This window comes from Ambystoma mexicanum, chromosome 3q (assembly GCF_040938575.1).
Source record: "Ambystoma mexicanum isolate Mex_15411 chromosome 3q, UKY_AmexF1_1, whole genome shotgun sequence".
Taxonomy (NCBI): Eukaryota; Metazoa; Chordata; class Amphibia; order Caudata; family Ambystomatidae; genus Ambystoma; species Ambystoma mexicanum.
In genome coordinates this window covers 128,601,002-128,889,359 of record NC_090926.1, presented here as the reverse complement: position 1 = coordinate 128,889,359, position 288,358 = coordinate 128,601,002, and the positions used below count along the sequence as shown (strand labels likewise).

At 46.7% G+C, this 288,358-nt stretch overlaps 2 protein-coding genes across 3 annotated transcripts; one reads left to right on the top strand and one right to left on the bottom strand.

Annotated features, from left to right (window-relative positions):
* Window positions 1-12,222: 12,222 nt before the first annotated feature.
* Window positions 12,223-14,484, bottom strand: LOC138447943 (E3 SUMO-protein ligase KIAA1586-like). Its single transcript, XM_069604468.1, has one exon. It carries the CDS (start codon window positions 14,482-14,484, stop codon window positions 12,223-12,225), a length of 2,262 nt encoding a protein of 753 aa, XP_069460569.1.
* A 58,870-nt stretch (window positions 14,485-73,354) lies between these two features.
* Window positions 73,355-266,099, top strand: PRR13 (proline rich 13). Of its 2 annotated transcripts, XM_069653309.1 has the most exons (5): window positions 73,535-73,599; window positions 188,494-188,562; window positions 218,109-218,169; window positions 218,703-219,118; window positions 263,789-266,099. In XM_069653309.1, the coding sequence occupies exons 3-5, from the start codon at window positions 218,151-218,153 to the stop codon at window positions 263,825-263,827; spliced, it is 474 nt and encodes a 157-aa protein (XP_069509410.1). In that variant the 5' UTR covers window positions 73,535-73,599; window positions 188,494-188,562; window positions 218,109-218,150; the 3' UTR covers window positions 263,828-266,099. The 2 variants fall into 2 exon arrangements, with proteins under 2 accessions (XP_069509409.1, XP_069509410.1); XM_069653308.1 differs by lacking the exon at window positions 188,494-188,562 and having other exon boundaries at window positions 73,355-73,599.
* The last annotated feature ends 22,259 nt before the right edge of the window (window positions 266,100-288,358 follow it).

The following is a 288,358-nucleotide window of genomic DNA, read 5'->3' as shown; positions in this document are numbered from 1 at the left end:
CAGTTACACCCCGTATGGTTGAGTGTAAATAAGCCCCCAATAACATGCAGAAGGGTGCCAAATAATTGCAGTAGCAATGATAAAGTGTGTAGTTACCTGATGAGACTTCTGAAGGTGGGGGTGGTGTTAAGGGAAGGGGTGGATAACGCTGATATTGAAGTTTTGATGACATCCTAACATGAAGAACAATGACATTGTACTTTTGATGAAATCCTAACATTTCTGTTTGTATTTTGCCTAGGCAAAAAAACCAAGACAGTTGCATGCCATGATTGGGGTAGATGTGTGCAATTTGCGGGTGACACTGATCAGTCAAGCAGACGCATTCTCAGAGAAAGCGAGTCACGTTGAACCTATCCTGCCCCGCACTCAATGCTGCTAACATGCATGACGTATGAGGACATTTGTTCTGCAACCTGCGAAAGGTGTCCAACAGAGTAATAACTTTTGCTGAACTGAGACGGTGCAGACTTGGCTAGTTATCAAATATTTGATGCTACACATTCAAATGATTCAGTTGCTGGAAATAACCTGGTTGACATGTCTTGCCTTTCTTGTTTAAAGGACTGTGGACAATGAGTTGTGGACTGTGACATCATGCACCACAAACAGCTGTGTGACACAGCACTTGAATGCTAACACATTGAAAAATGGTTTTTAAATGCACTTTTTGAGATGAATCTGAAAAAACGAAATGGTTTTGCTCTTCCAACTGAATTGCTTTAACCAGAGATGCTTTGCTTTTTTGAAAGAAAAAAAACTTCTACGTTGCACGTAGGCAGGAAAATGATTTATGAATTGTTGGGGCAGCAGGATTATGCAAGCAGGAGCGTAATTTATTTTGAGATAAAATGAGTGCGCACATCAGAGTCAGCTGTGCATTGGTTAAGATCCTTAATTTGAAGTAATGCTGCCAAGTGTGTGAGCTCTAATTTGAGATGGTAACCTTTGAAACACTGGATACTTTTACAGCCAGCCTTAAGGCGGGTAAATGAAACCATGACTGACTTGATATTTGATTTTATGACACAGTATGTCACACGGTTTTTGTTAAACCAACCAGTTTCATGTTTTTGTGGGGACAGCTGTCTCCAGCACACTAATGCAAAGAGTCACCTTTTGATTGTAGACATTTGGAATAATTCTTTGGAAAAGCGCTACAAATGAGTATCTACATGGAATTGCTAGCGTACTGGCCTGGCACATTGTCGGGCATCTTTTGTCACTGACTCATATGACTGGTGTTTATGAAATCCTCAGCCCAAATGTTTCAGTGAATGGATACAATGATTTGTTTAATTTCTTTAATGTGATGTTTTTTCTGACCAAGAACTGCAGCGAGTGTTCTCGCCAAGATTTTATGGACTATAACTTGACTAAATGCATTTTACACAATGGTATGATGAAACAGCCACTGCCGGATGGTAGTATGGTGTTTGTAGCTAAAACTAATATTGTATATGGTAGATATCCCACTTGAAGAAGGGTATTCTCCAAGTCACAAGGTAGAAACTGTGAACATGTTAGATTTTCCAGCAGTAAGGCAACATTTAAATTGTAGGCTGGTAATGCACACCTCTATTATTACAGTGATACATTTAGACATAGATTTATCACGAGGCAATGTTTCCTTAGTACTACCAAGTTGCTACAAATGGAGTCCATTTCTATGGCCCATCACTAGAGTGCGCGTAGCTAGGGAGCTAGATTCATTAATTGCGGGAGCAGCGGGGAGTAACAGGAGCTTTATATGCTTGTGACATAGAAACTGTGCACAATAAGCTAGCCACTATGGGTTCTGATGCCAGCACTGCTATAGAACTTCTGGCCTAGTGGGGTCCATTGATACGCCCAACACTGCTACAAGTATTGGCAACCACTGGAGATGGCAAAATGTTAGGTGTGAAGACATTTTTTCTGCCATAGGGCAGGTCAACAAGACTGCTAAATACACACAATGCATTTTATGGCAAACATTGTTAAATCAGCAGGTGTTGGCTTTTTACTGAGTGGGGGCGACCATCCTCCACACACTGGCACACAGAGCTACAGTTGCCAGCATACATATGAATCAAATCACTTGCTTTTGATTGCATGAATAACACATGCCATGCTTTAATGCAAATTAGTAGAATTGTTTTTATTTAGATAACCTGGTGCCCATGGGTTCACCTTGCTCATGAAATTAGATGGTTTCTGGTTGGGTTCCACATACATGGGGGAAGTGTCTAATCACACAGCCCATAGTCACGTTTGAATGCCCTGGGATCAGGGGGAGGGTAGGCCCTTAGAGTGAAAGGCTGCCAGGTTTTAGAATCGGTAACCATACATAAATGCAGTAGTGCATTGTAGATTAGACTACACCGGATTGCCTTGACATTCTAACTGCATGCTGCTTTTTAACTGACAATCAGTTATACAATAATTATTTAGGTATTGTTGTGTAGGCCAGGTTTTGGCTAGAGTAAATGTCCATGTTCACTTTGTGTAGGTATTTTTGTGTAGGCCAGGTTTTGGCAAGGGTATATGTCACTGTTCACTTTGTGTACATTTTTGTTTAGGTAGTGTTTTTACTAACCTTGTATGCCACGCTGTCATGATCTCTGCTTCCAAAAGGTCAGGGTTTTCCCAACTCCCTTGGAAGCAGATCCATAACCCAGGTTCCAAGTGCCAACCAGTCCCAATTGGGACCTTTTGGACCCAGTCCTGGCGCCAGTGGCACCAGGCTCATAAATATGCCCAGTCCCAGCGCTGGAAGCGCCGGGCTCATAATGCTTGGATGGACTTACCTGCAGCAGACCATGCTGCTTACTTGCCTGCCAGTTGAGCCTCTGATCCTCTTCTGTTTGGAACTACTTTTCCTGTTGGGTGGGGCAGGAGCCACTCCCTAGATTCAGAACACTGGAACTCTTCTGGAAAGCAGGAACTCTTTTCTTACCTAGGCGTGGCTGTGGAAGGAGACACCTAAGCACTACAGGAGGCTATTTAAACCACACCCGATGGATGAATCTTGCTTTGCGTTATTCTGTATCCTCTGCAGCAGAACGCTCATCGTGTCTTCTGCATCTGATCCTGGGCCTAAGGAAAAAGGCTTACCATCCTGAATCCAGTCTTCAGCAACACCTATAAAGACAAGAAAGAACAGGTTAGCATTACGGTCTTCAGTGACAGCTCTTCACTTACCTGGTCCATCGGCTGTCACCAACGCCTCGCGCTGCATTCCGGCATCTGAAAGACAAAGGCTTACCTACTCTTCGTGCGCTGCGGAGGTCTTCACACTGCATTCCGGTATCTGAAAGACAAAACAAGGTGCGTTTAAAGACATTGGGGAACTTTAATACTCACGTGCCATTACTCCTTTCCACATCTAACCCAGTGGGTATTCCGGCACCCTGCAGCCGCCCCGAACTTGTACCTGCAAAATAAAAAGACAGTTAGAGCGCATCGTGAAGCAGGCAACAAGCGCTTACTTACGTGCTTCCAGGCGCTTCTATTCATCACACGGGCTCCATCTTCAACTCACTTCAGCCCGTCACCCACCATCGCCGGAACCCTGCAAAACAAGAGACATCATTACTAAAGACTTTAAAGACATTAGAATTACTCGAAACTTACCGTTCGTGCAGTAAACGACGGACAGCAGTCCTCTGAAGTCAAGAAGCCTGCTCCCCTTATCCAGTGAAGAAACTGGTTACAGCATCCTGCCCCGAGGCAGATGGAGAGCACAGCGTTCACTTACCTAAGGTGAGAGGGTTAACCTTCGTGGTTCTACAGGAGAAGAGAAAGGGAAGAAGAGGGAGACATTCAATAACCCAGTTCCTTAATCCCATATTTTCTATCTGCAGACATCTTACCCTTCGAGTCAGACATACAGTGCACAGAGGTCCAGCCCAAAGAGCCAGCCGTGTGTTACACATCACCTTTGAAGATACGGTATACGCCCAGTCAAGACCGGCGCCTCTACGGGAATCAGGTGAGCGTTACACACGCTGACTAACCGCTAGAAGATAGTTTGCTTAAACCTCTTGCAAAGCCCCAAGGTCTTTATCACTGCACTACATACTATATTGATGAGTATTAGTCAGCATTGTCGCACACACTTTGAATAGGGGTGAAATGTAGTGATACACAAAATTGCAACTTTGCCAATCAGGGCTTTAGATGACAGCATTAGCCGCTGAAAGCCAATAGTTTATTCAAAGTATGTGCCAAAAATGCTGACAGTAGTCTGTTGTAGCACTTCCATTATGCAGTTGTGAGCTACAAGGAATATGCAGGCCTAGTAGGAGTGATAGGTCACATTATGCATTGTTGATAGACAGGCAGGGCGAAGGCCCCAGCTCTGTAGCTAATAGACAATATTGGAGTGTTTGGAACATTATGGCACCTATATAGCGCTTAGATAGCCAGTCTTAAGCGCTATGAACACTAAGCTATGAGTGCATGCCTTTTAGAGCTTGCTCAAATAGGGTTAATACATCTCGGCTTCCCTTAGAATATTCTGCCTCTCTAACGGTAGCCCTGTAAGCTAATCTTCCTTTCTCTGGGAAGGCACTGATAAGACATTCCTGAGCTTTCGCGCAGATGGGCTCCAGGGAGGGGCACAGAAAAAGGAGCACAGTGGAAATTCACAGCGTTGGGTTTTTCCATGAGCCAGCCTATATTTTGCACAGGGAAAGTTCTGGAACTGTGCGTCATGGACGGACAGAACGAGATTATAAAACATGCATGCTCACATGACTCAGGTGGGAGATCGACCTGTGGACTTGGTTCGAGCAAGATCAAGTGCCCGGTATTTGGAGCTCTGACAGTACCCTACAGCTGTCCTCTGAGCGGGGCTTGTTACAGCTAGCTTATGAGGGCCAGGGTCTCCCAGTGCTGATTGAAGGGGCGTAAGACTGTGTTTCTCTATGTTTCTCTATGTTTTTCTAAGTTCTATGTTTCTCTATATTTTGCATTTATCTAAGTTTTGTGCTTTGTAATCTTCTCTAACTTGAATCCCAAAATGTGAATGAAATTCACTGTTTAGAATAAATACTAAAACTTATGGAAGGTGTCATTTGTCACTAGCATGAGTTCACTGCTCGGCACAATAGAACCTGTATTTTGGGCTGAATTGGGTATTTTATTGCTCCCAAGGGCTGGCCCCGAGGAAGATTTTGCCCATTTCAAGACACTTGGTGAGTTCCGGCCCCTTTTTCTTGTGCGGGGGTACCTGTGCACTTTAACCCATGAGTGAACCTGGTGCTCAAGACGGTGAGCAATCTGTGGACCAGCAGAAACCTCAAGTTCAGCCTCCATCTGTGACACAACCATCTGTTTAACCGGGGCCTCAAGTCATGGAGCAAATGTGGGCCCCTGCGGCACTCCAGCCAATCCCGGAGTTTGATGTCTCAGGCCCTCCATCTAGTCTGGGGCCCAGATGGAAACTGTGGGTCGACCGCCTTGACATGTACTTCAGGGCCACCATGGAGACTAATGATGACAGTAAGCTGGCGACGCTGCTGTATGCTGCAGGGCCTGCAGTGCAGGAAATATTTTAATCACTCCAGACTGTCGATGCCTCGTATGATGCAGCCAAGACAGCTCTCCGCAACCATTTCATCCCATTAGCCAATGCAGACTATGAGAGGTTTGTAATGTTATCGGCTGACCAGAATGAAGATGAGACTCTGGACACATTTTATGGTCGTCTCAAATGCCTGTCTCTGGCGTCTGCATGGGGTGATCCTGGTGACATGATCAGGACCGTCCTAATCCAGGCTTGCTCATCGGGGTAACTACAGCGACAGGTGCTGAGGGAACCAGGGACTACCCTTGCTTGCATGCTGGAGCTGGGGCATTGCCATGAATTCGCAGAGGCACGTGCTTCCAGAATGGAAGTAGGAACTCGCCCAGTGAAAACGGAGGAGGTATGTGCGGTGGGGCATGGCAGCAGAGGTACCAGGAGGCCCAGCGGCAACTTCCGCGACAGGGGCGGTAGAGCTGGAGAAGCATGCCAGAAGTGTGGCTACGACCTGCCCCACCCTGCCGAATGTCCAGCAGTGGGAAGAACATGTGGGCGGTGCGGCCTTGCTGACCATTATGCATAGGTGTGCAAAGCATCTCTGCCAGTAATGGTACCCAGTGGCCCGGTACGGTTTGGCTTTCTGTGTCAATCTCGTCCACTGAATGTGGCCTAAGTCGACCAAGGAGATTAAGGTGCACAGGTGGACGAGGAAGAGGAAGAAGAGGAGGAGAACATCTTTGTGTCGAGTGTGGAGGCCCTCAAGTCGAAGTGCACACGGCAACCACGGTGCATTGTCGCAGTGAACAGGTCCCCAGTCCCGGTGCTCGTGGACACGGGTGCGTCTGTCAACGTGATGGCCCGAGGACACTATGATACGATGGACACCCCACCAAAGCTGGTCACCCCCAGAGCTCGAATATTTACGTTCGGAGGGTCCGAGCCAATTCCCCTGGATGGAGCGTTTGTGGCCAAAGTTGAACACGCAGGGTCAAAGATCACACCAAGATTCTACGTGACGCCCGTGAGCACTAATACGCTGCTGAGCTGCGCCACGTGAATTTCGCTTACTCTGTATACATGGAGGATATTCACGACCTGCTGGACAAATACTTTGGCCTGTTCCAGGGGATTGGACAGATGGCTTGTGATCCGGTGAGGCTACACATAGATGAGTCCGTGCAGCCCATCGCTCTGAAACACCGGAAAGTGCCCTTCCACCTGAGAGAACTAGTGGACAAGGAGCTGGACAATTTAGTAAACTTGGACATCATTGAAAAGGTGGAAGGTCCCACACCATGGGTGTACCCTATAGTGGTGGCAAGGAAACCGAAACAACCCGACTCCGTAAGGATTTGCATCGATATGAGGCTCCCCAACAAAGCCATACGGAGGGAGCAACACCTGACGCCAACATTATTGCGGAGCAGCAGGGAGCTCGCTTCTTCTCGAAGCTTGACCTCGGGGCCAGATATCACCAGGTCGTCCTACATCCAGAGTTGAGGTACATAACGACTTTTACCACCCACCGAGGCCTATATAGGTATAAAAGACTCTGTTTTGGGGTGTTGTCGGTCGACACCCGAGGTATTTCAGAATATCATCAGAGGTGCCCTGGCTGACTTGGACGGGGTATTGAATATCAGTGACAACATCCTGGTATTTGCAAAGACTGAGGTAGACCATCTACGCAAGCTGGCCAGGCCTTCGAGCGGCTGCAGTTGCTGGGCCTTACCCTCCACTGGGAAAAATGTGAGTTCTTACGACCAACCATTGAATTCCTTGGATTCATGTTCAAGGAGGGTGGAGTCTCACCAGACCCCAGGAAGGTAAAAGACATTTAAGAGGCCCGAACACCTGAGAATGTGTCCGAGGTGAGGAGTTTTTTTGGGATGGTGACATACTGCGGACGATTCATCAAGAATTTAGCATCCAGGTCGGAGTCCTTGAGGGCCCTTACCAAGAAAGAAACAGTGTGGCAGTGGGGCCCTCTCGAACAGGCGGTGTTTGAAGACATCAAAGGCGCCCTCACAGCTGAAGACACAATGGAATTTTTCGACCCTGCACTCCTGTCGGAGATAATTGTGGATGCCAGCCCATTTGGCCTGGGGGCCGTATTTATGCAGATCGGCTCAGATGACAGCGTCCGCCCAGTGGCGTATGCAAGCAAGGCACTGTCTGACACCAAACAGCGCTACTCCCAGATCGAGCGGGAGGCCCTTGCTTTCCTGTGGGGGTGCAGGAATTTCAGGCTGTATGTTCTAGGCCGGCCCGTGACTGTTGTGACTGACCACAAGCCGCTACTTCCCATTCTGGCAGGCTCCTCGTCAAAACCACTGGTGAGAATTGAAAGATGGATGCTCGCACTCCTCGAGTACGGGGTCTCGCTGGTGTATAGACCCAGCTCCAACAATGCTACAGACTACTTGTCACGCCATCTGGGGAACGGCAGCAGAGATGCACCGGAAGCATGTGCGGATGAAGCAGATGACCATGTGCAGATGGTGGTGGAAGCAGCCACCCCAAATGCCATGCCACTCGAGGATCTGGAGACAGCAGCTGGCCAGGATGAATGTTTTTGCATCCTGAAGACCGCTATGCAACAGGAGTCCAGGAAGATGGTGCTTGAGTCCCTGGCCGGACGCACCCAAGAAGCAAAAGGGGTGCTTGAACAACTGTGGAAGGTGAGGGAAGAACTGTCATTCTCCGCCACATGCCTCCTGCTGAGGGGCAACCAAATCGTCGTTCCCCAAGCCAACATCCAGGAGGTAATAAGCCTCGCCCATCAAGGACACCAAGGGGCCGCAAAGACAAAGGCCTGACTACGCCTCAAAGTGTGGTTCCCTGAACTGGAATGGCAGGTGCATGAGCATGTGGCTGCATGCGTCTGGTGCCAGGCGGCGTCCCCCGTACAACGCAAGCCCGCCAATGAGACAATGCCCAGAGGGACGTGCCCGTGGGAGGTGGTACACACAGACTTTGGGTCCACCACGCAGGGTACCCACTTCCTGGTGGTGGTGGACGAATACTCCCGATCCCCAGAGGTTGAGTTCGTCAACTCTGTGGCGTTTGAACACGTGGTGATGGCCCTAGAGAAAGTCTTTGCCTCTCATGGTTTTCCCCATACCCTGTGCCCTTCCAAGGTGAGCAGTTTGCAGAATTGATGGACGGGTATGGGGTCCAACATCGGAAGGTCACACCGCTCTGGCCAAGAGGAAACGAGAAGGCAGAAAGGCTCATGCGGACTTTGAACAAGACATTCCGCAAAGCGGAAGGCAAAGGCCGGTGCCTGAGAAGAGCGCTGTACCAGTTTCTGAGGGTCTACCGGTCCACTCCCCATACATTGGCACGGGTGGCACCAGCAGAAGCCCTGTTCAAGCGGTGCCCTCGGGGACTGCTACCAGAGGTTGTGGAAAAAGAACCTGGGGTCATTGATGACCAGCAAGTGGAGCGTGATTGCCGGCTGAAGACCGAGCAAGAAAATGCGAGGAGAGGACTCTGCCCCCAACACCTGGCACCTGGGAATGAGGTGCTGATTAGAAATAGGCACCCCCACGGGAAGCTGTCCCTCCCCTATGAACCTGAGCTGCTGGACGTTGTAGCCATGAAAGGATCAATGGTGACAGCATCCGATGACAAATCGTCAGTCTCCAGGACCGTGAGTTTCTTCAAGAGGCTGGGTAACACAAGGACTGACACACCCCAGGAGCAGGACAGTATGGAGGTACCCGACGAGGGTGGAGGTGCTGGACTCTTCCCCTCATCTCCCGCAGAGGGAGCGCCTGCTGATGGATCTCCCGTGCCAGAAGCGAGCAGGAGGTACCCCCTGAGGACAGGGTGAGGGAAACCTGCTTGCCTCACCGACTACATGGTAGGACATGTATCCTGAACCACCCGTGGGTCGGTGTAGTCACAAGGGGGACCCAGGGCAGCTGGGATTAAAGGGTACCGTGGGGTGATATGTTTCTCATTAGTTTGGTTGATGTGTTGTTTGTTATTTGAGTTGTTAATGTAAATTTGTTGTCCTTATGAAAAAGGAGGAGTGTGGTGCTGCCCCTTTAAGGGAATAGCACGCGGCAGAGTGATGTTGCACTCTGCCGCGTGCACTATAAATAAAGGGGGTGTTAGGCAGAATTATATGCAGTACCCTTTTTGAACACCACACACAATTAAGACTACAAGTGACAGTACAATTTCACCTTTGGTACAAGCCTGTACTACACAGTTAAAGTGGTAGCAGTAGCGGAGCAGCCAGACTTATCTCAAGAGTAAGTGAGCAGTATCAAATAGTTACACAAAGGACAGCAATTACTATGATTCAGGCAAACAATGACTCAAGGTTTTCAAGTAAAAGAATATATATTTATTTCACTCTTCAGTTGTATAACATTATACTATTATAAGCAGTCTAAAAATCACACTCTTAATACACCACACCACTTCCCTTAAATTCCAGACAAGTTAAGCTCACAAAATGAAGTGGGAGCAAAATGGCACTCCAGCAATTTAAAAGGGAGGGAAAGACAAAAGTTAACAGAAATAGATCCACACCAACAGGTAAGTACTCAGGGCAAGCGAACAAGAGAGACTACAATGATAAAATCAGATAGAAAAGGCTTAGGGCCAAAGTCAATGGTTCAAAAGTCTTTTGCTCAAGATAATACAGTTCAGGGTAGTTCGTGGCACGGTTTCCGGATGAGGTTGGTTGGTAGAAAAGTTAGTTCAAAGAGAAGAGAAAGACAGGTCCTCGGACTGGAGAAAGATTTCAAACACTTTCACCGCAGCTGAACGAAACACAAAACCGGATTTGCACAGTACCTTGAAACGGAGAGAGAGCTGTAGCTGAGGCAGAAGTACCTGGTAGTTCCTGCAGGCTCACGGTTCCTGAAGCGACTGTCGGACTGATCAGAAGTAGGAAGACTGGAGGGTCCTGCGCTACCCAAGGAAGAAACCAGCAGCAGAGCAAAGCAACGAAGAAAAGGTGCGCTCCTTAAAACCCAAGCATGGTCCGACCTTCCTGGCTATCCGGCCCACTTTAGCTCTGTACAGCGAATTCGACCAGAGGAGGGGTCCTGGCTTGCAGTTTGGGGGAATTGGTTGGTCCCACCAGCTCAAGGGAAGAAGTTTCCTGGAGGATCTTCTTTGTCGTCGGATTCTGGAGATTCGGACCTGCAGCAGGGCTTCACCGGGTGGTTCAGTCGTTGTAGGGGTCCTCTTTTTTCAGTTCTTCGTTGGTTCTTTCGTCCAGTGGCGACTCTGCTTTTCCAATCCCAGTGATCTGCTTTTTATGCAGTTTTCCCCCATTCATACAGCCTGGCTGTCAATCACACAGCAGGGTGGCTGGCCTGGCAAGGCCAGTCCCCTTAGCCAATCAGACAGGAGTGCGACTTGGGTTACCAAGGGAACCCATGGCAGGGGTCCTAAAAACCCTCCCTGACATCCTGCCTACCAGATTCTCAGGCGCCTAAAGGAGGGCTTCTGTGTGGAAGCCCGCGAAAAAGCGATGAACAAAGGGACCAAACCTGGTTTAGCGCGCAGAGTAAAACACGAGAAAGACTTTAACAAAAAGAAATGGTGAATAAACCCGGCCGGAGCCAAAATAAAATGTATTTGGTCAAGCGGGTTTATGTTTCAGGCTAATATAATAGCCTAAAACATTACCACGTTTATGTAAGATAATCGCGGTAGAAACGTTAGGGTAGATACCACTGCCACTAGCCAAGTCTTAATGTAAAGGGAGCGAAACAATGTACCAAGAGGCACAGACAAAAAGGGATAAGAATTAACCCTTTCCAATACTCCATGGAAGATGGGGTGTACTGGGTCTGTGGTTTAAAGTGACTAAGGTAAAGTTAATGGCAACTTTAAAAAAAAAAAAATATTGCTTTTTACAATAAACAAAACACACTCAACACACCCGACATTTTCGATTACTCGCTTCATGGTGCACATTAACATGTAATTTATTGCTGTCTTCCCCCCTCCCTCCCATTAACTCGAGCTTCCACTTTAGTTCCGCAGGCTCCCTTTCGCTGGGGGCTAATCGCCTTCTCCGTTCTCAGACGTGTCACATTCGCTGGATTTGGCTAGGGAGGATCCCCACAGTGTAGCCACCATTTGTCTCCATGCTATTAGAGGTCCCACTTCGTCTTCCCCCCCTCTGCTGGCTGCCTTATACCATGCTATTATCGCAGCATCTGCCCACTTCAGGAGATCATTTCACCATACCTCTAGTCAGTGCTTTAAGTGGGGTAAGAAACTGAGGGGGGGGGGGCCCTCATTTGGGGGTGTGGCCTAAGACATGATGGGCTTGGCCCAATTGGTGGGCGGGGCCTAAATGCAACATGGTAAAACTGGTCGGGCCTACATTACGAAGTACATATTGTGTAGCAGACTGCTTGCTACATGGCTTAAAGTATAACAAATCAAAGCTCAAGGTGATTATTTATTGGACCCTTTACTGGGACGTTGACAAAAGGATAGGTGTTGAGGTACATTAACAGGTGCATTCAAATGTGTAAACAATTAATTGACAATTTCCCAACTGGTCGGGCCTACATTACTAAGTATATATTGTGTAGCAGACTGCTTGCTACGTGGCTTAAAGTATAACAAATCAAAGCTCAAGGTGATTATGTATTGGACCCTTAACTGGGCCGTTGACAAAAGGATAGGTGTCGAAGTACATTAACAGGTGCATTCAAATGTGTAAACAATTAATTGACAATTTCCCAGAACCCCACATAAAAATCTTCAAGGGAGTCCTTCTTTGCATGAGCTTGCTCGCAGTGTGTTTCCTCAGCTGTTCGTCTCCCTTTTTCCAGCCAGCTTTTTACAAAGGACAATGGCTTAAATGCTTTTACTGGAGGGCCATTAAGTTTCAGCCATGAACATGAGGAAATAGTGGCCACATGGAGGAATGCTCGGCTTGGCGAAGCAATTAAATTCATGGCGCTGAAGCCCCTTTCGCAATCTGCATTACTTGCGGGCAACGTTTCCATGCAAGCAACCAAAGCCCTAAATGCTTCAGGGCACCTTTTGCCACCAAAGTCCTTAAAATCCCTGAAGGCATGGATGGTGTCTCTGATTGGGAGTTGAAATTTCGTACACAGTCTCTGAATCTCATTTTCACCATAAAGTACAATGTCTTCATCATTCGGTAAATTCTTTGCATCCAAGACACTGAAACTGGATACAAGTTCTTTATCCAAGTCTGGAGCACACCTTTTGGCAAGGTTAACTGAAAGGCTTTGATAAAATTGCCTTTCATTCAGAGACACAGAGTTTTCCCTTCCCTGGGAAATATGAACGCCCTTGAAGTGTCCACAATCAACTGCACTCTGAGCAGTAGAAGAAAACTCCCCCGGAGATTCTTTCATCGCAAAGAATCTCCAGACTTGCCCCACCAAGAGGCTGTGTGCATCCACAATTGTGATATCCCGGCTCTGAAGAGCCAAAGACAAGTCTTTCAGTTCTTGAAGGGCATCGCACATAAGCCCTAAATCTTTCACAAAAGAGTTGGAGGTAAGCTTCTTAAGCAGACCGTCATATTTGCTTCTGTCCCTTGTGGGTCTTGAGAGATCCTTAGCAGCTTCTCTGAAATGCTTATACAAAGCAGGGAAGCAGTTCCAAACAGCTTGAACCATCCTATAACTTGATGCAACCCATTGTGTGTCCAGCATCTTCCCTATCTTCTGCAGCTGCAAACCCAGATCACTGGCAGCCATTTGTAGCTGTCTTGTGTTTTTTGGTGACATGCTGCATGTGGCATATAAAGAGTCCATGAACATTTTTAAATGATTGGCCCCACCAACCTCATCAATAGTGTCTCCAACGGCCAGTTCAAGGTGGTGAGCTAGACAATGCCACGATAACACAAGATTTGGGAATTCCGGTCGCAATAATGTTATCACCCCCCCTTTGCTACCAAACATTACAGCTGCACCATCCGAACAAATAGCAATCCAGATCTCATGCAACAGGGTCTTTGTGATGCCAACATTCTCAAAATACCCCAGCAGAGCTTCCTTTATGGCCAAGGCATTTGTCTCTTGGAGATCCACTAGACCAAAGAAAATGGTGACTGGTTTACAATGAGCCCTGAAAAGACCCTGCAGATAAATAATCAAAGTTGATTTGTTGCTGACAGTGGTGCTCTCGTCCACAAACACAGAAATCTTTGGCTTGTGTTCTCTGATATAACACACTAACTTCTTTTGCATTTCTGATGCAATATGTCTCACTATCTCTGTTGCAGTAACATTACTGCGCAACACACGACCCATTTCAACACCATTCACCTCCTGGAGGTCCACCAAATCAGGGTGATCTGTGAATGGCCGATTCTTTTTGGTCAAGTAGAAAACAGTGTGAAACACTCTGCATGTGCTGTCCAAATGTTTGCCACTGCTTTGCTGCATGACTTCTGTCAAGTGTTTATTTTTTCGCGCTGTTAGAATGTCTTGTGATGCCTTATGAGCACCACTTGACTTGTGCTCCATAATCTTCTTTCGGAGCTGCTTCTGCCTAGCATGTTTGCCAAAACCTGAAGGACCCACCTTTCCATCGGCCCATTCCATGCTTATGCGCAAACTTTGCCCACAGGAGTGCACGGATAAGCCACCTGTTGCTTTCACGTCCCTACACACAGAGCATCCAATGTGGCCTGAAGCCAGAAAAATCCATTCATATTCCCCCTTAAAATAGCACCATTGCTGCACGCTCCAGCAATCAGGGGTTAGAAGAGGCTCTTCTGGCACAGGCTGCAGTGTAGCGGGAGATGCACTGGAGCTACTGGCCTCCTTAGCGCAAGAATCCTGGCATATTTCTGGTGCCTCACTTCTCGAATTGACTGGGCTAGCTTCCTCATCCCCACTCAGAATGGTGGCAGCCTCCTCCACCTTACATCTTTTCGCTGATGGCAAGTAGTCAAACAATGAAGTCTGCACAGACTTGCGCTTGGGAAGTACCGCAGACATCGTTAATGGCCGCTCAAAATCTTTGGTGTATCACTAGCAGATCTGTTTCTAACCTGTGCACGGCTGAAACTCTCAGCTTCCTAGCTGTAAAAAAAGAAAATGTGGTTTACTACTCTGAACCTAGTTTATATATAAATTACTACATCTTATTGCAGTGACAAAGGCAGTATTCTAATTTGGGTGGTAAATAAACCTAACAACCACTAATAAATGGATTCAAAGCCTTCCTGTAGCATAAGATGTGATATCTGACACCTTGCCATTCCTAACCTGAGATCCATCCTGTAACATGAGATGTGATATCTCAATGCTTCTAATACCAAACCTGAGACCCTTCCTATAACATGAGATGTGATATCCAACTCCTTCCCATTCCAAACATGAGACCCTTCCCATAGCCTGAGATGTGAAATCTCAATCCTTCCTATTCCAATAATGAGACCCTTCCTATAGGATGGGATGTGATATCTTACAAAACAAGAGTGTGAGTTCAGTTCACAGAGGTATGTAGTGTCCCCAACCTCGCATCTTACTTCTGGGTATCGATGTGATGATGCAAAGCACCTGAACGCACCCTGTAGCCAGGGGGCGCACACTCCAGCATCCAAGAGACAGATTTAGAGTAGAGCGTAGTGTGGTAAAAGGCCATGGCTACTGTCGGCTGCCTAACCCTTTACTGTTTTCCCTTGGACCTCTCTGCAGTTAATCATATACTTTTAGTTCTTACACTTTCCACACCATTTTACACTATAACCTATAGTTCTCTCTTTGTTCTCGACTATCCTGTTGACCTTTTATCTACCTTGATGCTTGCAATATAGCCTCCCATACTGTATCATCTGTTTTGGACTCTTTGTACTCCCAATTTTGTACCTTGTGTATATATCATGCAATGTCTGTAACATGAAGCTTAAAGTAACCTTGTAACCGTTGCGCCCAGTTACCGGAGGGTTTGGTGCGCCTTATAAATGAGGAAACAAACAAACAAACACACTCACTTTCTGTGAGTTTACTTCTCACTTCCCAATACATGGTTGATTTGTGGAGCAAGCATACACAAATAAGGATTCAAAGCAAAGAGGGAGCTCCACAACTTAACAGAGACTATGAAGGGGAAACACTTGGAATTGTCTTCAATGTCACAGGGGCATTATGTAGTAAAGTGGGACACCAGGCGCTGCCGCCAGGTGCTGACATCACATGCCATGTAATGAAGAAGCACAGCCTAGGGTAGAACCATATATGCCGGAACATTCTGGCCGTGGAGACCGTTCGAAGCGGTTGGTTAAATGTGCCATAATATGAGAATGCAATGCTGAGCTCTGTATAACCAATACATCACAAGTGAACACAAATCTGAATTTGTAAGAAGTTTATTTAAATACATTAGAAGTAAGAACCCTACAAATGGCAACGAGAGACGGGACGTAAAGAAATCCGCATAAGAAGGTCCATGGAGAGACAGAAGCAGAGCCCTAATGGAAAAACACTTGACAAAGAAAATGACGACACCAGGGAAAAGCCGAGAATTCCAAGAGCTGAGATTCGCCAAGAGGGAAGACTCTCTCCTTGGAAAGAAAGCAGCTGTGTGTAATCATGAAGACAAGAGCAGGAGGCAGGGCTGTCACAAAGTGTGGCGAGGCCGGGGCAAAATGTTTGGTGAGGCCCCCTTATGATTTTCTGTACTGGGCCACCAGCGGCGCCGCCGCCGCCGCAAAAAGGAGATGCGATAACTCTCCCCTGGTGTGTGTGGAGGATCCCAAATCTGGTTCTTTATTATGACAGCAAATCAACTACAGCTAAGTTATGTTTCTCTACTGAAGACAAGTTCACTCCAGACTAACATTTTTATTAATAAATATATATAGGATGGCATGACGGCGGGTGGTGTGATGCCAGCTTTAGGGAGGACTGCCCTGCCCTGCCCCTTTGTGCACATTAAAACACACATCATACACAGTGACAGGTAGATGATGTTCAGTGGCGGTTGATTAATTTTTGAACTGAAGAATGTCCATGGAGACTGCAATCAATCTATTTTATTTATTCAGCATATGTAAAGCGCGCCAAACCCAAAGGCATCTGGGCCAGTATTACCATATAAGGACTCACTGTCAGAGCTCTGAGCCTTAACAGGGTGAAGCGCCTGGTGATCGAAGAGAAGCTGTTGAACCCGTAGTGCAGTGGTATATTCTTCCCACCAATGTAACACTCAGTTGTATATAAAAAACAGTCTGAGCGGTCAATTGGTTGAAAGATGTTTGAAGAATGAACAGGACCCTCTGGAACTCCTGATGACTGCAGGTTCCTTCCCGATGACTGGTAATTTCACAAGATAGACTGAACACTCACTGATTGTCAGTAGGGTAAGGCACGGTACTTAATAGAGAAAGGAACTATATAAGACAAGGAAAGGCAAAGAACCAATAACGGCAATGAGCAGGAAATAAGGACTCTTACTTGTATATCCGTGAGATGGGAAGCAACGAAGAAAGTAGGATGATTTTGATCTCCCAGGATCCAAGAAGAGTCCGAAATGAGCCCAGTCTCACGGAGTTAAAGGAATCCTCAGTCCGGTGCAAGACCTATTCCCACCGGCACGCGTACGCCTAGAGAAGAATCCCAGAAGTGCTACAGGCAGTCTCTAGTCCAGCACTCGTATCCTATTCCCTCCGGCACGCGTACGCCTAGAGTGAAGAATCCCAGACGTGCTACAGGCAGTCTCTAGTCCAGCACGCGTAACCTATTCCTGCCGGCACGCGTACGCCTAGGATGAAGGATCCAAGAGTTCCGGGTCAGAATCAGGTAATCAGACAAAACAAAGCATGAGACAAGAATCGAAGTCAAAAGGAAATCCGGGTCGTAGCAGGGGTTCGTAGCTGAAGTTCGAAGCAGAAGTACCGAGGGCAAGACAAGAGCAAAATCCAAAAGACAGGCCAGAGGTCAAGAAGAGACAAGATCCAAATAGTATGCGCCACTGTAGTATTCCAAAGAAAACAATCAGAAGCACCGAAACAGCGGACTGGGCGGACTTAAGATTGCGTGACCACAACGCGGGAGTCACGTGACCGGGAAACCGGAGCAACACGTGACTGCAGACGTAGTAGTGGCCATCGTCGCCATGGCAACCCCCAATGCCTTCGAAACAAGCTTTTAGAGGAATAGAAGCGCTTGTTACTGTCCCTAGCTATATTGACTCCCGTAAGCCTGTCGGGTAAGCGGGAACGTGTAGTAGGAATTGGTGTTCTGACACTCACAGCCACTAAAAAAAAAAGAAACATACCACGGAATGTATATCCAGACTAGCTGTGCACCATAAGTGTTATTACTGGCTAGACTGCCCAATATTCAATGCAGGCCAGTCTAGCCACCTGATAACACTTAAGTTTTCTTTACCTAGGCATGGCTGAAGATGATTACTTAGAGCGGAAAACAGTCTGAGGCACCCGTTCGGTACATACATTATAATGCAGACAAAGAAATACAGCTAGGAGTTAATAGCCGCTGATTATCACAAGACGGCCAGCCAGCAGGGACCTGAAACACAATGCCCACTGAAAATCTTTCAATCCTCCTTTGTCAGCAAGTGGTTGATGTGGAGGAACCAGTGTCAAAAGGCAACTTATAAGGCAAGCATTTCAAAGCACTAATTTCAAGCCCCAGTGAAGGCCCTGCATAAGTCTTGGTACAGAAAGGTGCAACGTTGCAAGTTATGGTATTGGCACTAGGGCTAACATTCATACTTTCAATGCATTTTCGCATCAGGGCAATTAATTGCCCAGGGAAAATGCCATGCCTTATTATCAATAGGACAAATATGGCCCTGGGGGCCACAATGCATTACAAGAACACTTTTATTGTACTGGTGCGGATTTTGCTGTAGCGCATAACTGCACTTGCACCAGTGGCAATCATGAGCCTTACCCTTCGTTTTTGCCTTTCAACGCCTGTAATATATTGTTTGCACTGAGTGTCAAAAATGCAAGTTGTTGCACCTCATTTACGCTGCACGTACGTGCTTAACTTAGAAATCTAGACAGGCACAGTGGGATTCATTAAACGCGAGGCTGTCTTTCAGGAAGCCGCTGATGCAAAGCTTTCTCTCAGAATAATCTATACCCACAACGGAACGAAGCTCGGCATTTCATAAACTTTAAACTTGTCATTAAAATACAAGGCTTCGACTGATAGAAGCCATTCATGACAGTTCATGAAATGTCGAGCTGCGCTCCTTGTGAGAATAACAAGACAGTTACAGCTTATGACATGTTTCTTAAGCCTCCCTATATTATCCAGCATTGCAAGAGGGGCTGGGGGGACAGCCACGGTGAAAGTCCTGCTACTTTCCCCTCACATGCAGTACACGCAATTCCAGGTTGTCTCATTCGCCCCCACAAACCGCCCACCCCTGCCCCAGTCTACTTTTTTGGTAACATTACTAGTGGCATGCGGTGGTGGCGCGCGCCTGTAATCCCAGCATGAGTGCGGGAGGCTGAGGTTGTGGAGGGGGGTTTGCGGCTGCTGTTTGCCTCCACTGGTGATCTGTGCTAGAGCTATTCTGAGTATATTCTGTGAAACCCCAAGTCATGAAACTAGTGGCATATCGCATTTTAACACAACAACAACAAAAAACGACAGAATCATTACAGATGCAAAGAACTCATCTATTAGACCTCTGTCAAAATACATGCACATCTCCTGATTTGCATATGGATTGCACCAACAGAAATTACTTCACAGAAAGCACATCTCAAGGAGCATCATCAGTCTGTTACTTGTAGGCACCATGAGAGTGACTTTAGAATAAATTGTCATAAGTGAGCCAAGTGGCAAATAATTTTGTGGTGCAAAATACCTAAATTGCACTGTTATATATGGAGCAAGTCAGGCTTTTAAAAAAAAAACAACAGCATGATATATTAAAGCTTTGAAGTGAATCACTTACAGAGCTGCAGATAAGACACATTCTGATTACATGATCTGCCCAGGATCACACACTTTGGTTAAATGGTGAAACCGGGATGTGGACAATTTAAGCAACTGAGCACATCTTCACAGTTTTAGTTTATATAGATATTAATTAATGTTTCCCTTTGCATTTCATGTGCTTAAATAATACTATATTCATAGCAATGCCTTGCAAGCAAAGAACATTACATAGGAAACTACCCTTTCATTATTAACTTTACACTATACATCATTATAGAAATATGTTGAGCAATAAGAGGATTTGTATTTGTATTGTATTTGTTTTATTTGTATAGCGCAGACCAGGCCCAAGGGCAACCGGGCGCATATATTAGTAGAACATTACATTACAGGTAGTGGAACAATACATTACAGTAGTAGACATACCATCATAGAAGTCCCTTTACATTACGGGTAGTGGAACATTACAATACAGTAGTAAACAAGTCATCATAGAAGTCCCAGCAGGTTGTACACAGAGTATACCGATGACGTTACAAAATCAAAGCAATAATCAGAGCAGAACAGAGCTAGGTCCCAGAAGGCTCGTCCAGATAGAAGAGCGGTTGTTAGTGGGATGTTGCTAACCAAAGCTTGGCTTTGTGTTTGAATTGGTTAAAGGAAGGTAGCGTTCTGATCATCATGAGTGTTACAGTGTTCCAAAGCTTGGCTGCCAGGACAGGGAAGCTAGCGCCCCCAGCAGAGTGAAGCTTGAATCTAGGGATCGCAAGACCTTGAGTTTGTGCAGATCTGAGTGCACGTGCTGGAGTATATTGAATGAATCGCGAGGCTAGGTAAGAGGGGGCCTGGTGGTTAACACATTTGTATGTGAGGGCCAGTGCTTTCAAGGAGATCCTTTGGACAACTGAGAGCCAATTGAGGTTCTTCCTGGTTTCTGAGATGTGGGATGTTGAAGGCTGCTCAAATGGCATTGTTTTGGGTCGTCTGACGTTTGTTGAGATTACCCTGGTTAGTGCCTTGGTACAGTGCATTGCAATAGTCCAATTTAGACATAACCAAGGTCCTGGCCAGGGTAGTGCAACTCTGGGCAGTAAGGAATGGGCGGCAGGCCGAGATCAATTTGCAGGTGTATGCAGACGCAGCGGTAACTGCATTGGTTTGTCTGGTGAGTGTCAAGGAAGCATCGAGGTATATACCCAGAGTTTTGGTGTCTTTAGATACTTTAATCAGATTACCGTCAATGTTAAAGGAGCCGAACAGGGACTCAGTTTGTTAAGTCTCTGTTGCGTGCCTAAAATGAGAAGCTCAGTCTTGTCATCGTTCAGGCACAGTTCGTGCTGGGCCATCCAGGCGTGTATGACAAGGTAAATGTCATTAAGGGCTTTAGAGTCTGCGATGTAGTCACCAGTGATTGGTATGAGTATCTGGGTATCATCAGCGTAATTCGTGTAGGTGACACCCAGATAATCAAGCACATCAAAAAGAGGTTTGGTGAAGACATTGTAGAGGGTAGGGGAGACACAGGATCCTTGCGGGACTCCACACAGGACTGGTGTGGGATCGGCCGATGCAGTATGGGAGAAAACTCTCATGTGCCTGTTGTCAAGGAATGACCTAATCCAGTTGGAAGCGTTGTCAGAGAAGTGTGCCGCTGACTTCAAGTGCCGGCAAAGTATTTGGTGATTGACCAAATCAAAAGCAGCTGATGATTCCAAGATGGCCGCCGGCACTGAGTAGACGTGCCGACGGCGCTCCCCGGACCCGTTTGTAGAAGGTGCCCACCACCTCAGCATTAGCCGAGAAGCGGGCTGTCCGGGATCTCCAGGACCCGTGGGAGATTAAATCAGTAGTTGCTTGGCCGAGTGACGGAGGCAGCGGAGATGCGGCGGCTTGCAGGCGGGAGGGCGGCTGCTGCGTTGGAGACACCAGATGGAGATCGGCCTCTCCTGGAAGGCGGGGCCCAAGTCGGCAGCAGTGGCCGTGTGAGCGGAGTGGGGACCGGCTCCGGCGGGATCGGTGCCTCCCCCGAGGGCTGCGCGGGGACTTGCGGAGGTACTTCCCGGGTGTGTGACCCGCCTGGGGGCCGCGGTGAGCCGTTTGGCTGAAGAGGACCGGCTCGGAGAGCGGTGGAGGAGGGCCCGTCCGGGGTCTTAGCAGGCGGGAGTGGATCGTGCGCTGCCGGCGGTCCTTTAGAGGGCTGGAGGCCAGCAGGAGTGGGGGCTGCAGCGACGAGGGAGCCTGACTGGAGGGCACGCCACCTGCTGTGACGGGACTCGGCCTCAGCCTGCGGGCCGGGAAGGCCCCAGAAACGCGGGCTGGGGGGACTCGGCAGGCAGAGGAGGCCATCGGAGTAATGCAGCAGGCAGAGGAGGTCCGGGGAAATTGAACAGCAGGGTCTCCTCTGTGCTCGGCTGTGAAGAGGCTGATCGGCGCCTTGCGGCGCAGGCGGGCAGTCCCGGAGTCCCAAGTGGAGGTAGGAGGGGGGGACGTCCTACCTGCCGACCAGTGGTGGAGCGACAGCGGCGCAGGAGTGAGGGCATTGGTGCGACAGCGGAGCAGGAGTGAGGGCATTGGCCTCCCCCACGGCCACACACGCATTGAGAACTGGCCTTTGGCGGAGATCGGAGATCTGGCCCTTAAGGTGTGAGGAGCACTGGAGCGAAGTTTGCTGACCCGGGCCATTAGAGTGGCAAAGGAGCATAGCTACAACGCTGTTTGCCCCTGAGGAGGACGGGGGGCTGTCACAGCTTGTCGTGCTGGACTGGTGGCTGAGGATCCAAGGGGGCTCCAGAAGAGACTCAGGCGTGTTGTGCGGGCGGAGGTGGTGAGGCGGTCTCAAGTTGTGGGGTGATTTACCAGCTTGGCCGCGGAACACCCACACTGGGGCAGCAACAAGTCCTTGGAAAGTGGTAAGCAAGGGGGGTGGCCTGGCCATTCGAAACACAGTGGATTTCAGTGTCTGTGGTGTGATTAGGGATAAGGAAGGGAGGTACTTAATATCAAGGGGGAGGTGTCAGGAGGCCAAATACACAATTGCAGTGGTGTATGGACCCACTTCGGGTCAGGAACAATTCTTGCATCGAGTCCTGCAGGTGTTAGAGGATGAGGCATGGGGTCAGATCGTCCTTTTGGGCGACCTTAATATTGCATGGGATAGGGGGAGGGACAGGGATCGTCAGCGGGTTTACGGGGGAGGAGCGGTGATGTCCGCGAGGACGAGGGACAGGATTGTACAGATGGGCCTGCGTGATGTCTGGAGGGAATGCAAGGGAGAGGAGGAAGGCTACACCTTCCTATCGGGGGTGCATGGATTGCAGTCCAGAATAGATTATATTTGGGTTTCGGCAGGCCTGGTGGGTAGTATTCGCGAGGTACAGACAGGGCCGTTGGGAATAGCGGACCATAGAACGGTCTCCATGGTACTAGACTTGGGCCGGAGAGCAAAGGGTCTATGGGGGTGGACATTTTCTGAGTCCATAGTGAGGGACCCGGAGGTTAGGGGGGATATTGAGAAAAAGATCAAATTATTTTTCGATATTAATAGGAAGGAGGATACCGGGGAGGGAATTAGGTGGGATGCGTTTAAAGCTGCTATTAGGGGGGAACTGATCGCAGCAGCGGCCCATCGGGCGAAATTATTGAAATCCATAGAAACATCAGCTGGAAGCTGAGATGCAGGTGGCGAGGCAGGCAGCGGGTGATATCCCATCTCGGGCGGCAATGAGGAATTATAGAAAAGCGGTGGGTCAGTTGGAACTCCTACGCACTAAAAAAGCCGAGGGCGCCCTCCTGGCTGCGAGACAAAAATTTTACATGAAAGCCAATAAGCCGGATGCTTTATTAGCGCGTTTGTTAAGGGGTAGCAGGGCAAGGAATGCAATCTCAGCGCTGCAGTCAGAGTCGGGCGCTCGGATTACTAGGCAGGAGGGACTTCAGGAGGCTTTTGCAGAATACTATGAGTCATTGTACGCCTCCCAGGAAACTCAGAGTGCATCCCAGGAGGAGTTCCTAAGGAGGGTGGATCTGGGGGAACTTAGCAGGAACACACGGGAAGCCCTCGATCAAGAAATCTCGGCTGAGGAAGTGTAAAGGGCAATCAGGGCCCTCCCCGTAGACAAAGCTCCCGGCCCTGACGGTTTTACCGCTGCATTTTATAAACTGTTTAGTTCACAGCTGGTTCCGCTCTTGACGTCGCTGTTTAATTCCTTTAGACGGACAGGTAGGATTTCTCCTACCATGGAGGATGCGAAGGTCACCCTTCTTCTTAAACCAAATAAGAATCCGGAGGACAGATCCTCTTATCGCCCGATTGCGTTGATGAATGTCGACGCGCAATTATATACCAAGATTCTAGCGAGCCGTCTCGAGTCTGTCCTCCCGAACTTGATCCACCCCGACCAAACAGGGTTTATTAGGGGTAGACAAATGTCGGATAACATCAGGCGAGTGGCTCACATAGTCAAAAAGGCCCAGGAGACAAACACTCCCGCGGTCTTGGTGGCATTGGATGCGGAAAAGGCTTTTGACCGCGTGGAGTGGTCTTTTCTGTTCCGAGTGATGGAGAGAATGGGCTTCGGGGGGGACTTTGTGAGGATGGTGCGAGCTAACTATCAAGACCCCAGCATAAGGGTGATGGTTAATGGGAGGGCCTCTAGGCGTATTATTCTGCGACGAGGAACGAAGCAAGGCTGTCCCCTCACCCCAATACTCTACGCAATTTATTTGGAGCCTCTTCTCCAGGCAATCAGGGAGACTAGGGAGATTCGGGGCATTCCATTTGGGGGAGAACAGCAGAAGGTCGCGTCATTTGCAGACGATATGCTGTTGATGTTGACGGCCCCAGGGGAATCGCTTCCAGCGAGTGTGTCCTTGCTGGTAGCTTTTGGGGAGGCATCGGGGTTGAAGATTAACACTAATAAGTCGGAAGTGCTAAACCTGACACTAAGTGCTGAGGAACGGGACAGGCTAAAGGAGGTTTTGCAATTTAAGTGGAGTCCGGGAGGGATCAGATATCTGGGGGTGAAAATTACAGCTAATTTAGCAGGGTGGTATGCGGCTAACTTTCCCCCGCTCCTCAAAGCAGTAAAAAAGGACTATCAAAGGTGGAGGGATCTCAGGGTCACTTGGGTTGGACGGATAGCCTCGGTGAAGATGGTCACGTTGCCAAGGCTTCTGTACCTGTTTCAGGCTGCCCCGCTTCCTGTTCCGGCTACTTTCTTTAGGGAATTAGAATTGCTCACCAAGGGGTTTATCTGGGAGGGGAAAAGGGCTAGGGTGGCCTTTAAGCTCTTGACGGCACCCAAGAACGAGGGGGGGCTTGCGTTGCCGAATATTCGGCGGTACTACGAGGCTGCGCAGCTTCGTGTCATTAGGGAATGGCTGAATGGAGCTGAGAGACCGTTGGATAAACTCTGGGTGAGGATGGACAGGGCAGTTGCTCCTCGTAGCCTAGCAGAAATTTTATGGCTTCCCAAACCGCTTAGGCCCCGGCATCTTTATGAGAGCGCTATTACTAGGCTTCTGGTGGACACCTGGGACAGACTGGTGCACTATTGGGGCATGACTACATTCCCATCACCCTTCACCCCTATTTTTGGGAATGAGGACTTTACCCCGGGCTTCGAGAGGGGGGCTTTTCTGCTGTGGCAGGAGGGGGGTTGCAGGAAACTGGCAGATATGTTCCGAGGGGGGGCAGTGTTGTCTTTTCAAGATTGTAAGAAGGAATTCGCTATCCAGGAAAGTGAGCGATTGCGGTACGCGCAAATTCGGCACTGGGTGATGCAACCAGAGGTTAGAAAGGCGGCCACCCGGGACACAACGGCTTTTGAGAGGTTCCTCCTCACTAATGATGGATCGAAAGGCCTGATTTCTAACATTTATAAGATTTTGGGCGATGTTGCTGCGGGCAATCGGTGGCCCTTTATGAGGGAGTGGGAACGGGTGGTGGGGAGAGAGATTGGCTCTTCGGAGTGGGAGGATGTATCGAGAAAGATTCCTAAATTGGCTAAGGCTTCCCAATTACAAGAAACTTGGTATAAGGTACTGTATGGATGGCACTATACACCCACTCGACTCCATAAGATGTATCCCGAGGTCTTGGAGAGGTGCTGGAGGGGTTGCGGCATGGTGGGCACCGCCGAGCACATTTGGTGGTCATGCCCGAGAATAGCACCTTTCTGGGGGGAGTTACGGAGAGCGCAAGATTTGGTCTTTGGCCCGGGCGATGATAGACCTCCAATACATATTCTACTAGGCTTCCGGGCAAAAGAAGAGGTGGGCGAACCTAAAGGGGGGGAAAAAGCAAAGGTGATACTGGTGTTGGCGGCGATAATGGTAATAGCAAGGAAATGGAAGAGCCCGGAGATCCCTGGTTCCCAGGATTGGCTTCGAAAGTTGTGGGAAATAGTGGCTCTGGAGTGGGCGACTTATACCACTCTCAACAAGCTTCAGAGCTTTGCGGCGGACTGGGGCGGGCTGTTGGAATTCCTTAAAGATGACTTTAGGGTGATTTGGTGCCCGCAGCGCCTGAGACTGTTGGACTGTTGGATCTGCAATAGTTGTGATACATTTTCTCTAACTGTTTAAGGAAATGGCGATCAAAAAAAAAAAAAGCAGCTGATAGGTCCAGAAGTAGTAGTAGGGCCAGTTTACCGTTGTCTTTAAGGTCCTCAATTTGGGTTTTGAGATCAAGTAAAGCTGTTTTCAGTCCCGTGCTTAGGTCTGAAGCCAGATTGTCTTGAGCCGAGGAGGTTATTGGTCTCTAAGTAGTTCTGGGTCTGCAGGTATGCTGCTCTGTCAAGTATTTTGAGTAGGAACGGTACAGTGGATGGATTTCGTTTTATTCTCCCCATCCTGCATGCAAAGTCACAATAGCATCATGCAGATTAATGTGAGCCTAACGAATCCCCCTTGGGTAAAGCCATAGTCATTATTTCATAAACCCTGCAGCATTATGCAACCTTCTCACACCTGATCACTCCCTCCCATACACATTTCTAAAGGGACAAAAGTCCCTGCTAATAGTCCCCCCTCCCATCAGTGCCTAATGATTCACATTGAAATGCTCTGTTGACACTGAGCAACTTGAGAGCCCCTCTGCTGCTGCCCGGAGCTCCTTGCGACATTGTCCTGGCAGAGGTTTCGGAAAGGGTAAGGTGTCCTGCTGCCAGGACAATTACCGTGCTGAGCAGGAATTACTCTGCACACATTGGCCCTCATTACGATACTGGCGCTAAACCATGGCGCTATTAGCACCATGGTTGGTGCCGGTATCGTAACGAGTCCGCCAATGTTCAATGGGGAATTACCACCCCATTCCAAGGTTGGCGGGGCGGTAATTCCCCATTGAACATTGGCCCTTCCTCATTCCCATTTTTGCCCCATAGGGCTCAATGGGACTGGGGAAGGCACTAAGTACGGTACCACAAATTGCAGTACCGTACTTAGCACCAAGGTCCCTTTGCGGGTCCCTACTTTAACGGCTGGTCTAGACCAGCCGTTCAGGTCGGGTCCCGCAAAGGGACCTCGTAGTAAGTCGCTAATGGGTTAACGGCACCACAGCCTTTTACGGAACCGTTAACCCATTAGCGCCAGGGTCGTAATGAGGCCCATTGTCCTTCCAGGGGGACACCTTTCCCGTTGGGCACCCTCATTGAGGTGCCGAACAGGAGAGGTGGCCCACTGACAAAAGTCCCGGTCAGATCTCAAAAGAGCCTGTGGGGTGGCAGCCTGCCCACTGGCTCCCGCTCGGTACGCCACTGTGTCCAGGTGTTCTCCAGCCGATCAAGATTTGAAGCTTTACAGTCCCTGGTGCCACATCTATGAGTTCATGAACCACCCTTGTGCATTTCACCCATCCTCCTGATTGAGGGGCTTTAACACACCACATAAGACTTCCTCCATTAGGTTCTACACTTTTTTTTGTCAAAATGTTATATTCAAGAAAGAGCGTGAACAGTAATTTCAACAAAGTGATACATCCTCATCATATACCGCCACAGATTCCTTACATAAATCAAGAAATGCAATCTTTCAAATACAATTTTCCATCAAAAAGGCACTAATAAAAACAACCGCAAAAAGCAACACATAAGGAAAGTCGGTGGGTACAAGCTTTGTCTGTGACAGACAGCAACAGGAACATCGACAAGACGGAGCACACTGACACAACAAGCATTAGCAATGCAAACAGTTTGGGCTTTTTTGTAGGCATGGCAAAGGCGCTATTCAGGCACAGTCATATTGGTATTAACTGCCCATTGGTAGTTGCAGGTGCAAAATGGTGGCAGTACCTGGGCATCTAAGCGGTGCCCGGCAAGTTCCTAATATTATACACAAGCCAAAACTGTTGGCTTTGCCAGTGCTTGTGCTTAACAGGACTTCAATGAAATAAACAATCAAGTGGCTGAATGCAGACCTGATTCAGCATTTTTATTACACCAGTAGCGTGTTTACAGCACCAATTAAGTCTGCAAGCTGTGTGTCAAACAGCATCTACAAGCTTTGTGGCCGTCCTCATATGCCGACACCTAAAATGTTTCTGCCAAAGAGGCTGATACCTTAAAAGTAGGTACTGGGACAAGGAAGAGGAACATGGAGGTAATATGCCTGAGAGATATGTGTAGAAATGAGCCCGGTAACAGCGGTGCCGGTAAGCCTACCAGCACTGTTGTTACCGGACCGGCACAGTACGATTCTGCGGGCAGGTGACGTCCCGCCCACAGAGTTTCACAGAAGCACCAAAACCGTTACTAACGGTGCTGTTGCTTGTGTGGTCCCCATTCCCATTGAGTCCTAGTGGACTCAATGGGAATGGGGACGAACAGAATTACCGGCGCCTAACTTCCCGGTCACCAGGGTTGTACTGGCAGGGTTACCGCCAGACCCATAATGAGGTCCATAGTCTTGTTATTGTTAACAAGATGCAGTATTATTCTTCATAAAGTACCTATGCTGCTATCACACCCGGCTGGTGTACATAGTGTACATAGGGCCTCATTATGACCCAGGCGGTAAGTTACCGCCTGGGTCGTACCCTTACCCCCATGATGTAAACTATGTTTACACCATGGTGGATGGCGGATTTACCGCCCCATTCCAAGGTGAGTGGGGCGGTAAATACCCATTTCCCATTTTACCCTTCCCCATTCCCATTTTTGCCCCATAGGGCATAATGGGAGTGGGGAAGGCGCTAATTACGCCACAGTAAATTACGGTGGCGTAATTAGCACCATGGTCCCTTAGCGCCATGGATTTTAACGCCTGCAAAAAGCAGGCGTTAAAATCACCATGGCGCTAAGGGACCTTGTAATCAGGCATTAAGGGTCGGCGCCGTTTACGGCGCCGTTAACCCCTTAACGCCTGACTCGTAATGAGGCCCATAGTGTAGTTCGCTCCACAAGCAGGAGCCCCATGGGAGCAACCTCTCTGCCTGCCGCTCTGTGCTTTTCTGTGCAGCGCCCTGCGACACCCCCACACGCCTCCTCGACCACGAGCAGTGTGTCCTTGTGGCGTGGGTCAGAGCGATGCGGGCAACACAGTATGCTGTGCAGAAACATCAACACAGTAGGCCTACATGTTGTGCTTCTCACCCCTTACAGCATCTGCAGGTAAAAAGCCCTCAATTCCGAACACAAGTGGGATACTGCTTTGGTGCATGGGTGCAGCAGGCACGCATTATGTTGCCTCCCTTTTACAATGGCCTGGGCTCAGACCCTGAGTCAGGGGATAAGTGAGATGTTGTGCTGCTGCAAAGTGCCACCTCTTCTCTCTTGCATGTCCTTTGGTCTCACGTCCTTAGTTCAGAAAATGTGCATGAGTGGAGTACTGTACTGATGTATTCCTCTTTTGTGCAGATCAATACAGAAGCCCTGCTGGATTATTACAGTGAGTAGGATTGATACAGCCTTCCCTTTCAAACCCCACTGCCACAAGCTTGTTAAAGCATGTTAGCTGCTTCTATTGCAGTTCTTGGTGTAATCCCCTGGTTTAGCAAAGTCTGCCATACCAGATGATACTCTTAGAAAATGGAACAGTTCCTATTTCATCAACCTTGCGGCCGTGGAAGCTGCCAATGTTGTCAATGCTGTGAGGCCTCATTAGAATATGTTTCAACATGAAAATATTTGAAATAAATAAAATAAAAATTGTACCTACTCCTGCTCACATGGAGATCACGGTAGCAAGTGTATTAATCCTCTCCACAGTGATATTACCAGTCTAGCTATCTTATAGGCTGTGTATATCATACATTTGTTAAGAAGGAGATGCATACAGCAGGCGCAGGCAGTATGTAAAAACAGATTAATTGGCATGCATATTAAAGCCGTTCAAGGGTGCCCTAGTGATTGGTTGTGTTCCAGAGGTGGGATTATATTTATAACATGTGTTTATCTCTTCCATGATGATTTTCAGGATGCCATATTGTGTGCTGGAATGGGAAGTGTTTGTCTTTATCTCTCTCTACCTGTCTCTCTCACATAATCTTCGACAAAACACCCTCCATAAACTAAATGTACTCTTGCCACTTCAATAATACATCTTGACCATTAACCTCATATAATTTCAAGGTCTTTGACTGACCCTGAAAGTATAAAAGGTGCAGCCTAGAGGTGATCCTCAGATCTCTGTGTTGGTGACTCAACCCACGGAGCAACCTTACTGGCTCAACAGATGGCTATAGTCGGTCATGGTCCACAAATCGCCGTCCATGATCGGCAAGACTTGACCATGATTGGCAATGCTTGTCAATGGTTGGCTATGATTGGGGATGGTTGGCCATGGTTGGCAATGATTGGCTTGGGGATAGGCAACTGTGGTTGGTTTGGACGCTGGCGAAAGTCAGCAATGGCCAACTGTGTTTGGCAATGATCGCCTGCTGTCTGATACTAAAAAACATTTGGTAATATGAATAATGCAAAATGCAAAAACTTTTAACTGCAGATAACCAAGACAAAAGACTGTTCAGCCAAACAAAAGCCAGACTCTATATCTGCCTCTGCCAACCCTTATGTCATGCTTTCACCTACCTGGCGCTTATCTGATCAGGTTTAATTTTGGAACGCTTTCAAATTGCATCCTGATCCAAGATCGCGCCCAGACACACTTGCCACGCAGTGACATCATCGCGTTCACGTGCTCGGCAACATCTGATACCCAGAAATAGAGGTCATTCTGAAGGCTTCTTGCATTGCAATTGTTTTGTATTGTGGAACGCTAGTTTGCCTTGCGACCTCGTGTTTTCTACTTGCCCTCTCTCTTCCGCCTATCTGGGTACCCTTCCTTGCGCTTCCTCCGTGTAGCGCTGGCTTCCCTCATGCACGGCTCTGCCGTTTCCTCTTCCCTGGTATCCCTCCGTTGCTTTCCTCCATTTTCGCTCGAGTATATTAGAGCGGAGCTACCCTTACCTTCAGCTGGCTTCACTCAGGATTCACTGGACATTGCTCCTTTTCGTGGGATCTGCAGCCTGGTATCTGGAGACTTGTTCCTGGTTCCTCTAAAGACAAATTCCCAGAATAACAAACTTACCTGGAATGTCTTCTCAGCACCTTGTTCTCTTTCCCCCCCTCAAGGTTTTTTTCCCCCTGGGATCTGGCTCTCGGGGTAGCCGTAGTGCTTACCTGTTATCCTGTAATCGGGTTGCATGGTGGCTACCTGAAAGGACAGGCCTTACCTCTTCCCAGCAATGTAGTCCAGAAGCAAAGAGGTAAGGGCTGAACCCAACACCTTATCTCCTAGTCATCATTTAGGGCATTCATTTTGGCTCACATGCAGAGGGGAACTAAACCACCACCCCATGGAGCCAAAACCTAAAAATTCTAATTTAATCAGTACTCAAATAATTCTACTAAAATAAAAAGTCAAATAAAAAATTAATCAAATAAGAGATAAAAGTGAGTTTGAGTCTCTGTAATATAGCCAAGGGTGTTAATGTCTTTGTGGCAGACATATACTTGTATCCTACGGGTCAGAATTTCCCATTCCAAGTTAGATTGCACAAAGGGTTAACAGGCCTGCTCTGATTTGTCTGTTACATGCACTGCACATACATACCAATATAAACAACGGAAGAGCTGTGGCCCCTGCAGCCCACCCCCGAAAAACTGAAAAATATATTACGATTTGTTCCTCATAAAAACAAATGTCCCTTCTTCTGGGTGCTCCAGCACGGGAGCGGGACTTTTTTCATTTAAATAGGGCACTGCTGCTACACCAGAATGGGACAGCCTTTGAAAGACTGCCCATGCTGGTGTGGCAGTGGCGCACTATTTAAGTGATAAGCTCTCCGCTCGTACACAGCAGCTTGGAGCTTTTCATTTAAATAGGACGTTGCTGTTACACCAGTACAGGGTAGCTTCTGAAAGGCTTCCCTGAGCTAGTGTGGCAGTGGTGCCCTATCACCCACCAGATACAGAGGGACGCCCTGCGGCAGACCGGGCTTAAAGGTTCTCAGCTGTCAAACCCTCAGAGGAAGCCACTCCCCAGGATTATGATCAAGCTCAGTGGGACAACTTGTCAACTAACTGCCAACTCACCCTAGTTTTGGCAGAGCCTCCATTTTTTGTGATTGCCCAGATACAATTCCCTTTCACACTTTCCCGTCAACATAAAAAAACATACAGTAGTCACTCAGTAGGCGATTAAAGCTTGCACCCTATGCCTGTTTACCCGCTGTGAGAAACCTGAAGGTGTCACCCTGGCTAAATCCCGGAGATCTGTCGTCCAGGTGGCCAGGACATGGCCATCGCTATTGGATCCAGTTCCTGTGGGTGGACTAGTGAGGGAGGATCACCTGGAAGGGGTGTCCTCGGGGAGTGGCAGTGGGACACTGACGGGTGAGACGTGGTATCCCCCTTCCATCAACACCTTTTCCCCATCCTCTTTCGTAGTACATTCAAAAACACTGCCCCCCGCTTTTCCAACACAAACACTTTTGCACAACATGAAAGACAATGGACTAACACCAGAGCCGTTTACCTGACTTGTCCCAATACCAGGGTCAGGCAAAGTCAGGCAATTTATCAGAATCACACACACCTTACAGGGATAAAAAGGGGAGCAAGAGAGCACAGTATGAGCGAGGCAGACCGCACAATGAGAGCTATCAAGACCAGGCAGTTCAAGAGGAGGAGAAAGGCGACAAACATCGAGAGGCAAACGAGGAGAGACACGACCTTGCCCTTCTCGACAAAACCCTGTAAAACCTCTGCAAAAGGAATCGTAAGACCTAGGACAATAGCCTACGTGTCCTGCAGCAGATGTCAAAGGAACACTGAGCGTATTGACGCTGATAAGCTGGATCGAGGGAGACTCCTGCTACCATGGTACTGGCCTTGACTCCAGTTGTGGAGAAAACCAAGTGGTTCATCACAGCCAGTGAGTCGAAGGGAAAACTGATAAGAACCGGCCTTTGGGGAATGAAAGTCATAAGGTGGCAAAGTAAAATTGTAAAGGGGAGACCAGCTGCAGAAGGGGACCAGCACCACGTGGGTGCTGCTTCGAGAAACTCTGGTCGACTCTGGTCGATCCCTGTATGAGTGAAACTACAGATACCAGAAGGCCATAGGAGAGCCGCTGAGATAGCTCTAAATGGTCATACTGGAGGTCAAGCAAAATCCCTGTACAGTCGAAAGCCATTGACCTAAAACTATAAGAAAGCAAAGGAAGTAAATCCTGCAAACATTGAAAGTAAATGTGAATGTCAAGTTGGCCAGAGTGAACCCAGAAGAGGGATGCTGACAAAGAGGGGGAAAAGTCTAAAGTCCCAAGAAACAGTGCTTTGACAAACGTGAACCTGGTAGAGGGATGTCCACTATGAACTGTTAGAAAGGCATTAAGATTTGGGAACCAAGAGAAAACCATAGTGAAACCGGTGGAAGGAGGCTGAAAGCAAAGAGGGGTCTGCGCCCGGAAGAGGGGGACGCAGGGGTGAAGCCATCACCCGAGAAATAAGCCATAGTGAAACCAGTGGAGGGAGGCTGAAAGCAATGAGGGGTCTGTGCCCGGAAGAGAGGGACCCAGGGGTGAAGCCATCCCCTGAGCAATACGTAGAACAGAACTTTGCATATGTTAGTCATATTTATAAACCTATCAGGCCCTTGGAAACAGGAGACTGAACCACTGAAGGCCTTGATATTGATAGGAACTGTTTTAGGATCCAAGCCCGGAAGAGGGGGTTCCCGGGGTGGAAGTCATCACCCAAGAACCACTGAAAGGGGACTGTATATATGATTTGTGGAAAGCGATTGGTACCTGAAAAGGAACTTTTTGTTTGTTATTTTACTCACCCTAGAAGGCAAGAGACTTTTTGAAGATAAAAGAGACTTGGCCATCGAGGCTCCTGATAAGCTAAAACAGAACTGTCGTCTCATGCTGGGAGAGCTCAAGATTGTGCTGTGCTCCACGATCCCACCTTACCCCGTGCTCAAAACGTGGGGAAGGAAGACCCAGGCTACCATATCTTGACATATTATTTGTGAACACTTCTTTCTTTTTTTGAAAACTATCCCACACCCTTTTTCTATTAGTTGTAATGCTTGGCAATAGGTTTCTTAGTATAGGCCCTTTTTCATTTGACACAACGCCACTAGGACTGCCTTATTTTCATTTGATGGTCGATGCTTGCTCCTATCTTAGATTTAGGTTTAGATTAGGCGTTTTTCTAACTTGCATACAGTTTAATAAACACCCTTGAACTGTGATCACTTGTGTCTGTCTTTACTGTTGCCACCATGAGTTCCTTACACCGCCCTCCCCCTTTTTCTATCTGCCCCCTCATCCACAGAACTTCCTTACAAGAGTTACTATCTGCCAACTAGATATGTGCCACCACACGTAGGTAATAGCGCTATGGGTCTATAGGAAGCACAATTAGTGGGGTCTTTCCTGGACTTCAGGATTAGCGTAATCATGGCTTCACCTTAGAAGGAGGGAGGGAGCCTTGCTGGAAAGCTTCTTGCCAGACTTTCAACAAGTGTAGGGACACTTTAGGAAACAAATTCGTTAAGAAATACAGCCGTTAGACCATCCGATACCAGGACGTTTGGGGTGGGTAGCGTTGCAATGGCATTCATTATATCCTTTTCCGTGATTGGGGCATTTAATAGTATAGGCTGCTCTGATTTAACTTGCACATTGGTATATCGCATAGGTTTGCTTTGGGTTCCATAGGGGATTGTGTATTCTTCCTAGCATAGAGTGTCTTGCTAGAAGTATGAAACATATATACTAAGTCACTCAGATCTGACATAAGTGTCCCTTCATTGTTCAATATGATCGCTATGTTTGTAGGCCCCGGTTCAGAATGCAAAACAAAAGAGGTGATGGCTGCAAGGTTTAGAATTCATCATAACTACTGGCATTGCTCTGGGAAACCCTCCAGGCCATTGTTCTTTGCCTGCCAAGCCATTACAAATGGGGAAAGACCATATACAAATCAGGCGTGGTCCCACCCCAAAAGGGGCAGTCTAGCCCGGACTACTAGGTCACATCCCTTCTGCACGAGACCACAAGCATCCACAAACATGTTTTGGTCTTGTTGGGCCTCATCAGTGAGGAGTAGCTTGGGTCTTTCGGCCCAGCAGTCACGGGACCCACGTCTGGGCATACCGTCCCACTCGGGGTGACTAAAGCAAAACAAAAGAGGTGATGGCTCTTTCAGAACACAACAGTAAGACTAGTAAGCGGCAGGTATTCCGTCCTCTCCATATTTCGGGTCTGTATCTGGGCAGAAACTAATTTCCCCTCCTGATCTGCCAGTGATTGGAATTGGTCCAGTTTAACCTTTATGGATGCAAGCAGGATGTTATTGCTGGACCTGATCCATTTCAATCTCAAGTTGTCTGATCTCTACCTCGAGTTCCGTCAAACTCCTCCTTATGGCCTTATGGACTCCATTCTATATGTCTATGCAGCATGAAGATAAACCTTGACTCTGTCCCAGATAGTAGATATTCAGGGGGACCAAGCCGATATTAGTTTTAAAAAAGGTGTTAATGACCACGTTGATGTCACTTTTAAATGCTACATCCGACAGTGCATGCAATTTAAAATGCCAGAGAAGTTGTTCAATCACATTCTCCTCAAGAAGACATTTCCACAATAAGGGCGGGTGTTCTAATAGAGTCCTAGGGAGGAGAGTACACTCCTGAAACCTATGTAACAGTCCTGTCCCGATTAAGATACATTCAATCTGTGACTGCATATCATGGACTGAAGAAGTATATGCATATTCCCCATCACTTGGATGGAGTGTCCTCCACAGGTCTAAAAGCTCAAAATCACACATGCCCTTATGAATTTCCTGTGCAGACAATGAAAGAGCTCTAGGAACTCTGCTGGATCTACCTAGGGAGGTGCTTAAAATGGTTTTGAAATCTCCAGCCTTTATAAACTGGGTTTGAAGATGATTAGCACGTTTATTGCTGTTTTTGCTGCCTATGCTCACGTGAGGTGGAGGAGGAGGAGCATTTAACCATTACACAAGCGCGGAGCATGGCACGGAGGTGAAGTGGAGGCACAAGTGATTATTGGTGGGGGACTGCCAGCCTTTCCAGCCTGTTTTTGCTGCCTATGCCCATGTGAGGTGGGGGAGAAGGAGCATTTAACCCTAACACGAGTGCAGAGTGCTGCACAGAGGTGAAGTGGAGGCACAAGTGGTTATTAGTGGTTCGTGGTGGAGTGGCATGGAGGGGGTTACTCCAGTCACCAAGGTCTGCAAGTAAGTCATCGGCCGACAACCGTTGGTAACCCAGGTTTCCTCACCCCTCTGTACTTTGGTACTTCCGCATGATAGTGGAGTGCGGAAAACATGTAACCCGAAAGCGGGAAAGTGAAAGCTGGACTGTTGAAAAACTGTACGTGAACATATTTGCACTCCCCTCCACTTTTGCCTGCTACTCTCTGTCCAGCCAACTGAGTGGCTATTTACTTATTCTGGCAATTGGATAAGGAGGAGTGTGCCAAGCTTGAATCGCTCCCGAGAGCCGTGCTACTGGTTGACTATTGATTTGCCGCCAAAATCTGTCGCTCTCCAATGCCTCTGACTGTTTCAAGTTTTGTGTTTATGAGAGTGGGGTTAGGGGGAGACAGACAGACTAAGGCTGCTCCTTGAGCCATCAGGCGTTCCCTGTCCCCCCTCTCTGGGTCTCTGGAGGTTTTTCCTGAGGACTGGCTGCCAGTGGCCATCTGTGACTGTGGGTTTTGTGGCTGGCATTGGAGCCGAACAGTCCTTACTAAGCTATCAGTCCAGGGTGGCGGGTGGCTGTATTTGTCCCGCGGATGGTTGTGGCCCTGTGTGGCCAGCAGCCCATTACCATTTGTTTCTTATGCACTGGCGCATGCCGGAAGGTCCCACTGTATAGTCACCATTAAGACATTGACGTTTTAGCGGTCTGTTGTTTACTCTTTTTAACCAATTGTATAATGGCTCGATTTTACTGTTCTTAGGTGCATTTCCACCATGGTGGAAAGAAAAGCAAGGGATGATCGGAGACCGGGGGCGCTGAAAAAAAGGGCAAAAAAACTAAACAAATTAAAACGGCCCAGGAGCTTGCCAAGGATAAGCCCCATCTTTTGCAACGCTCCCTTGATTCGTATTTGGAAGACATGGCCAGCAAAATAGTGAATCGCATTACTGTTACTGGAAAAGCCACATGGGATGCTATTTCAGGTTCAGGAGGGAATCCCAAAGGTAGCACCACTGAAAGAAATAGTTGTATTGAGGGGATGGGGCCTTAGGGGGCACCGTGGTTCAGGCAATGGCTCTACAGGAGCAGTTGCTTGGGGTGCGTATACCTCAGGATCCTCTGCACCCTGGTACGGAGGCAGATAAGGAAGTAGAAGTGGAAGGGGAGGGGGTGAGACTAGGAATGGGAGACCAGATGGTGAGTGTTAGAGGTTAGAGATTATCATATTAGAAGTTATTATATTCAAATGTCTATGTATTGATGGGCTTGTGTGTGCAATACATCTCATCCATAACTTGGTTACTGTTGTCATAATATGTTCACTGACATCACCTCCTGGAATGTGGAGTCTCAGCATCTGGGGGACTCCACATTCCACTAGGTCAGTTGAGAAGATTTCCCCTGGCTGGGGGTCGTTGCTGTTACTCATGAGGATTCTTACTAGAAAAGGAGTGGTGTTTGATTGGGATGAGAAGTGTATGAAGGAGTTTACAGACATTAAACAGGCTGTGGTGAATGCTCCCATGTTGAGCCGTTTTGTAGAGTCAAGGAACACTTGTACAAATCCCAGACCATAAGAAAGAACACATCCAAGAAGGTCGCAAGCAAAGAGAAACAGGTGAGAAGGGGAGAGACTTGTGACAGATTGAGACGCCTTAAAACCGATACAAATACAGAGATGGAAGCTGCGGTGCAAGACCACATGCGAGGTATGCAGGAACTAACCACTGAGGTCCAGAACCTTATGGCAGAGAACGCTGCATTGAAGCAGTTGGTCTTATCTCGTGACTCTGCTGCCAAAGAAAGTGTCTTATTGGGAGGAGTAGTGGACAAATACGATGGCTCTTCAAAAACCCTCCGTGCCTTCCTTGATTCATGTTTGGTACATTTTACCTTCAAGCCATACTACTTTTCTACCTCAAGAGCAAAGGTGGGATTCATGATATCACATCTCACGGGCAATGCCCTGACCTGGGAAACCCCCCTAGTCAATACAGGTGATGCCCACCTGGATGATTATAATGGGTTTGTGGAAACCCTAAAAGCCATGTTTGACCGCCGAGAACTAGTTTACAGTGCTCAAGAAAGACTGCTCGAATTTCACCAAGGGTCCCAGGATATGCTCACATATGTAACCTGCTTTAAACAATTGGTAAAAGAGGCCGATTGGTCCCAGGAAGCCAGCTTCACCCTCTTTCGAAGAGGCCTAAATGATGAGATAAAGTACGAGTTAGCCAGGGTAGCCTGCCCAAGCTCTTTCCAAGCTCTCATGGACCTCTCTCTACAAATCGATTTCCAGATCCAGGAAAGAAAGTCAGAAAAAAGGAAGACTAAAGCAACATCCCCAAAGGCTGCTACTGATCTTTCATACAAACAAGAAACCGCTGCATCTTCAGCCCCCGGACCCAGAACCCATGCAACTAAGAGCCTTCCAAGGACCCATTACCCCCACAAGAGAGGATGCGTCGGATTAACACCGGACTGTGCATGTATTGTGCCTCTGATAAACACCTTGTAAGAGAGTGCCCTATTGCACCACCTTGGCGTTCGGGAAACGCCAGCTCCTGATCCTAAGTGGGTACAGTTTTGGGAGAAAGATGTCTGCTCCTCACCAATTCCTTCCTTGAACTCCCCAGGACAGAACAATCTTGTGATTTTACAGGCATGCCTGTCACCTTCCAAGAAAGAGTCATAGCCCATCCTGGCTTTAGTGGATTGCGGAGCCATGGGCATATTCATAGACCATGATTGGGTCATCAGTCATCACATTCCCCGCGTAACAAAAGAGACAATGCAACCTGTTAAAGCCATCGATGGGAGACCCCTGTCTTCAGGACCCATAACCCACCTAACCAAAGAGATTCTTCTTTCGATAAACAACCACCAAGAGAGGATCAGATTCAACATCATAAGATCTGCCCACTATCCCATGGTTCTAGGTATGCCCTGTCTGCAAAAACACAATCCCTTCAACAATTGGGCAGCAGGTTCCTTATTTCTTGGTTCAGAACATTGTATGTCCGATTGTTTGTCTCCTACCACCTTACCAAGTACCTTAGAAGACTTCCAATAAACTCAACAACTTCCAGTAACTGTCTCCAACATTATCCGGATTCCCCAAGCTTACCAGACATACTCAGATGTGTTCTCAACAGCCATTGTTCAGTCTCTTCCACCCCACAGACCAGAGGATTGTGCCATTGACTATGAGCCTTCAGCAGTGATTCCCTTCGGAAGAATGTTCATCCTATCCGAACCTGAAAAAAGGGCCCTCCTGGACACCAACTTGACAAATGGAATGATTCGACCATCCAAGTCCCCAGCGGCAGCTTCCTTCTTTTTCATTCCTAAGAAAGATTCCAAGTAGCTTAGGCCATGTTTGGACTACCGTGGCCTTAACCAATGCACCCTCAAGGATCGTTACCCATTACCGCTTATTTTGGACATCCTGGAAGCTGTGAGGGGTGCAGTCATCTTCACAAAACTTGATCTCAGAGGTGCTTACCATCTCATTCGTATAAAGGAAGGTGATGAATGGCAAACAGCCTTTGGAACACCCTTTGGCCACTTTGAGTATCTGGTAATGCCCTTTTCCAACGTTTCATGAATCAGGTCTTTTCTGACATGTTGTTCCTTTTCATCATTGTATACCTAGATAACATACTGATTTACTCCAAGGAACCTCAGAAACATGAAGAACAAGCTAAGGCAGTTTTACAGCATTTACGAGAACATAAACTCCTGGCCAAAGCTGAAAATGCTTTTTCCATTTACTAACTGTTCACTATCTTGGATTTGTTCTTAGCCCAAGGGTTATTGGAATGGATTCTTCCAAAGTTGATTCCATCTTATCTTGGCCTGTTCCTACCACTGTGAAACAAATCCAATCCTTCCTGGTGCTTGCTAACTTTTACAGGAAATTCATACCTGCATTTTCTGATATTGTGCATCCCATTTTCACACTATTAAAGAAAGACACCCCCTTCCAGTGGTCCTCAGCTCAAGACCCGGCATTTCAACGGTTAAAGACAGAGTTCACACAAGCCCACATCATGGCTCAACCTGACACAGACCGTCCCTTCCTTGTTGAGACTGATGCACCAACTACTCCATCAGAGCAGTTTTGAAACAAGAACTTGATGACAAGATAGAACACCCCATTGCCTATCTCTCCCGCACCTTGACTCCCAGTGAAACTCATTATTCCGTCCTGGAGAAGGAGTTGCGAGCCATTCGACAAGCCTTCACTGACTGGCGCCATCTTCTTCTGGGTGCCAAACACGCGCTACAAGTCCGTACAGATCATCGGAATCTTCAAGTCCTACAATCCCTGGAGTGCAGAAACAGCCGTCAGGCCTGCTGGGCCTTCTTTTTTGCCCAATATCAATTTCAAATCCATCACTTTCCTGGAGCACATAACATTATAGCCGACGCCCTGTCCAGACATCCTGATTATGAACCCCTTGAGGACCGGACCTTTCCCAAGATGTTTCCCAAAACAATATTCGTAGCTCAAGCCATTACTCTCCTGGAGGATATTCGAGCCTAAACTCAGTCCTCCGAACTTTGGAAGGAGTTTAAAGGAAACAATCGATGGAATCTCAAGATAAAAGACGGATACCTATTTAAGGAAACTCGGCTAGCCATTCCCACTCCAGGGCTGAGACATAAGATCACAAACCTATGCCATGATATCCTTCATTCTGGACACTGTGGAATCTCCAACACCCTCCGTCTTGTACAGAGACAATTCTGGTGGCCAAGGATGAAAGATGACATAAGAACCTATGTTCAAACTTGTGCAGTTTGTAACCAGAATAAGCATGACAACAGAAAACCAGCACGTCTCCTACACCAACCAGCATTACCAACTAAACCCTGGGAAATCATTGCCACGGATGTTATCGTGGAATTGCCTTCTTCCGGAGGATACACAACCATAATGGTTACCATTGATTTGTTCACGCATTTGGCTCATTTCACCCCTCTATACAAATTACCATCCTCATCTGAACTAGCTGGGATTTTTTTAGAACACATATTCCGGTTTCATGGACTACCCTCCAAGATAATTTCCGACAGAGGGCCCCAAAACATATCCCAGTTTTGGAAGCAACTATGTCGGATATTGGGGATCCAACGTGCCTTGTCCTCTGGCTATCATCCACAAACCAATGGAGCTACAGAACGAGTAAACCAAACCCTGGAACAGTATCTTCGCTGCTTCGCCACCAAAGTCCAGAATGATTGGTCACTTTAGATACCTGTGGCCGAATCCGCTTACAACAATTCGGATCATTCAGCCATCAAGACCAGCCCTTTCTTCTGTAGCCAAGGATTTCACCCTTCAGTTCTACCATCCATTCTCCCACATCCTACCCCTGTTCCTGCGGCCGATTCCTGGATTGAAACATCAATGTACACAAAGAAGCAAATGAACACCTAGAAAAGGCCCGAAAAGGTGTTAAACAATATGCAGACACCAAAAGAAGGCCTAGTCCTTCTTATTCAATAGGAGATAAAGTCTGGCTATCGTCGAAACTCCTTCCTCGTCACCTACGACCAAATAAATTGGCTCCCAGGTATTACGGACCTTTTTCCATAAAGGAAATTGTTAATCCAGTGGCCTTTCGACTCCAACTACCAGAGTCATGGAAAAAGATTCATCCAGTGTTCCACACTTCTCTGTTAAAACCATATGTACAGTCCACTCAAACTACCCCAAGATCTGCTCCAGTGATTGTCGATAACCAACTTGAATACGGGGTCTCTAGGATTTGTGACTCCAGGTACCGACGAGGTCAACTACAGTATTTGGTCGAATGGAAGGGATATCCTCACAGTGAGCGCACCTGGGAAACCGTCTCTAACATGAATGCCCCCGGCTGATACGAAGATATCATTTTATCCACCCCGGCAAACCCGGAGGTGCGGGGCTTCAGAGGAGGCATACTGTCATGAACCGCCGATTACGTCCGTTCTGGACTTCATGGTCCCTGACCCATAGAGGACTGAATTTAGTGATCCTTCCAACATGGCCGTTGGAAACGAAACATAACTTACCAGCCTTTACGCGTTACGTTCAACTTCCTACAAAACAGTCACGCCCCCGCGGCTCTGCGCGTCTCAACGCTACCGCTTAGTCTGTTCAGACGTGTGTTGTAGGAGTTCTCTCGGGTCTCCTTCTGAGTCCCGTGGTCCCATATCTTTGATTACCTCCTTTTTCCATTCCATTCCTTGAACTACTGTAACGCTCACCTGATTCCCACGGAGGCGCTGGTCTAGGCAGGAAGGTGTCTGTGACTCGAAAGGTGATGTGCAGGACTCGGTTGGCTTCTGGGGCTGAGCCTCTTCGCACTGTGTGTCGAACTCGAAGGGTGAGATTTCTGCAGGTGAGAGAATATGGGGGTTAATGATCTGGGCAGCTGAGTGTCTCTCTCTCTCTCTCTCTCTCTCTATTCCCAACTTCCCCATAGAATCCCCCAGGTCAACGTGCTCACCTTAGATAGGTGAATGCTGGGCTCTCCTTCTGCGTCTGGTGCAGGGTGCCGTTGCCAGTTCCTTCACTGGGTAAAACGTAGGCCTCTTAACATCAGAGGATCGCTACCGCCGTTAACTGCACGAGCGGTGAGTTTACGGACACCTTTTGTCCTTAAAGTTTTTAGGTGCGAGGGCACTTTTATGTAGATCTGGGTTTGGTATAATGCTTTCTCCTATTTGTTTTGCAGGGCTCTGGAGATAGAAGAAGGTGTGCAGGGAGCCGAAGCTGGAGCCAGAGCCTTGGAATGGGAATGAAGCGCTTGGAAATGCGTGAGTAAATGCAAGCGCTCTAACTGTTTCTTTTCTCTTACAGCTGCGGGTTCGTGCTGAATAGATGCTGGAAAACGCCGGAGTATTTGCAGGCGTCCTATTATGGCGAGCGCGATGGGCGTAAGTAAATACCTGTCTAATGTCTCTCCTTTTGTCTTTTAGGTGCCGGATTGCAGCGTGGGAGACCCAGAATGCCGGTAAGAAATAACTATGCCTTTGTTTTCACAGGCGGAGATGCAGCGTGATGAAATGGACGCTGCCAATGGATCAGGTGAGTAATGCGCTTCGTATGAAGGTTGCCGTGCTAACCTGTAGTTTCTTATTTTGCAGGTGCTGCTGAAGACTGGATGCGGGGATGGTGAGTATTGTTCTTGCAGGTTCTGCTGAAGACTGGATGCAGGAATGGTAAGTATTGTTCTTGCAGGGTCGGGGCCGGATAGAAGAAAAGCTGGAACAGACTCGGTGAGCATTCTTCTGCAGATGCAGAATAACGCGAAGCACGTTTTATCAATCGGGTGTGGTTTAAATAGCCTTGGAGTGCTGAGGCGTCTTCCTCCACGGCCCCGCCTAGGTAAGAAAAGAGTTCCTGTTCCAGAAGAGTTCCAGTGTTGTATCCAGGGAGTGGAGCTTGCCCCACCCAGGTAAGAAAGTAGTTCCGGCTTACTGAGGATTCCTATGCAGCTGGTAAGTAAGCAGCATGGTCTGCTGCAGGTAAGTCCACCCAAGCATCTTCATATAGATTATGAGCCCGGCGCTTCCAGTGCCGGGACCGATGGCATTGATGAGCCTGGCGCCACCGGCGCCAGGACAAGGTCCAAAAGGTCCCAGTGGGGACCGGCTGGTGCCTAGGATTAAGGTTAGGGGCCTGCTTCCAAGGACGTTGGGCTGGTCCTGGCTCCTTGGAAGCAGTGATCATGACAGTACCCCCCCTCAAGGCCCCTCCCAAGCGTGTCTTCTCCGGGGGTTTTGGTTTGTCAGGGTGATTCAGATGGAATTTCTTGACCAGACGAGGTGCATGGACATATTCTGAGGGTTCCCAAGACCTTTCCTGGGGGCCGTATCCTTTCCAATCAACCAGATAATATAATTTAGATTTGGAGATTTTGGAATCTAGGATGTCCTTTACTTCGAATTCGAGTTCTCCATCTACTAAAACAGGTTCTGGGAGTTCGGTCAATCGGGTTTCTGGTTGTACTGGTTTTAGTAAGGAGACATGGAATACTGGATGTATTTTCATATGCAAAGGTAATTCCAATTTGACAGCTACCGGATTAATTATAGCAGAGATGAGATAGGGTCCAAGGTATCTCGGAATGAAGGTGCGGGGTCCTTTTAGAGGCAGGTGCTTAGTGGATAACCAGACCTGATCTCCTACTGCGTAGTGAGGGGCCTCTTTACGGTGTTGATCTGCTCCTTTCTTGAATTGAGCTTTAGCTCTTTGCAGATGGGCAGTGGCTTCTTTAAAAGCACGAGTGATCTCAGAGTGCAAGTGATCCACAGCAGGTGCTTCGAATTCTTGGGGAGGATCCAGGTTCGAGGTCCTAGGATGGTGTCCATATAATAGGAAGAAGGGAGTCTTCCCGGTTCCCGAATGAGTCGAATTGTTATAAGCGTACTCCGCGATCCAAAGAATGTCCTTCCAAGGGTTTTCAGTTTGTTGGAGCATGCAACGTAGATATTGCTCTAGAGTTTGATTTGTCCTCTCGGTTTGTCCGTCAGTTTGGGGATGGTGACTGGTTGAAAGTCTCACATCAATTTGGGCTAAACGACAGCAACTTCGCCAAAAGTGGGAGATGAATTGACTTCCCCTATCGGAGACCAAAACCGAGGGAAAACCGTGTAGCCGAACGATGTTTTCTAAGAATTCTCGGGCCAATACTGAAGCTGTAGGTAGGCCTTTCAGGGGAATGAAGTGAGCCATCTTGGAGAATAGATCCATGACTACTAAAATGGTATTATACCCTGAGCATGGAGGTAAGTCCGTGATGAAATCCATGGACAGGGTATGCCATGGACAGGGAGGGATGTCTAGTGGATGTAAGAGGCCGGCTGGTTTCTCCTTCTGACTTTTATTTTGGGCACATACACCGCAGGAGATTACGAAGTCTCTAATATCCTTCTTCCATGATGGCCACCAGAAATGTCTTTTGACCTTTTCCATGGTTTTGGTAATGCCAGGGTGACCCTCCATTAGTGAGTCGTGATAACAGGAGATCACTTGTTCTTGTATTTTCTCACTGGGCAAGTACAATCGTCCTCGGAAATATGGAAGGTCTTGATCCACAGAGAATTCTTTTCCCTTTAATTGCCAGTCCTGTAATTTGGCCGGAGTTAGGATTGATTTGACTGTAGTCTTGATGTCTTCAAAGGATTGAGCGCTGACCAAGCCCAAAATCCTTTGTTCTGGGATTATGGGTATTGGTTCTGGATTGGTCAAGTGTTCATCTATTCCCATCCGGGAGAGGGCATCTGCTTTTCCGTTTTTACTGCCTGGTCGATAAGTAATTATAAAGTCAAACTCAGCCAAAAACAGAGCCCTGCGAAGTTGCCTGGAAGACTGAGCCTTGGCCGTCTTTAGATATTGTAAGTTGCGGTGATCTGTAATTACGGTGACCGTGTGTCTGGCTCCCAAAAGATAATGCCGCCAGGCTTTAAAGGCCGATCTGATAGCTAAAAGTTCCTTGTCACTAATTGAATAGTTGATCTCGGGAGCCGAGAATTTGCGAGACCAAAAGGCTACAGGATGTAATTGGTGTGTGACCGGATCTCTTTGTGATAAAACTGCCCCCATAGCTAGACTAGAAGCATCCGTTTCCACGATGTAGGGGAGTTCTGGACGAGGATGTTTTAGAACAGGTGCAGAAATGAATTTAACTTTTAAGTCCTGAAAGGCTTGTTCTGCCTCGGTAGACCACTCATAACGTTTGTTCTTCGTTAACAGAGCGGTGATGGGTTGGACAATTCGAGAGAATTCAGGATGAATCTACGGTAAAAGTTAGCGAAACCTAACATGCTTTGAACTCCTTTTACAGAGCTTGGTGAAGGCCACTTGATGATCGCATCGAGTTTTTTCGAATCCATATGGACTCCGTTAGGTGACAATATGAATCCCAGGAACTCAACTTCAGTTACGTTGAAAACGCATTTTTCAAGCTTAGCAAAAAGGTTATGTTGACGTAATCTCTCGAGGACTTCTTTAACGTGTTTCTGATGTTCCTCTTCAGATGATGAATAGACGAGGATGTCATCAATGTAGACAACAACACACACATCGATGAGTTCTCTAAGGACATCGTTCATAAAATACTGGAAGGCGGCAGGAGCGTTACAAAGTCCAAAGGGCATAACTTGATACTCAAACAGCCCATACTTGGTGCGGAAGGCCGTCTTCCATTCATCGCCCTCCTTTATTCGTACCAAATGGTAGGCTCCTCTGAGATCCAACTTTGTATATATACATGCGTCTTTGACTTGGTCCAGGAGTTCAGGGATCAAGGGTAATGGGTATCTGTTTTTAACGGTGAACTGATTCAGGGGGCGGTAATCTATACAAGTCCTAAGGTCTCCTTCCTTTTTCGGAACGAAGAACAAAGCCGAGGAAGCTGGAGATTTTGAAGGACGAATAAACCCGTTAGCTAGGTATTGGTCCAGATATTGTCTGAGGTGAAGATTCTCTGGCTCGGTGAGGGCATAAATCCTACTGCAAGGAGGAGTTGTTCTGGGTATCAGATCTATTTGACAGTCGTAAGACCTATGAGGAGGCAGGGTGTTAGCTTGGTCCTTCCGAAAGACGTCTTGGAATTCCTGGTATTCGGGAGGTAATTTGGGAACCTCAGAAGAGATTGCCGCCAATGAGACATCAGGCCGAGAATAACAAGTGGTCAAACATTCTGGAAACTGAACCGTCTTTGCTCGCCAATCGATCCGAGGATTGTGCTTCTCTAACCAAGGAATTCCCAGAATGATCTGGAACTGAGGGGCCTTGATCACATCGAACACGATTTTCTCCCGGTGTCCATCTTGGCTCACTAACGTCACTTCTTGGGTGGCGTGCGTTACTGGTCCGGAGGCTATCTCCGTGCCATCCACTGTAGTAATGACGTCTTTTACTGCCTTACGGACAAGAGGTAGATTCATCCTTGATGCCATTTCACGATCCACATAATTACCGATTGCTCCGCTGTCGATGTAAGCTTCAATTGCATGCAAACGATCCGGACGTTCAGGGCTAATGAGGACCATAGGCACCACGAAATGCGAGGTCACGGGACAGATTTTAACGCTCGGCAAGAGGACCTCTACACTTGTCGGGCTAGGTCGTTTCCCTGTTCAGAATTTGTGGCACTGGTATCTGCGGCTCCTACAGCCTTCTTAGCTGGTTTCACTGGACAGTCTCGAAGAAAGTGCCCTGAGTTTCCGCAATAGAGGCATATTTGCAGCTGTCTTCTTCTTTCCCGCTCCTTTTGGGTTAAAGGTCCTTTCATGCCCCCTATTTGCATGGGTTCCACGGTGTCAGCTCCCCTAGTAGAGGTCTGTGGTTTAGAAAACACTCGGGTGTCAAATTTGGAACGGTCAGCCTTCCTGTTCTGTAATCTGTGGTCTAATTGAACAACTAAGTCAATATAGTCTGAGCATTCTTGTGGAGGATTCACAACTTGAGCTAACACATCCTTGAGCTCTCCACGCAGGCCTCTGTAGAAAAGCGTTATTCTTTTATCCTCAGGCCATTGGGTTTCCACTATAAGTCTGTTGAATGAAGCAATATAAGTCAAGAGTTCTTGATTACCCTGCCATAATGAAAGGAGTTCATTGTCCAAGGCCTGCCCTTGTGCATGTCTTGCGAACAGTTTCTCCATGCTGGACTGGAAGGCCTGGAAATCATGAAGAACCGGATCATCCTGAGTGACTAAAGGGATCGACCAATCTGCGGCACTGCCACTGAGATAAGAAAGTACGAAAGCCACCTTGGTCTGATCTGTTGGGAAGGCAGCTGGTCGACATAAAAAGTGTAGGCGGCACTGGTTAATAAACACTGCAAATTTCTTTGGGTCACCAGAAAAGCGTTCGGGCGGAGCCAAGGGCACATTACCAGGTAGATTGATTTGCACAGGATTTGAGGATGCTGAAGGATAACTTCCTCCTGGAGCGGGCAAAGGTGTCTGTCCTGCCTGCGTTTGTAGCAATTGCCTAGCGAGATCCTCTGTTCGCTCCTTGGATATTATCAGCTCTCTTCTTAGAGAGTTTGTTTCCTGACGAGCTGCATGTACTTCTGCTCTTAGTTCCCCAAGCAATTGGGCCAATTGATCAGTGTCCGAGGTTTCCATTGCGCCTGGGTAGGAGTTTTGCGGTGGGCTTCGCGTTCTGTAACGCTCACCTGATTCCCACGGAGGCGCTGGTCTAGGCAGGAAGGTGTCTGTGACTCGAAAGGTGATGTGCAGGACTCGGTTGGCTTCTGGGGCTGAGCCTCTTCGCACTGTGTGTCGAACTCGAAGGGTGAGATTTCTGCAGGTGAGAGAATATGGGGGTTAATGATCTGGGCAGGTGAGTGTCTCTCTCTCTCTCTCTCTCTATTCCCAACTTCCCCGTAGAATCCCCCTGGTCAACGTGCTCACCTTAGATAGGTGAATGCTGGGCTCTCCATCTGCGTCTGGTGCAGGGTGCCGTTGCCAGTTCCTTCACTGGGTAAAACGTAGGCCTCTTAACATCAGAGGATCGCTACCGCCGTTAACTGCACGAGCGGTGAGTTTCCGGGCACCTTTTGTCCTTAAAGTCTTTAGGTACTTTTATGTAGATCTGGGTTTGGTATAATGCTTCTTCCTATTTGTTTTGCAGGGCTCTGGAGATAGAAGAAGGTGTGCAGGGAGCCGAAGTTGGAGCCAGAACCTTGGAATGGGAATGAAGCGCTTGGAAATGCGTGAGTAAATGCAAGCGCTCTAACTGTTTCTTTTCTCTTACAGCTGCGGGTTTGTGCTGAAGAGATGCTGGAAAACGCCGGAGTATTTGCAGGCGTCCTATTATGGCGAGCGCGATGGGCATAAGTAAATACCTGTCTAATGTCTCTCCTTTTGTCTTTTAGGTGCCGGATTGCAGCGTGGGAGACCCAGAATGCCGGTAAGAAATAACTATGCCTTTGTTTTCACAGGCGGAGATGCAGCGTGATGAAATGGACGCTGCCGATGGATCAGGTGAGTAATGCGCTTCGTATGAAGGTTGCGGTGCTAACCTGTAGTTTCTTATTTTGCAGGTGCTGCTGAAGACTGGATGCGGGGATGGTGAGTATTGTTCTTGTAGGTTCTGCTGAAGACTGGATGCAGGAATGGTAAGTATTGTTCTTGCAGGTTCGGGGCCGGATAGAAGAAAAGCTGGAACAGACTCGGTGAGCGTTCTGCTGCAGATGCAGAATAACGCGAAGCACGTTTCATCAATCGGGTGTGGTTTAAATAGCCTTGGAGTGCTGAGGCGTCTTCCTCCACGGCCCCGCCTAGGTAAGAAAAGAGTTCCTGTTCCAGAAGAGTTCCAGTGTTGTATCCAGGGAGTGGAGCTTGCCCCACCCAGGTAAGAAAGTAGTTCCGGCTTCCTGAGGATTCCTATGCAGCTGGTAAGTAAGCAGCATGGTCTGCTGCAGGTAAGTCCACCCAAGCATCTTCATATAGATTATGAGCCCGGCGCTTCCAGTGCCGGGACCGGTGGCATTGATGAGCCTGGCGCCACCGGCGCCAGGACAAGGTCCAAAAGGTCCCAGTGGGGACCGGCTGGTGCCTAGGATTAAGGTTAGGGGCCTGCTTCCAAGGACGTTGGGCTGGTCCTGGCTCCTTGGAAGCAGTGATCATGACAACTACCCCTTCCGTGCCTTTCTTCCTGGAATCCTCCGGTGCTCGGGTCACAGCGTTCCGTGCCTCCGACCTTGATACTGTTTTCTTCCTGGTTCCCGGTCCTTGATATTTGAACACTACTTGGCGTAGGATTTGCAACCCTCACGCTGGAATCCAAAGACCTGCACACAGGCTTGTACAAATCCCAGACCGTGCGAAAGAACACATCCAAGAAGGCCGCAAGCAAAGAGAAACAGGTGAGAAGGGTAGAGACTTGTGACACATATGGGTGGGAGCCCGGAGAGGGAACCGAGTCAGGATCTAAATTCCTCCTCAGGGGGGAGGAGGATAAGCTCTGGCTGGAATCACTTCTAGATGTAAAGCTCAAGCCCCTTTAGACCATCCTAGAGTCATTGCAGATGTTTAAGTCTGGGGTAATGAACACACTGTCTATCCTGGATGACTCAATCAGAGTTCTAACAAAAAGAGTGGCAGAAATAGTTGGGGCAAAGCCAAATGGTAAGATACTATCAGGTAGGGGTTGAGTGGTGAGCGTCCTGGCCCGGTCACTGAGGTTGGCGGGCTGGTGATGCCGGCAAAGGATAAGGCAGTAACCACACAGTTAAGCTCAGTAACTGTTAATTCAATTTTTACAGGTACTGCAAAGTCCGACTTAAGCTTTAGGACTTTGATAGGGGACACTGAGGCTAACATGCATATAGGAGTGCCGGAGAAGAGCATTTTTAATTTACTGCCTCCAGCTGCCCCTCTTGTGGGGATTATCATGGGTGTACCGGGGCTCCCTAAGTGTGGATTTGAATCAACTATTTCACTAAAGAATAAAGTGACCCATTGCATCAACACCAACCTGATTGGACCGAGCATTGACCCAAGCCTTATATTAATGGCAAGAAGGGTAGGAAGGGTAGGCCAAAAACCCAAATGTATGAAGGGGGAATGCATAGCGGTTTCCTTCTCGGATGCAACGATGGTTTGTTATTTGGTCAACTCTAATTTATCCAGAGGCCTAAAACCAAACAGCTACAGTCCCCATAGTAGGCTGGTCTCTCTGGATTTGTTCTACGGTTTTACAGGGAGGGTGTCTGATTCAGGGAACCGCTTGAGAAAATTTGTTAGGAGGAGGGAAGCACCAAGTGACCCCATGCACAGGGGCCTTTGTATCCACCTCTTGGCCACAGACTACCCTTGGGTTGGAGGTCCAAGCCTAATTTAGAAAGATTTACCCCATAGAAGGCAGGGGCGCACACTATTGCGGTTGAGCTAGCTAATCGGTATGAGGCCCTAACCTCCTGTGAAGATCTGGACTGACGTACGGCTGACCGGCCCAGCCCAGTCGACCGGGAGCTTTGTGAGGGGGAGGGGTGGGTCCTGAGATTGGGGGTGTACACATGTTATCTAAAGCAGCCCCTTTGGTAGCCAGCTTGTTATCCTGGAATATAGCTGGGCTAGGGGAAAATTCAAATGGGAAGCCACTGTGGAGATTTTAAAAACCCACAATGAGAACACCCAAGAGTGGAACAAGGTACCCCGCAGGCTCCATCGTGGCCCAGAGGCCTTCCGGGGACCCTCAGAGGTGCACGTAGCCCGGTGCCTGAAGGAGAAGTAAACCACGAGAGTGAGACCCGACCACAGGAGAAAGAGAGTTTCCCCTGAACAGAGGGGAAGGTGCCCCCGCTGTGCTTTGTTGGTGAGAGAGGCCTTCCCGGGGGACCACTCGGAGCCGTGGGGCAGAGAGAGGGCTTGGAACCTGTTCGTCGCGGAGTGGGTAGACAGACGACAGGCGGTGGCCGGGGGGCCTCAAAGCACACGGGGGCCTCGCAGCACACAGCCCAACGCCATCTTGGGAGGATCCAGAAGAAGAGGTGAGGAGGTTGCTGGGGCGTGCGGAGGCCCAGAGGACGCCAAATCACGAGTCAGCCCCCCCCACACCTGGCATATATAAATGCTGCGAGACACGCGGGCGGGCCCTGAGAACTCTCCCAGACCCTCTTTTCCGGTGTGCAGGACCCCCGCCAGCGAGGCACGGGCCCCAACATTGGAGGGGAGGGCGGCTTGTGGACTCCGGGGGCACGGAGGGGGGTAAAACAGCTGCCCTCAGGGGCTTCCACAACAAACCCCGGGGTGCAAACAAACAGGATCCCGACTTGTTCCAGCGCAGAGCCCAGAAACCCCTCTGGAGACAGAAGCAGGCGTGGAAAATAAGCAGGCAGCAGGTGCCGTGCCATCTAAGTCCTTGGCGGAGCTCCGAGCCGCGCAATCCAGCCCTCCCACGCCAGGAAGAGACAGAGAAAGTGGAGGGAGCCTAAGGCCAGAAGGAGAAGGCTCAACACGGGAGGCCCTACCAGAAACCCGGCCCCAGACCTCATCTGAGGAATCTCTAAAGAACTCTGGGCTTGCAGTGGGGCCCCTCTAAGGCAAAACCAGATCTGGGCTCAAGGCATACAAAACAAAGGAGTCTGGAACGAGGTCCCAGGGATACAGACAGGGAACCCTGGAAGTCTGCACCGAACTATTGGAACCCGGGGGACCCGAAACCTGGAGCAACCATTGATAGGCGCCCCGGAGCAACAAGCACTTACCCAAGCAATCCTATCGCTCCAGCATTTCCGTAGGCCTCAAGCAACACGAGGAGCAGGGCTTGGCGACACACACTACAATGTGGCCACAGGAAGCACCCACCCCCTCGCACCACTTATCAGGATGATCTTAAAGACATTCTGCAGGAAATCAAGGCCATGAGGACAGATATACAGGCCTCGATAGTGGATCTTAAAGGGAGAGTTGACACTCTTGAAGAGAAAATGGAAGGTATGGAGAATAACCACCTCCAGACTGATCTGCTGGACATGAAATATGAAGTGAGGCTGACAGACCTGGAAATGAGAGAAGAGGACATGCATATTCTAGGGGTGACCCAACAAAAGGGGGAGACAGCGGCAGGCGTTGGGAGGATAGTCCTAGGCTTAATAAAGCAACTCTTCACCCTGGAGGGGGGCAAGGAAGTCCAGCTGGAAAGAGCTCATAGGGGTGGTGGAAGCGGAGAGAAAGGCTCAAGATCCATCATGGTGCGTTTACTACGCTACAGAGAAAAGATGGAGGTCCTAGAAAAGGCGAAGAGACTGGGGAGCTTCTCGTTTGAGGGGGACACAATCAGGATTTATCAAGATCTCTCCTCCCTCACACTTACCTGCAGAAGGGAATGCCGTACCCTCACACAATGGCTCACTGGACAGGATATACGATATAGATGGTCCTACCCATTTGCCCTCGCATTTGAACAGGATGGAGTGGATTATTGAGTCACGGGGGGAAGGAGGCTTTACAGGTGCTGCAGGTACTTAAAGGCAAACCCCCATCAGAGGGAATGGAGGAAGGACCCTGATGCCCCAGGAGCATAGACGAGAACCAGAGGGCCCCTGGGCCATAAAAAAGAAGATGAAGGGCAAGAGAAATTTTAAAAAAAACAACACCCCGACGCATGATCTAGAAGAGGATTAAAAGATTGGGGCCGCATTAGAAGTGCTGGAGTCGGGAAAAGTTCAAGGACCCCAGCCGGGGGTGGCGAGGAGATAAGAAGGACAGCGAGGTACTGACGGACCTCTTCCCCGAGTGGCTTGCCAACTGGCAAGCGTTGCAGACAAGGATGGGTGGTGGGGAGGGAAAGGGTTGGGAATGTATGGGTCAGGCACAACATAGATCAGACTCAAGAAGTGAGCTGAGCGGCTTCCATATGGCCGGAAGAGGTGTGAATCCAAAAATGTCATTCGATGACAGACAATGACAAAAGGGGTCAGGTCGAAACTTTAAGGCTAGGATCGGTTAATGTAAAGGGCCTTAACTCACCAACAAAGCGCTCACTCCTGGGGAGGGAAATGAAGAATGCGGGTCTGGATGTACTCCTAGTACAAGAAACTAGAACAGTGAAAGGGGAAGAAAGGCGCATGCCAGGTTCACACGTGGGCCAGATATTCTGGGCATCGGGCCCCACCAAAAAGGGAGGTGTTGGCATCCTACTCCGCAGAAACCTTAGGCTCACAAAGTCGTCAGTTTGGGGCAGAGCAGATGGGAGAGGGGTGGTGGTCTCGGGAAACCTGGAAAACTCCAGAATTACTATAGCAGCCATTTATGGCCCAAATATGGGTCAAATGCAATTCATCAAGGAGGTACTGAGGGAGGTATTGGATAGGGCAGAGGGGCTCCTCCTCTTGGGAGGCAATTTTAACATGTGGGTGGACCGGGGATTGGATCATAGTGGGAAGCCGATCCCAACAGGTAGTAGGGGGGGCAGCAGTACAGAGGGTTCTTGGACTTAATGTGGAACCACGGGTTGGTAGATCTTTGGAGGGAGACTCACTCAATTACGAAAGGCTATATATTTTACTCCGCAGTCCATGGCTCCAGAAGCAGGATTGATTATATATTTCTGGAACACCAGCATATGAGCAGAACCGATGCTTGTGACCATCGCCCGGTTAGCTGGTCAGATCATGACCTGGTTTGGGCAGACATTATTATATCGGGTTTAAAACTGAGGGAATCATTGTGGAGGTGCAGCAACCTCCTATTGAGGGATACGGTTTTTAGATTGATTGATTGATTGATATTTTATTTTTATCGCACTCATACACAAGTGTTTCAGAGCGCGACAAGGCAAGGGAGGGAAACAGGGGAGAACAAAACAGCAATCTTACTAGGCCCAGTGACATTGAGAACGCGCAGGTGCATGGGAGAGGGGGAGGGGAAAAGTGCATGGAAGGGGGGAGTGGAAAGTGCGAAGCAGAGGAGAAACAGATAAATAACAATAAATAAATAATAAAGACAACAAACAGTGGTAATGCAGCCAGCAATTTGCAAGTGCTAGGTTTAAGGCAGCAGACAGGGTAGGTCTGATAAGTGCAGGAAGAAAAAGGGGGGGCTGTATGGGTACAGATAAAGACCCCAGTGCAAGGGGTGGCCCGGAGGCAGTGCGGGAGGGTGGAAGGGTGAGCAGGTACCTGGGCTCGAAGGACCGAGGGTGGCCAGGTGCACTGTGCCAAGAGAGAACAGATCAGCAGGGGAGAGGGGGAGCGAAGGCAGAAGAAAAGAGGAAGGTCTTGAGGTGCTTCCGGAACCGGAGATGGTTCTCCTCAAGTTTTAGAGTGGCAGGCGGGCTGTTCCAGAGGGAGGCCCCAGCCGAAGACAGAGATCTACCCCCAGCTTGTTTCTTTGAAAAAAAGGCTGACTCTGATGGAGTTGGAGGTAGAGGAGCGAAGAGCTCGAGAGGGAAGGTATTTGCGGAGGGATAGCTGAAGGTATTTTGGACCCAGGCCCCAGAAAGCCTTGTGGGCAATGCAGAGGGTTTTGAATTTAATCCTTGCATCCACTGGGAGCCAAGGACACGTCTCGCAGTCATGTTCTGGATTAGTTGCAGAGGGCGGAGAGTAGAGGCAGGTAGATTTAGAAAGATTTAGAAAGAGGCTGTTATAATAGTCCAAGCTAGAGAGAACCAGAGCTTGGGATACCATGAGCTTCTGGGGGAAGGAGAGGAAAGGCAGAGTACCTCTGAGGAGGTGCAGTCAGAAATTTGACTTTTTAGAGACCTCAGAGATGTGGGCGGAGAAGGAAAGGTTGGAGTCAAAGATGACCCTGAAGTTCTGAGCCTCGCAGGTGGGGGTAGGCGAGGGCCAAGGGAGGCCGGCCAGAAAGTGATGAGAAAGGATGGTGAAGGTGTGCCTTCAGACAAAGATCATTGGCGGCACACCAATCTTGAATGGCAGTTAGGCAATCAGAGATGAGAGAAGGAGAGGAGGTGGCAGAGGGCAGCCTGAAAATGAGTTGAGTGTCGTCAGCGTAGCACTGGAAATTTGAGCAGAAAGTGACAATGCAGTGGGCGAGAGTTGCCAGGTATTGGTAGAAAAGCCAGGGAGAGAGGTTAGACCCCTGGGGAACACCACAGATAGAGAGGAAGATAGATGAAAGGAAGGACCCAAGTTGGACGTTAGAGAGGAGATGATGGCAGCCATTAGAGAGTACTTTGAGTTAAACAACACTGGTGAGGTTCGCTTGGAGACAGTATGGGAGGCGGCTAAAGCTACATGGCGGGGTAGATTGATTAGTGACGGGGTGGCCAAGAAGAGAACTAGAACGCTCTTGGCCCACAAACTAAGATCTGAGATACGCCTATTGGAGAGAGCCGAGGGGAAGGAAGAGGAAGAGAAGGAGAGAGAACCAGGGGATCGCCAGAACCAAGAGACAGGAATTTAGAGAAATGGAGATTGGTAAAATTGTAGCAGGCCTACCACCTGAGACAGAAATATTACAAAAAAGGGGATAAGGCGGGTGCCATGCTGGCGGCGAAGCTCCTCGCCCAGCGGGCAGATGGATGGGTGGCAAAGATCAGGAATGGGAAAGAGGGGGAAAGATTGGACTCAGAGGTGATAGCGGGAGAATTCGCCAGCTTCTATGAGATATTGTACAAGAAGGAAGGAGTTATAGGAGGGAAACATTAGAATCCTATTTGCAGGGAGTGACCCTCCCGACCCTCCCGACCCTTAGACCTGGAGAAGTCTCCACCATAGAGGCCCCATGAGGACAGATGAGGAAGTCCTCCGGGCAATATCAGGTTTGAAGCTGGGGAAGGCCCCGGGAGAGGACGGGTTCACAGTAGGCTTCTATAAGGCATTTGCAGACCAACTGGTGGGATTCCTGGCAGTTCTGTTCACAAATATTATGTCCACAGGCAGGGCCCCTACGTCGTTTGGGAAAGCATTAATCACGGTCATCCCCAAAGAAGGAAAAGACCCTGCAGACTGCCGACCTTATAGACCAATCTCCCTCCTGAACGTGGATGCAAAGTTGTTCACCAGAATAATTGCAACAAGACTAGAGGGCCTCCTTCCGAGGCTCATCCATTCTGATCAGGTGGGCTTCATACAGGGTAGGCAGGGAGCAGACACCCTCATGAACACTCTCCATCTTATGAGGGAGGTAGCACCCAGGGGGGGGCAACCCAGTCTTGGTGGCCATAGATGCCGAAAAGGCCTTTGACCGATTCGACTGGGGGTTTCTACATGGGGTACTAGAGAAATTGGGTTTCGGTGAGGGTGTCCAACGAGTGATCAAGGCTCTGTACGCAGACCCGTCAGCCAGAGTTATGGTAAATGGGCGGCTATCACGTAGATTTAATCTTCAGCAAGGGACCCGACAGGGCTGCCCCCTCTCGCTCCTATTGATTGCAATGACCATGGAGATTTTGGCGTAATATCTGAGGGGGTCCCCTGATGTGATGGGTATAGATGTGGGGGACAGAACCTTTAAACTCAGTCTCTATGCAGATGATATAATGCTCCACATGAGGCAGCCAGCCCAATCTGTCCCAGCCGCCTTGCGGGTGATAGAGGAGTTTGGGCATTTTTCAGGATTCAAGGTCAATGTGGGCAAATCAGTAATCTTCCCCTTCGCCCCTGACCCCGACAGGAATATCACAGAGCTGGTCCCCCTGTGCCTCCAGATCCAGTTGGACGGGGTGAAATATCTAGGGATAAACATTGTTTGACCTGATGAAGACCTGAGCAGGACAAATTAGCCCCCCCTTGTTCGATAAGATATTCAAGGAAATGGAAGGATGGGGCAAGGGGCAGATTTCGTGGATGGGGAGGGGAAACGCGATAAAGATGAATCTCCTCCAGAGAGTGCTATATATGTTCCAGATGCTTCCTCTGAAGGCCCCCGATGATTATCTTAAGGAGGCCAAGAAACGTATATTAAAATGTATGTGGCAGGGCCAAAAACCTAGACTAGGGTACGAAACCCTCACCCTCTCCAAAGAGAAAGGTGGAGTAGCCCTCCCAGACTTACCATAGAGCAGCTCAATTAAGGGGCCTAGCCCCACACCTTAGGGAGGACCCGAACAAACCATGGGTCTACCAGGAGAATTTCTACCTCCGCCCAGTAACGGTGGGGGGGTGGCTATAGGTCCCACTGGGTACACTTCCGAGGCAGATCAGGGAGCATCCATTCCTTGGGACCATGTGGAAAGCGTTAGCGGAGAAAGGAAAGAAAGACAAAGTGACTACATGGCCCTCACCTTTAAGTCACATTTGGTCCCCACCGGTGAGGGACGCAGTCCATGGCCACGAACATTATCAGTCCTGGTTTGAAGCGGGGCTTTGTAGGGTGGGTCAGTTGGTGAAAGAAAATACATTCATAAGCATCCAGGAACTGGAGGAAGCATTGGGCATTGGCAGGCTGTCCCCACTCCTCTGTCTAAGATTGAAGGGGGTATTCATGGCAGGGAAATGGAAGCAGCATATAAAGAGCCCACTCACCCGAGTAGAGAAGGTCTTGGACACAAATGTAGATATGAAAGGTCTCATCTCCCTCCAGTATAGGGTGCTTTTGTCCTCCAGTGAAGGAGCAATCAGGGGTCTAAGAACGAGATGGGAGAGGGACTTGGGCTGTGAAATTGGGGACGGTTTATGAGTGCGACTCTGTAGTAGGCATTTAAGACCTCAATTTTGTGTCAATTTAAGATGCACGTCATAAAACTGCTTCACAGGTGGCAATATGACCCGGTAGTACTCTCCAAGATGTTTCCAGAACTGATTCCCCGTTGCTGGCACGGATGCGGGGAAAAAGCCAATTATTGGCATATGTGGTGGACATGTCACAAAGTGCGCACATATTGGACAGAAGTGTTGAGCTGGATCAAAGAGGCGGATGGAGGATCCCACCCACTAGACCCAATCTTAGTATTATTTGGACTTGAAAGAAGGGATGAGCATTTGGACAAGCTTCCACACCTGTCACATTGTTTGCTTTTAGCGGCCAGAGCCTGTTGAGCTAGAACTTGGAAAAGGACCTGCCTCCCCACGAAGAAAGAATGGGCGGCAGTGGCCAGGGATATTTATCTTATGGAAAAGATCACAGAAGCTATAAAGGGATCCAGCGTTCTGATAGAGACTGAATGGCTTGGGTTCTTTAATGCTTTTAGTAACATGGAAAGTACAGGTTGTAATTCCAGGAGAACAGTGACTCGGTCCCACCGAATAGTTAACCTGGAAAACACAGACTTTAATTCAGAGGAATCAGCCCATTGCCGACGATCTAGAGCCCGTTCGGGACTGCCGACAACGGGTTGAGCAGTATAAGCGAAAACAGCGATCAGAGACTGTGCCTTGAAATGGGGTGGGGGGAGGGGGAGAGAGGAGGGTGTATACGCCAGGGAATTATCTTTTTCTTTTTTTATAAGGTTTATAGGGACACAAGTCCCTTTCATCTTTGTTCCGAAGGTTCTTTGTTGTTTCATAAAACCAATAAAAATAAATTTAAAAAAAACAAAAAAAAAACACAATGTCATTCTCCTGCAAGAGACCTGGGCCTTGGAGACCACACTGTTAGATGGCTACACATCGTAGGGGATCTCAGCGAAAAAAATGCTAGAGTAAGATGTCATGGAGGTCTGACCATTTTGATTAAGGCCTCCCTAACCTGTAGGGTTAGGGTAGTGGAGACTAACATGGACTACCTACAGATGCTCCGTATTTCACCCCCTAGGGGGGACTCGTTAATAATTTTGAACCTCTATAACAGCCCCCATTAGGCTGAGGCAGATAGGTTAGCCAAAGTCAAGGCGTTCATTGATGAGTTATTTCTAAACAGGAGAAATCGTAATGAGCAATGCATATGGGGAGGAGATTTTAACCTCAAAATGGGTGCAGGTCTGCCAAAGGATCTGTTAGATCCACTGGAGGACTGGTCACTGAACATCCCCTTGCCCACAATGAAATATGGACGGGTGAGTGCAAAGGGTCTCCAACTGTGCTTATGGCTCATCGTATGGGGGCTGCGCAGGTAAACGGGCGCATAACACCCGTTATATCGGGTAACCTTACCTTCAATAATCACCAAGGTTGGAGGGGGGGTGGCCAGCAAGTGGGCAATGAGGACGTGATTCCTCGCTGCTCCCGGGCCGCCAGCTAGATCCGGCCTTTATCCTGACAATTCTTTTGTTAAACTCACGAAAATAGCTTCCAAAAGTGGTGGAACCCTTCTGCAACGGGTCGCTGCACTATGGACCTGAACCGCATGTGGTTCCGCAGAGACGTGCTGTGGAATCCAGAAGCGGCTGACCGCATATGCCAGACAAGATGGCCACTGAGACTGCGAGCTAAGCGCATTATGTTAAAGGCTCCACTGAACCAAGCGCCCCACAAGAGCAACTAATATCACAGCGCTGAGGCCGAAATCAGGAAGACCAAACAGGAAGACCAAACACTGATCCCGACCCCAAACAACACTGCAAGTAGGCGGCGAGCATGCCCACGAAAGCGGGCGGGCACTGGCATCCCCTGCTCCGATACGAGGTGGAGCAACCCTGCTTCAGGACGACGGAGAGGACCAGCCGACGTTACCATCCTGATCACTGCAGCGACCAGGTGAGCCGCGCTATGGGTCCCTCCCCTTGATGTCAGCGAGTCTCCAACCTGCTGCCCCGGCGGTAGATGGGGCGGTCACATCTGAGGCTGCGAGAAGCTGCTGTGGGCCCCTGGGGACGACGCGACCCGGGCTAGCAGGCGAACCGAGGAAGGCTGCCTAAAGGAGCTGTGGTTGCAGGAGAGCCAGGCCGACAGCAAAGCGAGCAGTGCCGGCGACAAGGAGTGAGCGGGGGCAACCAAATCAAACACATCTCCTACCCAGAGACGGTGCAAAGAAGCTAAACTGCCTACCAACAACGATACGCAACAGAATTACCCCCGGATCCCAACTGCTCACAGTGGGACCCTGAAAGTGGAACGCAGCACGTGGATTGAAACGCACGTTCCACAAAGCAACCAACAACGGAAGGTAAGCTGCCTACGCTGAGGGCATGGCTGTTATAAGGTGAATGAGAACCGCGCACTGAATCTACAACGCTCCGAGCTCCCAATAAAGTAGTGATGAGGCTGAGCGCTGAGTGTCCAAGGTGAACCCAATAAGGTTAATAACGTGTGAATACATCACCTAGCCGCCATAACACACAGCAATAAACGTGGATTACACACTTGAAATCGCTTGTGAGCCCAGACCGTTATCAAAAGCGACCACCTGATGGGAGGCGAGTTTGTGCACAACCGGTGCGCCGACCTGAGTGGAAGCACGCACTTCAGAAGCTGCAGGGATTTGAGAGAGCAAAACAACATTCTGATATCACCGGCCCCGATCAAAGACTACTACTCAGGGCAACTGAAACGAGCACGTCTCCCAAGAAAGGAGGCAATTGGAGTACTGGCCTGCTTGTCCGTGGCGCGAAGCGGCAACAGGGCCCCTAATCCTGCACTGTACGAGTCTAAGACACACGTTTGAACTGAGACTAATAGAAACACATCCTTCCCGAAAGATAGGGTACCGACCGAGCCAATCCTCAGGCCAACAAGACAAAGGAGGGAGAGGGCATAGGTGATAACGCAGCAGACTTCTGGGAAGATACCACAAAGTGGACAGTGCATATAAACCGTAAGAGAAACCAAAAGGAGGTGTTAGAGATTAGAACGGCACCTCGCTAGCGAGATAGAGGCCAAGGCTTGTGGCTCTGCCGTCTTCGGAGTACCGCGGCCGGGTGGTCACAGACAGCACTATTTGGTAATAAACGCTGGACAGTGCACCTGTGAAGGCGGAACAAGTGTCTCTGGTGAACCATTTGACCAGTATCCACAAGATCCTGAACCAACAACAACAACTGGATGGTGCCTTGCTGAATCGATGCGCCCGAAGCGAGCACCCCACTGACCTAAAAAGCTGCACAAACATCGGCTGAGAGGGAAGGGAGCAACTGCAAATCAACACTTGCTTGACCACCATGGGGAAAGACAGGGCAAAGAATGCGACAATGCAGAGCAAAATGGAGCAGTACACAATCGCTACCCAAGTTCCCCTGCGGGAGCAGGGCAACTCTGGTGATGCACTGGGACCGAAGGATGACAATATATCCCTTAAAGACGTCATGAATGCTATCGCCAACTCAAGGACCTCCATGGAAAAAAAGATGGGTGGCATAAGTACTGAGGTGTCGCTATTGCGCCATGACCTGCAAAAACTCACGGCTCATACCGGGGAAGCAGAGGGCCGCATATCAGAAACAGAGGACAGCCTGAGGACTGTAAAACACCAAATGACCGGAGCGTTGGCACACCGCAAGGCACTGGAGGAACGAGTGGAAGAGGGAGAGGGCAGAGCAAGATGGAACAACATCCGGATCCTTGCCTTGCCCGAAAAGTCTGAAGGCCCGAGCATGGAGCTATTCCTAGAGCAATGGCTTGCGGATCTATTCGCTCCGAAGACCTTATCAAAATTCTTCTCAGTTTAACATGCTCACCGACTACCAACGGGCAGACAAATACCCAGAGCTCCCCCGCGCAATGTAATAGCAAAGCTCCTGAACTATAGGGATCGGGACGCCATACTACAGATGGCCAGAACTAAGGGCTCCATAACATTTATTGGCTCCAGAATTGCCTTTTTCCCAGACTTCACCTGGGAGGTTCAGAAAGCGAGGCCGTCCTTCGACCCACTCAAGAAACGCCTTCAAGCTCTCAACATAAAATACGAACTTCTGTTCCCAGCACAACTGAAAATATACCACAACGGTCCGACAGTGAATTTCACGGATCCCAGAGAAGTGTGGAGCTGTGCGGAAAGAAACCTAGAGGGTGACTGGAGGCGGAATCGGAGGCAAGACATCAACAGGAGTCGGCCATGACCAGAGAGAGCACCACCCGAGCGCCCACAACAGGAGATGGAAGCCCTGCCAAATGGAGGCAATGACTTCTGGAAGCAATCTCATCCTTTTTTTGAAGGGGATACCAAATATAATTGCTAATATAGTGTTGTAATATTTGGTATCCCCTTGATTTTGAGGGGTAACATTTAACCACGCACTGCTTGAATTATCCCTTGCATTGGGGGGAGAGTACATCATAAGCCTTCACCGTGACAGCTTCTGGAAGCCATCCTATCCTTTTTATGAAGGGGATACCAAATTGAATGGCTAATATAGGGTTGTAATATTTGGTATCCCCTTGATGTTGAGGGGTAACATTTAACAAAGCACTGCTTGAACTATCCCTTGCATTGGGGAGGGGAGTACATCGTAAGCCTACACCGTGACAGCTTCTGGAAGCCATCTCATCCTTTTTTTTAAGGGGATACCAAATATTACAGCTAATATAGTGTTGTAATAATTGGTATCCCCTTGATTTTGAGGGGTAACATTTAACAACACACTGCTTGAACTATCCCTTGCATTGCGGAGGGGAGTACATCATAAGCCTTCACTGTGACAGCTTCTGGAAGCCATCCCATCCTTTTTTTGAAGGGGATACCAAATATAATGGCTAGTATAGGGTTGTAATATTTGGTATCCCCTTGAGGTTGAGGGGTAACATTTAACAAAGCACTGCTTGAACTATCCCTTGCATTGGGGAGGGGAGTACATCATAAGCCTACACTGTGACAGCTTCTGGAAGCCATCTCATCCTTTTTTTGATGTGGATACCAAATATTACAGCTAATATAGTGTTGTAATATTTGGTATGCCCTTGATTTTGAGGGTTAACATTTAACAACGCACTGCTTGAACTATTCCTTGCATTGGGGAGGGGAGTACATTATAAGCCTTCACTGTGACAGCTTCTAGAAGCCATCCCAACATTTTTTTTAAGGGGATACCAAATATTATGGCTAATAAGCCTTCACTGTGACAGCTTCTGGAAGCCGTCCCATCCTTTTTTGAAGGGGATACCAAATATAATGGCTAATATGGGGTTGTAATATTTAGTATCCCCTTGATGTTGAGGGGTAACATTTAACTAAGCACTGCTTGAACTATCTCTTGCATTGCAGAGGGGAGTACATTGTTTGTCTACACTACGCCTCGTTCTGGAAGCCATCCCATCTGTTTTTTGAAGGGGATACCAAATATAATGGCTAATATAGTGTTGTAATATTTGGCATCCCCTTCATTTTGAGGGGTAACATTTAACAATGCACTGCTTGAACTATCTCTTGCATTGGGGAGGGGAGTACATATTAAGCCTACACTGTGACAGCTCCTGGAATCCATCTCATCCTTTTTTTTGAAGGGGATACCAAATATTACAGCTAATATAGTGTTGTAATATTTGTTATCCCCTTAATAATTTTGAGGGTTAACATTTAACAAAATACTGTTTGAACTATCCCTTGAATTGGGCAGGGAATAGATAATGTCTGTGTACTGTGACTCTGGGCCAGCCCAAGGGGTGCTCTGGGCACCAACACACAATTAATGTGGCAGGGATCACCTTGATCGCTGTGGTCACAGCACAAGACCGCAGCTGCCGTGGGCTCCTGGACAAGCAGCTGCAGTGCGATCACACAGAGGGCCAGTGGCCTGGAGGCACCCAGGTTACACATGCTGGTCTGGGGGCACCCAGAGCGCACCCAGACTAGCAGGGCCGCAGGCCTGTGATCACACAGGGTAGGCCTGCAGGCCCAACACAATGAGACACAGAGACGGAGTGCCATTACATTTAGTCTACCGCTGTGGTATTGCACGTGCGTGCAGAGGCTCCTTCTTTTCCCAGTCAGGTATGAGGCTGTCGTGACACATCCTTAGAGGGGCAATACATGTTCTTAAAAGGGAAACACCGCAAATACTCCCACTATGCTATGAGATGTGTAATATATATATATATTGTCAGTCTCGTTTATTGTGTGATTTATCTGCGTTTCATGTCAACCCTGTAAAATGAAATATTATTTGTCTGTGTGTTATGTGCCTGCCATGATGACTGCACCGCTACCCCACACCCTCTACAGTGAACCCATCTATCGGGTCAATTTCCCTAAGGAGGTAGTATTCCGGAGTATTTTTTGAATTTCCAGGCGTAGTTTGTGTACCCATTTCCATCACTGTTGGCAGCTGTGATTTTGACATGCCACCCAATGTTTGCTGGAAACTACAACGACAAATCCACAAATGGATATGTGTATGATAAGAAAAGGGTACACGAAGGTTCAAAATCTTTTCTTCTCAAACTTCAGTGACGTATCCTCAAGGAAGAATCCTTTCCAATGATTCCACTCACTGCCTGAAGTAATTTACAGCCAGAGTGAAGAATCAATTGAAAGGATTAATAACTATGCACCCCCTCCAATCTGTTACAAAAAAAACAATTTGGTAAATAACAGAATCTCCACTGGGAATATCCTAATAGCCACTTAAGTTATGCACTAACCTTAATTTATTAGATGACTTGAGGAATGTGAAAACCAGGAAGCTCCAGATGAATCCAAAAAGGAAAAAATAAGAAAAAACAACGACAAGGAAGGGAAGGTTAGTAGGAAGCTAATCCCGAATGGAACGAGGGCCGAACTAGAGTCGGCATGGTGCAGTCTGGATAACGTTCATTGTTCAATGCACATAACATAATTCTCTGACATGATATGTAGTTAGGTTTTCACTAAGGTGCAGTACGTTATTCACCCTTCACCCTTGAAGACTTATTGGATCCAAACTAATATTCTCCAGTGATAACACAACATAAGAATATGAACTCAAAGACCCCACTGGGTTGTAAGGCAGTTTCACCCACTGGAGCGAACTTAACTTGGGAAGTCCTATTAGGACATTATTACTGACATACAGTCTAGTACCTTAAATGCACACAAAAAACGCCTCTGCGGTTGGAACAACCCCTGTCAATACTGCCTCGTAGGATGACTGCAGCTGGGAGTTCAAGGAAGGTAGCTGAATTCATCCCGTGAGGAAAGCCGCCTACAAGGAATGGTTGACAAGGAACCTGAAGACCACGAAACCGGCAGGTAATCCGCCTCATAAACGTGCTTTGCAACTGCGGGCAGCCGGTAGAATCCTTTGAGTGGACACAGGTGAAAACGCGGAATTGCAGCTGAAAGCCGACGCGACCAGCAGGGAAGCCGCCGCGTAAAATTAATGTGCTCTGGGAATGCACGTGACTGGTAGAGACCTTTGCATTGAAAGGCGAACACGAGGAGTAGCAAATTAAAGCCACCGGGAAAACAAAGTCCGAAATGGCAATACGGGATACTCCAAAAGATGAAGGAATTCCGTTCGGGAGTAACCGCACGGAACACGGGGAAAAACTTCAATCAGAAGCCCGGAGCAATCTGAGGAGAGGACCTAAATACGTGCCCTGGACACGTGACGAATCATGTGATTCAACGCAGATCTTCAATATCGTTTAGCAAGAAGTTTGGAGAACAGTGTCCATTTGGTGTAAAACGGTTTGGCCGCCGTTCTAAAGGCGTACAGATTCTTGCTACCATACCTCACAGGTGAGTGCATGACAGATTTTTAAGCTACAAATAACCATATAACCAAATATGTTTCATTCAACTCAATGCAGTTCAGCTGACTGATCAAGTAACAGTGGCGTACCGAGCCGGGGTGCAGGAGGGGAGCAAGCTGCCACCCCACAGGCTCTTTTTAGAGCCTGACCGGGACTTCGTCAGTTGGCCATCCCTCCCGTTCGGCACCTCAATGAGGGTGCCCAACGAGAAAGGTGTCCCGCTGGCAGGACAATGTGTGCTGAGTAATTCCTGCTCAGGACAGTAATTGCCAGGACACCTTACCCTTTCCGAAACCTCTGCCAGGAAAATGTCCCAAGGAGCTCCGGACAGCAGCAGAGGGGCTCTGAAATTGCTCTGTGTCAACAGAGCATTTCAATGTGAGCCATTAGGCACTGATGGGAGGGGGGACTATTAGCAGGGACTTTTGTCCCTTTAGAAATGTGCATGGCAGGGAGTGATCAGGTGTGAGAAGGTTTCATAATGCTGCAGGCTTTATGAAATAATGACTATGGCTTTACCCAAGGGGGATTTGTTAGGCTCACATTAATCTGCATGATGCTGTTGTGACTTTGCATGCAGGATGGGGATAATAAAACCAAATCCATCCTCTTATTGCTCAACATATTTCTATAATGATGTATAGTGTAAAGTTAATAATGAAAGGGAAGTTTGTTACGTAATGTGCTTTGCTTTCAAGGCATTGCTATAAAGTATTATTTAAGCACATGAAATGCAAAGGGAAACTTTAATAAATATCTATATGAACTAAAACTGTGAAGATGTGCTCAGTTGCTTAAATTCTATGTCAAGACGGAGGCGAGCATTAAGCTTGTTCAAAGCTTCATCTTCTGTATTCTCTACTCTCCAGCAGTTTCAACAAATATAACTTTGTAAACTTTTCAATTGATTTTTTTTTCTTTTTTTTTTTTTAAAACAAACATCAAATCCTATCAATCCTGTAGTCCCTTAGTCTCTGGCCATGTGACCTAGTCCTTCCTGTTCCTCTGTCCTTCCTCTTCTTTTCCTGCTCTCCACAAGATAAGTACCTCTTTATCTTAGCTCCGTAATATTCGCTTGACAAAACGTGTTTTATGCCATTAACGTAATTGGAATCGTACACCATGGACAATAATAGAATAAACATGTACAGTAGAGCGCGAGCATTAGTGTTTTAGTGTTTAAAAGGGATTCGGAGGCCCGTGTCGTAATGTACGACACCTCAGGAGCCGGCCGTACCCCCTAGCAGAGCGCGAGTCGCAGCCCCAGCCCTTGGAAGGGTGGAGCTCTACGCAGGCGGGAAACTCCCCGCGAGCCGAGCAGAAACGGCCACGCGCAGCTAATGCGCCAATAGCGAACGCCTCCTACGCGGGGCGTGGCTTTAGACAGCGGAGCCGCACGATTATAGAGTACTACCAGGGAAAGATATATCCTGCAAACATACATATTGTATAAGGAAGGTGCAGCCTCGGGCGAAGTGAATCTGTGGACGCGCCACTACACCTAGACAGGTATTTGATTCAGGCACCGGCCAGCACAATGTCGAACTTCGAGTGGAGCGAAGAGGAGCAGGAGGCAGTCTACCAAGAAGACCTAGCCTATAGCTTCAAAGAAGTGCTGGGAGATTCACTGACAGAGGCAGTGGCACAAGGAGTGCGGCCTTTACAGGAAAGGCTAGATACCATAGAACTATTCCTGAGCCAGAAGGAAGAAGGCACCAAGCAGGAAGATAGCGCGTCCACGAGGGCAACGTCTAATGACCCTAAGGGGTGTAACAGGGCCCGGAAGAGCAAAGACTCTTCTGACCCCCTGGGCCAACCGACAGGGGCGAGTGCAGGAGCCCCAGAGGCTACGGATGCGTTCCTCAGACTAAAGGAAGCGTTCATGAAAGATTCCCAGGTGCCGAGCCTCCGGACCCCCTACCCAGGGGGAAGACAATATGGGTTGTACAGAGGAGGAACCCCCAGAAGGCTTCCCAGACGAGGAACGCCGATATCCCCCACATCCACTCAAGCGGATGCAGATAACGAAGGGGATGAGGGGATCCAACCTCCGCCTAAGAAAAGGCAGAGAAAACTCCACCACCTAGAAGAGGACGAAACGGTGGACATGTTCCAACTGGAAGAAATCAGAAATCCGACATCCTCGGAGTGGGTGCCATCGCCGAGAGTGGCGAAATACATGACGCAGAGATTGAGGAAAGCTCTCGAAAAAGAGGTCAGACAAAGACTGAGGGCTGAATGTCCGAGACCGGACCTGCCGGGCAAAGTGGCGCAAGCCCCGGAATTGGACCCTAAAACGTTGTCGTTCGTCTCCAAATCGAACAGAGACCCGAGAAACGGCATAGACCGCTCCTGGAGAAGCTGCCAAGAAAACCTCCTTGACCTGGCAGGTCCGCTAGCCAAAATAATGGACGTCGCCGAACGAGCCAGAGATACAGGCGAGGAGGTAGACCCAGGAGTGCTAGCGAACTGGGCCCAACTGGCCGTATGTATACTAGGAAAGGCGAACTGCGCGATTTCATCGGAGCGCAGGAGAGGCCTCCTCTTGAAAATAGACCGGAAACTGGGAGACCTGTCGTCATACGAAGCCGGCGAGGCAGCGCAGGGCCTATTGTTTGGAGAGACGTTTGGTAAGGAGATGGGGAGGTTCGTAGGGACCTACACCTCTCTGGAAAAAGCTCAGGCTTCGATGAAGAACATTTTCACAGGGAGAGTTTTTGGCGGGGCCGGTCGCTACAGAGGTCGCTCGACCGGTCAATACCAAGCATCCAGAAGGCCTCAGTACAACAGAAACCAATACTGGGAATCCAGGCAGCCTGATACCTTCTTTCCCCAAGAGGCCGCTTCCCTAGAGGAAGACGAAGCAGAGGACAGGGAAGAGGACAAAGCTTCCCCACAGGTGAGAAACTTTGCATATCCACCAGTAGGGGGGAGGACAACGATATTCTGGGAAAACCGGCACTTGCTTTCCAGCGACGCTTGGGTCCTTCAAAAGGTAAAAGGCATGTGTATAGAATTCACAGAAACGCCCGTTCAGGACCAAGCGCCATGCCCCGTAGCCACTACGCTGACCGAGAAAGAGCTGCTAGACTCGGAATTGCGAAACCTAGCAGAGAAACAGGCGATCGAACCATGCATAGCACCTCCAAGATTTGTGAGCAATATGTTCCTGGTTCACCGAAAAGACAAAGTGAGACCAGTGATAAATCTAAGGCACATGAACAGCTGGGTGGCCTACAACCACTTCAAAATGGAAGGAATCCACCAGCTCAGAGATATGCTCAGACAGAACGACTGGCGAGGATAGACTTGAAAGACGCCTATCTGGCGATTCCTGTACAGAGGGATTTGGGTCCATTCCTAGCATTCAACTGGGACGGGCAGTTATGGCAGTTCGCAACGATGCCTTTCGGGCTCTCCTCGGCACCGTGGGCTTTCACGAAAGTGATGAAGCCGGTAGCCGCAGCGATCAGAGAAAAAGGAATTCGCATGATTATATATCTAGACGACATCCTACTGATGGCCGACAGCAGAGAGACTCTAGTCTACCAGACCGAATGGGTAGTACACCTCTTAACTTCGTTAGGTTTCCTAGTGAACTGGGAGAAGTCGGAGATGGCTCTGGCGAGAAGGATAGAATTCCTAGGGTTTATTATAAACACCAGGTCGGCCACACTGGAACTCCCAAACAAAAAGATCAGAGACATAAAGAGAGAAATAAGAGCATGTCTCAGCAAAACGAGCATATCACTCCGCACCTTAGCGAGAGTAGTAGGCTTATTAGCGGCGTCAATACAAGCAATCTTCCCAGGGCCATTACACTACCGAGCCCTTCAGAGGCTGAAGATATGGCATCTTCAGCAAGGCCTACACTACCACTGACTGGTACTCTTGGATCAAGAGTCCAGGACAGAGTTGGAATGGTGGTTAGCGAACATGGAGGCCTGGAACGGCAGAGCCATCTTCGGCGACCGCCCAGACCTGATAATAGAATCAGATGCCAGCAGAGCAGGCTGGGGAGCCCGGTGCGGGGATCTCCAGACAGGAGGGAGATGGAGCGCATCGGAACTCCAATTACACATAAACTGTCGAGAGTTACTAGCCGGATCCTTTGCGATCAGGGCATTTACGAAAGGGAAAGTGAACTCCGGTATCCTGCTAAAAATGGACAACATTTCGGCAGTCAAATACATCAACCATTTAGGTGGGACAAGGTCCAAATTGCTGGCGGAAATAGCCAAGGATTTCTGGCATTCCTGCCTAGAATCAGGGATCTCGGTGGTAGCCGAATACTTACCAGGTTCGTTGAATGTAGTAGCGGACTGGAACTCCAGACATCTCTTAGACTCCAGTGACTGGATCCTGGACCGGATGATTTTTCAGAAACTGGAAAAGATCTGGGGCCCAATATACACAGATCTGTTTGCGTCGAGGCTGAACACTCAGAAAGAGAGGTTCTTCAGTTGGAGATTGGACCCAACGGCAGCCGGAGTGGACGCTTTTCTACAAGATTGGAGGGAGCACACGCTTTACGCTTTTTCCCCATTCATAATGATGAACCGAGTACTAGCAAAGGTACGCAGAGAGACAGCGGACCTGATAGTGGTAGCTCCGATCTGGAAATCCCAAGTATGGTTCCCAGCACTCATGGATCTATTGGTAGATTACCTGAGAATACTGCCCCAAGGAGAACACCTCCTCACGGACCCAGCTGGGTCATATCACCCTCTGAGAGTGAAGGGGACACTGCCATTAATGGCGTGCAGGATAGCAGGAGACGCTGGAATCTCCCGGGCATTTTGGCACAAGCTGCAAGTCTCATCGCAGAGTCATGGGCTCCATCGACTCGAAGGAGCTACGATGCAGCTTGGAACAAGTGGTGGACATGGTGCAGAAGGAGAAATATTCATCCCGTTTCTGCCCCTCTAGTCGAGATCTTGAATTTCCTAGCGGAACTCCTCCAGGACGGCAAAGCATACAGAACAAAAGGGGTATACAGATCTGCGATATCAGCAGGCCACCTACCCGTGGAAGGAGTACCGGTAGGAGAGAACGTAGCAGTAATTCGGCTACTAAGAGGAATAAGATTCAGGAAACCACCGCAACCGAAATATGAATCTCTATGGGACGTAGCAATAGTATTGAAACTATTTGCGGACTGGCCCGACAACAAGTATCTCTCTCTAGGACAGCTGTCCGAAAAGCTAGCCATGCTACCATGCTTGGTATCATGCAGGAGAGTAGCAGACGTGAGAGTCTTAGAAGTGAATAGGAGAAGTACGGGCCGGAAGGAGTGACGTTCAGTTTAGCCAGAAGAACTAAAACAGATTCTAGTACCATCACATACCCGTACATGCAGGAGCACCCGAAATGGTGCGTAGCGGCATGTATAAAGGAATACGAAGATAAAACAGCCGAACTAAGACCGGCAGGGACGACTCAATTATTAATTGCGCGCAGAAAGTCACACAGAGGAGTAGCAACAGCCACCATAGCACGGTGGGTCAGAAATATTATGAGTTTAGCAGGCGTAGACATGACAAGATTTGGGGCACACTCAGTCAGAGGAGCGATGGCCTCGAAAGCACTAGGACTAGGTGCATCATTACAAGACATCATGAAAGCCGCAGACTGGGCTATTGATACGACATTCAGAACGTTTTACTACCGACCTATTAATGCAATGGCAGGAGTAGTAATAAGAAGCTTTGAACAAGCTTAATGCTCGCCTCCGTCTTGACATAGAATGAAGATTCCCCCTGCTAATAGCGCAGGGAGCTCTTGATTCTATTAAATACAAGGAGGCGAGCATTAAATTCCCATCCCGAATACACAATGAATGCAATAATGAAATACAGGTTGTGAAGTACTGTTGATAATTAACATGGCTATTTCTTCCAGAATAGGGTGTGTATTCCCGCCCTAACGTATACCATTTTGTTTCTTATTGACTTAGGAGATGAGCAAAAGAACAGCTGAAAGCATGTATCAGAGCAGGTCGCTTAGAACAGTCTTGAAAGCTCGTATGTGAGAGATCGAACTGGTACAAAGCAGGAAGTCCAGCACAAGTTCAACAGTTGAGTGTGCAGTTAAAGAGAAAGGACAAGTTCAAGCAGTCAAAGAAGAGGAAGGACAGAGGAACAGGAAGGACTAGGCCACATGGCCAGAGACTAAGGGACTACAGGATTGATGGGATTTGATGTTTGTTTAAAAAAAAAAAATTAAATTGAAAAGTTTACAAAGTTATATTTGTTGAAACTGCTGGAGAGTAGAGAATAAAGAAGATGAAGCTTTGAACAAGCTTAATGCTCGCCTCTTTGTCTTTAATAGAATCAAGAGCTCCCTGCGCTATTAGCAGGGGGAATCTTCATTGTCCACATCCCGGTTTCACTATTTAACCAAAGTGTGTGATCCTGGGCAGATCATGTAATCAGATTGTGTCTTATCTGCAGCTCTGTAAGTGATTCACTTCAAAGCTTATGTGTTAATATATGACGCTGTTATTTTTTTTTTAAAGCCTGACTTGCTCCATATATAACAGTGCATTTTAGGTATTTTGCATCACAATTATTTGCCACTTGGCTTACTTATGACAACTTATTCTAAAGTCACTTGCATGATGCCTCCAAGTATCAAAGACTGATGATGCTCCTTGCAATGTGCTTTTTGTGAAGTAATTTCTGTTGGTGCAATCCATATGCAAATCAGGAGATGTGCATGTATTTTGCCCCAGAGCGCCTGGTCAGAGCTCTAATAGATGAGTTCCCTGCATCTGTAATGATCCCGCCGTTTTTATTTTGCTTTTGTTGTGTTAAAATGCGATATGCCACTAGTAATGTTACCAAAAAAGTACATTGGGACAGGGGTGGGCGGTTTGTGGGCGCGGATGAGACAACCTGGAATTGCTGCACTGCATTTGAGGGGAAAGTAGTAGGAGTTTCACCGTGGCTGTCCCTCCAGCCCCTCTTGCAATGCTGGATACTCCTCTGACTGAACAATATGGAACTCGAGCGTTACGCCGGTGTTATGCAACCTTTTGTACCCCATACCAAGGTTCGGAACTCTCCTACATTGGTCTGCATCTACGAAGACAGCCGAAGACAAGGGATACGCCCCCCACCCCACCCCCAACACTGTCCACTGCCCAGTGCCCACCCCCCTTCACTAAGCGCCTGACCTCACTAGAGGGTGTTATATTAAAATGCCCCCATTTAAAAAAATAATAATAATTGGTTTTGTGGGGCGTTTGCCTGTCTTTTTAAGTCTGCCATGAGTGACTGGAGAAGGGAGCCAATGGAATGAAGCAGCGCCGCATCCGTAACAGCAGTTCTCTTCCTGGATGTGCAGCGAAGGCGGGTGCCGAGAGAGAGAGAGAGGGAGGGAGGGAGAGATCACCGTCAGCCAATAGATGCCTCTGATTGAGAGCTGGTGCCCAATGGGCTGAACGTGGAGGCAGGGCTGAAGCAAAACTTCCTGGAACTGGCAGTCACAGACACAGAGCCGAGTACCAAGCTTTGAGGAGGCTGCGTCAAGGTGAGTAAAAGTCTGTATCATTGTTAATATTGTACTGGATACCATATTACATCAAAGGTTATTTCGCTCTGTTTCGGATTTTAGGGACGATAGGAAATTCAGAGTTCTTGAATGCATTGGCAGGGAATGTTTTATGGGATACCGTTTAAACTGTACATGGCAAGTTCTTGTGGTCTGCTTCGAATTTGCGGGATAAGGATATGTTCTACATTTTTTAGGGGACTGCCTATGGGTGGTTAACAGCGTAAACCTCAGATTAATGAGAATATTTGAAGGGTTGGGCGTGGTACCATAATTTAGGACGATGGGTAGTGCAGCGCCACTCCCTAAAACGGATCCTTATCACACGAGTGCAATAATGTACTAATTCATAAGCTATAACTTCGTGTGGGGGAAATGTGCTTAGTCACGTATGCACCAGAAGCAAAGAGTTGTATGTAAAGTGTAACTCAAATATTTAATTGGGCTAATGTGCCTGCTTCAGGGGAAGAATACTGAGCCAGGACACCAAACCTGTATTCGTCAATTCTCCTGATTCCCCCGTTTAACTCTACGTTGTTGCGGTATGTGAGTTCTATTGAGTAATTTATGCAGAATAATCACTATCGTTTTTACCACTAATGGACAATTCGTATTATGGAAAGCGCTATATACGTTACATATTTCGTGTAGGGGACGTAAAGCCTAAGCTTCACACACTGCGCTATGGAACAGTTAATTCTTTGACGGACGCTGACCTTCTACCATACTGTGCATCGCGATTTCACCCTAATTATCATGAATTAAAGAACCCCTACCAATCCCCCCAACCTCCGCCATCATCATTGATCGGTTCCACGCTCCATGTACTTCAAATTGCTTGTTTGCAAGTCGAACAAACGATCACTTGCCATAAGTTTGCATTAAAGTGAGTAAGTTAGCCTAGTGCGTTAAGTTCCGCGGTCCATTCCAGTAATGCACCTTGCTTTCGTTTTATTGGAGCCTATCTTATTCAGTTGGGAGGGAGAAGTTAAACGGCCAAGGCAATTTATATCCCATGATATTGAGGGATTTGATAACCGTAGCTGGAATGGGCTACTCCCGGAGGGTACTGTTTCAGTGGGACACAAGAACTGTTAACACAGGAAATTGCTCTTTAAAGGGCGAGGTGGCCAGCATCGTACCTCATCCCCCGGGGTGCGGAAAAGGGAAGCAGGGTGTGCTCGGCATTTATTGTTTCTTGTTGCAGGTGTAATTCCTAATAATGAGAGCAAGAAGTCAGGGCTCGAAGAATAACTTTGCGCACAACCTTGTGGGTCGTCTTCACCACATCAACCCGGCACTGTTTGTCTTGCACAGCCTCCCAATCGGGGAAAGATCCCACAACAAATTCCTGTGTACAGTCCACAAGATGCCAAGGGTAGCCGCTCCGCATGTCCTCGCTCGTGGTCTAGGGCCCTCTGCACTGGGCCTCACCTAACCCGCCCACGCCCAATATAGTGCTCTGAAGTAGCTGTGCAGGTCTGCAAGGTTGCTACGAAAACATGAAATTCATTCTGCAATTGATCTTGGACATAAGTATCTCACTCAGTCCCATTGTTTTGGTATTTGTAGTCGTGCATTTATCTATGCAAATACAGTTTGGCGAGCAAATTGCAAAGATACTACAGGGCTGGTATCGCCTGGACAGGTGGCGGATTGATTGCTTGTTTGGAGGCATATGAAAGCCAACTTGGAGATCGGAAAGCGAGAGAGGCAACATGGTGAGGTGAAAAAGAGGGACAGGAGGAAGGGACCACATTTGCATTATATGTAAATACCCTAGAAACAAATGTTCTGTGCTATGGCTGGGTGAAGATGGCAGGGAGATACCCTTACAGCGGGGCTATTCCGGAAAGAGGTGTATTGTGCCCATGCCAGGGGTATCCAGCTCTTAGTCGCTGAGCAATGAAAAATGGCATCAGTGGAGAATAGACTCAAGATGAAGGGGAAGCAGAGGTAGACAAACATGAAAGATTTGTTTAGATAAGAAAATGAATGGAGCTTGTGGTAGTTTTCGTGGTTATTGTGTCAGTGAAGAGCGACCAGAGCATACTGCTGTCCAGGAAAGGGGCTAGTGCATAATGTTCAGAAGAATGAGCGTTTAACCCGAGAGGGCAGTTACTGAACGAGTACTGACATTCGTCAGTAAATGGGTGCCTAGGAGCTTCAGTTGTGCGCCAGCATACCTTTTTGAAGTATGGAGTTTTGTTTGTCAGTTAGGACGGTGTTAACTTGTCACACCAGATGGAAACATCCGGTTTTTCCAGCCAGCTGTTAGAAGTGATAGAGCTCAGAGTGTACCGTGTGCTACGTGAATGCGATGGGAAACAAGAGAGGAACAGGGTGTGTGGGCCGGACCTAAAAGTGCCATACCCGCATGGCCACATTCTTAAAATCGTGACTGTTGGTAGGTAGATCTGTCCGCAATCACACTGTGGGGTGTTCCAAGATAATGAATCGGGGCGTCTTGAGTAAAGCGTGTGGAGGGCAGAGGAGAGAGAGAGAGAGGGAGAGAGAGAGAGAGAGAAAAAGTGGGAAAGCGCTATAAGACCAGTTTTCGACTGCTTTGACCTCCATTCTCCAGGGGCCTTGCAGCCTCTGCTCGCCTCTGGATTGTGATTCGGGAGATGTTGTGTCCCAAAAACCACGTCCCCAGCATCTGGCAAGAGTGTCTCACAAATGCCATAACATGTCTCTGCACATTTGAAAGGGTAGATCCTTGTTAGTTGTGAATTGCAGCAATTCTCCCTAAATGTTGTGCTGCTGGGATGTATACCGGACACCCCTGCAAATTGCAGGGTCTACACACGTTCTGGTGGATCTGAAAGATTGGAGGGTAAGTTATCTTAGTGAGTAGAGGGTCATATGCAATATAGATTTGTTGTTTTGGTGCATGCAGTTCAGAAGTTCCCATGCTCTTTGTGTGGGTCTGTGTCTAGGGGGTCCGTGTCAGGAGCATGTGGCCTTTGTGTCCAGAAGGGAGCATTGTGTGCCTGTCATATTAGGATGCATTAGTAGGGGCGGCGGAATGTAAGCTCTTGTAGACGTGTGAAGTTCCATTGGCGTCTTTAGGAGGGGGTTCAAAATTGCGGTGTGTGTGCTTGGCATGCATATGGTGTATTTGAGCATGAAGAGGAGTATTAATGTCGAGTGATTGGTGGCCAATTTACAGCATCCTTCCAATGTGCTGGGAGCAGGATCAATTAGATGCATATTGCAGTAGTTGAACACCATGAAGCAAGAACATGCCAGTGGGATATCAGTGTGCAAACACATTGTGGAACATAACGGATGTACATCATCAGAATATGTGACAACTCTTTTGCACCCTGGACCCGAAGTAAAGGTTCCCTAATGAACACCCTGTTGCATCCTAAAACCCTTTCCAAATCCATTGCTGTGCCCATTGAACATTCTGAGAAATGGGGGTGGACAAAATGACCGAAATACGCCTGCTTCACCAGTTTAATTCTACTCCTCCCACACTACTACTCCACCACCCTCCTTTTCCCTCTGTACCAGCGTTCTCGCATTCAGTCCTTACACTATCCTTTACAAAAAAATCATTTAAAATCTTAATACAAACATAAAGTCACCAAACCTTTAGTCCAACTCTTCTCCTCTCCATCCCACCTCCCTCTTAATACTCATCAAATGTCCGTAATAAACACAATCGTCAACAACAATCAAAGGCAGTGGTCGAAGTGTACAAAAATAAGCAGTGGAACTATGTTCCCTGCTGGCTTGCCCCCGCTACCCACAAACCCCATCAACACATGCAATCCAAACCCCCAAACACACAGCTGCTGTTTAAGGGAATGTTCAGAGTAGGGCACTGAAGTGCAAGTTTCAACTTCTTCCTAAACTTTTATTTTAAAACTAAGTTATTTTGCATGGTTTCTTTTTTTAAAATAAAAGTCTAGGAACAGTCATTCTTAAGTAGAGGAGCACCGCTCCTTCCCACTTTAACCACTGACCACAGCGCACTCAGGGTTGATCTTAAGGTGCTAGCTTTACTCAGACGTATAGGCTCCCTCCTTGCCCATCATCGGTAAAATAGTAAGTATCACACCAGCCATGTATAGTCCAGCTTCTTCAAGCCTCGAGTCTACCCAAAACACTTTCCACTAATCCGGATTACCCTTGAACGAGGACACGATCGCCATGCCAGAGGTCACTACCTCAACCTAGAATCCCAAGCAGACTGCTCGCCACCTGGAAGATGCCCACGTGCTTTCTCCTCCCACTAAGTAATCAATGGACCCATTCATCTTTTTTTTTAAACATTTGTTTATTTAGGTTTTTAATATTTAGACTAATCAGAGTACAGTGTTAACGGTCACCAACATAATCATAGAACTTTAAGTAGAGTACATTGGATAGCATACTTAACAACATTTCCTTCAGCAGGATTGAAACATGATATAACCCCCTCCCGCCCAAGCCCATCTACTGACCCCATTTCCCATTCACGGAGGTTTCAATGCTACAGAAGAGTGGAATTCATGTAACTGCTGGCTCCAGTCTACCATCACACCTTCCTCCAACTCAGGGTCTCGAGTCCTTTGCAGAATGTCCAACTGTGCCATCCCCCATCAACCTGAGGAATTGCCCCCTCAAGATCCCATATCGGACCCTCCATTCTTCAAGCAACATCAACCTCCTGCCCTCAAACAAATCCCCCACTGACTGACATCCCCTGTACGCAAGATCTGATAACCCTATTAGCCTGATCGCGGACAAGAGTCTTGAATCCACACTCCACAGCAAGTTTGCACTATATAGCCCTGCCACTCGCAGATTCCCTTAAAGTTTCTTCCAAGTTTCCTGTACCACCCGAAATGCATTAGTGGCTCCTTATCCCCCCGACCGGACCTCACAACAAATCTATTCCTTTCCGATGAGCCGTAAGGGCCCCCAGCAGGCCTAACGACAATTGCCCACTCTCGTGTCCACCCACATCAGCACCGCCTGCAGCTGGGCCGCCATGAATTACCACTCGTAATTCAGTAGATTAAGGCCTCCCTCAGCGCGCGGGCCATGTAAAGTTGCTAGCGAAACCCTTCGCCTCCCAGTATTCCACAGCAACTCGCCAACGTGTGCGTCAAGCATCTTAAAAAATATCTTCTTAATACTAAAAGGAATATTGGTAAAGTAGTACAGAAGCCTATGGAGTAGGACCATTTCATACAGTGCTACGCTCCACCATCAAAGAAATGGGTGACTTTTTTCAGAATTGGACCGAATCTCCTATCCCTGATAACACCCAGACTGTTATACACAAATGTGTCCTCAATATTATGAAAATTTTGGATACCTAAATATCGAAATGATTCCCCCCAATCTGGGAGGGCAGTAAGATCACAGCTGTGAAGGCCACCAGCGGAAACAATAATACTTTTGTTTTTGTTTACATGAAATCCAGATAGTTTCCGAAAGTTACCAAACACCTCCAATAACGGGCAAATTGTCCACAGGGTTCCCTACATACAACAATAGATGGTCTGCATAGAGCGAGACAGTGTGCCTGACCCTCCCCACCAATTTTCCCACCTCTCCCATCTCCATCCTGAGATACTGCACCAGCGGTTCCAATGCCATTGAGAATAATATCAGGGAGACCGAGCCCCGCTGTCTCGTCCCTCTACCCAGCATCCACTGCGTTGACATCCAATCATTCGTCTTCACTCTCGCCATCGGCAAGTTTGTATAAAAGCTGCAACTGACACATATTGCCCCCCCAACCCAAAGGCTCACAGCACCCTAAATAGCCATTCCGATTCCAAAGAGTCCAAGGCCTTAATTGCGTCAAAGGAAGCCAAAGTCCTTTCTTCCAGGGTCCTTAACCTGATCCATCATATTATGCAGGCTGCATAAGTTCATTGTAGTATTTCGTCCCCCTATGAATCCGCACTGATCCGGGTGCACCAATTCCAGAGTTACCCCAGACAGTCTAGTCGCCAGGATCTTACCAATAATCTTTGCATCAACATTTAATAATGAGATTCGGCGGTAAGATGCGCAGTCCAGCGGATCTTTCCCCTCCTTCAGCAGGGCAGTTATCACCGTCTTCCCTCATCGAGGCCGGGAGCCCCCCCGACGCAAAGGCCTCATCATAGACCTTCTCATGCCGAGGGACCAGGAGCTCAGCGTATTTGCCATCACCGCCAGGCGATCTACCCTTCTGCATAGAGTGGAGAGCACTAATGATATCTGATTCCTCAATGGGCACACCCAGCCCCTCTCTAAGGTTCTGGGTTAGGGCCGGTAGCTGAATTCAGTCTAGCAGTTCATCCGTGTCCTCGGCAGAGTACATGCCCTCGTTGGTATGTAGGGCTTCATAGAAAAGTCAAAAGGCCTCATTAATGCCCTGTGCCGAGGTTGCTCCCGACAGAGAAGCCAGGCTAATAGTCGACCCGCCTTGTCCCCTTCCCCAAGAATCCACACATCCCGCCTACTCCCATCAAACTTTAACAAGGTGTCTTGTGCCTCACGATGGGAGGCCAAGACCTCCACTAATTCCTACCCTACCCGCAACCCCTTCGCCATATCCTTTTCTAGGCCCAACACTACCGCCTCTATCTTCTGCAGTTTTTCCTGCAACATCCTTCTAACCAACGTGGTATTGGAAATACAACCCCCCCCCCCCCCCTGATCGCAGCCTTAAAGGCCCACCACAAGGACCTCTGCTGTCTCCACAGATCCCTCATTATAATAAGCAAATCGCACTATTTCCTCCCTTAATGTTTTCCTGAATGCTCCGTCTTCCAGTGCCATTGCCGACAGGTGCCATACCAGCACCAGTTATCTCTTGCTGCGGTCCCTTCAAATATGTCACTAAGGGCTACTGATCCAAGGGAACACTCCCCAAGTATTCAGTGTCCCCAAACACATGGAAATGTTCCGCCCCCACGAATATATAATCTAGTCGTGAATGAGACCCATGCAGCCCCGAGAAATGGGAATAACCCACCTCCTGCCCATATGACTTCCACTAAGTCCAGGTCCTAACTAACTTCTGCAGTGGCAATGCCGCCTGCAGTTTCTGTAAGCCATCCTTCCCCGCACCGTCCAGTTTCGGGTCTAGGAGACAATTAAAATGCCCCCCCACCCTCCACCAAGCTCAATACCGATGGAAAGTACTCCTGATCATCTACATTGGTCGCATAAGAATTGACCACACAGAGATCCCTCCCCTCCAATGTGCCCAGGAGCACCACAGTCCTCCCAACATCGTTGGTCAAAATCTTGTCCACTTGGATAGGTACCCCCTCTCGCATAAGTAGAATAGGGCGACCCCACCATCTCCGAAGCAAATCCACATTTTTCCTCACCAGGTGTTTCTCTTGTAACAGGGCCACAGGAACCCTCCCACACGTTGGCATTTCAGTTGTTTATCCAGACCCTGGACGTTCCAGGTACCAATCTTCAAATAATCACCTGCATGCTAAGTACCGCAATCAGCACCCTTTAGCCCGCTCGAACCTCCCTATTATGCACCAAGAAACCTGTTCCAGTCTGTACCTTCATTTCCTATGCAAACCTCCACCTGCTAAAGTATGCCCCAACTGTCCCCTTAACCAGCTCCCCCAAAACCACCCCCTCAAACTGCCCACCCAGCTCTCCCCAGCCCATTCCCTCCCCCTAACCCCAAGCCTTCCTCTTCTTGCCAACATCGCCAATCCACTGCAAAACCCCCTCTCCCCCTTTACTGTCAACCGCCCTATCATTCTCTCCACACTCTTCCCTTCTCCCGTGGGTGAACGACCAGTAGTACAGGGGTGTCTCCCGCTTTACCCCCGCTCCGTCCATCACAAGAATCCTCTCGCTTCCACAAGCCAGGACCCTCAACTTTAATCCCAATTCCAGTGCAAGCCACCACCCCTCACCCTCATCTCCAGCTCACCTCCAACCAAAAGCTCAGTCCCCCGGATGCGATGCCCCTTCCACCCAGTGAGCCAGGGTGCTGCAAGGCTGAGTCCAACCAATTGCACACATCCTGCGGTGATGCAAAAAAACAGGATTTGTAATCCGCTATGACCTTTAGCTTGGTCAGTAAAAACATATACTTAAGTTCTCGAAGGCGCCGCCTCACTGCGTCATAGGTTGCGCAGCTTCGTATTTCCCACCTCGTAGTAACCAACCTTTAGAGACTCCTGCAGGATAGCATTCCAATCCCCAAAATTCAAAATATTGGCCACGATCACTCCCGGCGGCCCCCCAGATGGCGTGGCCCTGCCTGGTACCCTGTGCACCCATTCAACAGTAAACAGTTTTGAGAGACCCATCACACCTAAAGTATCCAAAATAAGTTGTTCCACAAAGAGCTCCACACTCTGCCCCTCCTACCTCTCTGGGACCCCTAACAGACGGTTTTACAGCGCCGAGATCGACCTTCTGCGTCCCCTGCTCTTGTTTCCAATGTCCTAGGTCCCACACCAGCCCAGCTACCTGGTTCTTGAGATGTTGCAGGTCATCCTCCACATTGCTTACTCTCTGCTCCACTTCCGTGACCCTTTCGCACACTTTCCATAAATCCGCCCTTGCAAGGGATACATCCACCCCTACCTCCTTTAATTCCCCCCTCAAGGGAAGCCTTTGTGGCTTGAATGGCCTCCATAAGTTTCCAGCCGCACCCTCTGGTATCTGGCCCGCCTCCTCATGATTCTGCTGCCTACTTTTGGGGTCTATATATTTGTCAATCTTTTGTTGGCCTTTCACCATCATAACCGGCCTCAGTCACTTTGGCCTCTATCTTTATGGCCCCAGGGATCTCCCCCTCCGTCTTCAGTACAGGATCAGATGGGGTGCCCTCTTCTCTCCTGGGCTTCCACTATCGTGGGGATGCTGCACTGCCCGCCAACACTCCATATGACTTACACCAAAAAGTATCTCGGGGGTCCCCCGATGAAGGTCCCCACTCCACTTCCCAGCATCACCCCACTAGGTCTGGGGTGTCCAACTGGGCTGCACACCCACCTGGCTTCCCAACTGTCTCCCGGTGTCTATCGGACCCCCTGGATGAGGGATTTCAGGCAGGATACATTCCCTTGCCAGTCTCCAACCCCACTCTCTGCTACGCTGTTTGGTGGGTCCACCTCAGGGCGCGTTGCACACCCACCCTGAGGTTGTCCCGGGGGGTCCCCTAACTGCTTTCTGCTCCCTTCACACGTGTCCCGATCCCACCGGCCTGCTTTGGATGGGCCTTTTTGCAACAACCCATGGCCCGTTAACTCCACCGGTCACCGTGCCGCAACACAGCTACCAATGCCTCCAATGGGGGAGCTGGAACATCCATTCCTCCACCCCCCAGATGGCTCTAGCACCACGGCACCACACGGCTGTTCTGGCCACCACGGGGCCAGTCACTGCCACCTCACTGCCTTGTTAGGAGACAGCGCTGCACTTGCCTCCTAGGGCTGATTGCCGCAGTCAGCTGCTTCTATGGCGGTTCTGTGTGTTCTGACACCACGCTGTCACATCCAGCTACTCTCAGTACCTGCCCCGCAGTCCGGGCCGAGTGACTGAAACTCGGTCAGCCGGCAGAATCCCGGCTCAATCCCAACAACTCCGATCTGCTACAGCAGCCATCTTGGAAGCGTGGTCTCTCCCTGCACACCAGAGTCAGCCCTTGCCGCCGGTGCTCCGAACTTGCTTGCCCCACGTCACTGGCACTCCAGATTACCCCCACAGGATCACCAGAGTCAGGGCTCTTCAGTGAACCGCTCTGGGGCGCAAACAAAGCAGGATTTTGGCAGGGTCTACACAGATGGCCGGGAGCTCGAGAGAGAGCTACATGCTGATGCTCTGGCTGACAGCCACGCCTTCCTGGACTCCATTGATCTTGAAAGGATACCATATGATCGTTCACAATTGCTTTTAATTTTTCCATAACCATAATCTCTTGTAGGGTTTTCCCCCATTCAGATTTAGAGGGGATCTGCTCATTGTTTCATCTCTGGGCAATCACCAGCCTCCCTGCCCTGAACATTGCCTCCCACATCCTAGAGAATCTATATTCCTCTTTGTCCCTCGTTGGGCTGCCCAGTAACAACTGAATCAGGTTTAGTGTGAGCTGTCCCCACATTATCTCCCTAATCCAGCTCAAGAGATAATCCCAAAAGATCTGTATCCACAGGCAGTGCCAGCACGTATTGAAAAGCGTACAGATCTGACCACAAGCTCAGGGACACAGTGCGGAAGCTCCTTGAAACACCCTCAATAGTTTGAGGTGGTTCTGTTGCCAGCTTTGCAATATTTTGGAATTGTGTTCCATACAGGATGTGAAGAGATAACTGTGAAAAGTTACCTTAAAGATTCCTCATCTGAAATGCCCCTCATTTCCTCCCCCACCCCCCCAGCCAGTTCCACCCAATATCTCTTAAAGGTTTGTCTCCTTGTGATGTGTGCCGTGATTAGCACTTCATATAATTTAGAGAGAATCTCCTTCCTATTAACAGAAGTGTTTAGGACCTGTTCAAATAGCTTAGGTTAACTAGACAAGTGAACATGCCACTTGTCTGTAAGAATCCCCTTCAGTCTAAGATAATCGAAGATTGCGATTGAGTCCTTCCACAAGACCTCCCCCACCTCCTTCAGATTTCAAGGATGCACCATCCTTAAAAAGTTGACCCGCCCTTTCCCCCAATTCGACCACTGCTGGGCATGGCAAAATCATTGACTAGAAGGATTGATGGGGGAGGGGGGCTCCACACTGATGTCATGGAGAAGGCTACGAGGAGAGACCTCTGTTTGCCCTATTCATTTTCAATATCGTCCAGAGCACTCCCATGGTGGGGTAGTCCCTTAGTTGGCTGGGGATTTTGTTTTAGGGAGCCCATAATAGATCTCTTAACTTGTGGGCTTGGGATTCCAAATCTTCTAAATACGTCCAATAAGATCGAAGGTCATCCGTCATGTGCTTTAGCATCACTCGTAGTTGGGCGTCTTGGAAGTAAAGGAGAAAGTCTGTAAAACCAAAGCCTCCATGGTCCCTTGGGAGGGTGAGAATACCTCATTGCACCCTGTGTCGTTTGTTTCCCCATATGAACCTATTCAATGAGCTATTTAGGTCACTAAAAAAGCTTTCTGGGAGGAGAGTTGGGAGAGCTGTAAATAAATAGAGAAGACGTGGGAGAACATTCATCTTGATTGAGGTCGTACGACCATACCACGACAAGACGAGTGGGTCCCATCTTTTCAGGTCAGATTTAATAGATTCCAAAAGGGGATTAAAGTTAGTTTGCCTTAGATTGGTAAACTCTATAGTGAGGTGGACCCCAAATTAATGGATGATTTTTCCACCCTCATTCCCAAAAATTCTATTCTAGAATCCAACTGAGGAGCCCTCTCCCAACAGCATGAGACAGGATTTATCAATGTTTATTTTTAGGCCACGAAAAGTGTCCAAACCTTGCGATTTGCAGAAGTAGTTCAGGGAGGCAGGAATGAACATTGAAGAGATAGTACACGATATCGTTGGTGAAGGACAGTTGCATGCCACCTCCCCAGATTTTATCCCCTTAAGGCTCCATGGGCAGGGGGTACAGCAGCAGTGACAGCGGGCACCCCTGCCTTGTCCCTCTCGATACATTGAATGGGACAGAAAGTAATGCATTAACTTGTACCATAGCAGTTGGGGGATCTCAATAGAGCTCGTACCCATTTCCGAAAATTGTCACCCATACCCATTTTCTAGAGAACCTTTCAGGGTTTGAAATTGAGGGGAGCTGGGAGCTATTTAGCTCCTTCTTCTAGCATATTTGAGCCTGGTTTGCTTGAAACCAACAGCTACCAGGCGCTACTTTTGGCTCCTGGGGACATATGGTGCCTTCCAAGCATGTAAATGTGACGTTAACTTTGAGAATGTTAATAAAGAAGAATTGGAACACATCTAATACACATTTAAACCCAATGGTTCATACAAAATGGAGCATATCTGGTAGATCCTGGTCCCTCTGCAGTATCTCATGCCTACTGGGTGATCGCCGAACACCCAGCAGCTGGTTTTAGCTTCTGCTCATTGAACCTCAGTTTTGACCACAAGGCAGGCATCCAGGTCAACAGATTTCACGTGGCGGATCAGGTTTATAGTCGGTCTTTTTTTTATTTTTTATAACATTTTATTGATTTTCACTTTTTACGTTACAACATATAACATTAGACTCTTAGGGAGTCAGCCAACAACAACAACTAACAACTGTATTTTGGATCCAAAGAGACATTTACCATGATCAGTGTTTTCTTAACATCATAGGCACATCATATATACGGGTTGCACATCAGCTAGTAAGTAGCAGATTATTGAGCATCCTCCCATTTCTGCCAAATATTTTGGGCTTTCCCCAGGCATCCTCTGGCTGTGTATACCCTCTGTTCCATTGCAATGCATATGTCTACTTCGGTAACCCATTGTGCATGTTGAAGGGTTATTTCAGAGCCCCACAGTTTTGCTATATTAGTTTTAATCAATGCAGTAGTAGTTGAGAAAAACAATTTATCATACCGCGTCCTAATTCCTTCATCCTCCACTCCCAGTAATAGCAGCTTAGGGTCTCTGGGAACCACGGGACCCAAGACTCTCGAAAGCGTATCACAACACTGCTGTCAATATTGTTGAATTATGGAGCAGTCCCACAGTATATGAAAGAATGTGCCTTCCTCACATTTACAGCACAGGCAGTGTGGGTTTGTAGTCCTGCCCCAGCGATATAGTGCTACTCTTGGGTAGTATATTCCATGCAATACCTTTAGCTGTACAAGCCGGAGTATAGATGATATGGCTGTTTCACGGGGGTACATCAGGATCGTGATCCATTCTTCTGGCAGGATCTCACCCACGTCCCTTTCCCATTTCGATTTCAAGCTTGCTAATTCGGGAGTAGCAAAGGAGGTTATAGCATTGTACATTACAGAAGTGATTTTATTGTCGATATGGTACAGGACGATGTTTCTCTCCATGGGAGTACAATCCGGCATGTTGGACAGGGCCGGGAGATGGTTTTGTAGTGCATGCTGTAGTTGTGTGTGTGTGTGGTGGTTCCTTTCAGTATCGGGGAGACCGAATCGAGCTGCTAAATTCTCAAGACATAAGTTTACCTTCTGTGATTACATCGCCAACTTTTGTTATCCTCACCGATACCCAGCTCAGCCATCTCAGAAGTTTGCCTACCTCATGAAGATTTCCATTTTCCCTTAAGGGTTGTACGGGGGTGATTTTCTTGTCCCATACAATATATTTGTGGGTTTCTGCCCATATAACGGTCATATGAGTCAACATTGTCCAGGGTGGATGTGACACTTACTGTCTGGTAGCGACCTTCTAACATAGTTAGTTTTGGTCTTGGGGTGGTCTCCGCTCTAATGTGTAATAGTGTTTTTATCGCAGTGTAGCATATCATTCACTACTGCCATCTGACTTGCCCAGTAATAAGTCTGCAGTCAAGGCAGCCCCACACCCTCCTCCCAGATGGACCGTTGAAGTGTACGGAGCGCTATCCGTGGACGCCTCGCCACAGGAGCTTTCTGAGTATGCTATCAATTTTGTGGAACTCACATGTTGGAATGTGAAGTGGGGCGTTCTGTAGGATGTATAAAAAGCATGGCAGTGCCATCATTTTGAACAGTGCTGTTCTTCCTAGCAGGGTTAGTGTCAGAGAGACCCAGTGGCGTACATCCTCTGTAAATCGCTCCACAATTAGATGGAGGTTTCTAGCCACATATTAATTCACGTTTTCAGTGATCTCTACTCCTAGATATCGAAAGTGGTACATTTGCACGCGGTAAGGACAGTCCTTCAGGACAATGTCTCCTGCGCCTTTAATCGGGAATAATATGGACTTGGACCAATTTATCCTCAGCCGGCCGAAGGCTCCATATTTTTTTAAAAAGACACGTTACTATAGGGCAAGAGTTGGCTGGGTCTTTTAGGTGTATTAGCAGGTCATCTGCATATAGGGAGATCTTATCTTCCCAATCCTCTGTCCACCGGAATCCACACCATACCTGTGTATCTCTCAGTAGTCCGGCTAGGGGCTCTATCGCTAGCGGAAAGAGCATTGCAGATGGGGGACATCCCTGTGTCGTTCCCTTCCCTAATTTGAAGGGTCTCGATGGCCATCCATTCACCCTAGTCTCTGCCTCGGGGGAGTTATAAAGGAGTTGTACCCAGCCCATATATTGTTCACCAAAGCCCGTTCGGCGCATTATTTCCCGCAATGCTTCCCAGTACACTGAATCGAAAGCTTTTCTGATGTCTTTGGCGAGTAATCTAGTGGGTCTTGGAGAGCAGGTGCCCTTTCAAGTGCTGAGTGTAATCTGTGTATGTTCATGCGCGTGGACCTTCGCAGCATGAAACCACATTGATCTGGGTGTATCCGTGTCATTATGATTCCCTGAACTCGGTTGGCCAGTATTTTTGCCAAGAGTTTGATTTCACTGTTTATGAGGGAGATTGGTCTGTATGAACTACATCTATCTGGGGGTTTATCTGCTTTGGGGAATACTATTATGATGGCTTTCCTGAAGTCTGCAGGTGGGTGGCCCTGTTCATTTGAGTGTATATACATGCGTAGCAGGTGTGGAGCCACCTCGCTCGGCCCTATCCTCTTCCACATCTCAATCAGGAAGCCATTCGGTCCCGCGGTTTTACCCGACTGGCGTTGTGACATGGCTAGTATCAATTCCTCTTCCGTGTTGTCTTTTTCCAGAAGGGTTGTTTGGTTGGGACTTAGTGAGGGGAGGTTAATCTCATCTAGCACTGCAGTGTCAATGGGAGTGTTAGGAGTTTTATACAGCTCTGCGTAAAAAGTTGCAAAGCCCTCTGTTATGTCCCGATCAGTGAGCAGCGGATCTGCGTTGTCCGGTCTGAACAACCTGACCTGGCAGTGCCCTTCGTCTCTGCGTTCGAGCCACGCCAGCAATTTGCCCGCTTTGTCGCCTGTTTCGTATACTCTGGCCTGCATCGCTCTGTATGCCAGTTTGGCACAGTCTAAAGCTATGTTCTGTAGGCGTTTTTGGGCTAGTATCAGTAGTATTAGTGATCGATTTGTATCAGGCAGATCTAGTGCAAGATGGGCCTCCTCCGCCTGTCTGACCTTCATCTCCGCCTCTTTCAGTATTTTTTGATGTGCCTTCTTGTGCGCTGTGATCCATGAGAGAACTTCTCCTCGCAGCACTGGCTTGTATGCCTCCCATAGCACCCCAGGATTATCTACTGACCCAGTGTTCAGTTTGAAGTATGTTTTTGTAGCTGTTTGAACATGTTCTATAAAATTCGGAAAGCCTAAGTAGTAGTTGTTAAGACGTCATGAAGGGGGTGGAAGCAGTCTTGTCGTCGTTAATTCCATTAGTAAGGGGGAGTGGTCTGAGGTACCTCGTGGGAGCAGAGTCGCTATAGTTGCTCTGTGTATGTCTGTCGCTGGGAGGAAGCAGTAGTCCAGCCTCGAGAGTGAGGCATGGACCCCACAGTGATATGAGTATTCTCGGGTGTTGGGATGTAAATCGCGCCACACATCTTTCATTCCTAGTGCAGCAGTAAAGGTGGCAAGTTTTGTATGAATTCTAGGGTTCCTTCCTCTAAATGTGTGCGATCCATCTCCACGTCCATAAGCCTCCCCCCAGGATCAGATTGTCCGATGTGTCTTTGGTGATTACAGGTGTGATGTAATTTATTAGCGCCGATATCAGTGAGGGCGGCGAATAGATTGTTGTTACAGCAATGTTTTGGTTCCATAATGTACCTGTGATGTATGAAAATCTACCCCCTGTGTCCTGTATCACGTTGGCGAGGGTGAACAGAAGTTATTTGTGTAGTAGTATGAGCCCCCCCTCGTGAGCCCATGGTGAACCTGGCGTGTATTGCTGTGCGATAGTTAGTACGTTTAAATAAGTTACATGTTGTGCCTGCCAGGTGGGTTTCAGTGAGGAGTAATATGTCTGGTGAATATCTATTTAGGAACTGCTTGACTAATCGTCTTTTGACTCCACTGCCCAGCGAATTGACATTACATGTCAGAACTCGCAGGGTTCTGACATCACTACTAGGTGAGGTCATCGTGGGTGGGGTGGATGTTGGTAAGCACTATACTGTAATTTATGTGTAGATTGTGACGTGTCAGTCCCGTGTTGTGCTATGTTCTCGAAGGGATACATGCGATATGGCCTTTGGATCAGTGTATAACGAAATAGGGCAACCAGCATGGCAGTATAATGGTGTGTTGCGTGTTTGTAAAGATGCCTGTGGTATAATCTTTGGAACCGTGAATAACCAAAACAAACAAAAAATAAATTCCCCTCCCCAATCCCCATACTCCACCCAACCTGAAGCATCTGTTGCCCGAACAACAAATGACAGCTGAAGAAAGAACAATCAGCTATCAAACAAACAAACCCCTCTTCGTTGGACTTGTTTCAGCCTTGCCTTAGTAACACCCAACCTCCCAAACAAAGTGCGCTGCCAACCAACAAAGTAAAATAGTCAACTGTCTTATAAGGAAACTTGGACTAACTTATCGTAGTCGGTCCCTGAGTCTCCTCCGGCTAAACAGCACTGGAGTGACCTCCCAGGGGTGGGAATACGTCCGTGCTGGCCGCCAATTCTGTGGCTATCCGTGTTCAGCACAGAGGTTCATTACGTTTCATTTCACAAATGGCTTCCTTTGCCCCTCACTTGAGATGCGGCAGGATGTGGTGGTTTCCGGATGTCTTAGACATTAATCTTCTCTTTCTTGCGGTGGTGGTTCTTGCTCTGGCGGCTGCTGGTCCAGTGGTTCCCACTCCGGCAAAGGTCATGGATTTCTGTTTCTATTTCTCCGCACCAATCTCCAATCTCCTTCTGTGTGTTGCTTCGCCCATTTCCATGCTTCTTTTGGGTCTGTGAAGTGGACTGTTGTGCCTTTGTGGTATATTTTAAGTTGGGCCGGAAGCATTAGACCATACTTCACATTTATGGACTATAGCTGCCTTTTAAGCTGGTCAAATGATTGCCTAGCTTTCTGTACTTCCCTCGTATAGTCCAGGAAGAACGTAATTCTGGATCCGTTGTAAATTAGAGTGCCTTTGGCTCGTGCCATTTGGAGCAGCGCATCGCAGTCCCTGTAATTCAATAATTTCGCTATCGCGGTGCGTGGTGGTGCACCTGGCACTGGTCTTCCAGTTGGCATTCGGTGGGCACGTTCGATCGAAAAGAACTTGGAGAACGACTTCGGTTCAAAAATATCTGTGAGCCATTGTTCCAGGAATAGTTCGATGCTTGGCCCTTCTGTCTTTTCAGGCAGCCCAGGATCCGAACATTGTTACGTCTTGACCTTCCTTCACTGTCGTCCACCCTTTCCTCCATGGTTTTCAGGCGTGCTGTGACTCCAGCCAGTTGTTGCTAAGTTTTGCAGTCTGGCCTCCGTCCCAGCTATTCGCTGTTCCGCCTCCCCAGTACGGGACGTTAATTTCTGTAGGTCATGGCGGAGAAGTGAAACATGCTGATTCCGTTCATCTTTTGTTCCATAGAGGCACGCAAATCTGCAATTGCAGCCATGACATCTTTCAAGGATATTGAGTTTTCTACTTCTGCCATGGTGTCCGGTTGAACCTGTTCGACTTGGGTATTCGTTGCAGATGTGGTAAATTGGTTGATCCTACTTTGAGTGGTTAGTTTTTGGGATTTATCTTTTCCCATAGTGGGCTCACACGGTGGCAGCTCTGTGTGACACGCTATGTCACAGGTTGTTATGAGGGACCGTTGTCTTGATCAACGTACAGTTTCGGGCCAATACTAAGCTTTTGCAGTAACCTTGTGTTTAGCGTTCAGAATTTTTGCGCTCAAGCAGGTTGTGATTTGGGTAGCCGGCTACATCTGCATTGACCAGTCTCTGACCGCTGACTTGGGTCTATTACAAAGATGCACTAGAGATCTGTGGTGCCTGGTTATTATGGTCCTTTGTCCCCTGTTAGACCCCGGGATGGCAGAGGTTTATGGCAGAGTATTGCTGCACCTTGGTTGCATGTTGTGATTTTGTGGAGTTTTCCCTGCCAAGAGAAGGTGAGGGCGAATGGATGTAGCCACCTGTAGCGCACCGGTTTTTCCTTTAGGTGGGCAGGACCGGGGTCATTCACCTTCTCCTATTCAGGGTGGCCTGAGACAGATCTTGGTAGAGATGGATTTCGGCGCCATTGTGGGTGATCTGGCCTGCCTTCCTGGATTTTTGCAGGATCTGTTCCTTGAGCGTGTAGTTATGGAACGCCACCAGGACATCCCTTGTTCTTGCTCCCAGTTCTTGGCGTTTTGGACCCACTCTGTGTATTCTATCAAACCGGATGTCGACGTTCTGTTTCTAGTAGAACCCCCAAATATGGCTCTCATAGTTTCGGTTAGGTCTTGGTCCAGGGTAGTCTCGAGCAGGCATTTGATTTGTATATTGGACCTTATAGACCTGTTCTCCAAGTCCTTGGCCTTCAAATCAAGGTTATGGGTTGCTGTTGCTAGGGTATCCAGAAGAGCTTCTGATTTTCGTGCGTCCTCTGTTAGCTCCTGAATGGCCCTTTCATTTGTGTCTACTCTTTCTTCAAATTTATTGATATCTCTTGTATGCCTTCTGCTAGGTCCTCCCTTAGCGTGTCCACTTGTTTTTCTCCAGCTTCAGTTATTTGTTCCACGATTTCCCCCAGGAGGGTCTTGAGCCTTGCCTGGGTGACTGGCCTTTCCTGTTCCTCCCGTCTGGTGTCTGACGCGGGTTCTGTGGTCCCGTCCCAGGAGTCGTGGGCCCCCATCTCACTCGACTCCCTGGCCCAGATTTGCGCAGGCATCCTTCCTGCGTCTTTCTCAGTAGTTTGGGGGGAACAGGGGTATGTTTGGTTCTATTCCTGGACATGACGGGTAGGCGGGAGAGTTCTTTGGGCAGAGTCTGAGACGTGTTGTTCTAAGCTAAAGCGCCGCTGGGCTGGCCTTCCTGCAGGGATTGGCGCTCGGAGGGGGCCTTTATGCTGTCCTTTGCATGTCCGATGGGCCTCTCTAATGTATCTTGCTTTGTTCCCCACCGGTCCCCTGTGTTTCGGAGAGCACCGGTGGGTTACTCTGAATGCCACTCAGCACCCCACAAAACGTAGTGCTTGTGTCCTCCTGGAGCGGGCGCGATGTGCTGATATTACACGCAGTGGGCTTCCAGGTCTGAGGGGCACAAGGGGCCTGGGCCCATTTGCTGGTGTTCCTTTAGGCGAATCCCAGTAGCTCCTTTGCCAACCGGAAGGGAAGCTCGGCCCCTGTCCACCCGGCTCTCAGATCACTCCCGGCCTTATCCTTTGCAGGTGATATTGTGTATGGTGTTGGCAGGGCGAGTGAGGGCCTGTCCCGCCCCCATTGTTGTTCGTAGGTGATGTTCCTGCAGCGGCCTACAGCGTCTCGTTTGCCCCTGTCCTGGGGGCCTGATGGATATGGGGTTGTGGTGTGTTGTGCGGAGTGCCCCAGCCTGTCCGGGAGTCAGCAGGGCCGCCCCAGCCGCTCCCAGTCTGACTCCGGGTGTTTGCAGTTTGGGCCGGGACAGGGGGGCAAGTCCTTGAGATGGGGCAGCCCATGCTGGGATCTCCACCCTCGGCTGGCTACCCGGTTGAAGTGCTTTGGATTATATGCTGTTGCTTCAACGCTGAGGGGGAGGGGTTGCAGGTGATCCCAATACCTGGAGCCCCGGGCGCTATCTATCCATCGTGCCCCCCTGCACTTACTTGTTAGTCCGAATCCTGAGTGCTCGACGCTGCTGGCGGTGAAGGTGCCGACAGGCCCTAGCCGTCCCCGACGTGGTCCCGGCCGTGGAGGCGAACGGACCGAGCCCTGCGCCAGGACCCCACCACCCTCCCGGGCTGCACCTCAGTGCCAGGGGGGACCAGGGCTCCTCTCCATCTCCGACCCTTTTGGTATTGGCGCTCTGTTGTCGGTAGATCTGCGGTGGCTTCCAGGACCTCGCCGCGGCCCCTCCTCCTCTTTCGGCAGGTCTCTGGCACATCCTGGGGGCTGCTGCTGGAGGCGTGTTTGATTCGCGCCCAGCTAGAAGGGCTTTCCGATGGTCAGCCCCGACTTGGCAGATGTGCGCCGAGGCGCGAGACACCCCCCCCCCCCCCATGCGTTGTCGGGTCCTCCGGTAGCTCGTGGGGACCTGCACATCCCAGCCTCTATCAGTCTCCCCCGCCTCCTTTTGCGATACCGCAGCTTAAAGGTCTGTTGCTGTATTCCGGGGGTTTTTTGTTCAATGGGTCCTGGGGAGGGCATATCGGCCGTCTGTGTGCTTTTTGGGTATCTCAGAGCGGGAGCTTGGGGAACTGCGTCTTCACCCGCTCGTGTGTATATATATATATATATATATATATATATATCTCTCTTTCTCTCTTCTCTCTTTCTCTCTTTCTCTCTTTCTCTCTTTCTCTCTTTCTCTCTTTCTCTCTTTCTCTCTTTCTCTCTTTCTCTCTTTCTCTCTTTCTCTCTTTCTCTCTTTCTCTCTTTCTCTCTTTCTCTCTTTCTCTCTTTCTCTCTTTCTCTCTTTCTCTCTTTCTCTCTTTCTCTCTTTCTCTCTTTCTCTCTTTCTCTCTTTCTCTCTTTCTCTCATATATATTTGTCCCATGTTTGGGCAGTACACCCATCCAATTGTGACCAATCTATCCTCCACCCTCCCCTTAACAAACACGTATCGACCATCTGGGTCAGACAGCTCTTTTTCCACGTTACATCCCAATCAACTAGAGAAGACTATTGCCAGTCCTCTTGTCTTGGTGGGGGCTGGCGACTTAGACTTACCCTACCTGGTTCTTTGACCTTCTGCCAGTGGGCTTCTGTAGTAACAGGATGTCCAGGTTCGTTCTCCAAAATTCCCTAAGGACCATTGAACTCTTGCCCGGAGAGTTGGCAACCCTTGCATTAAGGGAGCCTATAGTGAGATCAATACCGATAGCCAACATTGGATTTAGTGTGTATCCCAAAAACTGGGCAAACCATGTGCCTTCATACATGCAACAAGGCTTGAAAATATCTTGACTGAATGTTTTAAAGAAGTCAAACCAACCATGCTGGAACATTTGGTCGAACAAATACCAGTCCTTCCCAAACGTTTCCTCTCTAAATCACTTCCCCTCCCCATTGCTTCCAACCCTGAGCGTCTAGTTAAGAACATTATGTATAGTTTGGATGGGACTAGGCCACCAGCGGTACCGAAGCACCGGTAAATAAATAACATTGCCGCTTCTCTTTTGAACCTCCCTCCCTCCAACAACAACTACTTGCAAACAAGCCCTGCGTATGTTGAGTGACCTCCCCACCCAAACAGTGGAAATTGGGGGTCAGATTCTCAAAATATCCCTACATAAGTACCAAGCAATTGGTTAGCGACATCATGAAACGGCCCAGAGAAAACCAGCAAGCTAAATCTCTTTCTCTGGGATCGGGGGGCATTACGTTTTTTAAACTTTCGGGCACCTAGCTTACGCCTTCTTTCACCCCAATTTTCTTTTCCTGTCGTTTTCCTGGCAGGATCATCAGTAGGCTGATCTCATTGTTCTGAGTTCTCTAAAAGTTCACTCTTGACTCTTTGCATATCGTCTTCCAACACCAATCTGTATTTGAGGCCCTCATGGTCCAAGGATAATGACAAGGGGAACCCCCATCGGTACCTCACACCCTTGTCTTTCAACCACTGCGTGAATGGAGCAGAAAGTAGTCTTCTAGCCAGGGTGAAGGTAGATGGATATCTGGGCATTGCCATATCCGGTAGGGCCCTCCTGTCCTAACCTTATTAAGGATCCTAGCTTTTTCAAAATAATAGTGAAAGCAGGCAAGAACAATTCTGGGGCCCCTGTTGCTTCCGCCGGCCCCATGAGCCCGATCTATGATGGGCTCTGCTGTTGTCCTGGACCATCAAATAGCGTTTTGATTATGTTGTGAATATTTTTCTCTCTCTTTTTCTCTTTTTTTCTCTCTCTCTTTCTCTCTAATATAATGGTTTTGTAGCTGTCTGACTGTCCTCCACCTCCTTTTAAGATTTTGAAACCTGTTTCCCTGGTAGCTGCCAAATTTTTAACTTGTTAAGCATTGGTGCATACATTCCATCTTTCATCTGTCCCTTCTTAAGCATGCACATCAGTAGTCTAGCTCCTTTGACATTCCTGGTTCCTATTTTGCTGTTCTTGATTACTGTATGGTAGTGTAATATGTACCCCAGTGGAAAGGTATATGCCCCTAAGAATGTTCTTGGGACATGCTCTTCCCGTTCTGTTCATGTGACTGTTGCCTATTCTGATAGTTCCACTCCCACTCCTGTCACCCAGGAAAGCCTGGTCCTTTGTGGGGTCGGGGTGGGGGTGGTAGTGTGAGGAACAGCGCATGTCTTCTTGCAGAACACTGGTTCCACTGGTCTCGGTGCTCTCTGGATGGGCTGCAGGGGCTTACTTTAAGTTTCTTTAAATGAGCCCAGCTGCTACAAGAAGACCCAGCCTGCCTGTGTTTTCAGCACCTATAAAAGATGGCTTTCTGCCCACGCCTTTCACCTCACAATATCATGCATTATCACTATCGTGTAGGCCTTCTGTACTTCCAGTGAAAGACTTTGTTTGCCCCTAGGATTAGTCTGTGTCCCATCCATGCTACTTCCTTCAGCCAAGTTACCTTCTTTGATCAGTGTGGTTATTTCCCGGACCGTCCACCTTATGGAGTCTGGGGTCTGCGAGAGGCTGGCACACTGAATGGTGGGAGGATTGTAGCAAGTACCGATGGTTCCTTCTCTTAACAGCTCCACTGGTTTTTATTGCTGAGACCCTGCCCCAGCCCGTCCTACCTCTATGCCTCGTGCCCCTTGTGTTCTATCTAACCCAGATGATCCAGGCCTGCTTAGCACACCTGAGTGGATGGAGGACTCTCGGTAGGTATGGATTGTTACTTAGCTTACACCAGCCCCACTGATGTTCCAGTGCTCGGATCCTGTCCCTACCCTGCCTATCCCTACACCTCGTGGGAAGTTGCCCCCTTCTAAGGGATTGTGTCCTCCGACATATTCCTTATCTTTGATAATACGTTTCCAGCTTGCTGGTCTTGGAAATTATTTCTGTAGAGGGCGCTGCGCGTCGACATCCGCCGAGTGGATGTCCCTCGATGGCCACCGTATCGGCGCCAACGTCACCATGCCCATAAATAGCCACGCGCTGCCTCCGTTGCTCAGTTCCCTTTTTCCACGCTTCGTGGGGCCTCGGAATGTTGTTGCTCATTTCAGTCAGGATAACCCTATATCTACTCGAATAAATAACTACTCGTTCTCGATGGCATCTTCATCGGAACCGACGCCGCGATCCGGCTTCAAGAAATGTCGAGACTGTGGTAAAAAAATGTCGATAACGGATCCACACAGGATCTGCTTGTGGTGCTTGGGAGCCGAGCACCATTGTTCGGAGTGTGAGGACTGCATGTCCATGACGGCGAAAGCCTTGAAGGAGCGCAAGGGGAAGCTCGAGAGAGGTAAGTCAGTCAAAACCTCCTCGAAGGTTTCTTCGGCTGAGTCGAGGCATTCATCTCCTCGCCGTCAAACATTCCCATTCTAGATCTCGAAGTAGCTCCCACCATTCGTCGAGATCAAGACACTCGAAGACGTCGAAGATCCCCTTCCTCGTAGTCTTCTGTTTCCCCAGAAAGGGTCTCCTGTCCCATAAAACACAGCTCTCAGGCTGAGTGGGAGTAATTCAGAAAGAAAATGTTAAGCGTCTTCGATAAAGCGGCCTCAACCCCCCCTCCCCTCCCCCGAAGACAGCTGAGGGTAATACCCCGGGTGAAAAACCCAAAAAATCAAAACGCTGCGAGTCGCAGCATCCGGCTAAACATTCCACCCGAGAGCGCCACGAGCCATTGGTTAAGAAGGCACCATCTTCGACGCATGGATCGGCGCCATCGACGCCGTTGTTGAAGGGTTCCTCAACGCATCGGTCGATCGACTCGACGCCGACATTGACATCGATGCCGATGAAAGAGAACACCAAGGCTACTCCACAGCCAACGGTGATTCCAAGGGCCACCGGCAGGACGCCGAGACCGTCGTCGATGTCCTTGAGTAGGATCCCGATCCTCTCGAGTTCTTCGAGACCCCTTACAGTTTTTTCGGCACCTTCGAAGCCTGTCACATCGGCGTCGACGACATCGACATTTTCTCGCCCAATAATAACGAGTTTGGCTCCTTCTGCCTTAGAGATGGGTTTTACACCATTTCAGAGGTCAGAGTACCCTGGACTATCTTCAATTTATGAAGAGGGGGAAGATTCTGACCAGGAAACATTTGGGTTACAGAGGACCACACTGCCTATTTCAGAGGATTTCACCTCTGAGGAAAGAAGGTTGAAGGACCTACAGGAGTCACTACAGGAGGCAAGTGGGCTGGACACTTCCCCAGAAGTGGAATTTGTGAAGCCAGACCCAGGGGAACATGCCGAAACACCCTATAGAACCCTTATGGCAAGAATTATTGAATTTATGGGTTGGTCTGCGCCTTCGCCTGTTTTTCAACAGGATGACCTAACAGACATATTCCACAGGAGGACCCTGTGGTCCCCTTCCATGCAGCCTTACAAAGGAAAATTACATCTAATTGGGAAACTCCTGAAGTTATTCCTGCGGTCAATAAAAGATTTTCAGCCAAGTATAGGGTAGCGGCTGCTGACCCTGAATACCTATCAAAACTCCCGACTCCAGAGAGCCTGGTGGTTCAAGCGGCAACTTCATCTAGCAGTAGGGCCGCTTACCCTACTGTCCCACAGGATAGAGATGACAAGAGGTACGATTCTATGGCGAAGAAAGTCTTCTCTGCTTGTAGTATGGCGTTGAAGTACATCAACGCCACCTGTACGCTCGCCAGGTTCAGTCACACACTGTGGGAGTGTGCTTCATCAGCAGCTGACTGCATACCCGAAGGAGAGGAAAAGGAAGCCTTCCTTAACATTATTAAAGATGGCAAAGATGCCTTGTGCGAATCACTTCAAACTGGCATCGATTCCGCTGACAGTACCAGCAGGGCCATGGCGGGAAGTACAACAATCCGCAGGCATGCGTGGTTGCGAAAGTCTGGCTTTGCTCCAGATGTACAGGCCAGACTTTTGAATATGCCCTTTGACGGCTCTTCACTATTCGGAAAAAAGGCTGATGACAGTCTGGAAAAGTTGCAGACTTCTAAAGCAGCAGCAAAATCTTTAGGAGCTGCTATCCGCCAAACTCCTTTTCGCCCCTCTGGGAGAGGAAAGTCCTTTGGCTATTATTCCGCATTCGAGAAAGGCAGAGGACAGCCGGCTCAAAGAGGCCAAAGGAGATCCACCCGAGGTGGACAGGTCAAAGGTACTAAGGCCGCAGCAGCAGCAGGTGCCTCTTTACCCTCGGCATCTGCATCAGCCGCCCCCAAACCACTCTGAGGCCTTTCCACACAATAAACCTGTAGGGGGCAGGTTAACTCGCCATCTGACGGAATGGCAGGCTATAACGTCAGATGCTTGGGCATTGGAGACAGTTGCCCAGGGTTACTGCCTACCCTTTCTACACATCCCTCAGTCATCCATCGGGGAACAGCTCTCTAAAAGTTCCAGATCCGCTCCTCTTGCAGGAAATTATAGACCTGCTAGAGAAAGGTGCCATAGAACCGGTACCTGTAGCAGACAGGAACAAGGGCTGGTACTCCCCCCTACTTTCTCATACCAAAGAAGGACGGAGGACTGAGACCCATCCTGGAGTTATGAGAATTGAACAAGTTCCTCAGGAAGGACAAGTTCAAGATGGTAACTCTCTCTCAGATCCTTCAGGCCCTCCAGCTCCAGGACTGGCTGGTATCTCTGGACCTTCAGGATGCTTATTTCCATGTGCCAATCCATCTCAAACACAGGAAATACCGGAGGTTCGCAATTGGCGACTCTCATTATCAATTTCGAGTTCTGCCATTTGGGCTGACCTCCACCCCAAGGGTCTTCACAAAGCTGATGTCGGTAGTGGCGGCGAGTCTAAGGAGGGAAGGGATCCACGTCTACCCCTACCTGGACAATTGGCTGATCAGGGCTGTATCTTCGAAACAAGCCCAGGCCCAGCTAGATTATGTCTGCCACCTCCTTCACAAACTGGGCTTCTCTCTCAATTTAAAGAAGTCACAGATGATACCATCACAGAGACTCCAGTTCATTGGAGCGGTCCTGGACACTTCCCTGGGAAAAGCCTCGCCACCAGAGGTGAGGGCTCAAGATATTCTACAGATGGTCACCAAGTTTCAAAATGCCCAACGTCTCCCAGCCTTTGACTTTTTGAGGTTGCTAGGCCTCATGGCATCCTGCATCTTCCTTGTGCCAGAGGCTCGCCTGAGAATCAGATCTCTTCAATGGGCACAGAGAAGTCAGTGGTCGCAATTCTCAGGGAGAATGACAGATCTCCGGATTCCGGACAAGGTAGCCCGCGACCTTCAATGGTGGGCCTATCCAGAGAACATCTTGAAAGGAGAACTGTTTTGGCAACCATGGCCGGAGATAACAGTAGTCACAGACGCCTCACTCACGGGGTGGGGAGCCCATGCCAACGACTTGACCATCAGCGGTCATTGGTCTCCATCGGAGTCCAGACTACACATCAACCTATTGGAGCTGAGAGCGATCACACTAGCGCTGAAACATTTCCTGCCATCAGTACAGGGGAGAAATGTCCTGATGATGACGGACAACACGGTGGCCATGCACTACCTCAACAAAAGAGGAGGCGTAGGATCACTGCCACTGTGCAGAGAGGCGATGCAGCTCTGGTTTTTGGCAATCCAAGAAGGAATCTCTCTATCGGCAGTCCACCTATTCAGAGAGAAGAACTTGACAGCGGACGCTCTGAGCAGGCAGAGCACAGTCTCCCACGAGTGGGAGCAAGCTCAGGAAGTCCTTCAAGAGATCTTTGCCCTTTGGGGAACCCCTCAGGTGGATCTGTTTGCCACAAGCACCAACAGGAAGTGCGATCTGTTCTGTTCAAGGGAATTTCCCCCGAGAGGAGCTCTAGGAGACTCGTTCGTAGTGGACTGGGAGTTTCCACTCTTTTACGCGTTCCCACCAGTCCCTGTTATTCCTCAAATGATCAGGAGGTTGAGAAGATTCCAGAAAACCATGATCCTAATTGCCCCGGATTAGGCCAGGAGAACGTGGTACCTGGACCTTCTAGATATGTCCCATCTGTCCTCCAATCCATCTTCCACTCAAAGCGAATCTTCTCTCACAGAAGGGAGGTCAGGTTCTCCATCCAGACACCAGAACCCTCAACCTTCACGCTTGGCGTTTGAAAGGGTGAGGTACAAGGATTGGGATCTCCCTGATGACGTCATGGAGGTGTTGTTTTTGTCCAGAAGGCCAGCAACAAAGTCTTTATACCGCTGCCGTTGGAACAAATTTTGTAGCTGGTGTAGGGAAGAGAATATCGACCCTTTTTCATGTGGTACACCAACGGTGTTATCGTTTCTACTCTACTTGGCAAACTCAGGCCTTCAAGTTGCCACTGTAAAAGGCTATCTCGCAGCGCTTTCTATCTTCAAGCGCACTGCGGAGAAACCATCGTATTTCAAACTTCCTCCTAGTGATACAATTTCTCAAGGGATTAACTAATGTTTATCCTTCGAAACCATTCCAGGTTCCCTGATGGGACTTACATTTTGTCTTAAACTTCCTAATGGGCACTCCATTCGAACCACTTCACTCTTGTTCGCTGAGATTTCTCACGCTTAAAACTGTCCTATTGGTAGCACTAACATCTGCTAGGAGGGTGAGCGAGCTACAAGCTCTCTCCTGTAAACCCCCACATACAATTTTCCACAAGGACAAAGTTGTCCTACAGGTGAAGCCTAATTTTCTCCCAAAGGTGGTTTCTGAATTTCATATTACTCAGAAAATTACCTTACCTTAGTTCTACCCTCCTCCCCATCTGGGGAAAGAGGAAGAAAGGCTACATAGGCTGGACCCAAGGCAAGCTCTCAGCTTTTACATCAGCAGAATGGCTAGGATCAGGCAAGCAGACCAACTCTTTGTAGGATACTCGGGTCACAAGTTGGGACTACCCATAACAAAACAAGCCATCTCCAGGTGGATTATTTTGGCCATTTTGGAATGTTACAAACTGGCAGGGAAAGAGCCACCCCAAAATCTCAGGGCTCATTCAACCAGGGGTATCACAGCCTCTTCGGCTCTCCAAAGAGGGGTACCGGTCCGAGACATATGTGCGGCTGCCACATGGTCGTCCGCACATACATTCACAAACTTTTACAATCTGGATTCCTTCACTGGTCAAGAGACCAGATTTTGCAAGGCCGTATTACATTCGGTCCATCCCTAAAGGGATACATAACATTCTCACTCCCACCTCCAATTACATGCCACTGCTATGGGAGTGTATCAAAGATAAGGAATACGTCGGAGGACACAATCCCTTCGAAGAACAAGTTACTTCTTACCTTGTAACGTGCTTTCGACGGGATATTCCTTCGACGTATTCCTTATCGCCACTCCCATCCATCCCCGCAGTGATGCTTCCCTTGTGGTTGCAGCTTACACTCCTTCAAGGTCAATAACCAATTCAGGCATGACTTTTCTTATGCTACAAAACGGAACTGAGCAACGGACGCAGCGCGTGGCTATTTATGGGCATGGTGATGTCGGCGCCGATACGGTGGGCGTCGAGGGACATCGACTCGGCGGACGTCGGCGCGCAACGCCCTCTAGAAAAAGTTTCCGAGGCCAGCAAGCTGGAAACGTATTATCAAAGATAAGGAATACGTCGGAGGAACATCCCGTCGAAAGAACGTTACAAGGTAAGAAGTAACTTGTTCTTCTGTCCCGTCGAGCCCAGATGATTCAGGCCCACTTGGCTTTCAGATGCATCTCATGGTCTCCTGGGGAGAGGTTGCAATCTGAGAGGATTGTACCTGCTCACATCAGTTCTTGTGCGGTTCTCGTGAGTCAAAGCCTGACCATCAATTCTACTGCTGGCAGCTTGTTATTCAGTCTCTTCTTGATCATCCACTAAGCCCACAAACATGCTTTCAACTGTTCTTACTCTGAAGATCCTCATTAATCACGCTGTGGCCTCCATTGACTGCACATACCTGCACGTGTCCGCGTCTTTATCTAATGCAAGCCAGTATTCCTCATGTTTTTGTTATCACAGTCTTCACGTTAAACTATACTAACCTCTGAAAATCCAAAAAAGATCCTCCCAGCCCACCACCACAACAGCTTTATTCCTGCTCTGCCTTCAATAGTTTAGACAAAACTGGATCTTTCGGGTGTTTCTTGTTGCAATCGGATTTGTGGCTTGGCTGAAGTGCCCTGATCCTTTCCTTGACCTCTGAGCTTTTGTCTGTTAATGCAGTTTGATCCTTCCTGAAATCAACTTTGTGACTGGATCCCTACCCCCAGAAAACTCAAATTGCTTTAACCCAGTACATGGATGTACAGCAATTATGAGCACCTATTCAAAACCACTAGCCATACTCAACTGAAAACCTTACTAACCTGCTAATCTTCTCAACCACTGTTGTGATACAATGATGTACAGCTATATTCCATCCACTTCCATCCACTGCCTTTCTATCTCCTTGGCTTCGACTGCACACAATGATGTACAGTGTTTCTCCTGTGACCCCCATTTTTGTTGGAACACATATCAAGGAACTTTATAATCGCACCTTTTTCAGCCTGTCCAGCTTTCCCAACTCCCTTCCGTGGGACACGGTCAACAAAAAGAAATATGTAAGGCTTGTCTGGTGTACTCCATGGTGCTTCAATATCTGAAGTAAGAGTGCTCCCTGGTTCCGCAGGTACGCCTTCTTCAGTAATAGTTAGACTCTCCTTCTCAGTACACTGCAATGGTCCTCATTCTGAGTTGCACGATTGTGCGGGGAAGACTGGACGAAAGGCATTCTGTCCTTTCCCTCGTATCTGCACCATTCTAATGAGGTCGTTTGGAGCATTACCAAAAAAGGCCAGGGATCTCTGCAGACACTGTTTCATAGTTCTTCACTATGTGGGGAGTCCACTGTGCTTTAATCTCCCCACGCAGTGCCTTAATTTTTGGAGGTTGAGCCCCCTTTTCCTGCACCTGGCAAAAGCAGATAATGTCCATTGGAAGCACAAAGACAATGCCGCTGGCCCTGTTTTTCATTGGCCCCCCTATTGTTGATCTCTGCCGTGCGGTGCAATTCTCTGCTTTGTTGCAGTGAATGACTTGAAAACCTGGCTTGCGCCTCAGCAGTTCATATTCTTGAAATTAGTAATTTTGCAGCGGGTTACACGTAAGTGCCTCCCCGCCACCACATTTCTTTTCATTTGCACGGCAGAGGGCAAAGTGCATGGCAAAAATGAACACTGCTTACAATGCGCACATGTCGGGCATAAAGAATTTGCATCTGCATGAAAATCCATGCCGGCACAGATGCTGGAGCATTTGAATGATGGAGAGGAAGGGTGGTGGCGGAAACACAAGTTGCATTTTGCCCCTCCTCTCCGACATACAAATTATTGAAAATGAGTCGTGACGTGAATGGAAGGCATTAAAGCAGGAGTGCACAACTTGTTTTGCTGCTGGACCGAGTACCACACAAGTCCCATACAATGGGCCGAACTCTAAATGGGAATTAGTGGGTGGGTAGGCGCATCAGTATGTGATTGGAGCTTTTTTTTTTTAAAAAAAAGGGTTTGAGTGTATTTTTATTTATTCATTGTCTATTGTAACTTGCCATACATAGACTTTTTACATTTCATTTGCTTGTATTATGGGACTGAAATCATGATTATTTTAAATGGAAGTAAAACTGCATGTATCATGGTGCAAAGACAAAAACTGAACCAGAGAGGCTTCACACTCCTGACATGGCAGACGTCACGATGGACTAACAGACTGACTTTAGGCCATACAACACTTCATAATTAAACTCATGTGGCTTGGAGGGCCACAAACTATGTCCTGAAGGGCTGCATGTTGTACACCACTGTGTTAACGCCTTACTCAAAGAGTATGTCTCCCATTCACGGCTCATAAGAACATGGGCTCCTGAGTGTTACTCTGGTAGCCTTGGTGCTCTGGAGGTGAAATTCATTGATGCCCTCATTTTGAAGAGAGCAGATGTGAGAAAAATATGCATGGTACATGTGGATTCACTCTTCTCCTGCATTTGTGCCTTTCCAATGAGGACCTTGGGTAATGCTCCAGACCATATTTTCAAGTGGGAGTATTTTACTCCTTTTTAAACTTTAGAATAAAATGATGTTTAGGAAGTGAAAGTAATTATTGTTCAAAGCAATGGAAGTTTTAAAGGCCCTCCTACACATCAGCTGCCAAAGGTTCTCATCGCATCAAAGGAGTTTCATGTTCATATACAGGCCTATTGTTTAATACTTGCACCGCATCAAACACACGATCACGCCAGCCTGCCAAACTGCCGTCTCCAGATTTGCGCAACTGTTCTTTCAATAACCCATTCATACGTTCAATGAACCCTGCAGCAGCTGAATGGTAGGGAACGTGGTACAACCACTCAATGCTCTTTTTCTGACAAAACTCTTGGATTAGTTTGCCTTTGAAATGTGACCCATTGTCACTTTGAATCTGCAAAGGCACTCCATAATGTAATATGATCTGATCTAACAACCTGATGGTGTTCAGTTGGGTTGCACGTTTGCACGGCAAAACCATCAAATATCCCGAGTATGTATCCACAATAGTGCATGCATACTGACAACCTCTGCTGATTGGCATGGGACCGATAAAATCAATCTGCCAAATTTGACGTGGTAATTTTCCTCTTCTCAATGTACCTCGAACAATTTGGGGTATAGGTCTATGTAATTGGTGTTGGCACACGGGACATTGCAAAATGATTGTTTTCACTATTTGTAAAGGAAGACCAATTCCTCGAGCTTGTGCCCACCTGATAGTAGCCTTTTCTCCAATGTGCCCACATTTCTGATGGGCCCATTTGGCCAAACCCTCCAAATCGTCTTCCCGAGCCTCTGCATCCACTGATGAAATCTTGGTGTGTTCGTCTGCAACATAATTAAACCACCGTTCTAATGAGTCTGTGGCACAATGCACGTCCACATGATATACAGTGACTTCACTTTGTAATAACATTTCTGCAATATCTTGCCACAGTTCTTTTCCCCACAACTCTTTTGAATGAACCTTCCATCCATTCTTTTGCCAAATTGGCAACCACACTGCCAATCCATTCGCCACTGACCATGAATCTGTGTACACATAACATTGACCAGGGGTCTCTTGTTTCAATGCTTGGTAAACTGCGTAACGTTCTGCAAACTGACTGCTCTTCCCTTTCCCTGTCGTTGTCAACATCTTTTTTGTTTTGGGATTGTACGACACTGCTTTCCAGTACCGCTCAGTTCCCACATATCGCGCTGAACCATCCGTGAACCAAGCATGCTCTGTTTGCTCTACGGTCAAATCGCTGTAAGGTACTCCCCATTTCACGGGAGACTCACGTTTTTCAGACACTTACGGTGGTATGTAATCTGAGGGCAGTATGTTGGCTACTTGCTCATGTAATTTTGCCACTCCACCCTTTCCTGATTTGGTTCTGTCTTGAATATACCATTTCCACTTAATTATGCTGGCTTCTTGAGCATGCCCTATTCGATGCGTTTTAGGAGAGCTCAGTACCCATGGCATGATTGGTATTTCTGGTCTCATGAATACATCATGACCCACCGTCATCTGCTTGGTATCAACAAGAGCCCAATAACGCGCCAGCAATTGCTTCTCAAATGGAGTGTGAGTTACCAGCGTCGGGCAACTTACGACTCCAAAATCCCAATGGCACACGTTTCCTGTCTTGTTTCTGCCACACACTCCAGTTAGCATAATTGTCTTGTACAGACACATTTAATTCCACCTCTCCTTCCTTCAAGGGCCATAAATCAAGCACCTGCTGCACGGTGTCTTTCGCCATCTCAAAGGCTTTCTGCTGCTTCCCCTCCCAGCCCCCCCCCCCACTGAAACTCATGTTTCTTTCGTGTCCCCTTGTAGAGGGGGGCCAATATCTGCCCTTAATGAGGTATGTGCTGTCTCCAGAACCCAAACAGTCCTATAAACTACTGAGCTTGCTTTTTCTTCATTGGAGTGGTGAATTCAAGTATTTTCTGACGGGCTTTTGGCACCATTTCTCGATGCCCATGATGCCACTGAATCCCTAGAAATATCACTGTTTCAGCTGGACCTTGAATTTTACTCAGATTAATCTCCCACCCTTCCTTTTTCAATACTTCCATAAGGACATCTAACTGGCTTTGCACACTGTGCTCATCCTTGCCTTGGATCAAAATATCATCAATGTAATGAGAGATTTGTATGTCAGGTTTACACGGTATCTTGTCTAAGTGCTCTGCCACCCGCCGGTGACAGATAGTCGGGCTGTGTATGTACCCCATAGGTAGCCTCGTGAAAGTGTACTGACGTCCACTCCACGAAAATGCAAACTGTTCTTGACAATCGTCAGCAATTGGCACAGAGAAAAATGCATTCGCTAAATCGATCACTGCATACCAAGTCCCCTCAAACTTTTGGACATTTTCAATCAATGTAATAGCACCTGGGACTGCGGGCACTAAGGGAGGAGTGTGTTTATTCAACTCCCTGTAATCCACCGTCGTCCTCCACGACCCATCTCCTTTTTTAATAGGCCGGAGAGGATTGTTCCATGAGGTGGTAATAGGGCGTAATACACCCGCCTCCACGTACTCTTTGATGGTGTCTGAAATGTCCTTGTGCCCCCCAGGAATGCGGTATTGTTTCATGGCTACTCGGTTGGTTGCCACTGGCACTTGCACTGGGGGCATCTTCAATTTGCCTATGGTAATGGGTGTACAGATTAATGCACTCACCCCAAACTGGTACGTTTTACCGCCAAGTCCCAAGGTTAACCCTTCCAAAATGTCAAAGCCAATTATATATTCAGGTATCGGGACAATCAACACTTGGTATTTCTGCCTCTTTAAATTGCCTATCTTCATCTCCACTCTCGTTTGTACTGCGGGGGTCTCCTTTCCCCCTAGACCTGTAATGGTAAACTGTTTGCCTTTAAATCACGTTGGATTACCATGAATCAAAGAGGCCTCCGCCCCGGTGTCTATCAATGCTCGCACCCCTTGTGTATTTCCTGGCCCCCAAAACATTTTAACATCAACATGAGGCCGCCTATCCACCTTTATGCGGGCAGACGCTGCCGGAGCTTGGCCAAAGCCCTAGTCAAACTTCGAATGAGTGTGACTCGACTCCGCCTCTAGCATCGCACTCACCACCTTTCTCAAATCAGTGTATGTTGGCTGGTACGGGGAAGGTGTCCCCATAGACCCTTCGTCTTGTTCTTCCACAGGGGGAGCAGAAGGTGAGGTGTCCCCCCTGTGGTGTGGTGACTACTTGTTTTCTTAACCTGTTTATAGCGCTCTTTGGCTGCAAGTCCTCGTTTTTTGTATAATTCATACATTACTCTAGTTTCAATGCCATCAATTTCTTTGTGTGGCACACCATCTTTTAACAAAGCCAAAAACATGTATTTTCGGGACACTCGGGAGTCTCTGCTATCTTGCCGCCTGCCTTCGGTTCTTCTCTCACTCCGCCCCTCTCTCTCCCGTGGCTTGTTATCACTCTTATCCCACTCTCCCAAATCTGCAAGTTGCCGAATGGCATCTGCTACCTCATCTGTAGCCTTGCCCGTCATACCTACGAGCAAAGTCATAATGACACTTTTGTATGCGGGTGGCGCAGTTCTAATTACCATGTTTCGAGTTCAAACAGAGAGCGGCACGGCTCCCATGTGATCAGGAGCATCTATGTGAATAGCCTCTTTCATAGCATGCTCGCTGACTTTTTGAATTGCTTCTCTCAACTTATACCACTTAGTTTCTTCACTGGGCCAATCTGTGGTAATAGGGTATTTACGGTTACATGCTTGGGCTGCCAGGTGCAACAAAGACACCTGCGTATCTTGACCATTTGCATCAGGGGGCGGTCCTGCTCTTAAGACCTCCTGTACATTGGTGTCAATTGACACGGGTAAAAAACGCGGTGAATCTGTAGAATCTACCAACAATCCTGCAGCACCCACATCTAGGAATCTCACCATCCATGTCAGTAAAGCTTCCCCTGATTTTTGCCTCAAACGGGTAATAATTTCCCCAACCTCCTGTTGTGTGTAATCCTCCAGCGTGGTTAAATCCACCGTTCCGCCAGCAGGATTCTGCGGGTGGGGTCCGGCTCGCCGTCTTCTAACGGGCTTAGCCGTCACTGTTTTCTGTTTCGCCTCTGTTTTGGGGTCAGACTCATCTGCGGAACTACTTTCTAGACTGGTCGAATCAAAAATATCACCATCCCACTTATCTGGATCCCAGTCTACACCAGCGGTAGCGATTACAGTTGCCACCTTTCTTTTGTTGACCCCTCCCCGTGTTTTCCTATACTTATACCGGGCTACTCTGACTGCTGTCCTCTCGGCCACCGCCTGATATGTGTCGGCCTTATCTTTTAAACAGTTTCATTTGAATCTGCTGCATTAACGCAGTCTGCCGTTCTGCAGCTAGCTCTCTTTCTAATCGCAAGACCTCATTTTTCATTTCCACCTTCATTTGATGTATTTTCCTATAAGCATGCAAAAGAACCCAACCTCTACCTAATGCCGTACATTCTTTGCCACATTCTACTGGAACTTGTTGCAAGCATGCCATTACATCAGCCGGATCGGCATCTCCCTATCCTTGATCCCATGTTTCACTTAAACCGGCACCACATGCCCACGCCTGAGCCAACTTATCATATGGACTCTTAGTCCAGCCTGGAATAACAACATCAGAACAGTCACCGCCAGCGGTAACGCTCTTCTTCCTGAACAAACTACACATAATCACAAACAAAATAGAACCTCGTTAAATCTATATATTTTCTTCTCTCCATGCTACAATCACTCCCACAGGCACTCGCACACTGAAAAAAGGGGAAAAAAACAAACTTCACTATTCAAAAACTTCACTTACACGACAACCAAATCCTATCTACGTTTCACCAGATTCTTGAATACTCGGCACAACTCATCACAAGTATCCTGTTTATGATGCCAAAAATGTATTGCTCTCCCCAAAGTGCACGGAACAAACATAAATCACCAATGCAATTACAGAGAAATTACTTTGAACGTAGACAGACGCAATAACTCACAGCCACGCACTCTTAGAAGATAATCAGCTCTTTTATTCAAAGCTCAGAAGTACATAGAAATAACTCACAAAAATAATATGGACATAAATCACAGAAGAAGTAAAGAATTCAAAAGGAAATACATCACCGTGAGCGTAACAGGATTCCTCATCTCGCCCAGAAGCGGCTGGAAGACCCCGAGAACAGCCAGGCCGAGAGCACCACAGCTCACAGGAGGGCGGGACGTAAGCGTCCTTCTCTGGCTGAAGTCTCACCTTACCACCACCGGGCTTCCGCATATATACACACTCCACAAAGGGGAGTCAATTCTCGAACCTTATGGAAATTGCACTTGCGCAGTTGAGGAACAGCTGTCGGTTGCCAGCTGGGTCAATCGAGGGCTCCCCCCAAGAAGCGCAGTGCCTCCCTTCTCTAAAAACACACTCCACAGAGAACAGTAGCAAACCATAACAAAGTTAGCTTTCCCAGCAGAAATGTCCTTGACCGCATACCAGGTTTGGAAAGCATGTTTTTCTCAGCACCGTGAATCTAACACTCAGCAAAATGTGTGCAGCTTTTCACTGCGGCATGAAGTAAATATCCAACATGGCTCCGAGTGCTCCCAGAATACATTGCAGCATTTTAGATCAAGCATAACAATTACCCATGCCCAATACCTTCTAGTGGACTCCCAGGGTTGGGTTTTAACGGATTCGCTTAGGGAGTCTACTTTTCAGGACGCAGAGCCATTCCCCCACTGTCGCCGGGAGCATGTGCTGATTCTCTAGAAATACCCATTGCCTCCCCGGGTCCTCCCACAAATGCAGGACTAGTGCCCTGAGTTGCGCCGCCCTGTAATATGTTAGCAGGTCTGGGAGTCCCACTCCTCCCCTGTCCTTCGATAGTATTCGCGCCCCATATCTCACCCTGGGTTTACAACAATGCCAGGGAAACTTCAAGATGCACATCCTAGCTTCCTTCAGGAGTGCTTCCGGGGCACGAACAGCACCCAGATCCTCTCCCGGTCTAACTATGTTAATACCGAGATATTTGAAGCCTTCACATTGGATCTGCAGTCCCAGGGGCCTGAGCGCTTCTACATCCATAAAACCACCTGCGGCAAAGGGAAATATCACTGATTTACCTCTACTGACCCTGAAAGCGGCAAACCTCCCGTATTGCTAAAGCTGCAGAGACCAACTCCCACGGATTAACCAAGTGGAGCATCACATCGTCTGCAAATTCCGGGGCCACCTCACCCACATGGGAGCGAAGTTGCCCTCCTCCATCCCTGCCACCAGCCACCCATCTCTTTGGCCCCGGAGCCTAGCCGCCAATAATGCGTTGGCCTTGTCTCACTTTTCAGATCTCTGTTTCAGGTATTGCAGGTTGGCCAGCACCTTATGCATTTCTAGGTCCCTCAATTCTCTATGCTTCTCTATCGCCAATTTAAGGTCTCCCTCCCCCCCTCCCTCTCCATCATCCTTCCCCTCCATACTCTCTAGGCTACGTATTTCTCCCTGTAGTTTCCCGGCTAACAGGTTTCTGACCCTCTTTTTGGAGGCGCCTTCTCGGATGAGAAGTCCCCTCCATGTAGCTTTCGCTGCGTCCCAAACCATCCCCTGCTCCACATCCCTTGTATTATTGAATAGGAAGATGTCCTCAATCGCTGCCCTCATTTCTTCTGCAAACAGTGTCTTTTAGGAGAGTATTGTTACATCGCCACAGGGTCTCCCGATGCCTCTATCCCGTTAGGGTCACAGCGATCCCCACCCTGTCATGATCCGACCAGCTGATTGGGACATGGTCACAAGCGACAACCCTACTGATTTGCTGCTGGTGTGTGAACCAGTAGTCTATCCTTGTCCGGGATCCATGGACCGGGGAGAAGGTGAACCCTCTCTCTAGCGGGTGTAATTCCCGCCACACGTCCACTAGCCCCTGATCCGACATGTGGTCCATAAATCCGCCCTCCACTGGTCTTTCCACACCTCCCGGGTTTGCCTGACCCCACAATAGTCCAATCCCCTGTCCGCCCACCTATTAAAATCCCAGTCAACCAGGCGTAAACCCTCTGCTCTATCTAGTATTGCGCCCATGGCTTCTCGTAAGAATCACATTTGTCCCGAGTTTGGACAGTATATGGAGGCAAGGGTGATCCTAGAATCCTCAATCGACCCCGCGATCACTAAAACCCTCCCGTCTGCTCTTTTCCACACCGCTGGATTGACCACCCTCATTCTTTGATTGAAAATTATGCGTACCCCGCCTTTTTTTGGAGTGGCCAGATGCCCAGAAGGTTCGTCCCACATGTGACCCCGGGATACGGCTCTCGTCCCCCTGGACTGGGCTAGTCGCCTGTACCAGCAAGACATCCAGGTTTCAATTCCACATTTCTCTCCCCAGCAGTGAACGTTTGATGGGAGAGTTTAGGCCCTTAACATTCAGCGTCCCCATCCTAAGAACCTCACCCCTTCCTCAGAGTGCGCCATTAAGGAAAATTAATCTCCCTCTTGTCCACTGGACCTCCCATGGTACTAAACACTCCACACAAGCTTTGGTATTGTATTTGGATATCAATCTTGTAAGATCACGCCCCATGACCCTACCTTCTGAGGGTTTAGTGCTTGCTCAGCCTGTCGGTTCGATAAACACCACGCCTCCCCCTTCCACGTATCCCCCACCACCTTGCTTTACTTGAACATTTCAATTAAACAAGCTCCTTCCACTTTTCATATGTCCCCTGTGATCTTCTGCGGGGGGGGTGTTTTAAATTCCCTGCCACCGTGCAATGTCTTCTTTGTACTTTGCGGCCCATCATGTCTCCGCTGCTCCATTGTCGTGACTGCTGATCCCCCTTGTTCCTCTACTGAGTCTCCTCCTTTTTAGAACCTGGAGGACCTGGTGTGCCTCCTGTCCACTTGTCACTCGGTAGTCTGCTTCCCCGTTCTCGAATGACAGTACAAATGGGAAGGACCAGCGATAGCATATACCCTTTTCTGTCAGCCATTGTGTGAGGGGGAAGCAGTCTCTACGGCGGGGTCAGGGTGAGGGCTGATAGGTCCTGGAACACCCTGATCGTGTCTGCCTCGTATTGGAAGCTCCCAAGTCTCTTGGCTTTCTCGAGGACCTTCTCCCTATGTCTCTGAAAACGGACCACTATGGACCTTGGCCCCTTTGCTCCTCCGCCGCCTCCCCTGTGAGCCCTTTCAAAAGTTGTACTTACTTCCCTCCCTCCAAAGCAAAAAGTTGATGAATCAGTCCTTGTATTTTCCTCCCATCCTCCACTGGGGACTCTCCTTTTTCTTCTCTAACCCCCAAGATGCTCAGATTGTTCCGGCACTCTATTTTCCAGGTCGTCGAGCTTTAAGATGGTTTCCTCCTCACTCATTTCAATGTCCGTTAGGCGGGCCTCGTACTTCATGTTCAATGTGTCAACTTGGAGGTGGTTATTTTCCATTCCCTCCATTTAGTCCTTCAACTTATCAACGCAGCCATTCGGGTCGCATATCGAGGCCTGGATAGCGGTCCGTATCACCTTAATTTCTGGGAGGATATCCTTAAGGTCATCTCTGTTTAAGGCTGATGCCGGCGCACCTCCCTCAGACGCCATCTTCGCCAGGGCTGGATGGCTCGCTCTCTTAACTTCCGCCCGATCTCTCTGGAAACTCTGGAGGGCCTGTAGTGCCTGTCTCGCTACTATGCCTCGGCAGCCGTTGGTCCTTTTCCAGTTTTGCCCCGCGTGGTGAGCCACGACAGCCGGTGAGTTTGCTGAGTGCCACTGGGTACTCCTGGCAATCTGCCTTGATGTTCAATGCGTCAACCGGGTATCGCCAGGTCCTATCCTGACTCAGCCAGGAGTCGCTGGGGGGGGTGGGTTAGTCTGTCCACTGAGGCCCCATTTGGCCCCCTGTTCCCCTTTTCACTACAATGTTATCTGCTCTGTCCTGGGTGGGGCTCGGTGGAACCTTAATTCTGTTTGCCTTCCTTGCCTCCGGGCAGGGTGAGTCCACAATGGTCTCCTTTAATTCCCCTTATCTCTGACCCTATGGCTATGGGTTCTCCGGGGCTCCCCCGGAGGAGGCGGTGCCTCACGTCCTGCCTCAGTCGATGTGCGAGTCCAGTGGGGGCTGGGCCCCGGTGTCTCCTCTATGTGCGGTATCCCCCCTCTTGCCCTTTGCAACGTTGTTCCCTCTTGATCTCGGGTCTCCCACATATCACTGCTGTCCATACCAATGGTCCTTCCCACTGTTCCGCACCAGTTTCCAGGTACACTGTCAGTGCTCTCCCTCTAGTCAGACAGCGCTGCAGTGAGAACGGGTGGTAGGTCCTATCCCCTCTGTGCTGCCAGTACAGGGTCCATTAAAACTGTAGAGCATGATCAGTCCTGTCACAGAGCTCAGGTTGAGAGCCTAAATCAGCTTCCTTGCAGGCCTGCCGGGTGATCCGCACGGCAAGCACCGAGGTCTGGTCAAAGCGTCAGACTGGGGGGGGGGTTTCTAGTTCCTGGCGAGGACTACGTGTTGTGCCTTCTCTTAACCTCACTAGTGAATGTCCAATTAGGCTTATGTGGAGTCTCTGTATACAACAGAGGCCCCCCCGAGTTCGCAGGCAGCTATCTGCCCGCGAGCCGCTTGGTGTCTACGCTATGTCAGCAGCACACGCGTAGGCTGCTGGGCCCCCGGTCCGTGTGCTCAGCCTGGAAGGCCCGCTCTTGTCACTATGTTGACCCCTTCCTGGCCCCAGTGGTCCAGATGGGGCCAGGGGGCCTTTCTGTCTCGTGTTGGGTGCACCACCTCTGGCCTGGGTCTCCTGTTCCCCATGTCCCCCCCCCCCCCCCCCCCCCCGGCCTCGTTGCCAGGTTGGGGAGTGTGAGGAAAATAAAGATGACTTCTCCCACTGCCTGCGCGGCGGAGCTGCTGGTAGGATTATTCTCTGCGCGCCAGCCAGTGGCTACGGGCACCACCTCCGCTCTCACCTGCAGTCCGGCTTGCCGCTTCCTCAGTCGTCCTCTCTCCTGGTGTGGCTGGGTCCGTGGTGTCATTACACATGGCAGCGGCTCCTCCTCACCTCGCGGAACTCCCTGCTCAGCCCTCGCCTGGTTCGACCCTGCCGCGATGGACCCGGCACTGCAGGGTTGCGGATTCCAATCTGCCCACAATGCAGATCCTCCTCAGGTCTCCCTCTCTCCGGCGATGACGGTGGGCACCCACTCAAGGCGTGCAATGGGTGCGGCCTCCTTCTCCCTCCAGGCCCGCTCCCTGGTCCCCATGCCTCGCTGCACATGCGCCAGGGTGCGGGATGACTGCACAAATAGCCCCAGGTGGGAAGCTGGGGGGGGGGGGGGTCCAGGGACACTCTGAACCTATATGTTGCAGGGAGAGTACAGCAAGCTTGGGATCGACGGGACCTGGTTGTCTTCCAAAATGAATTCTATGACAAGACTGGAGGCGAGCATTATGCTTCAACTTCTTTATTCACTGCTAACCACAGCTTTTTAAATCTTCTCTTTCTTTCTTTTATTTTTATTACTATATATTTATTTTTTTTACAAACTTTTATAAATCACAGAAAAAAATAACATCATAGCCTCAAACTCGGCTAAACTAGCTCTCCCATTAGGCTCTGCTGCTCAGTAGTCCACAGCCTCTCTTTCACTGTCCAATCCGGTAACCCTCTCTCCTATAAATCTCTCCCCCTGGGTCCCTTCGTCGTCTTTTTTACTGCAGCCACAGATAAGTGCTCTCATTATTACCAGCGTGTAAAGTTTACAGTTTAAATGCGTGAGATACCATAAAATTTGTACTAATATATCATTCTTAAGCGCAGCGTATACGCTCATATCATCATAATAATATAACTAGCAGGAATACATGTACTTGCAAGCAGGCGACGTGAGGAGCGCATTCGGAGCCGCGTCAGTACTTAGAACGGCTGACAGCCGAGCCCGCGAGTGATCTCACTCGCATGGGGGCTCGGCCTGTCAGTCACAGGAGATGCCGCGTATTACCCGAAGGATTTCCCCAACGTCGCGTATACGCAACAAGCTCTACTCCCCTTAGAAATAAAGGGTGAGCGCGCACGCATGCGCATTGCGTATTTTCTCTCGCAGAACTAACGGTCGCAGAAAAGCTTCCTCCTGCACTCCCAGACACGCAAATCTAGCTAATTTATTAGCGGTTCGCCTCACGGAACAGGCAATTTCCCAGTTATATATTTTCAAAAAATATATTCAGACAAGCAAGAGGGGGGCTACAGCATACAAGCCAGTACCAGACCCTCTGTGTTAAGTGCCTACAACAAATACCCATGGCCTACAACATGGAAAAAGAGGCTTGGAGTGAAGGGAGTGACAGAACAAGAGGAAGAGTAGCTAGGAGAAGAAATAGACCTCTCCTATAGTTTCAAGAAAGTGCTAGGTGACTCAGTAGTACAAGCTGTAGTGCTAGGAGGCAAGCCTCTACAAGACAGGTTACTAATCCTGGAGGAAATGCTGGGCAAGAAAGCTTGCACGCTCGATGACCCTGGTGAGGGATCCTCCACACAAGAGCCTCTGACACAAGGCGAGAAGGGGAGACAAGTGGCCCGGAAGAGGAAACGCGCTTCTACTCCCCCGGCCACGGATACAGGGAAGACAAAAAAGCCCCAGGAGGCGGCTGACGCATTCAATAGGCTGAAAAATGCCAGTGACTCCTTTTCAGAGATACATTTGTGAAGGAAATGAACAAATTTGTTGGGACATATACCGTGCTGAAAAAAGTACAAGCCTCCATTAGAAAGGTGCTTCCAGGGAGGGTTTTTTGCAGAGGCCGGCCGATTTAGAGGCCGTTCGACCGCCTGCTTCAATAGCAGAAAATCGCAAGGCCCCAGAGCCCAGTATTGGGAGACCTGCCAGCAAGACGCCTTCTTCCCCAACAGAGGACGGAGCTCTCGTGGACATGGAGGGCGAGGGTATTATCGACACCAGAACAGTAACTCGGGTGAGAAAACGCGCAGCGACCTACCCTCCACTGGGGGGCAGGACGAAGTATTATTGGCGCAACTGGCGCGATCTGTCTTCAGACGCATGGGTCCTGCAGACCGTACAAGGTTTTGTTCTAGAGTTTCTGGACGCTCCAAGACAAGAGCGGACACCTCAGAGAATTCAAATAGCACAAGCAGAGGAATCCTTATTAGACGCAGAAATTCAGGAACTAGCGCAAAAGAATGCAATAGAAAAATCAACATTAAGCAAACTATCCTTTATGAGCAGCATGTTCCTAGTCCATTGCAAGGACAAAGTTCGTACAGTAATACATCTGAAAGAACTGAACAGCTGGTTAGTATAGACACATTTCAAGATGGAAGGAATCCATCTGCTAGGAGATCTGCTCAGAAAGGGGGGGATTGGCTAGCGCGCCTTTACTTGAAAGATGCATATCTGACCGTACTGATAGCAGAACAATGCTGCTCCTTCCTAAGATTCATCTGGAGGGACGAAGTATGGCAATTCAGAAGCCTAGCATCGGCACCATGGGCATTTACCAAGCTCATGAGGCCAGTAGCAACAGCACTACGAGCAAGGGTTTCGGATGATTGTCTACTTGGACGATATCCTCCTCATGGCCGAAGACAGAGACTGATTACAGAAACAAGTTCAATGGGCTATAGACCTAATTTCCAGTCTAGGTTTCTTAGTAAACAAAGACAAATCAGAGCTTATGCCAACCAAGAGACTAGAATTCTTGGGTTTCACTATAGATACGAGAAAAGCTACCTTAGAATATCCAGCCCCAAAGATAAGGTCGATCAAGAAAGATCTGAGGGCAGCACGAGTGAAACAGCTGATCTCTCTTCGGAATCAGTGGGTCTTTTAGCAGCGTCCATTCAAGTGATATTTACCGACCATTACACTATCGAGCTCTTCAGAGACTGAAGATCAAATACCTAAGGAAGGGCTGGAGATACCATCGACTAGTCCCCCTAGACGGGAAGAGCAAATCGGAGCTAACTTGGTGGCTACACAATATGGAAAAACAGAAAGGTGATGACTGGAAGGTTTTGAATTAATCATAACCACGGGCAAAACTCTGGGCAAACCTCCAGACCATCGTTTTTCAGTCTGCCATTACAGAAGGGGAAAAACCATATGCAAATCAGGCTTGGTCCTACCCCCAAAAGGGGCAGTCCAGCCCGAACTGCTAGGTCACATCCCTTCTGTACGAGACCACAACCATCCCCAGACATGTTTCAGCCTTGTCGGGCGTCATCAGTGAGGAGTAGATTGGGTATCTAGGCCCGGCAGACTCGGGACCCACGTCTGGGCATACCCGTCCCACTCGGGGTGACTTTAGCAAAACCGAAGGTAGCAGTTCGGGCTGGGCTGCTACCTTTGGTGGCGTCAGCTGCTGACTGATTTGCAATGGCGCAGACAGGCTAAAAAACAGTGGTGTGGAAGGTTGCCCAGAGCAATTGCCAGTGGTTTAGATTCATTTGAAACCTTCCACCCATCACTTTTGTGGTCAGTTTGTTTCTCCTTGTGAGAGAGGGTATGCCTAGACATGGGTCCCTTGCTTGCTGCGCCACAGGGAACCAGGCTGCACCTTGCTGAGGAGGTCCAACAAGGCCGAAGCATGTCTGGGGTTGCTTGGTTTTCTGTGCAGAGGGGACTTGGCCTAGCAGTTCGGGCTGGGCTGCTACCTTTGGCGGCGGCAGCTGCTGACTGATTTGCACACGGCTGGTCCCCTTTTGCAATGGCGCAGACTGGCTAAAAAACGGTGGTGTGGAAGGTTGCCCATAGCAATTGCCAGTGGTTTAGATTCATTCGAAACCTTCCACCCATCACTTTTGTGGTCAGTACACAATATGGAAGCCTGGAACAGCCGTGCCGTTTTCGGAGACGTTCCAGAACTCGTTATAGAGTCGGACGCCAGCAGGATCAGGATGGGGGCACGATGCGGCGAGACAGAACAGGAGGAAAGTGGTCGCAAGAAGAGCTAGAGCTACACATGAACTGCCTACAGCTCCTAGCAGGGTCCTTCGCAGTAAAAGTGTTTACCAAAGGCAAAGCTCACTGCTGCATCCTCTTAAGGATGGACAATATATCTGCAGTGAGATACATATACTAACTAGGAGGCACCAGATCCAAGATGTTAACAGAGCTAGCGAAAGATTTCTGGCACGACTGCCTAGAGAGGAAGATATCGGTCAAAGCAGAGTACCTTCCAGGAACCCTGAATTCAGTGGCGGAATGGAACTCCCGACACCTAGTAGACTACAGCGACTGGATGTTGCACAAGACGATCTTCAAGAAACTGGAGAGGAAATGGGGCCCCTTGCAGATAGACCTGTTTGCCACAAGGCTGAATACGCAGCTGAAGAATTACTTCAGCTGGAAGCTGGACCCGGAGGCTCAGGGAACAGACTAATTCCTACACTATTGGGGGAATCAGACGCATTACGCCTTTCCCCCCTTCGCAATGCTGGCGAGGGTACTAGCAAAGGTACGCAGGGACAAAGCACAGATAGTAATAGTGACGCCAGAGTGGAAGTCGCAAGCCTGGTTTCCAGTTCTGATGGAACTTTCTACGGATTTTCCGCAGAAGATTACGTACAGGCCGGACATGCTGACCGACCCAGCAGGAGTCCCACACCCGCTGATAGAGGCTCAAACCTTAACTCTGCTAGCATGCAACATTTCAGGCATAGATGGCTATTACCAGGGCTTTCAGAAGAAGCTGCAGGATTAATCCATGTATCATGGGCCCCATCTACGATCCGGAGCTATAATTCCGCGTGGCAAGCCTGGGAGTTGTGGTGCAGGGGGAGGAGTATTTCTCCCATTTCAGCACCTGTAGTCCAAGTAGTGAACATCTTAGCTAGTCTGCCATCGGCAGGCAGAGCATTCAGGACAGTAGGAGTATATAGGTCAGCAATTTCAGCAGGACATGAGCGGGTGGACGGAGCTCCGGTAGGAGAACACCCAGCCATGTCAAGATTGCTGAAAGGTGTAAAAATGAGCAAACCCCCTATGCCGAAGTATTCGTCACTGTGTGATGTTCGCAAAATTCTGTTTGAGCAGTGGCCGAGAAACCGCTTACTGTCAGAGAAAACTCTCAGGCAAGTTAGCTACACTTCTCTGCCTAGTGTCTTGTAGAAGATTTTTGGATGTTAAGGCCCTGGAGAGAGATAGAAAAGTATTCTACCCAGAGGGGATAGCATTTAACATTGCGCAGCGAACAGAAACAAATTCTAAAGTGATCTCATACCCACATTTTTCCAAGCAACGATAAATTATGTGTAGCACAATGCATAAAGTGTTATGAAGCAGCTACGGCAGCAGTCAGACCAGCGGGAGTTAGTCAGCTCTTTATAGTGCGCATAAAGCCATATAGAACAGTTACTTCAGCTACCATTGCCAGATGGGTGAAAGAGGTGATGGATTTAGCGGGTATAGACACAGCGATGTTTGGAGCTCATTCCACCAGGGGTGCCAGGGCCTCGCAACCTTTTGCAGTTGGGAGTTCCGCTGCAGGAGATCATGAAGGCAGCAGACTGGTCAAGCGATTCAGTGTTTAGAACATTTTATTTCAAGCCAGTCTTCCATATAGCATCTGCAGTTATAGAAAGCTTTGAACGAGCATAATGCTCGCCTCCGGTCTTGTCATAGAATAAAGATTGCCCAAGGATTGCAGGAAGTCTTGATTCTATTAAAGACACAGAGGCAGCATTATCCCGCCCAGCGGGAATACGTATATCAGAATCATTATATGGACTTTATCAAGATTCACAGCAATTATCAAAATGCATGATTATGACAAGCAAAGCCTATTCCCCCTCCCTAATGTTCACATTTTTCTTTTCGAATTGGAGAGGAGCAAAAGAAGCATCAAGAATATAATGTCTGGAGATGACTAATTAAAGAATCAGCAGAACAGCGAAGATAGAATATTAAGGCGATTCGACAGAGGATAGGAGTGACGACTCAGTTGGATTATGCATTAGTGTTCAGTTGGATTTAAGTCATTGGTTTAAGTTGGACAGTGAGCCGAAAAAGAAGAGGAAGGGACTCAGGGAGACAGACTTCTAGGAGAGAGGGGGTTACCGGATTGGACAGTGAAAGAGAGGCTGTTGACTACTGAGCAGCAGAGCCTCATGGGAGAGCTAGTTTAGCAGAGTTTGAGGCTATGATGTTGTTTTCTTCTGTGATTTATACAAGTTTGTTAAAAAAAAAACATAATAATAAAGAGAGATAAGATTTAAAAAGCTGTGGTTAGCAGTGAATAAAGAAGTTGAAGCATAAAGCTTGCCTCCGTGTCTTTAATACAACCAAGACTTCCTGCGCTAGTCGCTTGGGCAATCTTTATTATTTTATTTCCTCTGATAAATCATTGGAAAATTGGTTGTGTTATCAAACCCGGACCTGCGCAAGAGCATGCTGCTACTCACTTACCGCCTGAAATTACATATGGTATGGGATTGCAAACAGCGAGGTGCACACAATCTTTTTGAAACCGATATCCACCAAAAGAAACAGGCACATCGCAGAGCCAAAGTAATAATTAAGAAGCCGACCGATTTGAGCACAGGAGATCGAGCTGCCTTATTTGGTTAGTTAGCAACTAGACAAAAAAATGGGTTCAGACAACGCAGGCATTCTCTGAATAGTGCAAATTGGACGTAATGCACTTTATAAACATTGAATTTTTAGGTAAACAAAATGTTGGATTTACCCAATGTCTTGGCAATTCTTAAGCAGAATACACAGGTGTGGGACAGGGCTGACAATATCCATAAACTGCATAATAAAACCCGATGTCAAGAATATTGCTAAACAGGCTTCACTGTAGATGCCCCCTGTACTTATTTAATTAAAATGTGACAGCAAATTAAGGAGATTAATTTCATATTTACGATTGAATATCTTGCCAACTAATGAATATTACGGTGGTTGGTCTAATGTACCTTATGAAGCCAGAGTATGTCGGCTGTGCAAATTAGGAGTCAAAACCAGTCGCCATGTACCCCAGTGTCCCTGCTTGGAAGTACAATATTTGAAGGGATGTCAAGCTTGGTGGCACATTATGAAAACGCTCAGGGTGACCAATTTTGGAGCACTCTTGTTGGAGGAACTTCATTAGTGTTAACCAGTGCAGGCTACTATGTATGGAAGGAGGCCTTGATATTATTCTGGGCTTATTCCCCACATGATAGCCTAAGTGCGTGTTAACATTTAATACTTATAGTGATGTGAATAAGAAGTACATAGTAGCTTCCTTTTTTTATACGTTTGTCATGTGGCCCAATGGAAAAGAAGTCCACCTATTCTGCATAATTAATGCAGGTATACTCTTGCTTTATGGACTGCAAATTGTTTTATAGTTTATATTGATGAATACGAAATGTGTCTTTTGTAGTATACTTAACAATGATTCTTTTATGTGAAAATGTGCTTACGGTTTGTTTTTTAACCAAATGCACAATAAAAAAAGAATACATTTGAACGTTTCTTTTCATCCAATATAAACGCTTACATTAACCATTGTATAGCGTCCCAGACATCTCTTCTGTACATACACATTTTGGAGATTATATGTTGAAAGGATAGGCTCATAAGCAGTTAGTCAATCATTTAATGAACATACTCTCTGAGATACACACGTTTGCGACATTCCCTTCTTGGATGAACACAGCTGTCGTCCTGTACTTGTCGCGAGCCGTTTGACACTGTATCTCTATTACTTGGCACACTACTTGCCCTCGACGTCCAACTTTGCCGTCTGAGGTTTTAATGGTCCCATGTAACCTTTTCGCCACTTAAGAGGTCCGACCAATTCAACATTCCTTCCTTCATCCCTTGAGGAAGTTCGATACAGACTATATCTCCTACTACAAACATCCCTTCTTTTGTGACTTTCCCGATGTCAAAATATTCTTCATTCTTCATTTGTTTCTTACTGATGTTATCTCTAACCACTTGGAAATTAATTTTGCTCAGGTCTGCTCTCCCGAACCAAGGAAGTCGCACTCTAGTGTTAGGCTTCCTTCCCTTCAGCATCTCAAATGGAGAAATTCCCGTCATAGAATGAGGTGTAAATCTATATGCTACAACAACTTCATCAGCAGCCATCCCCCAATCCTTGCCTTCAGCAATGGCACCTCTGATACTGTCTTTGATAACTCTAGTAAATTTCTCCACTATTCCATTACTCCCTGAACGATAGACCATTACTCTTTGGATGATGGACAACAAGTTCAATGTTCTATATCATTTCGTTTTAAGAACCTTTAGATCTCCTCTGAAACCAATTGCACACCATTATCTGTAACAATTACTGACGGATAACCTTCTCTTTTGAATATATTATCCCAACAAGTTGTTGAAGTCTCTCGTACAAATATTTGTGATCCATGAAGTTTCAACCCAATGGGACCGCATGTCAACTAAGACAATGCAATGTTTCAAATTCCCTTGACACTGTTCTCGACTTACAAGGTCCAATCTGACACGTTCCCACAGAATCCCAGGAATGGACATGAGTCATCGGTTCTAATTCAGTGACATAGCCTTTCCCTAATTCTTCACTTACATGGCAATCTCTGACTAACCTCTCCACTTGTAGATCCAGTCCTGGACACCAGAAATAGTGTCAATTGTTTTATTTTTTACATACCTTGACCCTCATGAGCCCTGGCCAACATGTTTTCTCTTACTCATTCAAGAGGAAACAACTTGCCCCTCCCCCCACCCCCTATATGAACATGCATCCCTCATGAGCAATGTAACTCATCAAGCACAAGACTCAATGCATCTGGAATGGATCCTCTCCTGATTTGGTGACTCTTCACCCCACATTCAATCCGTTCCTTGGTGTCTCTCGTAACATTGCCTTTTTAACATGGCCTCTTGCCACTCTTCTGATAGCACATCTTGATTCATCTCTATTTCTAACCCGTGAGCTTCTTTGTCATCATCCTCTACATCTTGTTCTTCAATCACATTTGTCAACCTTGACCAACAATTTGCTACCTTATTCTTCACTCCTGGCACGTATTCAACATCCCATAACTAATTTTGAAGACTGGCTACACCTTTTCTAATTCTGGAGGATACCTTTTCTAAACCCTTAGTGTTTACAATCTCCTTTAAAGGTTTATGATCTGAGTGAATGATAAACTTCACACCCCACTAGAAAGGACAGAATGCATCTATTGCCCATTTTACTGCTAATAACTCTTTTTCTATAGTAGAATAATTCTTCTTCTTTATTCTTCTAGCTTCCTCATATTCACAGACTTTGAGGCTAAACTTAGAATAGTATTCAGCCATACCGAGTAATGACACCACCTGCACTTTATCACAGAGACTGAGAAAATTCAAAATGCCATTTACTAGCGCCACCTTTGCTGATTCCATTCTCAGATATCTCCTGTGAAATTGACAATTTTCCTTACTAAGCGTCAACCCAAATTTCAGAAAATTATCCCAAACTTTCTTCAACCTTTTCACTCTGCTCTTCTACAGTTTCTGCATACACTAGCACATCATCCTGAAAACATAATACTCCTTGAACATCATGGAATAATTGGTACATCACTCGGAACAACTGCAGCGGCAGACACTAGACAAAAAAGAATTTGTTTACATTGAAAGAAACCTTCTGGTGTAATGAACGCAGTGATATTCCTGGAGTCTGGATTCAACACTACTTGATGGTATGCTGACCTTGGGCCCAGTGTACTCCTAATCTTGGCACCCTTTATGGTGCACAACAGTTCTGTAATATTTGGCAAAGGATGTCCATCTGGTATGACAGAACAATTAACTGGGTTTTCCATTCGGTTTGTGAACAATTACAAGAGGCGAAACCCATTCAGAAGAGTGCCATTTCTATCGCTTCATTCTTTTGGATTTCTTAAAGTTCTTTTTTTACCGCAACCCTAAAATTTATGGGAACTGACCTTGCTTTCTGCAGCACAGGAACAGTATCTGACTTCATCCTTATCTTATGCATGTAACCCTTAAAACATCCTAACACTTCTCTAAAAACGTAATGACTTCCTGTGGAACTTTGAAATACTCTCACTCATACTGTCAACTGCATACACTGTCGCATCAGCATTGGGGTCTAATTTTATATTCAATCGCTTCTGATGATACCAACTCAGTAAGGGAAAACTTCCTCTATCTGAAACATAGACTTTCGCTTTCGCAGATTGAAGAAGGCACCCGACACTGTAGGTAAGTTTAACTTTTTAATCAGCGGAGCTCCCCAGAGCCCAACATGGCACTCCTCAGGCCGCTTTCCAACCGTCGCTCACGCTGGTCACGCGACTCCTACAACATAACCTCAGTCCGCGAGACCAGCTGTGAGCAACGTTCCAAACCAAAGCTCTACACAGATCTTTCTTCAGATTGCATCATAGTCCAGAACCAGCCTAATAGGTCCATGCGCTTCTCACCATAATCCACTGGCCCAATATCTACTTTATTGAGCTTGCATTTCTTAAGCAAACTGGTTTCAGAAATGTTCTTTCGCAGTAAGGTGTTCTTGGCTCCTGAGTCTATGACCATCTCAAAATTCATACCTCCTACTTTAATGGTAGCCATAGGTTTCTCGACATCTGCATCTTCATCTCCAACACTGTTTACAAAGTCATCTCCATCGATGACATTCTTCAAGATCCTCACACAATTAATCTACACATTCTACAGTCTCTTTCTTGGTTCTGCAGCAATTGGTAAAATGACCTCTCTACATTTTTTACATAATTCTTACACTCCAGGATATTTATCGCTATAAACGGAAACACTTTGTCCTCTCCTTCATCCTTCTCCTTAAATCTGGCTCCCTTCTTTTTAATAACTGGTTCCTTTTTATCTGACTTTTTGCCCTGTACGGCCAACACTTCCATCACTTGCACTTCTTCCCCATTTCTTAGATCAGAATCTGTCCTTTTTTGCAATTCTCTGACACCCTGAGTGTGTTCAACTTCTTTCGCAACTGAGTACCTACTCGAGAGAAGGGTTACTTTTTTACCACAAAGCCTCTCAAATTTGCTATCGGTGTACTCTAACAAACTGACCAAAGAGTCTCTCACTCAGTGTAGCACCAACCTTGCATATTGTAGCTAAACCTCTCAAGGCAGTGATATATTGCTCCTATAGATTCACTGTGTAGTTGTTTTCTCTTGCCTAAATGATATCTCTCGAACACTATGCTGAGTGATTTTTCATAGTATTTGTCTAGCATTCGTTTACACTTGTCATATTCAGACAACCCATTGGATTCACTCTCCGACTACTCTGGTATACTTCCATACTGTTTTTGCCCATAATTACCTAAACCAGTGGTCTCCAAACAGTCGATCACGAGCGACCAGTAGCTCGCCAGATCCTTTGAAGTCGCTCGCGCTTGACTTCAGGAAAAAACAAATAAAAAAAAACAAATGATGCCAGAAAGTGCTCTGACCAATCGCAGGCCTGCAAATCTCTATAGCATATAGATTGCACCGTCAGATTGGCCAGAGCACGTTCCTTGCTGGGAGCTGTGCTCCCATTGGCCACAGTGGTTTCCCTTTGTGCTACTCTGTTTGCCCAGGCTTTTTTCTTCAAAAAGCACCATGGCACCTTGCATTGTTTTTGGATGTTTTGGAGGCTGGAGCTTGGATTGCAGGAGCGAGCTGACGAGTGGCATTCCAGCAAAACTTCTGTTGCTGAGGTAAGTTGGGTTGGGTGGATCGGGGGAAGTTGATGATTTGTCATTTTTATTTTTTGCTGCCGAGCCACGGCAGCCCCTGTGTGCACAGCTGGTGTGTGTGCTGTCAGAGGGGCGGGCAGCTCAGCAGAACGGAGCCCGGGGTGAAATGGAGGCATTTAGCTATGATGCTTAATGTCTCCGCTTCACGCTTGGCTCATTTGCAATCATGTTAGTTACTTTTAGATGACTGGACTCTGTTTCTAATCATATGAATGAAAATGAGTGTAGGGCGGAGCGCAGACATTCAGCTGCCGGCTCTACATTTGAAAACGGCAGGGCTCTGGGAGCAGGGCCTGCTCCATTTGCAAGTGTGAAAAGTTGAAACGGTGTCCGTGTGATGGTGTCATACGGACCGTTTCAGCTTGTCACACTTAAGAAATAAGCTGGGCCTGCTCCCAGATACCTGCCTTTTCCATATTGAGCTCCTGTAACGGAAAATTAGCCTCTGGCGAAACCGAGGCATTTGCCCACTTCGTCCTGGGATAATTTTCAGTTATAGAGGCTAAATTTAGAAACAGCAGGGCTCTGGGAGCAAGCCCTGCTCCCAGGGTCGGACTGGGCCATACAATTATCTGGATGCATCAATGAACAAGGGGCCCACAGTTGCAAATGGCTATTCATTGCTTTTGTGACACTGATAGTAACCAAGGGGAGTGTTTTCATAAAGTGTAATGCAAACTGTGCATTATAAAGAATATTTATATATTTATTCAGCAACACTGGTCAAAACTACAAGCCACAGGGTAATTAACTCACCAAACTGGCCAAATAAGTGTCCCACTTTGACCCCCAAAAAACTGGGCCACACCAGCATTTTGTGTTTTTGGTATTGCCCTATAGGCCAGTCCGAGCATGCCTGCTCCTTTCGCAAGTGGGCTCATTATCTCCCCAATCTAATTATCTGCCATTATGTGTAGGATGGACAACTTTACTAAATGGTTTTGCAGGACACTTTAGAAGTGGTAGCTATTGAAAGCGGCTTGCAGTGTGTGCGGTTCCATAGCGTCATTCCACCTCCCTCCCCCTCCCATCCACTTTTGGGGTAAATTGGTGGCAGATGGCATTTTAACACACACAGCATAAAACACTGTTGGTCCTTTATAGATGCAGGACCTTCATCTGTTATAGCTGCGTCCAGGCCTTGTGGGACAAAATATAAAACATCCCAAGGACTGAACCGTGTGTGATGTTCATCGCAAACCCCTTCATGGAAGACCATGTTTGTGAACCTACGGAAAAAATGAGTGAGCTGTTTACTCTGAACAGTTTTGCTATGGAAATGGAGATTGTCAGCCTGCAAGGGGACATTCAGGTGAAAAGCATACAATCTCACACCCATTTCTGGAGCCTTGTTGATTACAAGGAGTACAGTAACCTTTGCACAGCAGCATTAAAAGGGACTTCTCTGTTTGGTTCCACCTATTTCTGTGAATTTGCATTTTCAGATATAAACTTCATCAAATCGAAATTTCGAACCCACCTGACCGATGAGCATCTGAGTGACTCCATTAGAGTTGCTGTATCAAGTTATACACCAGACTACAGCGCACTGGTGGATGGCATGCAGTGTCAACGTTCACACTGAATCTCCCAAACATTTTTCCTACATTGTGAAAGTCTTTTTATGAGACAACTTCTAATTAAAAAGAATGCAATAAAGAGATTTGTGAACTTGTTAACATAACCGTGAAGGGATATGTTATTCCCTATATTTATAAAGGGAAAATTACAGCTAAAAATGAGTACAAGTTCCAATGTTTACGAACATCCCCCAACCCCTGATATCGCCCGCAAGTAGCTCTCGCTGTTGGCCCTCCACTGAAAGTAGCTTACACCAACATAAAGGTTGGAGACCCCTGACCTAAACAATGCAACATGTGACACTTTTTTTTTCTTTCACTGGCAAATAGCCAGAACATAGGGATCAAAATGCTTGTTCCACCCCGTTGGAGTCACCTTGGTTCTCGAAAAAAGAATTAGGGGAGGTACCCCTTGCATTTTGTATGTGCTAATTCTCTGACACGTACATAGCAAAGGAAAGTTATGGATACACACTATTCACTGTTGTAACACTAACATGCAATTAGAAATGAGCAGTCAAACTGCAGGCATGACAGTCTTGCACAGCTTAAGTCTTTCATTCTCTGAATAATTCTCATACTGAGAATACACACTGATGCACGCTGCAAAGTTATGGGCTCCAAAAATGTTCACAGCCTCATCGGCTTTATCCGAGAATGGCTTAAATAATGTTAGTAAAACGAAGTACTCCGCAGACAAAGTGTCTTCCATACAGCAGCACCAAAGAACATAGAAATACTCAATTTGATAGCAGCGTATTTAAGTGCTACATAAAACGCAACATGACAGCGTTTTACCTTGCTCCAAACAATGTTTACAACGTTGTCACAGAAACCAGAATGGCGCCCAATCTTGATGACGGCGGAAGGTGCCTTTCTCTAGTGCAGGAAGATTTTGTCCCTCGGCGCGTCACAAGCACAGGCTGACGCGCTTTGTCCTTCGAGTTGCTACTGCTCGTCACAGGCATGTGGTCGCTGTGGTAACCACCCACAAAAGCACATTTAAATGGGCCCTCTTTGCCCCTGCAACTCTTGAGCGGCCTCCCAAACAAACGGAATTGGACCGCTGCACCCTGTCAAGTCACTGCACACTCTTAGTAGATCGGGCCCGAAATAGGTCGCGCTCAGGGTTCGCCGGCTTCGCTTGCCTCCTCTTCTTAAAAACACAGAGTGCACGCACAACCTCTCGACAAGTTGCAGGGTTCACACAGCCTTTTCCAGTCATAGAAAATATGAGACTCCAATGAAACTAGGACCACAGAATTGTGACCTAGGATCAAACAAGGTCCTCCACGCCAGTGCTCAGTGGGGCTGCAGCGTTATCCAGCTCTTCACCATTGAAAATATACAGGTATGTTTATTCTCTACTTTATTAAGAGCTGCGTCTACGCCCCAAGGGCTCCTTCAGTCAGCTTTCTTCTGTTTATTCCATCTTTCTAAAGATGCACATTCTAATGGAAGATGCACATCTGTACAGTTCTAACAGTGTTGCACATTCTTATAATTCATTATGAATAATACTACAGGGAGCAAACAGTTTGTGTCCCCCATTCTAGTCGCGCTGAGCAGTTTGTCTTTGTATGTCACCTACTCCTTGCACTACATCATTTAATTGGCCAGGGTGAACATAAGGTTGGAGGAGTGATTGGCCATGATCCAGGGACTGGTTAAAAGGAATGCCAGAATCAGTTGACCCATGAACCGTCCATTTAGACCAAAGAAGGTGTAACAGTATGTTTTAGCTACTGTCAGGCCTCCTTTGACTGGGTCACAATGGCTCACTAGCTAACGGAAGAAAGGTAATTTGCTGGCCACTAGCGCCCTCCTCTCCAGCTGCCTGAAGAAGCAGGGCTGGGCTTTTATGGTGACACCACTGACACTGCAGATCAGGCCTGCCCGAGCCAAACTACGTGGTTCAGCACAATTTTAAGCATATCCCTATCCCTGGTTATGGCAGCCTGAGGCCACATTTCTTGCTGCTGGATCTCCCTAACCTGTCATGGAGCCTGAGGCAGAACCTGCACATGTTAAGCTGAATATGGGCCTGCACAGATGGATTTTGGCATTGAGGTAGTCTCTGGAGAAATTCAGCTAAATCTTGGAAGGTGCTATGGTTACTTGACAAAGGAGGCACACCCTGGCCATTTAATGCAGATCCTGGGCATGTGAAGCAGTGGGTGGTCACATGAGGCAGACCCGGAGTGTATAAGGCTGAATTGTCACATGTGAGGCAAACCCTGGGTGTTAAGGAGCTTCTTGGCATATGAAACTGACATTGGTCATTGAGGTAGACTCTCAGCATACCAGACACAATATGGGCATACCACCCTATCCTATGGCATTTGAGACGGAACCACAGACTTGTAAGGATGAATAAGAGTTTTGACATTCCTGGATATATGAGAGACATTTGATGTGTAAGTTGTAATCTGGTTATGAAAGTCAGTTCCTGGACATAATGGACTGAATATGGGCATTGATGCAGCCAAATGGCATGAGACTTGGGCGTTCTTATTGATTTATATTGCACTTAATGCTGGACTCCTAAAACGTCTAAGCACTGGACCAGGGATTGAACCCATGTTGCATGGCATCCTCTTGTTCTCAAGGCAAGGATGTTGTTCATGAGCTAGCCTGCTAACAAGGTGGTTGTTGGGTATATGAGGCTTAACTTGAGTATTTAGTAGGTCATTGGGTATATTGGGCTGACCACGGTCATCGAGACAGTCCTTTGGCAGTCATACGAGGCCAAACTTGAGCATTAACAAAGATCTGGGGCATAAAAGGCAGCGCCTGGCCACATGGGGACGGTTCTGGGTATAAGAAGCCTAGTCTGTACATTGTTGATGCCGTCGCTTTGCATATTTGGTTGAACCTGAGCTGGTCAGCCAGATCCAGGTACATGAGACAGTACACAGACACTCAAGACTGTTCCTGGGCACAGGGTGATTGCACCTAGTCGTATGATGCAGTGCATGTGCAAGTGAGGAGTAACAGGCTTATTGGAGGCAATCATTCGCATATGATATTGGGAGGTGGGGAAAATCGTATTTTATTGGCATTTTCTGGTCATCACATCGTACATTGTTTCGTCAACGTTCACTTCCAAAAACATTTTAACAACCACCCTTGTCCCCAGCCCTCCCCCCTCCCTCACCCTCAGCCATAGATCGAGCATTGGTGTCTAATTCGTCCAGCGAGCTCATGGACCACTTCAAGACTCAATCAATCAGTTCCTTGCACACTGGTGTCTTGGGCTCGGCTTTTTTGCGGTCCCTTTGGGGTGTTCACTCATAGTGCCTCGTGCGTGTGGGGCATTCCCCCCGGTGGCCCTTAATGTCTGGGTTGGTCCCCGGACGTGCTATTGTCCTTTTAAGCCAGGCGTTCATACTTCTCAAAGAAGGGGAGCCAGAGTTCTTCAATATTAGATCTTGATTCATCAATGAGGTGTGTCAGGAACTCCATGTCGTAAATGGCCCGGACCATGTTGACCCAGTCTTTTTCTCCTGGCATATGCGGGCTCTTCCACTTTTGGGCCAGACAACACCTAGCCGCCACCAGCATGACCTGTAGCATGTGGCCCTGGGTTTACTCATGATCATCCCCTACATCAATCCCAAAGAGGAGAAGCCAGGGGCACAAGGACCTGCCAACCCCGTCCACCCCTTTGATCCAGGATAGCACCTCTCCCCAGTATGTCTGGACCATGGGGCAGTTTCACCACATGTGTATTACTTTCTGGCATTTGCAACAGTGCGGGTCTTATCCCGTCCTCATCTTAGCGATCCTCTTCGGGGGGTGGGAGGGATGGCGGGATCATGCCACCTATTCAGTATCTTCAGGGCCTGGTGTCGGTATTGAAGCGAGGTCATTGATCGGTTAGCTCGGATGCACATTTTGGACCACATTTTGTCGTCAATTGCCCCTCCCAGGTCCCTTTCCCATTGTGTCCGGGCGGGAGGGGGTTCCCCGGGGGCCGAGTGCAAGAGGAATTTGTAGAGGCGCGATATGACATGTTTCTCCTGAGTGTCTCCCCATGAAGGTTCAGTGAGGACTCCCTTGAGCTGGAGGTAGCGAAATAGGGAAAGTTTGCCCAGCCCCAGGGCCCCCTCCAGATCTAATAGGGGCATGAAGGATCCCTCCACTCACAGATGTCCTGCCCTGGTAAGACCTGCCTCGTACCATTGTTGGAATGCGGCCGGTGCAGCTATTTTGTCTATGACCGGGGGGCCCAAATACAACTCAACAGCGAGGGCCAGGTGGTGAGCCATCTATAGTAGCCTCCCTCCAGATCGACCACAAAACACCGGGTGATATAGGACCCTTCTTGGGATGCGTGACCGTGGGACCCATAACCATTCGTCCAACGTGACCGGGGTGAGAACCTTGTTGTCCATTGCCACCCATTGTTTTTCCGTCCCAGAGGTAAAATGGTCTGTCAGGAACCTCAGCTGGACAGCCTTGTAGTATGTTTTGAGGTCCGGGAACCCCCACCCCTCCGTCCTCTTTGGGCTTCGTTAGGACCCCAACTGAAATCCTGTGCTTCCTACCATGCTTCTTACCCGCCCAGAGGAATCTCAAGAGTTTGTTTTATTTCCGTTAGGAAGGTCTTGGACACCTGGATGGGAAGCATATGGAACAAGAATAGGAATTTGGGGAGGACCACCATTTTAATCAAGTTAAGGCGTGCCATCCACGAGAACCCTGAGCTTGCCCATCTCTCTACGTCCCTCTTGACCTCTATCCAGAGTGGGGTGAAGTTATTGGGGAAGAGGTCTGTAGGGTCACCCGTGACTCGGAGCCCCAGATATCGGAACCCATGCCTCTGGAGTTGGAAGGGGAGTTCTCCCACGTACTCTCTCTGTCTGATAGATTTCCCCCTATGAATGCCACTGACTTCCCCAGATTAACCTTAAAGCCCGAGAGTTTTCCATAGCGCTGTAGACCCTGCAGCACCTGGGGAACTGACTGGGATGTTTAGTGAGGTAGAGGAGCGCGTCGTCTGCGAATAGGCTAATTTTACAGTGGGAGTCTCTCCCATCAGTACTCCATTGATTGCCTCATTCTTTTGGACTGAGATCGCCCAGGGCTCCATAACCAGCACGTATATTAGGGGGGATAGTGGGCAACCCTGTCTCGTACCTCTCCCCAGGGGACAAGCCCTTGATTCTATCCCGTTCGCGACCACCTTCACTGAGGGATTGGAGCATAATGCTGACATCCAGCCCAGCCATCTTGGTCCCATCCGCGCCGCAGAGAGGACCTCCCCTATAAATCCCCAACTAACCCTGTCGAAAGCTTTCTCTGTGTCGAGTGCCAGTAGAAGGGCCCCTTCGTCCTGGACTGCCTTTGAGTTTAGCACATGGAGGTTTTTGCGCATACTGTCGGAGCCTTGCCTATTGAGAATAAATCCCGCCTCGTCTGGGTGGACCAGATGGGGGACGCACCCCTCTAATCGAGTTGCTAAAATTCTGGCAAAGATCTTAGCATCCAAATTCAGGAGGGAGATGGGTCTGTATGTTACGCAATCTGCCGGATCTCTGCCCGGTTTGGCTATTACGGTGATGAGGGCCTGTAGGAAGGTGGCTGGGATTGTGTCTCGGTTTCCAATTTGATTGAACAATTTGGTAAGGGGTTCTGCTACAATGGTATGGCACGGTTTGTAGAAATCTGCCGCGTACCCATCTTCCCACGGAGCCTTTCCCACTTTCAGCCTCTTAATAGCGCTTTTCACCTCCTCCACTGTTCTATTCCCCCCCCCCAGCCCCTGTAACTCCAGCTCGGTCAGTCGGGGTAATGGGTGTTCCGCTAGGTATGCCCGGGTCTCCTCCACTGATTTTCCCCCCCCTTGTTTTGTGTAGAGGTCCTTGTAAAAGTCAGCGAAGCATTCTGCTATTTGCTGCTACTTGTTGCATTAGTTGCCCCCTTTGTCCCGGATGGGTTCCACCCTCCGTTCCATTCTACATCCCCTGGCTCTACACGCCAGGAGAGTTCCCACTCTGTCCCCCCTTTCGTAATATCTTTGCCGCGTGTATCTCAATTTCTTTACCACCTCCCCTATGAGAACCGTGTGAAATGCCAGTCTCTTCTCTTGCATCTCTACCAGGAGGGTTTCCCTATCTTCCCTGTTGGGACTGAGCCTTGCACGCAGGGCCTTTAATTCTTCTCGGAGCTTGCTTTCAATAAGCCATCTCTCCCGCTTGCGCCTGGAGCCCTCAGCTATCGGGAGACCTCGGAAGGTGGCCTTCGCGGCTTCCCAAATAATCACCATGTCGGATTCCCCATTATCGTTTGTCTCGAAGTAAGCTACCAGCTCATTCCTTAGGAAGTCTCTAAAGACCGGGTCTCTCAGGAGATTACAGCGCCATCGGGAGGATCTCGGTGACGGGGGTAGCGACCAGTTTGCCACCAACAGCTCGTGGTCAGACCATGTTATTGCTTCTACCCTGGGAAGCGTGGCAACCCTTCCCCTCCCCCCCCCCTCCTCCGAGGTTAAGAGCAGGTTGATTCTCGTGTAGGTGTAGTGTGGGGGAGAGAAGGTGTATCCCCCCGGGCCTGGCCACGACCTGCGCCACACGTCTGCCCAATAGTGTTCCCTTAGGAGAGTCTGCAGAGCCAGATTGTCTTTGGTGATGCCCCTCGGCCCTGCGTCTCTTGCTGTCCACGAGTTCAGTTTGGGGTCCATTATGAGGTTGAACTCACACCCTAATATCATGGCCCCGTCCGCCCATTCGTCCATTAGTCTGAAGATCTGGGTCAGGAACCGTATCTGACCAGAATTGGGCGCATATAGGGTGGCCGAGTAATGCGTTCACCCTCGCAGGTGCCCTTGATCCCCAGGAATCGTCCCCAAAAGCCCCTCTTAGTTTCTATGCTTGTGAGGTGGAAAGTCTTGTTCAGGAGGATGCCCACCCCTTCTTTTTTTGAGCTTCTGTGGGAGGCCCAGAAATTGCTCCCAATTTCTTTTCCTTTAATCAGCAACTCTCCCCTGTTTATAGTGGGTTTCCTGTAGGAAGAGTACCATCAACTGTTTTCGGAACATATTGCTGGTCAGTGATCTTTTATTTTGAGAGTTTAGGCCCTTGACATTGAGTGTGCCTATCCTACCTTCAACCATTGTCGTCTTTGGTCTTGTTTTCTTTGTGCTCCTTTATTTGTTTCCGGTATAGAGCCCATTGTGAAGCAAAGAGCCCCGGCTCAATCTGGCTGGCCCCCTTCCCCGTAAGCTTTGTGAGCTCCCCCCCCTGAACCCTCCCCCTCGCCTGTTCCCTCCCCCCCCTTTCCCATTATTCGAGGCGTTTGTCTACATCCCGCGACGGTTGTCCGGAATGTTCAACGAACCACCAGGGCTTCTTTCCCTGCCCTGGGTATCAGTTTGTTGGAGTCATCCCAGCTTCAACTTCCTGTCAGAACTATTGCCCACCTGGGTCTGTCAGTGGGTCTTCCCCGCAGGTCTTCTCAGTTCTGCCCCTTTTCCTCCACCCATTTTACTAATATTTCTTTGACGGGACCGCAGGCCGTAACGTGACCCGGTTTTAGGTAGCCAACATCAACCGGCTCCCCCAACTCGGGAGCGAACCTGGCGCCAACGTGGCATCTGAACTTAGTGTCTCGGGGCCTCGGTCCTTGGCTTCTGCAGTGCACTCACGCATGACCCTCAGGCCAGAGGCAATCCCAGACCAAGAGCTGTGATGCGGCACCCCATTCATTTTAGGTGACCCTCGGTTGCCGAGGAGGGGTGTCTGCTTTTCTGGAACTTGTGGGCCCCTTTCACCTTTGCCTTGCCTCTAAAAGTGTCTGGGCCCGTCGCAGTCACAAGGTGGTGCTTCTCTCCCTTCCATTCGAATGCTAGGTAGAAGGGCTGGCCCCAGCGGTATCTAACCCCCCTCTCCTGGAGCCATCCGGTGAGGTTGCCACATCCGTCTGATAGTTTTAAATCAGGGCGCATTACAAAAATGACAAGGGTATAAGAGCATTTTCATAAACCTACAAGAAGAAAATGAGTTTATTTACAAATATTAAATACTTTTTTGGGGGGGGCCCAAATAGAATTTAATGTGTGTGTGTTTTGGAGCAAAGTACATGTATGTACTATATTGAATACTTGTCTTTTTGACACATTTTCAGAACATACCATTTTTGGAGACAAACTGTGCATTTTCATATGTTTTAAGCCAGTGTTATAAGTATAGGGCATGCTTTTCTGGGGACACATTGCTGATTACATCTATTAGTGCCTTGAAGTAGGAGGAATTTAGGGCTTTTTGCCTCCAATGGGGCCATTTCTTGACCCACAGTTATTTCATTGGGTATAGTTATAGATTTGATGGCCTTTTTATTACTATATAAAACTGTGAGTCCAGATCATTGTAACTTGTGGGATAGGTCTGCTGTCTAAGCCTGTAGGATGTGTGTAACGTCAGTGCTAGCTTTGCTATCTTCTATTATAAAATGTGTAACTGGAGGGTTGTGAGGCTGAAATTCGGAGATCTGTATAACATTTACATGTTCTAGCTTACCCCAGGTTGAGGAAATGGAAAGAAGTGGGAGGGTAGGAGGGCCCATGCCAAAATGCATCTTTCTTATAAGGTCTCTGGAGATGATCAACTTTTCTTGAATAGATTGTGCTGTATAATCACTAAAACGTAGGTTTTTTCCACTATGTCTTCGATAATTTATGCTGTACATTTACAGTTTGGCCCATTGAAGAAACGCCCAAAATCTCATTTAATAGGCTGTGGTTGCTTGTGTCACTAGTCAACCACTGGCTGTCTAGTTCAACCATGTTCAATGTATCTTCTGGCATTTGAGAGCCCTCTAGCATAGTTGCCAAGTGGCTCCATGCAATACCATAAGCCAATCCTGGCTTTTTACCATGCTTGCTTTGCATGCTAACCCTTGTAGACCCCAGTACCAGGAAATAAACGTGTTTGCCAAACATCCAGAATGGTTTACGTTATCAGTGATTAAGTTTTGGGCACTTGCCAACTCTGAGTATGTTAAAAGCCATAAGCTCCCATTTTAATGTTCTATTTTATTGCATAACACTACTGACTTGTTTCTCCAGTCTAGTGCTCCACACAAAAAATATAAGAGAATTGCAAATATTCTACATTACATTTTTTTGAAGGTATATACAAATTGCCTAGAAGACCCACTAAAAGTTTACATTCTCAGCTCCCTTTTCCTTGTCATTTTATGTATGCTTATTTACCTAGATTTCATTTTTGAATAGTATAATAGTATAATAGTATTTAATCCTATTGTGGGTGTTGAAGGAATGCCTTCCCTTGTCACTGGTGCCCTCTGCTCACTAATGCCCAATTCCCCCGTCCCTGTTCCCCCTCAGCACTGAACGAAGAACTACACAAACCACTAACTTAATGTTTTTATTTTTAAACCTAGCTTGAGAGCAGCAGAGCGCTGTACAGAGTGTGGGTATCTGGCATTTGGGTTGGCATATTTTAACAGCGCAGTAGTGTAAGGTCTGTGCTGGCATTGGAATTAGTGCTCTGTCAAGTGTTGCTGAAAGAGTCCTGTTTTGAGAAATTTGCGAAATTGAAGAATTGTGGGGGCATTCCGAGCTGACACCGGGATCGAGTTCCAGTTGATGGGTGCATGACAAGAGAAAGATTGTTTGTGGATCCTCTTTATGCACGAGTTGTAATTCAAGCTGGTTGGTCGATTTGCTGTGCGAGGAGCGGGCGTCACCAGATAAGTGGAGCTTAGCCGCCAGGTACGCTGGTGTGCTACTCGTGACTACTTTGCAGATGATACATGCAGTCTTGAACAGTATCCTGGCTTGGAGTGGAAGCCAATGTAGTTATTGTAGAATCCGGTAATTCGGTCAAATTTCCCTGATCCCGCAGTAAGACGTGCTGCATTGTGGTGGTGTTACGCTCACCTGGTATCCACGGGGGCGCCCCACGGTACTGGATGGAGGTCTAAGCACTATCCCGGACCTCGCTCTGCTTGGTTGTGTGCCAGACGTTGGGTAGCACCTATAACAGGAGAATGGAGGGTTAAGAAACTGTTCCTATGATGGGTGGAATCCCACCTCCTTCTGGTCCAAATCCCCTCCTTGGGGTTATTGCTCACCTTAGATTTGTGTGCGTTGAGCTCTCCGTCCTGCGTCTTTATGCTGGGGCGTGTAGTTGGTGTGGGCGTGAGTGGACCTAGTGGCTTCACTGGTCTGTGTGCCCTTATGTAGGGTCCAGACCGGCTGTGACTCTGACTTTGCTTGCTGTTTTCCAGGTGAGTTATAATATCTTTTCAGTCTTTATTCTGTCTTTCTTTTCCTCCGGTTTCTCTGTCTTCTTGGCGTCTTGCTCCACTATGCTGTTCCCTAACAACAATGTCTCTTTTGTTTTCACAGGGATGGATGCGATCTCGGAGTAGCTGCGCCGATGGCGAAGACCACGGTGAGTTATTGATGCGTGGAGTGCTGCGCCGTTTATTGGCGTTAATTGCTAACCTGTGTTCTCGTCCCTTCTTTGTACAGGTTGCGGTGATGTTTCAGAGTGATGAGCGATCGAAGCGCTGCTTGCCCAGGTAAGTGCTTTGTTAATGCTGTCCTTGTTCCTTTCCCTTGCAGGTTGCAGTGAAACCCGTAGATGGGTGAGGTGCAGGATGGAGAAGCGCAGGGTGCTGCCAGGACTCGCTGCTTGCCCAGGTACGAATGGTTATTAATGCTGTCCTTGTGTCTTTACCTTTGCAGGATGCGACGAACTCCGGAGATGGGCGAGATAAGCGGAGCGCAAGATGGATTCAAGACCGGTTGCTTCACAGGTAAGTGTTCTTGCTCGCTAATACTGTTCTTGTTCTTCCAGGTTATTACTGGAATCCGGTTCTAGGGCTTCAGGATCGGGCCGCTGAAGAAGCAGATGAGCAGGAGCTGGACACGGTGAGAGTTACGCTGCAGGAGTGCAGAATAACGCGAAGCGTGTACTGCTGCTTGGGTGTGGTTTAAATAGCCCAGGTAAAGTAGTTCCAGGCCCAGCCACACCCAAAACACTAGGCCGCATGGCTTTGTTCAAAAGAACTGAGCTGTATAAATAGGCCTCCATGTTGAATTAAAGTCCAAAACTGGTATTGCTTTATTCCTGATAATGAGCCTGGCGCCAAAGGCACCCGGACTGACTCAATGTATGTTTCTGATGGAGGTTTAAGGCCCTTGCGGCCAGTGTTAAGGGCTTTAGCCCCACTGCTGCCAGGGGGCTGCTATACCTGAGGGGGTCAGGGGCATGGATCATGACAGCTGGACGGCATTCAGGGGAGCCAAGTGATCAGCTGGGAGCCCTGTCAGGAGGGCATATCCCGCATTGAAGTGTGAGACCACAAGGGCCTGCACTATGGTCTGGAAGTCCTGCAGCAGGATGAAGGGTTTGGTTTTATTTATTTTTTTTTATTTTTTTTGAAGGGTAGAGATTCTGAGCCAGGCTATTTGGGCCTTCTTGGCTATGTGTTTCTGGAAAGACAGATTGTTTTCAAAGATGAAGCCTATGGATTTTGCTGAGTCAGTTGATCAAATCCTTCTAGGTGCATATCATTGAGCCATTGGTGGGCAAGTTGTTTTTTATCAGGCGGACCGATGAGTACGAATTCAGTCTTGAATGGGTTTAGTTTGAGGTATACAGTCGACATCCTGGACTGGATGAGGGCTAGGTAATCGCAGAGATGAATGATGTCCTGTGTGCGAGTTACTCTCGCTTACAAATCCGTATTGTCTGCGTATTGGTGGATGGCTATATTGGGATCTTTGAGGAGAGTGCCCAGAGGCTCCATGTAAAGGTTAAAAAGGATTGGCTGATAGGATGAAGCCTTGTGGGACTGCGGAGGAGACCTGGAGCCAGTTGGAGTGCAACAAGTTCATCTGGACAGCCTGGTGTCTGCCTGAGAGGTAGGAGGCAAACCAATTCAGGACAGTGCCAGAGAATCCCATCCTGTCAGCAAGGAGGGAGAGATTGATGCTGAGTTAAGGGGGAATGTGGGTCTTCTAGGCAATTTGATGATTTGAGAAGCATCATCCACCGCCTGGATGGTGGCTGTCTCGATGCTACACTTTGGCCGGAACCCTGACTGATAGTCTTTTAGGAGGTGGTGGTGTTCGATTCTGACGAGTAGTTGTGTAGCAACTACTTTTTCAAAGATTTTACCACTAAACTGGAGGTACGTAATAGGCCTGTAGTTGGCCAGGTAGTCTGGCTCTAGAGTTGTTTTTTTCAAAAGAGGTTGTATGAGATTAGTATTGAGGGTGTCTGGGAACGATCCTTCTGTGAGGGAGGCATTGATGATGCTAAGGAGCGCATTGAGCACCCGGGCTGCCAATTGTTTAATGATGGAGGCCGGAATTATATTGTGGGAGCAGAGTTCGAAATTGAGAGGAGCTTGAAGCTATTTAACTTCTGCGTCTAGCTAGTAGCTTGAAACCAACAGCCACCAGGAGCTACTTGCGGCCAGCTGGTGCCTTCCAAACATTGAGGGAGGTATCCTTTTCAGGAGATACGGGGGAAAGGGAGGAGAGAATTTGATCCAGAAGGCAGTGTGCGTGCCAGGGATGCTAATGCTGTGAGAGGTTGATTCGATGGTCTCTCGGATTTTGTCTATTTTATCAATCGATCAATGTGTTGATTCTGTCACATTTTTCATTAGTTGTTGGTACCTTGGGGTCGGGTGAGGGTTTGGTGCAATGCTTTACTACTTCAAAGAGGGCTTTGCTCCTTTTAGAGGCTGCTGCAATGGTGGTGGAGTAGTAAGCAGCTCTGGCCTCGGTAATCAGAATCCTACAGTGTGCGCACAGAAATTTGGGGATGGCGAGGTCTCCCGAGTTATGGTTTTTGCTGCACCCTTTTTTCTAGGGCTGATTGATCGTTTGTTGGAGGCTAGCTTGGGGGTGTACCATGGGATGGATGGTTTGGTCATAGCCCAGCTGTATTTTTGGCGGGGCTTGAGTGTCCACTAGTTTTGAAGCTGAGTTGCTGAATATTTCCAGGAGGCCCATGGCATCCCCTATGGTGGGAAAATCTGCAAAGTTTGTTTCTAGCTCGTTGACCGGGAGGGATTTGAATGAGCGCTATGAGTGAGGTGGTGTTTAGCCTGACCTTTTGTGAGCCGTCGTGGCATAAAATCCATGGTAATAGATGATTAGTTCCATCTCAAGAGAAGCTTCATCAGGCAGACCTTGATTTTTAGCTAATACTAGATTCTGGGACCTTTTTCACTTTTTCGGTATAAATATGGGCCAACACATCCAAAAATGCAGAGAATGTTGCCTCATAAATCATAACTTACTTAAGGTGACTCATGAACATATGGCACTATTTGGCAGTTCTGGGGTAAAAATTCAGGATTTTAGTTTATACAAAACATAATCGCTCTAGTTGCTACTTAAAAGCACAATACATATTTCCTGTATTATCATATCTCGAGGGTCACTGCACAAAGTCTGCTGCAGTTTAAAAAAAAAGAAAAGTGTTGCCCAAACGCAAATATAGAGTCTAGATAATCCAAATCTTATTGAGCCAAGCATACTCATGACTAATTCAACATCATTTTGACACACTGGTCGAAGTAAGTGGGAACGTTCGGGAGTTGAACTACTCTTTTATTTTTTTCACTTAACAGTTTCACTACTTTTTGCAAACATTTTCACCATTCTGGAACTGTTCTTTGTGAAGTTATAGCACATTTCTCCATGTTACTACCCAATAGCAGTTACAACTAAACTGAAATCTATTCCAACGTAATTGGCTGTCAAACAGCATGGCTGCAACCCTTGAAAAATGTGTTGCACGTTGCTCCCCGCCTGGATCACAGTTCCACTTCTTCTTTTGGTCCACTTCTGACACTGTTTTGACACGTTAACACTTTACTTCCACCTTGGAATGTGCAACCATGGCCCAACCCTGTTACAAATGTTCTGCGTGTGCACTAGGCTCACACGCGCGAAAACACCGACATTGGTGCTGCACCTCTTTCGGTAGTTCAGCACGCCATTGTTTCAAGGTGGTGTTTATTGTGAGACAGTGTTCGTGCAACGGGGCTAGGTAGGGTGTGATGGGTATGTATATGCTGTTGGGTGTAGCTAATGTAAATTTGCATTTTCAGCAATGTTAAAAGCAAGTTTGGATCGAAAAATGCCTTCCCCGTTTTATATAGTAAAAGGTGTTACCAATAGCCAACGTAGAAGCATACACCATATTTACCCTGTGTGCGGGAGCAGGGGGTCGAGTTGGCCGTGCAGGGTCTTGACCTGAGCTGTTTAAGGTCCATGGAGATCTCTGCAGCAGGCATATTACCCCCTGAGAGATTTTGCTAAAATGGAAGCCCTGACCCTGCATCTACACGTGGATCTCTGAAGCAGCACATTAGCTCCACATGTTAGAATCTTATCTTCCAGTCATAAACACAATTCCGTAGTGCGGGAATTCACCTCTAACCATCGCAGTGGCTTTGGATCCTGCAATGTGCATGTTAAAACACACACCTCTGCTTTTGAAAAATGTTCTTACTGGCAACACACATGTCTCTGCAACAGGAGAGCTATCATTTTGGGATTGGAATCTGATCTGCACGTGACCCTCATCTCTACGCTACCTGCGTGGCTTACTAAACTTTAATCAGTTTAAGTGCGCACGTCCCGTACAGCACACGCATCTCTCCGGTTTCTGCTGGTACGGGGGCTGGTCTTCTTTTTAGCCCAATTCTGTTCACACCAATACATGAACAATGGAAAACGCACAAGACCACACACGCTGCTCTAAACACCACTCTTGTTGGCCTGCACACACAGCTCTCTTCACACAGTCTTTAGAGACAGTGCAAACTCATCTGCGTGAATTCTTCCCAAAAGTTGAAACAGCAACAAGAAAACGCATGCACACAGCCCTCACTGTTCTGCACCACAACCTTCACAGCCAGTGCCCACCACTCTCAATGCAGTCCTCGCAGCCTGTACTGGCTGCAGCTCTCCCTAGCCCAGTACTCACACAAAGTCTGTAAATGTAGCAAGGCTCTACATAACCTCTACCTCCCACTCTGACTGCTGCTCCGCATTCACTACGCGAGTGGTTGATGTGTAGGGCTTCCACTTTTTCATGCAAGGCTGAATTTGACAATTCTCTAAATCCTATACCATACTTTCCCCCCCCCTTGGATTTGTGAAAAGTAGTGATTGAAGTGCACTACAAAAAGTAGTGGAACTATGTTCCTGCTGCCACAACCCCTTTTCTGCCCACTCCCCACCCCCTAGTCACTGACACCCCCTAACCCCCCAAATAAATCAAACCCCATACTGGGTCCTTCCTTTCCTCCACTCCGCCCTGCAACGCAGCGTTTTGCAACATTTCTAGCAAGACCCAGGAAAACGTAGTGCAAGAAAATGGATTTAAATCAACACTATTAGTGTCATGCAGCTTTATGCTGGTTCCCCTTCCAATCACCCACCATTCACACCTCTTAAGGGACATGCCCATGTCTCTCTACACACACACATACCCCCCCTCCCATTACGTGCAACTGCTGCACCTACTTTGCCTCGAGAAGTAAGGCAACACCGAACACTTTAGTTCCTGTCTACTTTGACGTCTGGTGAAAAGCTGATCTGGTTGAAACAGAATTGGGTCCAGTGACTGTCAAGCTGTTCAGATTTCAACAAGGTGTGCCTTAATCCACTCGCTCATTTTGCCAGATGACATGGATTATTTAATTTCTGAAAATGTTATGTGGTGAATTGACCACATTGACTTTGCCACATCGACCTGGGTATGGTATCTATCCCTAGGTCAAAAACAGCAGGGCATGCAATAAAAGCATATTCTGGGCATAGGCCAATCCGTTTAGAGTAAATCTAGTAGAAAAACTGCACGTGCCAAAATTCCCCTCTTGAACAAAACCAGAACCTGGACTGGATCCAGGGAATGGCAGTTTGGACCCGGGAGGAGATGGACCCTACAGATGACTGTTAGGTCACCTAGGCCAGGACGAATGCTGGCAAACCCGTCCATGGGCTAGACAGCCCAAACAAAGTTAACAAAACAACAAGAAAGGGACTACAGCTACCGTAATCTCTCTCCCAGTAGAGGAAAACCCGGACCGCACTCGCAAGCTTGCTTACAGATTTGGACTCCGGAAAATAATGGGAAAGATCAGGGTAGCCCATGGAATTGTTTTTCATACCAAAGAGGACAGTCTTGGGGAGCATGTACCCCTTCCCCATTGATAACCAATGTGGCAGTGGTAAATCCTGTGCTTGGACACAGAGCGAGAGTCCCACTTCCTTTCCACACTACCAGGAACACCCGGGAAGTGAGAAATCCTGTCTCTCTCGCAATTGCCATCATAAAGGAGACCATATCACCTGCAGCTGCATCCTCCATTAAAAGCAAGGAAAAGGATACCAGCAATGCACCAAACAAAGGAAAACATTTTTTTTCCATACCACCATTCCACAGGGACAAGGCTTAATACATACCTGAGCTGTTTGACACAGAACGACAGCGAAATTCAGATCAGGAAAACTCCCCAGCCTAAGCAGGGCCAACAAACCGCAGCTCCTTCCCAGCCACCAACAAACCAAGATTGAAGTTGGTTTCGAGTTGGCGGCTTCCCTATTTAAAGACATCACCCATGAACTCAGGACTGTAAAACATCCCTGCCATGCACCTCCAAAACCTTTCTCTTTCCGTCTGCTTTTTCTCCTCCTCTCCCTTGCTGACTTCCTGGATAGCACTGAAACTGCACTGGTTACCTGGCCACCCTCTGATCTCGGGCCCAAGTCCCCTCCCCCACCAGTTGCACTCATGCACTACCTTCCTGGCAACCCCCGCACTAGGGGACTGTTTTCTGTATCCCCACAGTCCCACTACCAGCACTTGACACCTGACGGCTGCACTTACCCTTGCACTTACCACCTGCTGGCCGTACTTTTACTTATTGTTTACTTATTGTTTATTTATTTTCTTATCCCATGTGCTGCACTGTTCTCTCCCCCTTTCCCCCGCACTTCTCCTCCTCCTCCTCCTTCCCCTTCCCATGCACTTGCGCAATCTGAATGACACCTGGCCTAGTAGGATCGTTGTTTGTCTTCCCTCTGTTCCCCCTCCCTTGCCTCGTCGCGCCTTGAAACACTTGTTTATAGGCGCGTTAAAACTGCCATATCATATCCTGCCCAAAGCAGGCATGTGAACCCTCTGGCCCATCAGCAAGAAGCTGGTCAGTTCAAGCAGTATATAAGGACCAGCTCCCATGAAAAGAGTGGAAGAGAGTTTGGTGGTACTGAGGAGGAGGGTTGTGGTGTTTAGAGAGGAAGGTTGCTGGGTTGGCTGTAAGGCCTGGGGATGCAAGACCAAACTGTAAGACCCAGACAGGCAAGGAAGACTGTTGGGCTGTCTGTAAAACCTGGAGTCGAAGGACAGATTGCAAGACCCAGGAAGGAGGTAAAGATGAAGTTCCGACCAAGGGAAAGACAACACAGGTGGACAGAGAAGGTGAAGGTGAAGATGGAGACTCGGTCCAAAGGAAAGGCAGAGCAGGAAAAAGGCAGAGGCCTATATCCCTAGGTGCGGACTAGTGAGCAGGGCACTATCACCCTGGGAGAGCAAGCGGGGAACTAGATCTGTAGGTGTGGAAGAGTGAGAAGGACACCATATCCCTGAGGAAAATGCAGAGAATGTAAGGAGAAGGAGATGAAGAAAACAAAAGGTCTCTTGGGGACGAACCTACAGTATCCTTGTGAAGTGTCGGGGAACACTATTAAAAAAAAATAATAATAAATAAAAACATCCGCCCATAAATTAAATGCATATACTTGAATATCCTTGCTGCATCCTTTGTTACAACTTGTAACAGTTTTTAGTTTTAAAAACAGCGATAAATGTTTTTTTTAAGCTGGGAAAGCCTGTGAGTCCTTGGAATAGTTTAGTGGGTTAAGAACCAGAAGCAAGAGAATCTAGTTTCAGGTGTCACATAAATCACTGCAACGGGCACATTAACCCATCAAGCCAACATTCCAAAAGAAAGTCGCAAGGAGAAAAGGCAAGGGATTGTTTAACCATTTTATAAAGCGCACACAAATAACAGGATGGTCTGTTGCAATTTTTAAGAAATTTTGCCATTCTTGCCCAACTGAATTAATTCTGTAGGAGCAAGAACATATACAAGCTTGTTTAGGCACATCTAACATTAAGATGGCTCTTCCCATCCCTTACCAACCTTTAAACGGTGTAGGCCAGCCATAAGGTCTTGCCAGGTAATATTTTTCACCATAATCCTATTCATTTCGTCAGATGAGATAAAAGGATCAGTGAGGGTACACTGACTTGATTTGGACATTGGCCCGTTCCTACCAGCCTTTCACAGAAACTGACATGTTATTAAATCTCCCAATTTTTAAAAATTATTATGGTATTTATTGAACGTGGATCTACCTTTTGAGAAGCAACAGAGTGCTTTACAGAGGTATACACCAATACAGATGCATAACAGAGCGCTTTACAGAGGTGTATAACATTACAGATGCACAACGGAGAGCTTTTCAGTGGTAAAAGAATGGAAATACAGCGGGGGATAGAGTACAGAGAGGGACAGAGGAGGGGTACAGCTGTACCGGGTGGCGAGGAGGTGAGGGGAAATGTAATGGCCTAGGTGTTGAGGAGGAGAGTTGCTGTACTTGTTAAGCATATCGTACAGTAATATTCTAGACCTCTTGCTCCCTTACATAGTAGTGAAGTTTAATTTTCCACATGGGAATGCACATCTAGAAGTAGCAGGCTTGAAGGTTGATGTGGGCCTGAAGACTTTTGTGTTCTTGTAACTTACCCATTGCTATAAGCAATGGGTTATACGTTCCATGCGTTAGCATGGGAGAGAGTGGGGGGTGGTTGAGAAGATAAAAGGAGCTGAGCTTCAGTGCTGTTTGTAATCAATAAAGAAGATAACCATTTACCGTGTCAGTGTGATTGCCACCACGTGTTGAGGATGGCCGACATAAGCGACTACTATGAGGAAATTGCAGAAAGGACAACAAGTCTAGCTAACGAGTCGAACCACAAGCCGAGGAGGTACAGTTGCAACCACATGTAGATATTAAGGAGTCAATTGCACCATGGGTTTGCAAAAAGCAGTCCTGTTGCCAAAGCATGAGCACTATCAGCTGATGGTTAAGCACGTACATCTTAATGACAAGGCTGCATAGCGACGCATGTGAGGTTGAAGGAAAGTACCTTGAGCATGGAGAATGTTATTTAACATCATTGCTGTTGGAACATACAGATACGTTGAGCACGATATAAGACTGTGGCATTCATAATGTGGCAACACAAACCAACGTAGCAAAGGAATTGCTCAAGTTTGAGAAAATGAACCTAAGACCATCCTAGATAGTTACAATACACATAAAAGAGAAAAACAGCGTGCAAAGACTGAGAATGCGAGTGCTTATAGTTCACCCTCCAAAATGTTTCTTAACCAACCGAGGGGAGCTAAACATTCCCATGCCAGACTTGAAGGTGTATTGGGTACATTATTAGGGAGCAATGGAAAATGAAGAGATCTCCAGAAAACAAAGTACAAATACTATTGCATGCCTTGGGCCAGAAAGTCGAGACATTTTGTGAACTTCTGCTTATTACAACAGAAAAAGCATGGGGAGGTGACATGAAAATATATACATTGGCATTGAAACAATGGATATAATTTCTGCTCGAGGAAATGGAGGCAAGAGGAAAGCATTGAACTATATGTCTCAGCGCTTCGCAACCTGGCACTGTCCTGCAACTTTGGTGCAAGCATTGCCACTGATGAACTTCTCTGTAACCAAATCATAATACACACAAATAATTCCACAACCAGCAGCGGTTGTGCATGTGTGGACTCCTATTGCTGACAGACATTGGTGATGGCAAAAAAGGTGGGACGCATGGAATTGTGCACCATAGCAATAAAACAGAAGAAAGATGAAACCGCAGATAACGTCAATATTGTCAACACGCAAGTCAATGTTGCAGACAGAAAACGTAATGAATACGTAAAGGATAAAGAAGGAAACCAGGATCATTTAGATACCTGGAGAAGTTGAAAAGAGAAGAAATTCACAAGATCGTATAAAGCAACAATAAATTATAAGGGGAAGAATAAATAATTTTGTGGGCAACAGTCAGTTTGTAAGTTCACAATATTGTCCTACAATTAATCAAAGATCTTCCAGTTGTAATAAAAGAGGTCATTTCACAGAGGTCTGTCGAAGGCAGAAAAATGTTGCTTTGATTCAAGAGGAAGAAACGCTGGACAAAGAACGCGTGATGGCAATAAGAAGAGCGACAGAAGGTTTAGACCAGATTAAATGCCCCAGTTGCATAGTATTTGTGGTGGGCTTTCCATATACGATCATCACCAGAAAACAGTGGAAACAACTAAAGGAAACTGAGTTAAAAGGACAGTTGGAAAAGGTCAGACATACCAAACCCAGGAAGATATGAGGGTTCACACATGACATTGTTAATTATTTTTACGCTTTAGTGGAATTAAAAACAGATTCTCCACTATTTCGTTGTGCATCGCAACAAAAGGAGTCGAAATATTGGGGTGGAGAGATCAAGCAGCATTTGAAATCGGGTTGGACCCCAAAAGTTAGGAGCCAGTATTCTGCACTTGTTCTAAAGAGAGAAATGTGCAAGAGAAGCACCCGGAAGTGTTTATTAAACGGATTGGCTGTCTCAAGGGGTATGCTCAAAAAATCATATTGAAACCAGGAGCCTGTCCATTGTTGCACAAAGTGTGAAATATACCACTGACCCTAAAGGGCAAGGTGGAAAAAAAGCTGAAACGCTTGGTGAAAAAGAAAATGATCTAACCGATTGAACCCTAAAAATGGTTAAACGTGATCCTTGTTGCCATAAAGAAGACAGGGAAAATCGGATATTTGTGTAGTTCCTAGGGATGTGATTCAAAACATATTGGTGAACACGATTCCCTTACCTATCATTACAGATATGCTGCACTGCATAAGTGAGGCGGACACCTTCACAATCCTGGATCCATCGGCTGTTTATCAAATCATGCAACCGAAGATGGTAAACATTTGACCTAATGTATTACACCTCTTGGATTATTCAGATATTGCCAGATGGATTTGGATCAGCAGCAGCACTATTTCAAAGTATTATGATCCATGTATTGAAGGGGATTGCAGGGGTGCTAGTATATGAGGATGACATTTTAGTTTGACAGTGGAGGAGCAGCGGATGATGCAAGAATACATCTAGTGTTAAGTAAGCTGAAGGGGAAAATGGTTAACAATTGAGCAGACAAAGTGTACGTTTAAAGCACATGAGGTGGAGGGTTTAGGACATTACATATGCAAAGAGGGGTACAAACCAGAAAATTATGATTCGAAGTCCATTTGGGACTGTCGAGTTAGATCATTTTTAGGATTCGCCGAATATAATTTATGAAGATTTTTGTAGCAATTACATTGCCCTTATGTACATTGCTAAAGAAAGATGTGGCATTTTTGTGGACTAAAGAATGTGATGAAGTGGTAGAATTAGTAAAGAAAAAGAGGAGTAATGCAATTTTTTATTTGGAGGGCTCAGAATAAATGAGCCTACAATAATAAATGTGGATGCTAGTATGGGTTAGGAACAGTGTTACAGAAGATAAACGGGAAGGAACGGTAAGTGAGTTATGCATCACGAGCGATCACTGTCACTGTGGCGAAATGATCAGTGATGGAATGAGAATGTTAAGTATGCGTCTGGGGAATGCAATACTCAAGACTTGAGATGTTGTGTGGGGCAAAAACTTAATTGTACGAACAGATCACAAACCTCTTGTCAGAAAAAGGGATGTACAAAGCGATGTTTAGCCAGATTAAGTCTGAATCTCAAATATGATTTCTGGATAAAGTATGTAATTATATCAAAAAAGGGCTCCTGCTGGATACAACCCTATTCTGCCCAGGAAGGCTTCAGTTGCTAGAACAAAAAATGAATGGGTTGGAAAAACAATCTTACTAGGAAAACCTCCTCCCTTCTGTTTCATCCCAGAGCTTACATCACATACATGTGTTAAAAAAAAAAAATCGCAGGGGAACATTTTGAAAAGTTTTATATTTAGATATAGTTTTAAGTTTCTATGTTACACATTTTCTATATTATACATTTTGAACAAAATGTCAAAGAACACACATGAGCAAACACAAATTGCATTGTCAGAACAAAGCAGAAACAAGATACTTTTCTTGCATATTGGTATGGTTGAACAAAAGTAATGCAATCACTACTGTCACTGTTATAAGCAGATGACAGGCGTCATACACAAAGTGAACAAATAGACAAAAAACAAGTCAGTAGTGCATATCTACAAGGGAACAGACAGTTAACATTGGTAATGTTGTAAATTGGTGAAAAAAAGCATCTACACCAGGTGTTTCAGCCCTATAGTCAAGTTTAATGAGCCATTTCTTCCTAGGGCCTTCATCAGGACGAAGGGAAGATGCTGTGTTCAGGATGTTCAAGGGGTGCTGTCTTTCAGAATCAGATAGACGCGGCAGAGGTTATACCTGTGAGACCTCTGCCGCAGGCAGAGCCTAACATTCTATGCGTCCTCGGCGCACTCGCTCTACATGGACTGCATTACAGCAGCTATTAGCGCTCGCAGACACAGATCCTTTCCCTGATTACAGTCAGATGGACACATTTTCTTTGGGTACACTTTGAAGCCATTTAGAGACTTCGCCCTACTAGCACTTAAATGTCAAGATTCAGTTGTCCTATTACATTGATTTTGGACACCTGGCTACCCTGTATAGGTAACTCACCTCCACCTGTGGTTTGACTTGCGTCCCCACAGCACCCCTTGAACATCCTGAACACACCATCTTCCCTTCGTCCTGTGACAAGTGACAAGATGCCTCGAGTGTTTTATTAAACGAAGGCAGTGCGATTGGCAAGCAAGAATGTCAGGACGAGGTAGCGAAGGACGAAGTGTTAGTAAAGGTAAAGGTTTTACCAAGGAAGGATGGCCTGAAATAAAGGGAAAGAAAGTCCGGAATTATCATATTGGAAGGTAAAAGATGAATTGACGGAGCGTGGAGTGTTTTTAAGGGGAACCATGATCTTATTTCACCTTTGTCCCTCAGAGAAGGACTTGTTCCCATGGGACACAAAGGTCATCCAGATATTATTGAAGTGGATGGGATTGGGTAGGAGGGATTGCAGTGCGGAATATAGTTTATAAAGCGTGAATCAACCTCTATGGGTCAAGAAACTGCAGTACGGTTTCAAGAGTATGAAATGTTATAGTTATGCAACTTATATGAGAGCGTTGATGTTGGTCTGTGTGTGCATTGTGGTTCACATTGTGTATTATCAGGTTATTTTCATTGTTGCATTACAAGTCTATTACCTATACCATATTATTGATATAATGTTTTGTGGGAAACAATATGTTGTGTTCTTGCTATAAGCATGGAACGTATGAAGTGGTGAGTTTGATAACGGGGGGGGATGGAGAGAGAGGGGGTGGTTAAGGAGATGAAAGGAGCAGGACTGGTTATAACCAACAAGGAAGGTTAATCACAGAGACCTTGAATGGTGGAACTATCTTGAAATTGGTGAGCTTGATAGGTGTACAGAGAGGGTACTGCATTCCAAACAAAGCTTGAAGTATTGAGACGTGGCCTGTGACCTGCTGGGTGAATGTGCTCTCTGTCCTGTATGTTGAGAGGAGATGTGTTTATATCTGGTGTTCCTTATAGCATGTACTGTGAGGTCACTGGTAGAATGTTGTGTGAGGGGAATGTTTGCCCATGAAGGAAGTTTCAGCCCAAGCAGTTGAGAGATGACCATGGGTGGTGGGAACCAGTGGGGTCTCCCTTAGGTCACAGCCTGTTCCTAGCTTATACCTGATGTTAACTTAATAAAATGAACTTGCTATCAATTTACCTGATGTACCAAGCATCCTTCATTACAACATGACGCCATAACATGTATGACACTCCCCATCTTGCCCTGGCTGTGCATTTAACAGCACTTTGTGGTTTGTACCACAAATCTTCAAATGCAAATTGGCATTCTCTAAAAAGCAAACACTGGCCACTAGCCATGGCATAGAAATCACTCTGAAAGTCACTCTGAGTCTTTGAGACCGTTCATGTTTTTGTATTTTCTTTGTGGGGACTAGGGTCATTCCCTCCTTCTCATCTGTATTTAACGTTCCTCCCTAACCCAGGTGTCTGTAACCCCTGGTTAGTGCTAAAGGATGTAGACCTATACTGTTTGTCCCTACAGATAATATTCTAAGATGCTGACTGTCTAATCTCTCTTAGGGACTTCTAACTGACCCTACTCTATCCAAGGTAAAGTGCTCTAATGGAAATGTGGATAGTGCCTTGCACTTACTCTTGTTTGAGTCAGACTTTCCTTGCACGTCCATTCTCACTTCTTCTTTTCTACTCTGACTACTCTGCACACTTCTCCCTTTTTGATGTCCCTTTAATGTTTCACTCCTGATCTTGCCTCCACCTTCTTGAAGTTACTTCTCCTCACACTCCACTTCCTTGCTCTTCCTCTCCGCTACCACTCCCCACCTCCCACCAACTACTCAAATATTCTTCTTTAACCACTGAATCATTCTATTCACATTCACTCTTTGCAATAACCTACCTCTCTACTCATTCGTCACACAAACATGTACACTCACACTGCAGAACTACTCCCACTCCTAAGCCAATAGCTCACTTGCCACACGAATCTCCTCAACAAGCAGCCACTCCCTTCTTCCTACTGCTGGTCTCTTGGTCATTCTCCACCTCCGCTCACACCCACAAAACCCATGCTTCCTTTCCCCTGCGTAAATCCTTCTCCCCTGTGAGGATTAGCAACCTTTCCCTGGCCAATCTGGCCCAGTCTTCCCCAGCTGGGGTGGGTATGTGCAAGGGAAATTCAATAAAAGGGGCAAAGCCACGCTCAATTTCTCCATGTGTGCCTGCAAGATATCAAAGATGGTAAAGATAGTCCAGGTGGACCTGTTCTTGTGAGGTACCCTGGTATGGTTGGAGAAGATGGGTCCTGTCTCCTGTTTGGTCACTGATGGTCTGGGGCCCTGTGACTTGTGGCGTGAGCTCATCAGTGTGCTCTGCCAGACCCGTAACGCGGGTCTCTGCCCTGTGCCTGGCTGCAGCAGATGTCTTTATCAGGTAGTTTGTGACTGTGGTGGGGTTTTGCGCCTGTATCTTTTCTTTTCCTCTATGTTCTGTGCCAATCCTGCTTTTCTTGCTTGGCTTTTGCTAATGGTTTTCTCCACCTGGCTGATGAGCTATGCAAACAAAGAGACCATGGCCAGTATTTGAGACCTGAGGCAAGGATGGAGATGAGGATCTAAGTGCAAACCTGCTGCCACAAGAGGTGGGGGCAGGTGGGGGGGGGGAATTGTGTCCCCTCTGTTTCCACCATCCACCTCAGGTATATGACTGACTCTGGATTGCTTCCTGGTAGGTCCCCTATCCCTGGCTGAGAGGGGTTCCTGCCCGCTCTTGACAAGTCCACGTTCCTGTCACATCCGCTTCTTTCCCACCACTTTATTATTCAGTATGGTGGTTTGAAGCAGAGATGTATATTCCCTCGCACCGTGTCTGTCAGGTGTTAGTGGCGAATCCTGTGTTGAGGGTTTATCTGCATTCTGGTATTCGTTTTGCTTTTTATTTGCCAACGCAGAGCTGTTTCCATGATTTGAAACGGGCATCCAGAATGTTGTTTTGCATAGGTGTACATAACATGTGCAGTTTTGAAAAAAACAATATATTTTTGCTTTTAAAGATGCAGGGAGTTTTAATTTCTGTAAGTGTACACTTGACCTTTTCTTTCACAAACCAAATGGCTGTGGAGACCGGTTGTCTGGGCGTGGCTTTAAAATGCATCACAAGTAACTACTCTGATATTAGCACTCCACGTGAAGATTTGGATGTTTGCAAGGCCGATAAAGGTGAACTGGCCCCCATAACTCATTTTCTATAGATTGCTGTCTACTGGACAGCACGTTTCTCACAACAGAGATGTAATTATAGCTTTAAGGAACACCACACCACATCATTTAAATGTAATTGAGAGCCCGGCTGGAAGCGCATCCATGACTGCTCTGGCTGGGACGCACCTTAAAAGTGCACATGAGAGTTAAACCCCAGCTTCATTGCCTGTCAACCAAGACACTACACCAAGATTATCATGAGGTCAGTCCGAACCAAATCCTGACCGGTGCCAACTCTACTGACGTGTGTTTGTGGGGTGGGGAGCCGGTAGTGAGGGGATGGCGGGCTCTAAATGGGTCCATGTAGCCTCTTGACGAACGAGGTTTGAGAAGAGTAAAGGGGACGTAGAAAAAACAGAAGTTATAGAGCGGGGCAAGTGGTAGGACAGTGTGTGATGTAAGAAGGAGATGAAGGGAGATACCGCGCGAGGCCATGTGAAAGAGCGCAATGAAATGCACATAGGTCAAGACTTTAAGTTAAAGGATCTAGGGAGGGAAGGACATAAAGCGAGAAAACGTGAACAAGGAAATGGGGAACCCCGCCTAGAGACAACATACCAGGGAAGGGCTGGGTTTACAAAGTGCAGCGTCTGCGATACACACACACACACTGGATAAGAGTTGTACCTCGACCTTTTTAAAATGAATCACACATTATGTAGATCGTTTGTACATAAAAGAAATTACAAAAGAATGATCCAGGCAACGGAAAAGCTAGTTACTGGCTTCCGTACACATGATAAAGCGCCGAAGTGGGACCATGATCTGCAGAGAAGTACACCATTGCTTACGTTACTGTTATTTACACACGCAAGCCCCTAAATTATGACATGCAAATAATTTTGTATTCCTGTGCATACCGCAGTACAGAAGTGTTCCCCTGTATTTGAAGTGCTTGAGTATCCTCTGGACTCACTCCATGAGGGTGAAGGTCCATGGTCACTCCCATGTGTTAGGCATTCCATGTGTTTGTTATTGGGGGTGAAAGTGGGCAGAGAGAGGATGGTAGCCCTACCTAGTTCCGCTGTTGGATAGCCAATTCCAATGTGATCAGACTATTGCTCCTGATCCCTGCGTCACTTTGCAGGAGCATCATCCATGTTATCTGGGCAGCCACTCGTAACAAGGTCCAAGGGTCTGTATGACTCACGGGGCGAACAGTTTTTACTTCCCTCCTGGGTCCCAGCCCTTCATTAGTGCCATAGACCTCACGTACAACAGGTGTGGCATGACCAATTCAAGGGACTTTGCTTCGAAATCACCTGCCAGCTCATCTGGCCCACGAGCCTGACCACATTCCATATTTTGATCCGTTTAGTTCGAGAGTGCCTCTTGATCGCTGCAAAAGGGCATTCCTGGAAGCTTCTCAGTATCTTTGGACTAGGAACTAATCTGCTGTGAGTACAACTCCTTTTACACTTGTAAGGAAGACCTATTATTTCACTCTTTGTTAGGCGCCCCTCTCCCTCTCAGAAAGCCACTCCTGAACCTGTCCCAGCCCAGAAACCAAGTAAGATTCGTCCCTGCTGTAGCTACCTCGCTGTGCAACCGTGCAACTTAAGATGCATGATGCCTGGTCTGTCACTTGCATCTGCCAGAGGGAGCAGTGCACCCTGTTTGGACTTGTGTAGCACCACCTCCCCTTCTACTAAAATCAAACCATGCTTGAAGTAGCTTTAGAGGATGCGGGAAAAGTCATAACAAACGTCATTTGCGTTCATGTCTACCTTTTAATCCCGGTTACTTCCTCTCTGCCACATGCGTTTTCCTGCAGAAGGGCTATCTGAATATCTCACACAGGTCGATATGGCCCTATTTTCTATCTTTTAACCACGCTGTTCATGCACCCTATGTTCCAAGATGGAACCCTTCTTTCTTCAATCAGGCAGTAATTATAGTAGTTTCTTCCTGTGGTATTATATGCGCTACTGGTCCAAACATATCCATGGAGCTGTGTGGGTGAAAGCAGGAGCATAAGGTCCTACATGTCTGGTTCCCATTTTTTGTTGGGGGCATTGTTACTCCCTATTTTTATTTTTTGGGAGTATTTGCCTATTTGAAGGGAGTAAAAGTAGCCAATACACCCCTTATCTGTAGGGCTGGCAGCAGTAGTGCGCCAGACAGGATGGACTCCACCAGGTTGGTGAGTAAATGGAAGCACTAAAGTTAATCATTTAGCAATCACATTTTAACATGCCAATCTCTGAAAGTCCCCACTCTGCCACGTTTCCAGGCATAACTGACAGTTAAGCTAGGAATTCCAAATTTGACATTCAGTCTAATGCAAACTTTGTTCAAGGTCACTATGGTCTATGTCAATCCTTAGCCCGGATAGAGAAAAAGAATATATGTTATGGGTCTCCCTGAGACTTCTTTGAGTAGCACTGCAGTGGTACAGTCTGGGTAGATCTCATTTACCTTGGGTTCTAGATATCTCCCGTCTCTTTGCTTCTGTTAGTACAACAGCTTGTTCTCGAGATGCCCAGTAATTGGCTTCGTTGATCTCTGTTCACAAATATATAACAGATCACTGAGGGATCCTGAAGCATGGTGAGAACACATTTCTCCAAAATAGGCTCCCTAGGCCAAATCCTGTGTCCCCGGAAGTCTGTACGACCTGACATTGCTTTTGGAAATAAGTAAATTCTGTAACGCGCCTGGCACTTTTGGCTTGCAAGAAAAACATTTCCTTGTGAGAAACGGACACATTTTCAACATGCTCTTTAGCCTTTTTGGCATTTCCCCTTAAATTATCTATATTGCTTCTTTACATGCATTTTGCCATCAGTGATCATGTTCCTGTGTACAATAAGCGCTTGAGGTACAAGATACTATCTCTACACCCTGCTTATTGCTGCCTCCAACATTTTCTGAAATGTTCTCTGCCAGTCTGCTCTGACTAAAGTTCTGCATGGCTGTGCTTTGCCCCTCTTTCTGAGTCTTACCTCCAACCTCCTTAACTAATCTAGATTGAAATGTCAATGTCAAACAGCAGGATGGGTAATGCCCCCCTTTTAGTAAGGCCTAGCACGTAGAAACGGTGTCACGTGAAGTTGCTGTGTACAGGATGCAAACCGTTTGTATATACTTATTTCACCAACCTTCATCCTACAACTATGTTAGGCTCTTCGCCATCAAGATGGCCACGATCGCCTCTGTGCAGCAGCCAGTGGAGCCTGTTACAAGCCAGTACACAGTTGTCTATGATTTCATCGAGGAGATTTGGTTGAATTCAAATCCATTGAATTTATTTTTCTTTTTTTAAGGCATTTGAACACAAATGTATGCAGGGGGAACCCAGTGTGCCCTAGGAATGGTTAGGGGGCAGAGCTTGCCTCAGCCTTGGACACTCAGCCTTCACCTACGGTGGAGTGCTTTGGAAAGGACTGCTTCCGCAACAGATTTCCTTGGGTGTTTGCTCCAAAGTGAATCAAAGGAGGAGTGGGAGACCCCTTCTTTTAGGAAAAAGTTCACAGGTGACAAAAGGAAGCCTGCTTTAAAGGTCCAATCCCTTTCCTTGGAATAAGTGGACTTTTTCCTCTGCAATCACACCCAAAGCGCCCTGTGCTAAAGTAAGTTGAGGGCACAAGAAGGAAAGATGGAGGCAGAGAGAAACAAGTTGGTGGAACCTTCCTCCAACTGCAAGGAGCGCCCTCTGTCTACACTAACCCCGCCCCCTTTCCTTCTCTATAGGATCAAAGGCCATTTTGATATGCAGTCCCCTGGTGTGGGGCTACTCCTTTTGTGAATGGGTGTGACCTTTTTGATTCATTCCTGTTCCAAGGACTGTTTCCTGTGGAGTGGCTGTCTCTCGGGAGAGTGGGAGGGGGTCAGCAATGCGAGGCGGACCACGTTTGGATGATTGTTCAAACATGCCATTTTATTAAATTATACAAGTTACCAACCGCCTCACTATTACTACTCCGATGATTTTCTTGCCTAACAAAACTAAAGGGAACACTCTAACACAGGATGCATGGCCCTCACACTTTCAACATGAAATACACAAAGAAAATACATAACAATTCAAATATCATCAACAATGATATTCAGTTTCTTGATAACCTCTTAGTAATGTGGGTGAAATCCCTTTCACAAGATTCAAGGTAGATTCAGCTCCAATGTTCAACAAAAAGAAACCAGGAAATCCATAAAGGTAGTACAGTCTCAATTGAGTTCGCGTGGTTTCAATGTTAAGGTCAAGTTTTGTTACTAAAGTTCCAACAATAACAAAGCTTTTCTACTTTGTGAAATAAGGACTTTCTACTTCTTCAAAATAGCATACATTTTATTCCCAGCCATGATGCTTTGCCACCACTTCCAGTTATCCAAGAAGACATGCCACATTTTAAAAGAAATGCAACTACTGTAAAAGTTATGGAAAAACAGTTCTTGGTTAACACTTTATAGGTCTCTCTTGATAAGATTAGGAATCACGGTAGGTATCTTTGTCAGGATAACTTCACAGCCCTTCCACTTCAACTCCAACAAAAGTTTACCATTAACTCTTGCATCTACTGACAACCAAATACACTACTACATGTTTAGTACTTCGTAATATCACTATAGCTTTAGTACATTGTAACTTCAAACAGGTTTTGGTTCTGACGAGACTCACTTTCAGGTACTTCAATACCTTCAAATAGGCAAGGAACTCTTCCTCCAAATATCCCTATTATAAGCTGGGAGATGGGCAGCTTTTCCAGGAGTTTGTCCAGGAAAGATCGGGCAATAGTTTGCCAGAGAGGAAGGATCGGCAGAAGGCTTATTAAGAAGGGGGTACACAAGGGAGTGCTTAAGGGGGGAGGGGAAGGTTCCAGTGGCAAAGGATTGATTACAGAAATCGCCCAAGGCTGGAGCAAATGTTGATGTGGTCCTTAATGGTTCTAGAGGAGCCGGGGAGCACCTGCTTTGACGAGACGTTCATAGATCGGACTTGTTTAGAAACATTGTCAGGAGTGAAAAGGAGGAAGGACGAGAAATGGCCAGAAAGGGGCCTGGAGTGCTCGAGGGAGATATAGAGGTTGTAGAGGAAGAGAGAGTGGACAGTATGTCCGGAGTTTTACTGGTGAATTGAGATGCCAAGGCCGTGCAAAGAGCCTGGGAGGGAACAGGAGAGGTAGAGACTGAAGCAGGGTAGGAATGCTCCTTGCAGATTTTGAAAAGTTGCGCTCAGCTATTCGAGGTTGCAAAGGGACATGTCGGAGTGTAAGTCAGCCAAAGGTGTAGGAGGAGGAGAGAAAGTAGTGGTTAAAGCATCCGCTGACACACGCTTCATGGGCCAGCTGACCGAGAATGTGGGTGGCAGTGCTGGGGTCGGCTTAGCCTGAGGGGCAGAGAGCAACCGGTGAGAGGAGAGAAGAAAGTGGTCAGACCATGAGATGGGAGTGGTGAGAGGTTTGGAGAGGGGAAGGTCTGAGGAGTTCACAACATCCAGGGTGTGCCTTGCAGAGTGAGTCCAGGGAGGGGGGGAAGGGGGAGGGCGAGAGATATAGAGAGATCGCAGAGGTCACTAAAGAGCCCAGAGGATGAGCTAGTAGCATCCAAGGTCTCAGAGGGGAATTTAAGAGGTAGAGGCAAGGCGAGAGGAGGCAAGGTAAGCCCACTCAGAGAGGAAGAGGGTGACCTGGCCAGGCGGCCTGTAATGGTGGCCACAGTGAGAGGCCAGGAGAGATGGAGAGCCTGCAGACTAGGCATTCAAAGGAGGAGTAGGCCTGCGTAGGAATGACAGAAGCAGGGATCCACTGCAGGAAGATCAGGGCTACTCTCCCACCAAGATGGTTGATTCTACGGATCTTGTAGCCATCCGGGAGGAGAGTGTCGAAACTCGTGACAGAACTGGCCGTGAAGCAAGTCTCTTTGAGACGGAGTACATCCAAATGAAGCCCTTCCATGAGACAGCAGATGTCCGACGAGTGTTTGACAGCAGATTGAGAGTTAAGAGTAGCAACGTGAAACAGATTGCCACCTTTGAAAGACTTCCGTGGAGGAGTACAGGTATGAGGTACACCCTGTAGAAGTGTCCGAGGATGAAGGAGGAGATGACACGGTAGTCAGAGAGGAAGAAGAGAGTGTTGGAGGGGTGGCGGAAGGAGGAGAAGACAGAGCGACCAGAGAGGTAGGGGAGGGTGCCAGAGAGGTGGCAGAGGGAGGAGAGGTTGCCAGAGAGGTGGCCGAGGAAGGAGACGGCAGAGGTGCCAGAGAGGTGTAGCAGAAGAGGATAGGAAGTTGATGAGACACGGGAAACGTCTATCGAAAAGGAGATTGCCCTGAGGGCCCTGGACCAAAACAGTACCATTTAAGTAGACATTAATAATGGTCTTGGAAGAGTGGAAGGGGGCCAGGATTGTTTCCCACTGGGTGCCACCCTTAATGGGAGAGGAGAAAAAAAGAGGGAACGACAAAGAGGATTTTGGTGAGGGTCTGTCTGGAGGAAGCACTGGTGTAGTTATCCAGGATGTCCCTTTTGAGCTTCTTCCTACCAAACTTGGTGAGAGGGATAGGATAGTCGATAGAGTAGCAGTTAGAGAAGATAGGGGAGGCAGAGAGTACCAAAGAGGGTGCGGGTGGAGAGTAAAGGGGCAGGCAGCCCAAGCAGGAGGGGGGAGGGGGGTCACACGCTAGGGGCAAGCAGGAGGGAGCCACAAGGGGGTCACACACAAAAGGGGCAGCAAGAACAGCACAGGACAACACAGAACAAGAACAGTGGGACGTTGCAAGGTCTTAGAGTGAGTGGAGAGAACAGTGCACGCAGAAAGGTACACTACAATGGAACTCAAGGCATAAGCATGCAAGTACAGTACAGTACAGGAAACAAAGCTGGTAGTCGGAGGGGCCCTAGAGGGGACGAAGAAGTGCAAGCGATGAAGCGCGTAAACAATACAATATTAACCGACAAGCAAAACCACTGTAGTAAACCTGGAAGTAAGAGGAATGCAAGCAATGCAATGGAAGGTAATACAGTAGTGGAATGCAAAAAACAGTGGAATGAACAATACTGAGAAGGATGTGCAGGGCAGGGGATTCGGGGACAAGTTGCATGGGGAGTAAAGCGTGGGGAGCAACACAGAGGGGGATGCGCTTTGCCGGGGCAGCAGGACAAGTTACGCGTGGAGCAGCGCAGAGAGTTAATGTGTGGGGAGCAATGCAGAGAGGGAGGAGCTAGGTCAGAGGAGCTAGGTCAGGGGAGCGAGGACAGGTTACATGGGGGTGCAGGTGCGGAGACAGGGGGGGACTGGGTCTAAAGTTGCAAGGGGAGTAGGCGCGGCAAGGGGAGGTGAAGGACACACAGACGGGGAATCGGACAGTTGCATGGGGAACAACTTGTGTGCTAGGGGGAGAATGGACAGACTACTACTACAACATGACTCTGCAGCCCTCTTCCTCGTCCCAGTACTTATGGGATTATGGGACTTGTAGTCCTCAATAACAAAATAAGTTATTTTTAGTAACTTCTGTTTTTTAAACAGTTTTTATGAATGTTCACAACCTTGTTCCAATATACAACCACTATCCGACAATCATTTAACACTTTCTTGAACAGTTCACATTGCCCTTCCCCCACCCCTCCAGTCCTTTCTCCACTCCTACCCCTCTCTGTTCCCACTCCAACCTCCCTGGTTGACCCCACCGTTTCCTTCGTATGTCTCCCTTCCATTTTCCTCCTAAACCATCATATAACACCCCTGTGCATCGCAGCTCTAGCCATTTTGACCATATCTTGTGAACTTTCTGGGGGCACCCCCTTCCTTTGAATATTCTCTTTTCCATTTTCGCACAGTAATCCATATCCTCCACCCATCTTCGGAAGCTGGGACTATTGGGAGTGCCCCATTCCATTGGCAGTTTTTTATTCCCCAGAGCAAATGCAGTCCGAAGTAAAGTTTTCTCCTCGATTCCAAACCCTGTGTCCCCCACGTTCAACAAAAATACCTTTAGGTTCATCTGGAATCCCCTCCCCCAATCATTTAAATTTCTCGTTTTATTATCCTCCAAAAGTGATTGACCTCTGGACATTCCCACATAATATGGAAGAAGGATCCCACCGTTGCCACACACTTGAAGCTATCGGACGTTTCTGCTCTCCCCATTCTGTAGAGACGTTCCCTACTATAATAAACTCTATGCAACACCTTATATTGAATGTATACATGTGATCGTGATGCTAGCTTCTTTTGAGGACCCCAGAGCCGCCACCCCATCTTCCTCCTCCAGATTCGCCAAGTCGCCTTCCCAAGCGGCCCTCGGTTTTGTTAAGGACTTAGCCGTAAAATTGTTAAGCATCTGATATAAAGTGGTAATTCCTTTCTCCTTAATTTCCCTTTCCAGAAGGTTCATCTCCAGTGGCGACCTCTCCGTTATATCCCACGACCCCCTCCCCTACCGGGCTACAGCATGCTGCACCGTAAATACGTGTATCTGTCTCCAGTCGTCAAACCGTATCTCTCCTGCAGTTGATGAAATGGAACCAACTGATTCTGCTCTATAATATCAGATGCTCTAAGAATGCCCTTCTCTCGCCAGCTCCTCGCAGTCCCAGTTTTCTAACTCTAGGCATATCCTCATTACCCCACACAAGTGCTTCCCCTGTTACAACCCCCCTCAACCCCATCGCCTTTAGGGCAGCTTTCTAACTTACAGTGAACCCAGCTTTAAGTGGCCCTAGCTCTCCGTAAACCACCTGTAAGGGAGGGGACCCCCCCGTAAGCACAAAAGTGATGGGTGGAAGGTTCTGAATGAATCTGAACCAGTGGCATTGCTCTGGGCAACCTTCCACACCACTGTTTTTTTAGCCCGTCTGTGCCATTGCAAAAGGGGTCCAGCCATATACAAATCAATCAGGTACTGCCACTAATGGTAGCAGCCCAGCCCGAACTGCTAGGCCAGGTCACCTCTGCACGGAAACACAAGCAACCCCAGACATGTTTCAGCCTTGTTGGGCCTCCTCAGTGAGGTGCAGCTTGGTTCCCTATGGCGCAGTGAGCAAGGGACCCACGTCTGGGCATACCCTCTCGTATAGTGAGACAAACTGCAAGCACAAAAATGAGCGGACCCCCCATTGCTGCTAAATCCCCTGCGATATGTGGCTTGTTCTCCCCACCGAACCTCCATTCTTTAATCACTAACAATTGAGAGGTCCAGTAGTAGTGCTGCACATTGGCAGTACCTAACCCTCCTTCCCATTCTGATCTGCTCAATGTTGCCAGTGCTTTTCTGGGTACCTTACCCCCAATGTAATCTCTCTTTGGTGCCCCTCGATGGCCCTGAAAGTTCTATTAGGGACCCACATCGGTCCAAATTCTTCTTCAGGTATTTTGTGGTGTCCGTCCACACCTTTATACCCCAGTATTTCATGTCAACCCTTCCCATCACCATCGTCCGGGATCGCTTCATTGCTCCCTGTAACGGGCATGAGGACTGATTTGCCCCAATTTATTCTAAGGCCACTGACCTCCCCAAACTCACAGAAGATCTCTAAAACCCTGTGCTCCGTCCGTTTAGGGTCTCTCATATAGAGAAGAACCTTGTTACATGATATGGCATTTGCAACGTGCCTATACACAAGTGTTTCAAGGCGTGACGAGGCAAGGGGGGGCAGAGGGAAGACGCACAGCGATCCTACTAGGCCAGGTGTCCTTCAGATCGCGCAAGTGCATGAGCAGGGGGAGAGGGGAAAGTGCAGAGGGCAAGGGGATGGGACAGTGCAGTACATGGGTAGATGCAAAAAATAACAATAGTACAATGGTAAGGTATGGCCAACAAGGCAAGGGTAAGTGCAGGCATCAGGTGTCAAGTGCTGGTAGTGGGACTGTAGGGATACAGAAAAACAGTTCCCAAGTGCAAGGGTTGCCAGGAGGGCAGTGCAGGAGTGCGACTGGCGGAGGAGGGGACCTGGGCCCGAGGTCAGAGGGTGGCCAGGTAAACCAGTGCAGTTTAAGTATCAGCCAGGAAATCATCAGGCGAGAGAAGGAGAAAAAGCAGAGGCAAAGAACGGTTTTGAGGTGCTTCCGGAACCAGAGATGGTTCTCCTCAAGTTTCAGGGGGGGCAGGGAGGCTGTTCCAGAGGGAGGCCCCAGCCGAAGAAAGAGATATACCACCATCTTGTTGCTTGGAGAAGCGATTGACCCTGAGGGAGTTGGAGGCGAATGAGCGAAGAGCTCGAGAAGGAAGATATTTAGGAAGAGAGTTGATGGTATTGAGGGCCCAGGCACCAGAAGGCCTTGTGGACAATGCTGATGGTTTTGAACTTAATCCTCGCAGCCACTGGGAGCCAGTGAAGATATTTCAGTCCTGGAGAGATACGATCCGTGGGCTTGAGGCCAAGGACAAGTCTGGCAGTCTGGTTCTGGATGAGTTGCAGAGGGCGGAGAGTAGAAGCAGGCAGATTTAGAAAGAGGCTGTTGGAATAGTCCAGCCTAGAGGGAACCAGAGCTCGGGAGACAGTGAGTTTCTTGGGGAAGGGGAGGAAAGGAAGAATACCTCTGAGGAGGTGCAGATGGTAGTGTGACGACTTAAGAGACATCAGGGATGTGAGGAGAGGAGAGTGTGGAGTCAAAGATGACCCCAAGGTTTTTAGCTTCAAAGGTGGGAGCAAGGAGGGGGCAAAGAGAGGCCGGCCATAGAGTGACAGGAAAGGAGGGTGTGGGTGTGCCGATTGTTCATTTTGTCTTTGGCATAAAGAGAGATACAACCCCCCCGCCCCCCTTTTTCCAACTCTCCCGCACCCTTGTATCTCCGGTTCTTCCCGGATGTGCACCGCCTATGGGTCCATTGGTAGTAGGAAGAGCAGCAGCGATAGTGGACAGTCCTGCCTCGTCCTCCGCCTGGAGCAGGAAGCCACCGGAGGTCCAGCCATTCACTTTTATCTCTTGCTTCTGGATCTTTATATAACAGTTTAACCCAAGCTAAGCACCTAGGACCAACCCCAAATTCCTCCAATACTGCCCACAGATATGAACTTCTTGGTTTTAAAGGTAATTTATTTCCCATAGGGTTATTTAAGGGTGAATTATTTTCATCCTGAAGTCCCTTGATTGGTCATTCTCTTAAGGCTTGTTCAGGTTTTATGGCATATGTTCCCAGAGACGCAGATATTTTAAGTGGTTCGGTTACATCATAATGACAATGGGCCATTACCTGTTCTGGCAACTTTAAATGGTTCTCCCTTTTAAAGGACAAATACAGTGTCTGATCCCATTGGATCACCTCACCACCCTGGGCCTTGTCTCTTCCCAAGTGATCCTCCTGCAGTACTCCACCCCAAAGGTCAGGATTGGGAAGCGTCTGACTTTCCCTGGTCACCTGGGAGGAGGTTCTCTGAGAGGGATCTGTAGGATTCGTCACAGGAGGGTGTAACCTGCTCCCACAAGGGAACAGAGGTGCAACCCCCAGGGCTACAGTGTTGCTGGGAGTAGAACAGACAGCCTGGCTGGGTGGAATACACATAATCCTTGAATTGCTGAGCTGGGCTCACAGGGATGATGCATGTGAGATACCAATTTGGTGTTGCAGTAATAATTATGAGAAATACCATCCACCATAGCCTAACACACAGGTATGATATGATATAATAGGTTCTTTATAATATGCTTAATATCCAGAGGTTTCTAAGCGCGGACCCGGGGATCGAACCTGTGTTGCTCCATGTCGTCTTGCTTCCAAGGCGAGCACATTGCTCCTGAGACTCCCTGGCTTGTATTTAATTTTGAGCATGCCACTAGGGAAGAAATCTCATACGTGTGTGGTTTTGGAACAGAGGTCCATAGCTTAAGTGCAGCCCCTGCACTGCAGAGACTAGGCTGTCACTGCAGCTGTCAAATGGATACTTGGGACTTTTCCTTCTCTGTGCCACTGGAGAGCAGGTGCTGCAGATCAGGCTCCTGATACAGCAGGGCACAGGTGTACACTAGTCCTTTGGCATGGAACTTACAATTAGAGGAATCTGATTACCAGAGTTACCATCCTGAGTTGGAATTGATCATATAATTGTATTAATGTAATAAAAAAATAAGAAAAGACAGGGCTTCTACACCATCACTGCATGGCAATCCGTCACAATAAGAAACTTGTGACTTACATAGTTAACGTAAACCTAAGTGATTCAAACTAAAGAGGGGTACTATATAAAATTACATTATGCTTCACTAGAGGGAGTAGGGTCCAGAAGGGAGGATGGGCAGAGGAGAGGGGGAGCTACCTCTTTAGAAATCAAGTGAAGTCTAAGCTGAACTTTGAAGAGATCCACCGTTGGGCTGTTTGTGATGGCCAGCAGGTTCCAGTGGAGTGGGGTGAGTAGGGAGAAAGTAGAAGCGAGAGGAGGTAAAGGGGGGCATGGGACAGTGAGGTGGAGTTCAGGGGAGAAGCAGAGAGAACAAGATGGTGAGCAAACCGATACTGACAGGTACTGAGGAGCAAGACCCTTGGTAGCTGTGTAGACTAGGAGAAAGAACTTGAAAATAGCATTGTTGTGCATGGACAGCCAACCAGCATGTTGGTAGGTAGAAGTGGGAGAGGATCTGCTTAGGTTGTGGAGAGTGCAGGTAGCAAAGTTGACGACTTTGTCTAGAGAGAGGAAGGCAAAGAAGTAGGCATGAGCAGCAGTCTAGTTGTTTAGAACAAGGGTAGAGATTTGAGTTTTTTGTAGAGTGGTTGGTAACACATGTATAAATGTTTTGAACAGAGGAGGTTCGTACGAGCAGCAGCAGCAGTGGTGGTGATGAATTGTTGCAGTCGGAGATCACTATCAAAGAGGATCCAAGGTTGCAAACCTCTGCGAAGTTCAGGTGGGAATGAGAAGAGATGGGATGGCGTAGGAACCCAGGAGACAGATGGCTTTCAATTTTGGAAGAATTCAGCTGAGGCAGCGGAGGACCATCTAGTGATAAATTGCAGTGAGACAATTGGTAATCCTTTTTTAAATGGCTGGGGTGTTGGTGGGAAAGGAGAACATGATTTGAGTGTCATCAACAAAGAAATGATGGTGAAAGCCAAAGGACAAGACGAGGCTTCCTAGGGCAGAGGTATAGAGGATGAAGAGCAGCGGTTCATGGGCTGCTATTTGCTAGATGATGACTGGGAGAGGGTCTAAGAGGCTTGTGAGTTCCAGGAGATTTTAAAGTATCGACCTTCAAGGTAGGTGGTGATCCAAGCCAAAGCGTATTTGCAAAACTCGAGGTCCCGGAGAGTGGGAAAGATAGAAGAGTGGTCCACAGTGTCGAAAGCGGAAGAGAGGGCCAAAAGAATGTGTATAGGAGAGTGATCCAATTTGGCAGTTCCCAGTGACCAAGTGGGAAACTGATTCTGGTGTGCCCACAGGTCCAGCTCACCAGCCCCTGCACAATGTGGCTACTGGGAATATGTCAGGAAATGCCTGTCTTCTGTTATTTTGACGAATAAAAAATGAATACACTCTCGTAACCATTTTTTTTACAGATTGCTTGGCGTCCGTAGGGTTAAAATTACGTCAGTGAAGTGAAGGAAGGATCCTATAAAGCATGAAAGAAACAAAAACCCAGTAATTTCTGGAAAGAAGTTGCCAAAAAGAGGCCGCTTTGGTGGTGAAGGAGGTATTCGTGATTATGTCAAACATCCGGGCCGTATACTTAAGGCTCTCAACCCTACGCTGCACTCGCCAGAGAACAAGGTTGCCCCACCACCTGACTTCCACCGCCACGCTCGTTACACCTCACAGGAGAGCTGCTGCATAATTTCTCCCTGGGGAAAACAATCTAATTTGCATCTGCACATGTCGAATGAGGTGTGCTGGAGCGAGGGGTAATTGCCATAACCTTTTGGTCATCTTTAACATATTCCCTGTGTAAGCCGTTTTCAGGACCCGTTTTCTGGTGGCATCATACCACCAAGAGAACCAATCTTTGTCCCTGCGATTATTCTTTTCTAGGCCTGAAACTTCGTAGATGAAAGTACACAGTTTATTTCTCGTGAGTTTGTTCTTCTGCCAGTAAAGAACCTGTAAAATGCTAAGATCATGGCACTGTTCAGTATCATTACTTTGTAAATGATTAAATGACGTTTAATTTTGTAATGATATTCCGTGTAAAAATGTTTCCCCGCTCCGGAAAAAAAATGGGGGAGTCCTCTGTTGTATACATGGACCTTTTGTCGCAGGCTAATGTATACCTTTCGATAGTAAAAAAACCTGATTCCCTAGTTTAAAATGTTGCTTTGGAACTAGTGCTCTTGTATTGTTGCTACTGAAAACACAGTATTGCCACTATCAATGAAGTCCCACTACTGCTGCTTTGTTTCCCTTTCGTCATCTTTCCCTCCCAGCCGCAAAAAGCAAATATTAGAGGGCGGGGAGCAGCATTCTCGATAGCAGACTATTGGTACGGCAACCCAACAAAAATATATTGTACTCTAGTGTTCAAGTGCAGATTGTAAGCGCTTTGGAGCAACTATTGGCTGTAATATCAAGCTGTTATGTTTTTCCTTTTTCCAGCTAAACAACCCTTATAAAACGCTTTGTGTACAGAGGGAGCAGTGGCATGAGAAGCTTTGCCGCTCGAGTCAGTAATTGCTTGAGTTGCCTTTTTTTTGCCTTTATGATTATTATAGTCCTTTATTTCACTGCTTGTTGTGGTGAGACCGTGGAATGTGGTGGAGTAAGTAACTGGAGAAGACTGGTATGAAACAATGTTCAGGGCCTTTTTTGAATACATGACTTTTTAAGTAGTGTGATAGGCTGTCCCACAGTAACAGGCCTTGGACAGGGAGGCTATGACCCTGTATCTTTGTTTTGTAAAGCAAGTACTAGTGACTGCTTTGCTGGAGTGGATCTATCTGGAATTCCAGTTCTACAAGTGGATCCGTCCTGTTCCCCAAAGTCGCAAGGGGCACATTCTTCAACATTTGCATACAGTAATGTACCTCTAGGGTGGCTGGACAAGGTGCTTTGGTTTGCGTTAATTGTTTTGCCCCTGCGCCTTTATCCTGCTAGAGCTGCTTTGATAGGCCAGTGGATTCAGTCTTGGGTCTGATAGTTTTGGTCATTAAAAATCACGCAATGACCTGCAAATAAAATGTTCACTGGTGTGCATTTTGCTTGCAGAATTTTTTGTGTCCAGCAAGTGGAGTTAATAGTATTCTGTGTTCTAGTTTGTCCCACAGGTGTTCGTGCTAAGATTTGAGCATGTTTTTAAGGTTATATAATTCCTTATTGCCGTCTGGAAAGAAGCGCGCGTTTACAGACTGGTGTTATCAGGCTGATTAACTTTAAATGCGAAAAACGTGAAAATCTCCATCCTTAAAGCGCTGACTCCTAGTGCACACTGGAGAACCTGTTGTACATACTGTTTGTGTGCACTGGTGGTTGTCGCGTGTCCGGCTCAGCAGCAAGATCCTACTTGACTACTAAAATATACCAAAAATGTAATGACTCGAACTAGCCAATTTTCCCATGTTGTCTGTTGACTAGTTTTATGAAGGGTTCAAGTGGATGGAGGAGTAACTGTCTCTGGTAAAGTTAATTTTAAGTCCCTCTGACAGGTTCAGAACTGCACCAAGACTAGAGAGCCAGATAAAAGTGATGTGCCAGTTGTGTGTTTTGAGCCATTTAAGTCAAGTGCACCAAAGTAGTCCGCTTGAATTGGTGGATATGCGATGGTGCTAGCTGTGGAAGAATGCGTTATGACCAGATTTGGACGCCAAAGGGATTCAAAGTTGAAAAATTGTAGCTAAACTGAGAAGCAGGGTTTAAACCCTCCCTCCATGTGACCTGCATGGCAGAGGCCTGGATCCCCCGGGTTGAAAGGCTCCCTCTAATGCCCCGATGAAGACTGCTCAGCAGAACAATGAGATTTAGGACTAAACATGGAAGAAAAGAGCTGTACAGCGAAGTCCGATATCAAGAAGGAGTAGACAAGAAAGGTCACAATATCTCTTTGATGGTATCTAAACTAAAACAGCAGTTTACAAATTAGCTGAAGGAGAAGAAGATTGGATTGTGGGATTGGAAGGGCACAGCCTTTCCTACAAGGGTGGTTTGGATTTAGGACCTACGGAAAATGACACTGTTTCAACGAGTCCTCCTGCGCAGGCAGAAGAGGGGTGGTCTGTATACAGAGATCTGAGGCAGATATCTGGATCGGACATAAACGGGTATTACTTTTAGTTTATCTGGCCTTTTGTTCTGGAATGTTGTTGTATTATAAATGTTTTAATAAAAATGTGAATACAAAAAAAGGAATTGGCTTAAGGCCTATAAGACAATAACATACGCAAAATCAAGCAATATAAACTTATAACATGAGATGCCCGTGGTCTTCAGCAGATTTTGAATAATCTGGAGAACCATCAGCAAAAAGTACAGACTAATTGTATTTCTGAAGCAGAATGGGCCACCTTTTATGCTGGCCAATTTAGATCATGTACTCAAGATAGTGAGGATTATCTCAAGAGTTACTTTATAACCCCATGAAAATTTAAATTTTAAGAAGCGCTGTAGTTGGTACTTAGAAAATGAAAAGCTTCCAGAGCATGTGGCCCAGCCATTCTATTGAACTTACTACTAAAAAGAGATCCTGTACTTTGGGCTAAGATTTTGTGGCATCTCTTTAGGCGCGTAGAGGCTTTAATGAAGCTTCCTGTTTCCTGGGCCACTGCAATATTTATGCCTATTTTCAAAAAGGGGGATAGGTCAGTCTCAGGAAATTGTAGGCCTATTTCTCTTTTAGATTGAGTGTTGAAAGTTTTATCTAGTTTTGTACTGAAGGGTTTAATTTTCTAGGTAGATAAAATTCGAAGACTTTGCCAATGGAATTCTGATATCATTTCTTCAACGTGTGGCCAAGCTGAACAAGCTGTTAACTGTATACATTGCGATTTTAGATCTTTTGTCCACATTTGATGCAGCGGACAGAGGGTGCTTGTGGGCCAAGCTTAACGACTGAGGTATTCCAGGGGGCTTACTATCAATGCTCATTCTATTTCATTCTAAAAACATCCTTAAGGCCAGATTGAATGTTGAGGGGCTACTTTCAGGTGATGCTGTTGCTGAATCGGGATTATGCCAGGGGTGCGTTTTTGCCCCCATATTATTTAATCTGCATGTCTCTGATCTTCCGTTAATTTTTCAAGTAGCTTCATTGTTTTCACCCAGACTAGGTACTTTGGAAGTTGGGTGGCTTGCTTATGCGGTTGACATTCCTCTTGTGGATACCACCGCTATATGTTTGCAAAGGAGACTGAATCTGGCCCTGTTTCATCTATCTGCAAATGGTTTGGTGGTTAATCCAGCCAAAACGACTATCTTGTGTTATAATGCCCCAAAGCAATTGGGGAGTTGTACATGGTCAAATTTGCAGGTCAAATTATTAGGCGTGCCCCATCTCTTATCTACCTGTGTTAGCTGTTTCCCCCTTACAATTGTAGTCAAAACCGTGAATGGAGGACAAAGGTCAAAATTGAATTGTTTCATAGGCAAATGATAGCCATACAGCAAAAGATTGGATTTTTCTCGTTAACACCCATAGTAGTTTTATAATGCAAACGTTACTCCAGCACTGCTGTACGGTTGCAAATTACTTCCTGGATCAATGAGAAAAAATGTCTTGACAGCTAAAGGGAAGCTCCGCAGAAAAGTTATTAATCCTCCTCCCCACATCACAGTCGAGGCCATTAGGCTGGAACATGGTTCCACCACAAATGGAAAAAGATGAGCTTATTTTTTATGTTTTGTAATGGAGAACAACCAAGTATTCTCACAAGGTTATGGGAGTCTGTTCAAATAAGGCCTAGTACTGCTCTCAATATGTTTAGGGAGGAATGTGATCAATATCTCGGGGAGATTGATTGGATGGGTGATGTATGTCTATTTGTAAAAAAAAGTTGATGGCTCTGGACAGGCAAGAATCTCTAGAACATCTCCATGACTTCCACTGTTTAAAAATTTAGCAAATTGCTTTACAAATGTAACACATTGGTCTGACTATTATCTTGGGACCTAACCCCTGCTGTATATCTGTAAATCACCCGCACAGGCTTTTAGGAAAGGTTTAATTAGGTTCTGATTCAAAGGTTTAATTAGGTTCTGATTCAACTGCTACCAAACCCTCGAGGTTATTGGACCTCGTATCGGTTTGGCAGATTTTACGTGCAGGTTATGTAAAACAGAAGGCAAGGAATCTCGGTATCGTCTTTTATTGAAATGTGAAGCCCTTAATGTGAGGAGAATAGTCTATCTTTCTCGTTTTGTGACTTTTCCAGAAACAAACTGTACTGAAGTTGATGATTATAAATGTAATATTTAAGATGTCATTGTGTTTACTAATAGAGTTGTATTTTGTAAAGGTATTTGATAAGTTTTATCATGTTTTATGAATTGCTCGAATTGAATTTGTGTGTGTTTAGGAATAATGTATTTAAATGGATGAATTGTGAGATTTCTTTGTAAAGGTCATAATGAGTTGATAGTCATTTTGATTGAACCATCCAACAAAGAGGGATTCCCACTCTGCAAACCCTTAGGGGGAGCCTAATTGCAGAGCACCCTGAGGTAGCACTTGTACAGAACCCAACTTCTCTGTGAGTGTAGATCCAATCATCAGGAGGTTTGAAGAGAGCAGGTATTTAAAGTAGATACTCCACTGTAAAGAATAGTGTATAGGGCAGAAACCTGTCTAATAGTCCAGGATTATGTAGAAAGAACCCCAGTGTCCATGTTAGTGTTTGATCATATTCCAATGGTATGCGGGTATCCATCTTCCCTTTAGTCTGAACCACGCATATCTTAATATGAGCGCCTTATTTGCCATTTTCCAGTGTATGAGGTGGACGTTATTAATTAATTGCATAAGGCTAAGGAGAATTGGAGGGCCTCAACTGAAGAGAGAAAGCGGCAGACTGGAAATGTATTGTGCCGTTAACATACAGCTAATGACATTGGACAACTGCAGCTATTAGGCCTGTCAAGTGCATCTCTCCAGGGCAGCTGAAGTTCGAAAGCATAGTAGAGGCCCTGTGACAAATACGGCTTCAGATTCAAGGTTCTACCATGTGAAGGACAACTAACTCATTGAAATAATATCAGTGAAGAACTGCTGCAATCCCCAGATTAAGTGGAGCCATCTGCATCCCTTTTGGGGGATGAGAAGGGATGAGAAGATAGTTGCATATGAGCTGAATATTAGTTTGATTTTTAGAGTTGAGTTTGAGCTCCTTCAGCACTCACGTGACCTGTTCACATATAGGGGTGGGGTGCGTGCACCTGCTCATAAAAACTGCCAAGAGGCATGTTTGATCGTTAAGGGTGATGGAAAACATTTTCAAAACCGCTTTTCATCTAAGTAGCCATTTTGTATGCAGAAGAGGGAATGATGGGCTAGTGGTAAAGCTGTTTTCACCAGGCTAGTAATATACACTACAGTAAGCCGGTGCCTTTTTGAAGATTTATATCCGACTAGCTGATGTAGCCATGTGTACAGGGAGATTACCTATTTCAGCCTAGATTATCTCTTTCGATTCGGTCAGAGATCGCTCGAGCATGCCAATTTAGCTACTAGTAAGCCAGAGAGGAGTTCAAAGTTCTTGAATGGAATCGTGGCTGTATGGAGAGTGCCAGTCCTCCACCAGAATAACATCACTCTGATGAAACTTTCCCATTTGAAAGTGCAACCTTTCTTTGTTCATCTCCTTCCTTTTTATATGCATTAGCCCCTTCAGTCTAATATATACACAGTACTGGGGCACGTGCATAGCACTTTAAATTCAAGATACCTTGCTGACACTGGCTCTGCCTGTCCCTAGACTCCAACACCCACCAGACCAGTGAAAGGGGTTCCATTGAAGTCCTATTTGGAGAGAGATACTCCTATCTCGAGGCCTGCACAGCAAATGCCAAAACACTTTCAAAGACCAGTTGACGCCTCCTCCACCAACACGTATGATGCTCTTCTACATGAACTAAAAAACACTACCCAAAATGATGACCGACTCCGGGCCCAGAGGGCAGGATGTAGTGGGAAGCAAATACACTATGGTGCCCTCCATCGGTTCATCCCCATCAGAGTTGGGTGTGGTCACGAGTTTGAAATCCACAAAAACATTCATCTCAGAACATCTGCAACACAACCAAGATTAAGTTGGGTCTCCCGAAAATTGCATCCTTTCTTTACAAAACTGATTGTTGGCTGACTTCGAGAACGTCTATCCAACCTCCCCGGGGACCCCTATATAAACCCCACGTCTGCTGTCACCCATTCATTTAAGACAGATTGCACAAATTGCAGTCGCCACTAGCCAATGGCTGCTGATATTTGACTCTTGGAGAGTAAAGAAATGGCGTGCTGTGTGTATAAATGGAATTGAGGTGGTAAGTGACGTTTTTATGGCTGGCTAGTAGCTTGCAACTCGAATTTGTGTCCCCTGGGTAAGAATTTGGGAGACTTCGCAAACTATTAACCCAGCTTAGAGTGTGTTTGTACAGTCAAAGGTCCACAAATAAGTAATTTATTAATAACTAGCCACTCACTTGATGCTATATGGCCTCGTCACACTGATTACCATTCTGAATTCTGCCTGCAACGTGCCACAAGTATCTCTATTCTGAACCTCATAGAAGAGCTGCTTGCTATCAGGGTTCAGGGCCACACATGCTCTTAGATCTTGCCTTAAATCTCCACAGCCTTCAACGATATGGACCATAATGTTTTTTTATTGGCTGGCTAGAATGTTGTCTACCTCTCTGCACCCACAAGGTGAAACTTGCCATTTCTTCCTCCACTTAACAACAATGTATATGTGGCCCGACAAGAATTGACTCTGCACATTTTATTCAACCTAGGTAAATTCTGACTACCATACATCCTCGGCAGTTTTCTATCTCATATACCAAAATGCTGTCCCTCACCGAAATCCGTCTCTAAGCGACAAAAGGACTCTAGTGGTAGTCAGCAAGTCGTAGACTGCCCAGTACCCATCCAGCCTTGGACACAAGCAAAATGAAACTATATCAATCTAGCAAAATCGTGTGTTCTATCCGCAAGGATGCACTTCCCATCCTTTCACATGTCCTTTGGGAGGTTTCCTGTGTCGACGCTGAATGCGCGCAATCGAGTTTCTTTCCCAGTACAAATTTATTGTTTGCAAACAGTTCATCGCAGTAGCAAGCAATGGCTGGAAACCTCCTGTTAGGCAGAATTTTATGCAGTAGCCTTTGGGAACACCACGCCCAATTAAGACTACAACTGACAGTACAAATTCACCTTTGGTACAAGCCTGTACTACACAGTAAAGTGGTAGCAATGGCTGAGCAGCCAGACTTCTCTCAAGAGCAAGTGAGCAGTATCAATAGTTAAACAAAGGACAGCAATTACTATGATTCAAACAAACACTGACTCAAGGTTTCTAAGCAAAAGAATCTACATTTATTTACACATCAGTTGTATAACATCTCACCAAAGTAAAGCAGTTGAAAAATCACACTCTTAATACACCACACCACTCCCAATAGATTCTGGACAAGTTAAACTCCAAATGAAGTATGAGCAAATAGGCATTCCAGTAATTTTAAAGCGAGGGAAAGTAAAGTAAAGAGTAGAGTAGGACCAGCCCTCGGATTGGTGAAATGTTTCCCACACCTTCACCGCGGCTGGACGAAACGAGCAACCGCAATTGCACAATACCTTTTAAATGAAGAAGAAGCTGTAGATGAGGCAAACGTTCCTGCAGGCTCACGGTTCCTGAAGCGACTGTCGGTCTGACATGAAGTAGGAAGACTGGAGGGTCCTGCACTGCCCAGGGAAGAAACCAGCAGCAGAGCAAAGCAACAAATAAAAGGTGCGCTCCTTAAAATCCAAGCACGGTCCGACCTTCCTGGCTATCCAGTTCACTGTAGCTCTGTACAGCAAATTCGACCAGAGGAGGGAGTCCTGGCTTGCAGTTTGGGCGAACTGGTTGGTTCCACCAGCTCAGGGGAAGAAGATTCCTGGTAGATCTTCTGTCGTTGGAGTCTAATTCGGACCTGCAGCAGGGCTTCACCGGGCGGTTCAGTAGTTGTAGGTGTCCTCTTCTGTCAGCTCCTTGTTGGTTCTTTCGTTCTAGTGGCGACTCTGCCTTTCCAATCCCAAAGACCTGCTTTTTATGCAGTTTTCCCGCATTCAAACAGCCTGGCTGTCAATCACAAAGCAGGGTGTCACCTAGCCAATCAAACAGGAGTGTGACTTGGATTACCAAGGGAACCCATGGCAGGGGTCCTAAAACCCCTCCCTCACATCCTGCCTAGCCTGACTTTCAGGCGCCTAAGGAGGGCTTCTGGTAGAATCCCGCAAAAAGACAGTGACCAAAGGATCCAAACCTGGTTTGGCGCGTGGAGTAAAACATGAGAAAGACATGTTCAAAATGAAATGGCGAATAAACCCAGCCGGAACCGTATGAAAACATATATGGTCTAGCGGGTTTAAGTTTGAGGCTACCAAGATAGCCTAAAACACTACCAAGGTTATTTAAGATAACCACGGTAGGAAAAATAGGGTAGTTACCACTGCCACCAGCCAGGTCTTGATGAAAAGGGAGCGAAACAATGCTCCAAGAGAAACCGACAAAAAGGATAAGTGTTAACCCTTTCTAGTACTCTATGTAAGATAGTTTGTACTGGCTCTGTGGATTTTAAGACTAATAAAGTTAATGGCAACTTTACATGCTCTGGGAGATAGTAGTCAGTCCCAGAAAATGGAGTCTGAGTTGGGAAGTCTAAAATACAACCTATGTCACTGCACTGAGGGTGCTGTAACACTCAGTAAAAAAGATGCCTGTGGACTAGGTGAGACTCCACACTCTATGAACACGAGAAAAATCTTAAACACACACAGCAAAACACATGTAAGAGTGGGCAAAAAGGCTCACACTCTTACCAGGTGGAAAAAAAAAATCCTAGAAATCCAGCAAAGCTTCTAAGGAACTCCGTACGTAAGGGAAATTAGCCATTCTGGAGAATTCTCCCTAACACCGCCCCACGCTGCTCATTTTGCAATGGATTTCTCTGACACCCATAGTGTTAATACTCTGCCCGAAAACAGCCACAGCATCTATGTGGGGCACCGAAACACTAACTAAAGAGAACGCTAAAACTGACCAAACCAGCTTATCTTTAGCCTGAAGAACCCCAAATGCGTAACTGCAACTGGGATATTGCTACACTGGATACAAGTTAAAGAATGCTTAGATTTCAAAGTTCCACTCACCCAATTGATGCTTATTCGTAACCACATGCTTAAGGCCTGCTTTCACTTGTCATCCTTCAGAAAAAACAACTACATACAGTTTCCTGGGAAAATCCTGCACATCCAGGGGACCTCCCATTCCAGCTCCCTCCCTACTGCCTTGGTCTTGTCCTCCTGAACCCAACTACATGAACTTCCAAGATACTCTGATACAAGACTATGATTCCCGCGTCATGCCCATTGGCTCCTTACACCACGTGCTTCACTCCCCCTGTGCTCATTGACCAGTGGCCATCTATGGAAGTGCTCTGAGATGGAGTTGCATCAGCCTGAGCAGTGTGCTATATAACACTCCAAAAATGGACCAGTATTCAACTGCGGTTGAAGTAAACACGGAACTAGTTGTAATCTGTCCTTGTCTGGGAGTACAGAGGGATAATGGATGTGGCGGCTAGAAACATTTAAGTGTCCTTTGTTGGCAATTGTCGTTGGTCAAAACGATTTGTTAGGACAGCTGCTTGTCTGTGGGACTAACATGGTTCAAACACGCTAAGGCATCTCAGACGTGTCATCCCACCTCTACATCCAATGATCATGGATAGCCCATGACATATACAACTCTGCTTCTGAAATTATGCATCTAGACGAACCACAACTATTCACTGCTTTAATGGGATTTCTATGAGCCAGGTGCGGTTGGAGGGTATGCTCTGTTAAAAAGTTTTTTTATACTTTGCCCATCACCATGTGGGTGATCGTGAGACTCCAGGGTTTGTGCGGGAAGTGGCGCACCTGCCCTGCCGGAGGCAAAGCAGCCAGTGGTTTGTGGTGGAAAGGAAACAGGAAGAAAGTTCAGAGGGCAAGAGAAGCTGAAGTAGGATAGAAACAGACAGACCAAGAACTGGTTCAGGAGGGGCTGTGCAGGGGTGTGTGTGTGTGTGTGTGTGTGTGTGTGCGCGCGTGTGGTAGCAGCTAGTGGATGTGTAATCCTTGCTAGTGCATCAAGCGGTTGTTGATTGGGGAAACGAGGAGTAACACCGACCCATGATGCCGATCAATTTATGTTGGTGGTTTTGCCTCATGTGTGCCAGGGCCTCTACATTTGCAGTTCCGAAGTCCAGCAGAAGGTATGCCAAGCTTGCACATAAGTGTGGTGCAAATACCATAAGAGTTAATATGTGGGCAATCCAGCTGTATACTCTTGTGAATGATGTAATCTTGCTAAGTGCCCCTCGCTCTACTGAAAGCCCTTCCCCTGTCTCAGTACCCAGCGTTTGCTCAAGCAGTGGCTGACCAGGGAAACATGTAATCCTCACTGAAAGATCCTGTGTTCCTCTTTCTAACTCTGTGAGCCTGACCTCATTTATAAAGTAACATGTGTTCTCCATATAAAAAAACCACCAATTGGCTTACGTGCTTACTGTATGTTCCATTTTTTTGTTGGGAATGCAGCCTGTATACACATCGCACACAATTTAAGATGCAGACTGTGACGAATCAATCAGCCCCAGGCCTCTAGTACACCAGAATGGATCTGAACATTGGATTAAACGAGCATACATTACAAATGATCAACCTCCTTGTCCAATTTTGGTAACGTAGACGGAACAGCGGGCTTATCTCCTCTAAAGGTCATGGATGGTTGGTCATTTGCAACACAGCGGAAATACAATTATTACCCAATGATAAAGGGAGTGTCCAGTCAAGGTTGTATCAAAATATATACTTTATTATCACAACAGAGAGTCTAATAAACACTGTTTAATTACATCACACCCTGCAAAGGAATGCAGAGAACAGACCGTTTCTACAAAGGAAAGCGGATGCACTTTGGATACTCACAGGAGGGTAGTTGGTATGGTTAATAACCACAATAGGTTGTAACAGTTTCTTGGCTTAAGCAAAAGGGAGAACGGGTCTTAAAATGTATCTAGGGGCCTTCTGGGAGGGACCAGGGGGACAGAACCACAGTGTTCCTTTTGCTGTAGGTGTTATAGGGTCGAGTCTGCTTCAGGGTGTTTTGCAGACTTCTGTGAGACGGGAGTCATCTGCGGGCATCAGGCGGCAAGACGGTTCAGGAACCGAAGCTGAGGAATGGCTGCAGGCTGGCCTACACAGCGACTCAGGGTCAGGAATCGTTATCTCAGTGCTGTTTGACGGTTCTGAAGCACTTGTCAAGACCTCGGGTTTCTTTAAGCGACTGTGGCTTGGCGGTGGTCAGCGTTGCAGTCGGTTGCGGATCAAGGAAATCGACTGGCTCAGGAATGTTCTTTATGGCGGACCGCAGGGTTCTACATTAAAATACCGAAGCAACCACACAGCCTTCTATGCCAAAGCTGACCGCTTTGCATTTCGAAAATGTCGAATGCATTGATTCATGTCAGCTTTGGCATAGAAGACTGCGTGGTTCTCTGTAATGTCCCACAATCCCCGAACCCATGATGCCAACAAGGGGAGCGAGGGACACCCCCGCTCCCCTTGTTCGGCATACAGGATTTTTGTCCATGCCTAATGCACACTAACCGCGCATTCTGTCGTTATTTGGGAACAAAATACCGGACAGCGGTAGATGCTTGCCGTTGCACTTCTCCCAACTTCTTCAATGGGCTTGCGTCGTCATTTAGGGTGGATGGCCCAGAGCTCGGGAGTGTGTTGCAGGCAGCTGCGTTGTCCTGGGTTTTGGGTTCAGAGACCTTCTGGCACTCTGAGTTCTTTCCTTCTGCTGTTCCCTGGTAGAAGATATGGGGAGTGATCTTGTTTCTTTCTTTGGATGTCCTAGCCTTCTTTAACTGATAGAAGCTACTGTACCTTCAGCCAGGGCCCAAGGATTAATTCTTCTTTCTTACTTCTTGTGAAATCTTCAGATGATCTGCTTAAACAGGGGCTCCAGCCCTCCCTTAAAGCCAAGTGGGCCACAATGATTGGTGTAGGCTAAGCCTACCTTAGTGAACCAACCCTGGGTCCCTACCAATAATTTTCTATATGCGTGAGATCATGACCAGAGTGCTTTGTAACAGGAAAAGGTAAAGGGGTGAAACAGGAACTAGGGATATTCCAGAACTAATATGGCAGAACCCTTCTCTCAATAGAAAAGCTCTGAGCTCACTCCCTTGTGTTACTAAATCCCACCCATCTCCCTATCCGTTGTTATAAGTCTCTCTCTGGTTAATGGTCCTCCCTGTGTGGTTTCTGTTAAAGCAGCATCTCTCCCTTGAAGCTATGGAGAGACCATACTTTTGGGATTCTGCAAATCACATTATTGTAGCGCATGAAGGGGATCCCAGCAGAGGGGTGGACTACTGCAAAAATAAACCCAGACATGTCAGTTCACTGTCATAGATACTAAGAGGGAGGAGCAGGCTTCAGGTTGACAGTTATATGAAAGGTTGTTGGGTTTCCTGTCTCCTTTGTTATCCTCTGCAGCCAGGCCCCCTGAGGACCTGTTTGAAGTATCATCTGTTGGTATGTTAATTGCTGCCACCAGCTGCAGGGCCTAACAAAAGAGCAGGGCGGTTCCATGGAGCCTTTGTTAGTTAATCAGGCTGGCCAGGGGAGGGGAAAGTTTGGCCTCCCCCTTTCCTAGATTGACATTGTGCCCTCTTCGGCTGTCACATTCCAGCTAAATATGACGGGGGCAGACTGGGCCTGCAGGAGGTGTCCAGTCGGAGTACAAAAGCCCACCATACCGATGGTAGAATTCCTCACACCGACTGTATCAAATAATGTGTGTGTGTGTATATATATATATATATATATATATATATATATATATATATATATATATACATACACCTACACACACCTCTTGAGGTGGCGCATGTACAACTTATGATAATCAACCAGTGCAGGTATTTAGGCCCCTATCGCATGTTTTTCTGGTCCTATGTTTATAGTGACAAAATAAAGCGATAATTACTGAGGAGGACATAATGATGTGAGCTCCAAGCTAGAACTTCCACAATATGCCAATCCTTAACCTGCACAGCTTGAAAGCTTTTGTGCATGTATCTTTTTGATTTAAATGCTTTTCCGTAACTTCCGACTGTTGGAATAGACAGGATGAAGAACCAATGATATTTCCAATCTAAAACGAGGAGAATGTAAACCTAAGTGTAGCCCATTCCCCCTTTCAAGTGACTTGCTGTCACCACCTGCTAGGAGGAGGCGCGGAGAACACTATATACCAAACCCGTCCCCACACCAACTGTGAAGGAAAATTATGTAAGGCAACCCACAAAGGAAACTAACAGGAGATGGCTGCAAGCGAGAGTTCTTGGTGGATAGATGTTGGCTCACCTGTAAAACAAACCCCAAGTTATTACCCGGAAACAAGAACCCCACTCAAGGTCTTTCACCGAACTCTCAGTACGCCTACTGTCCCCCTTTTTACTTCACCATAACCTCATCTGGATGCAATATTGGAAGGACATGGACTTTATCCACCATCGTACATGTCACCCACAGTTTTAGTAACTGGCACGGTCCCCACCCAGGTTACATCTATTCAGCCACAACCCAAACTGGAAGAGAGCGGCCCAGGGCCCAGCTCCCATTGAGTTGCTCTGGCGCGTTAAACAGTTCCTGCTATAAACACACCCACACTGAGAATTGTAGCAGTGAGCCCATATAAGATACCTGGATCTTTGCAGCATCTCATAGATTTCATGCCATCTGAGACATAAACAAGAACAGGCTAGCCCTCCCTGTTCCATGCTTCTAATGACCTAAAGGTATGCTCTGTGCTATAAATAGAATACATCCTCTGCACCCTCGCCAGAAATCAGTTAAAAACCAATGTAATGATTCATCATTTCTATGAGGCACAGTTCACATTACAACAAACATCATGGGTGCCGTCCCTTTACCGATTTCCACGTACGCCCCAACACATATTTAAAATATTGATCACTCCGTGGAGTTAGTATACAACATTGTGAACACATTTTTCTTTTTTTTTTGTACCACAAGACACAAAATAGTTCTGATGAATTTACAAACTAGAACCAACCACACGTTTCTCCTCTAAGATACTGTCCGAGTTTGTACATATCACTGTTTCTGAATTTTAAAAACTCATTCTCAATGTTGCTTTATTTTATATCTTGTACAGAGAGCTAACACGTTTTGGGGATGACTGAATCAACCAGATAAGACAACTGACTAGTGTAATATCTAATCCGACTGTAGGTCGATACATTGTTTTTCATCCCCTTATATGAAATGTCTGTCCAAAACATTTGCATCTGATCACCTTATCAAGACGTAGTTTTTTTTAATTGTTTTACAAAACCCCCTTTCCTCTTACGAGAAACTGTAAAACACATTAAAAAAAACATCAAATGACCAAATAAAAACCAATTTCTGGAAACCTGTGCCAAAGAAAACCATCGCTCAACACTAACCTGTTTTATTGTTTACGCGTGATAAGGGCAATATTTCGCAAACATATTACTTTATCTTCTAAAGAGGACGAATTCTCGCTCGCTCCTTAAAACATAAAATAATACCCAATCGTAAGGTGATGATATGCTCCTCTACTTGTAGGGTCTGGGCTTCTGTATCAGTGCAGCGTAAAACCAGAGGTTGTAATGACCTTCAATTGTTTCCCAGCCAACATTAGATGTATATATATCAACAGGAGGAGGTTAATGCTTCCCTTTTGCTTCATACGTCTTGGGCTTCTGTCAGGAAAAACAAAAAGGGTGCAATGTGTTCACATCTCTTAATGTTTACCCTCAGAATCTTACATTCAATAAACATTTTACTAGGGGCATTATCACTCCCCTAGCATTCTACCACGCGATTCAATGCTCTATTGGTTTCATGGGTATATTAGTTGCTCAATGTTTACCCTTATGAGTCCCGAATATGACTAATGTATTTAAAAAGATTTTTCCCAAATCATCAGTTCTAGAAAGTACTTGCCCAATTTGCAGGTATTCATTAATTACTGGTCTATTCTGCAATCGCAAGCCGCCAATTCAAGCTCAACGCGACAGCAGCATGTATTGAGAGGACGTGACACGTGTTAGGCCGCATTTCTGGAAAAGCTCCATCACGAAAATGTGCATAAAGCGAGCGTGCATCTCGCCACCGTGGTATATACCCAGGGCCAACGGGGTGTACTTATAAGAACAGCCCACGGCCTCGGTGGCACTTGTTCGCCTTCTCAGCCGAACGCGAAGTGAGACCGGCAGCCTCCGAGCAGGCGCTGCTGCGTACACGCTCGCCTGTGGCAGTAGGCTTGTTTTAATCGGGTTTAACGCCGGAGCCACGTTTAAACGGAGCATAACGCTTTGCTAGTCTATGCAGCCTTAGGATACGTATCGCTATTTCAAGCACTGCGTATAATTAAAAACACAGCGGGAGGGCACCGTTTTGAAATGTGCTAATATCTTTAACCACCCAGTGGTTTATATAGGAGAGTATTGTGTTACGCCCTCGTAGTCAGGAACAGCTTTATCATGTTATTGAAATGCTCCTAATTCATTGAGACGTTCTTCGGAAGCAATACATCTGAGCTATCTCCAAGGCGCAGACTGATGGAACGCGTCCTTGAAAAATTGTTACTGTTCAGATCGCTCCTATACATTCCAATTACCATACAACTTTATAGTACACCAGGCACAGTTGTTATTACGTAAAGCCCATTTTATTTCTGAGTGCACTGTGAATCACAGCAGAAAATAGTCAAATATAGCATTCTAAAATGCGGGCGTTTCCATTCTTCAGTCCAGTCATTTGTTTGAATATTTTATTCACTTGGCCGTGTATAGCGTGGCCCAGCAAGCCTGAGGGATACCTGTGACCAAGTCAGTATTGGTTAACCCGATCTGCATTGTGCGTAAACTGGGTGTGGTATCTTGGTATGATTGTAGTGACTGCTTTAGTGTATGCAGGGGCCTCATAGAATGATGAGGTGGAGCTTGGAGTGAGGGAGTCCTGGGGATTCCACTGAGTGAGAGTGTGGGTTGGGACTTGGAGATAGACTGGGAACCAGGGCAGAGGCGTGTTACTTACTCTCCTACCTTTCATTGACTATACCCATGTAACTAAGAAGAATAAAGCCTGTTCCTTTTATACTTACCTGAGTCAGCCTGGTTCCTGCTCCATGTCATCCCTGGCTCAGATACATCACTGGGCACCATTGTTGTATATTAGTGATCAACTTCGTGTCAGGGTTGTGATAAATCCCCTGCACCCAAATTGTGTTTAGAATTTTCCTTTTTATATTAGAATGTAGGTGTGCATTGATTTGTTAGATATATCTTGTTACAGTGAAATGAGTACCAGAGGACTCCAGGGACGAGGCAGAGCAGTGCAGTATCGATTGCTTTCTGACTGATACATGACTCCCTATGAACACTTATTTTTTTTTGCCGATATTTTGTGCCTCCTGCTGTTGGAGTAGTCGTGTTAGCCACCAGGTGGCGTTATTGCACCACACGAGCGGCTAAGCTTTGAAAATATCTGGGAGTTCTACAGACAATAACGACATATTTTTCCCTTCGTAGACAACGAAGCAGGACATTTTGGCGTGGGCCTTTAGGTGCTGGTCCCCCATCGGCACACGTTGTTGCCACATCCAGCGGGATGCAGAGGCCTGTCATCTCCCATCGCTGTATCTTGAATGTACTGTCAAGTTAAAACACTAATAAATGCGGTGTTTTTCAATGACCGTATACTCAAAAAATGCACTGCCGTTCAGCAGGTATAGGTGGCACCGATCCGGATTTAGAACGTACTTTCAGCTTTCAGAGCTTTGTTCTGTGCAAAACTCTATTTTTCAAGCAAAGTACTAATGTTAAGGCTGTTAGTTTTGATGTTCCATATGCATTTTAAAGCAAAGTCCAAAGAACTGGTCTCTCCAGCTATTTGGTGTGTTTGTGAAAGAAAAGGCAAATGCTTATTTTTTTAAAAAACGTACAACATATCCTGCTTGTTTTAAAGCAAAAAAGTACTTTTTTTTGCAAAACGGCACATTTCATGTACACATATGCACAACAATATAGTGGATGCCTGTTTTCAGTAATGAAAAAAATGCAAGCAATGTTTACAAGGCTCATCCTGCCCAAAATTCAGGCTGTTAAGAGCCAGAGGTTTGAACTTCCTGACCACTGCAGCCAAACTATGGAACTCGCTACCCACCAGCACAAAGAGCGGAAAAATCATACTGGGTCTTCCGCAAATGACTGAATACTTCAAGTAGAGCACTGTGACTTTTGCCCTCTTATTCATGTCCTTACCTGAAACCCCTTCTGAATGTATGTATTTTGTTCACTATTTAAGATGCACCTTGATGCCCCAGGGTTTGGCGCGCTATACAAATGTCAAAATTAATTAATGCAACCAACCGACAGCCGACTTCAGACTCATTAAAATGTTGCAGTATCACGTGTGAATAGGGCATCCAAGATGCCTCCTTTTTTTGCATTCCGTCACTTACAGCTCTGCAGTGGTGCATGAAAAGCAAAACTATGAATACCAGAATGCACAGAAACACTCGGCACATGATGAACCACTCACACCTGACCAACATGGAGACAGGGAATGTACATCTCTGCTTCACACCCACCATACAGAGAAAGGAGGAAGAGGTCTGGAAAAAGCGGACTAGTGGTCCGTGCTTGCTTTTCAGGCAATGTCAATCTGCATTTGCTTTGCCGTACACACATTTGGGAAAAGCTGACCTACAAGTCCCAGAATGAAAACTGAAGTTGAATGAACAGCTAGGGCTGAATGGGAGGTGTCCGACATGTTAAGGGAGCACTTATCTTTATTTGAAACTCCCTCTCAGATCTATCTAGCTAACCAAGTTCTAGTGCGGGTTACAGCAACCGTGGCCTCCAGGCCCAGATCACCATTCAAGTCTGCTATTTGTAGATCTGCATTTCCAATGGGAAAGTTAAACTTCATTATTCACACCCATCAGGATTTTTCAACATTCAATTGAGCATTTTACGACATTAAAAAAAGCACATTGTAGTATTTTTGATTCACCTTTTGTATTGGTGGGAGGGTACTAGAGGACTATATTGCAAAAGAGGTAGTGTTGTGAGGCTGCAAAATAGCCAGATTGTCATTAGTATCTGCCATCAAGTTAATAGAGTCCCAGGTGTCCCCAGCTTTACTGAACATTGTTTGTTTTGCTCTACTTCTATGGTTTATTGTACATGCCTCTTTTATATTAATACCTTTTTTGATCGTTATCAATTGTAATGGTGCACATTTTTCCTTTCCATATTCTCCAATCCCCCGAGCACTGACACACACCACTCACCAATTCTCCATCACAACTTACACTTCCAAACTACTCACTCTGCCAGTCATGTGCATACTTAATTGCTCTGTGACACTGCCAAGCAACAAATCACACTCGCTAGTTCCTGCTACACTCTCAATCGTGCTGTCAACCCCACCTGACGCGCTCCAGTTCCTCCTGCAGTCTACATTCCTTCATTCTTTCTCACTCCTCCATCACACAACTTTTTCTCCCAGTCTATCCTGCTCTTCCCCACCCAATGTTGACTGGGTCTGCACCGGCTGGAGTCTTTTCGAGAGGCCTAGACAGCTCTTCTACACTTTCAGTCTGGTCCGTCCATGCTCAGGTCAAGAACTTTAATCGGCAGACAGGATTTATACCTGGCAAGCCTACCCATTTAGGATAAATTGAGCACCTTCACTCCAAAGAAGACCTGGCTGGCTCCAAACACTGTAAACCTGTTTAAAATGGAAACGTTTGCGCACTCGGCACTGCAGCTCCCTTCCTCCTTCCACCCCCCCTTCCCCAGCCCAATCCCGCCTCCCAACCCTCCCCCTGCACCACGATTGGTGCCCTGGCCCATATCATGAACCCTCCCAGGGCAGCCCTCTGCCCGGCAGCCCCCACGGGGAAGGGCCCCAAGGCCAAGGCCGGCTCCAACATCGGCGGCTCCAAGATGTGTCTGCAGGTGTCCGCAGGGGACGCCAAGGAAGCCAACAGAAACCAACAAAAAAACGTGAGTGTGGCATGGGTGGGGAGTAGAGCTATCACTCTATTCCAGAAAACCCTGCCACTCTATCCTACCTACCAATAACATAGAGTGCCATAATACCAGCATGTCCACCCTTAGATAGACGCGCCAAATCTAGACAGAAATGTGATTGTAAGCATATACCACACTTAGATAGAATTTTCAGAAATGTGATTGTAAGCATATACCACACTTAGATGGAATTTCAGAAATGTGATTGTAAGCATATACCGCACTTAGATGGAATTCTCAAGCTTAGCCCGCGTCGCATCTAGACAGAAATATGATTGCTAGCATATGCCACACTTGGATGGAATTCTCAAACTTTGTCTGCGCCAAATCTAGACACAAATGTGATTGTTGGCATATACCACACTTAGATGGAATTCTCAAGCTTAGCCCGCGTCACATCTAGACAGAAATATGATTGCTAGCATATGCCACACTTATATGGAATTTCAGAAAAGTGATTGTTAGCATATCCCACACTTAGATGGAATTTCTCAAGTCTAGTCTGCGCCAAATCTAGACAAAAATGCGATGGTTAGCATGTGCCACACTTACATGGAATTCTCAAGCTTAGCCGCGTCGCATCCAGATAGAAATAGGATGGCTAGCACATGCCACAGTTAGATGAAATTTCTCAAGTTTAGTCTGCGCCGAATCTAGACAGAAATGTGGTTGTTGGCGAGTGCCACACCTGGATGGAATCTCAGAAATGTGATTGTTAGCATATGTGATTCTTAGCATGCACCACACTTAGAATTATGAACCTAGCTTGCGCAGCATCTAGATAGAAATCTGACTGTTAGCATGTACCGTACCTAGATGGAATCCCACAATTGCAAGGACAGCAATGCCAACTAACCAACCAACTAACAATTCCATCCCTCTGCATACACCTCTCAAACTATAGCCAAACACAACCACACGCCTTAAACGCAGCAATCCGCACAAACTTCATAACAATGCAACAACAAAACAAACCACACATAGACTTGCACAACAGCACACGACAACTAGGGACCATAAAACACCCCAAGCCCAGCCGACGGACCCACCGGGCTGAGGCTGCCAACAGCACATCACTGCTCTCTTGCACTTTTCCAGCTTATTCCCACTAACCCATCCCCTCTCCTTTTTCAGAGCCGCCAGAGCACCAGGGGACCACTCCGGTGGTGATAGTGCGCAGTACAAATGTCCTTTAACATAAAGGTACCTGTTTTTTTTTTTTTAAAGAAATGTTGCTATTTTTCATGTTTTTACATTCTTTCTCCTAAAATATCAGTCGTCCCAATGCAAGTCATTGGGCCTCATTCCGAGTAGGGCGGTAAGGGTTAACGGTCACCGGTAACGAGACCGGTGCCGTTAAACCCTTACCGCCCTACTACGAGTTCCCTTTGCAGGTCAGGCGTTAAGGACAGGACCCGCAAAGGGACTTTAGTGCTAATAACGGTACCGTAAATTACGGTGCCGTTATTAGCGCCTTCCCAGTGAGCCCTGTGGGGGCTCAAATGGGAATGGGGAAGGGCCCTTGTGAATGGGGAATTACCGGTCCCTCCAACCTTGGAATGGACCGGTAATTACTCAATTCACCAGGGCGGAGTCGGAATGATTTTGGAGGCAGCCATGCCGCAAATAGCGGCGTGGTTACCTCCAAAGTCGGAATGAGGCCCATTGTGCCACTTCAGTATCCTCACTTTGTCTCAAAAGCTCCCTCCTGGCTGTTCTAAAATGTTGGTATATGGTAAGTTTTGTTGTTTGGCATTCTCGATTAGCCAGGCTCCGAATAGCTTAATAGTTTGTTATTTAAAAATGTTGGCCACCTCCTCTGCTCCTGATCCCCTTCTGATCCGTCTGGCTTTTTATAGCTCTGGTCTCCCTGTCTAAACCCTCCCCTGGTTTTCACATTGGATATTATGGTCAGCTGACACTTGGGCCAATCTCTGTCCTGTCTAACCCAGGTTGTCTTCAAAAGAGATTTAAGCCCGTCCCTTTCTCCATGCTCCATTGCAGTTCACTTGACCATGCTGCTCCACCGCCTTTGATACATCAATATACTGTCAGAGTTGATCTACTTTGGTGATGAAGTAATACTTGTGTTAAATATTCTTGTGGAGTCTTGGATGACTGGGTAGGGTAAGGGGTGCGCGGTGTGTTTACCTTCAAAAGAGGGCTTTACTCTGGTTAGCGGCTGCAAGATTGGGCTGACTCTTGAACTGTAATTGCGTGATTGTATGTTCTGGGCCCTTTGAAAGAGAACCTTACTTTAAGTAGTAATTGTATATTTTGCACATCGTGGTTGCAGGTGACTAGCACTGTAATCTCTGCATCAGAATAAAAGATCAGCACTTTAGCTAGCTTTATGGAAATGCAGAGCAGGGTGGATTAATGGCGTGGGGTACGCCTACTCTGGATGGAACATACACTGTTCCTCTATGGTTGACCTCAAAGAAAATGCACATTTCTGTTACTTTGTTCCTGGAAAGAAGGTATAAAGATTGTTTATCGCGGCCGGTGAATACAGGACAATGGACACATAAGGGAAAGAAATGCAATAATTGAAGCACGTTTCATTCAGCGCATTTTCAAATATACGTAATGGCTCCTTTACTGGAATCCATAATTTCCCACCCCAAATAATATTAAAATTCATATCTTGCCAATGTGATGTCAGGCTTTCTCGCTCACGAAACCAGACTAATACACTGTATCAGCATTTACAGTTCCAACAGGTAAATTATGTTTCAATTACGACGAGCAACTTGAAGCCTGGCTATGAGTTTCTTTTGAAATAAGTAAGACCCATAACTGTGGCCTCTGTGCTCTGAAAACTAGTCAAATATAACATTGAAAAAGTAAAACCGTAGTGATTTTCAAAATGGTAGCTCTGGTATTAAAAATAGATGCCCAAAATTGAGCAAACTCAGAACTGAAAAATATATGAATCGGGTCTACAACACGATCTCCTTGCCACGGACGCCTAAGAGGACTATTGGGATACCGATACCGTTAAGAATCAGCACGGGTTCTCCCTCCGATCACTGATTATACAGGCCTCGTAGCTTATTAGAGGCCCCACAAGAGCTACCCTTCACTGAGTTCCTACGCTCGCTCTCAGTTCTGATCAGAAGACTCGACCCACCTGCATATATCTCCATGTGCAAAGGTTGGCTCTTTGCCCACTGCTTTCACCTTGCAACTTCATTCAGCATTGTACTGTCATAGGCAGCTGTGACCCAGCGAAAGACATTGTCCTCTAGTGCACATTTCCATGACACATTTCCATGACTCGTCCCTGTGGCTATCTACGACCAACGCCTTGTGTCGGCTGCTTATGGCCAGAATTCCTCTGCCAGTGTTGACTGCCTATCGGACCATCTGCCTTGCTGAGATCTGCAAGAGAGCCTGAGAAGTGGGGATGGCTAGAGGAAAGTCGGGGTACTGATTACTCAACTCCCTTAAAACCCCACTGACGTTACACTGCAGTTTCAGGTCCTAGCCCTTCCTGCCTCTATGCCACACACTTGAGGGAAGATGCATTCTCATGTCCTGCTCAGATGACCCCCAGCCCAATCACCTTCCCGGCACACCTCGATATCGCCTGATGGAGTGTTCAGGGAGAGAGAGCGAGAGTAGGTGCCGCCCTCCTGTGCGATATGCGGGAGTTCAAAGTCTGATAATACTTAATTTATTTACTGTTTACAGTTACAAACGTTTCACAGACAACAAAAATAAAATGATTGCACAGCAATAGATCCCACAGCATCAAAAGACAGACACAATAAAACTTCAGAGGAAAGATCACAGATTTAAAACACTAATACCGAAAGATGGAAGGAAAGATTACTCCCCTTGCCAGGCGTTCCTCTGCATGTCCCCACCAAGATCGTTCTGACGACAATCGTGTCCGATCGTTTAGGATCTCGTTGACTTTCTTCCACTTCCTTGTCAAGTAAATTACACATGCTTTGTGGTTCCCACTAAGATACAAGGCCCACATTTCTTCCATAGTCAGACATTCTAGAAGGGCTGCGGATAGTAAGACCAAACGCTGAAGTAGCTGAAGGGACTTGCATTGTGTCACCAGGTGTTTAGCAGTTTCACAAATATCATCCCCACATAAACGACACAACCTGTCATCCCTCGAGAGGCGGAACCATTTTCCCCTCGAGTTCCTGTGTCCTGACAGCACAGAATATTAACTTGATGTAGTCCCATACCAAAGCGTTCCCAATAAAGCATTTCATGTACTTATGGGGTGGGGGGGATGGGGTGGTATGTGTATGTACCCTCAGCTGTATGTAATGCACAAGATGTCTCGCCTGTTCATGCGTTTCCAGGTTACAATTAGCTGGTCTTTACTAAAGTCAGTGAGTATACGCTTTACTTTTGCCTTAAATAGTTGATAGTTTAAATGGACTATATCCACAGGCATCCTGAGTAGCCCTGGAGTTGCAACAGCCATAATCTAGGCAACATGGCTGTTCGGCATAAGCATGCCTCTTGTCCTCATGGTCTCACAGATGTGGCCCTGTAGTGTGGCGTTAGGGGCTCTGACTAATTTCCAGTATGTTATAAGACAGCTAGATTGTAACTTCAGCAGCATGGACAAGATGTTATACTTAAGGTAGACCATTTCCATCGGTGTCCAAGCAGGTAACCTCAAGAGTTTCTTGAACAGTATCCGCTCGAGTTCACACGCCCAAATAACCGCTCTGTACATGATAGCGGACTTGATCTTAGTCTGATACAGCTGTAGTATACTAGCAACAGAGTACCCCCCACTGTTGTTGTAAATTGCAGTGATACGACCCAAGGTCGATAGTGAAGAGGATCTTACTTTCTCAAAATGCTCATAACCCTTTAGTTTATTATGGAGGTTTATCTCCAGATATTTGTAAACAGATAGCTCCTCAATTCGTCCCTGTCAAGTTTCCAATTTAGTTTTTGAGATTTCCTTCCGGTTGGACTGAAAACCATAATTTGGGTTTAAGAAGTGTTGGCTAGTAATGAGTTGATTTCTGCATATTTCCTCAGGTTAGAAAATGCATTTTGGCATACCAATTGGGGTAAGATCCAGTAATGACTAGGTGGTCTGTGTAAGCCACCCATTGTAGGATTGCAGAACCTATTTTGGGTGGAGTAACAGCGGCATCCTCAAGGGCACTGCCCACATCTGAGGGGTAAAGGTTGAATAACATGGGAGCCAAAGTGCAGCCTTGTTTAAGGCCTTTGTAGGTGTTGGTCCAAGAGGTGGTCTCCCCATGTTGATCGAACCTTATTTTCACTCTAGTTTGGTTCTGAAGAAGAGCGGTCATCTTGAGTTGCCCCAGGGGTGTACCCCAACTGAGTAGCTTGTTCCAAAGTTGCCTTCTATCAACTGTGTTGAAGGCGGCACTGAAATCTTCTAGGGCCACATAGACCAGGATCTTTCTTATCTCCCAAACTTGCTCGGTCGTAGTAACTAGTGCCAGACAGTTAGTAGTTGTGCTTGAACCTTTGCAAAAGCCAGTTTGGTTGAATGGAATGATATTAGTAACTTCTGCCGAATTTCCAAGTTCTTTAAGTAAGATGCGGGTGAATAATTTCGCTGAAGCGTCTAGCATAGTAAGAAGTCTGTAGTTCCCTGGATTTTCATGATTGCCCTTCTTCCAGACAGGAACTATAATACGGTCACGCCGGCTAGAGGGAATCGCTTGAGTAACTTCAATACTGCAGAATAACCTATGCAGTGTTTGTGCCCAAATATTTGTGTCCAGCTTGTTCAAGAAACTGCAAATGCCGTCCGGGCCAGGAGCACTAGATGACTTGCTAGTGGTGAGGAGCTTGCATATGTCGGCTATGCTGTGCTGAAACTGCCATTTAGCTTAAAAAGATTCTAATGTCAACGCCCCAGGCACCTCCGCCGCAAATATCTGTGCTTTGTGAAGGTCCCAAACTGATTAGGGAACCCCGTTGATGACTCTGGTTCTAGCCCTTTTGCCCATTGATTATTCTCCAGAATATTGTGGAGTCCTGTGTGTGCTAGGCATTAACCAATGTCTTCCATCTAATGCATTCTGATGTGTATTTGTGCCTCCTAAGCCACTTTGCATAGTTTTGTTCAGGGGTCCAACTAGGGGGTAATGATCACTCTCTTATCAATGGGTTATACACATATCCAAGATCGTAGGCGAGTTGGCAATAAACATGTCATCAATGGTGCTGCTCTCTCCATTTCCAACCCGCGTATAGCTAGGCGGTCTATCAGATGGAACTGCCCCATTTACTGTGCTAAAACCTGCAGCATCCTGCCACGTTGAAGTAATTTAGAATGACCGTTTTTATGGGAATCGGTGCTCTCACAACTCCAACAGCGTCCCTCTGCACTGGAGGGCAGAGAAATTAGGAATTCTGGCATTACAATCGCCACAGATCAGACTAGTGCAGGCATTGTAAAATCCATCTAGGATTCTCTCAAGCTGTTTGACTAAGTCCAATTGCAGCCTTTTGTACGGTGGAACATATGTATTCAGGACTATTAAGTTTGGTGAGAGCAATACTGAGGCGTGGAAGGAGGGGTAATCCTGCCTATGAGAATATTATTTGACAAACGGGGAATTTTCACTAGGCTCAGATCCTGCCTTGCACCAAGTCTGAGCGCACCCTTCGGTCGGCCTCTGTTACCCTGAGTAGCCGGGCACGTTAGGAAATTCCAACCATCAATTATGAGCGGACTGACAAGCCAAGTTTCTTGAAGGGCCACCACACATAGTCGGTCAATATAATCTAATAGTCCATCCCTATCCGACCAATATGTGCTGCCGCGTGTGTTCCAATTTAAAAGGAGGAAGAAGAGCAACTATCATCAGGTACAATTAATTTCTCGTTACTCCACCATATTAGCCAACCATTCCCAATGTCGCACTTCCCCTGAATAGCTGACGCTTTCATTTTGCATTGTTTATCGGGACAACCAACAGAATTTATATAAATTGTTACCACCAGGAATGGAAATTTGGCCAGTGTTGTCAGGCAAATATACTATCCTCGGTGAAGGTCCTCTGAGCCATGCATCCGTAGAACCATGCCCATTCCACTTGTGGGGTTGTATCTCAATTACTTCAGTCATAACCCAGTTTAAACAACACAGCGCCATGCTCCATAATGCAAGGCAAGGTAGATGCCACTTGGAAATGGACAATGGCAGTAGCCTGACGCTCATGCTTCAGTATATCCACTATTTTGATGTCACTACTCCTGATATGTAAGTAAGAGTTCTAGTAAACGAAATCGATTGATATAAAAGCTGTTGGAATCATGAAATATGCTTTGTATTTTTAAGACCTCGATGGTTGTAGGAGTGGGGGACTTAATGACGGAGATGTTGTCTCTAGGTACCCGACTAAAATTCACCTGCGTCATCGCATTGTTCGTACTCAAACATGCTCCATTATTTACCACAGTGGAAACAGGTTCAATAGAGGGTTGTTTGAGAAATAGCTGTTCCAGGTTATAAGAAGAGTTCTCTTCGAGATACACATATTTTAGGCATGTTTCATTAGCATCCTCTTTCCTCCTGTTAACATCATGACAAACGGTGCTTTATTATTTTTGTGTTTTTCCTGATGGAACTCAGTTGAGTCCACTCCTGTCTTTTGTGTGTCACTTTGACTCTCAGACGATGCCGTCATTGCACAGTTATCAGAGTGTGTTTTTCCCGTGCTTAGTGAGATGAAGGAAATTCCTTCCTGAACGGAAGGAGGGGTAGTAGAAATGGCAGGATCACTTGGGTGCCTCTGAGTAGTGTTTAGTCTCTTTTTTCTTAGTGAGATTCTCATACATAATTGCCTGTTTTACAGTTTATTTTGTCTTTCTCCTATACCAAGCAGCGGAATTTAGATCACTCACCATGTTGTTATGGGTCTCAAAGCCAGGAAGGGTTCTGTTTCAGATGGAGCATTCCTGTACTAAACCGGTCATGATGTTGATCCTATTGTCCAAGACCTCTGTTCGGGTGACAATGGAATTCAGGACTTGGGTTATATTGCACATTACAATTTTCTGTGGCTCTACAGCAGCGCAGAGTTTCCCCAGCTTTACGTTGATGGTGTTGCACTTATTAGTCAACTTGACCAATAGATTCTCAAGTATACCAAGCATAGCTTCAGATATTATGCTGTCGTTTGCAGCCTAACTAGACGCCTCCATGGCGATGCCATCCTGCAGCGAGCAGATGGACCTGAAAATTGCGGGTAAAGACTGGGTAGGTGTAGAGTGCTTTGTTGTATTGCCATCCTGATCGTTATGCTGAACCATTAGGGTCTGCGGAGGGCTAGCGGCCCGATGAATAGGTTGCTCCTCCATAATCCCCACATTTTATGTTCCTGGATATGAAATAACCGGGCTAATGGGCGGGTTTGTGGTGGACACACCAGATGTACACAGACCTAGGTTGCCTTCAGAAAAGTCCACCGTCTGCTCTGGAACTGGAGCAATCGGAGCCTGTACTACAGTCTCAGTAGTCTTGGTGCTGATACATGGAAGCTTAGCACTTAACTCATCAGTAAGTTCCACATAGAGATCAGCAGTGGCTTCCTGTAAGGCGTTAGCCGAAGCATGGTAGAAATCAGTGATGTTAGTGTTAAGTTTCAACCAGTTCACTGAATCGCCAATGGCTACAGTTAGTTGAGGACAGCCTTGCGATAAACGCCGCGGGCTACTGTTTGGTTTCCATTTGTGTGGTTAGGTCAATGCGTTCAACAGCCAACTCTGCACAGAGCCCCCCTCTGTTCAGCAAAACCATGTCTTTAGATCGAATGGAACAATGGTTTCCTGTTCCGCCTTCAGTAGAGTTCGTAGCCAAGGGGATGTCAGAGCAAGGGATACTTGCTTTACACATTGCTGCAGCACATTTGGATGCTCTTGCCGCGGCGACTGTGGTGGGTCTGCGCTTTGGTGTAACCAAATGTGACGTACACAAAGAGGAATGGTGGCAGTTGCAATCCTTATACTAAATGTTTTAAATGACTAACATATAGTTGGTGTGCAGTGACAGAAGAAATTATCTCCAAATGATTGTACATCACACTGAGGAAAGCTTACCGGTCAGAGGTGGCTCATTGTTGCAGAGTGCCAGGGATTAGGAATCATCAGTCAACTGCAGCTTCTTATTGGCAGGCTCTGGTGTGTTGGCGCCAGCTAGATGGAAGGCACGAAGGCCCAAACTCCAAAACGCTCAGCTCACTCCACGCGGAGTGATGTTTTTAACAGGAAAGCCTCCTCCTTCTCTGCTCGGCAGCAATGGGAATGGAAAAGAGACTCGAAGAGACTCCATGCAGTCCTGACTTAACCTCTGGGGAGTAAAATAATAAAAACAAATACTTATGGAGCACATGCTTGGTAATCAAATCTCTAAAACGGTACCTCAGGTTGTCCCTCGTTCAACAAACAATATCGTTCTCCTGAAAAATTGTATTCCACTAAATTAGCAATGGATTAGAGTATGCCCTCTCAACTGACTATAATGGTAGGCAGGAATGATCCCTAGGCCCATTATGTCCCAAACCTCATGGAGCATCTCTGGCTTGGTCTTTCTGTACCACCTACCAGTACCTGGCATGATGGCTCTCCTGCAGTGCACAGGGACGAGAGCCCCCACACACGTCTGTAGACTACGTCTGTCTTCCGTGGGGGAAAGTCACAAGATATTGATGTCCATGCATAACTTCCTGCGCATTCCATTGACTAATCAATGCCTCTGTGTTGCAACACATCTCTGCATTTCCTGGTTGCGTTTCAGTGATCTTCCATCTTAACCCTCGTTTCATTCCCAGACTTCCTCTGCTGCTATTATACTGTTAAGGTGCAGTCCCATGATTCGAACCTGCCCTGTTTATGGCCTGCTTCTTGTCTCGCACCTTCCTAATGGTTTTGACCCACATGAGTCTGACCCTTTATTCACCAGCTTGTGGACTGCCTCGCTGCTCTCCATGCTTACTGTTTGGATCGCATGTCGCCATCTGTCTGCCTGCTTTTAGCTTGACTAGTGCCTGTGCCATGTTCATCCAAGTCTGTTACTCGTTCCCACCCTGCTATCCTCCTGGAGCTCCCTACATCCAGACCATCTTCTCTTTACTCCCATTCATCTTTGGACCTTGACTCTGCCTCTGCAATCAGGACCTAGGGCTACAGTGGAACAAAGGTGTGTTTTGGGGGCATTAGTATCTTCGTGTTGGCTGGTGGACTCACTTGTGGTGCCGTGCAGCTCTCTGCCTCCCCTTCTCTCACATCAGTCTGCTGCCGGGTAGTATAGGGTTTCTCTTCCATTTCCTTTCTTCTGGAGGATTCCTTCCTGAGATTACACACTGTGACTATGGGGAATAACTGGGTTGGAGGGAGATTTTCATTTTTTGGATTTGCATGCTGCTTTTGCCACAGCGCAGAACAGTGTAGGTAACGTGACAACAACAATGTTCATGATAAACAACAACAATGAATGTGATAAAAGTAGGTGAGTTTTGAGAGATGAGTGGAAGGAAGAGGGAGAAGAATAAGAGCGTACAGAGAGGCAAATAATTCCAAAACATAGAAGTTAGAGCGAAAACGGGAAGAGAAGAAACCGAGATTGAGAGCAAAAGGAACTGATAGTGTTGTAGAAGGAAACCAAAGAGTCCAGGTAAGGGGAGCCAGACCGTGTTTGCATGTAAGTACGATGAATAGGAAGTGGAACAGGAGATGAGTTTCAAAAGAGAAACGCGCAATGGAGCAAAGTGCATTGGAAATAGTGGCGTGGAGAGGGAGTAAGAACAAGGTACAAATAGAAGAATTGTATATCGAGCACAAGGGAACATATGGTAAACGTGGAGACTAATGAGCAGAACCAAGCAATAGTTGCATCTCAAAGGGACGAGAGACAATATTAGCAGATTAGTGGCGTGGAATGATGATAGTGGGTGAAACTTACGAATGTCAAAAAGCTGAAAGCAAGAAACTGGTGCTATATTGGAAATGTGAGGAATCAAAGGTACCCCTAAGATCACAGGCAGCAGGAGACAAGGAGATGTAGAAAGGAGGAAAAGGTCAGAAAGAAGGGAAATAAGATTTCGTTTTTTGATGGATTGAGGTGGAGGTGGCGAGAGTGCATCCATCTTGTGTAACCTGGAAATATTGTTGTGGATAGTGTTGATGAAGGAAGAGGAGTATCATCGGCACAAAAATGGCATTAGAGGCCAAAGGGTTTACTGATATCTGCCAGTGGAGCTGTATAAAGGGAGAAGAGAAAAGACCCAAGGAGAGGAACACCATAGTGATGGGAAGCCCCAGGAAAGTTGGTATAGCCCCAATCACTAATGAATCGGACTTACTTATCAAAGATGCTGCCTGGTGCACGTCTATTCAGGAAGCAATGCTAGGGAAACCTGAATGGATAAAAAGGAATATTGAGATTAGCAAGAAGACCATTGAAGGGTATTAAGCACCCAGGATGTGGCAGAACACACGCACAAGATGCAAGAAAACCAGTTCAATTTCAAACCTATATCAGAATCGGAACTTGCAATGATCATTAACAATCTTAAACTGACTTGCTGTAAAGGGGATTTATGCCCCGCAATGATTATAAAGTCATGTGCTCCTATCTTGATAGGCACTCTCTGTAAGTTTATCAACTCTTCCTTCAGAGAAAATTATGTTCCAGCAGGTCTCAAGACCCCTGGATTAACCTATCATTAAAAATGGCAGGTCTATGCCCAGAAACACCTGTCAACCTTCGGCCTTTCACTAATGCTCAGTTTCTTTTTAAATGTTTAGACCGTGTGGCTTATATTCAAATATCGGCATATCTAAATGAACATGTGATTTTAAATGGCAGTCAGGTTTTAGGCAGGGTCATGGTACAGAAACAGCTTTGCTTGACCTGAAATATAGATTGCTACAGATTATGGACAAGGGGCAAACTGCAATGTTTATGCTGCTGGATTTATCTGCGGCTTTTGATCTGGTGGACCACACACTGTTGGTCACCAGATTAAATATTGTTTTATTTCTTAGATAATGCAGCCCTTCGGATTAGCTCATTCCTAGGCAACTGATGGTGCAGAGTATCTAGCAAGGATGCAGAATCTCAACCGGCTCTACTGGCTTATGGTGTGCCTCAGATGGCATGTTTCTCACCCTACCTTTATAATATTTTACAGTTCCCTTTTTTAATCTTTTGGAAGAAAATTGCATTGGTTTTACTAATTATACAGACGACACACAATGTGTCATCCCACTGTCTGGTAACCATGGAGATGATGAATAAACTGTTGTTAAGGTCTATGTCTATGAATTTATTCAAACCTGGATGGTGGGAAATGGTCTGGCGCTTAATAAAGAAAAGGCTGAACTGATGGTGGTAGGCACAGAGACTAAAATACTGAAGTTGGGTACAGACTATATGTATTTCCTAATGGCAGGCTGCGATTGTGAAACCAAAAAAAAGTAAAAACATATGAGATCTATTTGGACCAAAATCTATATATGTGGGCCCATGTAAGTAGCCTGGTCTCCTCTACTGCCTACAATATCAAGCTGTTAGCGCAACTCCGCCCTTAGATCTCTCGAGCAAACTGTGAGACTGTAGCGAGAGCCATTGTAGGCATTGTACCCACTACAGTAGCCTACTAGTGGGTATAACCAAATCAGATTGCACATTATACAAGATAGTGCAGTGAGGGTCATTACTGGCCTTAACAGGAGAGATCATGTCTCAGATGATAGACTTAATTTGCACTGGTTACCAATTGAGGTGAGGATTGGATTCTGCTACATATTGATTACTCACAAATGTTTGGTGAGTTGAATCATTGACTAACAAATCCAATATCAGAACCCTTACATCTAATAATACCAATCAGCTCGAAATCCCCACCTGCAACCTAACTCGGGTTGAGAAATGTGCTTTTTTTGCCGCCTCCAAGGCCTGCAATGCTATTCCTCCAGACTTCAGAGAGCTTAGATCCACAGCGATATTTAGAAAGAAGCTGAAGACCCTGTTGTTCAGAAATTGCCCTCTGGTTCTGCCCTTGGTGGCCATGGCCCTGTGATTTGTCTGTGCAAATAGTATGTTGGCCTGCCTTAGTTTTGGTTGTACTTCTGTTATTTGCGTTTGTCTGCACCCTTAAGCATCAGTGTAATCTGGTGCGCATTACAAATATATTAAAGTAAAGGAAACTTCCCAAGACCCTACTTTTCTCTTCTTCCTTCCCTCTCCTCCTCCTCCCCAGCTAATGTCTCTCACTGCCGCATTTTGACTGGCTGCCTGGTTCCTTTAGATTCATACAGGACACCGGGCCCTCCTCACCCTGTCTACCCCAGCACCTCGGTATACCCTGGCCACCCCCCCTATCTGCACTTGCCTTACTGGGCTCCCTCCCCTTGTCACACCCTGGCGGGGACTGCACCCCTGCTGGGCCCATCCAACCCCGTCCTCGTACTTAGCATATGGACCTTCATTCCGTACACTCCCTGCATTACCCTGGCACTTGTCCATCCGGCCCCCCATCCCCTTTGCCTTTGCACTCGCCTAGTCCAGAGGCCCTCTTCCCCCATCCCTCCAGCACCTGCATGCTCTCCACTCCTTCCTGCATTTCCTTTCCCTCCTTAGCGTTAGCGCATTCTGCTCTGACCGGCACTTACCCACACCTCCCCCACTCCGCTGCACTTTTTGTCACTGCACTTGCACGATCCGAATGACGCAATTCCTTTTAGGACCGTTTTTGTTATTCTTCATCCCTGTCCCGCACCCCTCGCCCCCCATCCCACCCACCCTCTTTTGTCTTGTTGCACCTTCATTTGATGTATAGGCGCATTATAAATACCCAATAAATAAATACAAACTTTCTTAGGCTGTTAATTCCTTGCTACAACGCAATGGAGTGGTCATTGGCGGTATGACAGCTCTTCTCTATTGAATTTCCAGCCAGCTGTTGGATTTCCAGTACGGCTTCCTTCCAGGTGTAGGAGGAATCTGCACTTCTTGTTTCTCTTTTGGTCCTAACCTTTCCTATGTGACCTATCCTATCTAGGATTGCTAACCAGCGACCTGAATTTCCCCCATGTGTCTCTCTCACTAATAACCACATTCTAAGGTGCTTGCTTCACCATTACTTGCCATGCTTTGCCTATGGAAACAGCATAGGTTTGTGAAGTGTTTTGGGTAGCCCTAGCTTTATAAGGGCATGTGCCTGTGCCTTTTTGTCTCTTATAACAGTAATTGACATGAAGATTCCAGTCCACAGGAATGCCTTGAGTATTTGTAATATGTTCACTTTTTGTTTTCCTGCATTGCTTTGTTAAGCAGATCAGTTGTCCACCAGAATTTACCCTCTTCGGCTTTCCAATCTGGATAAAAGGGGAAATAGTATAAACTACATGCAACTTCAAAATCAGTGTCATTTAGGAAGTACACCAAGTGAGGGTATTTACGTGTCAAGTCTAAAGTTTCAATTCTATGTGCTTGCCAAGATTCACCCCCCGCCCACATGTCACATGAAGGGTGACTGATTCTTGCCATGTTTCTTCTGTCATTGTGGTAAATAGTTTTTTTTTCTTTATCATGGACCACACAAACTGACCATTCATTGGAGTTGGAGGTGAATATATATCTATTCTGTGCTATGACCTTTCCATCCACTTGTGATTGTGGTATGTGAGGAAATTGCGCCTTAAACCCAGGTGGTGAGTTTAGAAAATGATTGGGACAGTGCTCCCAGTGGGTTTTGTGTAGCCACTGCACTGGCCTTTGCTTGTAAAAAAGAAAGGTGTCAAAATACTTCACAAAATAGACATGATCTGACATGTCCTCTAACGTTTCCAGATCATAGTCAGGATCTAACAGTGCCTCATTAAGCAAATGCTTCTATTTTGGCCCTCCACATATTCTTATAGGTGTTGGAGACATGCACCTTAGGGGACCCTCTCATAGATTCATCTATCACTGATAGTATGCAACCTCAGGTACATACAATAGGCCCGCTCTGTTTTATACTGGCGTGTTCAGAACTGACCTAACTCAAGAGGGTACGTGCGATTTTGTGTTGAGACCCCACCCCCATCAACAGCCTGCACCTCCAGTTTGCGTAATATGAGCTAAGGCTAAAATTGACTTGTTCAACTGTCTGCTGGCCATTGGTTTCTCCATTGGAGTTAAAAATGGACCGGGATTTAAAAAAATAAAAAAGGTGAGAAGACTTTTCCATAGCAAAATGTAAAACAGGATTACTGTTCCAATAAACATCTTGCAACTCTTAGAGCAACTTCGACTTTTTCAAAACATTTGGTATCGATCTTGCGCTTTGCTTGATTTTTGGCTCATCTGTTTTGGAGAAAAGAATATTTTCTAAGGTTGAGGAGGTTTCTTGATTGGTTACTAACCTGGTATCGTCATCTACTCTTGCCTGCTTGTCCGGTTGTTCAAGAGCGTCTCCTCCCTCAGTAACAGGGGAGTGACCAACTGGAGCTGATTAAAGGTGGTCCAGCGGCACTTGACATGTACCTTTTTTTTAGGAGGCAGAGCTGCCAGGATGGCTCTTCCTGAGCCAGTGAGCTCACAGGAGGTCTGTAGCGCGGTCCAAGTGTTTCTTTCAGTCTCCCGACTTCAAGGTGCTGTGTGACTTGTCTGTAATTCTTTATACAGCGCTTATAAACAGGTGGAGTGCTTCAAGGCGGGACGGGACCAAGGGTATACAGTAATCATTCTTAGGCCTTGAGGTTTCCGAATGATCTAAACAGAAAACTAGCATACTAGGCCTGACAGCATTTCTGCTAGTGCAGGTGCTGCATGAAGTGTTAACAGCTGTGACCCCAGTAGGGAGGGGGGACAGAAAAAAGAGGGGGGTGGGGGGGAGGGCAGGACAGATGAACATTACTAGTCCTTGTATATTTAGGTCATGCAAGCGTACAGGCGGTGGTGCGAGGAGGAGGCAAGTGCAAAGACTAGCGCAGAGGGGTGGGCCTGGGACCTGTAAGGCTCTGGAGGTGAACCGGCAACCAGTGAGCAAAAACTGAAACAGTTGAGTAGGAGAAGGAGGGTGGAGAGAAAAAGAACTGAGGTTAGCAGGGGAGAGGGAGAGAGAAGGGGGAGGAGAAGAGGAAGATCTTGATCAGTTTCCAGGAATTTAAGGTGCTACTGCTCAAGACGGAGAGAGGCAGTTCCAGAGAGGGTGTCTGGTGCTATGGTAAGACTTCTTCAACATGGATGGCGTCCCCTAGGGGATTTGGTAGTAGCAGCTGGTCTGGCTTGGTGAGAGGCTACAAGGATTGTGTAAGTCAGGCATGTACATGGGAGTGCCAAATAGCAACTCATATATGGGGGTTTTACCCGCACATTGAGAAAGGTAAAGTATTTATGCTACACTGCACTAAAGGTACATGATTTACCCAATTACCCCCAGAACACGATGAAGCTTTTAGTATGGCTTGCTTTATTATTCCATTTGCTTTCTCAACCACCCCATTTGACTAAGGCCGAAACGGGTTTGAGAAATGCAGAGTACAACCCCAGATTGATGGGGCCTCTCTTAAGGCTTTGCCAGAAAAGGCTGGCCCATTGTCGGTTTGGAGTAATTTCAGTGGTGCATAGCTGCTAAGGACAACAATCCTTTTATGACCTCTTTACAATTCTGCTTTCCTCTGTAGAATTAACCAGGTAAATCTGGTGCAGGAGTCCACCATGACTAACCAGTATTTGTAGTTGTTAATGGGTGTCAGTGGACCTATATGAAACACTTACATACATGCATTCAAATGACACTGTTGCCCTTGTCAGTGTGCACTCTTTTGGCTTACTGGAATTGTCCAGTTGTTTTCAAGCATATATAACAATTTTCTATGTATTGAAGAACTTCCTTACTAGGTTCTGGCCACCAATATCTGTCTCGCAAGAGCTGTATGGTAGCAGACACCCCAAAGTGTGTTGTGGATACACTTGCATGTACTGCAGAGATTAGTTTCAAGCTATCCTGCTTATTTGGTAGTACCCTGTCAACCGGGCCTCCCTTTGACCAATGGGTAGTGACTATCACTGTGTTCTCTTTTACACTGAATGTATATGTAGTGGGGAACCCTCGTGGGTTAGGACTATTTGCATCCCAGCATGCTTTTAGGTCCTCATCTATGTATGTAGCAAAGCGTGCCAACTCTGCAACCACCATTTTTATAGTCTGCTGTTGTGCATACTGATTAGGCAGCACATTACCTGCACTGTGCACAGAATGTGGTTTGCCCTTTTGCATGTGTAACCCAAATGAGTGGTCTGGCCTCTTTAATGTCCCATATCTCTTGCCAAAGTTGCTTTGACAATATTTGTTTGACTTTGGAATCTCTGAATGAGTTATCTTGCCACCATTGTGGGCTAAAATTGTAACTTCTTACTACATATTCTGAATGAGACACAATGAATGTGGGCTTATGTGGGCCAACTTGTCACAGTGCAAGCAGGCGGCCATGTGGCTCATCAACCTGAGCTGATGTGTCACTGTAAAGACTGGTAAGGGGTGTCTGTACTTCCGCTCTCTATATGGTAGAGGAGAGGCACAGACGACCCCAGCCAAGATTCTCTATTTGGTAGCAATGGACGAGCAATCAAGGCCTAGCTTCTCAGGAGGTGATGCGGGCTGGTTCTTAAGTACAGTGTAGTCCCTGAAACCCCCACAAAGGAATGTCCACACACTGTATTACTGAAAACAGTCTTTATATAATTAATATTCAAAGATATGTACATGATCACAATAACGCACTTTGTACTCGGAAATCAACAATGATAAATGTATACAATTCTAAAGTGTTACCACCAATGTTATCGAATCTCATTGAAGTGCATCAACTGTACGGTTAAATTGTCACACAGATCAATAACGAGGAAACCAGAAATAGAGATAGGAAGGAACGTAAGATGGTTGAAACAGTAGTCTTATTTCCTCCTATTAAGGTTTTACCCCCCACCCCCAATGTACCTGGTGGAATAGAGTTCTCCGAAGATGCGTCGACCGATCCTTCTTGAGTGACTCCCTTTAAAGCAGGAGCCACGGATCGTCGAGAGGCGTCAAGGAACTCTGCGTTCGGTGTCAGGGAATCGACGGCCCTTCTTGAGTGCCCTCCCTTTAAGGCAGGAGTCACGGGTCGTCGAACGTCCGACGACAAACAGGTTGAACTACAGCTGTGAAGTGGCAGCTTCGTTCCTAGCGGTGCTCGTCGACGACAGAGCGTTGGCGTCCTGCCAGGAAGAGGCGTGCGGGGTACCTCGGTGATGATAGTTCTGGACCGCAAAGAGATGATGAAGAACTCTGGTCCAGCAAGGGCGTCGAGTCGTCGGCGTCTCTGTGGTCCTCAGGTGGCGGGAAACCCACCGGTGGATGCTCCTCGGCGCGTCGACGGTCGGGCCTTCTCCAGCGGGAGAAAGCGGGCTACGATGCAGACGAGAGCGTCCGATGATCAAATGAAGTTTTTAGGCAAACGGGAGCACAGCGGCTCCGGTCGGCGACGGCGGTCGTCGACAGTGGCGGACAACAGTCCGAGTGCTTCTCTTTGAGATTCTGCAGCAGTCCCCGTCTCGGGTCAGCAGCCCGTCGAAGGTCTGTCTACCAGGGAGCTTTGGCAAAGATCAGCTGGTGCACGATGGTCCCTCGTAGCTCGGGGAGAGGGCGCCTTACCAGGTCCTCTCTGGGTCAGTCCTTGGAGGCACAGCAGCTTTCAGATTGTGAAGGAGAGCAACAGCAATTCTTCTCGTCCAGCAGGACTTCAAGGTCAAGCTTCAGTTACTCCAGTTACTCGTCGTAGTGGACTTCAGCTTCTGAACACGATTCCTAGCAGTGAGAGGTCCCCAGATATACTGTTGATCTCGCGTTCATTCCGCTGGGTCACACACAAGCATCCAATCGCGACTAAGGGCATTCATGCAGGCAGGCAGCTAATCGGGCACACAAGGTATTCAGGCCATTCACTTCTCCCCAGACACTCACAACAAGTTATGTGTATTGGGACAAGTACCGAGCCATTCAACACTCCAAACTGCATTCATACCGGTTTCGGGCAGGGCTGTCTCAGTCATTGTGTCAACCACCAGATACTAGACATCCACAACACAGAATGCATATTCGTCACACACACTATGCACCCGGGTCCCACCCACAGGAGGTACCCACAACATACATCACTGGGAAGGGTCCAGCTAGTCTGGCCGGGCCTTCACAACAACATATATGGCATTTCCACCCAACAGCCAGTCAGGGGGAAGGGACAGAGTCAGGGCTTCCCAGGACTTTGGGAAAACAAGGTAATAGGTAATAGAAAGCAAGATGCCACAGGGGCCATCTTGTTTTCCATCAGGAATCAACTGATCCCAATGGCAGGGCCGGGGTATCCCCAAAATGGAGGATACTCCGCGCACCTGTCAAATTCAGCATGGAGCTGCCACCAGCCCATACCCTGCTTTGCGGGCCACCCTCAGGTGCTCAAAAACATACACTAGGGGCACAGGGTTGTACCCCCACCCATGGGTGCCATAAGGGTATCCCACGGGTGCGTTCACCAAACCAAAAGAGAGCTGCACTGCCAGGAGTCCCACATGAACTCCTGCGTGGAAAACACAACAGAACGCACGATAAAAAACAGTAAAGGACAAGGATACGGAGGCCCTGTCCCTCCGATGCATTTCCAGCATCACAGTGCCCCCGTCCCCCAGACTGAGGTGGAGGTTGCCTAATCTCCCACGGGATAGACGCCCTCATCCAGACAGTCAACATACCTTCTGGAAAGGCCATCTGCATTATCGTGACTCTTCCCTGGTCTGTGCTCTATGGTGAAGTCTAGCCCTTGCAGGCTAATGGACCACCTGAGCAGTTTCGGATTCTCACCCTTCATTTGTATAAGCCACTTCAGGGGCTTATGATCTGGTTGGACTTTGAAGGTAGACCCCGTAAGGTAGGGCCTAAAACGCCTAAGGCTCCAAACTATACTAAAACATTCCTTTTCAACAGTAGCCCACCTAAATTCTCTACCCTTGAGTTGTCTACTGATGAATATGACAGGATGTTCTCTCCCTTTGTTATCTAACTGGGACAAGACAGCTCCAATTCCGGTGTCGCAGGCATCTGTCTGGACGATAAAGGATCGGCTGTAGTCAGGCGCACACAACACGGGTGCCCTACACACGCTTTCTTTCAAGCCATCAAAGGCCCTCTGACAGTCTTCAGTCCAATTAACCTTCCTAGGCTGTTTGGGTGAAGTCAGAGCTGTCAGGGGTGCAGCTGTGGTTCCATAGTCTGCCATGAAATTGCGATAGTACCCAGTGAGGCCCAAAAAGGCTCTCACCTGAGTTTGAGTAGTGGGAGTCTCCCAGTCCTGTACATCCTGTACCTTACTTGGGAGAGGTTGGATTTGACCCCCTCCTACCTCATGACCAAGGTACGGTACTTTTCCCTGAGCTATCTGGCACTTGGTGGCCTTGATAGTGAGATTAGCCCTTTTCAAGGCCTGCAACACCCTACCCAGATGTGTCAAGTGCTCTTCCCAAGTGGAACTGTAGACGGCAATGTCGTCTAAGCCACACAAAAGGCTTCCAGCCCACTGAGAGCATGATTGACCAATCTCTGGAAGGTGGCAGGGGCATTCTTCAACCCAAAGGGCATGACCCTAAACTGGTAGAGTCCCTCTATTGTCAAGAACGCCGTCTTTTCCTTGGCATGGTCCGTCAGAGCTATTTGCCAATAGCCTGAGGTGAGGTCAAAGGTGCTCACAAATTTGGCGGCACCTATGGTGTCCACGAGCTCATCAGCCTTGGCAATGGGTGGGTGTCAGTTTTGGTGACGGCATTGACTCCTCGGTAGTCCACACAGAACCTCCAATCCTTGATACCTGCCTGGGAACTTGCCTTGGGGACAAGGACCACGGGACTGGACCAGGGGCTGGTTGAGGGTTCAATAACACCCAGATCCAACATCTTGGCGACCTCAGCCTGGATGTGGTTCTTAACCGTATCTGACATTCGGTAGCTCCTGCTCTTGACAGGCACGTTGTCACCAGTGTCAATCTCGTGCTTACACCACGGTGTAAGGCCTGGCGTCAGCGAAAACGGAGAGGCATACTGCTGGAGCAAAGTCCTGCAGGCCCTCTGCTGCTCGGTTGTCAAATCTGGAGAGAGATGCACTCATTCCACTGAGCCATCCTGAGGGTTGCTATGCAGCAAATCAGGAAGGGGCTCACTCTCATCCTCTTCTTGCTCGGAAGCCAGCAAGAGACATGAGACTTCGGCTCGCCTGTGGAAAGGCTTGAGCCTATTAACATGGAATACCTATGGGGCTACCCCTGGGATTCCCATGTCAACCAGATAATTGACCTCGCCCATCTTGGATATTATCCTGAAGGGTCCAGTCCATTTATCTGCCAATGCCCGAGGCTTTGGTAGGCTCCATCACAAGGACCTCCTGTCCCGGAGTCCAATCCACTTGCGATGCTTTAAGGTCATGCCAGTATTTGTTCAATTCCTGGCTGGCCTTGAGATTCGCTGTTGCCTGACCCATCATCTGTGTCATCCTCCGTCTGAGGCCTAACACATAGTCCCCCACTTGCTTGGCGGGACCTGGAAGGGTGGCCTCCCAACCTTCTCTGATCAAGGCAACGGGCCCCCTCACGGGATGTCCAAAGAGTAACTCAAAGGGGCTGAAACCAACACCCTCTTGAGGTACCTCTCTGTAAGCAAACAAGCAGGCATGGCAGGAGGAGATGCCATTTCCTCCTTAGGGGCTCTTCCAAAGCATCTAGCATGCCCTTGAGTTTTATTAAATCTCTCAACCAGACCATTGGTCTGGGGGTGGTAAGAGGTGGAGAACTTGTAGGTTACCCCGCACTCTTTCTACATGGTTTACATGTAACTAGACATGAAGTCGGATCCTCTGTCAGAGACAACCTCCTTGGGGAATCCAACACGGGTGAAAATGCCCAGGAGAGCCCTGGCAACCACCTTGGCAGTTACAGTCCGAAGGGGTATAGCCGCAGGGTACCTGGTGGCATGATCTACCAAAACCAGGATGAACCAATGTCCACCTGACGTGGGAGGGTCAAGGGGACCGACAATGTCGATGCCCACCCTCTCAAATGGTGTGCCAACCACTGGCAATGGCTGCAGTGGGGCAATGACACTGCCTCCAGTCTTGCCAGACAACTGACAAGTTGGGCAGGTCCTGCAGTGGGACTCCACTTCTACTCCCATCCGGGGCCAGTAGAAATGGGCAGAGAGCCTCTGCTTAGTCTTCTTGTTACCAAGATGACAAGCCAAGGGCACCTCATGCGCCAACTGCAGAAGGAAGGGCCTGTAAACCTGGGGTACCACCAACCTCTTGAGGGCACCAGGTTCAGGCTTAGTGGGCTCACTAACAAGGAGCTCACCCTCCCAATAAATCTGGAATGTCCTAGGCACTTCTCCTTGTGCCTGGGACACTCTCTCTGTCCTTTACAGAAGTCGGCCCGGGAGGGTCCCCCTTCAGCTAACAAGCATTGAAGATCAGGATGATCCATCGGGTTGATAACCTCTTCAACAGGAGAGTCTTCTGGCTCTTCTCCCACAGGAGTTGAGACAGGATTTACCACTGGACCCAGCCCGTCCGGAGCATGGATCTCAATGGGTGCTGTAGGAACAGCAGGAAGAGAAGGAACTCCCTCGACAGAGGTGGCCTTCTTGCTCTTCCTTAGTCTTGCCTTAGGCTGCGCCTTCGGCTCGAGTACCTGACTCAGAGCCAGACCCGGTGTCACCTGTGACCTAGTGACCGCAGCAGCAGTCATGGGAAGACCATCCGAGATCAATCCCAACTTGACCATTACCTAACAGAATGTTAGCAGGGACATTGTCCTGAACCAGGACAGGAAGCTTTGCTGTCTTGTCTCCAATTACGAGTGTGACTAAGGCTACAGGCGATAATTTGGGAGGCCCACCAGCTAACCTGGTTGTTCTCAGAGGAGCACCTACATAGTCCTCTGGCTTGAGCAGGGTCCTGTCCACCACTGTCATGCTTTCCCCAGTGTCTCTCAAACCAGTAGAAGGCTGGCCGTTCAGGAGGGCACTTCTCCAAAATCTACGGGTGTTCTGTGGGATAGTCGCCAGTACTTCCGCGTACTGGTCCCAGGCCCCAAGAGACACTAAGGAAATCTCTACGGGAGCGCCAAATGTGATCCCTGTAGAGGAGGGGAGGACAGTGGCCGCCACCTCAGACATGGGGTAAGGGTAGGTCAGGCTGACAGCCTGTACCCCAAGTGCCTTACCTTTACACTTGGGGTCACCTCTTCTGTGTTCCAGAGCCCCACAATCACAACAAGTGCCGGGAGTGCAGGGTACGCTACTGGAACCACTGGGAGCCTGCTTTGCAGCAGGTGGACCACTACTCTTATTCCCACCCCCAGATGACTTATCCCCACTATATTTTTGGGCCTTAGGAGAGGAGGGTTTAGGTTTATTCGACTGTGGCTGCTTTTGGGACTCCTCGGCTTTCTGAGAGGCCCCCTTTTCTTTGTCCTTCCTACTGGAGTCCTTGGGGGGGGGGGGACACCCGGTGGGAGACCCACTTGTCAGCCAGCCTAGCCAGCTTATAGGGATCCACGATGTTCTGGTCAGCAACATACTGACGCAGCTCCGGTGAACAGGCTTCAGAAAAATGCTCAAAAAACAGGTGGGACAATTCAACAAAAGTTTTCACCTTGTAACCATCAATCCACCCCATCATATTCATGTGCGCAGCACTCACCCAATCAACCCAAGACACATTCTCTCTTTTCTTAAAATCCCTGAACCTTTTAAGGTATTGGGTAGGTGTCTTGCCAAACTTGGCAATCAAAGCAGATTTCATACACTCATACTGACCCCTGTCTTCCACACTCAGTTTCAGAATACAGTCATACCCAGTCTGAGGCACTCTGCTTAGCAAACACTTAGCCCAATCTCTTTTGTCAACATCATGAATTGCACAAGCCATTTCAAACGCTTCAATCCATTGGAGGATATCAGAACCCTCCACAAACACACCAACCAAATCCTTCATAAATTTGGTGGCTGGGGACCTGCCACTCTCAACTGGTTTAGCTGAAGTCTCCACTCTAGCTTTCTCTAGCTGGATTCTTTGGTGCTCAGTGTCCCTGTCTTTGAGTATCACTTGCTGTGCCAACTCCTTTCTTCAACTCTGCTTCGGTTGCCAACTTTTTGCATTGAAAGGCTAACTGTTCCCATTGTAGCTCCAATTTTAAAAGTTCAATCTTCAGGGCTTCCCCCTGAAGAGCAGTGCTTGGGTTCGGAACAGAGGCAGCAGGAATGGTGGCATTCCCAGAAACAGATTCAGTAGAAACCCCAAGGGCAGAGTCCTCATTGGTTGCATTCCCCCCCTCATCAAGAGTTTCACCATCGGTCTGGTAGTCCACCAGGGCAGCTATCAGCTCAGCCCTAGACTTATCCACAAAGTCTAACTCCCTGGCTTCACAAGCACTCTGGAGAGCCTCTAAGCTCATCCGAGTCAATTTACTATTTGCAATAGACTCCATTGCTTGTAATGCAGTTATTTTGTACGCAACCAAACCTTAATTTAATAAAGTGCGGATATTTTGTAAGTGGCACGGTTATACACTGATTCTTAAAACCATAAGCATCCCACCGCTGCCACCAGTGTAAAGACTGGTAGGGGGGGTGTCTGTACTTCCGATATCTATACGGTGGAGGAGAGGCACAGAGGACCCCAGCCAAGATTCTCTATTTGGTAGCAATGGACGAGCAATCGAGGCCTAGCTTCTCAGGAGGTGATGCAGGCTTGTTCTTAAGTACAGTGTAGTCCCTGAACCCCCACAAAGGAATGTTCACACACTGTATTACTGAGAACAGTCTTTATATAATTAATATTCAAAGGTATGTACACGATCACAATAACGCACTTTGTACTTGGAAATCAACAATGATAAATATATACAATTCTAAAGTGGTACCACCAATGTTATCGAATCTCATTAAAGTGCATCAACTGTACGGTTAAAATGTCACACAGATCAATAACGAGGAAACCAGCAATAGAGATAGGGAGGAACGTAAGATGGTTGAAACGGTAGTATTCTTTCCTCCTATTAAGGTTTTACCCCCCAATGTACCTGGTGGAGTAGAGTTCTCCGAAGATGCGTCGACCGATCCTTCTTGAGTGACTCCCTTTAAAGCAGGAGCCACGGATCGTCGAGAGGCGTCGGAACTCGGCTTTCGCTGTCACGGAATCGACGGCCCTTCTTGAGTGCCCTCCTTTTAAGGCAGGAGTCACGGGTCGGCGAACGTCCGACGAACAGGTTGAACTACGGCCGTGAAGTGGCAGCTTCGTTCCTAGCGGTGCTCGTCGAAGACAGAGCGTTGGCGTCCTGCCAGGAAGAGGCGTGCGGGGCACCTCGGTGACGATAGTTCTGGACCGCAAAGAGATGAAGAACTGTGGCCCAGGAAGGGCGTTGAGTCGTCGGCGTCTCTGTGGTCCTCAGGTGGCGGGAAACCCACCAGTGGATGCTCCTCGGCGCGTCAACGGTCGGGCCTTCTCCAGCGGGCGACGATGCAGACAAGAGTGTCCGATGATCAAATGAAGTTCTAAGACAAACGGGAGCACGGCGGCTCCGGTCCGCGACGGTGGTTGTCGACATTGGCGGACAACAGTCAGAGTGCTTCTCTTTGAGATTCCGCGGCAGTCCCCGTCTCGGGTCGGCAGCCTGTCGAAGGTCTGTCTACCAGGGAGCTTTGGCAAAGATCAGCTGGTGCACAATGGTCTCTCGTAGCTCAGGAAGAAGGCCCTTTACCAGGTCCTCTGGGTCAGTCCTTGGAGGCACAGCAGCTTTCAGATTGTGAAGGAGAGCAACAGCAATTCTTCTTGTCCAGCAGGGCTTAAAGGTCAAGCTTCAGTTACTCGTCGTAGTGGACTTCAGCTCCTGAACACGATTCCTAGCAGTGAGAGGTCCCCAGATATACTGTTGATCTCCCGTTCATTCCGCTGGGTCACACTCAAGCATCCAATCACGACTAAGGGCATTCATGCAGACAAGCAGCCAATCAGGCACACGAGGTATTCAGGCCATTCACTTCTCTCCAGACACTCACAACAAGTTATGTGTATTGGGACAAGTACCGAGCCATTCAACACTCCAAACTGCATTCATACCGGTTTCGGGCAGGGCTGTCTCAGTCCTTGTCAACCACCAGATACTAGACGTCCACAACGCAGAATGCATATTCGTCACACTCTATTCACCCGGGCCCCACCCACAGGAGGTACCCACAACATACATCACTGGGAAGGCTCCAGCTAGTCTGGCCGGGCCTTCACAACAACACCATATATGGCATTTTCCACCCAACAGCCAGTCAGGGGGAAGGGACAGAGTCAGGGCTTCCCAGGACTTTGGGAAAACAAGGTAATAGGTAATAGAAAGCAAGAAGGCACAGGGGCCATCTTGTTTTCCATCAGGAATCAACGGTTCCCAATGGCAGGGCCGGGGTATCCCCAAAATGGAGGATACTCTGCGCACCTGTCAAATTCAGCATGGAGCTGCCACCAGCCCATACCCTGCTCTGCAGGCCACCCACAGGTGCCCAAAAACATACACTAGGGGCACAGGGTTGTACCCCCCCACCCATGGGTGCCCTAAGGGTATCCCACGGGTCCGTTCACCAAACCAAAAGAGAGAGCTGCACCGCCAGGAGTCCCACATGAACTCCTGTGTCGAAATCACGACAGAACACACGATAAAAAACAGTAAAGGACACGGATACGGAGGCCCTGTCCCTCCGATGCATTGCCAGCATCACAATCCCCTAAATGCTTTGTTTGTTTATCCTGGTGTTCAAACTCATTCCTACCTTTTACAGTAGCACAGGCAGCAGAATATTTGGAGCGTGTTCCAACTGCTGGAACATCACTCCCATCACAGTATATTACATTTACAAATATCGAAAGTGGGATGTCTGGGGCTGCTGCATCTACATCTAGTTTGAAAGACCATTCCAGTTCATACATCTGTTGTAGCTCTGGCTTGTAATGATCTTTTTTTATATCTCCTACTGCCTGAGTGGATGCCCATTGGACCCACCTTCAGTGTAGTGCCTTTGCGTTGAAGATACTAGTTTGTGTAGCTGCTTCTAACTGCACTAAAGGTGGGTTTATGTGCATGATTTTGTTTGCAGCAAGTTTGCATTCCCTCTACACTATTATTTTATTTGTTTATTTTTATTTGTGTTTATGGTTAGTATATTTTGTAGCAAATGTGTAAGGTTTATTTTATTACAATTTAAATTGGGTAAGACTGACTTGCATACCCACTACAGTCCTACTTAAAGTAGGGAGAAGATAGCTGAAAGCTGGAGGCTGGGCCTGGAGGATGGCTTGCTGTCTCTACAATCCAGAAAGGTCCCAAAATATCAAATCCATTGGCAAAAAACACCTATCAAAACCGTCATGGTCTCTTAGGAAAAGGGTTAAAAAAAAAATACAGTATTTAGCGTCAATTATAAGTATCATGACGGAAACATAAGCCAAATCTGAATAAAATGGTTCCATAGGCATTGAGCCGATTGCTGCCATGGGTAGTAGGATTGCTTCCCTATGCGGTACAAGGTAAACGATTAGTTCTCCCAAAAAGCAAAATGAGAAGGCTTTCTGAGCTTCCGGAGCCCAAAAATGCAATGTCAAAACTTCAAAATACATGCAGAAAAAAGGAACTGGACTCCGCCCTTCCCTCGCCCTTAGGACATAATGGGGAGAGTATTTCCTGCCCGTTTCTGGCATTCCAGCCTGACATAATTTCTCCAGGACTAGTGAACAGCTCTGACTGCCCCTACCAGAAACTGTTATTCGCTTTATAGCTTCTAGTTCGTTTGTTTACCAGAATCCTTATGATTCTGGTAACGTTTTTCTTTTTTTTTAACATTCACCAGAGGATTCTGACCTTACAGACTCCAAAGGATTATTTATCTCAGAAGCACTGTGCATATATTTATATCCAGGCTCATCAGTCAACCATCTTTCTCGGATTTGGCCTAGCCTGGAACCCACATCAATCTTCCCTTGTAGTCTTTTAGGGCTTAGTTATTGTTTACTAGACCATTGGGTGCTATTTGGATAAACAAAACAGCTTTTTGAACACATCCCAGACCATTAGATTACAGCACAGAATATATGCCACTCTCAAAGTCCCTGTGTGTTCCAAAACAACTGATTAGCTTAGCTTGAAAGATCAGAAATAGGTCGATCAACTTAATTCAACCAAATTGTAGACTTTCAAAAATGAGTATATGTAACCACGTATAACCAAATCTACATTCCTGTTAGTTTTGCACAGCATTCCTTTGCTAACTGCACTGTTGAGTTCCTGGGTCTTCCTCGGTGAAACCCTCCTTTGACTACTTCTGCTATGAGTGAGGAACTCAAATGGTTCTCTTTTTTTTAATCCCCCCCTCCCTCCAGAATACCCTAATCCAGAAAGTCATTAAGGTACACTTTCTAAGCCAGCATGTTCACCAGCTTCATAAGGCCACTATAAATACGATTTTTCTTAGGATCTCTCCAGATTTACACACATCCGATTGTCACTCTGTTTTAAATTTAAGTAAGATCTTATTAGGAGAAAATATCCACCCAACAAAGAAGCACGTATTCTATTGTGTGTGGGGAGCCCACTTCATAAACAAATATGTGCTCGGTTTTGGTTATTGGTTAGAAACTGGACAGTGCAGGGCCTAATATTTAAGTAAGAAGGCCATCATAAGGATTGGCAAGAGGACGGTGGTCAATATGAAGATTTCAGGGTGACCGAGTGAAGGACTATCTTGGGTTCTAAAAGGGAACAGACCTTCTCATCTCGGGATATGCCAAATCACATTTGTACAGGCCTCAGCAGTTTTTATGCAACAACCGGAGCTGAAAACAGTTGAAAACACAGCTAGGATTGTCACTCCAGCCCGACCTCGTGCCATGAGGATACCCCCCCTAAGCCCCTCACCTCCAGATCAGGAAAGGCCACCACACCGCTAGCACAGATTTAACATACAGGTTTTTATGCAGGAAATATAGAATACAAATGAAAATACAGACAGACTTGCTCACTGTTCCAGTCCAGTCCCAGAATTAAGTTGCCCAATTCTCACCACAGACCTAGGACATTCAAAGCATCACAAGACTTTGCACACATTTTCAAGCATTGCAAGACCTAATACAATACAATAAAGAATAGCACACCAGTGCAAAACAAAACATGCAGAAATTGCATATGCCTATGCGTTCTCGCGCTTTTGGACTGGAAGGTGAAGGAGATGGTGGCTGCCTGGGAACTCCCCTCATATAGCAAATGGTTGTGGGAGGCGTGAATCTTTGGGTTGAGAAAGAGCTCACCTAGGGATATGAAAAACTCAGCCCCCATCCGCTTTCTCCTTTCTAATTGTGCAATGGGCAACAGTGAACATCTCTCTACCTCACATTAACTTTCACACGTGGCTGTGCTTAGCCTCCTTTGTCTTTGCCCATCAATGGGCAAAGAATGGCATTCATCAGGCATTCCTCAAGCGATCACAGTTGGGGCTTAGTCGCGGGCCACATGCCCTTCAAATTTGCAGTGATTTCTATGAGCTGCGAGGCACTGGTTGTCTGAGCTAATGGGACCTCATTGTGGCCGTGAATGGCTGGCAGGTGCAGAAGTTGTAGCATTTGAGCCTGCCGCCAGGAGTTACAAACTCTGGGAGTGTTTGTAGTAAAATTAATATAATGTCCTCCAGGCCCAAAACATAGGAACCCCCCCTTGAGGAGCTCATGCTCCCAACATGTCCATGTTCCCCTTTACCCTACCATGGTTCCATTTGCGTAGATTGGGAAAGTTGTTCCTAGGGCGTTGGTGTTTACTTCTTCCAAATCAAACTTTGCGGATCCTGACCCCAGAGCCGCTGCCATGTTTGTTTGGCCTTCGGATTCACTTCTGTAAAGAATTGGTTATTTCTTTTCACCTGATCACCCTGTACTTTATAGTAGCATTGAAATTATATAAATGTATGAACATGGAAATCATCAGAGAGAATAGAGCATAAGGGATAAAGACAAAGCATGTACAGGCAATATTGTATACCTAAACTCTGTTCTGGTTGGGCACAACTCAGATTTACTGGCCGTTCGGTGCATGAAATGGCCTAGGGCTGGAATGGAAAGCGGTCCTGCCATTTCACTCAATCAAGGAGTTTATTCATGACGCTGTTCATCTGACAAGGTTATGCATGTTGTTTGTCTTACAGGCTTCATTACTAACAGCTAGCAAGATTAATGTCACCTTCAGAAAATGGAAGTGGCAGGGAAACTCCGTGGAGGGTAGCCACAGATCAGAATAGCGGAGTGGGTAGCCTAGTATTGGTGGTACCTAAAAGAGCAGAAGGGCCTGTAAAAAAGCAACTAGCCAAGAGTTTGAGCAGTGATCAATGTTTTGAGCCAAGCACCTTCTTAGAATGATACAGGTGGGGTACTCTTTTAGTTAATTATCATGTTTTGAGGTTGCAGGTTTTCACTTTCAGTGTCTTCAAACACTTGGCAATTTACAAAGTTCCAAGCATGCAGAGTGTTTGTCATGGACCTTTGCCACAGCCGAAACTCTCCTGTCTGAGTTTTAATAATGCGCAATAATGTGGGGTTGTGCCTTTAGCTAAGCATCATGTTGTTATGAGGTCTACACATTGTTCAACATTATTAATGTGCTTTTTTTGTTTTTCACTTTAGCTAAAGTAACCACCCACCTGCCCTCCAAACGAAAGCGTGACAATGTATCCTAATATGCCAGGTGAGTGTGAAAGACATGCGAGTTAGCCGACGACGGTTTCAATTTTCCTCACTGCACCTACAGTCTTTCCACTGTGGGACAGTTATGCATTTCAGTTTTATTGTAAGGTCTTCCCATGGGTCCTTCAAAGTTCCTACCTTTCAGAGAGGGAGACAATGGAGGGGCTGTGAAAGAGTTTAGAGAGAAGCCAGAGATGGACTAAAGCAAGAGATGGAAAGTAGGGGGGCAGGGAGGAGAGTGTTTAAAAAAGGTCACGAAGCAAAAAAAATTGCTGTAGCGAGAAAAGAGCCTTCGCTCTTTTAATTTTTTAAAAGAAGTAGCTCGAGACAAGGGACCTAGAAGTGGGCATATACGTGGGGAGTTGGACAGAGAGGAAGGTGGAAGCAGAAGTATTAAATAGAGGAGGCTCCAAAAGGGGAATGAAGGGAACGAAGGACAACTGTACATTTTGAGGAGTGAGACGTGTACAGATAAGCAGTACCTTTTGAGACAGGCCCTGCTCACATTGATATTAATCTTTTGTGCCTTTTTAGGACAGCCCGGGTACGGAGCTCCGGGGTACCCAGCAGGGCAGAACCCAGCATACCCAGGAGGCCACAACCCTGCATTTCCTCCAGGCAACCCTGCATTTCCTCCAGGCAGTAATCCTGCTTTTCCACCAGGGACTGTGCCGCCTTGTTCTTACCCTGGCCAACCTGCAGGCATTCCAGGAAACCCTATGTTCCCTCCGGGGCAACCTATGGGGCCGGGGTACCCTGGCCAGCAGCCTGCCTATCCTGGGCCCCACAGCGGGCACCAGCCTTTCCCTCACCCTACTCCTGGCTACCCCATGCCGGGGGTAAACCCTATGATGCCTGGAGCTATGGTAGTGGGACCCATGGATAAGAAGATGAGGAAGAAGATGAAGAAAGCTCAGAAGAAGGCTCACAAGAAACATAAGCACGGAAAGGTAAGAGGGGTACATTGTAATGTGGAGGCATGCCAGGGAGGAAGCTATGGAGGGATTAAAGGGGTTTGAGTGCAAAGGGTAGAATAGTAAGGTATGGAAAGTACAGGCATTGAAATTATAAACCAGAAGGGTGTGAAAGTGTGTTCAAGGCCTTACGGCGAGGTAGAGGAACTGTCGGATCAGGCAGAGACATGGTCCGAAAAACAATGCTGATGGCTCTGATGGTTTGCTACTACTTCCTAAATCGGGATTTAACTTCAGACTGCAGCAACTCTTCTCTTAAAAGCCTCAGTTAGATACCATCAATTTAGAACGGATGCAAATACCTTTTCTCTGCATGTGTGTTCTGTTGTAGCTGAGGTTTTAGCCTACAACCCCAAGCCAAAGCCTAAAAAGTTAAAGCGCTTTATTAAACCACACACACTGCTTAGGGCTTTGGTTGAATTGAGTGAGTAACTCATAACAATATAAGTCCATCAGGATTTCTGGTGGAATCTGATATGTCAGTATTTCCATCTCCCGCTTAGGCTTTGCCAACTGGTGGTCAGTCAAAGTCTTTTGGGATTTACATGTCCCAACACCTCTTTCCTGGCTCTTGTGGTTGGTTGGTTTTTCGTCCCACTTTTTGGGATAATGTTCACTTCTGAACCTGGAACCTCTACTCTTAGTGCTTTGAGTCCTCTGTATGTGGGCCAGTCGTCAGACTCCTGTTCTTTAACAAGATTACGATGGGACCTGAGACAACTGTGTTGGTGCTGATTACAGTACCTCTCAGTCTCACTCAGCATTTGGGTCTCAGCCACACTGATAGGCTCTGGAGATCTATACGCATGTGTGATATTTTATAAATTGCAAACCTAGCTGCGCAGCAGTGGAGCACTGTACATGGAGGATGTATCCAGGGAGATACGAGTAAGGGTTCAGGGAGGAACTAGGATGGACAGGTGGAGCAAGGGAGGGTGGCTGGGGAGGACCAGATGGAAGAATGTGGGTTGAGTGGAGTTATAAGCGATTCTTGCCTCTTCGATGACTCACAACAATGTGCTTGTTTACTCCTCTCTTCTTGGTTTGTCTTCTCCCAACCTCTCTCCACTCTCCATTGTTTTGTGTCCCGACACCATTCTTTCCCAAAAGGATGATGTCAGCCAACATATTAATTGTCCACAAATCTAGACACTCTCCTAACTCTGAGGTCCCCCGTGCCAACACAAACTGTTATGATATGCCTCGGAGACTGTATTTCTAATCCACTGCACAGTGGTCAAGGATTGTCCATATACTCCTCCTTGTACCTTATGTGTAGAATGTCCCATGTTGGTAATAAGTTGAGAAAGAGCCTAAAAAATGCCATTCGAATGGATTGTCCTCCCACGTATTGCTCATCTTTAGATATGTTGTCACCCAGCTCTGCTGCTTCGGGAAAAGAATTTTCACCAGAGGGCGTTGTGTTCGAGGCCGCAGAGTCATAGTCTCTCGAGGGCCACAGTCAATGTCATCCGCTGTATAAAGGGCTCGAGCAGCGCCCGTTACCTCAGTTCCGTTTTTCTGAGCAACTGCTTTGTGTCACAAACGGCGCATAAGTTTTTTTCTCGACGATGTCCTCGTCATCTACTCCCACCACACCCAAGACGGGGTTAAAAAAAAATGTCAGAAGTGTGGTAGGAAAATGTAAATAACCGACCCCTATCGGAATTGCCTCTGGTATCTCAGCCCAGACCATCGAGTTGACGAGTGCGGTTCTTGCCAGGCCATGTCCAATAAGGCTCTTAAGGAACGTAGAGGTAAGCTGGTGGTGGGGGGAGGAAACTTACAAGTCTTCTAACAGACAAAAAGATTCGGATGAATGTTGTCGAAAATCTCGACATGGGTCGAGATCGAGCAAATCCTCCTCGTCTTCGACTAAGAAGTCAAAAAAGCAAGTCACAGGTCTTCTTCCACCTCTGAGAGGAGAGTAACGTATCCATCTAAGCACGATTCCCCTGAAAAATGGGAGGCCTTTAGGGCTTCAATGCTTAAAATATTCGAGAAGGCGGCCCAGACACCCCTCGAAGTTGCCGCATGGTGATCATGCCTCTACCCACTATAAAAGCGACGGAGGGAAATCAAAATCGAAACACGCGAGAGCCAAGAAAGAGTCGAGAATGTAATCAAGGGAAAGTTCCCCGACACCTTGTACTAAGACAAAACCTCTGGATCATAAATCGGTGGTAGCCGAATCGACATCCACGTCTGAGTCGATACTCGACACAGCAGAACACTACTGCGTCGAAACCGCCGACGAAAATGGCGTCGACGCCTTTGACTGTATCGAAGCCTTCTTCGAGATTATCGAAGCCTCCTTCGAAAACATCAAAGCTAGCGTCTTCTTTAACGACGCCTTTATCGAGGCATTCTTTAATCCCGATACCCAAGTCGACGCCATTGCCCATGCCTAAGTCGATTCCACCCTCTTTACCTGAAAAAGCTTTCCATCCTCAACCCAGACAGTAATTTTGTCAGATCCATGTAATCCATTTTTGAAGAACACTCCTCTGAAGAGGATGTCACTTCAGTTGGAGTTGGGTTTGGAGCCAGAGAGGTCCCTGAAGAGCTAGTGGACCCAAATTCCAAGATAGCAGATATTTGACTGTCTACAAAATGCCAGTGGCCTAGACACTTCACCTGAAGTGGAATTTGAGAGACCAGACCCTACAGTTCATGCTGATCCTAGTTATATAAATCTCGTGGGAAGGGTCATTGATTTTATGGGTTGGAAGGCAGCTTCCCCAAATTTCAACCAGGTTGACATGACAGACATCCTGAGTGAAGGTCCTCGAAGTGTTCCTGTTCTTCCATTCCATAAAGCACTTCAGAAGAGAGTGATGGTAAATTGGAATACTCCTGATTCTATTTCAGCAGTAAACAAGAAATTTGTACCAAAATGCAGGCCATCTTTATCAGATCCGGAATATCTATCTAAACGTCCCTCCTCTGAAAGTGTAGTGGTTCAAGCTGCAACCTCCTCTAGGCAATCAGCTTACCCCTCAATACCACCGGACAGGGATGATAAATAAGTTGATGCTTGGCCCAGGAATGTTTTTTCTTTGGGCAGCATGGCCCTTACATTGACTAATGTAACTTGTACTTGAGCAAGATTTACATATACCCAGTCGCATGACATCAGTGGCTGATCACATCCCGGAAGGTGAGGAACGGGATGGTTTCCTGGCTATAGTAAAAGATGGTAAAGAGGCTATGGAGGAATGCCTTCAGTCAGGACTGGACACTGCTGATAGTGTAAGCAGGTCCATGGCATCTAGCACGGTCATACGCAGGTTTGCATGGCTAAGGAAATCTGGCTTTGCACCTGATGTGCAATCTAGATTACTTAATATGCCCTTTGATGGCTTGAGGTTGTTTGGCAGCAAGGCGGACGAGAGCTTGGAGAAGCTGCAGACCTCAAAAGTGGCAGCAAAATCACTTAGCGCCGCTATAAGACAGCCTCAACAACATTCTTACACAGGCTCATCTCCCTGGAAGAGTCGCCCCTTTCGTTTTTACTCCTCTTTTGGAAAAGGGAGGGGGCAGACCAGTCAAAGAGGCCAACAGAGAAAACCCTTTCATGGTGGGAAACTGAGAGGTGCTAGATCAGCCACAGCAGCGGCTACCACCTCCTCAGCCACTGCTGCAGCCGCTGCAAAGCCACTTTGAGGTCTTCACCCACAAGACCCCGGTGGGAGGCAGAATCACTCGGTATCTGGATGAATGGCGGGGTATTACGTCAGATGCCTGCGCACTAGAGATAGGGACCCATGGTTATCACCTTCCTTTTCATCGAACGACTCAAGATCATCCACCGGGAGCTAACTCTGTGAAAATTCCAGTCCCACTCCTTGTGCAGGAGATTTTAACCCTGCTAGGGAAAGGAGCAATAGAGCATGTACCTGTAGCGGAAAGGAACAAGGCTTGGTGCTCCCCTTATTTTCTCATCCCCAAAAAGGACAGAGAATTGAGATCCATCTTGGACTTAATAAATTTGAACAAATTCCTCAGGAAGGACCAGCTCAACATGGTGACCCTTTCTCAGATCCTTCAGGCTCTTCAGCTTCAGGATTGGCTGGTTTCATTGGACCTTCAGAATGCTTACTTTCATGTGCCAATCCATCTCAAGCACAAAGTACCTGAGGTTCACAATTGGTGGTTCTCATTATCAGTTTCAGGTTCTACCATTTGGGCTCCGACCCTGAGCGTTTTCACAAAACTGATGGCAGCGAGTATCTGGAGAAGGGGGATTCATGCCTACCCTTAACTGGACGATTGGCTAATCAGGGCAAGTTCACCTGAACGAGCCCAGGAACATCTGGCCTTGACCTGCCACTTCTTAAACAGACTGGGCTTCTCCCTCAATTACAAGAAGTTACAAATGATTCCAAGCCAAAGACTCCAATTCATCGGCGCAGTCCTGGATACTTCCCCAGGGAAAGCTTCCCCTCCCGAGGAGAGAGCTCACCACATTCTGCAGATGGTAACAAAGTTTCAAAATGGCCAACATCTACCGGCATTCGACTTTCTAAGGTTGCTAGGCCTCATGGCATCCTGCATTTTTCTGGTGCCAGAGGCCAGATTGAGGATGAGATCCCTTCAATGGGCCCTCAGGACTCAATGGTCCCAATTGTCGGGGGAGATGTAGAAGATCTGACCAGTCCCAGCCAAAGTGGCTCAAGATCTCCTATGGTGGGCTTGCAAGGAGAATATCCTCAAGGGGAAACCTTTTTGGCAACCATGGCTGGCGATAACGGTAGTGACAGACGCCTCCCTCATGGGGTGGGGAGCCCACACCAACAATCTGACAATAAGTGGTCGTTGGTCTCCATCGGAGTCCAAACTACACATCAAACTGTTGGAGTTGAGAGCAATCAGCCTAGCGCTGAAGGCTTTTCTGCCCTCTGTACAGGGAAAGAATGTCCTGATAATGACGGACAACACAGTGGCCATGTAGTACCTCAACAAAAGAGGAGGCGTGGGATCACTTCCACTGTGCAGGAAATGGCAATACAGCTCTGGTTCTGGGCATGCAAGAAGGAATCTCTCCATCGGCAATTCACCTAGCTGGAGAGCTGAACACAGCGCCGGACCCTCTGAGCAGGCAAAACGGTCTCCCACGAATGCGAGCTAGCTCAGGAAGTCCTTCAAAAGATCTTCGCCCTTTGAGGAACCCCTCAACTGGATCTGTTCGCGACTGGTGCCAACCGGAAGTGCGAGCTGTACTGCTCAAGGGAATTTCCTCCAGGAGGAGCTCTATGCGTTTGTGGTGAACTGGGTATTTCCACTGCGAACTCCTTAAAATCTGCAAGGAGCTGGCCAACCCTGCTGCAGTCTCTTCCCCTCCTGTTGCCTCCCAGGCTCTTTGCAATGCCCTTGCCTCTCACTTCATTTACAAAACCCAGGACATCCTGTCCACTCTCTCCACCCACACCCCTTCTCTTCCCTCTCCATCTGTGCTTGCTGACCCTTTTTTAGCCACCCTCCCACCATCCTTCTCGTCCTTTCCTCTTTTCACCCCTGACGAGGTTGCTAGACAAGTCCGATCTATGAAAGCCTCTTCAAAACAGGTTCATCCCTGTTTCTCTAAAACCATCAAGGACCACATTGACACCCTCACTCCGGCCCTTGCTGATCGTTGCAACCACTCCTTTGCCTCTGGATCCTTCCCCTACCCTCTTAAGCACTCCTTTGTGCATCCTCTTGTCCAGCTAACTATCGCCCAATTTCCATTACTCCCTTTCTTGGCAAACTCCTGGAAAAGTTGGCCATCTCTCAGCTTAACCTTCATTCCAATTCTGTTGGCTGTCTCCATGACCACCAGTCTGGCTTTAGAGCTGCCAGAAGCACGGAAACTGCTTTCCTGAACATCCTTTAAGATCTGCTCTCCAACTTTAACTCTAACATTCCCTCTATCCTCATCCTCGATCTCTCTTCTGCCTTCGACATGGTCAACCATACCATCCTGCTCAACCGTCTCCCTGAAAACCTGGCTATCACTGATCAGGCTCTGGCCTGGCTGACCTCTTTCCTCTCAGATCGACCCTCCCAGGTCCAACTTGGGTCCTTCCTTTCATCTATCTTCCTCTGTACCTGTGGTGTTCCCCAGGGGTCTAACCTCTCGCCCTGGCTTTTCAACCAATACCTGCCAACTCTTGCCCACTGCATTGCCATTTTCTGCTCAAATTTCCAGTGCTACGCTGACGACACTCAACTCATTTTCAGGCTGCCCTCTGCCACCTCCTCTCCCTCTCTCATCTCTGATTGCCTAACTGACATTCAAGATTGGTGTGCCGCCAATGATCTTTGCCTGAATGCCAGCAAGACGGAGATCCTCCTCATCGGCACACCTTCACCATCCGTTCCCCTCACTCTCTGGCTGGCCTCCCTTGGCCCTCCTCCTACCCCCACCTGCGAGGCTAAGATCCTTGGGGTCATCTTTAACTCCTCCCTTCCTTCTCCGCCCACATCTGAGGTCTCTAAAAAGTCGAATTTCCGACTGCACCTCCTCAGAGGTACTCTGCCTTTCCTCACCTTCCCCCAGAAGCTCATGGTATCCCAAGCTCTAGTTCTCTCTAGCTTGGACTATTGTAACAGCCTCTTTCTAAATCTACCTGCCTCTACTCTCCGCCCTCTGCAACTAATCCAGAACAGGACTGCAAGACTTGTCCTTGGCCTCAAGCCCTGGGATCGTATCTCTCCAGCTCTGAAATCTCTCCACTGGCTCCCAGTGGGTGCAAGGATTAAATTCAAAACCTCTGCATTGTCCACAAGGCTTTCTGGGGCCTGGGTCCAAAATACCTTCAGCTATACCTCCGCAAATACCTCCCCTCTCGAGCTCTTCGCTCCTCTACCTGCAACTCCCTCAGGGTCAGTCGTTTTTCTAAGAAACGAGTTGGGGGTAGATTTCTGTCTTCGGCTGGGGCCTCCCTCTGGTACAGCCTCCCTGCCACTCTAAAACTTGAGGAGAACCATCTCCGGTTCCGGAAGTACCTCAAGACCTTCCTTTTTTTCTCCTGCCTTCGCTCCCCCTCTCCCCTGCTGATCTGTTCTCTCTTGGCACCATGCACCTGGCCACCCTCTGTCCTTTAGGCCCAAGTACCTGCTCATCCTGCCGCACTCCCGCACTGCCTCCAGGCCACCCCTTGCACTAGGGTCTGTATCTGTACCCATACAGCCCCCCCCCCCTTTTTCTTCCTGCACTTATCAGACCTACCCTGTCTGCTGCCTTAAACCTAGCACTTGCAAATTGCTGGCTGCATTACCACTGTTTGTTTCTTTTATTATTTATTTATTATTTATCTGTTTCTCCTCTGCTTTGCACTTTCCACCTCTCCCCATCCATGCACTTTTCCCCTCCCCCCTCTCCCATGCACTTGCGCGTTCTCAATGTCACTGGGCCTAGTAAGATCGCTGTTTTGTTCTCCCCTGTTCCCCTCCCTTGCCTTGTCGCGCTCTGAAACACTTGTGTACGAGCGCAATAGAAATAAAATATAAATCAAAAAAACCTCTACGCGTTTCCTCCAGTCCCTGTGATTCCTCAGGTAATCAGGAGGTTGAGAAAGTTCAGGAAAACCATGATCCTAATTGCCCCGGATTGGGCCAGGAGGGCGTGGTACCCGGACCTTCTGGACATGTCCATCTGCCCTCCAATACGTCATCCACAAAGAGAGGATCTTCTCTCGCAAGAGGAAGGTTGGGTTCCCCATCCAGAGGTAAATACACTCAGTCTTCACGTATAGTTTCCGAGAGGCTGAGATATAAGGATTGGGACCTCCAGGACGACGTAATGGAGATTTTGCTTTCGGCCAGAAGGCGAGCAACAAAATCCCTGTACCGGTGTCATTGGAATAAGTTCAGTAACTGGTGCAGGGATAAGCATGTGGATCCATTTCTTTGTAATACTCCAACAGTACTTTCTTTCCTCTTACACTTGGCCAATTTGGGGCTCCAAATTGGCACTATAAAAGTATATCTGGCAGCGCTATCTTTAAACGTTCCTCAGAAGAGGTGTCCTATTTTAAAATGCCCTTAGTAATTCAATTCTTGAAAGGGCTAACAAATGTGCATACGCCCGCCCCTCCCGACACCTTTTTAGGTGCCCATCTGGGATTTTAATTTAGTCTTACAATTTCTCGTGTGCCCCTTTCGAACCTTTACATTCTTGCCCATTAAGACTTCTCACTCTTAAAAAATGTTGTTGGTGGCTATAACATCAGCCCGCAGGGTTAGTGAGTTGCAGGCACTTTCTTGTAAGCCTCCCCACACCATTTTCCATAGAAACAAATTTATTCTAAAAGTCAAACCATCTTTCTTGCCTAAAAGAATTTCTGATTTTCATCTGTCACAGAAAATTGCCTTACCTTCTTTTTATCCTCCTCCTCGCGCTAGTAAGGAAGAGGAAAGGTTGCATAGACTGGACCCAAAAAGGGCTCTCAGTTTCTACATTTCCAGATTGACAAATCCTCGACAATGTGACCAACTATTTGTTGGGTATACTGGACACAAATTGGGCCTTGGAGTGTCTAAACAAACTCTATCCGGATGGATAATTCTAGCTATCTCGGAGTGCTATAAATTGGCTGGAAAAGAGCATCCAGATGGATTAAAGGCATGGTCTTGTAAAATGTTTTATTGTCCCTACGGGTCGGCCATGTTTTTTTAAGCCTAAGTGGCTCGATTTTAGAAAACTTTCCTATGGACCTTACCCGAGTTTTAGTCCATTAAACGCACGTGAAAACAAGCACCAGGGAGCCGCCATTTTCTGATAATCCTATCTTTTCCCCCATCGCCCTGGCTAACCTGCTTTTGCGGCACTAAATCAATTCCCCCGCCCCTGAGCCTGACATTATCAAAACATTCATATTCCCCGCCTCTCTCCGTGACGTTACTGTGCTGCTTAGGCAAACGCGCCCAGTCGTCTTCTGCGCGACTCCACACAGAACCCGGAAACCAACACAGATCAACTCACAACACAGCGCGCCACAATTCGGAATATGAAACTGTACTTTAAAATGATACAGCAACACCGTACATTTGGTAAAGTACATTTATTTGACATTAAATGTTTAGAGAATATTCAGCAATTGCCATATGAACTCCGAAAGCCATTTATTTTCTTTTATCTTTATCCGCAATAACTGTTCCGTTTCATCTTGAGTCATGCGCTGTTCCTTTATGGTACACAGGGTGTTCATTTTCGTAAAAAGAATCACTTTGGAAGCACGGTGAACCACAAGGCTGTTCCATCAACTAGGCACTAGTCCAGCGTAAAGGTTGATCTGTTGCTTCTAGCCACTAGTACAGCGTAAGGGCATGTGGGCCCTTGGCGATCGTCCCATAATATGGTGATCGTGCTCCAGTTGTTGACACGAAGCTGCAGGTGTCTGCTGAAGAATCCATCCACCGGTGTCTCAAACAGATGGCAGTGGCAGAATGGGATCAAATACCTTTTATGAAAACAAAAAAATTATAATTAGTTCCGCTAGCCGAACTTCATTAATATTACTCATTTTATTTATTACGGCCGATCAGAAACTATTTGCTTGCAAGGATAGTTCAATGGAGTATGTTTGTCTCTAAAATCAATGCGAAAAGTAACGAGATAAATCGAGGCCAACACACAATGATAAACGACAGTTAGTCTACATGCGTGAGGAATGATATGATATATGATATGGGATTTGTAACGTGCCTATACTCAAGTGTTTCTAGGCGTGACGAGGCAGGTGGGGAACAAGGGCAGACAGACAACGATCCTACTAGGCCAGGTGTCTTTCTGATCGCGCATGGGGAAGGGCTGTACATGGTTAGTTGAATACAAATTAAATATTAGGGCCAGCTGGTGGCAAGTGCAAGGTAAATGCCGGGAGAAGGGGCTGAAGGATACAGAGACAGTCCCGTAGTGCAGGTAGGCAGTGCAGGGAAAAGTGGCTTGGCCAAGGACCGAGATCGGTGAGACCAGTGGACCTGCATGCCCATGTGCCCACTACGAACACGTTTTACTTGCTTTTCCTAGCTCTTCATTCATTAATTTATTCATGCATCCATTCATTAAATCTTCATTCCGGTATAAAAGCGTGTAAAGATTTACTTACATTATATTTGAAATTTCCATTTTGTCTCTTCGTAATGCAGTCTGTAAAACGGACCGTGCTCTTGACAACGATTTTTCGTATACTGAACTAAAATGAAACTCGGTCTAGTTTCTGAATTTTCTGCCTTATCGTCTCTTACGTTATTGCGCACTCACTTCAAATGTAGTTCTTTCGGCATGGTCCCTGTCTCAAGGTCAAAAAACAATAGACCCTTATACTTCCAGTGCGACTTGTGGGCCTCATCTGGGCGCTGTCCTTCGCATTCTTTATTTGCAACATCACGTAGTATAGGCATCTGTGAGAACTTGAAGTTTAGAATCCGTCTATGTAGTGCGCCTTAATGTGCAAATGCGAACTGGCTTCTCTCCCAAATGCCACGGCCCGCTTGGCTGGCGCATTCTAAGTGCCCCAATTTTGTCCCCGTTGTCTGCGAGCTTTGCAGCCCAAATTGAGACATTTAATTTTTGGCGGAAGGTCAGGGAAAGTTTAAAGTACCACAGGAGTTGAGTTAAAAGTGAGATTGATTGTTTGTTAGTTTTATTATTTGGAATACGAAAGCCTCCCCTCCGTTAACAGTGCGCAGCATTTACATTTACATGAGATGAGACGTGAGAAAAATATATACATACACATGTGAGGTGAATAGAGAGAATTCAAAGATGACACCCAGCTTGTTCGCCACCCATGATGGTGAAGGTAGGGGTTAGGTTTACAGGTACACTGTACAATAACATTCATTTACAAAAAGACAATCGTATTGCAATTATTTAAACCGGGATTTGTACTTCACAATCAGCTGTGCTTCGGGTGGGCATGGCACAGTCGCAATGTTTGGTGGCAATGGATCACTGCTCTGCACAGAAACGTCCAAAATTCCATATCTGTGCTTCTCTAACACAGCAACAATAAGGCCTTTCACAAAGTAGAATCCATTTCATCATAGACTGGTTTGATCACCCATTGCTTACTTCATTTTGAAAACACCTTAGTGTAGCGAGGCATCCTTACTTTACCCCTAGTCCTAGATTGTTCACGTCCGACATTGCTGTTATGGGCCAAGACCGCTAGTAGAGTGCGATGTTTCATGCCCCGAAAGCTAAAATGCAAGCGCTTTGGCCTGTACTTTAGGCACATATTGTGGAACACCTCCAAATCTCCTGTGTGACAGAATTATGTCAGTCCTCTCAAATCTCTTGATAGAGTTTTGTCGAAAACAATCTTCTCAATGGCTTTGTGTGTCGGTGAAGATGGAATCAACCACTTCTTCTTCCGTGCCTCCTCTGGGGACAAAGGGCCATGTTCACATTGGTGGAAATGTTCATTTGCTGTCCAGCGGTGAACGTTGGTACAGTGGTGCATCAGTGACAGCCATTTTTCAAGTAGTATTTCCACTGACCCCTCACAAGTTTTTGAGCTCCACCAAAGATGGTTGGTGATAGAATGTGACCACTGCAAAATACTTTCAAAACCTTTTTTTTTCCCTGCACCCGAGATTTTCTTATTGATTGATTTAGCAAGATGCCATACGTCAAATTGATGTTTAATATGTGGGAACTGCTCTCTCATTGTCTTGGCAATTGAAACGTGTCTATCCGTGGCTATGAGGTCGATGTGCATTCCCCTTGATTGTAGATATTCCACTGATTTTATAAATCTAGTTTCTCCATGGCCACTGACGATGTACATTGTGTTACCTGCACGACCACCGAACTCACAATTTTCTTACTATCCATGTCCTGAAAGTGGTAGGTGCAGTACTTGGCAGAAAATCCAGGGCTGTCGCACTGTCCATCGCCGGCTAGCCTGAATCGTTTGCCTTCGAATGTACTTGCTAGAGACAATTTTTCAATTTTCCAAGCATCACTAATGGCTGGAAATAGATAATCACGTTGGTATATGTAGTACAGCGCTTTAAAAATGAAATGGAGTCCCACAAACTGAAAGAAAGCCTCTGACTTTCTAAAACTGGAGCCACTAAAAAGTGATGCAGCTGCACACAGTAGATTGCCTGCTGGCAGTTTCCCCAGCATCGGTTGTGCAGACCATTTGAACCTATGATTTAATCTACAGGCGGCATTTATTTTGACTTTACTGCCTTTTATTTGACGAGTCACATTAATCAATGGCTTCCCACATACTTTCCCTCTAATGGAATGCACACATTTCAGCATACTTATAATTTCCATCAAACAACTGTTGAATACAATGTATTTGCTCTCTTTCATTAGACTGTCATCCTGCGTCAACGTTGTTTCGGCCTGTGACGTTGTGGAGATTTCAACACATTGGAAAGTAATATCGCTGATATCAAGTTCTGATGTGTCTATGGATGCTGCGGCTGGTTCATTCTCGTGTCATTTCGACATCTATTAGTTCAACATTGATGGGAGAACACAACAATGTGGACAGGTTTTTTGGTGGCAAATTTTTGGCGGGTGTAGATTGTGTAAATTGATCTGCAACTACTTCAGAGCTGTCTTCAATACATTCAATAACATCTTCTTGTGGTGGTGCGGTCGCACTGTAGCTATGGTCCAATGCAACTTTGCTGTAGTCTCCAAACACAGCTAATTCATGTTCTGGCCATTGGACATGAGCATCTCGAGCCTGAACACCCCTCGCCTCAATTAATAGTTCCTCCATAGTGTACACGGTCTGGCAAGCCACATCTCTCATTCGCTTCACTGTCTGTGTGTGTATAGTTCTGACACCCACGGGTAACTGGAGGAGAGATTGGAAAAGGGATGTTCAGTTTAAACACAAAATTGAGTGTAGTAGAATTGACTGAAAAAAAACATAATAGTCCCCATCACAAACATTTTTATGAACTGTTTGTAACTAACCTTTTTTTGTTTTTTTTTCTTTGCAACTTTTTTGACTCAACCTTCAACATCTGCACGCTGTAGCTCCAATTCGTTTCCGCATGTCCTCCCTTCCTCTTGCGCTCCAAAGACTATATTTTCTGTATCCGCATAGACAGCACGGAATGAGGCTCCATCGTCTCCCTGAAACATAGTACTTTCATTACTATGTATCAAAATATTGTTAGCATAAAATATAAGTGAGGACGAACACACAGGTACATCTCAATAGCCAAACACGATTTAAACATTGTGTGCAACAATCAAACGACAAGTATTCGACCAGTGATGATCTATTTCGATGGAACTGTCAGTATCCATACCTCTGGCTCTGCATGGACTGCCATGAATGGTTGTATTGGAGAGGAGGCATCCGCATCTCCCTGAAACACAGTACTTGCATTAGTATTCTTTTCAATATTGGAAACACACCACACACTTGGGGTCGACGGCAAGGGTACATATAAAGAGATAACCACAAATGATGCATTGTCCAAAAGAATCAAGGAAAATCCAAATATGATCACATTTCATTGACTTATTTCAACGATTCCTTTACATCTGCATCATCTAAATGAGATGTTGTGATTGTGGTGGAAGCTCCGTCGTCTCCCTGAAACACAGTACTTGGATTAGTATGGTTTTCAATATTGGAAACATAACACACTTGGGGTCGAACGCACAGGTACATATAAAGAGATAACCGCAAATGATGCATTGTCCAAAAGAATCAAGGAAAATCTAAATATGATCACATTTCATCGACTTATTTCTCCGATTTATTTACATCTGCATCATCTAAATTGGATGTTGTGATTGTAGTGGAAGCTTCGTCGTCTCCCTGAAACACAGCACTTGCGTTAATAGGGAAGAAAGTATAGCAAATGGAATCACGTTATATGATCACGCATGATGGAGCTGTCATTATCCATACCTCGTGCTGCTGAAGAATATCTATGGATGTTGCAAATGTAGTGCGCACTTCCGAAAGCTGTTGCGCCGATTCGTATACGCATGGTCCCGCTTCCACTTCCCCTGGATTTACTTGAATGTCAGGCTCTGCATCAAGTGCAGGGGTTGACGCTCCATCAACTGCCTGAAACATAGTACTATGTGTACATTGGGTATTCCTGTCCTCTCTAATTCCGTACTGCAGTCACTTTTGAGCAGTTTGTGATTTAAACCTTCCCAAGGGACCCATGCATTAGTGATAAATCCTAATCATGAGGTGAAGAAACAACCATTAACTATGACTGGTTTTATGGTAGCCTCTTTATTATTTTGGTGGCTAGTCTTATAAGTTTTTTTCTTAAAAAAGGAAAGATCAAGTGTACAGCTAAAACAAGACAGCACAGAGAAACACCATGATTTTAACTTGACATAGTTAGGTCAAAAACAGGTCAACAACTGTGTGTATAAAGGCAAAGATAAAGATGAACAATGCAGAAAGAGTGCAATTCTTCTCAGGTCTGTGCAAACAATATGCAATGATTCTTTGTAATTGTTATAATTGAACTAGAGGTATACACAATATTACTTCATAGAGGTCACAATCTCATAGTTTCAATGCTGTGTAGTATTGTATTCAGTTCCTATTCTTTTCAATACATTCAAACAGACCGGTAAGGTTAGGAGAGCACAAAGTCCTTTTTGATGTGAGGCATAGGTATTATGCCCTAACCGGGTTATTATGGATAGAGACGATTATATTTGTCTATGTGACAATGGTTAGAAAATGTGGTCAACTGTAGCTGATCCCTGACCAAGAGAGACTGGTCCGACGTCTATTAAACAGTGAAGAAAATTCAGTGTGGTCCTTGGATGTGGTATGTAATCAATTTCCCACGAGGATCACTGACGTTTCGATTGTTCTAATTCACAATCTTCTTCTGGGGCCTTATACATGCAGGTCTCCCTGTCCCAGAAGCTGCGTGGGAACTCCTGTGCTTCCAGAGATCTGTGGGGGTGGTTAAGCATAGGCTGTGCGTGAGAGTCGCAGTCTGAGCAGGCTGTAAATTACATCCCAGTGGTAGCCTGAGTGTTCGGGTCGATTAAAGCGGCCCTGTATCTAGCTTAATGTGGATGAGGTTGGGGCAGCTCCGCCGTGCGCGTTGAGTCAGGTGAAGTGTCGTCATAGTACTTGCATTAGTGAGGATTACAATAGTGAAAACATACAACACACACCTGGGGTCGACAGCACAGGTACATATCAACGGCTAACCACGAATGAAACATTGTGTAGAACAATCAAACGACAAGAATTCCAGCTCTGATGATGACGCTCGATGGAGCTGTCAGTATCCATACCTCCTGATGTTGAAGAACATCTAGAAATGTTGTAGATGTGGCGGACGCTTCAGCATCTCCCTGAAAGACAGTACTTGCATTAGTATGGATAACACTAATTATAACTGAAAACAAACACCAGCGGACGATAACTAAGGTGTATATCAATTGGAAAGCACTAACCAAACATTCGGTAAAATTACACAATAAAATAAAAATATTACTTGACATGCATAAAACAAGTCTGTAGCGGATTAGCCTAGTAAGATTACCTGATACGCGCTAGAAGTGGTTGATAACTGCGACCACGTCAAGGATGTAGAATGTTCTTGCTTCAGAGTCAAGGGATAGTCAAGAAGTTGTAAAGGTAAATTAATGATTGATAATGAAATGCCAATATTAAAAATAGCCATGTAAGGCGACAGAATACTTGTAAAATGCTCAATACAGCACAGTTCCCTGTTCCCATATATATATATATATATATATATATATATATACATTGCGTTTGTGGGTTATGAAATCGAAAAAGAATATATTGGTAAATGTCATTATTCAAAAAACTATACACTCATATCAATATCAAAATTATTACAAGGGATAGAACACCTACAATATCAATTAATCCGTTCGGATATCTACACACTACCGCAAGGCCTAAAGCTAAAGCCGGACACTTGACTCACCGGTGGCGGAATGTGGACGAATAGAGTGGGAAAAGCGTTTTCGAGCAATTTCCGTGTCGTTCGCCGTTTATTCTTCTTTGTTACCCAAGATGTTGTGTACATGTCCAAGGAAAAGTGCCGGCTGCAGATGCGGTATCGATCACCCCTCTTGTCCTGCAAGACTTGTTGGACTCTACTTTCCAGCTCATCCAGTGGATATCCGCAATGTCTGACCCATTCTCTTATTCGATCAACAGTTTTCGGGAATAAATGCATTGTAGTGCCTTCAGATTTAGCATGGGCCTTCGAAGGGCAACCGCTAATCGAACAGGCAGGCATTGTTGATAAATCTGAAAAGTAAATATCAACATTATTATACAATCTTCAAGAATAAAGATTTGATACAAAAGTAAATGAATCCTACAATGATCAATGCAAGGTTTGTTTTGGTCGCAGGAACTATACCAGTTCATTATGTGCGGCTTAGTATTTGCATAAGTTGCAGAAATGTATAAATGATGTGACTAAAAAATGAACATGTGACTCATCCCTTGGATGTTCTGTATTGCACGAGAAGGAACATGCTTACATTATAGAGTGGACCCCGGAAGGGTGCAATTCGATGACAATAGACACAGATGAAAATAAATAGATCTATTGATAGCAATGGAAACTCAAGTCAATAGCAATGAGACCAATGAACCTAGCACTATTGTGTACTCAACTCGCAAATAGATAGAAATTTAAAAATCTGCGAAATATGACTAGGATACATGGCCTTACCTTGACCAACAAACAGTTGGATTCAGCAAGCAGAGCAGTATGTTGCAGGAGAATAGGTGGGTGGCCACAGTTAACAAACTGATGGGTTTGCTCTAAGCGGTCACAGAAGTTCACGGATAGCACGAAGACGAGCGGATTAGCGTACATCTCAGTGGTTGCCAGGTAACACGTTCAGGAGTTGACTTGCAAAGCACAAAGATGTTCTCATGAGACATATCAAGTGGTTTATAAAGTATTAGAAACAGGGGTGTGTTTGTGAATGAATGACGTATGTATGTCGTGGTTTTAGGGGGGCGGCCTGCTTCAAGGGGAGGCCTGGCTGGAGACACGAGGTCTGAGGAGGCCATGTGACCGATGGCCCCTTGGCGTGGGACACCTTTTGAAGTGTACATGTAGTTTGGCACCTTGGCCTTTCGCGCCCCTGACAGCCCCCCATGGCAGCGCGCATCCACCGGCGCGAACCGCCTTTATATCAATATATAGTATATCGTCTTTAAATCAATGATAGTATATCGCTGCTTATCAATAACAAATGCCACATACCGGAGATTCTTGTGAGCACAGACCCACACTTCAACCGGTGTATTATAGTGGTCAAGACCCAAGGCCTGTATAATCCAATGGTAATTGTTAGTATAGACATATGTGTGACTTTTATAGAGACATAACCCACTGAAAGACTTTGAACAAGTGTTATTTAGTGCATGCATTATCGAGAATATGTTATGTTAGCTTAGATGGATAGTGACCACCCTGCTTCACAGCGACCAGACCTTCACCCATTCGGAGCACAGATGTCTGACGTCCATCCTTGAATGGAGACACACTTGATTCATTTAAAAAATCGAAACAACCGTTGTTAAAATATATGTGGTGTTTTATTTTGTATCTTATTTTCATGACACAAAAATACAAGACTTACAGGTCAGGTTGCAGCACAGCGAGAGAAAATCCCCTGTACTGACCGCTGTCACTTGGGAACGTTTCTCTAATGGCACGAACGGCACAGGCGGGTATCACTCTTCGATCGCGGTGCCCAAGCCTCCCGTGGAGCCACCATGTAAAGGAACGATGGGCCACCAGCCTGTACCACCTGTGAAAAGGAATGAAACAAACTGTTTTTAAATGACCAAGATAAGTTTAATAAACGTTTGTTGTCAATGACAATTCTTGTAACTAAAGGCATTCTGCACGGACAAATGCTATCTAGACAATGCACACTATTGAACGACTTGCATGCGTTACAATGATATGCAGATGTAATTTTGGATATAGTAGAAGAACATGAAATAGGAGTGGCATGACAAGCAGAGTATACTTACTCGTTACTCGGATTACAAGGACGAACAGTTGCGCGAAGTTCGTGCATAAGCACCATCATTATTCTCAACACGGCCCGTGTGAGGCAGGCTGCCCTGAAGTCTGGCAGCTCGGTGATGCATTGCGGTCGTGGCTCGCCTTCCGAAATGTAGGCCAGGCATCCCGAGTTTTCTCGGCAGCAGCAGTTCTCGTCCTCAGTTGGCATTAGCTCGCACCGATGGCATGTGCACCAGGTGGAGACGCCGTCCATTCAACTAGGCCCAGGCTCTTCATCTGTTGATTCGTCCTGCCAACTGCCGTCCGAATCCCCATCGTTTTCGCGTGCTTCCCTTTCCAGTAGTTCCTCCTCGGTATACTCGGGCTCGTACATGTAGGGCATTATTGTAGCCATTGTGTGTTAAACAAACTAAAATAATTTATAGCGGTGGTACTGGTATCTGTTCACACGGGCTACAAGCGGCGAAGGTAGCTGACCAGAGCACTGAAACGAGTCACAGAATACTCAAAGTAACACAGAGAGAGGAATGGAATCGAAAATCTGCTGCTGTGTGTTGTGAAACGGTCCGTTTATACTTATTGAGGAAAGAGGCGTCCTGCCATTTCCATGGCGACACGTCATTAGCTGAAGCGCAACGAATGTTGACAAGAGACGTGCTTTGGCGTTGGGAAATGGGCGGTACGAGTCTGCTGATGACAGGCTCAGGGGCGGGGGAATTGATTTAGTGCCGCAAAAGCAGGTCAGCCATTGCGATAGGGGGGAAAAGCTAGGATTATCAGTTTAATGGACGAAAACTCGGGTAAGGTCCATAGGAAAGTTTTCTAAAATCAAGCCACTTAGGCTTAAAAAAACATGGCCGACCCGTAGGGACAATAAAAATGTTTACTAGACCATGCTTTTAAGGGCTCATTCAACCAGAGGCATGGCAACTTCCACGGCTCTTCAAAGGGGTGTCCCGGTGCAGGATATTTGTGCAACGGCCACCTGGTCGTCAATGCACACCTTTGTGAAGCATTACTGCTTGGACTCTACTTCATATCAAGGAGGACTCTTTGCAAAAGCTGTCCTTCATTCAGTCCATAATTGAAATTTCTGGTACTCCCTCCAAATTCTGTGTACAGTTTACGCCAGTTGCACTCGAACTTGCTTAAGAGCCTGAGGACTTAAAGCCTGATCAACTGATGCAACCGTGAACGCCGTAAAAACAGAACTGAGGTAACGGACGCTGCTCAAGCCCTTTATACAGCGGATAACGTTGATGCTCAATGGCGGCCCTCGAGGGACTACAACTCTGCGGCCTCGAACACAGCGCCTTCTGGTGAAAAATGTTTTCCGGAGCATCAGAGCCGGGAGACAACATATCTAAAGATGAGGAATACGTGGGAGGAACATCCAATCGAAAGAACGTTACAGTTGGTAAGTAACTTGTTCTTCTCAATCGCTAATCAGGAAAGTGCCTCAAATCAGTAGGACACCAAGCTCTAGGTTTGTCAAGGCATGATAATGACTGGAACAACACATCTCCCCCGCATCACTGAGATCGTGTTTATCCAATCTGCCCTCTTCAGGCACTCTTTTACATTAATCAGATTGTATATCAAGTCTGTTTCCCTGCGATCACACTCCAGGAGAATTTCGAGCACATGTGTTTTCAGACGAATTCGATATGGGTTGACATTCTCCCGTAACCGTCCCTCTATGTCTTCATATAATGTGTTCTTCCATGGGACCAATACCAATCTGTACAACGACAATACCCTCCAATTCATCTGTGACTGCAGGGATTGTAAACCCAGTTCATATCCAAGTGGCGCTATGGACAAGGATTGGGGCAAATCAAGCACATATTTCCACAATTCGGCTTCAGACCTATCCTAGTTCATAGCTCTGAACACCAGGTTTATGTCCATACCATAAATAAGAGATGGAATGACCTTGCCAATGTACAACTTCACCAACGGCATTAGTGAAAATATACAGTACTTACATAGGATTCTTCATCGTTCCCTTTCAAGTGCTTCATCCACACCCTTGGAATCGCAAAGCTCAAGGTACTTGGTGACTTCTCTTCTTGCTATTTGTATTCCATTTTCTCTCGGCTCTCTATACAGTTGCAGGACTTTTTTCCTTTCCCCTCCAACCATTTGAGATGCGAAGTGGAGTTATTTCCTTTCTCGCTTCATCCTCCATCTGAGTGTGATTCACTTTCTGTACATTTCTCAACCTTTCTTGAGTGTGACATTCCATATTTTGGTTGTCATCTCTGTTCTGATTTAACAATTTAGGGTCACCTCTGACCCCTTATACTGGACACAACCTCTGCACAACCGTACCCAGGTCTTCTGCTGCCTTTGGAGACTTCTTCCCCCATAGAAATATGTTGGCACCTGGTTAGTGTCCGTTTGGACCCCCACCGTGATAGCCATCAATCCGGGGTAATTTCAACTACTCCCAGGGATTTCAGTCCACGACTTTTTTCACATCAGTCTTTTGTCAGTAAGCCTTCAGTTACCGTCATTTCATGCTTCTCCCTTTTCTTTCTTAGCTTCTGAGTTCCATTTGCTGATGGTAGCGTTATTGCTCTGATGAAATTAGTTGTTTCAGCCTTTCGTATCTTTCGCTTTCGCTTTCTCTTGTGCTTTGTTTTTGGTTCCTATTGGACTTTTTGAGCTTCCTCCATTGCTGCCTCATCTGTTTTCCTTTTTCCTTTTCATCATTTTGCCATTTAGTCTTCCTCCTTGACTCTGTCTCGCACATTAATTGTTCTTCCAGCATATGCTCGTAGAGTGGTCTATCCTCCATTATTTTATCCCCTTGTTCATGGGCGACACTCTCTATTATCATCCTTTCATCTGATTGTGCACTTCTTTTGCCAGAATTGTCACATTCTCCTTCAACATGTCCATTTGTGTGCTTGCCTCCGCCCTTTTCCTTTTTTCATCACGGTTGACTGTTGAATTATTTCAGCTTCTAAATGTTTTAATTCGTCGACTATGGAGGAATTTATAGCCGTTTTTAAACCCACTATAGAACTTTGACACTCGTCCACTTCCTTGCTTAATTCCATTAGTATTCCTGTATGCGTTTGCACCCCCCCCTTAAACATTTCAAGCACATTTACGAGGGAGTTCAAAACATAATTCAAGGCTGAAAGGGTTGTCATTTGGATCCTTCGTTTTCCCTCTGCGCCAGGCCCACTGTTGCCTTATTTCATTTCTGTTGGAGTGCCTGTGTATTTTGTTCTCTCTCATACGAATCTGTTACTGATAGTGACATTACATTTAGCTCAGAAGACGATTCTGATGAAGTTTGGTGGTTATCTGCGCCCATTGTCCCTAATGTTGGTTTTGGGGTGCATAAGAGGCCTCCTCTTATTAGGGGATACTGATCCAAAAGCGCGTTTCCTTCCCCCTGCATCCAGCTGGTCAGCATCGCCCAAAGTGCGGCACGTACGTTTTGGGGAAAAAATCCATTGTTTTTTTTCATTGTTGAGGCCGGCCGCGTATACTCTAAGCTCTTAATTTGGGCTTATCTTGAAGTTAAATGATTTGGAATCGCAAAGCATTCCACTACTTCCTGAGCGTGTAGCCCAGAAGTCGACAGAGTCTGATTGTCAACAATTAGCTTTCCCTTGGGCGGTACACCTTGTGTATGTCTTCGCAATGGAGATTTAAAGTGACTTTTCAAGTGGTTTCTCATTAAGCTTCCAGACTGCAACGACTCTTCAAATTCAGGGGCTTTTAATTCGTCCCATAATGTCGCCCTTCTGAGATTGTATATGAGCGACATATTTGGTGCAAGTCTTGTTCTCTGCACCAAAACTTAATTACGGTTTATTGAGACTAAAGTTTTCACCCAGTAAATTAACCGGTCCATGACTTGCGTCCCTTGGGGCAGCAGTTTCTTTCACTCGATCGCCAGAACATCCGCGACACTACTCGCTCTCTGCGGTGATCAAAACGAAAGCGTTTGCACGCTGTCGTGATCTGGGCAAAATCTTCCTCGGGGCCAGCCCTTTGAGAGCAAAAAATACCCAATTCAGCCCAAAATACAGGTTCTATTGTGCTGAGCAGTGATCTCATGCTAGTGACAAATGACACTTTCAAAGTTTTAGCATATTTATTCTAAGCAGTGAATTTCATATACATTTGGGATTCAAGTTAGAGAATATTACAAAGCATGAAACTTAGAGAAATGCAAAATATAGTGAAACATGGAACTTAGATAAACATAGAGAAATATAGAGAAGCATAGAGAAACACAGTCTTACGTCCCTTTAATCAGCACTGGGAGACCCTGGGCTCTCATAAGATAGCTGTAAACAAGCCCCGCTCAGAGAAACAGTGCTGCAGGACGCCGTCGGAGCCAATTCCGGGCACTTGTTTCTGCACAAATCAAGTCCACAGGACGATCTCCCCCTCAGTCATGGGAGCATGGATATTTTATAATCTCGTGCTGTCAGTCACCATGACGCACAGTTCCAGAACTTTCCCTGTGCAAAATATGGGCTTGCTCATGGAAAAAACCCAGCTCTCTCTGAGATGCTCCCTGCTCGCTCCTACCCCTCCCTTGGAGCCCTCTCCGCGAAAGCACTGGAATGTCCTTATCAGCGTGTGGGCAAGGCCGTACCAGGCCTTCTCAGGGGAACAGGATTTGTTTACAAAGCCATGCAGGGCTACAGTTAGAAAGGCAGAATATTCAGATGGAAGCAGGGATGTATTAACCCCATCTGCAAGCTCTAAAAGGCATGCACTCATAGCTTAGCGTTTATAGCGCTTATGACTGGCTATCTAAGCGCTATATAGGTGCCATAATGTTCCAAACACTCCAAAAATACCTATTAGCTACAGAGCTAGGGCCCTCTCCCTGCCTGTCTATCAGCAATGCATAATGTGACCTATTACTCATACTAGGCCTGCATATTCCTTGTAGCTCACTACTGCATAATGGAAGTGCTACAACAGACTACTGTCAGCATTTTTAGCACATACTTTGAATACACTATTGGCTTTCAGCGGCTAATGCTGTCATCTAAAGCCCTGATTGGCAAGGTTGCAATTTCGTGTATCACTACATTCCACCCCTATTCAACGTGTGTGCGACAAATGCTGACTAATACCTATCAATATAGTATTTAGTGGAGTGATAAAGACCTTGGGGCTTTGCAAGAGGTTTAAGCAAACTACCTTCTAGCGGTTAGTTAGCGTGGCATGCAAGGTAAAACACTACCTAAACAAAAATGTACACAAAGTGAACAGTGACATATACCCTTGCCAAAACCTGGCCTACGCAAAAATACCTACACAAAGTGAACATGGACATTTACTCTAGCCAAAACCTGGCCTACACAAAAATACCTAAATAATTATTGTATAACTGATTGTCAGTTAAAAAGCAGCATGCAGTTAAAATGTCAAGGCAATCCAGTGTAGTCTAATCTACAATGCACTATTGCATTTATGTATGGTTACCAATTCTAAAACCTCGCAGCCTTTCACTCTAAGGGCCTACCTCCCCCTGATCCCAGGGCATTCAAGCGTGACTATGGGCTGTGTGACTAGACACTTCCCCCATGTATGTGGAACTCAACCAGAAACCATCTAATTTCGTGAACAAGGTGAACCCATGGGCACCAGGTTATCTAAATAAAAACAATTCTACTAATTTACATCAAGCATGGCATGTGTTATTCATGCAATCAAAAGCAAGCAATTTGATCCATATGTATGCTGGTAACTGTAGCTCTGTGTGCCAGTGTGTGGAGGATGGTCGCCCCCACCCAGTAAAAAGCCAACACCTGCTGATTTAACAATGTTTGCCATACAATGCATCGTGTATATTTAGCAGTCTTGTTGACCTGCCCTATGGCAGACAAAAATGTCTTCATACCTAAAATTCTGCCATCTTCAGTGGTTGTCAATACTTGTAGCAGTGTTGGGCGTATCAATGGGCCCCACTAGGCCAGAAGTTCTATAGCAGAGCTGGCATCAGAACACATAGTGGCTAGCTTATTGTGCACAGTTTCTATGTCACAAGCATATAAAGCACCTGCAATTAATGAATCTAGCTCCCTAGCTATGCGCACTCTAGTGATGGGCCATAGAAATGGACTCCATTTGTAGCAGCTTGGTAGTACTAAGGAAACATTGCCTCATGATAAATCTATGTCTAAGTGTATCACTGTAATAATGAAGGTGTGCATTACCAGTCTACAATTTACATGTTGCCTTACTACTGGAAAATCTAACATGTTCACAGTGTCTACCTTCTGTGACTTGGAGAATACCCTTCTTCAAGTGGGATATCTACCATATACAATATAAACTTTAGCCACAAACACCATACTACTATCCGGCAGTGGCTGTTTCATCACACCATGGTAAAATGCATTAGTCAAGTTATAGTCCATAAAATCTTGGCGAGAAACTCGCTGCAGTTCTTGGTCAGAAAAACATCACATTAGACAAATTAAACAAATCGTATCCATTCAGTGACAAAAGATGCCCGACAATGTGCCAGGCCAGTACGCTAGCAATTCCATGTGGATACTCATTTGTAGCGCTTTTCCAAAGAATTATTCCAAATGTCTACAATCAAAAGGTGACTCTTTGCATTAGTGTGCTGGAGACAGCTGTCCCCACAAAAACATGAAACTGGTTGGTTTAACAAAAACCGTGTCACACTCTGTGTCATAAAATCAAACATCAAGTCAGTCATGGTTTCATTTACCTGCCTTAAGCTGGCTGTAAAAGTATCCAGCGTTTCAAAGATTACCATTTCAAATTAGAGCTCACACACTTGGCAGCATTACTTCAAATTAAGAATCTTAACCTACGCACAGGTGACTTTGATGTGCGCACTCATCTTATCTCAAAATAAATTACACTCCTGCTTGCATAATTCTGCTGCCCCAACAGTTCATAAATCATTTTCCTGCCTACGTGCAACGTAGAAGTTTTTTTTTTTCAAAAAGCAAAACATCTCTGGTTAAAGCAATTCAGTTGGAAGAGCAAAACCATTTCGTTTTTTCAGATTCATCTCAACAGTGCATTTATAAACCATTTTTCAATGTGTTAGCATTCAATTGCTGTGTCCCACAGCTGTTTGTGGTGCATGATGTTACAGTCCACAACTCATTGTCCATAGTCCTTTAAACAAGAAAGGGCAAGCCATGTCAATTAAGTTATTTCCAGCAACTGAATCATTTGAATGTGTAGCATCAAATATTTGATAATTAGCCAAGTCTGCACCGTGCCAGTTCAGCAAAAGTTATTACTCTGTTGGACACCTTTCGCAGGTTGCAGCAGCATTGAGTGCGGTGCAGGGCACGTTTAAAGTTGACTCGCATATCAGTAACTCGCATATTCTCTGAGATCAGTGTCACCCACAAACTGCACACATCTATTTCTGTTATTGTGAAATGCCTTGTCTTTTTTGCCTAGGCAAAATACAAACAGAAATGTTAGGATTTCATCAAAAGTACAATATCAGGGTTATTCTTCAATATCAGCATTATCCACCCTTTCCCATAACACCACCCCCATCTTCAAAAAGTCTCATCAGGTAACTACACACTTTATCATTGCTACTGCAATTATTTATCACCCTTCTGCATGTTTCTGGGGGCTTATTTACACTCAACCATATGGGGTGTAACTGCCTAATCACAAACTCATTGTGCAATGCGATCATAGTTGGTCAATGGTACCTCAGACTGATCTGTGCTTTTACAAAAGCCATATAATAAGTACCCAGGTCGCACAATGCTTTTCTTTTTCACCAAAGCGATCACAAATGCCAGGCGCCAACTTGCTTCCAGTGTCTCATGATCTTGATTTAGTTTGCCCTGCTGGCATCACTCCATTTTTCAAAGGTAAAGTCTTTCTGTCCAATACCGCTTGCAGTTGCACAAGCAGCTTTGTTTATTTTTCTCCATACAAGCAGTGTCTTTCAAGCCTCTGGTTTTTTCACTTGTCATTTTTTCAAAGGGGGTTTGCTGTTTCTTGGACTACCCCTTTGAGTGCAATAGTCTAAGTCAGTTTCTTTTGTTGCTTCAACAAATCATTCATTCTTGCACTAAGCCGTGAGGCTTCTGGATCATGGCTAATGTGCAGTGTTCATGTTGTCCTTCAAAGCCCCGCTCTGCATGTTGTCTCTTGCAAAACGGCTAAGCACTTTTGTCAGTTTTGCTTCCATCTGGAATGCCATAATGTCTTTGTCAGTTACTCCATCCCTGGCAATGTAGCTTGCAGTTTGCCAGATGTGTATTTTCTCTTCTCAAAGCGCCTAGAGGTTTCTTCTCCAGTGCACAGCGCTTTACTTCAGTTCACATCACATGGTGCACTGGAATGCAGCTTGCACAGCAATAGCGTTTTACTTCACATCACATCACATGGTGCATTGGAATGCAGCTTGCACAGCAATGTCTGTTGGAATGGGCAGCTGTCTTTTCTTGGCCCATTCACAGATGCATAGGTTCCCCAAATGTTCAGATGTGATGTGCCCGTCTGCCATCCTGCATGCCTTTGTTCCCTACCACAGTGTTACTGGGCAAATTCTTTACTTCTGAACAGCTCTCTGTCTTTGCACCCCCTTCCTCAGGAATGCAGGAATGTCATTGTTTATCTTTCGTGTGCACCTGGCAGCGCCATGAGCACGCAGCAAGCTTATCTCTTTGCCTATAACTCTTACACTGTGGCGGCTTCAATGGAAAGGCACTCGTTTCAGACAGTTCATCCAGATTAACTCTTTCTTTGCCCAAGACAGCTTCAAGGCACAAGCTCTGCACACACAGCAAGACTCTTATTTTCAAAAGATGCACTTTCTCTTGTCATCAGATTCTACTCCATGTAATTTTGCAAAATGTCAAAGCGTCTTTTTTTGCCTGTTTTAAACTGATTAATGTCCCATTTAAAAGCATACTTTTTTTTTTCTTTTTCTTCCTCGTAACCTTGTAGTATAGCTTCACAAATTCACTCCAATTCACAGTGCGATTTTTCAAATGAACCCACAACCCACTAAATCTTTGAACAATCTGTGTGTGATAAGATAGCACATTCTGTTGTACCATTGCCAAAATATAACCACTTATTTCAGTGCATTTAAAAAATAAAAATGCCATGTTTAGTGCAGCTCTCTGCACTGTTTTCCTGCATAAGCAACCCACACTCTATATTGCTTGTGGGCTGTTAAATGTGTCAACAACATTTTTTCATCATGTATCACAGTCAACAGGTCACTATTTCTAAATCATACATCACTTATAAGGCAACAGCACAAATCCATGGCATAGCGTGGGAACAGTCAAAAATACTCCAGGGGCAATTTGGAGGCAATTTAGAAAAATATAAATTGTTTTTTCTCCCCCCAAACCATTGCAAACTGATTCTGCAATTTCAAATCAATACACAAAAATCGAAAATCCAAGTAACATTCACTCACTTTCTTTTTAAGTGAGTCTCTCACCCATTATAAGCATGGCACAGCTTAAAATGCAATATAACCATTTTAGTGTGTTTCCTTCAAAACAGAATTCGCCACCATTAGCACATGGAATTTGCAGTTGCCAAAAGAAAAACAAACCCTTTAGGCTCTCAGCACAGATGTTACTCTTTCTCCTAAGCATGGCTCATTCCCCACATTATTTTTCAGGAATGCCAACACTTCAAAAGCATACATCAAAAAAGCGAACCTTCGCCTCCGAACATTACAACCCCCACTCGCTAGCACACTGGGGCTGAGTCAATGGTTAAATCACTATTCACAATTTGCATGTCAAATCCTTGCAATTATTTTTCCCTGCCCTCATGACAGAATAGAGATGAGAACTCCGTCTCACTATGCATTTCAAATTACAACTTTAAACTGGGGAAACCGCATGATAAAATTCTTTTCTAATTGAGCATACATCTTTCTTGACCATTCATCGGAGTGCTTTCCCGCTTGTTTATCGCCTTGTACTCCCTGGCTCCGTCCCAAGCAATAAGTCAGTCACGACTGATTTACTGAAGGGAGTCTTAACCACACAAGCTATCGGCCACGGCAAGCCGACACAACATTGCTGTCTTTTGAAGTCTCAGAGCTGCAGTGAGACCACCAAGGAAATGCGACAGCCTGCTCCCCACTCTACACTGTGTTCTCTCACACAATTTGTCATTTCACAGCAAGGCACTGCTCTGCACAAATCCCACAAAGCTGCCACCAAATGTCGTGATCTGGGCAAAATCTTCCTCGGGGCCAGCCCTTTGAGAGCAAAAAATACCCAATTCAGCCCAAAATACAGGTTCTATTGTGCTGAGCAGTGATCTCATGCTAGTGACAAATGACACTTTCAAAGTTTTAGCATATTTATTCTAAGCAGTGAATTTCATATACATTTGGGATTCAAGTTAGAGAATATTACAAAGCATGAAACTTAGAGAAATGCAAAATATAGTGAAACATGGAACTTAGATAAACATAGAGAAATATAGAGAAGCATAGAGAAACACAGTCTTACGTCCCTTTAATCAGCACTGGGAGACCCTGGGCTCTCATAAGATAGCTCTAAACAAGCCCCGCTCAGAGAAACAGTGCTGCAGGACGCCGTCAGAGCCAATTCCGGGCACTTGTTTCTGCACGAATCAAGTCCACAGGACGATCTCCCCCTCAGTCATGGGAGCATGGATATTTTATAATCTCGTGCTGTCAGTCACCATGACGCACAGTTCCAGAACTTTCCCTGTGCAAAATATGGGCTTGCTCATGGAAAAAACCCAACTCTCTATGAGATGCTCCCTGCTCGCTCCTACCCCTCCCTTGGAGCCCTCTCCGCGAAAGCACTGGAATGTCCTTATCAGCGTGTGGGCAAGGCCGTACCAGGCCTTCTCAGGGGAACAGGATTTGTTTACAAAGCCATGCAGGGCTACAGTTAGAAAGGCAGAATATTCAGATGGAAGCAGGGATGTATTAACCCCATCTGCAAGCTCTAAAAGGCATGCACTCATAGCTTAGTGTTTATAGCGCTTAAGACTGGCTATCTAAGCGCTATATAGGTGCCATAATGTTCCAAACACTCCAAAAATACCTATTAGCTACAGAGCTAGGGCCCTCTCCCTGCCTGTCTATCAGCAATGCATAATGTGACCTATTACTCATACTAGGCCTGCATATTCCTTGTAGCTCACTACTGCATAATGGAAGTGCTACAACAGACTACTGTCAGCATTTTTAGCACATACTTTGAATACACTATTGGCTTTCAGCGGCTAATGCTGTCATCTAAAGCCCGGATTGGCAAGGTTGCAATTTCGTGTATCACTACACACGCTTGCCGCTCTGCTCTCGTTATGCCACAACCACAGTTAAAGGCCTCTCAAAGATCTGCAAAGTGTATTTGGATTTTAACGCGTCTTGCTTGCGATAGTCGCTTGCGCTTTACTTCTTATGTGATGTAATTTGAGATGGGTAGTCCTTTGTGACCCACACTTCGTGCACTCGCTCTATGGGTCGGGGTTTTGTAGAGAACAGCTGCTGTTCTTTACAGGCACAGTGCTCTTGCAGAAACATCTTGAGATCCTCCGCGTCAGTTTCGCCATCCTCTTAGCACCAAAAAACGTTGCGACTTGAAACACTTGTGTATAGGCACGTTATAAATGCCATATCATATCATAGCCACACTTTTAGGTTCTAATAGCCACCTTTCTAATAGTCCTCTGCTTCTTTAGTTGTCTCTGCCTCCTTATCTCGCTTTGTTGCCCATGCTCAATGCATTCTCTTCCGTTTTTTACTCTTTCTCCTGACATCTCTTCTCGCTCTCCTTCATCTCCTCTCCACCCTTCTATTGTATTACACTTGCATCTCCAGGTGTATCCTCTTCTTATAGCTCCTCTCAGCCTTTTTGACCTCCACTGTATTTCTCTTTTCACCCAACACCACCTTCTCTGCCACCTCCAGTGCACCTTTAGACTCCTGGCTGCACCTCCATGCAATCTCCTGCTCTCTATACTTTTATAATCCAGCAGACTATCCTGCTGATATTGTGATTGGGGAAACAGGAAAACCACTACCTAGACTGAGGTACCTTTACCGGATGTCTGCCATCCAGCAGAAACTCTGCCAGATACAGGGCAGAGAACACGTGGGGGTGGGGGGGTGTGTGTGTGTGTGTGTGTGACAGAGAGAGAGAGAGAGAGAGAGAGAGAGAGAGAGAGATATCAAGGAAGCAACCATTAAGAGACAGTGTAGCAGTCTAGAGAAGAAACTGAGAGGTCTGGATGAATTAATAAGAATCAAAGAGACTGTGGGGAGGTGTGACTGTACTAAACAAGAGACTGTGCAGAGGTTTGGATAAAGTAAGAAGAAGACATAGAAATAATTTTTGTGGAAAGTCCAGAATCATCTGGAGGAGGAGATGTCCTAAGCAGTTCTCTTTTGTGTTTGTTTTCAGAGTCAGGCCGGACATTGCTAGACTAGGTTTCTGGATGCTTTTTGTTGGCCCAGGTTTGTGAAAAGGTATTTTATGAGAATAGGTTTAGCCAGGATGCTTAAAGGAATTGTTAAGGGAAGGGTTGGGCGTTTCTGTTGTCCATCACCTTTCGACTTTATTTTATAGAAGGAGTAACAGAGACTAGTAAAGATTAGGTTTGAGACTTTTATGATTACTGAAATAATCATCCCAAGGTGTTCGGAACATCTGGAGGATCTCCCACTTTGTGGTGTTCCCTCCGTTACACTGTTTTAAGAAGTTATTCCTTATTATTTGTAGACCATTCACCTATTTCCAATAGGGTGTTGTTCACCCCTAACCTGTAGTAACTGTTAATGCCAATTAAAAAACTCTGATCCCAAAAGTACTCAGTTCGCATTACTCAACATCCTCACACTTGACAAACGCTGGTTTTGTGTTGTGAAAAAGCATTTTCCTTGTCAAAGCTGGTCGTCCTTATTGGTAACATGACATCAGGCATTTTCAGGATAACTGGTCTGGCAGAACAGGCCATATTTCCCAATAAGGTTGCTCCAACATAACGTGCTACAAAACGACTGGGGGACTTGGGGATCCTCCATGTACCTTCTCAAGTCACTTAGTGGGTGGTTCCCCCAGGCCCATCCTACACTACTACTACACGGGAGCTTTAATTTCTCAAGTATGGCAAGCATTACGGAATTACAATCCTTTTATGTCCTTTTTTAAATGCCCCTGTAAAACTGCCGAAGCTGCAAAACTAGAGTTTGTCAATTATGATACTGCAACTTATTTGCAACAGTATAAAGGCAGTGGCCTGCATATACATTACAATGGAAAGGCAGATATCAATCTCCTTCTGTGGGTAAGGTCAAGTCCTAATCCCAAGAGAGTTGGCATTTGGGGAATAGGTCGTCAGCCGACGACAATGGAAATATCGAATACTTGTTTAGCCAGGTAAATATTGAATGCTGTAATGGGACCCACTTATTGAACCCTTCAATCATTAAAATATGAACTGTCCAGATTAGGAACTTCGTGTAGAATTCCATCCTCCAAGCAAGTTATCACAAGCAATCTGCAATGAGTAGCCCACTTTTCATCAACAAAATCATAAGCATTAGCAGAGGCATTCAATAGAATGTCAAGGCTTCGAACTCATCCTTCCCCAAACACTCTCTTGAGTACCTTCCACCAACTTCAACATCTTAAACTACTGCAAGACATTAAACGCTGCTCACCATAGTGACTGCGGTACTCCTAATCGGAGTTCCGTGCCCTCCATACTATTGGAATGTCGCCCAAGGAAGGTGACGGGACCGGTGCATGTTTCACAGAGGCATTTAGTTCTGAAACGTCTAATCTGGGTGCATGCATGTATGTGCCCGCGCCCCGGCACACCACACGCTCCTTTGAAGAAAGCATCTCTAGAAATGAATATTCGGGGGAGGGAGAGCACATGGGTGCACAAACAGAACTAGGTGATAGGGTTGGCGGGGCGCAAACCTGTAATAAGCCAACAAACTGAAATGGTTTAAATAAACCTAATAAGCAAGCATAGCTTTTTGTATTTAGTAAAACATTTAATTATGCAAGGTTAGAAAACATGTAAAATAAAAGGTCTACATAAAGTTATCATACATCTTTGTGGGGTAAGTTACTGCCAAGAATCTACACATGGCCAACAATGAAAGTTTGAAGCCAGAGGGCGAACACTCCATTAGTTGCCCCTATTTGAGTTTCATAGAGTCCATTTTCAAGTTCCATTCGTGTAAGAATCATTGGAATTGAAAACTCTGCATTATGCTGGTAACTTCATCTCAGTCATCAACTCTTTTAGAGGTGAAAGTTTAGCCAGACCATTCCATTTGTTTTGCTGCAAAATAAATCCTACACAAGAGCACACCTACCTGCGGTAGTGATCTGCAAAGCACATGTTGCCTCGTGATCATGTTTTGATTTGGAAAGCCTTGTTTCGGTGTGGTGCTCCTGAGTCTCATCGCACTGCTCGTCGTTACCTACTTTTTAGCATAGTAAAATGTGCTGTGTGCTATCATTTTTGAGCCCCACAAGTTGGAGTTCTCCTCTGGCATTTAGTTTAGGCATTCCTTAAGGTCTTCCTCACTAAGCAAACTTTCACCTCTCTCTAAGGCGTGCCAATTCTCCTCCACATCCTTTTTTTCGGCCCCTGCTGTACCCTCACCCGTTGCTTCCAACAGCGCTCCAGCTGTCCTTCCGTGCAATTTGAGGTTGCCTTCTTCTGGTCGGGGTGCCCTTCTCTCTAGGTATTGGCATCTGGGTGGAGTCCCCCTCCTATGTATGTTCCTCGACCGCACGTCACACGGGGCAGTCACCCGTACTGTAGGTGTGCCTCTCCCCCACTTCCTGGCTTCCTGTGCTTATGTGTTGAATATACTATATGCACGCTGGTCCCAAAATGCTCTCTGTCCTCTGGTGTTTCTTCTCCTTCTCGCTGCTTTCACCCCCACGGGGTATCTTCTTCATGGGGCGCCCCCAAGCTGCTTCCTTCAGGGCCATCAACCTCCTGCCACCTTCACACGCCAGGAAAAGGACAATTTTCCTATTGCGGGGTGCGCTTTCCATGCTACCTTCCTTCCCGCTCCATATTATGTATTCCTGCGGCGCCGGCAGGCCTTTAGATCGGCCCCTCCTCCTCTGGCTATTAATTGACTGACAGGCACCAAGCAGGGTATATCCACAATCCAATTCGGTCCCAGCCGCTAACTTGATGCGGCCCCCGCGAGGTAGCCTACCTTTCCAGAGGCGTTGTTCCCTCGGTCACACCTATGCCGCCAGGGTCTTTACTTCACCCCTTCACCGCTGCATCCAAGTGCGGGGCCACCAACTCACTCACTGCCACCTCTCAGACTACCGTGCCCCTGCTGCGATCATCCCCTTTGTCGGCTCCATGTGCCGCTGTCTCCCTCGTGCCTGCGGGATCCTTCCCTTTACGATATTGGGGAGGGGGGCACGCTATCTGCTACCGTGAGTCACCGCCTCATTCCTTCGTTTTGAGGTTGTTTTTTCGCCCAGCCCGCCTCCGAAAATCAGATGTGCATGGCTTGCTTACTCGGCCCGAAGCAGAGCTGAGAACTGCACGTCCTCACTCACTGGTGGACATCCTGGAATCAACCAGTTTAAGTGCTTTTAAAGGCTCCTAGGACAACATCGTGTTCTGTTGATTAGTTGAGTAGTGATTGGAAGAGGGTGACAAGTGGGATTTATTGATATTTTACTTCTATCGCGCTCCTACTAGGCCCAGTGACATTGAGAACGCGCAAGTGCATGGGAGAGGGGGGAGGGGAAAAAGTGCATGGAAGGGGGGAGAGGTGGAAAGTGCGAAGCAGAGGAGAAACAGATAAATAACAATAAATAAATAAAGGCAACAAACAGTGGTAATGCAGCCAGCAATTTGCAAGTGCTAGGTTTAAGGCAGCAGACAGGGTAGGTCTGATAAGTGCAGGAAGAAAAAGGGGGGGGGGCTGTTTGGGTACAGATACAGACCCCAGTGCAAGGGGTGGCCCGGAGGCAGTGCGGGAGGGTGGCAGGATGAGCAGGTACCTGGGCCCAAAAGACAGAGGGTGGCCAGGTGCACAGTACCAAGAGAGAACAGATCAGCAGGGGAGAGGGGGAGCGAAGGCAGAAGAAAAGAGGAAGGTCTTGAGGTGCTTCCGGAACGGGAGATGGTTCTCCTCAAGTTTTAGAGTGGCAGGGAGGCTGTTCCAGAGGGAGGCCCCAGCCGAAGACAGATCTTCCACCAGCTCGTTTCTTAGAAAAACGACTGACCCTGAGTGAGTTGGAGGTAGAGTAGCGAAGAGCTCGAGAGGGGAGGTATTTGCGGACGGACAGCTGAAGGTATTTTGGACCCAGGCCCCAGAAAGCCTTGTGGACAATGCAGAGGGTTTTGAATTTAATCCTTGCATCCACTGGGAGCCAGTGGAGAGATTTTAGAGCTGGACAGATACGATCCCAGGGCTTGAGGCCAAGGACAAGTCTCGCAGTCCTGTTCTGGATTAGTTGCAGAGGGCGGAGAGTAGAGGCAGGTAGATTTAGAAATAGGCTGTTACAATAGTCCAAGCTAGAGAACCAGAGCTCGAGATACCATGAGCTTCTGGGGCAAGGAGAGGAAAGGCAGAGTACCTCTGAGGAGGTGCAGTCGGAAATTTGACTTTTTAGAGACCTCAGAGATGTGGGCGGAGAAGGAAAGGGTGGAGTCAAAGATGACCCAGAGGTTCTTAGCCTTGCAGGTGGGGATAGGAGGAGGGCCAAGGGAGGCCGGCCAGAGAGTGAGGGGAAAGGGTGGTGAAGGTGTGCCGATGAGGAGGATCTCCATCTTGCTGGCATTCAGACCAAGATCATTGGCGGCACACCAATCTTGAATGGCAGTTAGGCAGTCAGAGATGAGAGAGGGAGAGGAGGTGGCAGAGGGCAGCCTGAAAATGAGTTGAGTGTCATCAGCGTAGCACTGGAAATTTGAGCAGAAAATGGCAATGCAGTGGACGAGAGTTGCCAGGTATTGGTTGAAAAGCCAGGGCGAGAGGTTAGACCCCTGGGCAACACCACAGGTAGAGAGGAAGATAGATGAAAGGAAGGACCCCAGTTGGACCTGGGAGGGTCGATCTGAGAGGAAAGAGGTCAGCCAGGCCAGAGCCTGATCAGTGATACCCAGGTTTTCACGGAGATGGTTGAGCAGGATGGTATGGTTGACTGTGTCGAAGGCAGAAGAGAGATCGAGGAGGATGAGGACAGAGTGAATGTTAGTCAAGGTTGGTGAGCAGATCTTCACGGATGTTTAGGAGAGCAGTTTCCGTGCTTCTGGCAGCTCTGAAGCCAGACTGGTGGTCATGGGGACAGCCAACAGAATTGGAATGAAGGTTAAGCTGAGAGATGGGCAACTTTTCCAGGAGTTTGCCAAGAAAGGGAGTAATGGAAATTGGGCGATAGTTAGCTGGACAAGAAGGATCAGCTGTGGGTTTCTTGAGAAGAGGATGCACAAAGGAGTGCTTCAGAGGGGAGGGGAAAGGATCCAGAGGCAAAGGAGTGGTTGCAAAAATCAGCAAGGGCCGGAGCGAGGGTGTCAATATGGTCCTTGATTGTGTTGGAGGAACAGGGATGAACCTGTTTTGAAGAGGCTTTCATAGATTGGACTTGTCTAGCAACCTCGTCGGGTGAAAAGAGGAACGGACGAGAAGGATGGTGGGAGGGTGGCTAAAGGAGGGTCAGCAAGCACAGATGGAGAGGGAAGAGGAGGAGTGTGGGTGGAGAGGGTGGACAGGATGTCCTGGGTTTTTTAAATGAAGTGAGAGGCAAGGGCATTGCAAAAAGCCTTGGAGGCAACAGGAGGGGTAGAGACTGCAGCAGGGTTGGCCAGCTCCTTGCAGATTTTAAAGAGTTCAGCCGAGTTGTTAGATGCCGCAGAAACACAAGCTTGAATCTGGACTCTCTTCTTGGTGAGGACAGAGTCGGTATTGCCTTTGTAGCAGGCGACAGGCCAGTTTGTCAGAGGATGAACAGGAAGTCCTCCATTTCCTCTCAGCTGCCCTACACTTACATTTAAGTGTAGCTAGGTCAGAGTCAAACCAGGAATTGAACTTGGCTTTGGACTTCAAACGGATCCTCATGACAGGGGCAAGAACATCAAGCATATCAGAAATTGAAGAGTAGAGCAGAGACGGGCTTTATCAGGATGAGAGACAGCCAAAGGTGGGGTTGGGGGGGGGGAGAGAAATTGGCGGCAAAAGCCTCAACTGACACACACTTCATGGGCCGGATGTCCTAGAAGGTAGGTGGCAGTGTTGGGTTAGGCTTGGCTTGGGGGGAAGAGAGGGAGAGATGAGATGAGATGAGAGGAGGGAGTGATCGCTCCAGGAGAGAGGAGTGGTCGCTCCAGGAGAGAGGAGTGGTCAGAGGGATGGAGAGGGGGAGGTTGGAGGAGATCAAGACGTCGAGTGTGTGCCCTGCAGAGTGAGTCGGGCTAGAGAGGAGGATGGACAGGGCGAGGGAGTCGCAGAGGTCACGGAAGAGTGCAGAGGAGGAGCAAGGAGAGTCTAAATGTATATTTAGGTCAACGAGGAGGAGGAGGAGTTGAGTGGTAGAGGCCAGGAGGGAGGCGGACAGGTCTGCCCACTCGGAGAGAAATTAGGTGATTTGACCAGGAGGCCGTTGCTGTTTAGTGGCTTTGTAGATATTCAGGGGCGCAACGGTCTGGGTTGTTGGCGTTGACAATGCACATGAATTTTTGTGTTGAGGAAGATTTGCGACTGTGCTATTGCGAAGTGCTGGTTCCACCATTAGAATGGGAGTTGTCTTTACAACTTTTTCGTTTAGGTGGTCCTCGATATGTAGAATTTTGTTACGGATACATACAGTGATCGAGGCACAGAATTGTTGGGGCGAGTAGGTGTGGCATTACAGACTGACGTGCTTTTTAAAATGCCATTCTGGGCACGTTTTGAGGGACTTTATGCACGTTTTGCCTTTATTTCTGCACTATATTTCCAGAGCTGTCTGTAGTATGCCGTTTTGTCTGTTCCCGGAGGTTTCTTCAAGATTTGCTTTAGTCTTCTGCTCTCTTTCTTGAGTGAGGTGAGGTAGGCGATAAATAATTTAGAAAGTTGTTTCTTCTGAGGACGTTTGAAGGGTGCGTTTGGGTCCAGTACATCAAAAGTGTGTGAGAGGCATTCATGGGGGCAGTGGAGTCGTATGGTGTTACTGAGTGGACTGGTGATGGGGCTGGGTTGTGGTCTGGTTGTTTGCAGTTTTGTGAGAAGCATGTCTAGCTTGATGTCTTTCGATGGTCTGATAGTTGTTGATGGGGACTTGTTTCTTTTTGGTAGAGCTATAGGTGTCGTGAATAGGGTCAGCCGAAAAGCAGGGTGGCGCCCCAGGTTAAGGGGTGTGGGTTGTCACAGTGGTAACATTTTAATTACAGAAAACCCTATACATCAGCATGTGTAAGCCCTCCCATTAACTTTAAAATTGGAGGGCAACCAGATTGACTGAAAGCAGGCTGGAGCAGGCTAGGTCTGGCAGTTCAGATTAACCCAGCCAGTCTGGGCACCAATAGTAGACGCAGACTGGAGGGCAGAGTCACTAGTGCTATGGTTGCAGCCGTGCTGCCCACCGACTCCCTAGACCACTGAGGGTCACCTTGTTTCTGGTACCATCATAGGGAGGTAAAGCCTGCTTGGAGAGGGAAGAAAGACATGAGCCATGATTGGCTAAATCCGCATTATGAAAACCAGCCATGATCTGAGGCCCAACGAAAAGTGCAGATGATGTTCAAAGTGGGCAATATGTAAACTTGCAATGCACTAACAAGACATAGTTCAAGCCAGATATTTGTTTACTAAGTTTGTTCTAATATATACATATAAAAGGAGAGAATAACAATTATTCATCAATATATGTGGCACCATACAGTGCCCTTGCCGCTTTCAGTCATTATGGTTCTATTGTGGAGATGAGTAAAATTTGTCCAAGATTATGCAGCCAGATCTAGCAATGTGTTTTTTTTGTTTTGTTTTTGTTTAATAATGTTTATTAGAATAATTACAGCAACACGATTGTAATGTAAAGCAGAAATCTGATCTGGCAGATATAATACGGGCCTTGATGCATCAAAATTGACATCTTATAATAGTAATGCTATGACTATATAATTAACAGTAAATGATGCTTAGGAAAAAGAAGAAATAGGTAAAACAAGCAAATTAGTCAATGACATCCGCCATGGGAGAACAAAAGAATTTGTAATGAAAATGAGCAGGGGGGAGACAAACTGGAGAAACAGACAAGAGATTGGAGGGTCAGAGGGGGGGTTAGAGGGGAATATACATAACCATAAAGTGTTTGTAGCATTAAAGCATACAAGTTATAATTTATAAATGTGGTGGGCATGAGGAATGTGCCAACATGACTTTATGAACCATGTGAAGAGGCATTAAAGCAATCCAAATAGCGAATGAAAAACATCCATTTTGCGAATAGAGTCCTGTGCATTAGCCATACAAAGTTCCATTCTCTGTATGTGGCAGACATTGTTCCACCAACTCCTGACACAAAGAGAACGTGTGTTCTTCCAATTAGCAGTTATAAGTTTTAAAGCAATAATAATAAATAGATCATATCGTTTTTTTGAGGCATGCATGTCTCAACATTCAATAGCTAGGCTGCCCAAGACAATATTCAAAAAGGATAGTAGAACATCAATCTTAAATATTAGTTTAAGGCATTTCCAGACATCTTTCCAAAACGTATAGACAAAAGGACAGTTAAAAATATGTTCATACGAAGCTGCGGCATAGCCACAGGTCCAGCATCTGTCGTACAAGCCATTTTTAGAATTGGATAGTTTAACAGGAGTGATAAACGCCCTATGAATAAAAAAGAGAAAGTGTTGCGTAATGTTAGCATAAACTGAAATGGTTTAGAATATTGAGGACCATGTATCATCATCAAGGGTCAGACCAAAGTACATTTCCCATAGCAGATTTTGTGTTAAGGGCTTTGTACATTTTTGAGACTCTGAGATCAGAGGATGTGGTGAGCTGCAGCAGTCTAAGAATATCTGGTGAGAGAATGTTGTTGGAAAGGTTATGAAGTGCATCGAGACATGAGTTGACCAGTGTATTGTAAAAGTTAAATTCAGTGTTAGGGATAGAAAATAAGTGTCTCAATTGCTGGAAGGGTAGAATAACGGGGCCATTGATGATTTGTTGAATGAATCTGATGCCTTTTTTTAACCAGGATTTTCTATTCACGGTTCTATTGTTAATAACAATATTTTTGTTATGCCAAAGTAAGGGGGGTAGATTTTTGTTTGAAGTTTTATTATGGGGAAAAGAAAGACCTTAAGGGCAGCGACGGAGACTTTAATAGGATCAGATAGGGCCATAGAGATGTGATTAAATAGATAAATGAGATCGGCTGAATTATATGGGTAAACCAAATTTTTCTCTAGTTTTTTAAACCTGGAAGGAGTATCTACTAAATGGGAAGAGTTAAACCAACAGCGGGATTGTTTTAGAAGGAAGGCCGAGTGATAAAGTTTGAAATCTGGGAACCTGACACCTCCTCCCTCTCTCCTCCCCCCCATATCATATGGAGCTTTTAATTTGGCTAGCGTAATCCTTTTAAGTTTGGCAGGACCCCAAAGGAAATCAAGTAAGATGGAGTAGATAGGTTTGAAAAAGGAAAGAGGAAGTGGAATCGGAAGGAGCTGAAGGTAATATGGGATAATAGGGAGAGCATCATTTTGATTGCATCATGCCGGCTTCACCACGATAGATAAAGGGGGGGATAAATGGGGGACCATTTAGAATAGCATTGCTTTTAACATGTCTGACCACGCTGCAGCTACTCTGCAACCCATACACTGGCCGCAGACAGAGCAAAGGATAATATTTAAAACTTTTTCTGATTGGCAAATCTTACTGAGTTAAGGGCCTCAAATACCTTCGGAAACGAATCTCCCCATGCCACTACAAGGATCATGCAAGTATAAATACGTGGGAGGCCAAGCCTAGGTGTAGTTAGTCTAGCTACATGGAACACACTTACCCAACACTGAGATTACAACAGGAAGTGTGAGTGTGTAGCGTGGATTGCCATATGCGGGCAATACGTAGTCTGTGTAAGTGAAGCTCGTTCTCCCGTTTATGTTGTATAGGTTCTATGCTGGAGGAAGCTTGGACTCGTATTCTGCCTGTTGTGCAATTAGGCCCCGAATTACAGAGACTCTTTCAATAGGTTTGTGCCATTGTAAAACCTTCCTGTAAACCAGGACCTTGCTATCATTGTTGGCATAAGGGAGTATTCTTTCAATAATGTTGCCTTTGCTTTACCGAACATGTTCATAGTTTAAGTTGTGTTGGGTTTTTAAAGAGCACCCTGCCATTTACACAACCTACTTTGTGGTGCTTTCAAACACAACTAAAGGTTGTTAGCTAGCTTGATTTGTGCCACACAATTCTAGCCATTGATTGTGATAACATATTTGTAATTGTATGCCGCTGGGGTGGCAGGGGTTTACTAGGGTTACCACCTGAGTACACCCATCAACGGTTTACATCAAATGTGCTGCTCTGAAGTTAGACGGTGGGTAGGGCCAAGTATGGCGAGTGGGCACAGCTATGCTGGAATCTAGTAGGGCCAAGTATGGCGAGTGGGCACAGCTCTGCTGGAATCTAGTAGGTCTCAGTATGGCGAGTGGGCACAGCTCTGCTAGTATCTAGTAGGACTATGTATGGCAAGTGGGCACAGCTCTGCTGGAATCTAGAAGGGCTAAGTATGGCGAGTGGGCACAGCTCTGCTGGAATCTAGTAGGGCTCAGTATGGCGAGTGGGCACAGCTCTGCTGGAATCTAGTAGGGCGCAGTATGGCGAGTGGGCACAGCTCTGCTGGAATCTAGAAGGGCTAGGTATGGCGAGTGGGCACAGCTCTGCTGGAATCTAGAAGGGCTAGGTATGGCGAGTGGGCACAGCTCTGCTGGAATCTAGAAGGGCTAGGTATGGCGAGTGGGCACAGCTCTGCTGGAATCTAGTAGGGCTAAGTATGGCGAGTGGGCACAGCTCTGCTGGAATCTAGTAGGGCTCAGTATGGCGAGTGGGCACAGCTCTTTTGGAATGTAGTAGGGCTAAGTATGGCGAGTGGGCACAGCTCTTTTGGAATGTAGTAGGGCTAAGTATGGCGAGTGGGCACAGCTCTGCTGGAATCTAGAAGGGCTAAGTATGGCGAGTGGGCACAGCTCTGCTGGAATCTAGTAGGGCTCAGTATGGCGAGTGGGCACAGCTCTGCTGGAATCTAGAAGGGCTAGGTATGGCGAGTGGGCACAGCTCTGCTGGAATCCAGTAGGGCTAAGTATGGCGAGTGGGCACAGCTCTGCTGGAATCCAGTAGGGCTCAGTATGGCGAGTGGGCACAGCTCTGCTGGAATATAGTAGGGCTCAGTATGGCGAGTGGGCACAGCTCTGCTGGAATCTAGTAGGGCTCAGTATGGCGAGTGGGCACAGCTCTGCTGGAATCTAGTAGGGCTAAGTATGGCGAGTGGGCACAGCTCTGCTGGAATCAGGCTAAGTATGGCGAGTGGGCACAGCTCTGCTGGAATCTAGTAGGGCTCAGAACCAGTGTTTGGCTCAAGTTCGACTGCATCTCAGAAATATGAGCTCAGCTACCCCTCCTCGTGCTACTACTACACCAATCATTCAAGAATCTTGCATGCCCTCGGGGAGCGGGTGGTGCCTACCTGGTTTACTGTCGAGCCCCACATCCCTCTGCATTTATTGGGGCATAGGATAGGAAGTCTATTGCTTTCTCGTGCTGGATGCGAGGCACGCAGCAGAGCCAGGCCCAGAAGCACCCGCAGAATGAGGCGTGCACCAGCCAGGTGAATTGCTCCCCACCACCACTGCACACACCCCTTTCCCTGCAACCCGCAGCAGAGCTGCCTTCCCCCTCCCAAACTTCCTTCATTTCTCTGGCCACATGCATCCTGCTGCCCCCAGCGCTGCAAGGGGGGGGTGTTTTTGTTGTTGTTGTTGTTGTCGTTGTTGGTGGTGATGGACAGGATGCCAGATATGGGCCTTTAAGGGGTTATGAAGGCGGATGTTAAGTTGTATCGTATGTTCAAGAGGGGCAGGGTGCCGTATGTATGTATGTATGTATGTATGTATGTATGTATGTTATGTTATGTTATGTTATGTTGTGTTGTGAGTTGTGTGAAGTGCTGTACTCGTTTTGTGGAAAGGCTGGCTTTGTTTTGTTGTGATGCAGCCATTCTTTTGCCAGTTCAACTCCTGTTTGGGCCCTGGAGTCCAGCCAGACACGATGGCTTCGCTTTACCCAGTAACTATCTGCACCTCCCCGCCCCCACTTCTTGGAATGAGCATTATTCACGCTGCCAATGCCCCCAGACTGAGTCACTGTCACTGTTACTGCAAGTAGCATTGCTAGGTCATTGCCACCATTCTGAATTCGTGTAATTGCTCCACCCGCATTGCTTATGGGCTGCAAAACTCGTAATTAGACGGAATGATATGTGGACATACCAACGGTTTTACCGTTACTGAAATTCATAAAGAAGGCCAAAGACCGCAAGGGCCAGAATGAATGGATTAGTGACTGAATGAAATGCTGGTCTAGAAAAGTAGTGTCCTGGTCACCCGGTGCAACCTGATCGCACCAGGGCAATGCGTTCATAACACTGGATTAAGTGGCCTTACAAAATACAGATGCAAAGATGTGTTCTAGCATTATTCGCAAGGAATCCAGTCCCACATGTAAATAAAAACAACACTATACTCTGTTAGAGCGCATGCCCTGTGTAAGTGCCTCGGGGTGCGTGGCTGGGCTATAAAGTCTTCCCGTCAGTCCCACACATTCCAACCGCGTGTGAATGGAGATGGGGCCAAAGGCGCACCTCACTGACGATTTAAAGAAATGAATAAGAAACGGACATACCAAGCTGTGCCCTGTAAAGTTTGCGATCGCAAAGCCCTGGCTTTTTAGCGCACACCATCATGCTTTCTCTCGCAGAGCCATGCGAGCGCCTGGAGATTACCCCTGGGTGGTACAAATCAACAAAACATTACTGTACAGTGTCTGTAGTTTTATTTTCCCACTTTATATCAGCAGTCGGCGGGAGGGCTTTGGAGCGGTGCTCCTCTACTTTTTTAAATTAAGTTTTACTGTTCCTATACTTGTATTTTTAACAAGAAACCGATCCGGAATGGTTTCCTTTTCAAATAAAAACTTGCACTTCAGTGCACTGCACTGAACGTTCTCTTAAACAGCAGGCGCATGTTGTTTGGGGGCGTGGGGGGGTTGTATTGTGGGCTGGAGGGGGCGTGGTGATGGTGTTTGAGTTTAGGGCAAGCCAGTAGGGAACACACATCCACAACTTCTTTTCGTACACTTCGACCACTGAAAATCAGAAGTAGGAGAATGCAAACTGATGTGAACCTAAATGCCAGGCCTGTCTGAGCATCTCTCACCTGGCATGTGCCAATTTAAGGTCCATGTAATCTGCCGCCTGGGTATACGGGAGGTGAATCCACTATGGCCACGTGCCCCCCCCCCCCCCCCCGTGCAGTGTGTTCCCTGATTGGCACATTCATCTGGATTGGATAGTAGTTATTATACACTTGTCTGAAGTTTCTAGTACTCTTTACCGAAATGCCCATGGTTACTTCCAAACTCTTCAGTTATCACTTCACCCGTAGAGTTCCCATCTGGAGTACACTCTCAGCCACTTTTTCTAGCGTGACAAAACAGAAGTAGGCATGTTATGGTCCCAAAGTAACGAATTGGCAGAATTACATTTGATGATAACTAACCCCATTGATGCCCCCCCCCCCTCCTCACGTACATGGCAACCACACAAAATGCCACCATTCAAACTCGGACTTGAAGGAAATAGTGCATCAAAGGGTGCGTGGCCTGCAGAGACCAGCTATACTAGTGAACGCAATGGTTGTCATCCTTAATCGGGGACTCGGTCAGCACAACGTTTAAAATCCTCAGATCTTATTTAAACCCTACTTCATTAATCCCCAGGTTCACTGAAATCGGGCTGTCAAAATAGGAAAAGCAAAATTGGTCAAAAAGAACGTGCCACGTTTTATTGTAATTTACACCTTCGAAGACTTTTGAGGTACATAAAGGGTCAAGTTCAATAAAATGTCAATAATTATGTACAAATGTATGTGTGTTTGAAATCGGGGCGGGGGGGATAGCGTAATTTGGTCTCATTATAATTTTAAGGTTCATTATTTCTTTGTTTAGTTTAGGCAGGAGTACTTTTCTTTTTTTGTTATTTTTGACATAGGCCCCCAGATCCTGTTCCACTTGGGGCTTCCCCTTTCAGTTTTTCTTGCCCACAAATCCTGTCCCTACTGCGAAAGTGAGGCTGTTGCCAGGCCTGGATTCCAGGATGTTGCCATACTATGTCCTCCTGGAAGGCACAGTCCCTTGATGAGGCTTTCTATGAATCGCTGTTCTGCTACAGGTGCAGCTTGTTTCTTGGACAGGACGCTTGATTGAATCTCTGGCCTGGGCTGGAGTAGTTAATTTAGACTAGATTAGAAGAAAGGCGGGGTGTGGGGGAGGGTCTGTTGCAAGTTTTGCAATCCTTCAAGCAGCTCCCTGACATAACATAATACTTTTCTTTTCTACAGTCTTCGTCATCATCCTCTTCCTCCTCCAGCAGCGATTAGGATTGAGGACACCCGGCAAAACCCAGTTCCAGATGCCCATTTCCATGTTTTGCACCTAACCTGCATGGGGTCAGAGGATTGTGCACCTAATACAGGATTCACCTGCAACTATTGGTTGATGACCGTCGATCTGGAGATCAAGTCTTTCAAAGTCATTCTTTCTACTGTATGTTTCTTATGTGGATCTGAAATGTGCTTTTATGTTCCCACAGACCTGAGGGACCAGGTAGATTTACTTGTCCCCACAATTGTCGTCATATCTCGGACCCTTCCCTATATAATCTCGCTCAAGGTTCCAGGCCAGTTCGCGCCGATCTCCAAAGGGGTGGCAAGAAAGCGTCCTCTTTGCTTCTAGCTCTGGCCTTGAGCATATACGATGTACGTAGATATGTAAGAGCGGACCTCTTTTGCCTCCATCTATTCACATTCAGTAAATCTCACACCTCCAATTTCAGGATGCGTCCGTGTACATGGCTTTGTCTAGCATGCATGTAGTTTGGTCTATATATATATGTCCATACCACCAAATGCCCACATTACCATTTATGTTGCAGGCTTGCTTTCGAGCTCTCCAGCACCCTTGTCCACACCCTGCCCATGAATGTGTTCGCACGAACCACATGGTCCAAATGTACACTAACAAACCTGTGCATATTTCTTTTTTCCATGAATTACCCTGGCGGAGCCTTCTGGTCATTGGGAGCAAATGACTGCTGCACAGGAAGTGTCTGGAGTCATCATGCTCGTAATGTGCTGCTTTCGGCCCCAAGTGAAACTGCTGGACTCGTCATACCTCTGTTCGAAGAATGGAGAATTTCAGATCCCCAGCCCCAGTCAGAAAACGGGCTGCCTTTTTGTGTATGTACATATAGGAACACTGTCCACAGTACACGACCAAGTCAATAGAAACGGATAGACTTGTTTGGTGCTCTTCCAAACATTTTAACATGCGCAATATTCGCACTGTTGTTCAGATGAGGGCGAACTTCGTTTTTTTTTTGCACTTGTGAGTTAAAGAGGAATTTTTTTTTAATAGTAGTGACTCGGAATGCCAAGGAATTCAACTGTAGTAGCACTGACCCATTTAGTAATCCTGGACCAGTGCACAATGGTAAGGTGTTCAGGTGACTGGCGATAGCAACTGAGTAATGGGATGTATAAATGGGCGTAATGAAAATGTGTGGTTGAGCTGCAGGAACTCGGTAGAAGCAGACTGGAGGCCACATCTTGTCACGCCCTCCTCCAGCACAGGCCTGGGACACTATTCCAGCGCTTCTGTCTGTTGCATGTTTTAGCGGAAGCGCGGCAAATGAATTGAGGTTCAGCAGTCATTCTTGCAGTAGCGCTTGAATGAATACAATGTTGATGCGGTACCAGGGCAATGGCATTCCAGAAGTCTGAGCATGTTGCAGCCCCATTGAGCGGTATCTTGTCGGAATAGCTTTTTATAATCCATGGCCATGCAGGTTGTTTGCACGCAAAGGTAGAGTAGTTATTCAAGTCAAGACGTCGGGATCTCCTGATTGCCAGGCAAATCGGGGTGCGCACATCTGAACTTTTTCAAAAAAAAGCGTGAGATTGTACAGGTAAAAATAATGAATGAAGGTCGACCCATTATGAAATGATGATACGCATTGATTGCAAGCGTCAAATCAATCCTGTAATTTGTAAGATTTTTTAATTGCTTTGATGGGAGAATAAATGACACTGGTGTTTCTTGAGCCATGAAGAGGATGTAGCGTTTGGTTAGAGGGAATATATCCCTCGGTACTCATTCCTCACTCTTGCAGCGCTTGTTTTCTCTCCCATCCCCATCGCTTGCCCTCAAGTACTCTGAGGTTCTGAACTAGACCCTGTTCATTTCAAGGGCCCAGCTAGCAACTACACATCCGAATGTCATTACCCACTGCAGATAGCAACAGCTCTGTGTGGTCTGTTAGGACAATCTGGGTTTTTCACACTCGTGGTGTGGCGTGGCATGATGTGATCGAAATATGACGCAGCTAATGGCTGGCTTAATGTGATTTTATATTTTGTTTACTGACTGGCTTTATTTCCCTGCGTCTGTTGCTTTTCTGTGAATCTGAGGAGGAGGAAGCGGATGCACGTGAAATGATGCGCTATGTGATTTGTTAAGGGATCATCCATCCTGTATCTGTGAAGGAAAGCTCAAGACTGCATATTGTATACTATACCAACTTATGCATTCTCACGTTGGTTGGTTGTCAATCTTTGCTTAGGAACAAATTAAACTTTTAATTGTTTTCAAGTTTCTATTTGTAACATTGAGTTTTGTTTTGTGCTGGGTATCTAAGCATAAAGAGATGAAGGCAGAGTTGACCAATGGGGATGCTGGTAGAGCGGCAGAAGGAATAGCACTCATTCTACAATTCACGTGTGTAATATTCAGAAACCCCATGCAAGTGCACATTGCAGAGTGAGTTTGCTGCTGGGGCAATGTTGCAGGTTGAAATGTTCTGCATCGCTGCAGGCATTCTCGCATTTCCATCCATGTGGGTGAGAAGGTGCTACAACAGGACTGGCAAGAAGAAAGTGGAAACCATCCTTTCCCCTCTCGTCCCCCCCCCCCCCCAACCATCCACTGAACAACCACATGTCCCATGCGTGCAGCGTTGCTTGGGGCAACCCCTCCCAGATGGACTAGTAGCACAATATGACTTTCCAAGTGTGCTACTATTTCTAATGATCCTGACAGTCCCATGCCCTGAGAGAACATGCTTTGCTCGGGAAAAGCAGCTTTCTTTTGGGCTAGACCCAGCTCTCCTCACACCTTCTGCTTATCCTAATCACCATCTATAGGCTGTTGCCTCTCACTCAGTTACATCTCATTTCTCTGCTGACGAACGCATCAGAATGAAGCCGACCCAGAAAAGCAACAGGCTCCAGTAGAGCTGCTAAGGCATCCTCCAGGTGGTGTTTAGCCAGGCTTTCAGCTACCACAAAAAATCACAGGTTAACTCCTTTGCATGCAATCAGTAGTGCAACATGGTAATGCCACACTGTAAACATATGTGTTACTTAGTGCCAGGGACGTTGATTCATCAAAATGCCACGGGTAGCGGAAGGGACATGACATCACACACCTGAAGACGTCGCAGAAAGTGATGTCACATTACCTTTATACCGGACGACATCAGTTTCTCTTTAACGCTGATGACATCACCACAAGTGGTTTGCCGGCGTAAAAAATAAAATGTACATAAATGTACCATTTTTGAAATATCAAATAGGTACTTAAATGTTAAATGTATTTGTACCGTGCACCGTCACCAACAGAGTTGGTCCCCAGGCGATCTGGCAGATCTGCAAACGAGAAGGTGGGATGGGTTAGTGGGGTGAAGAGGGAGTAGGATAGTGAGAAGAGTGGTGTTCTGTTGGGAGCTTCAACTCCGTATACACCGGGTGCTGAGCTTTGGTGCGAGTATCGGATCGATGTCAGTCCTTGTGTGCTGTGGGTGCGGCTTATGTGGTGTTGCAGTGTTGTGAGGTGCGTGTGGGTTGTTGTGCGAGAGATGATTGTGTGAGTTTTTTTGAATGAGATAAGTATGCAGAGATGTTAAGCATTTTTGGTTAGTGGGTTATATGATATTTTCATGCTAACATTCACAGTTCTGTCTAGATGCAGGGCAGGCCCGTGTTCACAGTTCCATTTAAGTGTGGCACGTGCTAACATTCACGATCCTGTCTAGATGCAGCGCAGGCTAATGTTCACAATTCTATCTAGGTATGGCACATGTTATCATTGGCAAGTATGTTAGTATGTGATGCATGACAACTTTTACAGTCCAGCCAGGAGTAGATTTAGGCTGGTGGTCACAAATCTCTCTAAATATGCATGGCGTAAGTCTATGGCAGTCTACGTTATGGAGAGGTAAGGTAGAGTGGCGGGGGCTTTCTGGAGTAGAGTAATTGCTCTACACCCCACCCATGCCACACTTAGTTTTTTTTTGTTGGTGTCTGTTGGCTGCTGGCTTCACTGGCTTCCCCTGCGGACACCTGGAGACACTCTCTGGAGCCGCCTCTGTTGTAGCCGCCCTTTGCCTTGGGGCCCTTAGCCACAGGGGCTGCCGGGCAGTGGGCTGCCCCGGGGTGGTCAGTAATGAGCAGTGAGCCAACCTTTCAGGGACCAGGGGCGGGCTGGGAGGCGGGAGGAGGGAGGCAGGCCAAGCCGGGAAGCTGTGGGGAAAGAGGGGATGCAGGCTGGGGCATGGGGGCCCAAAACACACACGAAATCTGTCCAAACAGAGGCCCAGGAGGGTCCTCTGTTGGATCAGCTCACCTGCAGCGCCTGGTGGAAAGGGCAGCAGCAGTGAGCAGGCTCCATACGAGCCTTGGAAGACTAGAATATTTTAGATACCAACCACATTTTAACAAGGGTGCTGCCTTCATATGCCATGAAATGATGGGGTTAGGCCCGATAGAATCAACATAGGCTAAGGCACTGCCATAGATATGCCACTTTAGCAATGTGTGGCCAGTTAATTCCATATTATGCCATTTATAGCTGCATGTCAGCTGTTGCCATTATATGATAAGTAGCGCCCCTACATTACCAGTTGCTGCAATATAACAGCATCTAAAAATCCAATAGATGCAATTCACCAACTGTGCACATGAGCATTAATGCTTTGATTCAGGTTGATTTGATATTTATATAGCGCTTTCACCAAAGCACTATACATAGCACATATTTACATACATTTATCATCCCCACTGAAGTTGGTACTCATTTATCAAATTCTGAAGAATGAAAGGCTGGGTTAGCTTTGCCAGGATTTGAACATGCAGATCAGAGTACGCAGCAGCGAGCGCTCAATCTGCTGAGCAATTTGACTGCTTTTCTTATTGTGGCATTGCATTTTTAATAGCAAACATGTCAAAACTGGCTCCACAATGTAGGCCAGACATGAAATAAAACTTAAGTTTGCTGTAGCCTTGATGATGCACGGTAAACAAAATGGCATGCCACAGTAAAACATACCTAGATGGGTTGTGCCAAAATACCAATCTAACCACATAAAAACACGTATCATGCTTACTTTATCATAGAAGACCAGAACATATATACCATGCCACAGTAAAGAATGGCTAGACTGGCTGCACTCAAAGGCAAGTCTAGCCAGGTAATAACACTAATCATGATTGCTTTATCAGAGATGGCCAGTACAAAATGTCAAGCCACAATAAGAAATGGCTAGACAAGCTTCACCAAAATGCTAGTCTAGCCACGTAATAACATTTATGATGCTTACTTCATTTTATATGCCCTGAAAATATGCCATGACACCGTAAGAAATGGGTATACTGGCTGCACCCAAATGGCAGCCTAGACAGGTAATACCACTTATCATGCTTACTTTCTTAAATGTTTGGACTCCGGTCCCTCTGAGGGCATTCAGCCAACAGCACGTTGGGACCATAATTATGGTGAAAGGCACTATACAAATGACTGAATGAATGAATAGATGCCCAATGCACATGTCATACCACAGTAAGACATTAATAGAGTGGTTTACCCAAATGCTAGTCTAGCCACTAATCAATCTCATGCCTGCTTCATCATTGATGATCATTATGTATGAGCGCACCTCTCTCCTGGCCCACCCTTCCCACATGTCCCCTCTCCATCCCATTCTCCTCAAGATGCCACATAGGAAAGTACTGAGATGAGGAAGAGTGGGACTGGGAGTAATGAAGATGACGGGTAAGTAATTCAGGCATGTGACAGAGCATAGTAGCCAGAGGGTTCCATGTCCTGGGAGGTGCTTGGATTTGAAAATGAAAGCATTTCTTTTAATAAAAAAAATACATTATTTCCGAAAACCAAAACGGAACAAATGTCTTTTTGAAATCCGAGCACTCCCACATAGCCAGGGGTCGCAAAGACAATGTCGGGGGTCGCATAGTGGTTCCGACCCTCAAATGAAGTCCCTGCTTAGTGCCTGCATACAGTACTGACACATTTGGAGTCATCCTTTTTTCCTGGCAAGAAAGGCAATCGTACTAATTGTATATCAGAAGTGTGTGTGTGTGTGTGTGTGTGTGTGTACGTGTGTGTGTGTACACAAGTTAAAGACAAGAATGTAACAGATATTCTAGTGCATATAAATTGCTGGAACATGTGAAGAAGGCGAGTAATCTAATACAGTTTCCTCATAATCTACTATGTCAAAAAAGACGAACAATTAAGGATCTAAAAGCCAACCAGAACATCATTAAGTAGGCAGGTAAATGGGGTAATGTGGCGTGAATCAGCAAGACTGCATTTCTAAAGTCCACAGCCAACCGGTAGACAGACGTCACCTTCTGATCCCACAAGGGATTGGCATGTAAATGGTCTAATTACCAAGAATCTTAAAATGTATCTTGCACCTGAAATTACCTGTTTTGCGTTTTCTGTTAAAGATATACCAAGATGGATTCAACTTTCCTATGTTTCATCCTGTCATATCTGTTATAGGATCTTTAACAGTGCATTGTTTTCGTTATAGCGCCATTAGCCAAGAACCTTCCATCCCATGGCATCTTGATGGAATCAAAGCCGTTACATATTTTTCAGACTAATGTTTGATTCGTTTTTGGCAGCACAATAAAATATTATCGGTGCTGCAGGCCTTTGCGCTGCATCACATTTGTTCATTTTATTCAGACTTTGACCAGCAATCCTCAGATGCTGATATGGGTGCCATATTAGCAATGATATGCACCTGTGTTCATAGGATTCTTTAAACGGAGATCTAATTCTACTCAAAGGTTTGAAAATGTGTGGCTTAGTCCGGGCAGCTGCATAGATATTGGTGATGTGGACTGAACATCTGAGAAACTTCAGAGAGATGCTGGGGATTTTAGCAACAATATATTTTCTCTAATATACATCACGTTGATATTTTTTTCCAACATGTCATAGCTTGAAATTCAAACTGTTCGCATTTACAAATTAACATTTCAAATACAAAACAAACAAGAGAATCAAAAGAACACAACACAAATAACGTCACCAACACATTGTACTGATGACCACAGTCTTAACTAACCGCAAAAATATGTACCTAATCACGTCTTTCATAGTTCATCATTACAAAGTTACACATTTATATAATTTTTAAAAATCTGGTTGTTGCAAGAATCAATGAGATCTTATCCCCTGCAATGATGCAATTCCAAAATTCATACTCCGGAACCAGACCAAGGTCATTGAAATGAGACCCAAAGAATATCAGGCGTTTTCCAGATAACACCTTACACTCCCCTAAAAGTGGTTAAAAGTTTCTGCCACCTCTGGGGCTCTGCAAAAAAATTGCAGATTCTTAGCTTGCTGGGAACCTTCAAACGGGCACCTATTATTTCATGAGTTGGAAGCAAGTTTAATCTTCCTCTCAAACTATGGCCTATGCCGTCTGTCTGGGAATTTTCTCATGTGACGGGGAACTAAATTTAACATCTGTTTCGTATTCGGAATATGCTCATACAGTTTATAATTTGCAGTTTTCTCTCGTCGCATTCCAATCTGGTTTCCAAGTTTTGATTTAACCACCCTTGGGTCTGTTAAGAGAATTTCTGCTATAAGTTCCACCTCATCCATGAAATAATTCCCAATAGACACCTTACGGTTTGATTCCCCATCGGTTCCCCTTATCACTTGATGAAGAACTTCAAATAGAGAGTCATCAGTGGAAACCAATAATTTCCACACCACTCTCGCCTTAAAGAATAGCAACCCCAACTCAAATCTCATCTCATCTACTGGGATACCATTTGACAAGTTCAACACCCGCCTCCAGAAGAGGCCTTTTAGGCACGCCCAAACAGCAAGATCCACAGGGTTAATAGTTCTTCTCCATAAATAAGTGTAGGTGCCACTTTGGATTTAAAAAACTTTAACACCGGTAGAAATTAATAACTCCCTAAGTGGCTATTCTCTTCGCTTGGCCTAGCATGGCCATACATTTCATGCAACGGTTTGAATAATGGAGCTGGATGGTCTTCTTACTATATATCTGAAAACCCAGATAAGTAAAGCATGTAGCTGTCTCCAAGGTGATTTATTTACCTACAGCCCAGGTAAATCTCTTTCTACCTAGACTCAGCTTTGGACCAAAAGTAAGAATGTTAGTCTTTTGGACATTAATTGTTAGGCCATTTGCTCGCACATATGCGTCCCAAAGCCACCAGTTGGTGTTGCAGCCCAATTGTAGTTTGACCCAACAACATTAAATCGCCAGTGTAAAATAGCAAGTTGACACAGTTACTGCCCAGTCTAGGCGGAAACTATCTTGCCTTCATCAAATGGTCCCCAACATCAGCAAGGAAGGTATTAAATAAAAAGGGTGCCAATATGCACTCTTGATGGAGACCACAAAAGGTCTCAATGGGTTTTGTCAAGACACCCTGAGCATTAAGTTGAATGTGTACTCTGGTGTTCTCATGCAGACCTCTAAGAACAATTAAGTAAAAAGAGGGGCATCCTTTTTGTCTCTAGCATGGTATATATCATGAATCCTAACCTGCTTCACCCGATTTTCCAAATTTCTTTAAAGTAGGGAGAACATCTTGCTCGCAACATCTAATAATGCAATCGGATGATAATGTTTTGCAAGCACCCCATCATCCTTTTTTAAAAATAGGATTATGAAGGATTCCAGGTCTCTGTCAATATTTTTCTAAGCAATTATTTGATCAAAGAAAACTTTTAGAATGTTGGCCCATAATTCCGGATGATTCTTTAACATAATATTTCTCATGCCGTCAGGGCCTGCAGCCCGAGATGGCTTGCTTTTTCTAATCAAGAGGCAACTGTACTCTGCATCAAAAGCCATGGACCAAGGTCATGTTATGATTGTGGAAGTCTTTTGTTGGTTTAGCATAGATTCTGTTATAATGCTGTATCCGGCTTTCCTCCGAGAGCAAACTTGGGAGCCTGTATGCCAGAATTGAAAAGGATCTATCTATGAACCTCCAAAATGCTGCTGAATTTTTGGAGGCCCAGCTCTTTAACATTGCCTGTGCATCCAGCTGGATTAATGTTGCTCTGTAGTTTATTATCCAATTTTCATAAGATAATTTTAACATGGCAATTTCCAATTTGAATGTGTCCGGAATGTGACATGGCCGTGGCTCTGATCATTTGTCTTTGATCACATTATTAGGGACAGAAAATGGGAGCTAATTACGTTGAGGAGTCTTGGATAGTCTGGATTTAAATGTAGCATTAAAGTTTAGAGAAAAAACCACGAAATTCTCTGGTGAAAATGTGTCGATGAATCTTTGTTTGTGCCAACTAGAAGTACAGGCCGTCAGTTTAGAATTAAAGGAGTTTGCTAAATTGTCACTCCATTTTAATCGATTTCCGGTGAGTTGCATTTTACTTGGGTACAAGGCTATGTCCTGGGAGAATGAGTTTCAAATCACTCCATATTTCATACCGTCTCCAGGGGTAAGTGATCACTTAGCGCGGAATTTAGTATCTGGAATTTACTACACCTTTTGAATATACTTTTGGTAGCAAACATGAAGTCCGTTTGTGACTCGGAACTCCCCCTATGCCATGTGGCCTTAAGCGAGATGTCCCTTTGTAGGCTACCATTAAACATATAAAGGCCCCAGGTGTTCGTAGGCGTGAGCCATGCTTTAGCTCGCTCTAGACTCCTTGATGTAATGCCAAAGGGGATGGGCTGCCACCTCTTCATCCTCTATACATATGCAATTAAAATCTCCTACAATTAAACCATTATTTAGGTAATTACATGACATCCATCTACACAATAATGCAGAGATGTTTGTAAGAAAATAATGCAGGGTAACAGCAGATCTGTTCCAATAAATATTAATCAGTATGAAGTGCTTAATGAGTGAAGAAGCCTGATTGAATTTGACCTCCATAGTTTGCATAAACAGAGTTTCATTGAGCCAGCTGCACGCAGTTAGCCCTTTTCCATTTCTTGCTGCTGATACAAGACATCCGTAGGGTCTAACTTTCTGAACTTTTGCTGCAGGATTTAAAAAAATACTATATCCATGCATAACCGGTACTACTCTTAACCATGTTTCCTGTAATAATATAAAGTCATACCTTCCCCAATCTAGGGACCCCTTATTTAAAAGATGAACATGCCCACCCGTGTTCCAAGATAAAATCCTGCTCTTCGGCAGGCCCACAACTGGTTCCCTGATTTTATCCTGATCTTCCCAAAGATTGTAACCGAAGCTTAACAAAAGAGGACTCCTGCTAAAAGTGTCTCCTTAGTTATCCCCAACTTCACACAGGCAAACATCATCATAAACCTAATCATCAATACATTCACCTTGATGAATATCACTCAAAACAATTGCCCTAGACTAGGTGTTAATTTAAACAGTTCCAATACGTTAGACTGATTTAAAATTGATTCATCGGATGAGGCCGCCACTCCTAATATCAGGCAAATTCATGAATCCCGATATCTGCATTTGTTTTGTTTCAGCAAGTTGGTTGTTGACTGAACAGTTCCGCCTTTAATTCCAATTTTTGGCCAGCCAATTTCTCATAAATGGGTTGGACCCAACATATTGCTTCTCTGGGTTGCCAAAAGATTTCGATATCCTTTCTGGAGATGGCTGCAATACTTCTTTTGGACACAGCAGATCATTTGAATATGTGGACATATTCATTAGCAACAACATAACCTCAGAGTTGGACTTGGGCATACAATTGTTTCAGGCACCAGTGAAAAAGTGATTCGAAAAGTAGACCCTTTGTTGCCAAAGGGTGAAACTTTCCTGCACTCTTGTGGGGTCTATGCCCCCGTGTGTCGTTCAGTGGTCTAAGTGAGACCTATGTTCACAGTTAATTGATATTCAATCAAGAGTAATTATAATTATTATTATAAGAACTGTAGACATATTTTTTGGGAACGTGTTCTTCTCACTTTAGGTATGTCATTTCACTATCAAGATAATCATGAGTCTCAAAAATCACAGGCATGAATTTCTTAAAATAAATAGTGTTCAAATTTAATTTACATCAATCAAAGTTGGACATTAATTGCTTTTCCTTATTAATTCAGTCAATAGATATTTACATTCCAACAGTGTAGGTAATCAATTGTTCAAAGAATAATGGCAACTATACAACATAAACATAATATTCAGGTATAGCTTTTTTTATATTAGTTCGATATTTCAAGGTATAACATAAACACATTTGGGTAGCACGTGGCCATTGCTGCTCCCATGCTTGTACCTGATGTTTGTAGGTAGTATTTGTCCTTGAATTTGAAAATTATTGGTAAGTACCAGTTTCAATAACGTAAGTGTAAACAATCTGTCTCGTAGGCATGTTTCTGATTGTAACAGTAGCCATTCCACTGCTTTCAAGCCATCCTCGTGTATGATGTTTGTATACAAAGAGGTAACGTCCACTGTGAATAGTATGTCTCGGCCCTTTCTGAACTGGATGTCTTTCAGTAATGTAAGGAAATGGGTTGTGTCCTTCACATAGGTGGGACTGTTCTGTATCAGAGGTTGTAAAACTTTATCAAGGTATTTTGCCAGTGGTTCCAAAATACTTTCTGTAGCTGCAATGATGGGTCTACCTGGGGGTTTCGCCTATGTACTTTTAGCAATATATAGAACACAGGCATTATCGGGTGGACCTTTGTAAGAAAGCTGTATGTTTTTTCACTGATCACTTCTCTCTCAATGGCTTCATCTAATATCCCCGTAATCCCTGATATTTTTCGATTTCACCCTCCAGCGCAGGGCTCAAGTCAAGGGTACACACGGGTGGACTCAGTTCCCCCGAAACCCCCCCAGCTAAGACGAGAAACATTGAAAGTCTGCTTTGAATTATGAATTAAAGCAATCTCAGGGGTGGCAGTCGTCAGGTTTGCAGGCTGGACACTTCACTACTGCACTATTTAACCTGATGAAAAATACCAAACAAGTAAAGGTGAAATGTCCCATTTCGGTACTGCATGTTCTAGGGAAAACATTAGTATTGGTTATTGGAGTTTAAAACATGCACACCTTTTAACGCTTTAAAAAATCCTATTAGAAGAAAATCTCCGCTCTTGGTTTTGTGCGTGTGTGTTGATTTTATGAAAGGCAAAAGTCATTCGTCCTGTGCAAATAGAGTAGTTATGCAAAGCCATTTTAATGAAAGTGCATATTTCACCTTGATATGCTAATTTCTGGCGACGATTGCGTTTGTTGAGTCCCCCCACTTTTATTTTTAGGACTTGAACCCTGCTCCAGCGTCCTATGGTTTTAGTGCCTTTTGGGAAGAGCTCTGCCTCCCTGTACAAGAAAGCCTTGCTGAGTCTGCAAAGGAGCGTCAACAAAAGCTAGAGACCGAGTAGGAATACCAGGTCACACAGCCGCTCTCAATGGGGCCCAGACAAGGGCTAATAATCATTCAAAGTTCGGAAATGTAGTTCTTTTTCAGGTATCAAAAGTACAAAGTAAAAAATGAAAAAGAAGTTTGATTTTTTCTGCCAAGGATCGTTACATGTTTCTAGAGCCCTGCATATTGCTATTTTTTTTTCCTGACATTTACACTTGGCTTTCGGATTTTTGGGCGCATTTGTAGGTTTCCTTTGATACAATATGGCAATAATATTCTGTCTCCTGACCAGGATCACTTAAAGGTTCCTCTGGTTCTCCTAGCACCAGCACCATGGATTGATCCAAAACCTTGCCTGCAGCAGCATCACAGCTGGCTAAGGGAATGGTCGACAGCTCCTCATCTTCTATAATACTAGGCCCAGGCCCAGTAGTAGAGGTCTACACTTAATTGTCTCTACAGATTGGCTGAATCAGTGTCGATCCCGATATCCATAGAACATGAGTGCTGCAAGTTAGGACGGTCCAATTTATTACTGTGAGGCACACCACTAAAAGTGATAACGCTAGCCTGCTTACCAATCCTTTCCACCTCCTTTTGTAAAGGAAGCGATTGCACTTGCTTTATCAGCCGACTGTTTTCTCCCCAAATTAACCTTTCAATGAAGGAAAGCTTCGCTTTCATGGATAACAAGATGTTTTGTTAATTTTGACCTTCCTTCTTGTTCTCGTATAATTGGATTAAAGAATTTAACACAAAGTTCGAAGCTGCCAACGAAGAAGGACGCAAGGACATTTGGTTTGAAGAGCCATCCAGCAGGTTGTGTGAAAACTGTGTGGCAGGAGTATACGAGGATGAGCTGTGGCTCTGCTTTTCACCAAAACCCTGGAAACGCTCCGAATCCACCCTACTGGATTGATCGGAAGCCATCACGGGTCCGGGGAGAGACTCGTCCGGTGGAGTAACGAGTACTCCATTCAGCAAAGGCAGCTTCCCAGGGGGCATATTTTCTAGCAACTCCAGTAGTACCTCCTCCTTAATTTCTCTGGGGCCGGGGGCTGCAACATTATCGAGCTGTAGAAGGGACACTGAGCTCCTCTGCATTCAGAACAGAACAACTCCCGCTGTGAGAAGTAACCCCTACTTCGCCCAGCCAAGACGTTTTCTATGGGTTGATTCACATGCTGACCATTCCAAGGGCCTTTGTTGTAGTTGTGGTATGCCGGGTCTCGGACTTCTGAAAAAAGGTGGCTGTTTGTCTCTAGAAGAACCAACCCCTTGTACACAAACCTCCGAGTTGACATTACCTGGGGGGATAAGGACGGTAAAGATGAACAGGCACTGGAGGGCTCGTTTGGTAAAGGCAAATTAGAGTCGTCTTTCTAGACAATATTGCATTTATTGTTCGATTTGCCTTGCTGTCTCAGAGATTGAGACTGGTTTACCTCTTAAGGCATACATAACGATGCTGAAGTTTGAGCAAGATAAAGGTCTTAATGTGTCCAACAGGCCGCTAAAGTATATAAGCAAGGAGCGTGCAAAAACAAACTTGGAGTACTCTTTTAGTAAGGGGCAGACCCTTCCCCTCTGACAGCACAAAACTGCTCCCTCTATTTTCTTAAACATAGTTGGAGAAGCCCCCTACACATAAAACACAAACGCATAACCTTGCCCACAGTCTGTATTGTCCTCCGTTGCACCGGACACTGGGCCTCATTACGAGTTGGACGCCCTACAGAATTACCGTTACTGCCACTTGGTAATTCCGCCAGATTACAAGTGGCAGTGGTGGAGTTAATCCCCATTTTCCATTGGACTCTGTGGGGCATTTTTGGCAGAATTACCGATTTTCTCGACTTTCAGCAAAAATCAGGAGGATTTACCTCCAGCACGCTGCTGGAGGTATATGCCACACTCCAGGGCCATACTTGTAGTATGGCAGTGTGGGAAAAGTGGCGGAAATTCCGTTACCGCCAATTCCTGCACTGCCATACTTTGAATGAAGCCTACTATGCACACAATTTTAACTAACAAGCTTTGTGTGCGGAGTACAGCAGTGGTGCTCGTTCCACTAGCAAACATACAACAATACCGGCAAGTGCACGTGCGGACAGGAGCTGCCGAGCCTATGGTGCTCCTCACTGCTCTCTCCCCTGGACCGCGACTCTGCTTCCATCCTCCGAGATGAGCAAACGACTGTCACACCTAGAGGAAAGGCAGTTGGAGCATGATTGAGCCTATACACACAGTCAAGCTGTCAAGACCATCAAGGTGCACCAGCTCGTCCTACAACTGGCTACATCCGATAGTCCCATGTACTCTACTGACCTTGATTATGCATTTGTTTCAACCTGGTACTGCACATACAGGAAAAAGACGGCAACCAATTCAATAATTCATACTTTTAATAACCATCACAGAAGCAGCATTCCAAATATTCAGATTGGTGATTTCTTGTGCATCTGCAGAAATTGTAATGCAGTATTGGATTTTGCTCAAGTAGTGACTGGAGCAATTTCATATAAAGGTAATTTCCACATATATTTAGCTAAGCAGCCCTACAGATAAAGGGTGTATCAGCCACTGTTACTCCCTAAAAATAGGCACATACTCGCAATAAATAAAAATAGGCAATCGACACAGTGTACCTTGAATTCCTGCTTTCACTGACACAGCTCCATGGATATGTTGGGACGAGTAGTGCACATAGTACGACGGGAAGAAACTATGGTTGCAGGTGAAAGGGTCGACTGTAATTGATTTGAATTCAATAGTTTTGAGTTAAAAGGACTGAAAAAAAGGTTCCCCCCCAATCCCCTGTTTTTGGTGTAAAAACCACTCTTTTTTTTTCCTATATGGAAGTACAAATAAAAATACATTTAAAAAAAGGCATTCAACCTTTTTTTCGGTCCCTTTGACTCGACACTATTGTAATTCGAATCAATGTATTCAACCCTTTGACTGGACACCAGAAACTACTAATCTTACTGCATGATCGGACGAAATATACTTATATCTGTTAATGTGCATGAGTAACTAGGTGCAAAGGAATACGTATTACAAAAACATTTCTGATTTTCAGTTAAAACATATTTTTACACACTTATAAAATACTCCCATTGGGAATTGGACTTGCGGTTTTATTCGCTAAAAATCATTTTACTCCCAACTTCAAAATCTTATCTGGAGCACTGCATTTAAGAATAAAATTGGAACATAGGTATATGATGTACTTTGCATCACCACGTGTAGTCTTAATAGTTTGCAGATGTTTGGGATTCTGGGGAAACATTTGTGTGACAACATGACTATAGGACAGAAATGAGCAGTGAATAACACTCTCACTCAGTCCAACACTACTACTAAACAGCAGTGAACGCAATCATAAAGATGAAAACAGCAAAACATGAATGGTACACCTCCTTCGCCTCTTTAATGTGGCATGGGCAGAGGGATGCTATACTCTTCAAGAGGACTGTGAGCTAGCAAAGAAGCTTCCAAACAACAATAGTATTGGGGTATCAAAATGGAAGCATGTCCAGCCAAGGCTTTAGAACAATAGGAAACTTTGTGTGTGTGTTTTTGGTTTAATTAATCAAAAACTCAACGACACAACCCTGTAAGAGAGGACACTGAATGTGCAGACATTAAGCAGAGAGGAACCCTGAAGGCCGAGGGAGTGGGGGGGATAGGGCTCAGGCAGCGGCTTGTTCCTGAGGCTCAACAGCATTGATGAAGGTGTCCGGGAGCTTTCTGAGTTAGTGATTCTGCAGCAGGTTGGTGAGCAGTGCGGTTCAACAAGCAGCTACTGCATTTGGCACAAAGAAGTCTGGGACAGGCCGGCGATGTCTGGGTCAGCATACCTCACAAGCCGTTTGGGGAGAGAAAGGAGGGTGGGACCAGAGACCAGAGCTGTTCCTTTGTACCTGTGTTTCTCAGACGACCCAGTCCAGAGTCTCAAATAATGAGAGTCCTTATTCTGCACTTCCCAGCCAGGAAGGTATCCAGAGAGCACTTGCAGGGGCTGCCAATTCCACTAGTGTGCTTCAAACACAGTTTCAATACCTTTTTGTTCGAATGGACTGATCTCCTATCTTTCCTTGAAGTCTGACTCTTGATGATATTCCATTTAGTTGTTTCCTGTTGTACGTTTTGTCTGCGTTTCTATGCACAAGGGCTGTGTTCCAGCGTGGTACAAATAAAAATAAATAAATAAATCTCAATCATAAAGATAAAAATGGGCAATTGCATTGAGCAGGATAATGGGAGCCAGTATTCTGTTTTCTGGCAGGCTTTCTCGAACAGCAGTTGACCCCAAATGTTCCCCTGGCATGGGCCAGTGAAAGGGCTTGCGCTTTCATGGAAGTCTTTATGTTCACTTCTGTAGAAGTTGTAGGTCAACTCCCCAGCGCTCAGACCAGGGAAATTCCACCCACTACTGAAAAAAGGTAGGTGCACTCTTTTTCGAGAAAGACAAAGGGGCTGATTCAAGGAACTATTTGCGCCGAATAACTGGGATTTGTGCGCCATTCTGCCCGCAAATCCCTGTTTAACAAATATGGATTTGCGGGCAGAATGACACACAAATCCCCGTTTTTCGGCGCAAATAATTCCATGAATCAGCCCCAAGAGCTTTTATTTTGTATACAAAAAATAAGGTGATAGGGTATTATAAATCCACTGCCATAGAGCTCTCTGCCGTCGTTCGTACAAAACTCACATTAAACACATAAAAATCATCACAGGTGACGCACTCGATATACAACATTAATCCCCCACCTGCATTGGCTACCGCTTATAGCCATGCTAATAATCATACAGCCCATTCTCCAATTGGTTCCGCTGTATTCTTATCCCTCATCGCCTCACGTGGGTAACGTTCTTGTCCATCTTCAATCACTGTGGAATAATTAATTACATTCGACTGGCACCACCCTGCCTTCAATCCTAGTCATGTGATGTACACCTAGTTATCTCCAGTGAACTCTGCGGTTTTACTTTGAAGTCAGTCTGGTCCTTGCTAACAAAGCATCCCTTTTCTCATCCCAGGCACGTTGGCACCCCCATCATGCCCTTGCACTGTATGGACATCACTCTTGGCTCTAATTGGCACAAACCATAGCTCCTGTTCTCAGCTTTCCACTTCATCAGTTCTCTCTCCCTAGAGTTACCCTAGTGTCCCACTAATCAATTCAGTTAGCAAAGGATTTAAGACCCATTTTCTTACACATCCGGTAGTTCAAATAGAATGACCATAATTCTGGGATGCGCTAGTGTCCTTAAAACGGTGTCCGGTCAAAGGGTCGAATGGTCAAAGGATCGACACCAAAGGACCGAAAACAAAAGGATCGAATTTTTTTTTTTAAATTACATTTTTTTGGGGGGTTTTCATTTATGGAAAAAAGTGTTTTTTACCAAAAACGGGGGTTGGGAGGGAGGACCCGCCCAAAAAAAAATGTAAAAAAAGAATACATTTTTTAAAAAAAAATGTTGATCCTTTTGTTTTCGGTCCTTTGGTGCCGACTCTGACCATTTGATCCTTTGGTTGTCGATCCTTTGATCTACAACCCCTTAAATCTTAGTTCATGTTTTGGAACCTGGGACCTCTGCCTTGTTTCCCAAGAGTATGACTTTCGTGCTAGGCCGCAGCCCCTCACCGGTTCAGCTGAACACATTCCTGCTTAATAGTTAAAAAGCCCAATTAATATGGGTGTACGTGCGCGTTCCTTGCTGCGTCTGGGAATCAAAATGCAATGGGTAAACAAGGGATAAAGCCTCATTGTTCTGTGTCTTCAACACGGCCTGTGAGGATTCAAGCCTACTCTTAAATGCATCCCTGCTTTGTACTAAAACTACTGTGTGTATATTTCAGAGGCTTGTGGATCTTCTTAAATCACATGCTCTGCATAGTCCGACATCTAGTGGTAGTCGCAGAGCATTACAAGATTTGTTTGCGAAAATCGAAAACTAACGTCGACAGGGCGTGTTAGTAATACTATCCCTACTGTGACGTGTACTGTACCCAGGGTCCTTCACGTCTCAAGGTCCCTGAGATTGTTTCTTTCCGCCATCATGGTCGGCCGCAAGCTGAGTTCCTTTCCAGGCTAATTAAAGTTTATTCGCAGACTTCTTTCTTTTACTGTCAGCTTTTGCAGCAGCACAATCCAACTGCTCGACGGCCCTTGGCTAACAGCTCAATCGTCTATAATGCCTCACTTATTCAACGACCAGACACAGCCTTTATGGGCCTCTTCAAGCCTCAGACCTTACAGCAGGGAGAGCGGGGGGAGGTCTCATATATCTACTCCTTTTAGAGAATGCATATTCTGCCACCCCCCATTTCCCTTTTGTCACCAAACTGCCCTTCCCATTTATTATGGAAAAAAAACTTTTAAATTTTGCCCTTCCTGCCATACATGCACTTTGTGTGCAATTGCTATCTCGCTACTGACCACGCAGAAAAGCTTTGCAAGTCCTGCAAACATTTCTGTCCGAAAACTCTTTAAGACCACCAGACCAAACTTTGAGCCACCCACGCCATGCAGCCCAAAGCCTCCATCAACGTGACTGGGGAATCCAGCGAGGGCAGTATTGGTGTCCATAGTGATGCCAAAGGTGACCAGGGTTTGTCAGACCCCATGTGCGGGCACCCGACCCCACTTAGCAGGCGTGCGGCTCTGTGACGGAGAGGACACCCGGCGGCCATATCACACATACATCCAAACACAACAAGCGCATACACCATGGCTGACCTTCGACAAAATCGTCGCCCATCGAAGCCCATGCAGTGTCTGCAGAAAAAGCTTTGAGATCCTCCCTGTCCTCTGGGCCATTGCTTCCGCCTTTTCCTCATGACAGGCCTCCGAGACTGACTTCAAAAGTCAGTACGGACACCGCTCCTAAAAAAGCCATCCTTTCGAGTGGATTGTGTCCTCCAAAGTATTCCTCATCTTAGATGTATTCCATCCAGTTTTGCTGCTCTTCGGAATTTTTTTCAGCAGAGGGCGCTGTGCATCTATGTAGTCGAGTCGATGGTCCTTCGAAGGCCTCTGTCGAGGGTGACCTCATCGGGTGTCTAAGTAGCACGCGCTGCGCTCGTTGGCCTCAGTTCCATTTTTCCGCAGTTCGTTGCTTCGGACATTCAGCGCGCTTCGAGATCTGTCAAGAAATATAACGAGAAGTAATTATGTCCTCGTCATCGACGGCGACCACGACCCCGAGACCAGGTTGTAAGAAATGCAAGTCGTGGGGCTCAAAAATGTCGATCATGGACCCGCACCGCAAGTGTTTATGGTTTCTCGGGGAAGGCCACGACATTGAGGCCTGTTCGAAGTGTCGGGCGATGACGGGGAAGGCCTTGCGAGAAAGGAGAGGAAAGCTACAGGTAGGTCAGAAGGATCGAAAAGCCTCTCGCATCGAGTCGAGACCCCATGGGGAAAAATCTCCTCGACGCGAAAGGCATCGATCTAGATCCCAAAGCGATTCTCATCGCTCGTCGTCTTCGTCGAAAAAGTCAAAGAAACAACGCCATAGGTCTCCCTTCACCTCGTCGTCGGACGAGTCTCCGAAAATGAAATGCCCCACAAAACATTTGTCTACCGAAGAGTGGGAAGCATTCAGGGTCCAAATGATGGAGGTGTTTGAGAAGGCGAAGCCTCGGTCCGCGCCTTCTTCGGAAGCCGGCCGGGAGCGTCATCGCTCCGACACTTGCGTGCCCTCGAGCCCAGGTGATCGTAAAAGGAAGGATAGGGAACCTTCCAGAACGCCGAGCGATAAACGCTTGAGTCGAGTCGACCGCTCGAGGTCACAGACGCTGTCCGAGACCTATCACACCTCGAAGGGGAAACCGTCGAAGGCCGCCTTGTCGCCCTCGAAGCAGACCCTGTCATCGACGCCTTTATCTACGTCGACGCCGAAACCCTTGGTGCCAAAGGCTCCAACCAAGCCAGGGCAGCCAGAAAAAGAGAAGGAAAAAGTTAAAAATGTAATTCCTTCAGAGCCTGGTACTACACCTCTTCCTCCTCCTCCTCTCCCAGAGAAGGTTTTCAAGCCTCTCCCTAGGAAGGAGTTTTTCAAATCCTTGACCTCCATTTTTGAGGAACAGGAGAGATCTGAGGAGGAAAATGTACCTTTTGGATTGGGGTATGGCACCCCAAATGTCCCAGAATGCTTGATCTCAGAGGAAAGCAGAATGAGGGATTTGGTGGAGCCTTTACACAATGCAAGTGGCATTGACACCTCTCCTGAGAATGACTTCGGTAGACCAGATCCAGGAGAGCATGCCAGTCCATTTTACCGTCAATTAATGACCAAGGTGGTAGATTACTTGGGATGGGCTAGACCACCAGCCCAATTCGTCCAGGATGATTTAACAGACATATTGGACCATGGTCCCACTTAAGACCCAGTACTACCTTTTCATGTAGCCTTACAAAACAGGGTGGCCAAAAATTGGGGAAACTCCGGATTCTATTCCTCCGGTAAATAAATCCCTTGCATCAAAATACCGCCCAGCCAGTAGCGACCCTGGCTATCTGTCAAAACATCCAACTCCCGGGAGTTTAGTCATACAAGCAGCCACAGCTTCCAACAAACTTGCGTACCAGTCTATCCCTCCAGACAGGGACGATAAGCGTGTGGATGGTTGGGCACGGAAGGTATTTTCAGCCGGGGGCATGGCATTAAAATCTGCCAACTCCACATGTGCCTTGGCAAAATTTTCGTGCACTCTATGGGAGTGCATCGAAATGGCAGAGGAGCATATACCAGAAGGGGAAGAAAGGGGAGGTTTCCTAGCCATCGTTGGAGATGGAAAGGAGGCCATGCAGGAATCCCTTCAATCTGGATTGGACACTGCGGATAGTGTAAGCAGGTCCATGGGCACTAGCACGGTAATGTGCAGGTTTGCGTGGTTACGAAGTCGGGTTTTGCACCGGACGTACAGAACCGCCTCCTGAACATGCCTTTTGACGGGTCTGACCTTTTTGGCAACAAGGCTGACGAGAGCCTTGAGAGGTTGCAGACCTCAAACGCAGCGGCAAAATCCTTAGGAGCTGCTATTAGGCAACCCCAGCCTTTTCGTGCGCAAGGGCAATAGTGGAGGGGACGATCCTATCGTTATTACACCTCATACAGGAAGACGAGAAGAATGGCCAGTCAAGGGGCCAAAGAAAGGCCACTCGTGGTGGACGGGGAAAACGGGCTAAGCCAGCTCCAACTGCAGCCTCTTTGCCATCAGCAGCTGCAACATCCGCCACAAAACCACTTTGAGGACTTGCACACCAAAACACCTTTAGGAGGTAGGCTATCGCAGCATCTGCAAGAATGGCGAGCCATTACTTCAGATGTTGGGCTCTAGAAATAATAGCCCAAGGCTATTGCCTTCCTTTTCTAAAGCAACCTCAAAGCAATCCACCAAGGAGACACCCGTTGAAACTTTCAAACCCGCTCCTACAGCATGAAGTTCTAACCCTGCTGGAGAAAGGTGCTATAGAACCAGTACCTGCAGCGGAGAGGAACAAGGGTTGGTACTCCCCGTATTTTTTGATCCCTAAAAAGGACGGAGGACTGAGACCCATCTTGGACTTAAGAAACTTGAACAAGTTCCTCAGGAAGGACAAGTTCAAGATGGTTACCCTTTCTCAGATCCTACAGGCCCTTCAACTCCAGGACTGGTTGGTGTCATTGGACCTCCAGGATGCTTATTTTCATTTGCCGATTCATCTCAAACACAGAAAATACCTGAGGTTCGTAGTTGACGACTCACACTATCAGTTTCGAGTCCTGCCATTCGGGTTGACCTCTGCCCCGATGGTCTTCACCAAGTTAATGGTAGTGGTGGCAGCGCACCTCAGAAGAGGGGGATTCATGTCTACCCCTACCTGGACGATTGGTTGATCAGAGCGCACTCTGCCGAGCAAGCACTGGATCATCTGAAAGTCACCTGCCGCTTCCTCCACAAACTGGGCTTCTCCCTCAATTTCAAGACGTCACAGATGGCACCTTCCCAACAGCTTCAGTAGATAGGAGCTGTATTAGACACGTCCTTGGGAAAGAGCTTGCCTCTCAAGTCGAGGGCTCAAGATATTCTTCAGATGGTTTCCAAATTCGAAAATGCCCAAAATTTCCAGGCCTACGACTTTTTAAGGTTGCTCTGCCTCATGGCATCCTGCATCTTTCTGGTGCCAGAGGCACGCTTGAGGATGAGATCCCTTCAGTGGGCCCTAAAGACTCAGTGGTCCCAGTTCTCGGGTCAAATGACGGATCTTCTTCAGATTCCGAACAAGGTCAGACAAGACCTTCTATGGTGGACCTGTACAGAGAACATCCTAAAAGGAGAACCTTTTTGGCAACCATGGCCGGAGATCTCAGTAGTGACGGACGCTTCACTCCTGGGGTGGGGAGCTCATGCCAATGATTTGACAATCAGTGGTTGTTGGTCTCCATCGGAGTCCAAACTACATATCAACCTTTTAGAGCTGAGGGCAATCAGACTAGCGCTGAAGGCCTTCCTGCCATCTGTCAGGGGAAAGAATGTCCTGATAATGACAGACAACACAGTGGCCATGCACTACCTAAACAAAAGAGGAGGCGTGGGGTCACTACCCCTGTGCAGAGAAGCAATGCAGCTCTGGTATTGGGCGATTCAGGAGGGAATCTCTTTAATGGCAATTCATCTAGCCGGGGAAGAGAATATGACGGCAGATGCTCTGAGCAGACAGAGCACGGTATCCCTTGAATGGGAACTGGCTCAGGAAGTCATTCAAGAGATCTTCACCCTTTGGGGAACCCCTCAAGTAGACCCGTTTGCAACCGGAATCAACCGAAAATGCGAAAGGTATTACTCAAGGGAATTTCCCCCGAGAGGAGCCCTGGAGGACGCGTTCGTGGTGGAGTGGAATTTCCCACTATTGTACGCGTTCCCTCTGATTCCCGTCGTTCCTCAGGTCATCAGGAGGCTGAGAAGGTTTCGGAGCCGCATGATCCTAATTGCCCCGGATTGGGCCAGAAGAACGTGGTACCCGGACCTTTTAGACCTGTCCATCTACCCTCCAGTACGTCTTCCTCAGAGAACCTTCTCTCTCAAATGGAAGGTCAGGTTCTCCTCCATCCAGAGGTCAAAACGCTCAACCTTCATGCTTGGTATCTGAAAGGCTGAGATACAGGGATTGGAACCTTCCAGATGACGTTATGGAGGTGTTGCTTTCGGCAAGAAGGCCAGCAACAAAGTCTCTATACCATTGCCGTTGGAAAAAGTTTTGCAACTGGTGCAGAGAAAAGAATGTCGATCCTTTTCTATGTTCTATTCCGGAAGTATTATCTTTCCTTCTGACCTTAGCACATAGAGGTCTGAATATTGGAACAATAAAAGGTTACCTTGCAGCGCTTTCCATTTTCAAGCGCTCGTCGGAAGAATGCTCCTACTTCAAAATTCATTTGATAATACAATTCTTAAAAGGACTCACTAATGTGTTTCCTCCTCACCCATTTCAAGTACCGATCTGGGATCTAAATTTAGTCCTAAAATTCTTGATGTGTGCTCCTTTTGAGCCTATGCACACATGTCCATTAAGATTACTAACGTGGAAAACAGCCTTCTTGGTTGCTCTAACATCAGCAAGAAGAGTGAGCGAATTGCAGGTACTGTCTTCTTGGCCACCCTATACTGTGTTCCATAAGGACAGAGTTGTGTTGAGGGTAAAACCATCATTTTTACTGAAAGTAATATCTGATTTTCACTTAAGTCAGAAAATTGTCTTACCCGCATTCTATCCTCCACCCCATTCTTCGAAGGAGGAGGAAAGATTACACAGGTTGGATCCGAAAAGAGCTTTAAGCTTTTACATCTCTAGACTTTCCAGACTTAGAGTGGACAACCAGCTGTTTATAGGTTACACAGGAAGGAAACTGGGTCACTCGATGACAAAACAGACAATTTCACGCTGGATTGTGCTTTGCATTTCAGAATGCTACAGACTAGCTCAAAAAGACCCTCCGGAAGGGTTAAGGGCTCATTCCACCAGAGGCATCGCCTCCTTCATGGCCCTTCAAAGAGGTGTTCCAATAAGATCCATTTGCGAATCAGCAACTTCGTCTTCGCTACACACCTTCTCAAAATTCTATAACCTGGATGCTTCCCAGTCTAGTGAGCTAACTTTTGGAAAAGCAGTACTATACTCAGCCATCTAAGA

What these genes read in the sequence shown, in the direction of transcription:
- LOC138447943 (XM_069604468.1), bottom strand. Translation starts at nt 14,484, where the DNA reads ATGTCTGCGGTACTTCCCAAGCGCAAGTCTGTGCAGACTTCATTGTTT.
- PRR13 (XM_069653308.1), top strand. An exon ending in AGAAACATAAGCACGGAAAG is followed by an intron (nt 219,119 to 263,788) that starts GTAAGAGGGGTA and finishes TCTTTTCTACAG; the next exon opens with TCTTCGTCATCATCCTCTTC.